Below are 288,358 nucleotides of genomic sequence, written 5' to 3'. Positions count from 1 at the left end.
TATAAAGACAATACTGACGGGGATCCTGATAGCTTCTTACAGCTCACTTTTAAAAGTTGTGGCCTGATCTTTCACCCAGCAGCCCTCACGGCAACCGCCAAAGCTACCCAGTGACACGGTACTCCCAGGGCTGCTGGGAGTTGCAGTCCATGTAGGAAGAGCTGCTACAGCGTCATCTCAAAACTCGCAAAATAATTTCAATTGAATTCTCAATTACAAACCCGCAAGTAGGTGGATCAGTGAATTATAAACTTGCAAATCATGGATTAGTATATTAAACAGAGATAATGTTGATGGCTATAATGGTATTTTTTCAAAATTATTTTATTATTTATTAGGAATTTTACACAACTTTACATAAACACACAAATACAGGACAGCCAATACAAAAAGAAATTTGACAAAAATAGGGAACTTACATTCTCTATTACATCCACAGGTAACAAATTAAACATTTGTATAACCAAATATAAATTTTAATTTATATAAATATATAAAATCTAGACATTAAGCCCGTTACAATAATGTTCGCTAGAACAGTAGTGCATAAACATTAGTAGGAACAGTCTATATTAAATGGCTAGGGATCGTCTATTTTCTGTTACAGTAATCCTGGCTTGTAGGTGGCTGTAATATGCGTCACGGTATTGTGTGCCTTTAATTTTCTCTCGCAGTAATACGTCTCTCCAGCAAGTACTGTGCAGTTCCCCAGCAAGTATTTTAATCTGTGCTGGCGTGCAGCTGATTATTGTATGTATGGCGTCTCCCCAGCAACGGATTTTATGTGCGCGAAAATAAATCTACTTTTAAAAGTCATCCTATTGTAATATCATGAAAATTCATATATTTAGGAAAACCCCTTCAACGAGTGTCACTTTACACTTTACCGGGCCAAGTTTGTTAATCGCAAATCTGACATCCTCAGAGTGAACACTTGCACAACAACAAACACTAATCCCATCTCTTTGGGGAAGCTGCTCTCCGCGTCTCAGTACACGATTGGATTTTTCGTACATCATGTTTTAGGTCTTACCTCATTTACCAAAATCCGATTGGTTCGGCCGCGCAATATTTTATAGGTCCTGCCCTCTCTGTCTTGTGTGACGCGTCAGGCGGCCTTTGATGCATCTGTTTTGAAGCATCACAATGTGCCCCGCGCATGCACACTTCACCAGAAGACACACACACACGGACACATGGACGCACACAGGGATTTTATTAAAGAGGATATATAATACTAGCCATCCCCCGTGGCTTCGCCCGCGCATTAGTGAACAGGACAGTGAGGAGGGCCTCGTCCAGCGCTCTACTCCTGTCGTCACTCTTCCTCCTCCCCTCAGCCCGCAGCCTCCGTCTCGGATTAGTGCGAATATATCACTCCTGCAAGTGAACTATGATTCTTAGCGCAATGAGAGAAGTCACAAAATCAACTGGAATGTTTTAAATCTGTTAAGTAGTTCTCTCGTTCGCTAACTAAGCAGAGTTAAGGTTACGCCCCGAGGCAGACATGTGAGTGAGGAGGGCCCTGTCCCCATCCCCGCAGCCTGATGAGTCTCTCTCGGAGTTGCACTAATAAATTGGTACCGCAACCGAACTGTGATACTTAGCATGATGAGAAAGTCGCAAAATCAACGGAATGTTCAAGCAAATTATAGAAAAAACCCGATCTAAATCTGTTAAGTAGTTCTCTCCTGAAAGCGGACAGACATACAAACGGGTCTAAAAAACTATAAGAAATTTCACGCTTGGTCCACGAAATTTTTAAAACACGTTTCTTAGCGAGCACCTATGGGCCAAGGGTAACCTACATTCCAAATTTCAAGTCCTAAATCCTCATGATTCAGGAGATTTCGTGATGAGTGAGTCAGCGGTATTTGGCTTTGACTGCTGCAGTGAAAATACGTCACTTTGTTCCTAACGCCAATGTTAAATCAGAGTGTGATTTTAATTTACTGTTACTCATTCTGTTTTGAGCAAAGTTCACAGTAAAAATGTATTTTCCCTAAAACAAAAATCTGTTTTGAATTACCTCGTCGTTGCCGCATGGAACCCAAAATTCTTTGTATACGTCATCTTCTCAATAACTTTGAAGCAACCGCAAAATACGGGATGCGATTACTTACACTTCACAACCCGACAGGGGGGTGGACGATGTTTGAAGGCACAGTAGCATAACCATATTCAGTCCTCGTCCCCTCTTGCCACTATGCCCTTCTAAATAATTTGCAGAAAATAAAGCGCAATAGGAAATGGGACAGAAAAAATATATTAACAGTTGTTGTTACATTAACTTGCCCGGTGCCTGAGTGCTCATTAGTGAACCCCTTTCCCAGACTCCCTCCCTAGCGCCCAAATCCTAACCCCCGGTTTGACACAGACAATAAAAAGAAAAAAGTAAATAATAAGAAAACTGTTCTTTGAGAACGCAAAAGAAAGATTTAGCTTAGTCCACTATATAAGAAAACAAGAAACCCTGCAGTTCAGTTCCTCCTGTAAGGCAGGAGGAAGCACAACAGTCCTTTGGCGAAACAGCTTCTCCGTGGAACTATCATGAAGAATGAAACTCAGGGATCCGACTCACTAGACGGGAGCACCCGGAGAACACCATACCCTGGCCTCTTCTCGGGGATTCGTCACTAGAATATTTCTTCGGGGTGGCCACCCATGAATAGCAGACGTCCCTGGATGAAGTATGATCCTGAAGAACTTCTTTGAGCGTGGATAGTCGCTACGTTCCTTTCGGCCTTATTCTTCCTTTTTTTCCTCCCCACTTGTTCCGCCATTCCCCTTAAAAAGAAAAAGTTTCCCGCCGAAAATCCTTGCCCCTCTCGGTTGTTATGGCAACCTCACGCTGGCAGCAGACAGCTGGAAAGTTTACTTGGGCGGGATCCTTCCAGACTGGGACGTCACCAAAGGTGTCTGAAGGGCTATTTAAAACATCCTCCCAGCCAAACATTATAACGTGACGGACAATCCAGAAGGCCAACCCGACTGTCCGTTATGTAGCCTTGCTACAACTTGGCCAGGGCTAACAAGTTAGATTTGTTGTAATTGAATGTTTCATTTTCCATTTGAACTTTGCAGTGGTGACACGTCATGCACTGCGCATATTGTGGTCGTTACCTTGCACCGGCATGCATTTCTGGAATCACTGGCTCAGCGTTCCAGTGTGGATGGGTGAAAATGTAGAGTTATGAAGACACCGAGTCTAATTGCACTTTGATTGGTTTGTGTCTGTTACGTAGCCCTTTCCTGATTGGATCATGCTGATTGGAACATCTTATTCCATGATGACATGGTGGACATTGCTGTCCTTGACTGCTTGTTGTATTGCTTACCCGTATGCATTTAAATTTATAAACTTTTTGACCGCGACCAGATGATGCATGTGGGAAAACAAAAAAGGGGTTGAGTACAAAATGAAACCAAAGTCAAAATGAGAGACGGGATTTGAGGTTGAGAGAACAAGCAGGAGATCAGAACTCTGAAAATAACATGCAAGAAGGAGGCCTTTTGAGGTTTTGGTATCCACAGATCAGATAATGAAGTGACTTCCCAGCCATCCTTTAATCTAGTTATGATGATTAAGGACAGGTCATGACCTCAGAGGCCACACCACTGGAAACATGGAGAGGGTGAGCTAAAGACGAAATTACAAAATGGCAGCAACTGAGCACCTAAAATGGCATCCAAAACATGGAAAAACAAAACACAATATCAGAATCATTATGAAATACAAGCAAGCAATAAAAGGACCAAAATCCTCAACCTCAATATCCGCCAGTCATGACATAAATAATTTCCTTGTGGCATAACCATCCCTTCAAGGAGGACACTTCCTCTTCCCAATTCCACCGATGTGCACATGCCCAGTGTAGGTAAACAGCTAGCCCACATGCATTTTTAGTTATTTTAGTGTGGACCATATCCCTTTATAAATGATGTGACAACTACTAGTGTGAGCAGAGATCTCTTTTGTGTAAAAACGACACCTCAAATGAAAACATGAAATTGTGAATGAAGCTTTAGGGGCGATGTCTAGCCACATGATTGACTGAGAACTCTCTAGAAATCTCTCGTCTCTTCCATGGTTTTCTAGTGAGTGCAGCCCAGGGACCTGGCATCTTAAAGCCATTTAAAGCAGGAGCTGTTAGTAAGTACGAGAACAGGGGGAGACAGATGGACACTTGTGAAGGGCGGACGTACACGAATGTTATCGCGTGTTACTTCACATACAAGTATGGAATAAAATACCAAGTGGAGTGGCGGAGACGAGGACTTTGAAGGCTTGAAGGTTTAATGCAAGTGTGAGGTGAATGGAGACTGACGAGTATGTGGGGCTGTATATGTCTTGTTGTAGTTGATGTAGTTGTTGTCGTAGTTGAGTCAGATGTTTTCAAGTTGAAATAAGAAGAACGGAATCAGAGCTGATGGACTGACGCAGAAGCTACGGGAACACGAGGCCACTTCACCTGAACGGAGGGGTCTGTGCGGCTTTGACATCGCAGTCTCCTGTCTTACTTTAGCCACTAAAGTGCCAAATACAACCAAAAATGATGAAAATAAAAGTGAAAAATTAAAACCTAAATAAACGGGGGGTAAACGTTAACATTGTACTAAGTTACTGTCTGTTATACCTGCGTTGTTATCACTCTTTAATTTAATATTGTTTTTTATCAGTATGCTGCTGCTGCAGTATGTGAATTTCGCCTTGGGATTAATAAAATATCTATCTATCTATCTATTATATAGTACCTTTCATATCTATCTATCTATCTATCATATAATGCCTTCTATCTATCTATCTATCTAACAGACAAAATGCAAAAAAAAAGATGAAAATACGAGCAAAAGATCATTAAAAACCAAAATTAAAAACACTAGAGGTTAAATGCATATAAAAAATGAGAATACAAATAAATAAGATAAAAACCACACGTTAAACTACATTGGCCTCGAAGGATGAAACAGAAAAAACAAAAAAAAAGGAAAGAGTGACAGCAAAAAAATTTTAATGTTAATTTTATACTCTCACTTTTTAATTTTATTTTTTTTTATTTTACATTTTCATTGTTAATTTACTGCGCTCATTTTTTTTGTTAATTCATCTTTTTCACTTTGTATTGTTAGTTTCACGCTCTCATTTTTTATCAATACTTTCACATTTTCACTTTCTAACTGATCATTTTCATTTTTTATTGTTAATTTCACACTCTTTATTCATAACTTCATGTTTTCACTTTCTATTTTTCATTTCATGCTCTTACTTTTACTTTTTGTTAATTTCACGCTCTCATTTTTTATTGATACTTTCCTGTTTTCACTTTTTATTGATACTTTTACTCTCTTGTTGTTAATTTTATGTTCTGGATTTTTTAATGTCAGTTTCACTCTCCCACTTTCTAATGTTTTTGTTCTCTTCCTTTTTATTTATTATTTTATGCTTTCACTTTTTCTGTTGATAATTTCACACGATAACTTTTTATTGTTAATTTTGCAGTCTGGATTCTTGTTATTAATTTTATGCTCAGACTTTTTATTGATAATTTTGCAATTTCACTTTTTTTGTTGTTAATTTATTACTCTCACTTTATATTGATAATTTCATTTTTTTTTTTGTTGTTAATTTTCTGTTCTGGATTTTAAATGTTAATTTCACACTCTCACTTTCTAATATTAATTTTGCTCCCTCGCTTTTTATTATTTTATGCTTTCACTTTTTCTGTTGATAATTTCACACGGTAACTTTTTATTGTTAATTTCCCGGCTCACATTCTTATTATTAACTTTTTTGATAATTTCATTATTTCCATTTTTTTGTTGTTATTTTATTGCTCTCACTTTTCATTGGTAATTTCACACTCTCACTTTTTAATGTTAATTCTGTGCTTTCCCTTTTTATTGTGAACTTCGCACTTTCCTTAATTTCATACTCTCAATTTTTGTTAATTTTCTAATGTTAATAAATATCCATAACATGAAATTGTTAATTTTGCGCACTTTTTATTGAAAAGTTCACTTTTTTGATGTTAGTTTCATGCTCTGAGTTTTTAACCGTTATTTTTAACACTCTCGCTTTTTATTGATAATGTCATGCTCTCACTTTTTAATTTTAATTTCAGTCTCATTTTTTGTTCATTTCACGCCTTCATTTTTTAATGTTAATTTGCAATTCTTTTGTTGCATTTTCCACTTTTGGGCCACCGTAGACACCTTCCACACTGGACAAAATATTTTGAATATCAGTAAACCAGCTGGTGGCAGTGAATGACGTTAAGGCCAAGAGGAAGGTGACAAGTGAGAAGCCCTCATCCAAGACTTATGATGGTCCGCCATCAACAAAGTGAAGTTAAATTAAACTAAGGAAACACAGTATACAGGAGCAAGTGATATATCGATCTTGTAAGTCACCTTTCATAAAGGCATTGGTTAAATATAGAATAATAATAATCAATAATAATAAGCAAACTTACCTACATTGGCGCCTCGTCTTCCTAGCAGCCCAATGAAAACATCATTCATGTATCCTGAAAAAGAAAGAAGGAGCATTCAGTGTCTGGGCAGTTCTGCGTGTTCACTGACGCTGTCGGTCGTAGGACCCGAGGCACATTTTATTAGCGTGCAGCATGGCTCATTTTAAAAACCTGACCGCTCTTTGGTCTGACGTTGTCTCTTCCTAAGCATGGCATGGATGGACTGAGAGGGATGGCAGCAGGGTGCCTGGACAGATGGTACAACAGGGAGAGAGCTCCAGCTTTCTTCACGTACCTCCCTGACCAATGGCGTGTCACAGTGCAGGGCCGACTCCCCTGGTTCAGCACAACACGGCTACCATTTCAGACCAGGCATTGTTCCTGCATGTAAGCCTCCTCCTCGATTTTAGACAAACAAGAAAGGAAGGACACACCGGTAATGAGGCTGTAAACTGCCTTCTCAGACCTGCTAGTCTTTCAGGGTTCGAATTTCACTTGTCCCTTTCAGTCCAGGCTTTCTTCTTGGGCCGGGTGGGCTCATATTCCCGTCTTTAAGGTAAAACAATGCCTCTGACATGTCCGCCCAGCCTCTCCCCAACTCTAGTCAGTTCTCCTCATTCCTGTCACAGATGGTCCAAACCATTTCACAGAAGTTCTAATCAGGGTTCACATTGCTAAAACTTTGGTGAGTTACAATGGCTTATCTTCAGAAAGCTGCATCATCAATTCACTCCTAAAATGACATCACAGTATATCATTCAAAATTTAAGTCAAGTCAAGTTGGGGAGCATGCACTGGTACAGCATGTTGCCGCACCCACTACAGGACGAAACAACTCGGTATCCCGGTTTGCAACCCCCCAGGCAGACACACAGTCCATTCCTACCCTTCGGAAATGACCCTCTATCTGACGCAGCCAGGTGTTACGTGGGTGACCCCTTGGCCTGGCCCAGCCCCTCGGGCCCCCAACAATGAGGATCTTACAAGCTGATCACCCTCAGGGAAACACGCCACATGGCCACAGTGGCATCACTGACGTTCCCTCACAATGCAGGTAATGTGCCTCATTTGGGACTCCATGAGCAACACAAAGTCAAACCAGCGGTACCCAAGGATTTTCTGGAGTGACACAGTACTGAAGGAGTCCAGTCTTCATCTCAGGTCACTGGATAGCGTCCATATCTCACAACCATATAGCAAGACAGAAAGCGCCAGGACTCTAAAGACTTGGACTTTTGTCCTTTTCCAGATATCAGGAGCGCCACACACCCCTTTCCAGTGACCTCATGACCCCCCCATGCTCTCCCAATCTGTCTACTGACTTCATAGGAAGAGTCACCAGAGACATGAACATCACTGCCGAGGTAAGTAAACTTCGACGAGGTCGACACTCTCTCAAATAGACAGACACACTGCTGATGTCTGTGCCCAAGAGGTCAGTAAAGGCCTGATCTTTGGTTTTTATCAGGACACTCACAAGCCCAGACACTCAGACTCGTCACTCAGTCTCTCGAGAGCCCCGATCAGAGCCTCCATTGACTCCGCGAAGATCACAGCATTGTCAGCAAATCATTCAATATTAATCTCTACAAATACACAGCAAAGTGAAACAAAAGCAACAGAACTTCGACAAAGCAACATTTCCAAAGACATCTGCATTTGTGCCATCCTCACTCAGTTCATTCCTCTTCTGCATATTTTTATTTTTAATCACTATAAGAGCACATCACCATGGATTACTGTCAGGAAGCCAGCATTCCATCGGCCTGGTAAGTGGCAGCGATGGAGTCCTTACTGCTGACTTGTGGGACCCTGATGCCCAATGCAGAGGGCATGCAGTCCAGAAGCTGCCATCAGTACCTGGCCCTTCCAGAGTAACTTCAGAATCAGGGGTGCAAGTACCCAGAGTCCCAGAGCCATCTTTTACCAGCATCATAGGCCCCCAGCAAAACTGAAACATACACAGGCATCAGAAACATCGTCAGCCCCCATGCTCCTGGGGCCCCAGGCCAGTTGCCCATACGTTAAGACAACCCTGCCCAGAATTTTGGCACCTCAGAGGTGCCCTAAGCATGGCTTGGAACTCAACCCCAGATTAGGTTTCGGGGCTCCACCCTGCCAATTTGCAATCAGTTTGAAGTAAAAGCTCACCTGCTGGGATGGATGGATGGATGAAGAAGGGCACTGGAAGGAAGAAACTTGGGGAGAACTCTATAGATGTGACAAAGTGAGTAAGCTGTCATATCGGATAATCTGGACACATTTGTGTGAAGGGGTTTGAGTGAGGCTGGAGGGTTTGATAGATAGATAGATAGAGATATTAATTTGGTATAGTCGGCAGGATAGATAGATAGATAGATAGAGCAGTAGAATGGTTTTGTCAGAGCCCTTCGGCGTTGCTTGATGTGATTGACCTAATACATAACATCAGCTCAAGTGGGGATGAATACACACAATGCAAAAATGTTTCCAGTGGGTGGCACCAGAACTCACAGAGAGCTTTCAATCCCAACTTAGGAGCGGCTTTGGGGTGTAATGGAAGGCATGGATAGATGGGCATCTCAGCTGCAAATGAAGGATAACCTAGCCAGGAGGCTATAAATGATGGACAGCCAGGTCTGATGGGCATCCCAGTCGGGAATGTCTCAAGTGTTATTTCCCACCCATGAGGACATTATAGTGGTAGGACAAAGACTGTGCGTCCCCCAAGTACACCGGGTGGTAGCATCCCTCTTGTAAAGCTCCTGTTTGGACATCAACAGGGCATGATGGGAGTCGTAGTTCTGGTTGGCAGCCCTGTTATGGTCCTTGAGTGTCTCTAAAGGGAGCTGCTGGGCACAGGTTTCCCTGTTGGAGGTTGGGGGGTGTTATTTCCACATGACCAAGAAGTGCTATCAGGTCACCTTGCAGATAGCCGGAGTGTGCTCCTGGGTGAAGGTTAAAAAGGAGCCCATCGCCTCAGGAGTCAGGAGGGGAGCAGGGTGACACACTCTGGGGGTCTCATTTATAAAGCTTGCGTACGCACAACAAGAAGCTTGAAACGCGTGTACACAACTTCCCATGCAAATGCCGAGATTCATACAAGAAAACTTAATGGGAAACTTGGGTATATTTACAACTCTGATCCACCCGTATATTTCAGGGAAACTGGGAAATGATGACACCCTTGATCCAGTCAAACCAGCTAAATGACGACTCACATGTATAATAACTCATATCACTAAGTCGTTGTTGTTGTAAGTGTGTTGATGTGACAAACACAATACACCTCAAAATTGTTGAATATGACACACAGACTGTGTTGTAGTTCCCTATTAAGAGGGCCAATACTGCGTATTTGCACTGAGGAACTTTTTGGTTATTTGTCAATTTATATCAACTACCTGTTGTCACTCCTCAGGGAACTGGTCGATAGGTCAGGAATATCTCATCATGCCTGCTGTGCTAGAAGCCATTAACTGACCGGCGAGGCACTACGTCCAGTTTTTAAAAGGTGTTGCTGTACATACACTACGGGTCAAAAGTTTTAGAACACCTTCATTTTTCCAGTTGTTCTGTTCAGATTTAATCAGTTGAAATGCAATGAATGACCTAAAATGGTGAAAATGTAAGCAGTAAACTGCCAGAGGTTTACATTTAAAGTTAAGGTTAGCAAAAACTGAAAAAAAGGAAATTTCAGAATGTTCCAAATGGGCATTCTTCAGGGAACAACTAATAGGTTACAACCAACAGATGTTCTTCAGTAGTTAAAATAAATGAAGCCTTGCAAGTTGAAGCCAACAATTTGCACAGGTGTCCCAACTTCTGTTGATTACTTAAAAACCCTCTGTGTGTCTTAAAGCAGAGCTGGAACAGACTGTTACTAAACCTTCTGAAGTCCTACTTGGACAATATTACACTGTAGAAAGTTGTGAATTCCACTGATAATGGCAGTTAATAAAAGAAATGAGACAACATTATTACCCTTAGAAGTGTAGGCCTCTCATTTAGAGAAGTTGCAAAAAATTTTTGTCAATATAAGAAGTCAATTTGCAGGAGTGTCCAGTTCTCCTAATGTAAATGGAGCACTTTACTGTACACACATTGCAATAAGTGCACTAGCAAGAATGAAGCTGCTTTTATTAACTGTAAGTAGTGACATTTCATTAACACACAAGTCATCTGTGAAGCCAAATGCATTCGATTCGCAGCAAGAGCATTGTAGGTGGACTGCAGCCTTTCCTGGATGACATTCCCCAACCCCAATGTTCACCAAAGAGGAAAACTGTTGATGAGCACAATTGATTCATCTAATGATCTGACTCTGGTGATTGTGTGGGAAGCTGGACCATTCCCCTGTCACCCCTGTTACAGTTGCATTTCTATCATGTTCCTCATTATTTAGGCATTTATGAGTTTAGAGACAAAAGAAAAGAAGTGTCAGCACAGGAATTCCTTGAACGACTCCCTGTTTGTTGATGGCAGGTGATGAGTCAGAGAGACACTGAGAGGCATGTAGCAATGAGGCAAACGATGAACAACAGAGTAAGTCAGTGCAGAGCGACACTTCTCATGTTATTAGGACATAAATGTTCTGGGCAGGGAATTGTAGAAGGGCAAAGATCAGACCAAGAAGAGAAGATTAAAAGTGAGCTACAGCCAGTTGCTCAGTGAGACAGCACAAGACTCATCACCTGAAACAGCTTTTTACAGACGCAAAAGGTGCTGCATATGTTCAGTATCACTGGACTGCAAAACGGTTGATCTCTTCAGTTTGTACCAGCATCCACATTATTAAAACTTAATTTAAAAAGAAGTGAAGATGTTTCAACAAATGTTTGGACAGCTATGCTTATTTGTGGCTTGATTCAAATATAAATATATGCTGGGTCTCTGAAGACCCTTAGTATGTAATAGTGTTTGTTGAAAGTCCCATAAATACAAGGATTAATAGAAAAGCTGAGGGCATCAACTTGTAGCTTCTGGCCGGCAGCTACACAGTTGGACACACACACATATCGTGACAGATGCACTGTGGGAGAGCACAACCTTGTAGCCATCCAAGTACATAGACACGGAGAAATTTGTAACGTAGACAAAGCTAACAGACCACAAATCATACAAAAGTGTTTTAAAAATCAGTCCTAAGTGAACGTTTCCTTAGGCAATTTTTTTAGACAATAAATGAAGAGGGGAATGTTGTAACGGCCGACCCCTTTTACCCAGCCGGCAGCTACACCTCCAAGACCAGTGGCCTGGATAATTTACTGAGAAATAATCTACTATCAAGCCGTACTTCTTACCATTTGAACTTTTCCCCACAATCGACGGTGAAAAATATAAGCACACAAACAGGATGTAAAATTAAACAGATTATATGTATTAAGTAAAACAAGACGACATGCAAAAAATAGAAACATATATAAATACAAATATCCCTCCACCCCAACAATAACAAAACACCACCAAATATATATAAATATATACAACAAAAACCCTCCCTTGTCCCTGTAACAAATAAACACACAACACGAAAACAACAATGAATGATAAACTGAAAATGAATGAGAATGTGAGTCCGGCAATAATGAAACTGTCCTGAAAGCGGATGACTGAATTAGTGATATTGAGTGGTTTGAATCTCCCCGGAAAAAATGGAACAGCCTCACCGTGAATCCTCGTGTGAATGGTGGATGATTAAGTCCTACCCCGGGGTCTTTCGTGGTGAGGTCCGTGAAATAAATCCGGCAGATGGAAAAACAAACTGGATTGGGAAGCGCGATGTGGACAATAACTGGTACCGTTGGTTCGTGGTCGTAAATGAAAAATCTCCTTCTCTCCTCCTCTCCTCCTGATGGCTTATATAGTCCTGTGACAGCTGGGATTGATTGATTGAAAACAGGTGTTTTTCCAGGTTGGCGGCTGTGGTCTCCTTCCATCATCATAAACTGATGCACATAAACAGTAAACGGGACAATGAAACGAGACGCACGCAGTACTGACATTTAAACACTATGTGGCCCCGCTACAATGTAATTTATAAGTCTGTGCCCACTTCATAGGATACAGAGAGAAAGTGAAACAGATCATCTTAAAACATATGTTTTTGTGTTGTTTATTTGAATACTGTGACTTCTACAGTCTATCATGCATTAACATTGTTGCTTTCCTGGAACCTCCACATTTCATTTTTTTAAAGAAAATTAATATAATTTGAAAATTTGTCATTATTATAATGATTATATCAGCCTAATGAGCTCAGAATTAGGACGAAACACGTGTCACATACTCTTTGCATTATTTGACAGTAAAACTATTTCAACCATTCTATGATCTGCTTCTCGCAACTGAAAGAGGGCACCGTGGCGGATGTTAGCCGACTTGCTGACCAACCACAAGCGTTACCTGGTAGGTAACCACCCATACAATCAGATTGTGATTCAGACTACGAATGCCATATTATATATATATATATATATATATATATATATATATATATATATATATATATATATATATATTAGAAAAATTATTAGAAAATGGATGGATTATTATACTTCATTTCAGATAGGGATTTATTCTCACTTCTTTCCCACTTTTTCATCATTGGATAATTTTTACTATTAATCTCAATTATGTAGTAAATCCTTCATTAAAAGTCAAAAAGTTGATAAACGGACGTATTATCAAGATGGCATGTGGAAAAGATTTGAGAGTCTGGACCTAGCAGGACGGTCAGGCACCATTTGTTCTGCCTCAGATTTTTTTTTATTGTGAAGGACCCGTAATGAAACATAGTCAGAAATTCAAGTCAGGGTTGTTGCCAAAAATCAAAATCAATCTGTCATCATGACTAGAACATTAATATGAGGTATTTCTATGTTTGTTGTTTCTTATTGCATTTTTTAATTATTATTTTAATGTGTTTTTTTATTATGGGCTGCCCTTTTAAATGTACCTTCAATTCTTGTGTTTTGTAGGTGGAGCCCCAGGAGGCGGGGCCACTCTGACATCACTCCTTCTAACCCCTCTCATTGGCTATTATGGCCAGAGCAGAGTAAGCTCAGATCAGGAGTTCATTGCATTTGTTTGGAGTTATTGTGAGTATTGCTGATTTTTTTTCTGCTTTATCTGGTTGAACCCTTGCTCATCAAGCCAGGCACTCTGTCACAAGCAGCTGCACACGAGAGAAACACCATACTCAGATTGAGCAAAGCATGACAGATGCTGGTGGACCTCAGAAGGCCGTTGGTCTTCCAGAGAGAGATCATAACAACCATTATGTGTTCAGATATTATTATGTGGTCTGCAGTGGAAAGAAAAGGTCCACATGATAGAACTTACAATACCCTGGAAAGAAGACATGACAGCAGCCCATGGGAAAAAAAAAACACAGAGTTGGCAGTGCAGCGCTAAGACACTGGCTTGAAGGCTGGGATCTACCACCATAGAGGTTGGACACTGGGGATATGTTAGGAAAGCTGTAGTTCAACTGCTCAATGGTGCTAACATGATGGGGTCGAAACTACAGAAAGCTGTAAAGGAGTTGGGAGATGAACTGGAGTAGGGGGCAAAACATCTGTGAAAGGCGGCCTCCAGCTGAAGACCCTGCAGCTGATCCTAGGGCACCAGCAACAGGCAGAAATGCCAAAGCAGGAACCAGCATTTAAGATCCCATTTGGAGCTCCAATAGTGCTCAGTGGCACTGGTGAAACAAAATTGACTGGGGCAAACTAAAGCAGCACTTATGTATTATATAGTGTCTGTCACTATCTGTCTATGCATCTATAATATAATACCTTTCACGTTTATCTATCTATCTATTATATAGCACCTTTCTTCTTCTTCTTTTGGCTGCTCCCGTTAGGTGTTGCCACAGCGGATCTTCTTCTTCCATATCTTTCTGTCCTCTGCATCCTGCCCAGTCACACCCACCACATCCATAAACCTTCTCTTAGGCCTTCCTCTTTTCCTCTTGCCTGGTAGCTCTATCATTAGCACCCTTCTCCCAATATACCCCTCATCTCTCCACTGCACATGTCCAAACCAACGCAATCTCGCCTCTCTGACTTTGTCTCCCAACCGTCCAACCTGAGCTGACCCTCTAATGTCCTCATTTCTAATCCTGTCCATCCTCGTCACACCCAGTGCCAATCTTAGCATCTTTAACTCGGCCACCTCCAGCTTTGTCTCCTGCTTTCTAGTTAGTGCCACCATCTCCAGCCCATATAACATAGCTGGTCTCACTACCGTCCTGCAGACCTTCCCTTTCACTCTTGCTGATATCCATCTGTCACAAATCACTCCTGACACTCTTCTCCACCCACTCCACCCTGCCTGCACTCTCTTCTTCACTTCTAGATAAATAGATAGATAGATACTTTATTAATCCCAATGGGAAATTCACAAATGCCATGAATATATATATATATATATATATTAAAATATATATCAACTTCTCTTCCACAATCCCCATTACTCTGTACTGTTGATCCCAAGTATTTAAACTCATCCACCTTCGCCAACTCTACTCCCTGCATCCTCACCATTCCACTGACCTCCCTTTCATTCACACACATGTATCCTGTTTTGTTCCTACTGACCTTCATTTCTCTCCTCTCTAGAGCAGATCTCCACCTCTCCAGGATCTCCTCAACCTGCTCCCTACTATCGCTACAGATCACAATGTCATCAGCAAACATCATAGTGCCTTTCACATTTATTTATTTATTATAGAGTGCCTTTCCTGCCCAGGGATTTGTTCCTGCCTTGCACCTTGTGTTGGCTGGTATTGGCTTCAGCAGACCCCCATGACCCTGTGTTAGGACATAACGGGTTGAACAACGACTGACTGACTGACTGACTGACTGACTGACTGACTGACTGACTTTCACATTTATTTATCTGTCTGATTATTCCAAATGCTCTCCTGGTCCTCATCATAGTGCCAATGCACATCTTGGCCTTTCCAGTGCAAAACCCATAGAACAAATCCAGACTAAAATGTATTATATCTTTTCCACCATACTACCTAATCTGATGCCAGTTTTCCCATTTCTTCTGTTCTCCACAATTTCACTCTGATATCCATATTCCCCTATTCTTCCCATAACTTCCATAGATGTGGAAAGGAACCTGCCACCCAAATTTTATACTACATATGTCTCTAAATTGCCCAATCTTCTGGCAGCTTGCCCAGTTACCTATTCTGCCAAAATCTGCACCATATCATACCATGTCCGTATCCCCACCTCCATAAATTTCCAATAAGGTGCACTTCTGTCTGTCCTATGACACATCCATAGCATACGTCCAATCCAAATCTTATGCTGCCTCTGCTAATAGAGTGCCCAGTCCTTGGCCAATTCCACTGTATTCCATAAATCCACATCACAATCACTAGTCCTCTGATTTTTCTTAAGTTTTGTATCCTAGTTTATCATTTACCACACCCACAGAGTCATTCCCAGCCTAACTTTATTCTACACTTGCTGCCAGTCTGCCCAATGTTATGCATGTTTGCCAGGCTTACCTTGCTGGGCACAAATTCACATTGTAAGATCTACAGACCCCCATATCTTAAAACATAATTCACCCCCCAATATGTCTTGTACTACACCCACAGGACAAGTCCAACCTAAATCTTATCTGCCTTTACGAACAGGATACCTACTGTATATTTCCTTGAACATATACTTTGCCCACCTCAAGTACATTTCTCAATTATTTTCTGATTAAACTGAGTCATTTCACTAAGCCTGCCAAAAAATGTAGCCTCATGCTATTGTCTAGATCAGTGTTTCCCAACCTTTTTTCTTTAGTGTGACACTTTCTGTAATCAAAAACATCTGAAGGCCCACCACTATCTTACTAACCACAAACTCATTATATCTTATACATGTGCTCAACATGAACAGGACTACCGGAGAAGCCTGTAAAAAAGCAGCTTCAACATCAGCGTTCACAGCCACAGCACTTAGTGTCCACTTCGTGGGCATCTCTCAGCTCTCTCAGAGTGTGGTAGAAATTTAATTTAATATCTTATTAAAGAAAGAAACATCCTCTAACAGGACAAATCAGGCAGGAGAAAAGCTGTTCATGATATCTTTTAATAACTCCTCGGTAAAATGCCATAGAGGGAGCATTCTTCAAAAGCGGTCTGTTACAGCCTGGCCAGAATGATCAGAGAAACAAAGAATAGACGTTCATTTTATAAACTACTGAATTTACATTTATAGTGTCAATCAATGCATACATTTACTCTGGTTAGTTCATTGGTTTACACCCAAATATATATCTACTCTATATATAGAGAGAGATGGGAGTAGATTCATACCTGGTGGCATGGATCGTGGACTATCTTACAGACAGACCTCAGTATGTGCATCTCGAGAACTGCAGGTCTGACATTGTGGTCAGCAACACAGGAGCGCCGCAGGGGACTGTACTTTCTCCGGTCCTGTTCAGCCTATATACATCGGACTTCGAATACAACTCAGAGTCCTGCCACGTGCAAAAGTTCGCTGACAACACTGCTATTGTGGGCTGCAGCAGGAGTGGGCAGGAGGAGGAGTATAGGGACCTCATCAAGGACTTTGTTAAATGGTGCGACTCAAACCACCTACACCTGAACACCAGCAAAACCAAGGAGCTAGTGGTTGATTTTAGGAGGTCCAGACCCCTCATGGACCCCGTGATTATCAGAGGTGACTGTGTGCAGAGGGTACAGACCTATAAATACCTGGGAGTGCAGCTGGATGATAAACTGGACTGGACTACCAATACTGATGCTCTGTGCAAGAGAGGACAGAGACGACTATACTTCCTTAGAAGGCTGGTGTCCTTCAACATCTGCAATAAGATGCTGCAGATGTTCTATCAGACGGTTGTGGCAAGTGCCCTCTTCTACATGGCGGTGTGCTGGGGAGGCAGCATTAAGAAGAAGGACGCCTCACGCCTGGACAAACTGGTGAGGAAGGCAGGCTCTATTGTTGGCATGGAGCTGGACAGTTTGACATCTGTGGCAGAGTGAAGGGCGCTGAGCAGGCTCCTATCAATTATGGAGAATCCACTGCATCCACTGAACAGGATCATCTCCAGACAGAGGAGCAGCTTCAGCGACAGACTGCTGTCACCGTCCTGCTCCACTGACAGACTGAGGAGATCGTTCCTCCCCCAAACTATGCGACTCTTCAGTTCTACCCGGGGGGGGTAAACGTTAACATTACATAAAGTTATTGTCTGTTTTTACCTGCATTGTTATCACTCTTTAATTTAATATTGTTTTTATCAATATGCTGCTGCTGGAGTGTGTGAATTTCCCCTTGGGATTAATAAAGTATCTATCTATCTATCATATATAAAATCCTAAGCCTAAAAGTGCAATGATTTTATGTCATGCTTATTTTAAAACCTACATATGTATGTTTGGTATCATTCTTTTCAGAATTTATCGAACTTTAATGTGATGTTGTTAGATTTTCAGATTCTTATTCCGTTTTTAAATTATAAACTAAAATATCAAGAACTCACCTCCTGCGAGATGAGACTTTGTGCCAAAAGTTTTAACCACCCTCGGGGACGGAAATCAAAGACAAAGAGTAGGATAGCTGCTGTACAGGCTTTTAAATGTTCGAAGCACAGTGTGAGATGCAGATCATGTGGCACAACAACAGCAGCAAGACAGCAGCTGATCGAGCAAAGAGAAGGTAAAGGTTTCCCATTGTATCACCATTTAAGAGAGGGTTTCGGAGGAGCGATTGCGTCTCCTTGGAGTGCGTTCAGCCCCCCTCTTCACAACACAAGCGGCAGAGACGTGAAGTGGCTGGTGCATAGTGCAGGGGTGGGGGGGTTGGCAAGCGAAGCAAGGAGGGGGGAACCCCCAAGTACAGATATAAAAATCCAATGTCTGTTTGTCTGTATGTCTGTCCGCTTTTCATGAGAGAACTACTTAACCTTTTAACCGCCAACTCCCTAAATATTCCCCATGCCAGGAGAAATCTGAACAATTTTCGTTTTTTTACTTTACATTTATTCAAGCAGTATTTACCTGCTGAAATACCTGCTGAAATGTTTCAAATAAATGGTCAATCAAAGGACGTAGCTTGAACAAGCGGTCACGGTTTGGATCTTTCATATCTGGCTCAGATAACGGGCAGCAGTCCAGTTGAGATGCTGGGGATACACCCACTCATCGCCATCATCCGATGCGCCGTCATTCACAGTATCATGCAGCGCACGTTGCTGATCATCATTGTCACTAAAATCTTCTTCAGAACTGCTACAATCATGATCAGAATTATTGTCCAAAATCGCCTGCAAAACCTCACTTGAAGTCAGTTTACGTTTCGCCATATTCACAGCTTTCACTTTCGAATCACATCACGTGATCGGCCAATACAAGCGCACAGTTGTCGAAATACAACGTAGTAATAATACCCACGCCAAACTGTCAGTTATACTACGCGCCAGGCATTCGCATAACCACAGGCAAATGTGCCAGATAATTCCGGCAGTAAGGCGTCAGCAATAAAGCTACGATGCCGGATATATCCGGCAGAGGGCGGTTAAGGGGTTAACGGATTTAGATCTGGTTTTTTTTCTATAATTTTCTTGAACATTCCGGTTGATTTTGCAACTTCTCTCATCGCCCTAAGTATTATAGTTCGCTTACGGTACCAATGTATTTTCGCAAATCCGAGAGAGAGGCTGTGGGCCAGGGAGGGGAGGGGTGCGTGGCCATCCTCATTCACGTGCCAGCCTCCGTTCAAGTCGCTCTATGTCTCACCATGTGTTGGAGTGCACCTCGCATTCGCTTAGCTAGCGAGACCTGATTGTTCAACAGACATTATCATCTAGAGAGTGTTAAGGAGTAACGTTTGAAGTTTTTGAGAGAGACATCAGCGCTACATGTGTTTTAGAGGGTAGCTGCTCATTGGCAGAGATATCACAGCCACGTGCTTTTCTACTCACGTGGTGGACGCTCTCCCGTCAGAGCTGAACATGATCAGATACCATGCCAATGTTTGACGTTGGAGCGTACATACCTTCCATTTGGCCAGAATTATATGTTTATTTATTTAATTTTTTTATTGATCTTTAAAGTTTGTCCTGTTTCACTACTATGTGGGCGGAGCCGCGGAGGGCTATCTAGTATAAAATAAAAGTCTGTTATATTATATTCTGGTTCTTCTTATACCTTTGAGTTGAGCCACCACCCTTTTAATTTCTGTGCATATAACAACTGTCCATTCTGGTTGTTTTACAGGACATCTGCTAATTTCTTAGTCATCTCGACTTTAGTCATCTTTCAGTACATTTTGTACTTCACTTGACCTTCATCTGGTTTCTCGATATGCCTGCAAAGGTTTCCAACATTTATTAACCCTTCATGTTATTTCTTCAAGATGAATGCTATGCTACCCTAAAATTATTCTTCCACAAGAGGCAACTCATATCCCCACTGCCCACTGGAGTCCTGAGAGACTCGCTGACGACCACACACCCAGGGCAGATGGACTCAAGCAGCCTGGAGACGTGTCTGAACTCCTCTAACATGACGATCACGGATCTGCAATCTTCTCCAAGTAGTCCTGTCCTCCTCAGACAGATGTCAACCCCATGAGGAGGTAGGCTCTCTCAGGTTCAGACCCAGGTGCGCTACACTATTATTTCCCTGGTACACCTGGGTAGCACTCATGGTGCACTGCTGTGCCACAGCACATTGGTTGACAAACACTAGTCTAGATGACTGTGGCTACTTTCATGACTTTCATGTTTTAGGTTTCATATCCCCATCATTGTCCACAACGCTTCAATACTTTGAAACAGCAAACAGGGAAAGCAAAAAAAAGGCATTACTTACAGCGCATTTGTAATGATAGATAGATAGATAAAAGGCAGTATGTGATAGACAGATAGACAGACAGACACACACACTATTAATCCCAAGGGGAAATTCACATACTCCAGCAGCAGCATATTGATAAAAACACAATATTAAATTAAAGAGTGATAAAAAGTCGCCCAGCCGTCATAATTTGGCCCTTACCGATGTCACTCAGATCTTTACACTTGCCCATGTTTCCTGCTTCCAAACATTCACCTACTAGAATTTACTGTTTGGTTGCTGCCTAATATATCCTACCACTCGACAGGTGCCATTGTAATGAGATTACCAATGATATTCACTTCTCCCATCAATGGTGGTAATATTGGGGCTGATCAGTATATGTATTATTATTATTATTATTATTATTATTATTATGAATGTGGTGTAAGTAATGCCTTTTTTTTGCTTTCCCTGTTTGCTGTTTCAAAGTGTTGAGGTGTTGTGGACGACAACAGGGGTACAAAACCTAAAACATCATTCAGTTAGCCAACTCCATTTGTCATAACAAGAACTGGATAAAGTCCGTGTGTAAGCTCGTCCTCAATCACTTGCCTGCTACTGAATTATGAAGTCAGGTCAGTCCGGTCCAAGCTCCTTTATCTTCTTTTTGAACGATTTATGAAGGGGTGTTTCATTAAAAAATAACCAATTTTCTTTGCTTTCTGAAATTCCACTTGAAGTTGCCATCTCCTTAAAGTTCTGTTTGCTCATCTGCAGTTACGTTAATGGCAGGTGTGAACTGTAAACCATTGACGTGAACATGAAATAGAGCGTCGATGACAGCCCAATCACATTAGATTAAAAAATAACCTAAAACAATCCTAATTCGCTGCCAATAAATGTGGGCGTGTCCGAGGCGCAGAGAGAGCTGCGTCCCCAGTAATATCTGAAAGCAACCAATTAAACAACAACATTTATTTCTATAGCATATTTTCATACAAATGATGTAGCTCAAAGTGCTTTACAGGATGAAGAAAGGAAAAAGACTAAATATAAAAATAAGATTAGGCAATGCTAAGCAACAAAGAATAAAGAAAGGCCATAAATTAATAAATGAATAGGCAGCCTCCTGCGGTGGGTTGGCACCCTGCCTGGGATTGGTTCCTGCCTTGTGCCCTGTGTTGGCTGGGATTGGCTCCAGCAGACCCCCGTGACCCTGTGTTCGGATTCAGCGGGTTGGAAAATGGATGGATGGATAGGCAGCCTCAGGTCACCTGCTTGCCAAAAGACTGAGGACTTGCAAAGACTGTCACTTGGCTGGTGCCTTTCACTCAGGAAATCGAGGTATTCACACAGAAATTAAACAAATACAAGTCAGAACCAAATTTTAATGGATGTTGGCAAGCACTGACACCCGAAATGCTGCACAAATGAACAAATTCATTTCATGATTATTTCACATTAGCTAATTATGTAAGTAGAGTTTTAGAAATATTTGGAAGGGGGTCAGAGCTCCAACGCCACACATTACAAACCGCCACTGATAGCGCTGATCTACGGACATGTGCACGATGGGCCTGCACGCACCAATTTACCTCTCATCTTGAAATCAGCATAACCCTAGTATAGAATTGTTTTAAAAGATTGGTATTTCAGTCATTTTTAAGTACTGGTACACAACGCAACACACAGAAGTCCCCAAAACTCCCCAGGAAAAGGACAAAGAAATGAATGAAGGACACCCATCACAAAGCCATTGAGATCACTTGTGGTGTCCTTCTGGTTATGACGTTACAGCATTAGAAGCAGTTCAGGTGGGCTAAAAGACGTTCTGCTCTGGTAGGCCAAGTCAACTGAAGCTCTTCCATCTTTAACTGGGAAAGCGCCAAGGACTCTGCCCGCTGATCAATTAACAAACCTTTTACAAATTTACTGGATGACACCTCATGGAGACTAAGGGTGATTTTTGCTGTAGCAGCCATGTCTCTGTCACTCTCCAATAGCTGAGATGCTCTCAGTGTGTCACATTGCACAGAGAAGGCTGCAGATCACTGAGGACCAAGCTCACCCAGGGCCATCTTAATGTATGGGCGCATAGGGCACTGGCTTGGGGTAGCAGGAGCATAGAGGCCCACAGAGTTTGTGATGCCAACGTATGTTTCTGTTTTGCTATCAAAACAGGGACCCCAGCACACTTTTTTGCCTGGGGGCCTACGATTCTGGTAAGATGGCCCTGAGATTCTCGCCCACATGAACTGAGCCATGAAAAATTATAGCTAAGGTCACTCACTCTTAATTTTACAGAGTCTTTTGCTTTCAATAAAAGGCAACCAAATGCAAAAAAAGGAGCGAAGCCCCACAGCCTTACCTGCTAGTCGTTTACTTGCTCTGCGACCCATCAGCCCTATAAAGTCGTTCAGGCCAGGCTCCCAAGACCGCGCTTTCAGGTCAATGTCAGACATTCCACTAAAGCCTCCTTTCTGCTGAAACACAAGGATACATTTTGTGCTAAATACGTTATTTTGAAATCTTACGAGGGGGAATCAAAAAGTAAAGGCAATTTTAAAATTACACGGCAACCGCAACAGATAGAAGCAGGCGCAATACAACACCTTTGTGATGGCTTATGGGAAGTTCCAACAGGCACAGCACTCTTCTGTTACACTTGTTGAAGCCAAGGAAAAATGAACGTGGACGCTCCACTGCAGGATTGCACTAACGTTGAACAACACGCCGTAGTGAGGACCTCTCAGGCTATTCCTTTTGTGCTCCATGGTGCTTCTTGTGCTACTGAGCAATTCTCTTAAAAAATAAATCTTATATTTTATAAAGATTCTTCAAGGCCCTTTTTTGTTTCTAGTCAAGGTTTTTAACCATAATCCCCATCTAGTGGCCAATTTTGGAAGTATTTTTGGTACTTATCTGCTTTTGGGAATCCCAGTTCACGTCATCTGTCTTATGGGAAGCCTCACCAGTTGCTCCACTCACTTCAGGGACAATTTCTTCCCCCCAGGCCATAAGACCACTGATCTCCCAGTAACCTGATCCTACCTGCCCTGCATTGTGTGCTGTACCCTCCTGCTGGTTTATGTGGAACTGTATTATACATTAAAGAAGATAGGAGTTAAAAGAAAGTAAAGTATTTATTTATTTATTTTAATTTAATTTATTTATCTTCTGCTACTCTTCTTTATTAACTACTAGCTGTCCCCCGCGGCTCTGCCTGTGTCATAGTGAAACAGGACAAACTTTAAAAATCAATAAACAAACAGGTATGGCTAGCTAAGTGGAAGCAAGGAACACTACAAAACACAGAGGTTAGAGCGACTCGAACGGAGGCTGGCGCGTGAGTGAGGAGGGTCCTGCCCGGCTCCCCACTCCTGACGTCCCGCTTCCCCCTCCCCTCGGCCCACAGCCTCTGCCTTGGATTACCGCAAATAAATCGCTCCTGCTAGTGAACTATGATTCTTAGCGCGATGAGAGGAGTAACAAAATCAACTGGAACGTTCAAGCAAATTATAGAAAAAAAAAAACATTATAATCCGTTAAGTAGTTCTCCTGTAAAAAGCAGACAGACATACAATACAATACAGTTTATTTTTGTATAGCCCAAAATCACACAGGAAGTGCCGCAATGAGCTTTAACAGGCCCTGCCTCTTGACAGCCCCGCAGCTTTGACTCTCTAACAAGACAGGGAACATGGAAGAAACCTCAGGAAAGGCAGTTCAAAGAGAGACCCCTTTCCAGGTAGGTTGGGGGTGCAGTGGGTGTCAAAAGAAGGGGGTCAATACAATACAATACAGTACACAGAACAATACAGACATTGGATTTTATATACAGTAATCCCTCACTTATCGCGGGAGATAGGTTCCAAGGCCGACTGCGATAACTGAATTTCCGCGAAGTAGGGACACTATATTTATTTAATTATTTAACGTGTATTTGGACGTTTTTAAACCCTCCCTGTATTGTTTACAACCCACCATTTACTCTATTAAAAACATGGACAACTGCTAAGCAATATGAAATCGGTAGATAAGTTTACACTTACTGTATAGCGAAGTACACGTAGCAGCTTGTAGGCGGTCATGACGTCGTCAACCTTGTTGCAAAGATTCGTAAAGCAGATTCCATCTAGACTACTGCCTTATCACGTGCACTTGCTACTCGTTTTGCACCCTGGTTAAAGGACACTTCGGCCGTAGATCTTATATGCTTTTCCTCCTTTTTAAATAAAAAGAATCGATGTCCTGCAGCGGTGTAGCTGTTCCCTTCCTTCAACATATCCAAAACTTTTACCTTTTCTGCAATCATTTGCATCTTCTGTTGGTGCTTGGACACGGCCCCTGAAGCATTAGCACGTTAATGATGAATGAGTGAGATGAGACTTCCTGGTTAATGCAACACTCCGTCGCTGAGCCAATCAGCAGACACACAGGAACTTAACTACGTGCTCTGATTGGGTAGCTTCTCAGCCATCCGCCAATAGCATCTCTTGTATGAAATCAACTGGGCAAACCAACTGAGGAAGCAAGTAAAAAGACCCATTGTCCGCAGAAACCCGCGAAGCAGCGAAAAATCCGCGTTATGAATTTAGATATGCTTACATATAAAATCCGCGAAGTCGTGAATCCGCAAAAAGTGAACCGCGAAGTAGCGAGGGATTACTGTATAGAGAGATATTTATTTGTACATCACCGCAACTGTGATCCCAGGAATTTCACTACGCTCTTGCAGTCTATATGACAATAGCCATCTCTAAATTCTGCGACCCATCCCTTGTTCCTCCTGCCTGCTGGGAAACACAATGCTACTAAGCAAGTTTGGAAAATTAATGTTTTGGATGGATACATTAATATTTTCACAAACCCATTCAGTGTTTTAATGCATTGTGAGTCAATGGCAATGTCCCAATTATATAAATACTATCCTTGCATATCGAAACTATTCATTGACAGATTCAATTGTTTAAGTTATAAATGTATTATTGCATTTACAAATCTGTTTTAAATATCTTCAGCTATTAATTGTATATTTGAACCGTAAAAACAATAATTCACTCTTAAAAATCATGCTTCTTTGCAGTTGGTGGTTCTTTATTGATTTGTATGGTTCCTTGTAGAGTCATTGCTTCACAAAGCACAATTTCATCCTGAGAAGAGTTCTCTGCATATGAAGTTAGTTCTTGGCGCTTTGAAAAACTTCCTAATATCTAGAAAAAAATCTTTAATATATGTTATAGGCTACCTAGCAGGACACTAACAGATTAAGAAAGTCTGAACTTAGCCTGTGTTATTGTATGCAGAAAGAGTCCTTTTAAAATCAGGAGCCACTGGTATTTCACAAGCCTGGTGCCATCTACTTAGGCGGAGTGGTGGCTCTGAGTCTAGGGATCTGCACCGGCAACGGTTCGAATCCCGTAAATGCCGATAGGGACTCTGCTCTGTTGGGCCCTTGAGCTAGGCCATTAACTTGCAATTGCTCAGCGTTTTGAGTAGTGAGAAAAGCGCTATATAAATGCAAACAATTATTATTAAAAATTATTACTATTATTAGTCAAGGTTATTTACTGTATGGAATCTGAATCTGGTCCCCCTATGGCATCACTCTGAGATTTTAATTTTTTTTTTTAACAGTGTTCACTTCAACTTTGTTTCTTTGTAACAAATGAATCAAACACAAACACGACACCTCCCATTTCAAGTTTTAAAAAAATTGATTTTGGAACATCAACCACATGAGTAGCCAAAGCACCGGCACGTGAAGACACGCAGAAACAAAACGGTGCCTCAAATCAGGCGCCCCGCTCTTCAGACGTCGAGGTGTTCGCAGTGAGCTCGGCAGTGTGGAGCGCGTTTACTTTCCGCAGGTCCGTGTCGGTCATTTCAGTTCCGTTCAAGTCAATTCCGCTTGGTTTTGGCTAGGGCGCTTCACCGAGTGCGCAGGCGCAGAGCGCTGTGACAAGTGCGAGTGTAAATCTTACAAATCACTAAATACGGAATTTGACAAGTTAGTCCTCAGGTTCAGTCCTGATAGCTTCAGGTTTTTGCCCCAACCAGTTTCACAATCACCTAGTCGTTTTACCTCGAAAGTATCTCAATGTTTAATTATTTGACCTAACTTTTGTTGGAAACGAAATATTTGCATTTATCGTCAAATACATAACCCTGTTGTCGTTCTCAAATTCAGTCAGCTTTTTTTCCTGAGGATTTTACCACCTTAATTGGAAACTTGAAATATTTGTGGTTTTGATATATCTTCAAAGGCATAATTTTTGTACCTTTTTCGATTCATTCAGCTTTTTTTCTGTAGAGTTTGTCGCCTTAATTTTATCCCAATAAAATATTAGCGACGATGGCAGTGAATAAGGGAGCAACCGACACACACTGACTGTAAAATTATGAATTAATAAAGTATCTATCTATCTATCTATCTATCTATCTATCTATCTAAAAAGGCTGCCGACACTTCAGGGTCACACAAGCCATCCTGCGCATTGGCAAATAACGGGTTAAAGAACAAGAACAAACGGTAAAGGGAAAAGATAATCAAGATGATGGAAATCTTCAAAACCATGGAGAAAAAAAACACAAAGTTATCCCCATACAACATACACATTCAAATAAAACTGTAACAGATCCAGTTATGCCATTAGTAGACTCAATTCAGCTTATGTTGTATAGCGCGCAGGCGCACAGCGCCGTGAGACGTTCTCGGAAATTTTACAAATCACTAAATACGGAATCTATCAAGTTCAGTCATTGTGACCGTTCGTTTTTTGTTAAGAAAAGTTTCACGATCGGTGAGTCGTTTTGCTTCGAATTTATTTCAATATTTAATTAGCCGACCTTACATTTGTTGGACTCTTAGAACCATTTGTGTTTTTGATATATTTTCAAATGCATAACTCTTGTGTCGTTTTTGTGCTTATCCAGCTTTTTATGTGGAGTTTGCCTTCTTAATGTGATCCTAATAAAATATTAGCGACGATCGGCGTGGATAAAGGGGAACCCGACATTTAGTGTTAAAAGGCTGCAGGCGCTTCAGGGTCACACAAGCCAGTCTGCGCACTGGCAAATAACGGGTTAAAGAACACAAACAGATGGAAGAGCGGAATGATAATCATGATGATGAAAATCATAAAAAACAAGAAAAAAAAAACTAAATTTTTCCATACAACATATATATTACAATAAAATAAATCAGTTATGTCGGTATGAACTCAATTCAGCGCGCTTTACAGAATGCGCACGCGCAGAACGTCGTGACAAGTTCTCAGATAAAATGCGAGAATACATTTTGCAAATCAATAAAAACGGAATCTGTCAAGTTAGTTCTCACGTTGACTTCAGGTTTTTGCTCAATTAGTTTCACGATCAGTGAGTCGTTTTACGTCGAGTTTATCTCAATGTTTAACTAGCCGACCTTACATTTATTGTAAACTTAAAAATCCATGTACTGTATATCTTCAAATGTGTAACTTTTTTGTCGTTTTTCTTTTCATTTAGATTTTTTTTTAAATTTTTGTCTGTCGAGTTTACCTCCTTAATTGTATCCTAATGTCAAATTAGCGATGAGCGGAGTAGAAAAGGAGGCCACTGCAGAAGCTTCGGGTGCACAATCCAATCTGAGTGCTGGCAAATAACGGGTCAAAAACAAGAACAGCTGGAAAAGCGAAAAGATCATCAATAAAATGAAAATATTCCAAAAAAAGAATTATTCCCATACAACACAGACATTCACGTAAAAATGTAGCAAATCCAATTGTCTTTATGGATTCGATTCAACCTATTTTGTATTGCGCGCAGGCGCAGAGCTCCGTGACTAGATCTCAGGTAAAGATCAAGCATCAATATTCAAAATTATTAAATGCAAAGTTAGCATTGGACACATTGGATTGACACCAAAGCAAAGAAACTGAGAAATACAGGCCTCCTTAAATAAAATAGAAGTCTAAAAGTTGGTTGGGAGAAAAACAACCTGCACGGCCACCAAAAGCTGAACTCGAGAAGCGCAGCCCCGTCCCGAGGTTTTCGGTTTGTGCACAAAAATGGGGTTCAGCCGCTCGGTGATCCTGCCATGGGGAGGTATGCAGGTATTGGATTTCAAATCCTGAGGTTGTGGATTTAAATCAGGCTACTGATGTTGTGTGACCCCGAGCAAGTCAATTCACCTGCCTGTGGTCTGGCTGGGGGACAAAAGAAACAGAACCAAATATATCTGGGATGTTGTACATCCCCCTAAAAATAAATTCTCACACATATCCGAAAAGCAGTCAAATTTCCATTGTTTAACAATTACAAGCTGCTAACTCATCAGTCATTCATTTTTCCTGTTTAGATAAAAGCAGTGGTGCAAACAGTGCCAGTGCTAGGTGGGTTATTTTGCCCCCTTGGCCAAGCTTATTCTTGCGCCTACCGACAGTTCGGTATGTAACCCGTGTGACGAAACCTCGCTATGATCTGCGTCCCAGGAGAATGTTCGCCTTAAAGGTGGCGCGGCCCTGGGTGCAAAGTACACTGGAAGACACCGTTTTTACTTTTGCATGTTTCATACTCACCGTTAGCCCGTAACTGTAGAGTTTTCTTTCTTTTCCTTCCTCTCCTGTCATGGAACACTTGATTCTCAGAACACACAAATACATAAATACTAAGAATAACAGTTTCATTTTTTTTCTCTCCAAATCGAAATATTCAATTGAACGCAATTACCGCTATATGCACTACTGTAGCAGTAATAGGAATACTTTATATGATTGCGATAGTCGGTGATACGTGTCTATTGAAATTATGAAAGAGTTTCTAATCGGAAGTCGGATATTTAAAGAGTGAGAGAGAGAGAACTGAAAAAACAGCCTCGCCTCCGTGTGGTCCAACTGCGCGGAGCTCCAAGCGCCTTTTATAAGCTCCGCGAGTGCAGAAGGTGTGGCGGCATCTACAGGGTATTTTCAAACTCCAATAAAGACTCGCATCGTACGACGCCTGAGTGAATCAAAGTCTTAAAATAATAATAAAAAAAAGAACGGTAATTTTCAAAAGGGTTTATTTTCGCTTCAGACCTGATTATATCAATCACGCCTCTCTGCTACAATGCCGCTGATTTGCAATTCTGCGCCGTGCGCTATATCGTTATTATTAGGCTTCTAATAAGGCGCGCGGCACGTGACCAGGCCGCCCGCCCGCCCATCACTCAAAGTCACTTTTAATTGAAATCCTTTTTTAAACAAAACCCGGGGGATGGAGCGAGGGATTGGCAGTGCGCTGCAAGCTCATTTTTCATTTACTAATAATATCTGGGCGACTAAAAAAAAATCTGAAGTTAAAGACACACTAGGATTTGTTAAATGGTACAAAAAATGCAATACGGTAAAAAGTTCTAAATTAGGATCTCTTTGTTAGCTGGGATGGCAGTCCATCACTGTGTGTTTTATTTAGGGGATATTTTATGTAGTACTGTACATAAGAAATTTGACAAACAAAAGAAGACCATTCAGTCCATCAAATTACTTCTTTGCCTGACACCTTTATCCAAGGTAGCTTGCAAAATATAGGATACCATTGGTTCCATTTCTTTTGGTTTTCCAATAGGAGCACAGGCAGATCAAGTGACTTGCTCAGGGTCACACAGTGGTGTCAGCAGTGGGATTTGAACTCCCAGCCTCAGCATTTGAGATCCAAAGCCTTAACCACTGCACACAGCCCCCCTGCTTTGTTTAGTTATTAACTAAGGTGTCCCCACTGCTCATCCAGACACTTCTTAAAGGTTGGCAAGATTTCTCCTTCAATTCCATGCCTCAGTAGTTTGTTCTAGAAGTCCAGAAGAATGGAAAGTCATTTACAAATCCAAAGTACAAAGTACAGGCACAGTCCTCGGTCATTCAGTCAGTCAGTCATTTTCCAACCCGCTATATCCTAACTACAGGGTCACGGGGGGTCTGCTGGTACCAATCCCAGCCAACACAGGGCACAAGGCAGGAAGAAATCAAGGCAGGAAGGGTGCCAGCCCATCGCAGGGCAAAAACACACACACGGAGAAAACCTCTAATGACTTAACCAGCACAGACCACCCTACATATCCAAGTATAAAACAGGGGGCTTCCTATTACCTCCTCTGTGTTTATCACTTTGTTTTTCCAAAAACATATACAGCGCCTTCATATAGTATTCAGACCTCTTCACTTTTTACACAAAAAGTCAAATCTGCACACCAGGGGCATTGCAGAGTCACCAGAGAGGAGCCCAGCAGCTGTACCAGGGCACTTGGAGAAGGAAGGTATCGATGGAGGCACAATCAGGTCCTGAAGACCATCGCTGAAGCAATCATCACAGGACCTGAAAAGAAAAACAAAATGAAATTTGCTGTTAACTGAAGTATCCAATCCCACGCTGTACTGTAATATTTTGTCAAAGCAGCCTTTGCAACAACAACAGCTTTAACCCTCTGTAGTCGTATTTAATTTTCAACGTCACGCTACATTAGTCGTAATTAATTATTGAAAAAACGCCAATAATTACAGCAGTTATTTTTTTCAAGCACGTAGGAATAACACAGGCCACTTTTCTCGACCAGGCGACTGTGCAAATCGGTCAGAAACTTGCAGGTCCACCAGCGGTGGCCTGATGACCTATAGCGCACTTTTTACTAAGGCCAGTTTTCTGGCCTAACGATCACAAAGGGTTAAGTTATGTCAGGGTAAGTATACCCAAGCTTTGCCCACTACCATTTTAGCCCACTTGTCCAGTTAAACTTGCTAATCCAATGACACTTGGGAATTCAAATTTATAAATTGTGCCACAGATTGTCAGCAGGACTGAGATCAGGACTGGGGTGAAGCGCTCTGCCACAGGGAGACGGAAAAGGACTGGAGAGGAAATGTAAACCAGTTCATTAGCCAGGAATCAAGTCAGCCTTTCAACAATCAAATGAACAGCAAGCAGGAAATGAGAAATGAAGTCTTTAAGCCAGAAACAAAACCAACAAGAACAACTGCAGCGGATAATATGAAGATATGGAAATCTGTATTGTTGTCTGCATGTTGATCTGGCAAGCCCTCTGACATAACCCTCCTCATTTATAAGGCGCTTGGGACAGGCACAAAGAAACACACTGGTTTGTGCATCACCTGTGGATGCCAATGGTGATGGACAGGTTGACAGATGAGATTAGACAGGAGTCCCCGTGGACTGTGATGTTTGCTGATGACATTGTGATCTGTAGCGATAGTAGGGAGCAGGTTGAGGAGACCATGGAGAGGTGGAGATTTGCTCTAGAGATGAGAGGAATGAAGGTCAGTAGGACCACCAAAACAGAATACATGTGTGTGAGAGGGAGGTCAGTGGAATGGTGAGGATGCCGGGAGTAGAGTTGGAGAAGGTGGAGGAGTTTAAATACTTGGGATCAACAGTACAGAGTAATGGGAATTATGGAAGAGAAGTGAAGAAGAGAGTGCAGGCAGGGTGGAATGGGTGGAGAAGAGTGTCAGGAGTGATTTGTGACAGACGGGTATCAGCAAGAGTGAATGGGAAGGTCTACAGGACAGTAGGGAGACCAGTTATGTTATATGGGTTGGAGACGGTGGCACTGACCACAAAGCAGGAGACAGAGCTGGAAGTACCAGAGTTAAAGATGCTAAGATTTGCATTGAGTGTGACAAGGATGGACAGAATTAGAAATGAGGACATCAGAGGGTCAGCTCAGGTTGGATGGTTGGGAGACAAAGTCAGAGAGGCGAGATTGCGTTGGTTTGGACATGTGCAGAGGAGAGATGAGGGGTATATTGGGAGAAGGATGCTAAGGATAGAGCTGTCAGGCAAGAGGAAAAGAGGAAGGCCTAAGAGAAGGTTTATGGATGTGCTGAGAGAGGACATGCAGGTGGTGGGTGTAACAGAGCAAGATGATGAGGACAGGAAGAGATGGGAGAAGATGATCTACTGTGGCGACCCCTAACGGGAGCAGCTGAAAGAAGAAGAAGAAGTGGATAATATGAAGGTGAAATTGCTCATAAGGTTGCATTAAAGATGTCACACCCAAAAGATTCTAGGAATGTAACCATGGAAAGTCAAACCACAAATATCAGAAAATAGTGACACTGACAGAAAGATCAGACAAAAACAATAGACATAATCAGGCCGTTCACTCCAGTAAAGCCCGCCAGGCCTGTCCACTTAATTCTTCTAAAATAACATCAAGTTGAGTTTTGAAAGTCCTCCTGTCTACCACACTATTTGGTTTCTTATTCCAAGTGTCTGTTGTTCTCAGTGTGCGAAATTTCCCCTTAACAAGTTTCCAGCTGTGTCCCCGTGTTCTTGATGAACTCATTTTAAAGTCACCGTCTCGATCCACTGGAATAATTCCCTTTATAATTTTAAACACTTCAGTCAGGTCTCCTCTTCATCTTCTTTTGTTTGAACTGTAAAGGCTCAGCTCTTTAAATCTTTCCTCATAACTCATCCCCTGTAGCCCTGAATCAGCCTAGTCGCTCTTCTCTGGACTTTTTCTAGTGCTGCTATGTCTTTTTTTTCAGGGAGCTTTATAACCTGACATTTTGTTTGCCTTCTTAATGGCTTCTGAACACTGACTGGCAGTTGATAGCGTAGAGTCCACTATGACTCCTAAATCCTCCTCGTGAGGTGTACTCTTGATTTTCCGACCTCCCATTGTGTATTCAAACCTCACATTTTTATTTCCTATGTGTAATTCTTTACAATTACTGACATTAAATTTCATCTGCCACAAATCTGCCCAAGCCTGTATGCTGTCCAAGTCCTTTTGTGATGATTCAATGGATTCTTGATTATCTGCCTGTCCACCTAGCTTGGCATCATCTGCCAACTTAATCAACTTGTTACTTATATTCCTATTCAGATCTTTTATACACAATGCCCTCCATAATGTTTGGGCCAAAGACACATTATTCCTTCTACTCCACAGTTCAAAATTAGAAATCAAACATGTGGTCTTCGACTGGTAGTGTCCGGGCAAATATCACACTGCCCAGGCACCCTTTTCATATGACAAGATTACATCTGCCATTTTCCACTCCTTAGAGAATTCCCCAGTGCGCAGTGACTTCCTAAGATTATTTCTCAAGGGTTTGTATCTGCTCTCGTTAGCCTCCTTAAGCAGCTTTCCTCATCTTGCACCTGACACTGCCAGCATGGACTCCAACATGGCATGACCTTCAACTGGATTACTCCATCTTGGGAAATGCAACTACAGAATAGTGGATGATATCGCCTAACGTCAGCACATCAGTAAAACCAATCGCTCAGACTTACATAGCATCGGGCACATGGCATCCGATATCAGCAAGTGAAAAGAGGCCATGGGCCGGGAAAACACTGATAATGAATCCAAGTTTATTTCCGAGTCCATAAATAACTAGCAAGGAGAAGACAAAAGGCATGGCAATATTTGAGTTCACCGGCGTATGCCATGTGCAAGGGACCTCACTGTCTTAATCAGAGGTCTTCAATTAAAAAAAGAAATAAAACAGAGGAATGATGATTCTAAAATGAATTGGTCTCTGCTGCCTACACGTTTGTCTCGGCAGTCGGCCGGAGGGCTTTCCGTACTGTTGTGTGTCTCACAGCCTAATTAGAGCAAATGACGGTCACGGTGAGGGGCTCTCTGTTATTACAGTGACGTGCCTTCTGCCTTCTGCTTTTTAATTAATAGAGAAGAGTTTAAAATAAAAAGCACTGGCCATTATTGGAGTTTTTATTTTAATTTACATTTGCCTGGAGGACAGAATCATAGGACAGGATGCGGCATTTGTCGAAACTGAAGGCCTCGTCTTTGATTGAGAGAGCAGAACGTGGCATTCAAATTACGTGTAAACTGAAGGTGCTGCTTCGGGGCATTTTATTAAAAGACGAACATCTGTCTTGTCTCAGCCAGGGCTCCTCCTCTGGCTGAAGTTCAAATTCATGTTTGTTGGCTCTTTTGTTAATTTTTGATTCTTTGATTTATGTTGTTTAAGTGCATCATTCTTTATTTTTTGCCTTGTCTATGAAAGTTAGCTGCTCTTGTTAGGTTCCATGTGTTATGTGTGTGGTCCCCCAAGTGGTGGGGCCACCTGTTAATCACCACCAGGAATTGCCCTCCATGCTATAAATCTAGAGGGTCTCCTGTGGTTCATTATGAATGTGCTTGTGACTTTTTCTGTGCCATTTGTGAATTTATGGACTTTATGACCTGTTTGTTTTATTTTTCACCTTGCCTTGGATTTCTGTTTTGGGATTGTTTGCTTTGGATTGTCCTTGCTGACAACTTCTTTTTGCCTAGTGTGCTCTGTGGAGCTTCATGCATTTGCAAAGGTTTTTGTGAAATAAACCTTTATATTTTGTAAAGAATCTGCATTTGCCCTTATTACTAGCCGGGGTTTGATGGGGATATCCCCCTCTAGTGAGAATTATTGGAAGTGCTTTTGAAACTTATTGGGACTTATGTGCTGTAACGGGGCGAGGGATGATGCAACATGAGACCAATAATAGTTGGGGTGCCAAACTCTGTTTAATTTGTAGCCGCAAAAAATAAAGCAAATCTTTTACAGAAATAAGCACTCAGTGGCACTGCAAAGACCGGAGAAGCATTTATAAGCATGTGAGGCGTCTGTGTGACCTTCCTTGTGGTTAGTTAGGTCCAGTTTGAGATGTCACTTCCTGGAAGTGTCTCTCCAGAAGAGGCGGGGCTTCTTTGGCTCCGTTTCCCTCAAGGGGCGGTTCCTCAAGGCTGTGAAAATAAATGGACACAAGACTGTTAGCAACAGCACCTCCTGTCGTCCTGGGGTGGTACCACATACCTTTAGGTGACCCCTGAAGGTGATCATCCGGCACGTATCCGTGACAGTGCTTTGGAACTTCTTGTCCAGAGCACAACTAATACTTCTATCTTTTTACATAAAAAAATTGTACTTGTAAAAAGTTGTTTACCCAAAGCAAATATAATCAGTCATCCATCCAGGCATGTACTTTTCACCCACTTTTGGGATCCTGAGGGAGTCTGTTCTGTCAGCTTTGTCATGAATCTGAGTTTTTATCCTTGTAGAATCCTTTTTCTCCTCAAATTTGGCCATTTGTACTCATTGTTTTATTACCATATAGACTCAAATATAAGCCAGAGTTTTTCAGCACCCAAAATGTACTGAAAAACGTCACCCTCGGCTTATATTCGAGTCAGGTCCCGCTGCGAGGGAGAGAGACAGACAGACACACACAAGAACATGCACGCGCGCGCGAGACAGAGACACACAGACGCGAGCCGCCCGAGAGACACATGTAGAAGAAGAATGTTCTCCTCAGCACCATGTATTTTGTGTGTTTAGTAAATTAGAATTTTTATAATAACTATTTTGTAACTTGCCAGTGAGAGACGCTTTGGCTTATGAACTAACAAAAATATGTTATTCCAGGGTTCAGGAGAAATAGTGTCCACATGAATAAAATCTAAGCTGTTTCTTGTTTTCCCTTTCTCAGAGTGAATGTTTCAGGGACAAGGTCACAAGGCTGCAGAAAGTACATGTAGTTTATGCAAAGGCGTCTCTCCTGTGCTCAGCTTTGAAAACACAGATAATGCTTAGCTCAACAGACATATTGTTTAACTTTACTGTTTTGATAAGGATGTTCTTTCTGTCTTATTAATCATGAGATGCTGAAGTATAAAAAAACCCTCCTGGCTTTTGATCAGGGTTCAAAGGGGCTTTGCGGCAATAAGTTATGCTCTTTTGAATCTCTACTTACTGTGACTCCAAATTAATAAACAGGAGAATTTAGAAACTATTATCTGCCTGCTTTTCAGTGTGCCTTTTTCGTCCACACACACAAACATGCATGCCATGCGAGAGAGACACACACACACAGGCGAGCCACGAGAGAGAGGGCTGGCCGCATAAGGCAGAGAAGGCAGTTAAAGAATGCACCGGGCTTGTTTTTAAAGATTTAAATAAATGTATGGTAATTTTATTGATATTTATTTTGATTATTGAAACTTACCAGTAACTGCTGCATTTCCCATCCTAGGCTTATACTCCAGTCAATAAGTTTTTCCAGTTTTTATGGTAAAATTAGGTACCTCGGCTTATATTTGGGTCGGCTTATACTCGAGTATATACGGTATTTCCATCCATCCATCCATTTTCCAACCCGCTGAATCCGAACACAGGGTCACGGGGGTCTGCTGGAGCCAATCCCAGCCAACACAGGGCACAAGGCAGGAACCAATCCCGGGAAGGATGCCAGCCCACTGCAGTATACGGTATTTATTGTTTTGAATTACTGTTATTGTTGTTATCATGATGTCCACCGCATCAGCATATCGGGTTTTTGCTTTGTTTTCATGGTGCGCAATTTTGTGTAATTGGACACAGGAGTTGCAATCTAATTTATCATTGCTATGTCAGCCATTAGATCATTACAAAAATTGTGACAAGAGCAGATCTTTTATCCCAGCCCCAGGATCTTGTTAGTGGGGTGGGGGGAGTGGGACTGGAAGTGGCGGACTCAATTGCACTTACTGTGTGTCTTCTCAGTGCTGTGGAGGAAACAGAAGAGGAGAAGGTTAGCGCCAGCTAACTTGACCTGGGGTGGTAATGAATACCTTAGATCAGCCCAGAGAGTGACCCACAGATGCACAAGTGTGACAATTTGTAGTTATTTGTTTTTCATAAAAAGACAACAACAATAACATTAACTCTTTGAGGGCTGAAAATTTTTTCCAATTTTCTGAAAGGCACAGCAATGGTTTCACACATAAATCATCATAAAAGGTCTTTTGCCGCATGCCGTGGCTGATGTCGGCCCCCGTTTGGTGTCTCTAGCGGTAGCAACAGCACGGGGGCAGCTCGACGACCAGCAGGAATACGGACAACAGTAGCAATCGCAGTGTGACGCAATCTGGTTTGTACCTCTTGTCATCGTAAGAGGCAGTCCTCCCAGGTGAACATTGGCGTAGGTGCATTAGCTACACGGACATGTTCAGCACCACGATCAGCTGACGCTGGCCCCTCACTTTCGTTTTCGATCTCCAGATCTCTTACATCAAAATCTGACAACTCAGAGCCTTACTCAGCGACACGATACTCTAAATGTCGTCCGCAGAGCATTTCATTTTGCGTATTCGCTTTGGGATTTCACCAGATGTCGATGCCATTTGAGGGGTCGTTTGCTCTTCTCTACTCATGCATGCGCAGGAAATCTCGGTCAAATCAACGAAGCTAACTTTAAAGAGAGTCGAACTAAAACAGAACGGTGAGTTTTGTCACAGCTTACAGGTGATTACCATCCTCTACCCGTGAATTTCGACAAAAGTCGACATGCGCCCTGAAAGAGTTAATAACACTAATAATAATGGTAACCCTCAACTGAAGCAGAATAAGGCATATGGACACAGCTCAATAAATCTAAACATTCAGCATGTCAACAGAACTGCAGCAGTAAGTGAATTACTAAAGACTAATTTAAGTCAAAGTCAAAATAATAATCGTCTTCCAAATGGGGTCACATTAAAAATTTGTGCGCAGTGGTAGTGCAGCTGCCTCGCAGTAAGGAGACCTGGGTTCTCTTCCTAGGTCCTCCCTGCGTGTGTCTGCGTGGGTTTCCTCCTGGTGCTCCGGTTTCCTCCCACAGTCCAAAGACGTGCATTGGTGGTCCTAAATTGTCCCTAGTGTGTTTGGTGTGTGTGTGTGCCTTGCAGTGGTATGGCGCCCTGCTTGGGATTTGTTCCTGCCTTGTGCTCTGTGCTGGCTGGGATTGGCTCCAGCAGACCTCCGTGACCCTGTGTTAGGATAAAGCGGGTTGGAAAATGGATGGATGGATGACTGACTAAAAATTTGTGCTAAAAGTTTGCAAATATCATTCTGTGTTGTTTACTACCATCTATGAGTTCATTGATGTCACACTTCTCATTCACTTACAGTGGTGTGAAAAACTATTTGCCCCCTTCCTGATTTCTTATTCTTTTGCATGTTTGTCACACAAAATGTTTCTGATCATCAAACACATTTAACCATTAGTCAAATATAACACAAGTAAACACAAAATGCAGTTTTTAAATGGTGGTTTTTATTATTTAGGGAGAAAAAAAATCCAAACCTACATGGCCCTGTGTGAAAAAGTAATTGCCCCCTTGTTAAAAAATAACCTAACTGTGGTGTATCACACCTGAGTTCAATTTCCGTAGCCACCCCCAGGCCTGATTACTGCCACACCTGTTTCAATCAAGAAATCACTTAAATAGGAGCTGCCTGACACAGAGAAGTAGACCAAAAGCACCTCAAAAGCTAGACATCATGCCAAGATCCAAAGAAATTCAGGAACAAATGAGAACAGAAGTAATTGAGATCTATCAGTCTGGTAAAGGTTATAAAGCCATTTCTAAAGCTTTGGGACTCCAGCGAACCACAGTGAGAGCCATTATCTACAAATGGCAAAAACATGGAACAGTGGTGAACCTTCCCAGGAGTGGCCGGCCGACCAAAATTACCCCAAGAGCGCAGAGACGACTCATCCGAGAGGTCACAAAAGACCCCAGGACAACGTCTAAAGAACTGCAGGCCTCACTTGCCTCAATTAAGGTCAGCGTTCACGACTCCACCATAAGAAAGAGACTGGGCAAAAACGGCCTGCATGGCAGATTTCCAAGACGCAAACCACTGTTAAGCAAAAAGAACATTAGGGCTCGTCTCAATTTTGCTAAGAAACATCTCAATGATTGCCAAGACTTTTGGGAAAATACCTTGTGGACTGATGAGACAAAAGTTGAACTTTTTGGAAGGCAAATGTCCCGTTACATCTGGCGTAAAAGGAACACAGCATTTCAGAAAAAGAACATCATACCAACAGTAAAATATGGTGGTGGTAGTGTGATGGTCTGGGGTTGTTTTGCTGCTTCAGGACCTGGAAGGTTTGCTGTGATAGATGGAACCATGAATTCTACTGTCTACCAAAAAATCCTGAAGGAGAATGTCCGGCCATCTGTTCGTCAACTCAAGCTGAAGCGATCTTGGGTGCTGCAACAGGACAATGACCCAAAACACACCAGCAAATCCACCTCTGAATGGCTGAAGAAAAACAAAATGAAGACTTTGGAGTGGCCTAGTCAAAGTCCTGACCTGAATCCAATTGAGATGCTATGGCATGACCTTAAAAAGGCGGTTCATGCTAGAAAACCCTCAAATAAAGCTGAATTACAACAATTTTGCAAAGATGAGTGGGCCAAAATTCCTCCAGAGCGCTGTAAAAGACTCGTTGCAAGTTATCGCAAACGCTTGATTGCAGTTATTGCTGCTAAGGGTGGCCCAACCAGTTATTAGGTTCAGGGGGCAATTACTTTTTCACACAGGGCCATGTTGGTTTGGATTTTTTTTTCTCCCTAAATAATAAAAACCACCATTTACAAACTGCATTTTGTGTTTACTTGTGTTATATTTGACTAATGGTTAAATGTGTTTGATGATCAGGAACATTTTGTGTGACAAACATGCAAAAGAATAAGAAATCAGGAAGGGGGCAAATAGTTTTTCACACCACTGTATGGCTCGCTATGAAGTCCTTGAGAGTTGACTTCTCATTTAATATTGTAAAGCAAATAATTTTAGATGCTTCCTAAATGTTTGGGGTGTCAACCCAGCTACTCCGCCACTTTTAATCAAAGTAAATAAAATGTCCCTCAGAACGTACAGATTTCAAAAGAGCATCTAGTGCTCCTCACATGCTTGAAGCAAAGTTTACACGAGTTCTCTGTCTCTGGCTCTTGAATGGGTCATAAGACACCATCCCTTTCTGGGTGTCTGTCCCGGTCCAGGAAGGGGCGGTGCCTCTGATGCATGTCAGGGGTGGGGCTAAGCATCATCTCCTGGTGGGTCCATGCTATAGAGGAGACCAGATATACAGTTAGTGACAGGGCCCTCTTCTGCTCAGCGGTGGTATTGCCCAGTTTACCTGAGCCACTCAGAAGATCCGTAAGTGTGCATGCATGACAATATCTTCTTTAACATTGTGAATTGAGCAGATGTTGATATGGTGTTCTCTGCATGTGTTGCCGTGAACACAGAAAGCAGGAAATTGGACTCATAATTATATTTGTATTGCTTCAGTTTCTATGATTATATTGGGCTAGTCAGTTGATTTCAGGGACCTAAACTGAATTTATATGTTTATGGAGCTGCTTAGGTAAGATTATCACTGTCACCTTGTGATGGTGCAGGTCGGCTCCATGTTACCAGGTCCTTCCAGGAGCACCTTGAACCCGCCACCGCCGATAATGTACCCGATGGATGAGCCAGCGGATAAGGACACTCATACAAAGCAAGGGGTAGGTGCATAAAAGTGCAAAAGTTCAAAAAACTTTGCAGTGTTCAAAATTATTCAATAAATAAATAAATAAATAACCCTTTTAAAATGGTGAAAGTCTGTGAAGTTAAAATCCCAAATTAAAATGAGACTAAAGCATTCATTGAGGTAATGTTCCTTTCACTCTTAGATGAGCCCAGTACAACTCCCTCTTCGTTTCTTTGGCTCACCCATTACTCACTCAGCTGGTGGAGACATTAGCAGCCATGGTCCTCACCAACCCGGCCTCCATCTTGGCTGCCTTGAGCAGCTTGGTCCAGACCATTTGGGGTCGGTTGACCTCACATCATCCTTCTTGCTCACCGTGTCGTGCCTCGAATTCCTGGAAAGTACTCTTCCTCGATTGCACCTACAATTAATGGGGACGATGCACCCTTAGAGTGCCAATCCTTTGCTCCATTGTGGGGCCCACGACCGTGCTGCCTTTCCTTACACTGTGTCACACATGTGCGAGTAGGAGGCAGGTGAAGGGCCTGAGTAAATGTAATAAAACACTCGACCAGGAGGTGGCGGAAGGCGCTGACTGTCTTTCTCAGTTCCCTATAGACTTTTTCTGGGTGTGGCACGCCCAGGAAGACAGGAGGAGGGCTCATTCCTCCTCCAGAACCCAAGGGACGTCCGCCCTGGTTGTATTGGGGGCCACGGGTACAGGGCTTGGAAGTCCAACCCTGTAGGGGCCTGTGGTCACCGTCAGGGGGCGTCCCCCTGCCCGAAGGACCCTGGACCCCAGTACTTCTGCCACACCAGGAAGTGCTTCTGGGAAGAAGAGAGGGAACACCCGGAGTGCTTCCGGGAGGACAGCCGGCATTTCCGCCACGCTGGGGCGTGTCCGCGGGATTGCCCGTACACACCTGGAACACATCCGGGTATGGATAAAAGGGGCCGCCTCCTTTCATTCGAGGCTGGAGTCGGGTGGAAGCAGGACAAGGTGATAGAAAGAGAGAAGGAGGCGGTCCGAAGAGGCAGAGTGGTTGGCCTGGACTTTGGGGAAGATTGGAGTTTGTGGCACCGTAATTGTAAATAGTATTGGGTGACATGAGTGTGTCTGCCTGTCTGTGTCCGAGCCAGTCTCCACATGGGAAATCCTGCAAGGTGCCGACCCCTTGGCTGACGTCACTTCCGGACCAGAAGACATCACTTCCTTTACGGGCCTTTAAAGCCTCCATCTTTGTCTCTGATAATCAGTCCTGTTTTGGACTCTGTTCTATGCACATCGTGCTACTCAAATTCAACTTTTGCATCCGGGAAACAATATACAGGTGGCAGTCCCAAATCTTTATGATGTCTTTGTCGTATTATTATCACAGCTGTCTAGCTGGCTCGTCCTGCCTCTCCTCAAGATGTTGCTCTCACAGCTCTCATTCTGTTCTTTCTTTTCTGTTCTGTTTTTTCTCTCCCTTATGCCAGCTCTCCATTGTATGCCTCTGTGAGTGCAGTGCCACAGTCATGCAATGAAGAAAGCTGATGAAGCAATTGAGGCAGACCGCACCCTCATGCACATCTGCGCCTAAAAAATCGTCCACCTTTGTTTCTGAGCCACGGACCACACACCTTAGGCTAGCTGTTATGTTAACCTGACATGTCAAATAAAGATCTGCCTTTCTAAGTAGCCTGTGGTGACAAACAGAAGACTTATCAACTCAATGTTACCAGCATGACTTTACTCTAGTATTGCTCTTAACTTGGTGGAGGTCATTGCCCCTCAATTTTAGGACTGACCAAAACCCCCCCACAGATTACCCCTATGACAGTCAATGCCATTCATATGACACACAATGACAAGAACAATATCATCCATATTACTAACCGAGAATAGTAAGCCGGATATGGACGCAGGTACATGGCATGCCCATGGACGCAGGAGACATAGTGTGCAGGCGCCGACAGCGAGCGAAGTCTGATCCACCGAGAACGAAGGAGTCACAGCTCACAAACGAAGGAGCTCAACTAACGGAAATAAGAAATGAGGCAACGTGCCCATACGTAACGACACAGCCGCACAAAAAAGAGGATTCCGCGCTGCACCCCAGAGTGAAACAGAAGAGGCAACGGAGGCCCCACAGGTCCACAAAGATAGTACGGAAGGCGCGTGAAAGTACGAAAGACGCATGCGCCTACAACGCGCTTCTGAACTAAACGGCCACACTACACAGCATGGCCCACGCGCTTCTAACACACCTACGGAGGCCCCACAGGTCCACAAAGATGCGAGCCCGCATGGATAAAAACAATAGACGTGGGCGCCTACAACGCGCGTCTGAAACCGCGGAAGCAAAACTGTCTCGGCTCCAAAACCAAACAGCTCGACTAACGGAGCTACAAAAACGAGCCCGCATAGACAAATACAATGTACATAGACGCCTACAACGCGCGTCTGAAACTGCGGAAGCAAAGCAGGCACGGGTTCAAAACGAACGACCACAACTGACGGAGATACATACAGAAGCGAGCCCGCCTGAATACAATTAATGAACGTAGGCGCCTACAACGTGCCTCTCAAACAGCAGAGTGAATAGATAAACGGCAAAGAAAGGAACGACAGACGGCTGATAAACAATTCCGCCAATTAGCAGACAACGCATTCTGTAATGAGTCCACTATTAGTGGACATTCATTAGGATTAATGAATATACTTCCTTTGTTACACTCCAATATATCTCATACATTTATCAATGTATTTCATGTTACCCAACACCGGGGGTAGGCGAGCGAAGCGAGCAGGGGGCAGAGCCCCCTTGTTTATTTCTATAGCACATTTTCATACAAAGACTGTAGCTCAAAGTGCTTTACAGTATGTCAAAGAGAAAGTTACAAGAGAACAAAAAACATATAAGATTAAGTAAGAATAATAATGAATACATAACAAAAAATAAATAAATAAATAAAACAAATCCATACAAGCTTATATAACATACTGTAGACATTGTAGCAGTCGGGGGCGCTAGAGCTCCCTTGAACCCTCAGGTACCACGCCAAACACCAGGTAAATGTACAATTATTATTTATTTTATAATAATTATGTGCACTAAGCACCCTCCACTCCACACTACTCATAAACACTATACAATACTCGATAATCAATTATTAAATACACAATACTCAATCCTCTTCTCCCAGACACTTAGCCACCCTTCCTCCCAGCTCAGCTCAGTGTTCTCGTCTCCCAGAGTCCTTTATATAGTCCATGACCTGGAAGCGTTTCTCTCTTCTGTCCATGTGACCGTGCACACTTCCGGGTCGGATAAAAGCTCCTTTCTTCAACCCGGAAGCATGTCGTTTCTCCTGTTCACGTGACCAGGACATACTTCCAGGTTATAGGGCATATAGCACTCCCCAAGCCTCCCCACAGCGGCTCCTGGTATGTGGCCTCCCCATGGTATCCAGCAGGGCTGTGTATACAAACTACAAGGTCCATAAGGCCCTACTGGAATTCGGAGAACCTCCATGCTGTTGGGAGGGCTCCACCTGGCACCTGGAGGTGTGGGCCGGAATATTTAGCCGGCTGTCTATCACAACATATAATAAGTAGAAAACAGCATCCTTATGTACAATATCATATTGTAAGTCTCTACAGTTGAGTACAATGATAAGGTCAAATGACTGGGAGGGCAGAAAAAAATAAAACTCCAATTAAGCTGGCAAAAAAAACCAAAACAAAATCTGCAGGATTCAAGGCCAAAAGACTACTAGGCACCCCACTGGGCATTCTACCTAATACAAATGCTCTTTAATTTGCTCCTCATTGTTTTCAGGCTTACTCTCAAAGGTTTCAAAACAGATGTTCCTATGGATAGTTGGGACACTCGCCTTAATTCAAGCATCACAGGTTGCTGCACAGGACCGCAGTCAGGTGGTGGTGACGCAAACCCAACAAGATGGCAGACCATGAGTAGAAGAATTGGAATTCCTAGAGATGAAGATCCAATAGTTCCTTGCTAGATGAAAGCATCTCAGGCATCAGAAAGCTTATCTCTTTCAGACTTTGATGGTGTCACTTTACACCGTGCCACTCGTACCCCGGGCCAAGTCAGCTTTACTCCGACTCCTGTTCTAGACAACAACGATGGATAACGTCATCTAGGACACCTCCACTTTCTCAAGCTATCATCACTACCATAATAATGGACAGCAATATCAGATCCTTTTTCCCTATATAAGATGGTGGCACCCATTTCACTGTCTCCTGTTCTGCCAGAAGAAGGGAGGCCAGAAAGTAACTTAGGAAGGGACCAGAAGATGAGATGTGGACAAGAAAATAGGCAAAGTTTTGTAACCAGTAAGTTAAGCACACAGACGTCAAGCCAACGATTACAACTCTAAATTGTTGGTCAAGAACACAATCAAAAGTGTACCAATCTCCTAGGTTTCATTCTGTACACTTGGATGAATAGGAGGTGTTCATTGTTCTCAAGATCTGCTTTCAAATCTACATTTTTTCTTGCTTTGTTTTCACGTCTTTTTGACAGTTCTTTTTACTCCGTTGGATTTTGTTATCCATGGAATTATTTCTGCCGTTCGTTTTCTGGAATTCTCTTCTTTCAAAGGTCCTCAAAATATTTTACGTTTTCACCTGATGCCATTTTGTTTCTCATGGATGCCCCCATCTTATGCAGTATTGTTGCTATTGTAAGAGTTAAATTTGAATCTTGCTTTATGTGTGCACCTGGCATGTGTCTGAGTCTCATATCCTTCTGAAGCTTATGCCTAAAAGCTGACGCTGTTATTTTTTTATTCACTATGATAAAATGTGTTTCTTGTTTTGAACCAAGCTGGATCATAACATATATAGGCCATTGTTCACACATCTCCTAAAATAAGAATAAAAATAATACATTCAAAAAAGTCACGTACATCCTAAACAAACAGGACTATCAATCAAGTTGTGCATGTCCTGTTAGCGACTAGGTGTAACCAATCATGTTAAAAGTTTTCTGAACTTGTAATGAATTCCTTTTAAAGAATAGTGACCTAATCATCTATCCATCCATCCATTTTCCAACCCGCTGAATCCGAACACAGGGTCACGGGGGTCTGCTGGAGCCAATCCCAGCCAACACAGGGCACAAGGCAGAAAACAATCCTGGGCAGGGTGCCAACCCACCGCAGGACACACACAAACACGGGCCAATTTAGAATCGCCAATCCACCTAACCTGCATGTCTTTGGACTGTGGGAGGAAACCGGAGCGCCCGGAGGAAACCCACGCAGACACGGGGAGAACATGCAAACTCCACGCAGGGAGGACCCGGGAAGCGAACCCAGGTCCCCAGATCTCCCAACTGCAAAGCAGCAGCGCTACCCACTGCGCCACTGTGCCGCCCGACCTAATCAATGAATTGTATAAATATAGCGCTGAGGACATTTTTTCCTTTGTAGCAATGTGACTAACATGTGGCTAACATGTAATACACTTGTTACCTCTTCGAAGATTTAGATAAAGAATAACGATTGATGCTTTCTCCTGCCTGTGTTTTATTGCTTAAAAAGGGCATTCCAGTTATGGGGTGCCTGTGTGTATTACATTTTCTTCCACACTATGGGTGATGTTTGGGGTCAGGCTGCACATGTCATCAAGGGTATAATTGTATCCATGATTGGATCACATGTCTTTCCTTGTTGACGCAGGCTTTCTTGTTTGATTTTCTGGTTTATAGAACTTTTGCTTTGTTCTCTAACTTTGATTTTTTTTTTTTTACGACTCTTGGTCAAACTTTTGGTTAAGGAATCTTGGCTTGGCTCTCAGTGACATTTCATCTTCTGTGTTATATCTATGGACAATAATATTGTACCAATAAAAAGGAAGAAGACAGAGACAGGTTCAAGGTAATAAACTTTAACAGGTCCTTTTTTTAGATTACACGTTACACAGTCTTATATTTTTATATCACTTCCTCTCAGCTCCCCAATGCCCATAATTCCTTATCACTATGGAATCTCCAAAGGTCCAGACTACAATATACTACATATTCCTTCCCGCTTAAAATTGTAAACTCGATTGACATATAACAAACAACATCTGCTATTAAGAACAGGAAAATAAACATGAAACAGAACACATACTGTTATCAATGCAATTACATTCCAACAAAGGAAAGAGGATAAATGACCTCAACATCCTGCTAACATAAGGTATTATTTTGTGCCTTTATATCTCCATATACATATAGTTAGTTTTCATAAGTAAAGACGGTCAGGAGGCTTCCTGCTTCTGAGAGGGTTACGTCGTACAGCTGAGGTGTGTTCATCCCCTAAGGCAGCCTCAGGTAACCTTGGCACGACAGCATCGGCAGGAATTGAAACAGGAGAGTCAGGTGGTATTCCTGGCTGGCTTTGGATCAACTCACTAAAACTGGGTTCCTCAGACGTTTCTGTGCTACCGGCTGCTTCAACAGGTATAGAGGGTAACAGCTGTTCAACATGTCGTCTCCATGTCTGGTGGTCTTGTGTGCATACCTTATAAGAGACAGGTCCAGTCTTTTGAAGAATGGTTGCTGGTACCCATTTCTCAGTGGTGGAATAGTTACGAGCAAGGACAGCATCTCCACTGAAAAACTCACGATCTTTAGCCCGCTTGGCACGTTATTTTACTTGATCGTGCTGCTTATCATAAACTCTCATTTGAGTGGTAGCTGGTCTCAACAAATCAAGACGTGTTCTCAGCTGCCTTTTTAGGAACAGATCAGCTGGTGACATACCTGTTGTTGCATGGGGTGTGTTACGATATTTAAGAAGAAATGTATAAAGACACTGCGGTGGGTTGGCACCCTGCCCAGGATTGTTTCCTGCCTTGTGCCCTGTGTTGGCTGGGATTGGCTCCAGCAGACCCCCGTGACCCTGTGTTCGGATTCAGCGGGTTGGAAAATGGATGGATGGATGGATGTATAAAGACATTGCTTGAAAGGTGCTTCACTTTTGGATGCTTTAAGAGCATGTTTAAGGGTTTGCACCATTCTTTCAGCCAGGCCATTAGTTGAAGGATGATAAGGGCTGGATAGGAGATGTTTAACACCATTACCTTTTAGGAATTCTTCCATTTCTTGGGATACAAAAGAAGGCCCATTATCCGTCACGATCTGCTCTGGCAGTCCAAAACGTGCAAACATCTCTCTTAAGGTTTGGATCGTCTTTTCTGATGTGATGTCGGGCATGACAGTGATCTCAGGCCACTTAGAATGTGCATCCACTGCGACCAGAACCATAACACCCTCTACAGGTCCTGCAAAATCTAAATGAACGCGTTGCCAAGGACTGGCAGGCCATTCCCATGGATGCAATGGTGCTGGACTTGGCATATTTCTGAGGCCTTGACATGATGAACATGAATTTGCCTTTTCCTCAATATCACGATCAAGTCCAGGCCACCAAAAATAACTCCGGGCTAGCTCTTTCATTCGGACTATACCACAGTGGCCAAGATGTAACTCATCCAGAATGGGTTTCCTCAACCTTTGTGGTATAATTACTCGCATGCCCCACATGAGGCATCCTGCTGTCACAGATAGCTCCTTTCCCCGTGAAAGGTAAGGCTGAACATCAGGCAGTGCATTAAGGGTGCTAAGGTCCTGCCCTTTAAGAATGCAGGTGAGTAGTTTTGACAGTGTATAATCACCCTTGGTTTCTTGCTTAATCTGGTGGGCAGTGATAGGTGCATTTTCCACCATCTTAAAGTAAAAAATCTTTTGCCCTTGTTCTCTGGGTTGGTCAGGTAGGGGAAGTCTTGACAAACCATCTGCGTTTCCATGTGCCTCCGAATGCCTGTATTTGATCTCATAATTGTGAGCCCCAAGGAGCAATGCCCAGCGCTGCAGTCTGCTTGCTGCCATAGATGGTACACCAGTGTGTGAGCCAAAAATAGACGTGAGAGGTCTGTGGTCTGTTAGCAGGGTAAATTTTTGACCAAAGAGGTAAGTGTGGAATTTTTTTATTCCAAAAATGATGCTTAAAGCCTCTTTTTCAATTTGAGGATATTTTGTTTCAGTTTTACTCAATGTTCTTGACGCAAATGCAATTGGTCGCTCCTCACCTGTTGACATAATATGCGACACAACAGCCCCAACACCGTAAGGGGATGCATCGCAAGCTAACTGAATTGGTAAGGATGGGTCAAAATGTGTTAAAACTCTTTTATCAGCCAGCGCGGCTTTGGTTTTGCTAAATGTCGTTTCACACTCCTGTGACCATTTCCAGGGTCTACTCTCAAACAGCAACTCATGGAGTGGTTTCAATAACGTTGCTAGCTGTGGAATGAAATGCCCATAATAGTTCACGAGACCCAAGAATGATCTCAGTTGGCTGACATTGCTTGGAGCAGTGGCATCTACTATTGCCTTCACTTTTGAAGGAGCTGTGTGCAACCCCATGTCCTAGGTACTCCACAGACATTTTGAAAAAGTCACATTTCTCCTTGTTTACACGCAGCCCATACTTTTCTAGCCTGCTTAAGGTTTTATCCAGATTGGCCATGTGCTCCTTGTCATCTCGCCCTGTGACCAGGATGTCATCCAGGTAACACTGTACCCCTGGTAATCCACTAAGGATCTGATCCATGGCACGCTGAAATAACGCTGGTGCTGAAGTAATTCCAAAGGGTAAACGACAATAACGGTACAGCCCTTTATGTGTTGTTATGGTGAGGTACTTTTGTGAGTCCTCATCTACATGCATTTGCAAGTATGCTTGGCTGAGGTCTATTTTACTAAATTTGTTTCCCCCAGCTAATCCAGCAAAAATATCTTCAATCACAGGAAGGGGGTATTGCTCAGCTATGAGTACAGGGTTAACTGTTACCTTAAAGTCCCCACATAATCGTACAGATCCATCAGACTTGACCACCGGAACCACAGGTGTGGCCCACTCAGAGTGAGAAACAGGGTCTACGACTCCTACTTTGACAAGCCGGTCAATGTCTGCCTCCACCTTAGGTCTTAAAGCGTAAGGAACACTCCTTGCCTTTAAAAATCTTGGCTGACAATTTTGTTGCACCCGGAGTGTCACTTTAATCCCTGTTATACTCCCCAGTTCCTCTTGGAATACAGCTTGGTGCTTTCTCAGGACCAAATTCAACTCGGACTGTTCAACAGACACAGCATTCACTTTGGTCCAATCCAACTGTACTTTTTCTAGCCACGATCTGCCCATCAGAGCTGGATAATCACCTTTTACAATATATACAGGCAATTTGGTTCTTTGCCCATTTAGTTCAACCTGAACCTTTGTTTTACCCAACATAGGCACACTCTCCCCAGTGTATGTCTTTATTATGATCTTAGGGTGTTTCAGTGGAAGGTGATTTAATTTTTTCTTAAACAGTTTCTCTGATATTAGGGAGACCGCTGCTCCAGTATCCACCTCCATCTTCACAGGGTGCCCTTCCAGCATGGCAGTAATAGTATATGCTGCTGAGCCTCTTTTTTTATTCAGTGTTTTATTAGTAGCTCAGCCTCAGAATCAGTCTCACTGTCAGTTTTATTTTCTTTCTGTACCACATGCAAATTTTTCTTTTTATAAGACCAGGATGCCTTTTTTATCTTTCCCTGCTTCCCCCTTGTCTGTGCCTTCCTTTCTCTTTGCTCTACATGCACGCTCCATGTGCCCTTTTTTTTACAGCTACGACATATGAGTTCTTTTGCCCAGCAATTCGCTGGATGGTGATCCATCTTTCCACATCTGTAACACTGTTTGGTGCCCCCTGATTGTTTGTTTGAGTCTGCTTGCACTCTGTGTACTCTAGCAGCTGCCCCTAACTGCTGTGCTTCTTTAGCAGCCAGCTCCATAGACACGGCTATCTCAATCGCTTTCTGCAATGTGAGGTTGGCCTCAGTGAGTAACCGCTTCTGAAGGCCCTCACTTCTCAATCCGCACACTAGCCTGTCCCGTAAGGCGTCATCCAAATTAGCACCAAATTCACAATATTCTGTAAGTTTCTTGAGCACCGCTACATATTGAGCAACAGACTCGCCTTCTTCCTGGTTCCGTTTGTGAAATCTAAATCTTTCAGCTATTAATAACGGCTTAGGCGAAAAATGTGAGTCCAGAATCTTTGCAATATCATCAAATGACTTGTCACCGGGTTTTCCTGGCCGTACCAAACTTCTCAGTAGACTAAATGTCTTTGCCCCGATAACGCTAAGAAATGTCGGCACTTTCAAGTCATCGTCAATGGCGTTGGCTTTCACAAAAAACTCAAATCGCTCTGTATAATCGCCCCATTGCTCAACTGAATCATCGAATGGCCCGAAATGTCCCGTTATCATTGCCATTTTATCCCTTGTGCTTATCTTCAGTGAATGGCTAAGGAACGTTACCACAGAAATAGAAAAAAAAACTTGCAGCTTTTCTCTGCAGTCTTTTTTTGCAGTCTTTTTCCACTGACAGATTGAGGAGATCGTTTCTCCCCCAAACTATGCGACTCTTTAATTCCACCCAGAGGGGTAAACGTTAACATTCAACATTATACATAGTTATTGTCTGTTTTTCACCTGCATTGTTATCATTCTTTAATTTAATATTATTTATTGTATCAGTATGCTGCTGCTGAAGAATGTGAATTTCCCATTGAGATTAATAAAGTAGGGGCGGCACGGTGGCGCGGTGGGTAGCGCTGCTGCCTCGCAGTTGGGAGATCTGGGGACCCGGGTTCGCTTCCCGGGTCCGCCCTGCGTGGAGTTTGCATGTTCTCCCCGTGTCTGCGTGGGTTTCCTCCGGGCGCTCCGGTTTCCTCCCACAGTCCAAAGACATGCCGGTTAGGTGGATTGGCGATTCTAAATTGTGCTTGGTGTGTGGGTGTGTTTGTGTGTTTCCTGTGGTGGGTTGGCACCCTGCCCAGGATTGGTTCCCTGCCTTGTGCCCTGTGTTGGCTGGGATTGGCTCCAGCAGACCCCCGTGACCCTGTGTTCGGATTCAACGGGTTGGAAAATGGATGGATGGATGGATGGATTAATAAAGTATCTACGGTATCTATCTATCTTTCCTCTCCAGCGGAAAAAAAAACTTACTTTACACGTTGCGTAGCCATAGCGGTGCACTTTTAAATCCGTCGCATCCTCGTCGCCAGTGTTATATCTATGGACAATAATATTGTACCAATAAAAAGGAAGAAGACGGAGACAGGTTCAAGGTAATAAACTTTAACAGGTCCTTTTTTTAGATTACACGTTACACAGTCTTATATTTTTATATCACTTCCTCTCAGCTCCCCAATGCCCATAATTCCTTATCACTACGGAATCTCCAAAGGTCCAGACTACAATATACTACATTCTGGATACAATCTTTTTTTTTCCTGTTTCTGTACCTTTTATAACCGGGACCTTGTGATGTCACAGCTATTCTCTTCTGGGTTGTTTATCTAGCAAAATGGTAGTGACCACCCACACAGAATTACCTTTTCTAAGTGGGCCAGGCATGGAACGGCCAAACTAATCAAATCATCTAGACTTTGGGGGGGTTACATGTGGACAAATGTGCTCAGGCAAGGAACAAGTTGCTACTGCAAGTACACCTTAACTTATTGTCATGATTAGGTTTCGTATGAAGTTGTTTGGTATTATCTAACACAGGGGTAGGCAACGTCGGTCCTGGAGTGCCACAGTATGTGCAGGTTTTTGTTCCAACCCAGTTCCTTAACAAGAACTCAATTATTGCTGATGAAGCACATATTGCTTAAGTGACATTTTAATGCTTCATTTTAGTGGTCTCGCTTGTTAAGGTTCTGCAACCTTAATTGCTTATTTCAATCTTAAACTGCTGCATTCAGTGTTTTAATTGCTCCTTATTAGCAATAAGATGTAAAACAGGGGTAGGCAATGTCGGTCCTGGTGAGCCGCAGTGGCTACAGGTTTTCATTCCAACCCAATTGCTTAATTAGAAACCAATCATTGCCAATCTCAGACCTTATTTAATTTTATGGCTTGTTAGTCTGTGCAATGTAAGGCTTTTATATCGTAGATTTTTTTCCTTTCCAAGGATATCATCCAAATGATATGAAGCCTAAAACAGATCATTTTCAGTCTGTCACATTTTTCTATTAAGTGTTTTATTAAATCAAACCGTGCATGATGAACACACACAGATGTAATTGGAAAAAAGCTAGCTGGAGAACTGCTGGCTGCTTTGTCTTTTACATCTTATTGCTAATAAGGAGCAATTAAAACACTGAATGCAGCAGTTTAAGATTGAAATAAGCAATTAAGGTTGGAGAACCTTAACAAGCGAGACCACTAAAATGAAGCATTAAAATGTCACTTAAGCAATATGTGCTTCATCAGCAATAATTGAGTTCTCGTTAAGGAACTGGGTTGGAACAAAAACCTGCACATACTGTGGCACTCCAGGACCGACGTTGCCTACCCCTGATCTAACATATTGAGTGCTATTTTTAGGGCCTTCAATCACCGCCATTTAGAGAGACGTCATTGGCGCGTAGTTTCTAGGGTCGTGACCACGCATGAGGGGATTAAAGGTTGGCTGGGAGTTTCCTTTCATTATCCAATCAGTGGATGCAAACCTCCTAAAAAAGTAATTGAAAGAAATCTGTATTGACTTTTCAACAACAAGCCTTAAGTGAGCTTTTTAACTTTGATTCCTCAACATCATTTTGCAGTTTATTTTCCCGTCTCTGTTTTCCCTTCTGTTTATGTCCATTTCTAAACCTCATCTTTTCCTTTCACTGTCACAGAGCTACTCTGCACAGCCATTGGTTTGTCAGTTACTTCCTGGGTTGGTTGTCTTTTATGTCTCTCAGACAGGAAGGCAGAGCTGGCCCTAGACAATTTTGGGCCCGAAGCAAACTGATACCGAGGACCCCTGCAGCTAGGGGGTCTGGGGCAAAGCTCCAGCCGACAAGCGATTTCCTGCATTCTGAGCTGCAGAAATGTGTTTTCCCGGCATCTACAACAATCACTTTTTGACGATTTCAGTCTGACACGGACAACCGTAACCATAACACACTGACAGAAGCCAATCTTTGGCGGTGGAACTGAAGACATTTGGAATACAATAATTTCAAACTGTGGAAATTTGGCAAAGCCTAACTACTATCTACAAGACGTTCTTTCTAACAAAATGGAAATATATTGATATGAAGGAAAGTGATGGCTTTACGAAGAGAAGGGCCCCTTTTATGCTCTGTCGAGAATGCAGTGCGGCGGAGCGGCCCTAACTGAAGCGTACGTGGCCGCCTACTGAGGACAGAGGCATAGATGAGCCGTGGAGGCGGCAACAGGCGCGCGGGCCTGAGTGAAGCGTAATGAAGATTGGAGTGCCGAGTGGAGATGTCCACATGGAGTAATTAGGTGATGGAATACGTTGCCCGTGAATTATATATATAAAAAAATTAGTAATAGAGGTTGGAGTGAAGGAATCTGTTGCTCCATTGGGCCCTCCGCAGCAGTGTTGCATCACAGGGAAAAAAAAAGCCTTGGGCACAGTGGGCCCCCTCCAGCTGTGGGCCGGAAGCGGTCGCTTCGTTCGCTTCACCCTAAGGCCGGCTCTGAGGAAGGGCAGGAGCTAATAGGGTGCATAAAACAAGACTAACAGGAACATTATATTCAAAAACACTAATGTTTCAGAGGAACAACATAGAACACATTGCAACTCTCTAGCACATGGTTTCCTAACCTGATTTTGGGTCGCACAGAGTTATGATTTACTATTGTTTTCAATGGAGGAGGGTCACAAATGGTTTACAGAGTCTCTCGTGATGGGCTGCCATGGCCAATTTAAGCAATCAACATTGGTCCTCTATGACCTTTTGAGTTGACAGACACCGGGATGATTGTTGGTGTATTGGCGCTGATTCTCCAAGGGGGATTGGGATCACGGTTATTAGAAATTGTGGGGTCTCAAAGACACTGTAGGTGCCACATAGGAAGGACAGGCGTCCTTTGTTTATCCCAGCCAGGAGACCATAAGGGTAGGAGTAGGTGTACGGGGCCACTGGGAGCAGCTCATTCCCTCATATACTGTAACAGGTGGCAGTGTTCCTCAGGGCTGGACACCCGCAGGGTGACATGGGAGTTGGAGTCTGGAGCTGAAGCCCCTTCAGAGGTCTGAGACAGGAAGCCAGAAGCAGTTCTCAGGTCAACTTTAAAAAGAAAGCCTGTTGTCCCACTTAGAGGAGTCAGAGTCAGGAGGCAGCAGGCATCACTCAGTTGGAGAACAGATTGTGTCGGCCATTACTGAGTCTGAGGTTTGGTCTCAGGGTGGCCCTCTGCTGTTTACAACACAAAGAAGGCAAAACTGGGTTACTGAAGAGGACTTGTGCTTAAATTCTGTTTGACATAAACAGCAACCCCACCTCCATTTCTATTGTCTCTGTCCTTGCTAAAAAATGTGATTGTCCTCTTGGTTTTGAATTCTTGATTTTCCCGGACCACATCTTCGGCTTTGTTTCTTGTGCTCTCAATAATCCTCAGGACCTCCATTGTGGCCACAACAGTAGTGTAACATTAATACTGAGTACATATTATGGGAGCCGGTGGGCTGCCTAGAGACGTAAACTTTGGGTTGGATTGACAGAGGCCAGAGAGGCAAGTGAGGTGAGTACTCTTTACAGAAGCTCTGGGATGACAAAGGAAGGTGGGCTGAGACCGCCACATGAAAGTCCAGGAGTAAAAGCCTTCTTTGGAGTAGAGTGGCATGAAGAGTGTAAAGAGTGTAACGTGAGAGTGTTCACACATTGTGACCTGCTTGTATTCTTAATTTTGGCTGATATTTCCTGTGACCCAAACAGCAGGAAGACACAATGGGCCTGTTGGGTTTGCAGCAGTGCTAATTTGATATGAAGACACCTAGTATCATATCTCAGCCAGACTCCCTCCTTCATGTTCATGTTTAATGTCTCTTTTGTTCATTTTTGATTTGTTCATTTATGCACTCAATGCCCATTGCTTCTGATGGTTTTGTCTGTATTTCAATGTAGCCTGTGTTATGTACCATGTGTTTTAGGGGTGGTTCCCCAAGAGGTGGAGCCACCTGCCAATCACTGCCAGGTACTGACCTCCACCCTATAAATTAGAGGGCCTCCCATAGTTCCTGGTACTTCATTTCAAATGTGCCAGGGAGTGGAGTGTTATTTGTATTTTGCCGTGCCATTTTGCTTTTGTACTTTGCTGGATTATTTGAACCTGTGCTCTGTTTTCCACTTTGCCTCAGGATTTCTTTATTAGGACTGTTTGCTGTGAATTGCCTTCCCTTCTCCAGCAATTCCTTTTGTGCTCTAGGAACATCTGGTGCTACAGAGCATTTTTGTCAAAAATAGATTATAATTTTATGAAGGTTCTTCAAGGCTGCTTTTGTTTCTAGTCAAGGTTTTGACAGTAATCCCCCCTAGAGGTGACTTATCTGCTTTTGGGACTCCCAGTTTACGACACCTGGTTTGGGTCTTATGCAATCACTCATTTTGTGTTTTCTATAGTAAATAATCTGGAAAACTTTATCGAAATCTGTTTTCACTTTGAAATTAAAGGGACTTTTTGTGCTGATCAGTGTCACAAAGGCCAAATTAAATCTCCTGTGATTCAATGTTGTATAACAATGAAATATGAAAACTTCTATTGGGAGTGAACGCTGTACTATGTAAGAGGCAATCAGACAGATGAGTCTACGAAGGGTCTTCTTTTTCATGGTACTTACCCTGACATTGGCACTGAGTCAGCTTTTCGACACGCCAGTCTTGACCTGTTCCGATGGAGGGTACCTTCGGGGTCTACTTGCCACATACCTTCATTTAGGTAGTCCAGCCATTTTTTTTCAGCCGCCCTCGTGGCTCTTTTCCTCCCTGACTGAGGCAAATGGCCATCTTTTCCACCGTTAGGTTGTCACTGCAAATCATGAGTGTGTACCATCGAAGACGAGCTTCACGCAGGCCATTCCCATGATTCTTCACACATTGATGTGTCCCACGCTTGTTAGGTCAAGCATCCAGCAAATCATTTTCATCTCCATGTAGGGTTGCCAGACGTCCCTTATATACGGGACATGTCCCATATTTGATAATTTTGTCTCCTGTCCTGTACTGACCTTTCAGGGACACCCACATGTCCGGTATTTTGTTCATTTTCAAATTTAGTAATAAAAATATATTTTTACTACCTTCTTATGGTACTTGGTTGAAACTTTATAAGTAATTATACTTTCTTTTCTCAGATTCTCTTGATAAAAATAACCCAAATGTAACGAGGAAACGAGTGTTTGCTGCCTGTTTGTAACTCATTCAGTTGTTATAGTTGGCTGAGAACGGTGACACTCTTACCATTTTGCTCTCCAGCCGCACTGCCATGCAGTTCTGGATCAGCATTGCAACATACAGCATCGACAAAGTGTGTTGTTACTACTCGCCACTGCCCACTTTCTTTCTAACTGCCTGTATTAAATAATAATAATATTTCTCTGTTGTCTGTATTAAATAAATATTTTCAAATGATTTCACTTTGACAGAATTTATTTTTAGCTTGTATTAAATGATTTTACTTTTGTTTTCCTCATAACCCATTAAAATCCTTGCTTTATGTTTATAACTTATATCTCTACTTTTATATAATACTAGACATTAAGCCTGTTACAATAACAGGCGTTAGAACAGTAGACCATAAACATTAGTAGGAACAGTTTGTATTAAATGGCAAGGGACCTTTTACCTCATTAAATTTTTTCCGTAAAATGCCTGTAATTTTCTCTGACAGTAATACTGGTTTTGCTGTCCGTAATATGCATTTAATTTTCTGTCACAACAGTGGGCAATCAGCAGATTCTCCTCTGCAACTGATGTAATGTGCACGAAAATAAATCTACTTTTAAAAGTCATCGTATTGTAATATCATGAAAATTCGTATATTTAGGAAAACCCCTTCAATGACTGACACTTTACACTTTACCGGGCCAAGCTTCTTAATCGCAAATCTGACATCCTCAGAGTGAACACTTGCACAACCACAAACACTAATCCCATCTCTTTGGGGAAGCTGGTCTCCGTGTCTCAGTACCCGATTGGATTTTTCGTGTTTTATGTTTTAGGTCTCACCTCATTTACCGAAATCCGATTGGATCTGCCACGCGATATTTTATAGGTCCCGCCCTCTCTGTCTTGTGTGACGCGTCAGGCGGCCTTTGAAGCATCTGTTTTGAAGCGTCGCATCGTGCCCCGTGCATGAGCACTTCACCAGAAGACACACACACACGGACACTGGACACACACAGGGGTTTTATTAAAGAGGATATTGGTCTGTGTGTGTCAAGAGCATGTATACATTTATATATCTATATATATATAAAATTCTTATATGTGTTTGAAACGGAAATTACGTATGACCACGTGATATGGAAATTACGTATGACCACAGAACATATTATAATACAGGAACTAATTACTTTGTTTGTGGATGCCATTTTTACATCGTCTTTACGAATTGTTATTATTTGTGTGAGAGTTATTTACTGATATTGAAAAGAAGTAAACACAAACACGCCGATCGATCCCATAGAAGTGCGCCCCGTGTCGTCCTTTCCCAGCCCTCCTCTCTGGACTACAGTGCTGAGCCGTCCACCGCCAGGCGCGTTCTGACAGAGAAGTTTTATTTATTCGTCCACGTGACTGTCGCAGAAACTGCCACATTGTAACTTTTTTTAGTTGGCAGTACTTGATAGTAGAAGAGATGAGGAAAACAGCTTTGTGTATTTTAAGAAGTAAATCACAGGCACGTAATCCAAGGTTGTCAGGCAGAAATTTGGACGATCACATAGAAAATGTAATTTCTATACCACAGCCGTCTTGTAGCACCTTTCACAATGGGATCTATCTACCAAGAGATGATCCAAATACATTTTAGCTACTGTTAGTACTACTTACCTGTTGTGTTATAGCGCCTTTAAAATGTAGTTTACCCCAAACCACTCCAGTAGTGCTCAATGTATCTTTACTTCTTAAATGTTAATGTTTTACTGTATAATAACTTACAGACTACATTTTATTTTTTTCCCTTGCACTCAGTGAGCGAAGCCACTGGGTAATCAGCTAGTATAGTAATATAGAGAGAGATTTTAAGAGTGTCCCGTATTTCTAATTTTCTAATCTGACAACCCTATCTCCATGGTACGGAAGGCTTGTTCATACTTTGTGTTTGCAGGGTAACATTACGTTCTATACAAGGCGACTGGGCGGATGACAGTTTTGTAGATTTTCACCATCAAATAGAACAGCATCCTCTGGTCCTGGAGCTCTCCAGTGACTTGGCACCAATTCAGCCATGTGGGGTTTACTCATGCTCTGTGTGATAAGTCATTTTTGGGGCTGTTTTACTGAATTCTTTTGTTACTGATTTTAAAGGGATTCAAGCACAGCCCAATGGATTAAACACCAACAAGCGTCTCTTATGTGAACTCATGTGATCGCTTGTATTTAGTTAATTGTGGAGAAGCAGTGTAATTTACAGGGATCAGTTGGGGTGGCCATGAGATAAGAGGAATGTCAGGTGAGTGCTACATAGTAGAGTCAGTAGTGGTACAGAGAGAACAAGAATGAGAAAGACACAAGAGCGACCGCTTGTTAGACATCTGGCTTGATGACTATCATGGCGTGCAAAGACAGAACAGTCAGCGTCGGCACGGTTCAGCTACGGAAAGGGTGCAGGACTGATGGCTTGTGTGGACGTTCCAGAGCATGGAAATATTCAGGTCTGCTAAGATCTGATATAGTGGGTTTGTGGCATGTGCATTTTAAATGAATAAATAGCCAGCACACTCGAGTTTTTGGGTAGAGTGTAAGTTCAGCTCAGGACTCAGATGTGGAAATTGGTGTGTGAGAATGACTTGTTCCCTCATTCATGCCAGAGACATTATTGCCAGATCTGCATCCCACAATAGTTTAAAAGGACGAAGTGCGAGAACAGAGAAGAATGAGAACGGTAAGAACAGAAAGGTACAAGGGATCGGAGATAAAACTAAAATTATGAAAGGGCAGGATCATGGAGGAGCTGGTGGTGCAGGAGTGAAGGCAGGCAGTCGGGATTGGCCCCCAAATCAGCTTGATGGTCACACAGGTTGAACACCTTTGAAGAGCAGGAGCGACAATGTGCTCGTGAAGGCTTCCATGAACATCGAGGGTACGTTATCGACCATTCCAGGTTCAAAGTGTCTCAAGGAGTGAGAAGCCAACCGGGACATTCACAAGACTCCACAGGAACAACACACAGATAGGAGAATCCACAGCATGGTGGCATCCAGTTAGAGGGTAAGGCATCCTGGTGAGCTGCAGAAACCAGTGTTGTGCAAGAACTAAGTCAAAAGAGAACATTCATTGAACAAGCTCATTTTTCTAAGAACGGTGAACTTAACGTAACATATTTGCAAGTGAAGAGCTTGAATGTAAGCTAGTTCAGTTTTAGGTGACATTCTGGTGACATTCTGGATCTGGTTTAGGTCCAGATTAAACGTTTTGCCTTACCCTGCAATGTGTGGGTAGAGTCAAATCCAAATACAGTATTGGGATAAGCACAAAGAGTGGATTTTTACAAATATTTATTTCATACAAATTTTTTGCCACTTATTTGTATTCGGAAAAAAATTCCTAAAATGAAATAGGCACTGTCTGTGTCTGCCTGCTTGTGCTTAAGCTGCACTCCCGCTGACATGAGCACAAATTTTTATTTTTTATTGAGGATTTGTTCTGTTCTGTGTATTGTATTGTATTGACCCCCTTCTTTTGACACCCACTGCATGCCCAACCTACCTGGAAAGGGGTCTCTCTTTGAACCGCCTTTCCCAAGGTTTCTTCCATTTTTTCCCTATTAGGTTTTTTTTTGGGAGTTATTCTTTGTCTTCTTAGAGAGTCAAGGCTGGGGGGCTGTCAAGAGTCAGGGCCTGTTAAAGCCCATTGCGGCACTCCTGTGTGATTTTGGGCTATACAAAAATAAACTGTATTGTATTGTATTGTATGAGCACACAGTAAAGCTCCGCTTTCACTTTTAGGAAAATGGTGTTCTTCTTCTTCGCGAGGCCACTTTATATTTTTCCCCATTGGATGGATGGATGGAAATGCAATATGTGATGCGAATTTTGACCGGCAGTGTAATAGGTTAGTTCACCTACACGCTAGTTCCTCAGTCACCATTTGTGTCACAGGGTTGGAAATAGAGTGGTAATTTATATGTATACTTACATCTATTTTATTTCTTTTTTGACCGGGAGGATATTAGCATACGTATATGGTTATACGTGTTTGTTGCTGCGTATAACTCAATAACTCTGTTATAATAAAAAAAATCTTGGGTCGAAACATGATCTCTCGGAAAGACACTTTGACATCCTGCGAGACTAGACTTTACAACCTTTGGAAGCAAGACCCGTGAGACGGTGACTTTTGCACATCACGCTCTACTTACAAACAATTTAAAACAAGATCACGGTGGGCGAGTGAAGAAAGCAGGGGGCAGAGCCCCCTAATTTAAATAAAAAAAGTCTTTGCCAAAGTGGCTCTCGATGTCTCGATGCATGCTCAATAATCCAGGTAAGGAAATCCTAGAAATTTGATTTCATCGTCAACGGGGGACATTTGAAAGTGGATGTGTACCTTAAATCCACACATACGGACCAGTATCTAAGGTTTGACTCTCACCATCCACTAGAGCACAAACTAGGTGTCATTGGGACTCTACAACACAGCCCTAACACCATTCCCACAGACTCAGAGGCCAGGGAAGCAGAAGAACACCACGTCAAAAAGGCCCTGAGTAAATGTGGATATCCCAGCTGGTCCTTTGTCAAAGCAGGGAGGACACCTAAAGAACACTCCAAGTGATTCATGAGAGAGGAAGGACATCCACTGCCTAAGCGAAAACCCTTAGTGATCCCGTATGTGTCAGGAGTATCGGAACAGCTGAGGCGCATTTTCTCGAAACACCAGGTCTCAGTGGCTTTCAAACCCCAAAACACGCTACGCCAAAGATTGGTCCATCCCAAGGATCGGGTCCCACGGCACAAACAGAGTAACATAGTTTACGCAGTTAAGTGCCAGGAGGAGTGCCATGAATTGTACATCAGGGAAACCAAGCAGCCACTGGCTAAGCGCATGTCACAACACAGAAGAGCTTCCTCGTCAGGCCAGGACTCCGCAGTCTATTTACATCTACAGGATAGTGGTCACTCCTATAAAGATGAAGAGGTGCACATCCTGGACAGGGAGGAGTGCTGGTTTGAGAGAGGAATCAAGGAGGCCATTTACGTGAAAAAGGAACGACCATCTCTGAACAGAGGAGGGGGCCTAAGGGTACATCTGTCGCCATCTTACGATGCTGTGATTGCAGCCATTCCTCAACCCTCTATGAATGGTTCACACGTCTACTAATCAGTGGACAATTTGCATATCACTGATCAACTGACCCTTTGTCAATGGTGCTAGTCTCTGTGATTAAGCAAAGGTACTGTTTATAAGGTTGGGGAAACCTACAGTCAATTGAGACTGAGGAAGAGACTTGGATAAGTCTCGAAATATTTCTCCCACTTAAAAACTTTGTCCAGATGAACAGAATCAAATTTCTAGAAAAAAAGTCTTCATAATTATTGTATTTTATTCAAGAACACTGTAATAGCCTAATATAAAGCATGCAAAATTGAAAAAAGTAAACTCATTTATTCCCAAATATTTTTATTATATTTAAAAAATACAAAATGAACTGAGCGTGAACTTGTTCGAAATAGAAATGATGACCTATGAGCGTGAATTTATTAATTTTAATCTGTGTTAACTGAACTCTGAGCGAGTTCTTGTGAGGTGTGAACTTGCACAACACTGGCGGTAACTGACTGAGGTGACAGTTTGGGTCTGTGGGTACCAGCAGGGGTGTCAGATCAGGAGGTGGTGAGTTACACATGGAGGAATGGTGATAAGGAAAGAAGGGAATACGTCATGACAGAGTGTCGGAAATTTTTAAGTATTTATTTATTTATTGGATTATTTTGCATTCCTGAGGATGTGGATTTTAAGGGCACAACTTTAAGAAGGATTATTTATTGAATGAACTTTTGGACTTTGGATGCTTTCATTTTTTGTATGTACAGTAATCCCTCGCTATATCGCGCTTCGACTTTCGCGGCTTCACTCTATCGCGGATTTTATATGTAAGCATATTTAAATATATATTGCGGATTTTTTGCTGGTTCGCGGATTTCTACGGACAATGGGTCTTTGAATTTCTGGTGCATGCTTCCTCAGTTGGTTTACCCAGTTGATTTCATACAAGGGATGCTATTGGCAGATGGCTGAGAAGCTACCCAGCTTACTTTTCTCTGTCTCTCTCTCTCTCTGACATTCTCTGCTCTTGACGGAGGGGGTGTGAGCTGCTGCCTTCATTGCAACAGCTTTGTGCCTCGTTGCTTCGCATACTTAAAAGCCAAACAGCCCTATTGATTGTTTGATTTTCTCTCTCTCTCTCTGACATTCTCTGCTCCTTACGCGGACTCCTTTGAAGAGGAAGAGATGTTTGCATTCTTTTAATTGTGAGATGGAACTGTCATCTCTGTCTTGTCACGGAGCACAGTTTAAACTTTTGAAAAAGAGACAAATGTTTGTTTGCAGTGTTTGAATAAAGTTCCTGTCTCTCTACAACTTCCTGTGTTTCTGTGCAAATCTGTGACCCAAGCGTAACAATATAAAAATAACCATATAAACATATGGCCTCTACTTCGCGGATTTTCACCTTTCGCTGGGGGTTCTGGAACGCAACCCCCGCGATCGAGGAGGGATTACTGTAATACATTTCTGCTTCACTTTTGAAAAGACTATGTTTCTTGCCCTGGACCATCTTGGGGATGACAGTTCAATGTCCTAAAGGAGGGTTTGTGCCCACGGCTGAGGGTTAGGACATCACATTATGGCATCAAGGATGGAGTTGCGATTGGAGCAGACAGTTGAGCCCAGGTACTTGAACTGGGTGACCCTGTTGAGGGTACTGGCCATCAATGCAAACAATGCCACCCATTTGTTGTCCATATTTCATGAATTCTGTCTTCTTAATGTTGAGTTGCAGGGTATTTTCTTCCAGTCGTGTCTTTCACTGCTGTGCATAGCATCCTGTAAGCAGGATGACGTCAGCGTAGAGTAGTGTCCACGGACTCGAGGTCTGGATGTCCATCATGGCCATTTCCATACATAGTATGAAAAGCAAAGTTGAGAGGGCCCATCCTTGACTAATGCCAACTTGATCAGTGAACGGAGAGGTGTGACGTTGCTACAGAGAAGATGGATCTAGAGCAGTGGTTCTCAATCTGTTGGGAATTAACAAAAAAGGGGGCGTGAATGTTGCAATATGTGGCGTAATTTCGCTATTCGAAGGGAAATTTTAAATTTGTAGCGGTGTATCGGCAGCAAAAAAATATAGGAATAAATTTTATTAGGGTTTCAAAAAAACGTTAGGGGGGCGCGATTAAAACTGTTATGAAAACTCGGGTCGCAAATACTTAAAGGTTGAGAAACGCTGATCTAGACAATGTAGGCTTCAGGGGCATGGTGGGCTCTGTGGGCCTGCCAAATATGCTTCCTTCAAGTCCAGGAAGTCCATGTGGATCTGTTTAATCTGTAAATGTTGTATATGCATCTGTGAAAGGTACTGTGTAATAAAAGAAGGAGAGATTGGCATTTAGCAATATGAAAAGCAAAGCCGAGAGAGACGATCCTTGACCAACGCCAACTTGAACAGTGAATGGAGACGTTAGGCCGGAAAGGCATTGTGAAATTGTCACAGAGGATGTTGGATCCAGTGAATGTTGGCTTTGGGAACATGGTGGATTCTGAGGGCCCACTAAATAAGGTATTACGGGACCCCATCGAATGCTTTCTCCAAGTCCAGGAAGGCCATGTGGATTTGTTTAATTTGTATTCAAAGTTACTATATAAAAAAAAGAAAGATAGACAGGCATTTAGCAAAGGGAAGCTTCTTAGTGTCACGCCATTCATGTTTCGGTGTTTCTTGTGCATAATTCTTGCTGTAATTTTCAAAGGTCACGTTGAAGTTTAAGCCGCGAATACTATTTAGTTTAAAACCTCCTGAGTTTCAGTGCCTTTCATCTGAACAATGATTTTCATTCACAAAGATGAATTCCAGATGTGTGTCATGTCCTAACTAGAATGCTGCACTCAATTGCCTTTGACATGTACTTCCTATCAGCCATGTTTCAATTCCCCAGACGGATGCTGCTGAAAATGAAGTCAAGGGGCCTCTTGTTACAAGAACGCCTTATCCAATACCAGAGTAATAAAAGAGATGGATTTTTTTTCTTTTTTAGTAATCAATTGTCAATTCCAGAAATTAATTCCGTGGAACATGATTCTGCTTCTGTGGAAAGCTAACAAGTTTGTTACATGCTAATTTACAGCCAGGCCTGCATTTTACACAATTAGACATCCAGTGCTGTTGATTAAAAGTGAACATCTGGCGCGGCCAACAGACCAACACTCAGTTAGTACCACGTTGGGCTCCAGACACAGGAAAGGAAAATAAAACACAGCAAAAGTAGGAATTTGTAATTCATTATTGTTAACAAAAAGCACAGGTCGCACTAATTTGGGAGTGTTCATAAGAATTGCCATGATATTCTTCAGGAGATAGAACTTACGTAATAAGTATGAATAGCCACGTCAAATATTTGAAATATTAAAATATGTGCTTCAGTTTCAAAGTTTCAAAGCTAAACATTCTCGATTGTAATAGAAATCTGTCATTTACACCCTCTGATTGAGAGCCATCAAGGGCTAGATCCATGGCAAAGGATCAAAACTCAAAAATCACATCACATTTACAATCAGTGACCTTCAAATACAGTGGAACTTCGGTTTGCGAGTAACTTGGTTTACGAGTGTTTTGCAAGACGAGCAAAAATTTTTAATAAATTTTGACTTGATAAACGAGCAAGGTCTTGCAGTATGAGTAGTATGTACAGTATACGCTTTGTCTGCTGAGCATCATGTGATCACAACTGAGCTGATGGTTCTTCTCTCTCTCTCTCGCTGCGGGATTGTGGGTAATCGTCTCCTATTCTCCATCTGAGTCGGTGTGCCTCACTCATAGTAAACATCCGTACGAGCGTATAGTGTTTACTACAGCATTAGCATTGTGACTGTGTGTGCGCGCGCACTTGTGTGTGTATGTGTGTGTGTGTGTGTGCTCGCTCGCGCGCGCGTGTGTGTGTATGTGTGTGTGCTCACTCGCGCGTGTGTGCTGTGACGTGTGAGTCCCCGTCTTGCACACTAAAACACAAAGCTGAGTCTCAGTACTTTAGCAACACCAGCTTTATTCAGCTTGAAACAGACACAGCAGTCAGGCAGGGCCCTGCACATTTATAATGTTCCTTTTTCCTTGTATCACCCATCGACGGCAGGCGCTTATAGCATGTCCGCAATCTTTTCGGATTCGCTTTTACGGCGAACTGCTACAGCGCTGGGAGACTGCGATTGCTTTGGGACCCTCTTCTGCGTGTCGTCCCGTTGGGTGAAATCCCACAAGAGTTTAGAAACTCACTCACACCAGCCATGATTCTTTTCCAAGGTAAAGTGCAGGTTAATTTGTTTTATGTATTGTTACTTTATATTTTGTATTAATCATTTTTATATGAATAGTTTTGGGTTGTGGAACAAATTATCTGAGTTTCCATTATTTCTTATTAGGAAATTCACTTTGATATACGAGAGCTTTGGACTATGAGCACATTTCCGGAACAAATTAGGCTCGCAAACCGAGGTTCCACTGTACTCCAAAACGAGATTTGTCATTTTTAAATTTCTGGAAATGGCTCTCAGAGGGCTAGGACCACTGGTAAAGAATCAGATATCTAAAATATCTAAAAATATTATCATAAATGTGATCTCATAGGTGACATTTTAAACTCTTTCTGCTGAATTTCAGCAGGTTTCACTCCCCCTGCCCAAACAAATCTCACTGTTCAACAATGGTGCCATCCCACAGCAGAGCGTCCATGTTCATTTGGCCTCGGCTTCAGCTACACTGACGGCAGAGCACTGCATTGTGTGTGTTCAAACTACCCATAAGTCATCAGGAAGGTGTTGTATTGCGTCAGTTTCTGTCTGTTGAGGTTGCCGCATATTTTTCAAATTACCTTTACATTTTGATTTACCATCGTACAAGTATATGTTGTGACTAAAGGCCTGGGCTCATACCCCCTTCGACACTTGGCCCAGGGGAACAGCCTTGGGTGGCATACTACTTCCTCCAGAATGCTTGGTGGCAGCCCCCCTGGGTTGCATCGGGGCCACAGACATGAGACTTCGGAGCTCAGCCCTGTTGGGCTTCGTGGCCATCGCCAGGGGGAGCTGCACGACTTCCTGAGCCTGTCTGGGCGGCAATGCAGCCACACCTGGAAGTGCAGCCAGATGCAGGTTATCAAGCACCTGCAGCACTTCCGGGTGGGCTATAAAGGGAGCCAGCAGCCACCACTCCGGGAGCCAGAGTCGGGAGGAGGAGGACAACGCTTGCTGGGAGGAGTGGTGGTGAAGACCAGTGTGCTTTGTGTTTGCTTTTGGTGACTTGTTTGTGTTTATGGGACTGTGCTCTGGCTGAGGGGCACGGAGAAGACGTGTCCCACATCTGAAGAAAAATAAATATTTTTTTTATTTTTATGTGTGCCTCTCTGTCTATCTGTGTTGGGTCGGGCCTTGTCACGATGTACATAATCTTGCACATATTTCTATTATCCTAATGTTTTAAATAAATTGTATTATTTGGTTTATTACAGCATGCGTGTCTGAGATATTTGTTGGTGGCAACTACCACCACCTCTGAACCAGAAACAGAGAAAGTAAATTATTTAATGTCGATTGTAGTCGATTTATGAACTTCATTCAAAAATTTGCGCAGATCTCTTCATATTTCTGGCGTCCCAGTTGTAAGGTGACTCAGAGATCCCTCTCACACCCCTCAGCAGTGACATCAGGGTGGTCCCACCTCTTGGAGTTCATGTAGAAGCAGGGTGGTGCGGGTACCCTCACCCCCAGTGAAGACACTTGGAGTCTCAGGGCAGGCAGCAGAATGAAGATTTACTGTAATATGTGGTGCACATACAGACTCGCTTAAGATGGGAAGAGTGAGCAGCCATGGGCAGCTCTGCATTTATTACAGTTCTTATCACCTCATCTGACTCCTAATACTCCCCTGCTCTTGTTCTGCCCCTAATTAAGTCCACCATTATTTCTCAGCTGAGGGGGTGTCAAATCCCTCTCTTTCCATCATGTCTGTCTGACAAGGCCTATCCTTACTCCCTACTAGCTCAGCACTTGCTACCATTATTTAAGCCAAAGAGTTCACATTGTCTCTCAAAGCAAGAGTTCCGTTTTTCTCCAACTCTCCTGCATGTCTAACCTTTGGCTTATGAACTATTGTTGGGTTTTACCTCATACAGAATAATAAAAAATATTTAGGCATAAGAATTTTTAATCCTTACTCTTACATCTTAATGCTTAGTAAAATATAGTATTTACTTTTCTCATGTGCTTATAATACTTTTGTAGTATGTAGAGAGTACCAATTTTAAGAATACAGTGAACCCTCATTTATCACGGTTAATCCGTTCCAGACTCTACCGTGATAAATGAATTTTCACGAAGTAGGATTCTTTATTTATAAATTGAATATTTTTGCAGTTAGAGTATAGAAAACCTGTTTACGACCTTCTAAATACGTTTTTTTAACATTATTAGAGCCCTCTAGACATGAAATAACACTCTTTAGTCACCATTACACTCGTATTACCCAATATATTAGACAAAATAAGAGAAAATAAGACATATTAGACGTTACAAATATCATATTATTATTATTGTACTGTACATTTAATTACACACACACACACACTTCTTACACACAACCACTAACCTATGAAGGCACAACCTCAGTAGGAGAGTCTTCAGGTGGTGCAGTATCTTCAGCAGGTGTGTCGTTGTCTTCTTCCGCTGAAGGAGTACTAGGAGTAGGCAGTGGGTGTCTGGGTGTGCGGCTGAAGAACATCTTGATAGGCAGTTGCTGGTGCTGTTTTTTCATATGCATGAGGAGGCTTTTGTAGGGTATTGCCATCTTTGATCATATCCAAGAGTTTCACCTTCTCCTGGATGGTAAGCATCTTCCTCCGGCGCTTAGTTTTATTGTCAGAAGGCTTAGAAAAAGCAGGATGTTTAGGAGCCATCGTGGGGCTGAGATAAAAGTTCTCAGAAAGCGCATGCGTAGTGACGTAAGCGTGTATGAGAAAAAATCGCGATAGAGTGAAGCTGCGAAAGTCGAAGCATGATATAGCGAGGGATCACTGTACATTTTCTGTATTCACCCAACAGAAAAAAAGGAAACAGACAAAAACATACAATACATAAATAGTAGGTAATAAAAAATCAAAACAATATTCACAAAAATTAAACAATCAAAATGAATACATAAGAAATAATACTTGATGACCAAAATAGGAAAATAGACATAAGCCAGGGAACACATCCTGGCTGTAACACAGTGCTGTAATAATAATAATAATAATAATAATAATAATAATAATAATAGGTGGCATGGTGGCGCAGTGGGTAGCGCTGCTGACTCACAGTTGGGAGATCTGGGGACCTGGGTTCGCTTCCCGGGTCCTCCCTGCGTGGAGTTTGCATGTTCTCCCCGTGTCTGCGTGGATTTCCTCCCACAGTCCAAAGACATTCAGGTTAGGTGGATTGGCAATTCTAAATTGTGCTTGGTGTGTGGGTGTGTTTGTGTGTATCCTGCGGTGGGTTGGCACCCTGCCCGGGATTGGTTCCTGCCTTGTGCCCTATGTTGGCTGGGATTGGCTCCAACAGACCCCCGTGACCCTATGTTCGGATTCAGTGGGTTGGAAAATGGATGGATGGATGGATGGATGGATGGATGGATAATAATAATAATAATTCTTTACATTTATATAGCTGTTTCTATTCTCGGTACTCAAATGTAGCAATTGGTGCCACGGCCCACCTACCAAGTTGTTTTGCCTGCCTAAGGTAAAGTCATCCCTGATGGAGGATCGCAGGAATCGTGGGAAGGAGGGGTCCTTTCATCGGATTGGCTGGCCCAGCACTGTTTCAGCCATGGAATAGCCAAATGGGGGAGGCAGCTTGATGGATGAGGTCTCCAGGAGTCTAAAATTATCCAAATCTTATTATGTGATATCATCTACTGTTAAATTCTGCTCTGTACTTCTAAAAAATTTTTATTTTTTATTGAGGATTTGTTCTGTTCTGTGTATTGTATTGTGTTGTATTGTATTGTATCCCTTCTTTTTGACACCCACTGCACGCCCAACCTACCTGGAAAGGAGTCTCTCTTTGAACTGCCTTTCCCAAGGTTTCTTCCATTTTCTCTACTAGGTTTTTTTTGGGAGTTTTTCCTTGTCTTCTTAGAGAGTCAAGGCTGGGGGGCTGTCAAAAGGCAGGGCCTGTTAAAGCCCATTGCGGCACTTCCGGTGTGATTTTGGGCTATACAAAAATAAACTGTATTGTATAGCGCTTTCTCACCACTCAAAGAGGTTTACATAGTGAGAGGGGTGCCACTTCAACCACCACCAATGTGTAGCATCCACCTGGATGATGCAGTGGCAGCCATTTTTGTACCAAAATGCTCACCACACATTAGCTCTTATATGGTGAAGTAGTGAGAGAGCCAATGAGTGACAGGGGATGATTACAGGGTCAGAATGACTCGGCCATGGTGGACAATTTAGCCTGTACATCAGGATACACCCTGCTCTCTACAAAGATACCCAGGGATCTTTTAAGACCACAGAGAGTCAGGACTTCGGTTTTACGTCTCATATGAAGGATGGCGCCATTATTACAGCACAGCATCCCCATCACTGCACTGGGGGCTTTGGGATCCACATTTAGATCACAGGGTAAGTGCCCCACCCCTGCTGGCTTTGCCAAAACCTCTTCCAGCAGCAACTCAGGCTTATCCTAGAATGGTCTCCCATTCAAGTACTGGCCAAGCTGAAACACGCTTGTGCAGGTGGCATGGCTGCTGGCTTTGTCATCTGTCATGTGATTGTTACCATATTTGTTCAATTATTGTTTAATTTACAAAAAAATCAGTTTTATCGTTACGTTCATTGTTTTGTCAAATCATTGCGCTTTGAAGAGTCTTTTCTAGATGATGTAACCGCAGCTCCCATTCACCTCTTTGGGTTGGCTAAGGTTCTGTTCAAAATGAGTTTAAAAGTTGTCTCTTAGAATAGTAAATAACTGCCCTAATGTGTTTGGATTGTATGTCTGTATTTATTTATTTTATTTACAATGTCACTTTGTTTTTTCAATGATCACAATAAAAGTCTTAACTGTTAGCTGTCTCTTAGGATGTGAAGTTTCAGCAGTAATGAGATGAGGACAAAATAAAAGTTAATGAGCTCAAAAGCATTTGCCCTACAGAATGAGGACTTCTAAATATAAAACCCATTACAATGACCTGATTCTATATCATAAACTGTTCACACAGCCAGACATGTATCTGTGCCCATGTTGCTTAAAGTAGAACAAAAATGAGAGAGAATGAAACAGAGTGGTGTTAATGAGAACAATCAAACGGCCTAGAGTTACTGTTTGTCCAGCTGATGAAACTGCAAATGAGGCGATGCCTCCAAAAAAAAAAAAAAGACCCCCAGGGTCTAGTAGGCCTACTATCAAGAATCAGCATGCTCCCAAACTTTAGGAGCAGGCTTCATGGCCTGCAAAGGCTGAAATGAAGCCAAAAGAGCCTGACAAAATCTCTACTGCTTCACAAAAGGGAGAGGGAAACCATGAAAACCTATGGCCCTTGTAACAAAAACAATGTTCTTTGAAATGGTAAGCTTTATTAAGAAAAACTTGAAAATCAAAAATAAGAACAAGAAATGGAAAACCTAAAGCACACAACCCCAGGCTGTGTTTGTTATGAATTAGTTAATATTTTTTTAATACTTTTATTACTACAGTAATCCCTCACCACTTCGCGGTTCACTTTTCGCGGATTCACGACTTCGCGGATTTTATATGTAAGCATATCTAAATATATAACGCAGATTTTTCGCTTCTTCGCGGGTTTCTGCGGACAATTAGTCTTTTTACTTCTGATAGTTGCTTCCTCAGTTGGTTTGCCCAGTTCATTTCATACAAGAGATGCTATTGGCGGATGGCTGAGAAGCTACCCAATCAGAGCACGCAGTTAAGTTCCTGTGTGCTGCTGATTGGCTCAGCGACGCAGTGCTGCATTAACCAGGAAGTCTCATCTCATCTCACTCATTCAACATTAACGTGCTCTTTATACTGCATTCAGGGGATCATCACTTTCATCGTCATCATTTTTACTGCGCAGCATATTCATCACGTCATATATAGCTACGTGTACTTCGCTATACAGTAAGTGTAAACTTATCTACCGATTTCATATTGCTGAGCAGTTGTCCCTGTTATTAATAGAGTAAAGGTGGGTTGTAAACAATACAGGGAGGGTTTAAAAATGTCCAAATACACGTTAAATAATTAAATAAATATGGTGTCCCTACTTCGCGGAAATTCAGTTATCGCGGTCGGCCTTGGAACCTATCTCCCGCGATAAGTGAGGGATTACTGTATATCTTTTCAGGACCAATTTCTGAGATGTGACACTTATTTTGTTTTTTTTTGGCGGGAGGGGGGTCATAATATATGATTAGGTTGTTTATTTGTGAATTCTCAGTTTAGTTGCCATTCATTATGACAGATATACACAATGTTAGGGGCTTGTTCTCGGAGGTCCTGACTATTGAGTAACGACGCAACAGATTAAAAAGTCGGCCAAGATTTCCTTTCCTTTTCCAATAATCTTCGGTTGACTTGACTCTTTGAGAGCTGATTATTTTTTCCATAAAACATCTGTTGCTTTGAGATGTGGCTGCGAGTTTGCCGTCTCTTGTGGCTTGAGCTGCTCACGGGTGGCACGACGGCTAGCAGGAATGCATGGCAGGCTGGCTGCCAGGCTGTCTTTACGAGGCAGGGGTGGCAGCAGAGGCTGCAGTGCAATGCAATCTGGTTTGTACATCTTGTCATCCAAGTGGTGGTCCTCCCAGGCGTCAGCTACACACGATCAGCTGATGTCGGTACCTCACTTTCATTTCAATCTCGATCTCCAGGTCATTCACATGAAAATCGGAATCCGAATTCAGAGACAATATGCTAAATGTCGTCCGTGGAGTATATTGCTTTGTGCTTTCGCTTCGATGTCTCGCTAGATGTCAATGCCATTTTTGCCATTGTTTGCTCTCCGCTACTCATGCAAGCGCAGGGAATCTTGGACAACTCAACAAAGCTAACTTTTCTTCTAGCACAGAGAGTCGAACTAACACAAAACAGCGGATCTGGTCACCATTTACTGTTAACTATCGCCCTCAACCTCTCCTGTTGACAAAAGTAGACATCCGCCTTAAAAGAGTTAAAAACGCTCTTCCTTTTTTTTACTTTTGTTCCTGTTATTTTTAGCTATGGCCTTTCTTTCTTGTTTTGGCTTCAATGCAGATAGTTTGGATCTCCTGGTTTGACCTTTCTTCTGCTTTTAAGTCAAGTCAATTTTATTTTGTAGTGCACATTTAAAAACAACAGAAGTCAACCAATGTGCTGTACAGCTTTTATAAATACACCAAATTAGTGGTGGCTCTGAGGCTAAGGATCTGTACTGGTATCCAGAAGGTATCTAGAAGGTTCGAATCTCCGTCACTGCCAAAAGAGATCCTACTCTGCTGGGCCCTTGAGCACGACCCTTAACCTGTAATTGCTCCAGCGGCGCTATACAATGGCTGACCCTACAAGAAATTGTATAAGGCGAAATAAAGAACAAGAACAAAATACATTATATACAGTACTGTGACCATTAGGGGGTGCAAAAGACCCCAAATACCTTAGACAAAACCACATAAAACAAACATTTTATATTAACAAAAATAACCCCAAAACTCCTTCCTTCCATAGCGTCCAATATGACACTGCCAATGCACCAATAAATGTCCCTTCAACTCCTCCCAGAGGAGTGTTGCCCTTCTCCTCTCCCGACTGTAGGGCACACCCTGAAGGAAGCACTTCTGGGTTAATCGGATGTCCTGGAAAACAGGGCTTGTGTATGCCCTCAGTTTCCCCATAGCTGCTCCCCTGGATATCGACAGGGTTGCTCCATGGGACTACAACATCCAGCATGCCTTGCAGGTGTCCAAGTAGGAAACCAAAGCCAGGGAGATTGCCCTCTAATGTTCTGCCTCTGCCTCTGTCACTTTTACTTCATGCTGTGTTTATGATTGTTCATTTTTGGATGTGTTATGTCAGTGGTGTCCAAACTACGGCCCTTTTTTAATTGGCCCACAGCAAATTCTAAAAATATAATGAAATATGGCCCACACACGAAGCTTTTTCTTAACCGTATTGTACTTCTTAGGTTTAACACAAGGCAGAGCTACTGTCTTGATCAATGCAGCATTTTCTCAAACAGGCATGACCAAAGAACAATTTTGCTACAGGTGACCAAAAATGGCAGAACCAAAGAAATACACAATAGCAAGTGAGTGCAGAAAATTTCAGACAAGGTGGGAAAATGAATATTTCTTCCTAGAAGTCAATAAAGTGTGTCTATTTGATTTGTAGTGAAACTATTGCAGTGATGAAAGAGTATAATGTGCGTCAACACTACGAAACCAAACATCCGACCTACACGTCCTACACTGGCGAGAACAGAAAGTTAAGCAAATGGCAACTAGCCTGCTAGCTCAACAACAGGATTTTTTCCGTGCTAACAAAACACAAGAAAATGCCACATTAGCCAATTTGCCAATTACGAAGCAGCATAACTCACTACACATCAAGGTAATCCTTTCTCAGATGGTGACTTCATAAAACAGTGCCTCACTAAAGTCGCAGGAATAATGCAGGAATTCAACAATGTTCGCTTGTCCAGAAACACAGTTGTGCGGCAAATTAAAACATCATAAGATAAGCCGCAGCCACACGCACTGCCATGTCAGTCACTTATATTGACTACTGAGGATCTGTTTGCCGACAGGAGAGTCTTTGTGGCGTGTAAAAGAGGAAAATGCAGAATATAAAATATTCAAGTTGAAATAACCCCTCTCAAGCTAAATTTGAAACAGGAAACTAACCTGTAAATGAAACTGTACAAGTATTTCTCTGTCTGTTTTAAGGATTTGGTGATGTGAAAGTTGCTTTAAGGAGGAAGGATTATGGAATTTGTTGATCCATCCATCTTCTAAATACGAATATCCTGGGCAGGGAGATACTGGAGCCTATGACTGCAAGCAACGGGTGTGTAAGCTTAAGTTTAACATGTCACTGTGCTCTGTGCAAATATATCTTATAAATCTGCTTTTTTCTGCTCACATGTACAGCTGACACGTGGCCAGATTAAGCACAGGGGTTCACCACATTGAACTGCTAGGCAAGCAGTATGACATAAGACACATTGGAACAACTGGAAAGCGTGCAGTCAGACAGAGAGATGCTGTGTGCTGTTTCTATCTGTTAAGTCAGCATGGAATTGTATCCTCGTTTAAGCACCATTGCCTTGTTTGGAATTGCATATTTGCCTGAGGGGGGCCCTGCACATGAAGAAAGCCTTGGAACATTGCCCGGCACACCTTTGAAGCCAATGAACGGATGGGAGATACCGTCATCTGTTCCTGAAAATGCCTTCCACTGCACCAACGACACCGACAGACTCGTCTCCACACCCAGACAGGGTTTTGTCATTGGCTTCATTCATCTGATATATGGGTATCACCTTTTATGTTATATCTATATAGATTTGGGTTATGTAACACACCACAATTACAAAAGAACTCATTCCCAGGGAGCTAGCACCCCCTGCTGGACACAGGGCACAGGTAAGGAAGAAACCCTGGACAGAACAGCAGCCCATCACAAAGTCAACACACATATCAGGGGATGATTTAGCATCACCTATTCACCTAACCTGCATGTCTTTGGATTGTGGGAGGAAAAAGGAGTCTAAACCATGGGGACCCACATGCAAACTTCACTCAGGGAGTTCTGGGATTAGACCTCCGTAGTTGAAGCAGAGCAACAAGGTTCAAAAGTCCAGAAATCCAATAAATCAATGAAACATAAGCAAGCTCACCAACTCCCTAGTGTGTTCAAATTGAACTGCCAGGAATTGTGGGAGACCCCCCAAATTTATAGGGTGGAGGACATTTCCTGACAGTGACTGCCATGTGGCATCCACCTCTTGGGGGACTAACAACAAAGAACCTGGACCATAACAGAGGCAACAAAGACTCCATCCATCCATCCATTATCCAACCCGCTAAATCTTAACTACAGGGTCACGGGGGTCTGCTGGAGCCAATCCCATCCGACACAGGGCGCAAGGCAGGAAACAAACCCTGGGCAGGGCACCAGCCCACCGCAGGGCACACACACACACACACACACCAAACACACACTAGGCACAATATAGGATCGTCAATGCACCTAACCTGCATGTCTTTGGACTGTGGGAGGAAACCCACGCAGACACGGGGAGAACATGCAAACTCCACACAGGGAGGACCCGGGAAGCGAACCCAGGTTTCCTAACTGCGTGGCAGCAGTGCTACCCACTGTGCCACCGTGCCGCCCTGCAAAAAGACTAATACACATAATTCACAATGACATTAACATAAATAAGATTTTGAACCCCAGCCAGGGGAGGAACCCTGGGGGAAACAAGACAGCTAAATGTCAGTAATACCTCAAGTTGACATTCACTGAAGTTTCGCCTTCTGTGCTCTCCCATGGTTTAAAAGTAAAGACGTTGTTCAGGAACATGGCCAAATTTATATGGTGATTAGGTCATGAATATTCTAAAGGGGCAGTTTTTTAATGCCATATATGGTGTCACACACACGCACATGAGATAGATAGATAGATAGATAGATAGATAGATAGATAGATAGATAGATAGATAGATAGATAGATAGATAGATAGATAGATAGATAGATAGATAGATAGATAGATAGATAGATAGATAGATAGATAGATAGATACTTTATTAATCCCAAGGGGAAATTCACATACTCCAGCAGCAGCATACTGATACAAAAAACAATATTAAATTAAAGATTAATAATAATGCAGGTAAAAACAAACAATAACTTTGTATAATGTTAACGTTTACCCCCCCCCCGGGTGGAATTGAAGAGTCGCATAGTGTGGGGAAGGAAACGATCTCCTCAGTCTGTCAGTGGAGCAGGATGGTCACAGCAGTCTGTCGCTGAAGCTGCTCCTCTGTCTGGAGATGACACTGTTTAGTGGATGCAGTGGATTCTCCATGATTGACAGGAGCCTGCTCTGCCACGGATGTCAGACTGTTCAGCTCCGTGCCTACAATAAAGCCTGCTTTCCTCACCAGTTTGTCCATGCGTGAGGCATCCTTCTTCTTAATGCATGTGAGGCAGTCAATGGGCTTGACTAAATGTGTTGTTATGCCAGAACGAGGGTTGGCAGTGCACACTAACGCCTTCCTACAACAGATCAAGTTCAAGCTGGGGAGCATGCACTGGTACAGCACGTTGCTGCACCAACCACACAATGAAACAACTTGGGATCCCGGTTGGCAACCCCCCAGGCAGACACACGATCCACTCCCACCCTCCGGAAATGACCCTCTATCTGCCGCAGCCAGGTGTTATGTGGGCGACCCCTTGGCCTGGTCCAGCCACTTGGGCCCCCAACAATAAGGATCCTACGAGCTGGATCACCCTCGGGGAAACATGCCACACAGATCATCCAAAAGAAAATCCACCTGATCCCACTTTCAGCTCTTCCCCCCAGGTCCACTACTGACATCACTTCCTGTTTCTCTACAGACCTCCAATCCGACCCCATCACTCACCACTGAAGACACGCCTCTTCCCCTCTATAAACTAGCACTCCTCTGTTTCAGCCGCAAGAGATGACTCCATGCGTACTACTATTTTTGAGTGCTATTTTTGTCAAACCTTCATCTTGTTCTTGTTTTCTGTCTTGTTACAATGGATACTGGTGGGAGGTGATGGGTGGTGTCTAAAAGCGCGTGAGCACAAACAAACTGTTAAGCTGATCAGAGATTTGTGAAGGAACATAGTGTGGAATCTGGCATAGGTACAGTTTTATAAATCAAATATTTTTTTGTCTTTCTAGCATAAGCAAAATTTTAGTATAGCATCTAAGCAAGATTTTACACATGAGGCCCTTGGGATGCAACAAAGAACTCAGCATCTAAAAATGAGCGCTGTGAACTGGAAATTCCTCCAAAATGAAATGAGGTGAGGCCTCCAAAAGGCAAAGAAGCAGGCCAGAATCCTGCCTGGTCTGCCTAACCGAGGCTCACCAGAAATCAGCCAGGCTCCAAGGCAACTGCTGGCTTCAGCTGGAGCAGGCCCAGAAATGACAAACTGGCCGAACAACTATCAGAATGTCAAAAGCTATAATGAAATCCCTACAAGATGAAAGATAACCATCAACCTTTGGCTTGTATAAATAGGGCAAGCAAAGAATCTTTATAAAAACAAGATTTATTAACAAAAAATTTAAAAAATACAAAGAACAGCTGAAAAGAGGAAAAGTGACACGAAGGAGTTACCTAAATGGCAATCTTAAAGCAAAGAACTCCAACAAACGACAACAATTCTCACTCTTCAGTTTAAGTAGCCTGTGGGAGGGCCCAGGGGTGGTGACATCACGGTGGCCCCTTCATTTGACCATAAATGGGTACTACTTGTAAGTCATTTATATTTGTCTGGATATAAATGCACCTATATTGTGGCGAGCAGCTGGGGGTGGTACCCAGCAGAGTCGCCTGGAAGGACCCGGAGAGGGACTACACCTCCTCCGGACCACGAGAGGGCAGCTGCCCTGGTTGGTATGGGGGCCACGGGAATGGAGCATGGAAGCTCAACTCTATAGGGGCCCTTGGTCACCGCCAGGGGGCGCCCAGATACCTGAGAAGCCCTGGACGTCAGTACTTCCGCCACACCCGGCCAAAACCCGAAATCGGCCAAAGCGGGAAGGGTCCGGCCAAATTAGGAAATGGCCAATGTCTCTGTAAATTGACCAGTCAATGTCCGATCTTTTCCTCGATTTCAGGATTTGGCCAGCCAGTTTGCAAAATGGCATGGGGTGATCTGCCAAAGTTGGAAGAAAAAAGGCATGAGCAGCGATTAGTCGCACACTTTGTAGTGCAATTGTATCGAGTGTAGCCTTGGCAACTCTTGTTCAGAAAGCGGACACCACTTGGTTGTTTCACAATAATTAAAATTAGGTATATAAGTAGGTTTCAGATTTCTGTTATCATTTTAGCCCTAAAATAGTGACTTAACATCAGGGACCTATTTTATTGACCTTAAGGTTAGTGTTTGGGCGAGGGGAAGGCCGTCTCAAGTGGCGTCCGCTTTCTGAACAAGACCCTCCTTAAGCAGTTTCTCGTGCAGAATGGAAAACTCACTTCTGAATCTGCATCTGAAATTTGAGCGAAGTCCTATTGACTTAATTCCTCCAAAATATCATCAAGTTGAGTTTTAAAAGTCCCTAAAGTTCTTCTGTCCACCACACTATTTGATCACTTATTCCATGTGCCTATGGTTCTGTGTGGAAAAAAAAACTGCCTAATGTTTGGGTGAAATGTACCCTGTGGACTCTAAGGGACACCCCAGAGCTCCAAACACAACACAGCCCAACACAATTTCAAGGATTAAGTAAAATAATGTTAATTTCATAATTGTACCTTAGCACAGTCAAAGCCAGTCCAACACAATATAATTGAAAGAACACACACTTCTGTCTTCTTGACTTCATACTCAGTTTGGCCAGGTGGACAACTCTAGGCAGAGCCCTGGTGGTTCCAAACTTCTTCCATTTCACTATTCTCAAGGACCGTTTGCTCCTAGGAACACGCTAAGCTTTACAAATTGTTTTATCTCTTTGCCCTGATCTGTTCCTCAATACAATTTGATCGTGGAGGTCTACAGAGAGTTCCTTGAAATTCATGGTTTGGTATTGTCCTGACACACAGTGTGCATTGTGGACCTTCTAAACACAGGTGTGCGTGTGCCTGTCTTAAATGATGTCCAATACAATTCAGTTTACCACAGGTGGACTCCAGTCAAGTTGGAGACACATCTCCAGGAAAACGAAAGCAAACGAGATGGACATGAGCAAAATGTAGAGTGACGCAGCAAAAGGTCTGAATACTTCCATGAGGGAGAGATTTCAGATTTTAAATTTTAAATTTTTACTGCTTTTCTGTTTTCACTTTGTCATTATGGATCAACTACAACACAAAAAAGTGTACAGAAAGTGAAGGGTTTGGAATACTGTGCTTTTGATGTAAACACATGCAGGATTAGTTAAACATTTCAAGATATTTGCAAGTATTCCACAAATTTCCAGCATAATGGTTAAACTTTTTTGATCAAATCCACACGGGAAGTAAAAATTCATCCACTATGTCAGATCATATGTTATGGTAATTGACAACGTATGAAAAATAATAAAACTTCCCGGATGCTTAAAATTTTTTTTGCTAAATCTCTTGGTGTCAGATCCACCTCTCTCAATCATTTCTCTTAATAATTTTTCTCCCATTGCTCGATTTGCAGCTTGTTGACAATATTGAAAAACAATTGGCAGACTTTCACCACATGACCTTTGACCTTTAACATTTCCTTCTATCAACTTGACAATTGTCCATTAAGACAAATGTGTAGTGTACTCTGGGAGATTTTATTGCTGATATTTTGTACAAGCAAGAAATAAAGACGAATGAGACACAATGGAATCCAAGTAATTTCCACTGGGTCTTTTTATTATTAAAAAGTCTAAAAGGTGATCTTAATGTCACGATTGTCTTTTCTCAGTATGCTCTAACAAGGGCCAAGGTTTCTAACTCTGCTTACCTTTAGATGGGAAGATGGTCATCTTTGTTTTAGTTTTTCCAAACAAATGCCATATCTATCTATCTATCTATCTATCTATCTATCTATCTATCTATCTATCTATCTATCTATCTATCTATCTATCTATCTATCTATCTATCTATCTATCTATCTATCTATCTATCTATCTATCTATCTATCTATCTATCTATCTATCTATCTATTGTTTTTGCATTTCCTGTCTGGAGTGTCAGCTGCAACAGATTCCTATGAGGGACAGCACTTCTCTTGTTCCCATTCCCTTCATTGATATTATTTGAACATATATGGATCAATACTGTAGGACCCCTGGAACCCTCAACCAGAGGTCATAAGTACATTTTATTCCTTGTGGTTTATGATACATGTTATCCTGAAGCTGTCCCTATGCATACAGCTACCACCAATGACATTGCATGGGAACTGGTAGGGGTCTTTGTGCAAGTCAGCAACCCCAAAGAAGTCTTAACAGACCAATGGATGCCTTTCACCTTGGAGATGTTCATGGAAGTGGCCACGTTACTCAAAATAAAGTATTTAATAACCTTGGTATATTGTCCTCAAACCAATGGTTTAGTGAAGAGGTTTAACCAGACCCTCAAACAGATGCTGCATAAGTTGGTCAGCGAGGATGGGAGGAACTAGGATAAGTTACTCAACCTCATATTATTTGCCTATCAGGAAGTCCCCCAGGCCTCTACTGGCTTCTCTTGTTTTGAATTACTCTATGAGTTACAACCCCAGGGCATATTGGATATTCTAAAGGAAGGTTGGGAGGAAGAAGTCCACATTCCACATGTATTAAAATATATCACAAAATTTTGTGATAGATTTGTGAAAATTCACCTATTGTAAAAGAACACATGTTACGACCGGGAGAATGCGTCATGGTCCTCATTCTCACCTCTCACTCTAAATTGTTGGTACATTTGCAAGGCCCATATGAATTTAAGGAAAGGAAGGAGCTTGTCAATTATTTGGCGAATAAGCTGAATCGTTGACCAAGCGAACAAATATATCACATAAACCTGCTGAAGCTGAGGAAGGATAGGAACACCAATCCCTCCTGTGGTCATCCCCCATTCTTTCTTTACTCAGAAAATGGCCCTTAACTTCGGTTCCGATGTGACAGCCAACCAGTGACAGAAGCTGGAAGCAACCATTCTGTCATTCCCTAAGGTGGTAAGCAAGAACCCAGGACAGACCTCTCTGATTGCATATGACATAGTGACTGAACCTGGGCTGGTCATACATAGAGACTCCTGTAGGAAAAACTAGCAGAGCTGGAACTTGAAATCAAGTGTTTGCTGGACTTGGGGGTAACAGAGGAGAGTCATAGTTCTTGGTCTGGTCCTATAGTTTTGGTTCTTAAGCCTGATGGCAATTGAAGGTTCTACAACGACTTCTGTTGGCTTAAACAGGTTTCCCAATTTGAGATGCTTGAGGAAGCAAAGTTTTTGACCATTCTTGACATGACAAAAGGGTAATTTAATGGACTCTGGAAAGGTAAAGACAGTGATTAGCACCCCTAGTGGATACTTGCAGTATTGTGTCCTTCCATTTGTATTGCAAGGGCTCCAGCAACCTTCCAGCATCTAGTGTTACTTCCCAATAATTCCTATAGTGCTGTCTATTATGTTGTCATGTATTTCAGTACATGGATGGAACACCTGCAGCAGGTTAAAGATGTGCTTCATACACTTGGTAAGGCCAGTCTTTGGGTTTCTTTGGATCAAATACATTCCAAATATTTGGGCTACCTGGTGGGCAGGGGTACAGTTAGAACAGTGCTTGAACGTTGATGCCATTTTGAAGTGGCCACATCCAAAGACCAAGAGGTAGGTCCAATCCTTTCTTGGCTTAGCAGGTTTCTACTGTTGATTTGTGCCTTGCTTTTCTGAGAGAGCAGTGCCCTTGACTAATCTAGCAAAGAAGTGGGCCCTAAACACTGAGGTATGGGAATCAAAAGCTGACACTGCATTTCATGACCTAAAGCAGGCCCTGACATCAGCACTGGTATTGACTGCACCTAATCTTTCCTTGTCTTTTATTCTCCAGACCAACACCTCGGACACAGGTCTCAGTGTCATGTTAAGCCAGAGTGTCAATGGTGTTGAACACCCCGTCATGTTCCTGATCCGGAAACTGCTGGATCAGGAAACCAGGTATGTGGTGGAGGAGCAGTAAGCTTTGGCGATTAAATGAGTGCTAACCCAACTGAGGTATTATCTCCTATGCCACAAGTTCACCTTGGTTACCGACCATGCCCCCCTTCAGTGTATGGCATTTCAAAAGGAATTGAACCCATGAGTCACAAGGTGGTCTATGGTTTTCACCTTACAGGTTCATGTTCATTACTGTTTCCATGCCAATGCTGATGCTCTTTCTTGTGTTCACAACCTCTTGGTGTGAACTGCCCAACCCAAAGGGTCTGAGCTAGGGGTATTGGGGGCACAGTGTCACACACATGCCTTTATTGTCATTGTACCAGTTGTCACACACATGTGATTAGTAAACAGTGTTTAGGCCTGAATAAGTGTGATTATCAGCCAGAGTAAGGGTTGGTATTTCTACTTTCCTCCTCTGCAGACCATCAGGAGGAAATCTTGACCTCACTTCCTGTGCTGGCTCTACTGACCTCACTTCCTCCACTGACTCTATATAAACACTCATTTTGTATACCATAATTGAGTTCTGTATTGAGCTCAGCCATTGTTTTGCTTCACCTACCGATACTTTTGCAAGTATATGGAGTTGCTACCAGAAATCTTTTTTTGTTGTGTTTCTGATTTCTTCACACAGTACAATGAAATTGTAAAAGCTACCCTGTAAATGGTGCAAGTAAAACAAGCAACATCAAACAAATAATATAAAAAGCACACTTCCTATAACAAATAAATACCATATATAACTAAATAATGAGCAGAAATTATTAACCACTAAAGTAATTGTCGTACATACTGAAAAAAAAAACAGTTTATTGAGTTTTTAAAATTTAAAATTCTGATGGCCCAAAGATAAAAACTATCTGTAAATGTTTTTGTTCTACTTTTAATGTTCTTGTACTGCCTGCCAGAGTGGCCAGGATGGGAAGGCTCTTTAATGATTTTCCTGTCTCTGCAGAGGCATTGGACACTGGAGATATCTTCCAGGGAGGGCAGAGAGCAGCCAGTGATTTTCTGTGCCGTGGATATTACTCTCCGCAGAGCTTTCCCGTCTGCTGCTGTACAGCCAGCATACCTTATTGAAATACAGTATGCTAAAACACTCTCGATGGTTGAGAAGGTCACCAGCAACTTCCCCTTCATTTCCACATTCTGGAGAAGTCACAGGAAATGCAGTTGCTGCTGTGACTTTTTGACCACTGCCAGAGTGTTGATAGTGATGATGTCGATGAACTTTATGATAGTATTGCTGGAATAATTAGATGTACATTCATAAGTGTACAGGGCATAAGAGAAGTGGGCTCAGTATACATTCCTGAGGGGAGCCGGTGTTAAGTGTGAGGGTGGAGGAGCTGTGGGAGCCAATTCTAACAGTTTGTGTGCAACCAGTGAGAAAATCCTTCATTCAAGTGCATTCTACTGTCTACTGTATCTATCTATGATATATTGCCTTTCCTATCTATCTATCTATTATGTGGTGCCTTTCTTATCTACTATATCTATTATACAGTGCCTTATCTATCTATCTATCTATCTATCTATCTATCTATCTCTATCTATCTATCTATCTATCTATCTATCTATCTATCTATCTATCTATCTATCTATCTATCTATCTCTATCTATCTATCTATAAAGTGCAATATAAATAAAATTTATTATTATTATTATTATTATCTATCTATCTATCTATCTATCTATCTATCTATCTATCTATCTATCTATCTATCTATCTGTCTATCTATCTATCTATCTATCGTGGAAGACAGCCGGGGCCCTGACTATGGAAGGACCAGGAGAGAGAGTATTTCCAGGGCAGTTTCTCCCTCGGACCCTCTGAGGGCAGCCCCCTTGGTTACCAATTGGGTCTTCGATCATGAGGATAGGAGCTCAACCTTGTTGGGGCCTGTGGCCACCACCAGGGGGCGCATGGATGTTTTCAGGGCCCTATTTGGCAGCCCTTCCGCCACACCCAAAGTGCTGCTGGAAGAAGCTCATTGGGCACATGGAGTCTTTCTCGGTGCCCCATAAAAAGGGGCCAATTGCCAGAAGTCATCTGCCAGAGTCGGGAGTAAGAGGACAAAGCCTGTAGGGAGGAATGAAGGCCACGGCAAAAGAATGTGCTTGCCTTGTGTGCTGTGGAAGGTAACTGTGTAAATAAATCGTTTGCTGTGTGGACTAGATTAGTGTCCTTCCTGTCTGTGTAGGATTTGGGATGGTTGTATGTGCCCGGGTACAAGACAAAGACAACATCAATGTGTTGAGGCACCTTGCTGCAAACATTATATAATTGAAAAGCACAAATAAAAAAAACACATAAGTGCAAAACGAGTCTTTCTCAGACTTTCGTCCTCTGAGGGGGTCTCCCCAAGATGGTGACTCTCCTGGCTAAGAGGAGTCCTGGGAGAAAGAGGCAGGTCCAGGTGGGCGGATCCTGGAAGTGACATCATAGGTGGAGAGCAATCAGTCTTCCATTTTGCAGAAGGAGGAAAAGAGAGAACGTTATCACACAGCGCCAACCCCTGGATCAGCTGAGAATTATGATCACCCAAGGTTTTAATCTGTCTCCCATGCATTCACGAGTGACACTATCTATTATATAGTGTCTTTTTTAACTATCTATCTAACTATTTTGGCAGAGTGGTGGCTCTGAGGTAGGGATCTGCACTGGCAATTGGATGGTTGCCAGTTCAAATCCCATAAATGCCAAAAGTGACTCTACTTCATTGGGCCCTTGAGCAAGGCCCATAACCTGCAATTGCTTCGTCCTGGGTATGACGTTAATCTGCATCCAGCCCTCATTTTATAGGCCCTCCAACCTGCAGGGAAAAACTTGGGTTTGGTGGAAGAATTAGCACTCCAGCCACCATTAAAAAGTCACACTGTTTCATTCCATCTGAACTAGTGTGGTGCTGAGGTGTCACCTGTTGCATGGCTGCACTCGGGTCCTAATCTGGGATCCTCAGTTGATTTGTCATGTGTTGGGTGCGGCAATGTGCTGTATCAGCGCATGCTCCTAACCTCTCTATCTAAATATCTCTTATACAGTATACTGCCTTTCTGTCTTCCTTTCTTTCTATATACAGTTGCAGGTAAAAGGTATATGAACCCTTTGGAATGATTTTGGTTTTTTGCATTAACTGGTGTGGCAAACGGCCGGGGCCCATGCCTGGCCAGGATACCCCTTCTGTACTTGGTTCAGGGGAACAACCATGGGCTGCACAGTACCTCCCCCAGAACGCTGGGTGGCAGCCCCCCTAAGTGACAGTGGTGCCTCAGATACCTGCAGGGCTCCCTGGGAGATGGAGTTCTCCACAGCACTGCTGGGATCCGGGGTGGCCGCCAGGGGCTGCTGCAGGGGTTCCTGAGCCCGTCTGGATGTTTCTTCAGCCACACCCAGGAGTAAAACCGGAAACGGGTGATCAAGCACCTGGAGCACTTCCGGGTGGACTATTGTGTGGTTTGTGCTTAGTGCTGGGACTGTGTTGTGCCTGAGGGACATGGGAAAGATGTGGCCCACAGGTGAAGAAAAATAAAAAGTCTGTTTATTTTACGTGTGCCTCCAGTGCCAGTCTGTGTCAGGTCGGTGCTCATATAGTGTCTTTTATCACACTGGTCATTAAATGTATAAAACCTGTGATACGCAGCTATTATTCCATGTGACTGACTTCTTCATTACACATCTGAAGGGCTTTCCCAAGGTAAATAAGTGGATAACCTTTTTTGCCCTTTATCACTGGAACTTTTATGTACTACTTAATGTCATTAATTAGGCCCCATTTACCACGAGCTTCATGAACATCAATAACATCGTAGTCCACTAAAAATGCTTCAAAACCAGCCAAAAAAATAAACAACCCAGCAGAAGATTGTAATGTCGAAATAATTACACCGGCACATTGGTTTAGAAACAAAACACAAATCCCATTTCTCTACTACTTTCAAAAATCTCCAGTATGGAGCCTTTGAGATGATTCATCGCTCATCATCCTGACTGAAGTTGGGCAGTGGGTCACTCTGCATGTCCACATCCTTCGGGGCATTTGATGCTAATGACATGTTAAATGCATCCCTCAGGTATGCTGTTGCCCCGGTGTTGTTTTAAGCAACAATCACCTGAGCAGGCTGCCTGGGGTCGAGGCTTGGCAATCACTCTTTGTCTGCCATTTAGTTCTTAATTAACAGAGAGGGATGCATAGCAGTCAGGAGGGGTCTTTAAGATTCTCAGGTCCTCAAGTAACAGAAGACTGAAGCAGGCCCTGCTACTAATAATAATTGTGATTACACATCTCCCCCCGACACCCCCCCCCCCCCCCCCCCGAGCCCCCCGCCCTTACCTTCTAAGCGTATTTGGAGATTTATGTCAGCATCACAGGAAGACAGTTGCCATAGAAACATTTTTGGGGGCCTTCTTGCAAGGCCAATCAGCCTAACCTGTTGATGACTCTAATCATTCACTATTGTTTGGAGCACCACATTACACCATGGGTGATTATTTTCCTCTGGGTTTTGCAACAATAGCACCACGATAGAAAGGAGCAGTTTGTCCACCCTGATGAGAAAGCAGAAAAACTGCTGAAGTCTTAAAGGAGGAAAATATGTTTTTGATTAGTTCAATATTGTCAAGGGGTAGGGGGGAAGTAAATGCACTGTCTGTCAGCCCATTAGCGTCTTTTCAAGCCCTTTTTCCTTTTAGGTGCGTTCACATGCAATGAACAAAGCACCTATTGTGAAAGCCCATGTCTGTCTGTCTGTAATAAAGCCTTCAATAATCTCGCTCCATCCTAAAGCTCGGAATGCCTCTCACCTTACACCCCAAATCATAACCGTAGATCTTCAAATGAGGGTCGTCTTATAATCCCAAAAGCTAAAAGAGGTGGTGAGGTGGCCTTCTGCTGTTATGCACCTAAAATCTGGAATAGCTTACCGATAGAAATTCACCAGGCTAATACGGCGGCGCACTGCTAAAAACTCATTACTTTAACAATGCTTTCTCATAACTTCATTTTAGCTTAACCCTGATATTCTATATAAGTGTTTAATCATCATTTTTTTGTGGCTCCACAATCCGTACTAACCCCTACTTTCTCTGCTGTTCCGGTTTTCTGTAGTGGTGATCTGCGCCACCACCACCTGATCAAAGCACCGTGCAGCCCCTACATTGATGGATTGAATCCACTTGACCATCATCGTCTAATTCTTCCACATGAAGCCTGAAAACCATGAGGACTGATTGAGATCATTGATGTGCCTAGAGGGGGCTGGGTGGTCTTGGAACTCCAGCAGATTTTGTTTTTTCTCCTTTATTCTGTCCTCCTTGGCCATAGGACCTTACTTTATTCTTTGTTAATTAGTATTGCCTCGTCTTATTATTACATTTTTGTTTTGTCTTTTTTCATCTTGTAAAGCACTTTGAGCTACATCATTTGTATGAAAACGAGCTCTAGAAATAAATGTTGTTGTCTGTCTGTCTACATGAAACAACTTGTCAGCCAGTGGACCAATTTTGTTAAGATGTGGCGCACGTATTCTTCAAAAAAAATTTGCCAAGACAGTTTAATTTACGTTCAGTTATCACAAACAGATCACGTTGTACGAAACTTCAAAATTTCAAAATTTCCCATTGAAAAGAATTGGCGAATTTGTGAACTCATCCATCTCAAAATGGAGAAATGTTCTTGGCAACCTTAACTGAGAATATGTTTACTGTTTCAGTTTTACCTTGAGTGGTGGTCTGAACTTGTATACAGTCGACCCTTGATATACGACGAACAACTTGATTTACGACCAAAATTTTTATTTTGATTTACGACCAACATCTTGTGTTATGACCCGAATGCAGTCACGTGTATCCGCTTGCGCGATTGTAAACAAACAGCAGAGAGCGTTTGTAAGCGTCAGTCGGAGCCCAGATACATGTGTTTGTGGATGTAATTTCGGTCAGTGCAGTGATTTATATAATTTATTTCGATAATTGCTAAGGAAGGAAGAGAAGGTAACAAAGGTAAAGAAAGTGATCACAATCGAAACGAAGAAGGAAATTGTGCGTAAATATGAGAGTGGTGTTCGTGTGACCGATCTCGCTAATATGTATAGCATGTCGAAATCCACCATCTCGACAATTTTACAAAGAAAAGATTTGTATAAGGAGGCTCCTTCCAAACAATAACCACCTTCCATTTCATTCTCCTCCTCCTCCCTTCCTGCAACCCAAAAGATGTCAAATTAAATGGTGAGTACAGTATGAAATAGTTGTTTCTGGTAGGCTACGCACTTTTTATAACTTTTTGGTTAGTACATTAGAAAAATGATTGGTGTTTTGATAAATTATGCACATTATACAACCCTTTTTTATTATGAAAAGGTTAAGTAAGTGTTGCTGTGGGAGGTTCTGAACGTATTATGGGTATTTCCATTATTTCTTATGGGAAAAATAGTCTTGACTTACAACCAACTTGAGTTACAACCAGCCCTCGCGAACGAATTGAGTTCGTAAGTCAAGGGTCCACTGTATTTTGTTTACCCTCCTCTTTAACTCGTCTGACAGCTTCTTGGATGCCTAATGCATGTCAGTCAAATGACAGGCAGACTGCAAACAGTCACACACAGCAGTGCCCTCTCCTGGTGCTTTAGGTAAGTTAACTAATAAGAGTACAATAGTAAGTCTTTTCTCTGGACATAAATGGAAGGGGAAAGCAATTACGTATAAGGCTGAACTGATTGAACAAAATTATCTGTAGATTAAGGAACTGACCTTGTCAACCGGCAGCTAATGGATGTTTGACCTAATTAATAACACGGGAAAGGTGCAGCTGCCCTAACCGATACAAACATAGGACGGGTTTAAAAATGACAGCAGTGTCGGGAGGTGGGGGGCTTCAGTGGCTTAAGCCCCTGATCTCTGGCACCTAGCCCTTGATCTTTCAGTCCCAGATATACACAAGCAATCACAGCAGGGCCTCTGATCTTCTTGCCCATCATTTGCCATTCATTTTCCCATCATACAATAAATCAGGAGTCAGGAAGGGTCTTTAAGATTCTCAGGTTCCCAGATAACAGAAAACGGAAGCAGGCCCCACTAATAATAATAACTGTGATTACGCATCTCCCAACTAGACGACCCCTAGAAATTTCCAAGTTTGTACTTATTTAAATAATTTTGACAAATTACTGTGTCTTAACTAACATTAATAGCCAGATGGGGGACTTAATTCAGCTCCTTTATTCCTTTCATAGAGTAATATTGATATTATGCTAGTGTTGGTCATTTTGTATTAATAATATTTTCCATCCATCCATTATCCAACCTGTTATATCCTAACTACAATGTCACGGGGGTCTGCTAGAGCCAATCCCAGCCAACACTGGGCACAAGGCAGGAAACAAACCCCGGGAAGGGCGCCAGCCCACCGCAGGGCACACACACACACACTAAAGACAATTTAGAATGACCAATCCACCTAACCTGCATGTCTTTGGACTGTGGGAGGAAACCCACGCAGACACAGGCAGGGACCCGGGTCTCCAAACTGTGAGGCAGCAGCGCTATCCACTGCGCCACCGTGCCGCCCAATAATATTTTTCAATTGCTAATTATTGGATTCTACTCTACTGCGTATTTTATATTTAAGGAAGATGAATAACAATTAATCACAGACCCTCCACCACTGATACCATTTTCACATCACTTCAATTAAAATCTGCTGTGTGTGAAAGTTACTGTGCCCCATCTTTAACTCCTGTCACACACGTGCACTTGACAGTCAACCATTCAGACCAGGAAACGCCAATTCCATGCCAGGCCAGGGGGCGGTGGAGTATACTAAGCCTCTCTCTTTTCTCTCCACAGACCAACCACGAGAAATCCCTCCTGTCCCGACCCTGATGACGTCACTTCCTGTCCCGGCCCCGAGGATGTCACTTCCTGTGAACCACCTATAAAAATCCCTCATCCTCCATACTTAAACAGTTCTGTTTTGGACTCTAACCTGTACACATTGTACGCAAATGTAAGCCTTTTGCAGCCAGGGAAACAGTACGGGAGGCTGTCCCAAACCTTCATTGTGTGTCCAGCTATTTCTTTCACACTCCATTGTAAAAAAAGCTTGTATTTAATGGAGTCTGCTAAGACATGGAGCAGACTGTATGCACACTCTCTTCCAGAATCCACATCAGCCAGCTGCTTTACTTCCAGCACTGATATCAAAATGGAGTAGCTATGCCGATCTTCACCTGATCGCTTCAAGATGTGCCCAGACTTACTGTGAACGACGTAAGTCGCATTATTCAAACATTTTGACAAATGTCAGGAGCTCCAAAGGAGGAGGGCTTCAAACTATATGTTTCAAGCTACGTGGAGAATTGCGAATGTAAGACCTGAATGTATTAACATATTTGTATACCAGCCAAGGCTAACCTAGTGGTACCCCTAACGTTATGTGTCATGTATCAAACACTGTTAAAATTTTCTCACTTTCACAATCTCACTTTCACAAAAGGCTTCAGAGAAAGGAAAGCTTACCATTGGGGCTCAGTGCTACAGATCAATGAGGAAAAGCCAAAAGCCTCACAGTTTCAGTGTAAGGGAAAAGTTATCCTGCATGTTCAGTGCAGGCTTGTTCATGAGGCAGGTTCCTGTTCGTCAGATCACATTTCTGTGAATCATATGACAGTCCTTGAGGATTTTATCATTCTCCTCCTCACCTGGTGTGTCATCCTCTGTCGGTCACTTTCTCCTCTCTCAAACTCCCGGTCTTCAAAGTGGAACAGAAAAATTGTTCCCTTCAAACAACGCAGGAACCGATCCCTTCTTCAACAGTCTCCACCATGTCTTAGACCCTTTTTTAAAATGCCGGCTACAGATGTGGGTATGTGGATTAACCATAATGCTCACTCTGCAGATTTTAATGATCTGTTTAGATCGGGTTTCCACATCAGAGGGAAATGTATGAAAACTAAGTACCTTATTGTGCTTACTGGAAGCTCAACATAAAGGTACACAACAATGTTATATGCTGAAAGTTAAACTTCTCTTTCTCCAACATTCACCCCACTAAACAAAAATCACAACCGTGGTATGGAGAATAGAAGTGACTGAGCTGACTGAGATTTCACAGGAGGCACGTCAGCAATACCGAGTACACATAATGAATTACATTCTATTATTGCTATTACTTTTGAATTTTGACTCATTATTACTAAAATCTTATATATAAACGTCTACGTGTGGAAGTGTGTCTGTCTGTCTGTCTAGCCCAGAAGTGAGAGATGGAGTTGAGGTAAGGGCTCCACCTCCAAGGAAACAAAAACTTGCTTAAGGAAATACACAAGTGAGGCGAGAACTACGGCAAAACAAATCCTCCCTGGAGAGAGATGCCCAGAGTAGTTCCTTTCAATTACCTGACATCTCTACATTTCAGTTTGTTTTCTGACAATTTCAATCGTTTCCAGGACCCCGCGCTGGTTTGCACAGCTAGTACTTAATAAACAAGAATGTAATAACTGACTCTTGGTTGAAATCAAATGGTGTGACTCAAACCACCTACACCTGAACACCAGCAAAACCAAGGAGCTGGTGGTGGATTTTAGGAGGCCCAGACCCCTCATGGACCCCGTGATCATCAGAGGTGACTGTGTGCAGAGGGTGCAGACCTATAAATACCTGGGAGTGCAGCTGGATGATAAACTGGACTGGACTGCCAATACTGATGTTCTGTGTAAAAAAGGACAGAGCCGGTTATACTTCCTTAGAAGGCTGGCGTCCTTCAACATCTGTAATAAGATGCTGCAGATGTTCTATCAGACGGTTGTGGTGAGCGCCCTCTTCTACACGGTGGTGTGCTGGGGAGGCAGCATAAAGAAGAGGGACATCTCACGTCTGGACAAACTGGTGAGGAAGGCAGGCTCTATTGTAGGCATGGAGCTGGACAGTTTGACATCTGTGGCAGAGCGATGGGCGCTGAGCAGACTCCTATCAATTATGGAGAATCTACTGCATCCACTGAACAGGATCATCTCCAGACAGAGGAGCAGCTTCAGCGACAGACTGCTGTCACCGTCCTGCTCCACTGACGGACTGAGGAGATCGTTCCTTCCCCACACTATGTGACTCTTTAATTCCACTCGGGGGGGGGGGGGGGTAAATGTTAACATTATTCAAAGTTATTGTCTGTCTGTATAACTGCATTGTTATCACTCTTTAATTTAATATTTTCTTTATCAGTATGCTGCTGCTGGAGTATGTGAATTTCCCCTTGGGATTAATAAAGTATCTATCTATCTATCTATCTATCTATCTATCTATCTATCTATCTATCTATCTATCTATCTATCTATCTATCTATCTATCTATCTATCTATCTATCTATCTATCTATCTATCTATCTATCTATCTATCTATCTATCTATAAAAACAGTAATACACTCTTAAAAATCGTGCTTCTTTGCATTTGGTGGTTCTTTATTGATTTTAATGGTTCCTTGTGGAGTCATTGCTTCACAAAGCACAATTTCATCCTGGGAAGAGTTCTCTGCATATGAAGTTAGTTTTTTGCGCTTTGAAAAACTTCCTAATATGCAGAAAAAAATCTTTAATATATGTTATAGGCTACCTAGCAGGACACTAACAGATTAAGAAAGTCTGAACTTAGCCTGTGTTATTGTATGCAGAAAGAGTCCTTTTAAAATCAGGAGCCACTGGTATTTCACAAACCTGGTGCCATCTACTTAGGCGGAGTGGTGGCTCTGAGTCTAGGGACCTGCACCGGCAACGGTTCGAATCCCTTAAATGCCAATAGGGACTCTGCTCTGTTGGGCCCTATCTATCTATCTATCTATCTATCTATCTATCTATCTATCTATCTATCTATCTATCTATCTATCTATCTATCTATCTATCTATCTATCTATCTATCTATCTATCTATCTATCTATCTATCTATCTATCTAAATCAATAAAAAATGTGAAATGCTCTGACTTTCATATCAGTTAAGTATTTTGACACTCTTGATATCCTTCTGCTTTGAAACATTATGACCTGTCATTGTTTACACATGTCTTAAACAACTATTATCATATTGCTGCAATATTGCTGCTACGTCTTTGTCTTGTCTTTGCACAATGTCTTGTCTTGTTTGTGTTTTAATTTTAAGTTTAAATTTAAATTTAAATTTATTATTTGCACGTCATGTTGTTACACTGTGGACCCTGAGCTTCACAATTTCATCTATCTGTATACTTGTATATGGTTGCAATGACAATAAAGATCACTTTGACTTTTTGACTTTGACTTTGACTTGATTTAACATAATCACCAAATGCACCTGAATGTTTTGCCATGCATGCGTTGTCTAACTTGTTTTAAATAATCCATTGTCACATATATGGGATCAACTTCAGGGCTTACTTAAGTAAGGTAAGTGATACCACCCCAAACTGAGAGGAGGCGCTATCACTAACTGTCCTTTCTCTTCCATTTTCATGTACTGAGCTGCACCTCAGGCCCCATCTCTTCCGGTTGAGATCAGATTAAAGGAGGTGTGCTTGGAGTGACAAGTCTCATTTCGACGCTGAACTTGGATGTGGACGGAATTCCTAAGTTACCTGAAACAGTATTGCTATTGTGCTTTTGTCTGCTGTGTGTAAACCAGAGGCTGGATTGGCCAAATATCTTCTTACTAGCATCTCAACAACTTTTTTTGTTTTGGCATTAAACAGGGTTACCCAGCTGGCTCCTGTAGCGTAGCCAATGTTTCAAATACGTCATTTTGATCTGTAAAGTTTATTTTATTGTATCTGATTTTAAATGAACAGAAACCAGACACATTTAGGTTAGACAGCTGATTGAAAAAGACGCGTGTCTCTCACAAGGCAAGCTGACTGACAAAAGGGGCAGATTCGCTAGGGTTAGTGAAATGACAAGAAGATAAGCAACACACAGCTGTTCAAGGCGGGGTATTCAGGGACCCAAAAAGCTCTGTGAGTGCTGAACCAGCAAACCAGAATGTGCCCATGCTTGGAGGTTCCACGTTTAAAGAGAAGGAATAAAAAAATTGAATAACTGCATGAAACTCCATAGCTCAACTACGGATGGATGGAAGACGTTGTTCCTGCCTGTGTCTAGGACACAATTCTTTCCCACGATCTCTGTCAAAGACTGGACAAACATCAGTCACAGGAAACCTCAACTACATCATGCTTTGGTCAAGTATAGCACTACTTTGCCTATTGTTTTATTGTGATTGTTAAGCGGATATTAAACTGAAGCTAAAATATAATCTTCTTTTAGTGTTACTGATTCCTTCTTCCATTTAGAATCACTGCTGTACTACTAGGGAATGATACAATACTTTATTTTATGTATTTTATGTACAGTATATAAGTGGTGTAGTAAAGGCTGTAATCTCTAACAAACTTATTCCCAGGGAGCATGGGCCCCCCGCTGGATATGAATTGGTACTGCGAGCAGGATACAGATTTATACTGAGCTGCTTGCTTTAATTGTAACTTCGGTGGACCAGCCTTATTGCGGATGGTGTCCAAGGACATCTGTGGCTGTGTGACAATTGACATCCTAGCTATACTCGTACCGGGAGCAGGTTTCCCTGACGTTATAAATTCGTGAGCTTAAGATAGGTATAAAATGTCAGGCAAGCAGTATAAGAATACTGCTTGTATATGAAATTGACTATTGTTTTATTGTGAGTGTTAAGCTGATATTAAACTGAAGCTATAATATAATCTTCCTTTAATGTTACAGATTCTTTCTTCCTTTTAGAATCACCACCATACCACTAGGGAATGATACAATGCTTACATATACAATATAGATATACGCGACACATGTTTCGCCCTTATTTGGGCTCATCAGGCATACACACTCACTGCATCCCTCTTGGGGATCGAACCTCTTTACATTGCGCCACGGCGTGTGGTTCATTTATTTGACAGCCTGGAGATCGGGGTAATTACATTCATAGCATTCGTAGTCTGAATCACAATCTGATTGTATGGGTGGTTACCTACCAGGTAACGCTTATGGTTGGTCTGTAAGTCGGCAAACATCCGCCACGGGGCCATCTCAGTTGCAAGAAGCAGATCATAGAATGTTGTATAGTTTACTGTCAAATAATGCAAAGAGTACGCGACACGTGTTTCGAGGGGTGCAGTGAGTGTGTACGCCTGATGAGCCCAAATAAGTGTTCAAACACAGTTCCTGCACTCTCAGCTCTTATAAATTTTTACGTTTTCTTCACTTTAAGTTCCCAATAAAAGAAGACTTCCATCCATCCATCCATCCTCTTCCGCTTATCCGAGGTCGGGTCGCGGGGGCAGCAGCTTGAGCAGAGATGTCCAGACTTCCCTCTCCCCGGCCACTTCTTCTACCTCTTCCGGGGAAATCCCAAGGCGTTCCCAGGCCAGCCGAGAGACATAGTCCCTCCAGCGTGTGCTGGGTCTTCCCCGGGGCCTCCTCCCGGTTGGACGTGCCCGGAACACCTCACCAGGGAGGCGTCCAGGAGGCATCCTGAACAGATGCCCGAGCCACCTCATCTGACTCCTCTCGATGCGGAGGAGCAGCGGCTCTACTCTGAGCCCCTCCCGGATGACTGAGCTTCTCACCCTATCTATAAGGGAAAGCCCAGACACCCTGTGGAGGAAACTCATTTCAGCCGCTTGTATTCACGATCTCGTTCTTTCGGTCACTACCCATAGCTCATGACCATAGGTGAGGGTAGGAACATAGATCGACTGGTGAATTGAGAGCTTCGCCTTGCAGCTCAGCTCCTTTTTCACCACGACAGACCGATGCAGAGCCCACATTACTGCGGACGCTGCACCGATCCGCCTGTCGATCTCACGCTCCATTCTTCCCTCACTCGTGAACAAGACCCCAAGATACTTGAACTCCTCCACTTGGGGTAGGATCTCGCTTCCAACCCTGAGAGGGCACTCCACCCTTTTCCGGCTGAGGACCATGGTCTCGGATTTGGAGGTGCTGATTCCCATCCCAGCCGCTTCAAACTCGGCTGCGAACCGATCCAGAGAGAGCTGAAGATCACGGCCTGATGAAGCAACCAGGACAACATCATCTGTAAAAAGCAGTGACCCAATCCTGAGTCCACCAAGCTGGACCCCCTCAACGCCCTGGCTGCGCCTAGAAATTCTGTCCATAAAAGTTATAAACAGAATCGGTGACAAAGGGCAGCCCTGGCGGAGTCCAACTCTCACTGGAAACGGGTTCGACTTACTGCCGGCAATGTGGACCAAGCTCTGGCACCGATCGTACAGGGACCGAACAGCTCTTATCAGGGGGTCTGGTACCCCATACTCTCGGAGTACCCCCCACAGGATTCCCCGAGGGACACGGTCGAATGCCTTTTCCAAGTCCACAAAACACATGTAGACTGGTTGGGCAAACTCCCATGCACCCTCCAGGACCCTGCTAAGGGTGTAGAGCTGGTCCACTGTTCCGCGACCAGGATGAAAACCACACTGTTCCTCCTGAATCCGAGGCTCGACTATCCGACGGATCTTCCTTTCCAGGACCCCCGAATAGACTTTTCCAGGGAGGCTGAGGAGTGTGATCCCTCTTTAGTTGGAACACACTCTCCGGTCCCCTTTCTTAAAGTGGGGGACCACCACCCCGGTCTGCCAATCCAGAGGCACTGTCCCTGATGTCCATGCGATGTTGCATAGGCGTGTCAACCAAGACAGTCCTACAACATCCAGAGCCTCGAGGAACTCCGGGCGTATCTCATCCATCCCCGGGGCCCTGCCACCAAGGAGTTTTTTGACCACCTCGGTGACCTCAGTCCCAGAGATGGGGGAGCCCACCTCTGAGTCCCCAGGCTCTGCTTCCTCATTGGAAGGCATGTTAGTGGGATTGAGGAGGTCTTCGAAGTACTCCCCCCACCGACCCACAACATCCCTAGTCGAGGTCAGCAGCGCACCATCACCACCATAAACAGTGTTGACACTGCACTGCTACCCCTTCCTGAGACGCCGGACGGTACCTATCAGCTGCCTCCAGAGTCCCACAGGACAAAAGGGTCCTGTAGGACTCCTTCTTCAGCTTGACGGCATCCCTCACCGCCGGTGTCCACCAACGGGTTCGGGAATTGCCGCCATGACAGGTACCGACCACCTTACGGCCACAGCTCCGGTCAGCTGCCTCAACAATAGAGGCATGGAACATGGCCCATTCGGACTCAATGTCCCCCACCTCCCTCAGGATGTGGTCGAAGTTATGCCGGAGGTGGGAGTTGAAGCTACTTCTGACAGGAGGCTCTGCCAGACGTTCCCAGCAGACCCTCACAACACGTTTGGGCCTACCAGGCCTGACCGGCATCCTCCCCCACCTTTGAAGCCAACTCACCACCAGGTGATGATCAGTTGACAGCTCCGCCCCTCTCTTCACCCGAGTGTCCAAGACATGTGGCCGCAAGTCCGACGACACAACCACAAAGTCGATCATCGAACTGAGGCCTAGGGTGTCCTGGTGCCAAGTGCACATATGAACACCCCTATGCTTGAACATGGTGTTCGTTATGGACAATCCGTGATGAGCACAGAAGTCCAATAACAATAACGGGTTCAGATCGGGGGGCCATTCCTCCCAATCACGCCCTTCTAGGTCTCACTGTCATTGTCCACGTGAGCATTGAAGTCTCCCAGCAGTATGAGGGAGTCCCCAGAAGGTATGCCCTCTAGCACCCCGTCCAAGGGACTCCAAAAAGGGTGGTTATTCCAAACTGCTGTTCGGTGCATACGCACAAACAACAGTTAGGACCCGTCCCCCCACCCCAAGGCGGAGGGAGGCTACCCTCTCGTCCACCAGGGTAAACCCCAATGAACAGGCTCCAAGTCGGGGGGCAATAAGTATACCCACACCCGCTCGACACCTCTCACCGGGGGCAACTCCAGAGTGGTACAGAGTCCAGCCCCTCTCAAAGAGATTGGTTTCAGAGTCCAAGCTGTGTGTCAAGGTGAGTCCGACTATATCTAGCCGGGACCTCTCAACCTCACGCACAAGCTCAGGCTCCTTCCCCTTCAGAGAGGTGACATTCCACGTCCCAAGAGCCAGCTTCTGTAGCCGAGTTTCGGACCGCCAAGGTCCCCGCCTTCGGCCACCACCCAACTCACACTGCACCCAACCTCCTTGGCCCCTCCCATAGGTGGTGAGCCCATGGGAAGGGGGACCCACGTTGCCTTTTCGGGCTGTGCCCTGGGCCAAGCCCCATGGGTGCAGGCCCGGCCACCAGGCGCTCGCCATCGAGCCCCACCTCCAGGCCTGGCTCCAGAGGGGGGCCCCGATGACCCGCGTCCTGGCAAGGGAAAACGCCATCCAAAGTTTTCATTCATCATAGAAGGTTTGTTTAACCACTCTTTGTCTCATCCCTCACCTAGGACCAGTTTGCCTTGGGTGGCCCTACCAGGGGCATAGAGCCCCGGACAACAGAGCTCCTAGGATCATTGGGACACGCAAACCTCTCCACCATGATAAGGTGGCGGTTAAAGGAGGGGAGAAGACTTATTATGTCCAAATCTTATTGAAGAATTTCATCCCGAAGGGTTATCAACAGAAGAAATGAGTACACGGGCAGTCCTAGCACCGAGAAATGCAAATTGGTTAAATGTGTATCAATAGATTATGCTAAAACAGTTGATGGTGATGGTGCGAATGATGAAAACATCAACTTACAATATTACGAAGAATATCTACAACCGTTAACACCATCTGGTCTTCCACCGGCTGAATTACTGTTGAAAGAAGGATGTATCGTAATATTATTGCGTAATTTATGTCTGAGTGATGGGCTATGCAATGGGGCAAGATCAGTTGTATTCAAAATTGGTCAAACAATTCTGACATGTAAAATTTTAGCAGGCGACAAGAAAGGTAATGGAGTACATCTTTCACGGATAACATTAGACACCAAAGAAGATCTTGATATGCCATTCATATTAAAACGTTTACAGTTTCCCGTTAGAATAGCTTTTGCTATGACAATCAACAAATCACAGGGACAAACATTCGTAAAAGCTAGTTTATTTATTAGAGAGAAAGAAACGATATTCACTCACGGGCAGTTATATGTTGCGTTGTCACGATGTAAGATCAAACACAAAATCAAAAGTTAATGTGATATTGACGAAAAGTTAATGCAAAAAATAGTTTTTACTGAAGTTTTAAAGTAAAAATGTAAGTTTAAAAAGTATTTGTGTGTTAATTTCAAAGCAAAACAGAACGACAATGCATAACACAACGAATACCTCTAACGCTACGTGAAACATATTTTTCTTTCAATTTATTACGTTTTACTGTTTTTTACTATGGTTAATTACTCGCTGTAAATTAAAATAGTTAGTTCTATTATGCATATGTAACAATTCCCATGAAAATAACAATGTTTAAATTGTACATCCGCTTCCCGGAAGTGGCTAGTGTGTAGCGTCTGCTCAGGGGTTGGCGAGAGAAGCGAGCAGGGGGCAAAGCCCCCTAGTATATATAATTATGAATTAATGTAATTAATTATGAATTCTTCTCATCACTTGCTATCATAATGACATATTTTATGATCAGAACGATCATTATTACATTATTAATAATTGAAAAGTTATAGAATAGTTTGGGTAACCTACGGCACAAAGCCTACTGATGTTCATGTCCGAATTTTTTTGTCTTTATTTTTATGATTCAGTCTTATACTTCTTAAAGTAAGTGCTTATCAAAAGTTTTGTGATCTCCAATATTTATACATTTTATGCTTGTTCTAGCAATTATTCAGTATTACCTAGAATGGAGTTTTTGATGTAGAATTTGAATTTGTTTTGCGTCCTGACAAAGCTGAATTTTGTTCACGTTGTAGCACAACACCGTTTTGTTTCTGCCATAGGTGGTGAGCATTGTGCTGGCCGGTGCCATGGAAACTCATCTCCGAATTCCTGGGATGTGCTTGTTGGTGACGTCAAACAACCAAAGATACTGTATAAAGTCTCGTGTATTCCTGAGTATCTGAGCTTGATGGATAATGACCGTTTACTTAGCAACTAACTATAACTCTTCTTCTTTTGAAATCCTGGTAGCAAATCTCTGATCATTTTCTGGACTCTGCATTTTAATTGTGTTTTAGGCCAGTGTTTCTCAACCTTTAAGTATTTGTGACCCGAGTTTTCATAACAGTTCTAATCGCGCTCCCCTAACGTTTTTTTGAAAGGAGCCCACTAATGCTCTTTTTTAATTAATGATATATCATAGATGCATATTTTATTATACCTACTTAACTTTTATCGTCATTTATCTAACTCTATATATTGTGATGGATGGCCGGCAGCTCATCCCGGCTGACACACCCAGGACGCTAGATAGCGTCTTCCCTGCAGCTTAGAGGTGCCCTGGATTCCTGCAGGGCATCATGGGAGATGGAGTTTGGCTTCACAACCCTGCTGGGTACTGTGGGTGCCACCGTGTGATGCTGCAAGGAGACGCAGGGATTTTCGTTTCCCATACAGCAAAAGAACAGAAGTACTTCCGGGCTGAAGAAACATGTAATTCTCCATCTGACCCACAAGTGCTGACAAGTCATGTGAACAGAAGAGGAGGAGCACTTCTGGGTCAAGGACTATATAAAGGACTGGTGGAGACCCAGGAAGAGAGCTGGAGTTGGGAGGGAGTGTGACAGAGCTGCTGGGAGGAGAGGAGGAAATTTATTGTGATTATTCATTGTATGTTTATTGTGGCTGTGGTGCTTTAGAGGCACTATTTAAAAGAAGAAAATGAAAAATACTTCTTAGTGCTTTTAAAACCTGTGTTTGGAACATCTATCTGGGGAAAAGGCGGGCAATATATATATATATATATATTCACGGCATTCGAAGTCTGTGTCACAATCTGATTGTATGGGTGGTTGCCTACCAGGTAACGCTTGTGGTTGGCCAGCAATCTGCTAACATCCGCCACGGTGCCCTCAGTTTGTGAGGAGCAGATCATAGAATGGTTGAAATAGTTTACTGTCAAATAAATGCAAAGAATGCCGTGAATGTAATTACCCCAATCTACATGCTGTCAAATAAACGAACCACACGCCGTGGCGCAACGTTAGGGGCATCACCTCTGGCGCTGACGTCCAAGGTTCGATTCCCGAGAGGGAGTGCAGTGGAGTGTGTACGCCTGATGAGCCCAGAATGAGGGCGAAACACGTGTCGCGTACTCTTTGCATTTATTTGACAGTAAACTATTTCAACCATATATATATATATATATATATATATATATATATATATATACTGTATATATATATATATACTGCTTCAGCCCTCTATATGTTGATCATATTCATTCCCATCAAACGATGTGCCTTCCTTTCATTCCTAACACATTACCCAGTCCATAGCAGTAGAGATATCCATTGAGATCTGATGTGTTTTTAAAGTGTTCCTTTAATTTTTTGAGCAGCTTTTTCACTAAATGGGAAATGATGTTTTTGTTGAAGAGTGAGTGAGTAAGTACTTTAAGTAAGTAGATGAGATAACTCCCTAGTGTGTTTTTGTATCTTACAGTAAGTATAACCTCTCTTGTCTTGTTCTCCATACCTTGTGCTAATATAACCTAACATCCTATTAGCTTTCTTGATCGCTTCTGTCCACTGTACGGATGAAGGTAGTGTTGAGTCCACCACGACTTTCAGGTCCTTCTCATAAGGGGTACTTTCAATTTTCAGACCTGCCATTGTGTATTCAGAACTCACATTTTTACTTGCTGCATTTAATTCTTTACATTTACTTACATTAAATTTCATCTGTCGCAAATCTGCCCAAGCCTGTATGCAATTCATGTCCCTCTGTAACAATTTGTCTGATTCTACATTATCTTTGGTATCATCTACAAACTTTACCTGCTCATTGATTAGATTCTTGTCCAGGTTATTTAGGTACATGTATGTTGCTAGTCCTGGCACAGACATTGGCCAGTCCAGAATGTGAGTTCAGTCCTCGAGAGCTGTAAGACAGCAGTGCTAATTACTGCACCAGTGCGCCACTTGCTGTTAGTGCTGTTGTTCAAAATAAATACTCACTGCAAAAATCACTATATAAATGAAATATTGTTTAATTCTTTGCCCACTTTATAAAGATTGTTGTACTAACTGAGAGTGTTCTGACCATCTGCATCACAGTCTGGTATGGCAACTGCAACATATCTGACCGCAAGCACCTGCAAAGGATAGTGAAGACAGCAGAAAACATTATTGGGGTGCCTCTCCCTTCACTAAAGGACACATTTTACAAACACAGTGTCCGCAAAGCCTGCAACATTGTGCAGGACCCCTTACACCCCTCACATGGAATTTTTACACTTCTGCCATCCAAGAGAAGATACTGCAGTATCAGAGCCAGATCTGCCAGGCTGCAGGATAGTTTTTACACTCAAGCTGTTAGACTCCTCAACACCATGCTGCCCCCTGGGATCTTCCACACTGCCTCAACCACCTCTAAAAACCCACTGACACAGAACTTTTATACATGCAAGCCACTTTCCTGCAAAGACGAGCTGCATATAGAAAAGAACTGAAAATCTCCTAGTATTTTGCACGCTGCAATTTGACATTCTTTGAAACATTCTGACCTGTCATTGTTTACACATCTTAAACTATTACAGCCGTTTCTGTACTACCTCACACTGTGCCGTATTATCTATATCTATTATTTATTTATTTTCTTCTTATATAATACACTACTGTGGCTGTGCGTTTGTCTGTCCAGGATTTTAAATCACCTGTAGCTCACAAATCGTTTGAACTATTGAACTGAAATTTGGAACACATATACTACGTGACGTCTATTATCCAGGGTCAATTTACGGACATGAATTTTCGGAGTGATGATTGACCTCCAAAGTTATTCCTCTTTTTATTTTTATTTTATTTTATTGTAGAATCAATTCTCAGCAGGGGCCAGCAGGGTGGCGCATGTGCATGGGCGCCATTCTCATCCCTACCACCTTCGCTGTCACTTCCCCTATCTCTTCATATCTTAAATCATTCTTGAGGCAGATTGAAGACTTAAGTCCCAGCTTAAGTGAAAAATTAAAGAAAAAGTAGTAAGTAATTGTAACACAAACACTGACTTAATCAGTTTTATTGCGCAAAGATGCAGATGAAAAAAGAGAAGAAGTGGGCCAGTAGGGTGGAGAAAAGAAACGCTGTTCAGGAAGCAAACGAATGCTGAACCTACAGAGAAAGAGCAGGAAAAGTATAAGTCAAGTGTATTTACTACACGATTTTGTGCAGTCCGCTGTTACTGGTATTACATATTTATTGACTATATTTATGTATCTAGATTGCACAATACCATACATTGCATCAATGTTCAAATTGCTTACTACACATCATATTGATGCTACTTCTTTGTCTTGTCTTTGCACAATGTCTTGTCTTCTTTGTGTTTTAATTTTTAATTTTAATTCTAATTTTAATTTTTTATTTTTATTTGCACTTCATGTTGTTACACTGTGGACCCTGAGCTTCGCAATTTCATCTAACTGTATACTTGTATATGGTTGAGATGACAATAAAGTTTGCTTTTACTTTGACTTTGACTATGAACTGTTGTGATGGATGGTACTTTACAAAACAAGACTGACTGATGACATTATTACAGAGTCCTGCAACTCTATAAATCAAAAAAACATTTGATTGACCCATTAATGCACCACATTAGGAGAAGAACTGTTGATTACTATGAGATCCTATCCAAGAATGGTCCCTGCCTTGCACCCAGTGCTGCCAGAGTAGGCTCCTGCTCTAGTGAACATGAAGTGGATTGAAGGAGCAGCTCGCTATTTCAGTGTTAGCTCAGACTGCCAGCCGCATTTGTATTCAGCCCACCAGAGAGATGAGGCGGGGAAACGGAGACACAAGGAGCTGCTTGCCATTTTTATCTCAGATGTAAATTGAAAAAAAAGAGACAGGAATTTCAATCAGGCCGGAGATACTCTACTCAATCAGCAGTAAAAGGGGTTGAGACCCCTCTTCCACAATAATGTAGGTGCCCACTCACCCTGTAGCGAATTTAAATGAAGGAATTGCCTCCTGAACCAAAGAGATGAGACTTCTCAGGGGCTTCTTTGATGACTTGCTAAACATGCATCTTGAAATTTACATTTTTATTGTATCAGTTTGGGCTTGGGTGGTTGGCTGGCATTTCTTGGCATGTGATGTTCATTCAGGGCCTCGCTATGCTTTGATTGTAATTTTAACACCTAACAAAAATTGAAATAATGGTGCATACAGATGTGCCAGCTGTCACTAGGACAGGCATATTGTTTTGGCCATTTTTTTTTAGTGTGTACCCTTCTAATGCCCTAACTATATATGGTCATGTGAAAAAGTAAATGCACCCTGTGGAAATCATTGATGTTTTCAGTATAGTTGAACAGGCAAACAATGCCTACAAATAAAGGTGATATACTTGAATAAAACTGCAAAGAAAATTTGCCCTTTCGATAATTTATCCAAAAAAACTATGTGTAATGGTCTAGTGGTGAAAAAGTAGGTACACCCTTGGCCTCTTTAGCAAAAATTAGTTCTTGTAGGTGTTTTTCCATAACTACCAACCAGTCTCTGATGTCAACTCGGTGAAATTTTTGACCGCCCTCAGTTGCAAGTGTCACACACGTGCGATTAGGGGACAGTCAAAAGGCTTAATGGCATGTGAAAGAACAAGAGAAGGGGAACTGGAATGAGGCACTAATGTTTTTCTCTCCTTTCATCTATAGAAAAACACCTGACTAAAACACTCCTACCAGACATAACGCTCCAGTATCCACCTTCATCCAGATGGGATAGAAGATTTCTCTTCCGGCTCCATGGAATTACGTCACTACTGGTCGCCTTCCAATGACCTCAGTTCCATCCCTCTGCTTCTGACATCATCTCCCGCCACTGCATTCTACGTCACCCCGCCAATGATGTCACTTCCTCCCTGTTAATTATACTTCCTGTATCAACTCCATGAAAGCTTGGAGAATTCATGTTATTTTGTTGAATGTGTGATTTTTTTTTTGACCATTTGACTGAACTGGAACCTGCAGCGAGTATACAGGGAGGTTCCCCAACACTTAATCTGTGTCTCTGTGCTTTTGTTTTATCACACAAGATATTTGGGGGTTTTCTTGCATTTTTCATCTGTTTCAAATCCCCCCACAACATTTCAATGGGATTCAAATCACGGCTTTGACTAAGCCTATCCATCACCCTTCATTTCTTCTTTCTTCCTCTACGGATTTGCTGATATGTTTCAGATCATTAATGAGTTGAAAGGTCCATTTTTGGTTCATCTTCAACTTTTGGACAGATAGCCTCACGTTCTTCTCAAGCGCACATTGATATGATGCCAAATTCAAAGTCGATTTGATGACTGTGACCTGCCCAGGCACTAACACAGCCAAGGATCCCCAATCAGAACATTTCCAACACAATGCTTGCCTAGATACAATCTCTCTATACAGTATATGTCCATGTTAACCACAAGGGGGTGACAATTATGCCCAGGTACATTTTCAGCTCAAATAGCAGGTTTTTATTGAGCTCCAACACCTTCTTCAGAAGAGCACTAGCAAAAGTTCAATTTACAGTTCATCCTTCCACCTCCATAAGAGTGTTGCCCATTGTCTCCTGACTCTGACTTTCCAATGGGAGGCTTTGGGCTTCTTTTTAAGCTGGACACAGGAATGCTTCTTGTGCAGTCCATGTCCTCCTGGAAGCACTTCCAGGTCATATAGAAAGTAGGGAGATCCTGTCCCAACAGGGCCCTCTACCGGCACCCATGGGCTCTAACAGGGTTGCACTCCTGGACTCCAACTCCCAAGAACCACTGTGGGTGCCTCAACTGGGCTGCCACCTATTGTATAGGGGATGTAATTGCTCCCAATTTCCAGCTTCCGCTGGTCCAAGTACTATTTCCTTCCAGCCGGGCACAAAGCTGTTTCTCTGATCGGCCTGCCAACTTGTCTGTTTTTCTGTCCTGGCCTGCCATTCGGGTAAGTATCCATCCCCCTCTCTGGCAAGGAAGTGTATGGCTGTGTCCTATGTGGAATATTGCAGAGTGACTGGCAATTGGCACCACTCGAGACTTTGTCTGGATAGGATCGCTATGTGTATGTTTGTGTATCTATATGTGTGTGTTAATCTTTAAGGGTAAATGAACCCAATAAAAGTTCCCAATACTCTCAAAATGTGGCTACCAGCAACTCCCACAAAGATATCAGGATTCACATTGTTCTTATGACAAACTACATTGACAGACTGGTCGAGAAGAGAGGAAAAGAAGGACAGCAACATCTGCTGAGTATAAGGAAAATTGCAAAAGGTGGTTACATGATGGGAGGAAAAACAAGAACTGCGACGACATCCTCTAAAACACCAAGCAATTGCAGTGTGTAAACATGCTGGTATACACAAGCTACTGGGGCTGGGATCTTGACCTTGGGAGGAGCGGAGGTCCACATGTTGGTTGCTAGTTGTTATAATGTGGCCCTTGTAATAATTTTTTTTTAACTTTTTGTGCATAGTTGTGCTTGATGTTGGATTCATTTTAAGGGTTTTCTGTGTCAGAGAATTCAATTGTGGTGTTAGTTTGTTGATTCCCCTAATATTTTAGGAGTTTTTTGAATTGTTTTGCTCTCCACTTTCCTGACTCATGGTTAGGCTTGCGTTCATTGTCAAAAGTCATGATCCATTGGTAATTGGCACAATGGGTTGAAAAGGTTGGCTGCAGATGCATTTCTGATCTGTGGACTCTGAACCTCTTTTATACCTGCATTATTATCAATCTTTAATTTAATATTGTTTTTTTGTATCAGTATGCTGCTGATGGAGAATGTAAATTTCCCCTTGGGATTAATAAGGTATCTATCTATCTATCTATCTATCTATCTATCTATCTATCTATCTATCTATCTATCTATCTATCTATCTATCTATCTATCTATCTATCTATCTATCTATCTATCTATCTATCTATCTATCTATCTATCTATCTATCTATCTACCTACCTTTGCTAGTTACTTGTTTGTTGGTTTGATCTCTTGCTTTGTTCCTCACCTCGATTTCATTTTACGCTTTGGTGTTGTTGCTATTCTTTTGATTTTCTGGTTATAACTCTTTTTTGTCTGTTCACACCCCTCCTGGTTCTCTCAAAAATTACCTTGTCCATTCACTGACATAATAATAGTATGCTAAGGCTTGTCCATCTGTCATGAAATTACTCACAAACTAATGGGCCAGTATGACCGGATACATTCTGGAAAATCAAAAAAGATTTAGGTAATGGCAACCTCAGTAAAGTGATCTGTAGTTGTGTTTTCATTATGGCAAAGTGATTGCGCCACCAACTGACATGGTGGAAAGAAAATAAACTGCAGCGACATCTGCTAAAAACTGAAAAGAGTATGGATTGAGATTTAATGCCATGTGGAGGTGGTATCATTCATGAGCAGACCTGAGCAGCTGAGAGGGAGCATAGAGTGTGACAAGTGTCTCCATGTCTGTAGACACTCACCTATTGACTAATCTGTAGGCAAGCATCAAGGATTTATAATAAGTGTATCTAGAAGTGCATCTGGAACTTGAATTGTTGGTTAATTTTATTGGCAGCAAACATTACTTATTTAGTTAATGCCTTATTGATATCTGCTGTCATTGGAAGGACCAAATAAAGTCCGGATAAATTCATAAGTGTAGGTGACAAATTCACATGTGCATTGTTTTAAATATCTACATAATTAGCTTCATTTTGACCCTGTATTTACTGTATTAAGTAAATTTATTAAGCACTAGCTGTAGTAGTGAAACAGGACAAACTTTAAAAATCAATAAACAAAAAGCTATCGCTAGCTAAGCGGAGGCAAGGTACACTACAAAACTCAGAGGTAGACTGACTCCCCACTCCTGATGTCATGCTTCCTCCTCCTCTAGGTCTGCAGCCTCTGTCTCGGATTAGCATGAATATATCACTCCTGCAAGCAAACTATGATTCTTAGAATGATGAGAGAAGTCGCAAAATCAACCAGAATGTTCAAGCAAATTATAGAAAAAAAACCAATCTAAATCCGTTAAGTAGTTTTCTCGTTCGCTAGCTAAGCAGAGGTAAGATATGCCCAGAGGCTGGCATTTGAGTGAGGAAGAACCCCCCCCCCCCTCGGTCCACTGCGTGTCTTTCGGATTTGTGCAAATAAATCAGTAACGCAAGTGAACTATGATACTTCATGTGGTGAGAGAAGTCGCAAAATCAACTGGAATGTTCAAGCAAATTATAGAAAAAAAGGATTTAATCTGTTAAATAGTTCTCTCATTCGCTAGCTAAGTGAATGTAAGATACGCCCTGAGGCTGGTGCTTGAGTGAGGAGGGCCCTCCTCCTCTCTGCCCGCTGCGTATCTCTCAGATTCACACAAATAAATCGGTACCGCAAGCAAACTATGACACAGAGTGCAATGAGAGAAGTCGCATAATCAACCGGAATATTCAAGCAAATTATAGAAAAAAACCCGATCTAAATGTACTAAGTAGTTCTCTCGTGAAAAGCAGACAGACATACATACAGACAGGCAGATGTTGGATTTTATATATATAGAGACTAGCCGTCCCCTGTGGCTCCACCCGCGTATTAGTGAAACAGGACAGTGAGGAGGGCCCCGGCCCGGCTCCCCACTCCTGACGTCAATGCTTCCCTCTCCCCTCGGCCTGCAGCCTCTGTCTTGGATTAGTGCAAATATATCTCTCCTGCAAGAAAACTGTGATTCTTAGCACGTTGAGAGAAGTCGCAAAATCAACCAGAATGTTCAAACAAATTATTGAACAAAAACAGATCTAAATCCGTTAAGTAGTTCTCTCGTTCACTAGCTAAGCGGAGATAAGGATCACCCCGAGGTTGGCATGTGAGTGAGGAGGGCCTCGCCCTTTTCCCCTCGGTCCACTGTGTGTCTCTCGGATTCGCACAAATAAATCGGTACCGCAAGCGAACTATGATACATAGCGCAATGAGAGAAGTCGCAAAATCAACCGGAATGTTCAAGCAAGTTATAGAAAAAAACCTGATCTATAGTTCTCTCATAAAAAGCAGACAGACAGACAGACAGATAGACAGAAGTTAGATTTTATATATATATATAGATGTTCAGTATCAGCAGTAGTGTGTTTTATTTTATGACTGTTATTATTAGCAGTATTTATATATTGGTAGTAGAAGTAGTTAAAATTTTTATTAATATCTATATTATCATCATTATTATTATTAGCAGTAATGGTAGTTGTAGTGATTAAATTTTTTTGTTACTGTATCACATGACACAAGTGATACTGTTGGCTGTATCAAGTAACAAAGAGTAACAGTTCAATAATCCCCTTAGGGATTAATAAAGCATCTATCTATCTATCTATCTATCTATCTATCTATCTATCTATCTATCTATCTATCTATCTATCTATCTATCTATCTATCTATCTATCTATCTAATAATCTGGACTATTATTATTATTATCTTTAACTAGGCCAGGGGTGGGCAATGTCGGTCCTGGAGAGCCACAGTGGCTACAGGTTTTCATTCCAACCCAGTTACTTAATTAGAAACCAATCCTTGCCAATCTCAGACCTTATTTAATTTTATGGCTTGTAAGTCTGAGCTATGTAAGGCTCTTATATCATAGATTTTTTTCCTTTCCAATGATATCATCCAAATGATTTGAAGCCTAAAACGGATAATTTTCAGTCTGTCACATTTTTCTATTAAGAGTTTCATTAACTCAAACAGTGCATGATGAACACACACAGATGTAATTGGAACAAAACTAGCTGGAGAACTGCTGGCTGCTTTGTCTTTTACATCTTATTACTAATAAGGAGCCATTAAAACACTGAATGCAGCAGTTTAAAATTGAAATAAGCAATTAAGGGTGGAGAACCTTAACAAGCGAGACCACTAAAATGAAGCATCAAAATGTCACTTAAGCAATAAGTGCTTCATCAGCAATAACTGACTTCTCATTAAGAAACTGGGCTAAGATATCTGGTCTCAGAATTAATCTGAATAAAAGTATACTCTTTCCAGTGAATTCACAAGCATATAATATTAGATTGGACACCCTACCTTTTACCATAGCAGATCAGTTTAAATACCTAGGGGTAAATATCACAAGTAAACATAAAGCTCTTTATCAACAAAATTTTGCTCTCTGTATGGAAAAAATTAAGCAAGACTTGCATAGATGGTCAAACTTCATCTCACTCTAGCTGGAAGAATTAACGTTGTTAAGATGAATATCCTTCCTAAACATCTTTTTTTATTTCAAAACATTCCAATATATATCAATAAATCGTTTTTTAAGCAATTAGATTCAACTATAACCTAATTTATTTGGAACTCAAAACACTCACATATCTGAAGAGCGACCCTGCAAAGACCTCAGGCAGAAGGTGGCATGGCTTTACCTAATTTTCAGTTTTATTACTGGGCAGCAAACATACAAGCCATAAAAACCTGGACACAAATAAATGAACATACACAGGCTTGGTCCACAATAGAAGTAAAATCCTGTAGTACTTCTTTATACTCCCTGCTCTGCTCTCCAATAAATGCAAGTTATCGCAAATATACTAATAACCCAATTGTGCTTTATTCACTTAGAATATGGAACCAACTTAGAAAGCATTTTAAGATGGAAAATCTTTTATCTGTGGCACCTCTGCAAGAGAACCACCTCTTTCAACCCTCACAAACATATCCAGTTTTTAATACCTGGAAAAGAGTTGGGATTAAATTGCTCAGAGATCTTTATATAGACAATATCTTTGCATCCTTTGAACAATTACGTTCCAAATTCAACCTTCCAGCTACACATTTCTTTCACTATCTTCAAATTAGAAACTTTGTTAAACAGAAACTGCCCGATTTTCCTCATCTCGTACCCTCCACCATGCTGGAAAAAATACTGCTCAATTTCGAGGAATTAGACACCATTTCTGAAATATAAAATCTTATTAGAGTCCCTTCCTTTCAAAGATCCAAGAGGATCTCTTAATCAATATATCAGAAAAGGAGTGGAAGGTAGCATTGCAGAGAATTCACTTGAGCAGAGCCGGCCTTAGGGCGAAGCGAACAAAGCGACAGCTTCGGGCCCACAGCTGGAGGGGGCCTACTGCGCCCAAGGTTTTTTTTTTTCCTGTGATGCAATGCTGCTGCGGAGGGCCCAATGGAGCAACAGACTCCTTCACTCCAACCTCTATTACTAATTTTTTTATTTATATAATTCACGGGCAACATATTCCATCACCTAATTACTCCACGTGGACATCTCCACTCGGCACTCGGCATTTGTCTTCAATTCTTTTTTGTATAAATTGATCTATTTGTATGGAATAATTACAATAAAATTAATAAATAAAATTAAATAAATTAAATAAATAAAATTAAAAAAAAAAAAAAAAAAGAAACTGGGCTGGAACAAAAACCTGCAGCCACTGTAGCTCTCCAGGACCGACATTACCTACCCCTGAATTGGCCGTCATTTATGAAGGAAACAAATCAATTAGTATATCATTACCATTAAATACTATTGAAGTCCAAATCTATGGGTTGCTCTCTGGATTGCAGCAACCCTCCCAGTTACCAGTTTTTCCAAACTTCAGCTCATCACCACAACATACTTGAAGTCATCTATGACATAACCACCTTGGCAGGCAGTGAGGCGTATAGTGGATAAGGCTTTGGACTTCAAACCTTGAGCTTGTGGTTTCAAATATCACTACTGACACTGTGTGACCATGAGGTCAGGTAAGTCATTTGACCTACATGTGCGCCAAATGGAAAACCAATTGTGTCATAAATGTAAGTCGCCTCGGATAAAGGCGTCACCCAAATAAGTAAATATAAACATATAAGGAACATGATTATCATCTGCATCCACTGAGACTTTGCACAGAATGGGTGATGACCTCATAGATGACTTTGCCTCCAAAAAATTTAGACGTGTTGCTTAAATAGGCAGACTGAAGAAACCCCTAAACATTCACATTCAAGCTTTGATTATTTAAAAAATTTATTTGATATTAACATTACAGTTAAGTTTTTGATGTGTGAATTTTTGTTTGATTATTACTTAGTTAAATATAATATGATCAAATTAAATCTGTTATAAAAAATACTAAGTAGATTCTGCTTAGCGTCCTAGTTTTTGCTCTTCTTCGTGTTTGTTCCGCTAAGGCCGCGCGCACTTGAAGAGAATCCGCGATATTACGTCATCGCCTCGACGTGCAGTTTGTCCCTTCCCGACATCCGTAGCCAAGCATCTCCATCTTTGTGTATTCCACTGTGGAAGTATCTATTTATCAGTAACTACTGGATTACAGGAATAACTACAAAAAGGAAGAACTCGTAGTGAAATCTCAGGTTAGTCCATTACGCGATCACGTTATATATGCAAAGAGATTGAGCGGGGAGTGTTTTAGCTGTTAAAGGTGTAGCTTTATAAGACTTGAGAGCATAAAGAGAAGGCCGGCTGCCTGTCAACGTCAACGTTTACCGGTAGCTCACGCCTGTTATGTCAGGTTTATTGGACTTTGCGTTTGTACTTCGTTGAAAGTCGCACGCAGTTGTGATTGTAACGCGTTGTCACCCATTTGTGCGGAATATGAAGGTCTTTTGTGTAGCAGCGGTGTCCTGGTCAAGGATAGGGTGGAGTTGGGTGGGGCGACATCAGGAGCTGATGAATAAATAAAAACGCTGGACGTCTCAAACACGCCATATGGATCCTACTGCATTCCATAAAAGTGAAAACAGTGCTTTGAGTGTGCGATGTAACTGCGCTCAGTATTAGGAATCGTCACTGTTCTTATCCCGTTATTCTAGGGATATGTCCGCATTGGCACTTGGACAAGCGTGTGGACTGAGAGCCGCCGAGACTAACCTTACTTACTCCACGTTACTGTTGTTCAGGTTTCCTTTATACTACCGAGTCGCAGTGTAAGCAGAATTCATAACAAGAACTGCAGGTGTGACTCAGTACGAGTTCTCATGATTTTCAGAAAGGTGCCACATAACCCTTTGATCAGCCTGTAAGGGGCAGTGGAAGGAAAACTGGTGTAAAAAGAAAAGTGCGAGCAGTTGAGATGCGATTTTTTTCCCTACGAATTTGGATGTGTGTGAAGTGGGAACCCTCAGTGATGAGGGTTGGAGGTGCAACCTTTTTAATTACCAGTCCTAGATCAGTAGTTCCTAACCTTTTTACAACTAAAGAACACTTTTCCAGCCACATATAAGTTACTGACCACCACCATATATTTGAAATTGCAGTGCCATAAACTCTACATTGTTTTTATTCAATAGATGTTATCATTCAATACAACAAAGTAGAAAATTTAAACAATAGCGAATGCCATTACGAACAATACGACACATCCTCTCCATGACACACTAATACAGAGGACTTTCAGCTAATGAATTATTCAGCAGAAGTGTGTCAAGAAATGTTACTGGGGTTTCTTTATACTATCAACAATATGCAAACATGATGCCTCACTGGGACTGTAACTGCCAAGTCAGAGGTTTTCTTTCTTTTTAGTCATTCTGGAGTATCTGTCTATCGAGGTTTTAATGTAATTGACCTATATTCAGTAACACAAGTTGTTAATCAGTTGCAGCATAGATATATATGCTTTATTTGTCCCCAAGAGGAAGTTAAAACATTACAGAAGCTCAAAAGTAGACAAATAATGTGTGTAATATAGATATGTATTAACTGATCAGCTACAACATTCAAATCAGTAAAAAGTGAAATGAATAACATGGATTATCTCATTATGATGGCAGCTGTCAAGGGCTGGGATACATTAGACAGCAAGTGAACAGTCAGTTAGTTACTGAAGGTGGAAAATGGGCAAGCATAAGGATCAGAGCAACTTTGGGAAGGAAAAGATGTGATGGCTGGACGACTGGGTCAGAGCATCTCCAAAATGGCAGGTCTTGTGGTGTGTTCCCAGTATGCAGTGTTTAGTACCTACCAAAAGTGGTCCTAAAAAGGACAACCAGTGAACCAGCAACAGGGTCATGGGTTCCCAAGGCTTATTGATGCACGTGGGGAGCTAAGGCTATCCTGTCTGGTCCGATCTCACAACCGAGCAACCAGAGCGCAAATTGCTGAAAAACTTAATGCTGGCCATGAGAGAAAGATGTCTGAATGCAAGTGCTTCACAGCTTGCTGTGTATGGGGCTGAGCAGCTGCAGACCTATTGGAGTGCTCATGCTGACCCCTGCCCATTACCCAAAGTGCCTACAATAGGCACATGAGTATCAGAACTGGACCATGGAGCAATGGAAGAAGGTGGCCTGGTCTGATGAATCATGTGTTCTTTTTGATTATGGGGACCGTCAGGTGTGTGTGTTTGTGTTGTTTACCTGGGGAAGTGATGGATGCTGGATGCACTATGAGAAAAAGGCAAGCCGGCGGAGGCAATATAATGCTGTGGGCAATGTTGTGTTGGGAAACCTTGGGTCCTAGCATTCACATGGATGTTACTTTGACACCTACCTAAAGATTGTTGCAGACCACGTACACCCCTTCATGGAAATTGTATTCACTGATGGCAATGGCCTCTTTCTGTAGGAAAATGCACTCTCCCACACCAAAAGAATTGCTTAGGAATGATTTGAGGAACATGACAAAGAGTTCAAGGTGTTGACTTGACCTCCAAATTCCCCAAATCTCAATCTGTGGGATATGTTGGAAAAACAAGACCAGTCCATGGAGGCAACACCTAGCAGCTTACAGGACTTAGAGGATCTGCTGCTAACATCTTGGTGCAGATACTGCAGGACACTTTCAGAGGTCTTGTGGAGCCCATGCCTCAATGGGTCAAAGCTGTTTTGACGGCATGAGGGGGACCTACACAGTATTAGATAGGTGGTTTTAATATTGTGTGCATGTGTTTGTGTGTGACCTGTCCAGATGTACCACAGGTTTACATTTAAATGCATTAAAATGTGAATTAGAACAGGTCCAGCTTACGGTGCGCACAATAGGAACATGTTGTTAGAAATCTAGTCTGTCCAAAGTTGCCTGACTGAAGACACCAGCATTTAGAATGATTTATCTTTAGAGTGTTTATGACGGCGTGAATCATTTCTGTTGCTGAACAGAGAAAAATAAATTCCTCACTAACGAGTGTGGATGTATTGATTTTTGGAATTGCAGTATGAAAAAAAATTGCAACAAAAGTCACTGGAAAAGGAAAAAAAAAAACATTTTCTCCATGTGTACCTTCTCTTATCGCACTAGCATTCTGCACTTCTTTGGAACAGGAGCATCAGAGTGCTGGCTTCCTTTCCACAAAATGAAAGGAACTCGCATACGCTTTCTTTATGGCTTTTTCAACTTCAACGCAGCCATCCTTAGATATGGGTGAATATAATGAAGATGCATCTTCTGAATGATGCACTCCTGATTTGGTCTCTTTTTTTTGTTACTATTATTTTTGGCCACCTTTATGGGTGCAAATGGTTTTGGATGTTTCACCACATTTTGCTTCTGTGTGCTGCTCAACCTTAACTGGGAATAGCTCGAACTAGAAATGCAAACACCTGATTAAAACAACAAAAGGCTCTTCTCATTTTAATATGGGTGGTGACGTTTAAGCCCTAATCACAAAACTGAAAAGATTAAATTCCAAGAGTATAGAGGATGCTGCAGAGTCCATTGGTCCATCCCCTCAGGTGCAAACAGGCTGGCAGCACCCAGCATGAATACAATTTCACAGACTGCAAGAAGCAACATTTTCAAAGTAAGAAATTACATTAAGCATATGATAGAAAATTGGAAAAACATTGCTTAAGAAGATAAACCTGTGGGTTGTTATACACAATTTTATGAAAAATTAAATTACCAAGGGAAGTCTATTACTTGTTTTGCAGAACAAAATAAATAAGGGCTCAATGGCCCTTAATACAGAACCGGCTCTGACGCTGTACATGTACACTACTACCTTATCATTCAGCAAGATGCAAACTGTTTAAAGCCAATTGTTTCATAAGTATTGAGAATCCTTTAATCGGAGGTCAATACAGGGCTTGAAATTTGGTACAGGACTGTGCATATTCAGTAACTCTTAGAAATTCTAATTTTAAATGAGCAAATTTCCTGCGCTTATTTTTTTGGTAAGCACTCTTTCTTATTTGTTTCAAGAATAGTCAACATGATTTTTTAAAATAAATATTTTATAATTGGGCCAAATTTGTTACTTGATGGGCGGCATGGTGGCGCCGTAAGGAGACCACCTGGGTTCTCCCAGCATGGAGTTTGCATGTTCTCCCCGTGTCTGCGTGGGTTTCCTCCCACAGTCCAAAGACATGCAGGTTAGGTGGATTGGCGATCCTAAATTGTCCCTAGTGTGGTGCCCTGCCCGGGGATTTGTTCCTGCCTTGCGCTCTGTGTTGGCTGGGATTGGCTCCAGCAGACCCTCGTGACCCTGTGTTAGGATATAGCGGTTTGGAGAATGACTGACTGACTGACTTGTAACTTGATTTTTATTTTTTTTTTCATTTTTTTACATTTTGTCATGGTTTTATACATAAGATATCACCTTTCTGTTGCCATTGCTATTGACAAGAAACTGCAAAATTTGGCAGTAAGTTGTTCATCGGAATTGCATAAGTGCACAGCAGGAGTCGAGGATGGGGTGTGCAATGTCGTGTTACTGCTCTTTAGAAGAAACTTGACTAGACTTTTCTAAACTGAGGACTAAAAAACAAGCTACAGTATATTTTTCTGTGCCAACAATACAGCAATTCAGGAACTTGGACTGTTCAATGAATTCATATTATTCGTCTAGTGAATTCGTATTCAGATTTGTTCTTTTTTATTTGACAAAGCGACTGCTGCCAATTCGTGGCTGTTTTGAGAAATTTAAAGAAACACACAGTCATCGGTTCTTTAAAATGTTTATAGCTTGCTGATTGCCTTTAAACCGGAATCTGAAAAAGAAAAATCAGTGACTCACCCAAACAGATTGCCAACACTAACTTGAGCATTTTTGAAAATCGGCTGTAGAAGGCTGCCACATTTCTAACTCTTAAAAGAAGAACATTTTGGCAGAAAAATTAGGAATTTCCCTAGCATACCGCAATTCACTTTTAAATGCTCTTAACGGTCTTTTGAAAATGTATGTTTAGAAAAGCAAATATGTTCACTGGCAGCCTAATAATAGTCATAGTTCTTCTCAAACTCATTTAGTTCAGAGGAGCAGGGAGCAAGTAGTGGTAATACTGGGCACAATACAGAAAAAGGGTCCAATCGGGAACACACCCACACTGGGACTATTTAACCCAACTGGAGCACCCAGAAGATAAATGGCCACAGGGAGAATATTCACACTTGACACAGGTGCTGGATTTGAACTGACTGCTGCAAGCAGGATCTGTAAAGTGGCAGTGCTTGTCTGTCAGTGTGCACTACTGTGGCACCTGAGCGAAAAAATATTTTATTATTTTAGCAAACAGCAAACATCTCAAATTTCTTAAATTAACAATGTTCACACTTCCAGCTTTATGCTGATTGCGTAACTGTCTTAAACCTGCAGAAAATTATACTCTGACATGAAAAACATTGTATAAAAAAAAAATATTTTCTTAGCATATTTTATTTTCTCCCCTCTAAAAGTTTTGAATTATTCTACAGGTGCAGCGTTTCTTTGGCAAGTCTGTTCTTTGGCCAAATATGAGTGGAAATTACTACATGCCAAATTTATTTAAACTTACAATGGCTGAAATAACAAAGCTATCACCAGTCTTTCAAATAATTTACTCAAAATTGTATAAACTGCTGTAGACATATAAAAGAATGAGTGACATTTAAAAAAAAATCCTGAAATATTAATATCAAAGTACTTTTTAAACTGAGTTTTTGACCTCTCTAAACACAATTTCACACCTCCAACCCCGATTCTGAAATCTCCTCTTCTGTTAAATTTAAGGGAAGGATTTTCCACCCAATTTCAAAAACGAATCTTGATATATATGTTACCGGCAATGTATGAAAAGCAGGCATTGTATAGAATGCCTTGGCTATATATATATATATATATATATATATATATATATATACAGGTACTTGTCGACTTACGACCGCGATTGGTTCCGACTGACTGGTTGTAAGTTGATCTGGACGTAAGTCGGCCTATGTTAATTTAAGGTAAGAATATTAGACTGGGTAATAATATTGTAATCATCTTAAAGTAATATTTTATCAACATTTTCTTACTTTCTAAGACAAACACAGCATACTACAGTACAATTTGTTTAATATGTGGAAAACGTACAAAACAAGAAATACTGTACTGTACATTTAATTCCTGGCACCACTGGTGCTTGGCTGCGGGTTGTCGATATCGCCTTCATCAGATCAGGCGAGGCTGCGGACGGGGTGATGGGAGGAGTTGCTCTTTTCATAAACATCGTGAGCTTCGTCTGAATTGTTTGTTTTTTTTTCTCTTCATAAATTTCGCAATAAGGACGAAATGTGTTGCGTGCCATCCGTTCAATCCTCGCAAATCGTTCAATATTTGGGTCCATTTTTTCAAAATGAGCGAGGAGTTTATTCAGTAGAGATAAATCTTCTGACAATCCCTTTGTGGTGAACATTCTTTGTGGCACCTCCTCCTCTTCGTCTTACTCCAATTCTCTTGTTTCTCTTCTTCCAATTCTATCAGCTCTTCATTCATAAGTTCACCTGATTCCCGGTCTAGCAACTCCTCGACATCTTCCATTTCACATTCCAATGAAAGGTCTTTTGACAGTTTCACTATTTCTTCACGAATCTCATCAAGTTCTTGTTCACTGTTAAATCCAGCAAAAGTATTTACATAACGCTTAACACACTTCTTCCATACGCCATTCATACACTGTGAGTCGACATTTCTTGCGGGGAGGGCTTCGGTTTTCTCTGATCTGAGTTCACCTCTGTTATAGCGCGTCTTTATTTGAAAAGAGCAGTGTCATATCGGGGCGAGTGTGAACGCTAACTTTGACAAGCACTATAAATTTACAGCGGTTGTTACAGACGTAAATCAAATGTGTTTTTATTGTATAATATTAACAATAACAGCAGCTCTCTACTCAAAGCGGTAAACTCGAGAAGCTGCTAGCATCGAACCCAGAAGCTCTTGATTGGGAGTCAGCAGTTGTGTGTGGGAACTGTTAACATATGAATGTGATGATTGTATATAAAACTTGTGCACGAACGAGACTGGGATAACTGTGGATGTGGATGTGAGTGGTGTGTGTGACTGAGAATGACTGGTGTGAAGCCTGAAGTCCAAATATCAAATAAACACTTTCACAAGTACAAGTATAACAGAACAAGTGCGCTTTTATTCAAGAAGAAAAAAGAAAGCAGGCTGCGGTAATCAGTTGATGCGACTGCTTGCCTAGTGCAATCCTAAGAACTGCCCAATCAAGAGCTTCTGGGTTTGATGCTGGCAGCTTCTCAAGTTTGCCGTTTTGAGTAGAAAGCTGCTATTAGTGTTAATATTATAGGGTTATATGTTAGGGTTATATTATTATCGAAAATTGCCAAAACAACAAGACACAAACACACGTGGGGCAACACTGCTGCGTATATTTTTACTGCTGCGTAGCGAGACTTGAGAGTGCGGGAAACTGGCGCTGCCAACAGCTGGCGGGGGAAACAGTCAAACGCGTCGTAAAGTCGAACAGTTGTAACTTGCATAGGTCGTATGTCGACGAGTACCTGTATATATATATATATATATATATATATATATATATATAATGTAGAATGCCGAAAATTGGACATCAGAGTATGAAACGATTAATATGTCGCACATTTCCTAGGCATTGTATGCAATGCCAAAAGACAAACCGGTAAAGTATAAAATACTCCCGCTAATAACGTTTCTATTCAAAATGCCATTCAAGCCTTCCTTGTTGCAACAAGTAGGTTCATATTTTACTTTCTCTTGTTTTCCTCAATAAGAAAGTCCTATACTTTATTTTGTATTTCTTTCATTTTCATATACAGAGGAACCTCGGGTCATGAACGTCTCGGAACATGAACAAATCGGGTTACGACCAAAAAGTTCGCCAAACTTTTGCATCTGTTCACGACCACACACTCAGGTGACGGACAAGCCAGTTTCCCTTCCGGTTCGTACACGCCGACGATTTTCGCACGTGTTCAGTCTCTCCCTGTGCATTCAATGTGAACTCTTTGTGCTCTTATTTCGTTTCCCTTCTGGTTTGTACGCGCCGGTGATTTACGCACGTGTTTAGTCTCTCCTTGTGCATTCGCTGTGAACTCTTTGAGCTCTATTTCGTTTCCCTTTCGGTTTGTACGCGCTGGTGATTTACACGTGTTCAGTCTCTCCCTGTACAGTACATTGTTCTCGGTTAGACGTGCATCGCGCAGAGGGACTTTACCTCAAAACTGTAATCTTCCTGTTTACTTCCTTCATGCCAGAACTCGACTCATGCAAGGTTAGTTTTCTTGGTTGTTTATGGTTAGTTTTTGTGTAAATTAAGGATTTTTCAAATGTTCATTATTTTCCCTGTGCTTAAAACTCATTAAAAAAAAGTGTTTACAGTGAGCGGTTCGTAAGGCTATAGCATGAACTCTTGCAATGTTAGTTTTCTCTGTTCAAGGATTTCTCAGTGTTATTCAATTTTTTTACATTTAGTTTACTATTACACTGTGCATTCTATGGTATAATTAACTATTTTTGTGCTTAAAAATCTTTAAAAAATATATTTACATACAGTTCGTACAGTCTGGAACGGATTAATTGTATTTACATACAATCCTATGGGGGAAATTACATTGGGTCATGACCAAATCGGGTTGTGACCAGAGTTTTGGAATGAATTATGGTCGTGACCTGAGGTTCCACTGTACATCTTTTCAATAAAAGCCTTTTCATGACTCTCTTTTAATACTTTGCCTAAATAGCATTTGTCATTGTATATAATGCCTAGGTATTACATACAATGCCTAGGGAAAGTATATATCATATTAAAATAATTTGGATATTTCATACTTTGCCCAAAAACGCCAGGGATTCTATACAATGCCTTTCTTTCATACATTGCCGGTAACCTATACATTGAATACATTACTAGTGAGCGCAGCTAATTGCACAGTTGTGTCTCGCGTAATGATGTCATATGGTCCCGGCCAGAGTGTTTTTAGTCGATGTCATCGTTAAGCAAGTTGATGTCCATTAAGGGGATGGGGGCAGGCCTCTCTTTATGCCTGATGTCATTTTTGCCACACTGATTTTGGATATAAGGAGCTGCGTCTGCACTGCCATGTTCCATGCACAGTGAAAACCTGGACGTGTCATTTCATTTATTGTGTCTCAATGGAATGGAAGCTCCTTCATTAAAGTGCAACGTTGTTAGCTGGAACGTTGTTGACCGAGTCATGACTATACTACTTTGAGTACCTTCAGATCTCAAATTGATGTTAAGACAAGTTGATAAGGTACACTAGGCTAAGTGGCCTATTTCTTTTCATAACCTCTCTTAAATTTTTAATTTATGTGGTCAAAGCAGTTTGGGCTTGTGTTACACAGGAATGATGCTCGCTGTTCTGCCAATATAAATGAAATATCTGATTTTTATTCATTGTTCTAGTGCATGCACCCCAACTTGACCTGACCAGACCTGTAATGCTGCAAATAGAAGAGACGTTATGGTTTCTACAGAGCAACACAACTGAGTTTCGGTGGTTTATACTTGAAAGGCGATGCAAAAATTTCCACTGGTCATTCTCTTACACTTTATTATGCTACATGCAGGAATGCATTTATGGAAAGCATTCCATTCCTTATTTTTCATGATGATACAAGCTAGAAAATGACTAGAGAACCCCTACTCTCTCTTCTGTTTCCTTTTCCGGTGTCCTTTTTGTGGTGACTTGCGCCACCACCATCTACCCAAAGCACCATGATGTTCCAACAGTGACGGATGGATTAAAAGCCAAAAGTCTGTATGATCAGTTTTATTACTGGGCAGCAAACATACAAGCCATAAAAACCTGGACACAAATAAATGAACATACACAGGCTTGGTCCTCAATAGAAGTAAAATCCTGTAGTACTTCTTTATACTCCCTGCTCTGCTCTCCAATAAATGCAAGTTATCGCAAATATACTAATAACCCAATTGTGCTTTACTCACTCAGAATATGGAACCAACTTAGAAAGCATTTTAAGATGGAAAATCTTTTATCTGTGGCACCTCTGCAAGAGAACCACCACTTTCAACCCTCGCAAACACATCCAGTTTTTAATACCTGGAAAAGTTTTGGGATTAAAATGCTCAGAGATCTTTATATAGACAACATATTTGCATCTTTTGAACAATTACGCTCAAAATTCAACCTCCCAGCTACACATTTCTTTCACTATCTTCAAATTAGAAATTTTGTTAAACAGAAATTGCCTGATTTCCCCCACCTCACACCCTCCACAATGCTGGAAAAATACTGCTCAGAGGAATTAAACACCATTTCGCATTATATAAAATCCTATTAGAGTCCCTACCTTTCAAAGATCCAAGAGGACATTGGGAAGAAGATCTCTTAATCAATATATCAGAAAAGGAGTTGAAGGTAGCAAAGCAAAGAATTCACTCGAGCTCCATATGCGCAAAGCATAGAATTATTCAACTAAAAATTATATATCGAGCCCATCTGTCTCACTTAAAACTGTCCAAAATGTTTCCAGGACAGGATCCAACCTGCGAATGCTGCAACCAAGCTCCTGCCTCACTGGGTCACGTGTTCTGGGCCTGCACCAAACTAACATCATTTTGGACCAAAATTTTTAAGTGCCTTTCATTCAGCCTTGGTATCACAATTCCTCCTAACCCATTAACAGCTGTGTTCGGTGTTCTTCCAGACGAACTTGAAGTGGAGAAGGACAAGCAAACGGTGATTGCATTCACTACACTTTTGGCACGCAGACTTATTCTGTTAAATTGGAAGAATCCTAACTCTCCTCTGATAAGTCAGTGGGAAACCGATGTTTTATATTATTTGAAATTGGAAAAAATCAAATTCTCAGTTAGAGGATCTGTACAAAATTTTTTCAAAACCTGGCAGGATCTAATCAATATTATTTTAGAATAAGAGAAATAACTAATACCGCATTTAATTCCCTTCTCCATCTTTTATTTACCTATATATTTATTTCTCCCTTTCTTTTATTTATTGTTGCCTTATTAAAAAGCCCTAAGCAATTCTCCTTTGGCTAAGCTCTCCTTTTCAGGGGTGGGGTTTGATTTGTCTTCAATTTTGTTTGGTTATAAATTGATCTATTAGTATGGAATGATTACAATAAAAATTAATAAACAGAAAAAAAAAAAAGTCTGTATGACCATCAGCATCAAGTAACTCCGTGAGAACCCTAACTACAAAGAGGACTATTTCATTTATGTTAGGTAGAATGCCCAAAGGGGACTCTTGTGGCCTGGAACCCCTACAGATTTTATTTTTTTCTCCAGCTTTCTGGAGTTTTTTTTTTTTTGTTTTTTCTGTCCTCCCTGGCCATCGGACCTTACTCCTTTTCTATGTTAACTAATGTTGTCTTATTTTAATTTCTTATTCTGTCTTTTATTTTTTCTTTTCTTCATTATGTAAAGCACTTTGAGCTACTTTTTGTATGAAAATGTGCTATATAAATAAATGTTGTTGTTGTTGTTGTAGATAAGGCACAATTCTGCAAAAATAGTGCTATATAAGCAATGTTATTTGGCCGAGTGCTGCTACACAAATTAGTAAAACAGGGTGCCGTTCCTGTTTCTCTAAATTCCAGCCAGAGGTGCTTCTGTTACCCTCCTGATCTTCGTGGTCCCAGTTAGACCCTTTTGGCACCAGTCTGCTCATTTTTGGCCAGTTACAATGACACATTTGAGATTTGTCATTGAAAAGTTTGCATTTTCTCACTGCTGCTTGTAAATGGAGCAAACTCAGTGTTGCAAAGGACATTATGGATGAGAAAACCAGCTGATTTACTAGCAGTAAAGTAAAAATGCCCCTATTTATAAAAAATCTTATTTTAATCCAGGGAACTGTCTTCAAGCATGTAGTTGTACAGGCACAGTTAAAATGTGTAGGCATTTTATTATGCATATGCATTTTTAATACTAGCATAAGCATAAAGACTGAGTCTGTAGCATTTACATTAATATTTTGGCTTACAATCTTTTTTGCATTTTTGTTGTTATCTTAAATCAGCCAAAGTTTTTGTTCTGTTTTATTCAGAGATTTTTGCAGGTCGTGTTTACTTATGGTTCTGCACTTAATATGTTTTTTTTTTAATAAACATGTAAATAATATGTTCAATGTACTCAAATGAAAATTAGTCACTCTTATTTTAAAAACATGAAATATAATCTGTGGTTATAGTGAGATGTACTATATAGTTTCAAATGTCCTTTTACATCAGAATAAGCTTGCTGTTTCTAATATTATGAATAATTGATGGAAAAACTGTATGTACTTCAGTAAACTGATCCATCTTTAGTGTCATGTCATTTTCCAACCTGTTTAATCTAGACCAGGGTCATGGCGGGCGGCTGTCTCAGCTGGCATTAGGGCGCAAGGCAGGAACAAACCCAGGACAGGATGCCAGTCCATTGCAGAGCAAACACACACACACACACACACACACACACACACACACACAGGGTCCAATTTATGTTGCAAATTCATGTAACCTGCATGTCTTTGGACATTGGGAGGAAACAGGAGCTCCTGGAGGAAATCCATGCAGACATGGGGAAAACGTGCAAACTCCAAACAGAAAGGACCTGGAATGCAAACCCTGGTCTCCTAACTGTGAGGCAGTAGTGCTACCTCAGTGCCACCGTGCTGCCCGCATCTCTAGTGTTTACTATAAAAGATTCTCCGTAAAACTAGAAGCATGGAGGGTCAGTTCACTCTAATGACTTGTTGTGTAGTGTTAACAACAACAACAACCATTTATTTATATAGCACATTTTCAAACAAATTATGTAGCTGAAAATGGTTTACAGGACGAAGAAAGAGAAAAAAGACAAAATAAATAAGAAAATAAAATTAGGGAACACTAATGAACATAGAATTAAAGTAAGGTCCGATGGCCAGGGAGGACAGAAAAAACAAAAAAAATCCAGACGGCAGGAGAAAAAAAACAATCTGCAGGGGTTCCAAGGCCACAAGACCACCCAGCACCCCCCCCCAGGCATTCTACCTAACATAAATGATCTCAATCAGTCCTCATTGTATTCTGGGATCACATGGAAGAACTTGATGATGACGGTCATGTGGACTTCTGGCCTTTAATCCATCAATGTAGGGACATCACGGTGCTTTGATCAGGTGGAGGTGGCGCAGATCGCCATCACAGAAAACCGGAAAAAGAACAGCAGAGAAAGTAGGGGTTAGGCACTTTAATGAATACTCTACTCAAAAATGATAGGTTTTGTGTTACATACTCCATATAGTTTGTAGTGATCATCAAGAAAAGTTTTTAATGTCATGTTTTCAGGGAGAGTGAAAATAACAAAGTTTATTATAGAATAGGCCTTGTGGCTGATGACCGGGACACCCTGAGTATGGAAGGACCGGGGGACAAAGGGAAGCTCCCTTGGCTTGTAAGACCACTTCTCCCCTGGACCGACAGAGGGAAGCCCCCTTGGCTTACAGCTGGACTACAGGTTGTGAGCATGGAAGCTCAACCCTGCTTGGGGCATCTGGGCTTTTACAGGGCTCTATTTGGCAGCACTTCCACCACACCCAGAAGTACTGCTGGAAGAAGCTCGTTGGGCACCTGGTGCCCTATAAAAGAATTCAGTCACCACCTTTCAGTCGGGAGGAAGAGGACTAAGCCTGAGGAGGAGGTAGAAGGAGGGATTGTGTTATATGCTCTGTGTCTTGTGTGCTGTGGAAGACGACACCGTGTAAATAAACTGTGTTCTCTGTGGCAATTACTGTTCTGCCTGTTTATGTCGGGGTTAGGTGGCTGTACGCGCCCTTGGGTATCACAGCCTCTGTAGTGACCAACACTGGATAACAGCACATATACTCAGGTTACTCGTGTTTCATAATTCACTTGAAGTACAGTATAAGGAACGTTGTGTTTTAGAGAAGACAGGCTCATGTGCCAAATGTCTTGTTTGTCACACCATGACAGAATGGAAAATGGGTGAAAAAGAGCCAACACTGTGGCTGAACTCTCTATACCTGGAAGTCCTTTGTACAACACCAGCACTATTAGACTATTAGTCGATGCTTCGAAAATCTGAAACTGCTCTGAAAAGTCTTCCCTGAGGTGTGTAATTTATCAACTCCGGGAGTTTCTAGTTAATAATAATAACCCTGTCAATCTAGGAGCTCAAGATGATTTGCATTTTTATCACAATTTATGTCATGTGTGTAGGGTTTTCTTGTAGTATTTTGTATTTTCATTCTATCTTATTTTATATTGTTCTAATTTAAAGGTTTGTCTTTCTTTTATTTATTTTACTTAGTGTTTCATGTGAATATTATTTATTTCCAATGTTATATACTGTATGTCCTGTTGTTCATTTTGAATTTCTGTGAAGCACTTTGAACATGGAACAGGTTATATAATAAATAAAATTAATAATAATAATAAACATATGACATAAATTATGGTAAAATTGCAAATTATCTTGAGCTCCTAGATTGAGAGGGTCAGAATATCAGGGTAAGTTAAGGTCCTTCCTAAGCAAAGGGGTGTTTAGGTGCAGTGGAGCTGAAGGCTCGGTCACCCACAGAGCACTTCAGTGGGCAAACGGGAATGTAGTGATGGAGGTGGTTACTGATGTACTTCAGTGCAAGGCCATTTCAAGCTTTATAAGTTAGTAATAAATTAATTTATATATCCTCTTTAATAAAATCCCTGTGTGCGTCCAAGTGTCCGTGTGTGTGTGTCTTCTGGTGAAGTGCGCATGCGCTGGGCACAGTGCGATGCTTCAAAGCAGATGCTTCAAAGGCCGCCTGACGCGTCACACAAGACAGAGAGGGCGGGAGCTATAAAATATCGTGCGGCCGATCCAATCGGATTTCGGTAAATGAGGTAAGACCTAAAACATAACGCATGAAAAATCCAATCGTGTACTGAGACGCGGAGACCAGCTTCCCCAAAGAGATGGGATTAGTGTTTGTTGTTGTGCAAGTGTTCACTCTGAGGATGTCAGATTTGCGATTAAGAAGCTTGGCCCAGTAAAGTGTTAAGTCTCAGTCGTTGAAGGGGTTTTCCTAAATATACGAATTTTCATGATACAGTGATCCCTCGCTATATCGCGCTTCGAATTTCGCGGCTTCACTTCATCGCGGATTTTATATGTAAGCATATTTAAATATATATCGCGGATTTTTTGCTGGTTCACGGATTTCTGCGGACAATGGGTCTTTTAATTTCTGGTACATGCTTCCTCAGTTGGTTTGCCCAGTTGATTTCATACAAGGGACGCTATTGGCAGATGGCTGAGAAGCTAGATTGCTTACTTTTCTCCCTCTCTTGCGCTGACTATCTGTGATCCTGACGTATGGGGATTGAGCAGGGGGGCTGTTCTCACACCTAGACGATACGGACGCTCGTCTAAAAATGCTGAAAGATTATCTTCACGTTGCTATCTTTTGTGCAGCTGCTTCCTGAAATGACATGCTGCACAGTGCTTCACATACTTGAAAGCTCGAAGGGCACGTATTGATTTTTGACTGAAAAACAAACTCTGTCTCTCTCTCTCTCTCTCTCTCTCTCTCTCTCTCTCTCTCTCCCTGCTCCAGAGCTGCCGCCTTCAACAGCTTTGTGCCGCGGTGCTTCGCAAACTTAAAAGCCAAACAGCCCTATTGATTTGTTTGGTAGAGATTGTTTTCTCTATCTATGTGACATTCTGTGCTCCTGACACGCACTCCTTTGAAGAGGAAGATATGTTTGCATTCTTTTAATTGTGAGACAGAACTGTCATCTCTGTCTTGTCATGGAGCACAGTTTAAACTTTTGAAAAAGAGACAAATGTTTGTTTGCAGTGTTTGAATAGCGTTCCTGTCTCTCTACAACCTCCTGTGTTTCTGCGCAAATCTGTGACCCAAGCATGACAATATAAAAATAACCATATAAACATATGGTTTCTACTTCACGGATTTTCTTATTTCGCGGGTGGCTCTGGAACGCAACCCCCGCGATGGAGGAGGGATTACTGTATTACAATAGGATGACTTTTAAAAATAGATTTATTTTCGTGCACATAAAATCCGTTGCTGGGGAGACGCCACACATACAATAATCAGCTGCACACCAGCACAGATTAAAATAGTTGCTGGCGAACTGCACAGTACTTGCTGGAGAGGCGCCAGAAGCACGATTATTAGCTGCACGCCACACATTACATCAGTTGCTGCGGAGACTCTGCTGATTGACCACTGTTGTGACAGAAAATTAAATGCATATTATGGACATCAAAGCCAGTATTACTGTCAGAGAAAATTACAGGCATTTTATGAGAGAAAATTAAAGGTACACAATACAGTGACGCATGTTACAGCCACATACAAGCCAGTATTACTGTGACAGAAAATAGACGGTCCCTTGCCATTTAATATAGACTGTTCCTACTAATGCTTATGCACTACTGTTCTAGCGCCCGTTATTGTAACGGGCTTAATGTCTAGTTATGTATAAACAAATCCAAATCATATTATGTGATATCATCTACTGTTGAATTCTGCTCTGTAATTGTAATATTTTTTTATTTTACTGTTATATTGTATTGAGGATTACTTGTATTCTGTTCTGTGTATTGTATTGACTCCTTTTTTTTTGACACCCATCCTCACGCCCAAGCTACCTGGAAAAGGGGTCTCTCTCTCTCTGAACTGCCTTTCCCAAGGTTTCTTCCATTTTTCCCTAGATGGTTTTCTTTGGGAGTTTTTCCCTGTCTTCTTAGAGAGTCAAGGCAGGGGAGCTGTCAAGAGGCAGGGCCCGTTAAAGCCTGTTGCAGCACTTGTTGTGTGATTTTGGGCTATACAAAAATAAATTGTATTATATATTATCTTCAGTCCTATAAGACACAGGGAGCAGGATAGGTGTTATGTGCTTGCTCTTTTAGGTCTGTGAAAGGACTATTGCAGCAGAGTTTTGGAAAGAAATGTGAAATGTAATTTTGTGCCCATGTGTTTGTGTCTTAAAAGTGTTGTCTTTGTGTATGGACTTGTGGGTAAACTGTGTGTAATAAGTAAGCTTGCCTCTTTAAGAGATTTACCCAGAGTGCTGTGCAGTTCAGCTTGATTGGTGAGTCATTGCAAACAGCAAAGGTGGACAGAAAGAAGCCCCATCTTGTGCTGTGTTTGCTTGGCAGCATTGAGGGAATGAGACTGTGCTTTTGTCGTTTAAAGAAAGGTGAACACCTGCAGTTAAATATTTATGAGTAGCACAGCGTTAACAAGCATTTCAATGGAAAAGAGTTACATTTGTGTTAATTACATTAATTAGCATTACCTCTATGTTATACATTTATGTTGGGAAAATTATGTTTATCTGGAAAGTGTATACTAATACATTATACCGGTGTCTAGAGAAACTGTCAGAATTTTCAGTTATAGCATGACATGGATTTTAGGCCTTAGCGCCTGCTCCTATATGTAATAGATGGTTATCTACAAGAGAATGAATAGCAGATATCAACATTTACATAAAATGTGCATTGTATAGATTACAAAAATGGTGTTTGTATAAGTACATTAACAAATCTAATTAAAAAGTCTATCAAAGTAAAGTTTACATTAAGGCTTACATTTACTTCCTCTTGAGCCATTGTAGCTTCACGCACTAAAACTGCAAACACATTTGAAATCTTTTCAATTTTTTGTGTGATATGAATAATTAAATAACATTCCAATTGTCCACATCTTTAGCTAATTTCAAACACTTGTAAGTTATGCAGAAACAGCAAACAAAATTATATTATTATACAAAACCTACAGAAAGCCATGGTTTTGGCATAAACTGTTCATGCCTGACTATTTTGATGCCTGCAACCTGTGGTTACACATCCTGTTCTGGGCTCCAGTGCATGTCTTACCTCATCTGCTCACGTCTGTCCACCCGTGAATGTCACCCTGATGTCTCTGCATTAACACAATTAAAATTAATAATAATCAAATTAAAATAACAACCAGTGAAACATATGAATGTGAAAATAATCAGATTTTTTATATTAGTGTGACCATCACAATAAAGAAATACATTAAACAGTACAAACTACAGTGCACATAGTCTTTAAACAAAAAAAAGTGCAATTAACTTAACCAGAAATGGCCACTGGTGTGTCTTAAAGTCCAAAAGTTTAAATAAAGCTTTAATTCAAATAAAATAAAACAATAATGTACAGTCCATATATTCCTGATTGCAGTGCAGGAACGTGAGCATTTCGACATGCTCTGGTGTGAGGCTGGCTCTCTTCTTTGAGACAATGTTCCCAGCTGCTGAGAAGAGACGCTCAGAGGGAGTAAAGGTAGCAGGAATACACAAGAATGATTTTGCAGACAGAGAAAGATGTTGTAATCATCACACTCTGAAGGAAATATGTTGTAGTTTATCACATCATGCACTATATTATGTCAAAATAAAAAAATAATGGACTAAAATATGTAACAAGCTAATTTCGGATATACTCCAAAACACAAGGTACCTAACGTTAGTCAGAGATGGTTTACTATTCATAGGAACTCAAATATTATACGAAAAAAGAAGAAGAAAAAAAAAACTAGGACATCTCCACTACTCCTATTCACTCATTTACTATAGCTCCAAACACGTTAGCAAACATAACTGAAATTATACAGTCGACCCTTGATATACGACCGGCCTGACATGCGAACAACTTGATTTACGACCAACATCTTGCGTTACGACCTGAATGCGGTCACGTGTATCCGCTTGTGCGATTGTAAACAAACAGCCGAGAGCATTTGTAAGCATCAGTCAGAGCCCAGATACATGTGTTTGTGGATGTAATTTCGGTCAGTGCAGTGATTTATATAATTTTTTTCGATAATTGCTAAAGAAGGAAGAGAAGGTAACAAAGGTAAAGAAAGCGATCACAATCGAAACGAAGAAGGAAATTGTGTTGAAATATGAGAGTGGTGTTCGTGTGACCGATCTTGCTAATATGTACAGCATGTCGAAATCCACCATCTCGACAATTTTACAAAGAAAAGATTTGTATAAGGAGGCTCCTTCCAAACAATAACCACCTTCCATTTCATTCTCCTCCTCCTCCCTTCCTGCAGCCCAAAGATGTCAAATTAAATGGTGAGTACAGTATGAAATTGTTGTTTCTGGTAGGCTAGGCACTTTTTATAACTTTTTGGTTAGTGCACTAGAAAAATTATTGGTGTTTTGGTAAATTATGCACATTATACAATACTTTTTTATTATGAAAAGGTTAAGTAAGTGTTGCTGTGGGTGGTTCGGAACGCATTATGGGTATTTCCATTATTTCTTATGGGAAAAATAGTCTTGACTTACAACCAACTTGAGTTACAACCAGCCCTCGCGAACGAATTTTCGTAAGTCAAGGGTCCACTGTATTCAGTTAACCCTTAAACCACCGGAACCGGCTGGAGTCGGCTTCCAGTGCAATTTGGAAGCACGCCGAAGCAGAGTACATTCGGCGACGTACATTCATTGAACTCCGCAACCGGCTAAAGTTGTTTCTCAGTACAATTTGCCAGCACATCGGAGCCGAGTATATTTGGCAACATGTATATTCGTTGAATGCTGCAACCGGGTATAGTCGTGTCTCAGTGTAATTTGCCAGCATGCAGGGGGCGAGTATATTCAGCGACGTACATTCATTGAACCCCGCAACCGCTATATTTGCTTCACAGAGCAATTTTCCAGCACTCCGGAGCTGATCAGTCAGTGCTGTATATTCGTTGAGCAGCCAGCACACGACCACTGCCGGCCCTGGCAGAACTGCAGCACCACTGTCTGTGGGATTCAGACGCTGCACTAGACGAGCCTGCAATCATCAGCGTTTACCTCTGTGTGTTTGCGTGCAGCCAGTTCAAGCGCAGTTGGCTTGATGATTTACTGAATGTCATCAGTGGCTTCAGTTGCACCTTGAACATATAATAGATTATTGCGGTTGTTATTTATTTTATTTTTTTTTTATAGTTTTTGCAGTTCATTTGCAGTGTGTAAAATGATCAGTGTTGCAGTAATTGAGATGGTCTTTGCATGAAAAAAAAAATGTGTTCCATTAAAACTTCACATTTTCTTTGTGAATTGTGACGTTTACTTAAAAAGTGCAGTTAAAAAGTATTTGGCCTCCAGGGGTGCATTAACACCCGAGTATGTGTCGATTTAAAGGTTAACTATCATTGTCGAAACCTTGATATACACATTATAGTACAAACATCAATGTTAATTCTTTCTTTGCATTTATGTATAGCTTTTCTCACTACTCAAAGCACTCAGCAATTGCAGGTTAAGGGCCTTGCTCAAGGGCCCAACAGAGCAGAGTCCCTTTTGGAATTTTACGGGATTTGAACCGGCAACCTTCCTATTGCCAGTGCAGATCCCTAGCCTCAGAGTCACCACTCCGCCACTCGTGACACTAACTTTACTCGCTAAAACTTGCCTCTCAAGAGACGGCAGCATCACAGCTCCAGGATGCTTGCGTTTCAGATGCTCATGCGTCGCGGTGGTGCTGCCGTGAAAAGAAAGCTCCGCTTTGCATAATCTGCATTCAACTTTTTGTTCTTTTTCGGTGAAGTGCTCCCACACTTTAGAAAGTTTCTGTCTCAATTTTTTTTCCATCTCCTTCCCCTTTCTCTATTTGACTCGCCATTGCAACCACGTTTATTTTCCTCTACATTCTTCTTCTCCTCAGACGTTCTTCTTCGTTGGTAGGACTGTGTGCAGTCTTGACAAACAATAATAAACAGTACTGCCCCCAGACGTTCATGTAGTGCATTGCAGTTACAAAAACCAATGTGGTTCTTTGTGACTGGAGCCTCTATTGAAAGTTCTGTTTATGACGCGTCGACGATTTTTTGTAGTCGACGTTGTCGATTATGTCGACTAATCGTTGCAGCCCTACTAAACCTGTATGTCTTTGGACAGTCTGAGGAAACCCATGCAGATTCTGGATGAACATGCAAACTCTATGCAGGGAGGACCAGGATGCGAGCTCCGGCCTTCTTACTGTGTGGCAGCATTTCTACCACTGTGCCAGACTAAATGAGCATATAATGTAAATATAAATTTGCTTTGACATATTTGGTGTTTTTCTTTGCTGGATAATCGGCACTGCATGCCACTTTATCTGTTGATGTCAAGGTAAGAAAGCGTTTGATAAAGGTGCCACATGAGAGGTTGGGCATCAAACTAAAAGAAGTGGGAGTTCTGGGTGTGGTGTGTAGATGGGGGCAGAATTGTCTCAGTAACAGGAAGCAGAGGGTGATGGTGTGAGGGACTTCATCAGAATTGGCCGATGTTAAGAGTGGTGACCAGCAGGGGTCAGTGCTGGGGCCGCTGCTGTTTTTAATAAATATAAATGATTTAGATAGGAATATAAGTAACAAGCTGGTTAAGTTTGCAGATGATACCAAGATAGGTGGATTAGCAGATAATTTGGAATCTGTTATATCATTACAGAAGGACTTGGACAGCATACAGGCTTGGACAGAATGTGGCAGATGAAATTTAATGTCAGTAAATGTAAAGAATTACACACAGGAAGTAAAAATGTTAGGTTTAAATACACAGTGGGAGGTCAGAATATCGAGAGTCCACCTTATGAGAAGAATTTAGGAGTCGTAGTGGACTCTAAGCTATCAACTTCCTGACAGTGTTCAGAAGCCATTAAGAAGTTAACAGAATGTCAGGTTATATAGCGCCTTGATGTGTGGAGTACAAGTCACAGGAGGTTCTGCTCAAGCTTTATAACACACTGGTGAGGCCTCATCTGGAGTCGTGTGCTGTTTTGGTCTCCAGGCTACAAAAAGGACACAGCAGCACTAGAAAAGGTCCAGAGAAGAGCAACAAGGCTGATTCAGGTCTACAAGGGATGAATTATGAGGAAAGGTTAAAAGAGCTGAGCCTTCACAGTTTAAGCAAAAGAAGATGAAGAGGAGACCTGACTGAAGTGTTTAAAATTTTGAAGGGAATTAGTCCAGTGGATCGAGACGGTGACTTTAAAATGAGTTCATCAAGAACACGGGGACACAGTTAGAAACTTGTGAAGGGTAAACATTAGGAAGTTTTTCTTTACACAAAGAACGATAAACACTTGGAATAAGAGACCAAGTAGTGTGGTAGACAGTAAGACTTCAAGTCAAGTTTTGAACGTCCCTAATGTTTTTTTAGAAGAAATAAGTGCATAGGACTGGCAAGCTTTGTTGGGCTGAATGGCCTGTTTTTGTCTAGAGTGTTCTAATGTTCTAAAGACATTGTGATATGGTAAGTGTTACTTATTACATTACTGAAGACACTGGACGAGATTTGATAAACAATTACCTTTCGTAAACATCCATCCCTTTACAAATTTACCTAATCCTGATCAGAGTCTGGTGGGACTTGAGGCGCACTCAGCTAATCCTAATAGCACTGAGCAGAAGACAGAAGGCTTCCAGATTATCATGGGACACGCTAATGCACACACGTACATCGTACAAACTCCATACAGACATTGACTGGGCTGAGATTTTAATTAATCTTCTGTGCTGTAGCAGCAATGCTAACTACTGCAACTCAATGCCACCTTCCCTTTCTTAATGTGCTGCCCCAATTAACATGCAGTATAATAACTGAAGTACCACTGCATTAAGTGGGTCTGTTATCTTTTTTTTTTATTACTTTCTGGATGTATTTGAAATAGTTACTCCTTGATGTGAGTATAGTATTAGCAATTAAACAAAACATAATACCGTCCTTCATATACTTTTAAGTCCTCCTGCCCAAATTAAGGCTTAATGTTTATCAAATTAATAGCTTAATTTATTCTAGATGCCCAAAATGAAACATTTAATTTTCATTGACTGCTGCAGTGGCACTCAAAACATTTATAATTGAAAATAACATGTAGCTTGGTGCCTAATTATAAAGCTTGAATGTATTTTACCTGGGAGGTTCGACAAATGCACTATTGAAGTTATTTTCATCCATGATTACTCTTTAGCTGGATTAAAGTACAGACAAATGACATTTTTAATTTGCATTGTTGAAGAGAAGATTCTGACCTTTTTTATATCTATTCAGTGAAGACTATTATAGAATAAATGAAAAAAATATATTGCTCATTCATGGATATAGTTTTCTTATTGTAATTGTCCTTGCCCAAAAAAAGTGCTTTCTTAAAGCAGAAGTTTAATACATAATTATACGTATATACGTGTGTGTGTATGTATATATATATATATATGTATATAATATATATAGTTTTACTGTCAAATAATGCAAAGAGTACGCGACACGTGTTTCGCCCTTATTTGGGCTCATCAGGCGTACACACTCCACTGCATCCCCTCGCAGGGATTGAACTTCGGACATCAGTGTCAGAGGCGAAGCCCCTTTACGTTGCGCCACGACGTGTGGATCGTTTATTTGACAGCCTGAAGATCGGAGTAATTATATTGATAGCATTCATAGTTTGAAACACGATCTGATTGTATGGGTGTCGTGGCACAATGTAAAGGGGCTTTGCCTCTGACGCTGACGTCCGAAAGTTCGATCCCCGCAAGGGGATGCAGTGGAGTGTGTACGCCTGATGAACCCAAATAAGGGCGAAACACGTGTCGTGTACTCTTTGCATTATTTGACAGTAAACTATGTAACATTCTATGATCTGCTTCTCGTGACTGAGAGGGCGTGGCGGATGTTTGCCGACTTGCAGACCAACCACATGCGTTACCTGGTAGGTAACGACCCATACAATCAGATCGTATTTCACACTACAAATGCTATAAATATATATATATACAGTGAACCCTCGTTTATCACGGTTAATCCGTTCCAGACTCTAAATAAATGAATTTTCGCGAAGTAAGATTCTTTATTTATAAATCGAATATTTTCGCAGTTAGAGTGTAGAAAACCTGTTTACGACCTTCTAAATACGTTTTTTAACATTATTAGAGCCCTCTAGACATGAAATAACACCCTTTAGTCACCATTACACTCGTATTACCCAATATATTAGACAAAATAAGAGAAAATAAGGTATATTAGACGTTACAAATATCATATTATTATTATTGTACTGTACATTTTATTGCACACACACACACACACACACACACACACACACACACACAGTTCTTACACACAACCACTATCCTATGGAGGCACGACCTCAGTAGGAGAGTCTTCAGGTGGTGCAGTATCTTCAGCAGGTGTGTCGTTGTCTTTTTCCGCTGAAGGAGTACTAGGAGTAGGCGGTGGGGTCCGGGTGCGCGGCTGAAGAACATCTTGATAGGCAGTTGCTGGTGCTGTCTTTTCATATGTGTGAGGAGGCTTTTGTAGGGTATTGCCATCTTTGATCATATCTAAGAGTTTCACCTTCTCCTGGATGGTAAGCATCTTCCTCCGGTGCTTAGTTTCATTGTCAGAAGGCTTAGAAAAAGCAGGATGTTTAGGAGCCATCGTGGGACTAAGATAAAAGTTCTCAGAAAGCGCATGCGTAATGACGTAAGCGTGTATGAGAAAAAATCGCGATACAGTGAAGCTGCGAAAGTCGAAGAGTGATATAGCGAGGGATCATTGTATGTGTATATATATATATATATATATATATATATATATATATATATATAATACGTATGTATATATAATAAACATATATATATATACGTATATATATATATATAATACGTATGTATATATAATAAACATATATATATATACGTATGTATATATGTTTTTGTTGTTAAAAGTGAAAAGTACTGTTTTTAATTAAGCCTTGTTTCAGACACGTACATTATAGAAAAAATGAAACGGTGTGATAGCTTGTAATATAATAAGCATTTTATTTTCTTTTTTGCCATATGTATAATGGATAAATATTTTTGTACATATTTTATTAGTTAAAGTATGTATTTTAAGGAAGTTTTATTTATTTTAGTATTTTGTGGTCACTGAACAATAAGCCTACAAAATTTCCTTTTGTTAATAAAAAAATGAACAGTCAACACCTGTAGTATGTAGTTTAATTATAAAAATACAATTTACTATAGGAAATTAAACTTCTGTTTGTCTGGTTATGCAGTCAATTAGTGTGAAAAGTTTTTTAAATCTATATATATAAAATTCTTTTTTTGTTTGAAATGGAAATTACGCATGACCACGCGATATGGAAATTACGTATGACCACAGAACATATTATAATACAGGAACTAATCACTTTGTTTGTGGATGCCATTTTTATATCGTCTTTACGAATTGTTATTATTTGTGTGAGGGTTATTTTACTGATATTAAAAAGAAGTAAACACAAACACGCCGAGAAGTTTTATTTATTCGTCCACGTGACTGTCGCGGAAACTGCCACATTGTAACTTTTTTTTAGTTGGCAGTACTTGATAGTAGAAGAGATGAGGAAAACAGCTTTGCGTCTTTCTACTTTTTAACTGCACCGAGCTGTAAACAACGGGTCGGGCAGCATCCTCTCTTCTCGCACTGTTTGTGACACTTCAAGTGCCCCATCAGCTCCTGGGAGAGTGGAAATCTTTGTGAATGAGTTTAATTGGTGCCATCGAAGCAGGACTCTGTTTGTCTCTTAAGGTGAATTTGGGTCACTATAACCCCGCAACATTCAAGGTTGCTGTTGTGATCAATTATTTTAAGAAGATGGAGAGTTTACATCTAATAAGATGTGCACACCTCTTCATGTAAACTGTTGGACTTGGGAATTGTTTGGACCTTCTGCCCGTTAAGCACGGAAGGGCAGCGTCCACATTTTTCAGAATTATTTTTCTCTTAAATCACAGGCACATAGTGCAAGGTTGTCAGACAGAAATTTGGACGATCCCATAGAAAATTGTAATTTCTATACCACAGCAGTCGTGTAATGCCTTTCAAAATGGATCTACTACCAACAAATGATCCAAATACATTATAGCTGCTGTTAGTAATACTTACCTGTTGTGTTGTACCGCCTTTAAAATGTAGTTTACCCCAAACCACTCCAGTAGTGCTCAATGTATCTTTACTTCTTAAAATGTTGATGTTTTACTGTTTAATAACTTATAGACTACATTTTATTTTTTTCCCTTGCACTCAGTGAGTGAAGCCACTGGGTAATCAACTAGTGGATAAAATAAAAAAATAAAAAAAAATATTGGTATTGGAATCGTCCGATCAAGTAACATGAAATCGGTTATCGGTATCAGTCTTAAAAAACCCGATCGGAGCATCCCTAAAGTCCATTTTGTTAAAGGAGACACCAGAAGTTAATGGGTAACTTTTCAGGTATTAAAAACTCAAAAAGGCAGAAATTGCATAAATTCAAAGAGGCTTTTTATTTTCTTCACCTCTGACCTATGAGACCACCCAATGCCATATTTTATCTGTTTTAATTCTGCCCCTGGGATAAGCCAGCCATGGCTCATCATGGTTATATCTGGCAAACACAGACTTCATCACTTCTTTGCAGATGATAGTTCGTGATTTAAATTAAATTTAATAGCCTGCAAATTGCTTTTAAACTTGAAGTGGGAGTTCATCACACTGATTTTTTTTAAACACTTAAATTGTCAGAAAAATAAAAAGCTGGGAAACTTTATGCTTCTTTTCACATTCCATGAAATTGAACCCTGCAAATGTTTGAAATATTAAAACCTTTGCCGTACTTCATCATAATCATCATTGTCATCGTCACTGGTTTAACGGACCCTTTCTTGTTTTGAACACGTTAGCTGGTGTCCTTCCAAATGTTTTTTTCTCCACTCTCACCATTCCTTGGCATCCTTTAGGGGGAGACCCAGTCTTTTCATATTATCTGACTTTTTTGGCTTTCACCCTGCCCTCATCCTCTTCACCTCTTCTTCACGCAATCATATTTAACAAGATGCACCCAAACCTGTCTGTTTCTCCTCAACACAACACCTATTTCTTCCACACCTTTCTCTTACCTCACAGGTGGTCTTCCTTTCATTCTGTGATACTCCACTTATTCTGATCATTCTCAGCTCAGTTATTTCCAGCTTTGAGAGGACTGAACGAGATCACCAAACCACTTACGTAGTGTTATAAATAAAAAACTACTAAAGGAAGTTGATGTCAGAAAGGACAGCCAGCCTTAAAATTTCTGCTCCATTACCCCCTTGATGTGGTTGTGTTATTAAAAGTACAATTTGTCGTATTTGAAACTTTAAGTTATTGGCAGTCAGTTTTTTAAGGGTATGGTGACACCCAGCCCATTCCAAACATTACATGTTGTTTTAAAATATTATTGATGTGTGCTGTTTAAAGAGACCTTCTAGGTTGCTTGACTATTTATGATACTAATTGGCTGACTTACCTGATGTTGCCTGGGTGAACCACTGAAAAAGTTGACCAAGTATACTAGAGGAAATTCTTCTTGTTTTATCAATTTTGGAAAAATAAAGCAAAAAAAAAATCTACCAGGGTGAATTAGTGGAAAACTATGTAAGAATATTTTGGACAAAATGAAATACATTTATTTTCTTAGAAATCTTTTTTTTTGGCTGTCTAGTACACCTTTTGGTGTGACCTGGACAAAACTCTAGTGATCAACCAGGATTTCCTGCTGTTTCATACCTTTGGTCATCAGACACCCACACCTGGGTAATGCAACAGGGGAAGATTAATCCCCAGCTTGTGTCCAAGTAGCATGCTACACCAAGGTTCAACCCTCCAGTCCAGATATGCCAAGGAGTTTCTGGGTTCGATAAAGAGAATGGCCTGCAAAGCTTCTGTAGCCTACTTCCATCAGCTGACACCTGCCCTTTCACCCCTTGATCCAACAGTATGCCACCACCCCTTCACACTTGCCCCACTTTCTTTTATTTGCTTCTTCAATCTGGTCTTCCCAGAGGACCTTTAACTCCAGCAAAACCACCTGCTTAGTTGACTGAATTTGGCCCAAATATGGCTGCCAAAATGGTGTTGGTTAATTTTAATTTGTCTGCTTAGATCAGCCTGGAGCTGCCAGTCTTGTGCTGTTGTCAGCAGACCTCCAGATACCCTAGGTTGGCATTGTGGCTTCTCCCTAGCTTTAACAAAGTTGTTAACTTCTTTGGTTTATTCCTCTGCAAATGGCATCTGCCACTGCCCTTAGCACTTGGTCATGATGCCAGTGATGCTTCTGGGCCGCAGCTCAGGGACCCTCCGTTCTGGCACATCGGGCATGCTGGTGAACCTGCCAGACCTCAGTAGCAGATAAATAAATAATAACAAAATGATATGTGAGCGTGAATAATTAAGTGTGTCAAATTCTTTATGTATTTATTTAATTATTTCTTCATTTATTTATTTAAATGATACTGCAAGCAACATGAAATATCCCTCGAAATGAAAACTTGAAAGTATAGTGAAGGTGGTTATTTATTTCAGTTACAAAGAATTACAGTTAGGATGCAGTTTTTCTTTCTTTTTTATAATGAAACTCAGTTTGTTTAAAGTGGTTGAATCTGTTAATGGCTTAAATATTACATTAGAAACTAAAAAAGTAAGCAGGATATAATGACTTAAAATAATATATTCATGAAATGATGACTATGTAAATACAGTATATTAATAATCCTTATGTAAAAAAATCAACAAAAGTACTATATTTGAACTTCAAAGCTTACAACAATTGTGAATGATATTTGAAAAACTGTACAGTTATCCTTTCTGATTCATGGCGGTTATGGACTCCGTACCCTTGCAAATGTGTTTTGGGTCCATAAGGCCGGGTTTATACTTCACACGACGCGATGCATGCTCCAGCAGACGCTCCTGCTATGTAAGCGCACGTACTTTACGTAAATCTGGAGGACTCCAGCAGGTGGCAGTGCAAAATATCATCACGGTGAGAACAGGTTCGGCTTCTCTGTGTTGTGAATTGCCTGGAATACGATGACACCTTACCGCAATATCTCTGAAAAGGATGTTTAATGATTAAATCCATCAATCCAGGGATGTGTCCATTCCAGCAAGCATTGGGCATGAGGCAGAAACAATCTCTGGATGGGGCATCAGCTCATCGCAAGGTGAATACAAGCACACAAATACACTGGAGTCATTTTAGCGGCACCAAGTCTGCATATTTTTGGAAGGAAACCGGAGCACACTGTGGAATCCAAGCAGGGAATACCAGCGACGTGACTCCCTGCGAGACAGCAGTGCTACCGCTCCGCCACTGTGTTACCCCCATGTGTGTAATTATTAACAGTATTCATTATTTAAACAAAATTAATGATTTATCTGTAAAATGTAACATACATACTTTAATGCATTTAATCATGAAAGTGATATCAAGTGTAAATCTAAAGATTCTAAATTTGCAGAGAATATCATACATTTAATGCGCGTGGAGTGATAATCTATTGCTGCTTGTTACAGCGATTAAAAACTGGGATGACGTTTACGACGGTCTGCTTTAATGATAAAGTAAACTACGAAGTTAAAATGGGACATTTCGAGATTAAAGCCAAAATTTCCACTTTAATCACAAAATATACGTTTTCACCATGTCCTTAATTTTTTTTTTTTTGTCAGTGGCTCAAATACAGCACTATACATTATGTTGCTGTTGTGAAGTTGCAAAAAAAAAAAAGATGTCACAAAAGATGGTATGTGAGACTTTTAAAATGTATCGTGTCATTACGATCGGGAATATTCGACACTTAAATATAAAAGCACCACAAATGCATCTGTATGTTGGCATGTTGCTTCACCACATCGAACCATTCATCAAACATCGAAGCGCGCACATCGCTACCGTAGGATCTGCATAGTGGTTTTCTGTTGCATGTAGATAGTAAACAGAGAGTCTGACGTCACGTTCTGAGGTTTATCACACTGCGCCCCCTGACTTTTTGTTGGTACTGTAACTCGCGCACGCGTCACGTTAATTTGTGAGTACCTGCTCAGAGGTCGCGTCAAATGAACGCTGGGAATGCGTGGCAGCCATGATGGGGGCGCGTACGCATTCTGAGCGTGAAGTATAAACAAGCCCTAAGTATACAGTATTCTAGGTTTATTGGACAAAATAACACGGCAACTGCCTTGGCTTGATAAATGGACATACAGGCAGTCCCTGGGTTACGTACGAGATAGAGACTATAGGTTTGTACTTAAGTTGAATTTGTATGTAAGTTGGAACAGGTACACTACTTTAATAAATGTTATTGTTGACCGACTGTAACCAAGTGCTCTGCCAATGAATGATGGAGTTTCACCTCTCTCTGATCTTTTTATTATTTCTACTTTATTTACAATGGTGATGGTTTTTCTCTTCGTTACTGTAGCACCAGCACTTGCATCAGATTTGTGTTTCAGAGACATTCTTGAAGGGTGAAGACAAAAGGTTAAGGTGAGCTCTTCTGTACAGCACTGTAGAGATTAGGCACCAGTCGTCAACACGTCTGATGTATAGGGTGGTCCAGATCTAATTATGCAATTTTCATTACGCCATAACTTATTCAGTTTATTACATAGAAAATCACCCGAAAAATCCCGGACCATCGAGAAGTGGGCGAACTGACAACATGAAGAATCTTCTTCGCGCCAGACTGGAATCGTCCCCGCATAAATCAAAGTCATCCAGACGATCTGGATCGGCAGAATTAGATGTGGACCACCCTGTACTGACAAGAGACAACTTCCTGCTGTGGCGTAACAGTACAAGCAGGCTTGCTATTGAGAATGAATGGGGGCAGCGAGGGGCGGTTCATCACCAGCCCATCTCACAGTCACCTCCACTACAATATGCTGCCTGCAGTGTCTGCTGCACCACCGCCCCCATTCATAACGCAGCCATCCCAGGCACACTACAATGCTATCCCCCGCCGCCCCGTTCAGCCGCAACCGGAACTCTGCTTGCAGCATTATCAGCCGCACACCTAGAATGAACTGGGCAGCCGTGTGTGGTGGGCGGGCAGTGAAACCGCTTGCCGCCGGGAGCCACCGGAGGGACACTACACTGCGCGAGTAGCAAAATCAACCCCCCTCCAACCTCCATCCAGCCACCGCTTGCAGTGTCCACAGGCTGAAGAAGACGGAGCGGCAGTTACTGAGGCGCATGCGTCGCAGCCGTGGCCCCGTTCGTATGTCGTAGGTTGAATGTCCGTAACCTGGGGACTACCTGTATTTGGCAAGTTTTTAAGCTTTTCTTCAGTGCGCAATAGCCTAAAATGTAACGCACACATGTGGCCAAGTATTTTTTGTAATTAATAGAAAGAGCTTAACTGTAGAATACAATTTCACGTGGCAAATGCACATATTAAATGTTTGTGAAGAAATAACTTTGACTTGAAAAATACCAAACTTATCCTTTAAGGAGGTGGAGATTTTTTTAAATTCCTAGATGTCCAAGCATTGAAGTCCGATGATGTAAATCTGCAACTTGTTTGTGAAACGAAGGAGGTACATATATAGACAACCAGCAAGAATATTATGTCTCGAGAAATAAAAAAATTCGTCTTGAGAAATAATAGGTTCAAGAATATTGAAGCCCCCATCGTGTTCAAAAGCATGTCTCCCAGGTCTGTAAAAATTTGTGAACTGAAAATGACCATGGAGCCCATCAGGCTTGGTGTGCATTGAATTGTTTAGTTGTTTTAAGATACACCAGATTTTTATGATCAGTAAAAATCATAAAGGGCTGTTTATGTCCAAATAATGTCACCACCCTTCTACTTCTAATTTTATAGCAAACAGTTCATGATGCCCTGCATAATAATTCTGTTTGGTTTTATTTCATTTTAAGGATGAATTACACAAGACATTCCTGAGATAGAACCACCCCTACACCTTCACTGGATGTGTCTACTTCTAAAATGAAGTACTGTATGTGCGTGGCTCTAAATAAATGTTTAATGTGTGCAAGTGCAGCATTGTATTCCAAACTCCAAGCAAACTTTTTATGTCTTTCTGGTTAAAGAAGTAATAGGTGAAATAATAGTGCTAAAATTCTTATTAGACCTTTGCTAATAGTTTGCAAATCCAACAATGTGAATTTCCCCTTGGGATTAATAAAGTATATATCTATCCATCCATCCAAGTTGTTGAACTTGTTTCACACTCTGAGGAGCAGACCAATTCAAGACAGTGGTTACTTTTGAATTATTCATTGTTAGACCAGTATTCTGAGTTTGTGGAGTTCACGGTTTTCCAATTTAACATTAAACTTATTTTCTTGTAATCTAAATAATTCTAAACACTAGATGTTGCTGTTGCCCCTTTAAACCTAACAGACAGATGCATAAGACACAGGTTAAAAGCACCAAGAAGTATTTTAATACTTTTTCTTCTTTGAATAGTGTTTGTAAGCACCACAGCTACCAATAAACAAACAAATACCATGCACAATAATCTTAACTCTCTCCTCCACACCTCCCAGCAAGCATTGTCCACCTCCTCCCGACTCCGGCTCTCTTGCTGGGTTTACAGCAGTCCTTTATAAAGTCCTTTACCCGGAAGTGCTTCTGTCCTTTCATCCATGTGACTTTCCAGCACTTCCAGGTCAGATGGAGAACTTGCGTTTTCATCAGCCCAGAAGTACTTCGGGACTTCTGTCTCCGTGACTTTGTAGTACTTCCGGGCTATGCAGAAAGTAGAAACTCCCAGGTCCCCCTGCAGCGTCTCCTGGCGCCACCCACGGTACCCAGCAGGGCTGTGAAGCCGAACTCCAGTTCCCATGGTGCCCTGCGGGAATCCGGGGCACTGCTATGCTGTAGGGAAGTAGCCATCTAGCGTCTTGGGGGAGGCAGTGTCCCAAAGTAGCTACTTTTCCCCATCCTTCCATTCTTTGGGCGTCCCGGCTGCGTTGAGCTGCCGGCCGTCCATCACACAATACATCTTTGACATGAGCAGAAGGGTGTTGTACCTGCCTGAAGTCAGGGTCTCCATTGCCTCGAAAGCTTGCATATTGCAATCTGTTCAGTTTACCAAGAAAGGTGTCATTTTCCTTGAATTCTTTCTGATATGGGAAATGAAAGTTTGTAAGTTCTTTGGGGAAAAAAAAATCAAAATTTTGTCAGTGTACACTAATATGCACCCCTGTATGTTCATGAAAAATATTGTTAACAAAAATGGTAAAGAGCCAGGTACATTTGCTAATCCATAGGGCATTATTACCCAGTTCTCATAGTGCCCACTGGCAGACTTATAGGCCATTTTCCAGTCGTACGCCTCTCTAATACAAATTTGACTGTAAGCACTTTGGAGGTCAGGTTTGGTAAAGATAGAAAAGCCAGTAACTTAATTTAGTAAAGGTGAAATATGGGGCAAGGCATAAATTCATATAATGGTTATTTTATTTTAACATCTTATAATCAATGCAAGGAGTGAATGATTCGTTGGCTGAAAGTCCTCAGTGTTAGTGTGTCCGAGAGAGAGGATGTGCAGCATTGTTCATAATGACACTCAATTTTGTTTTAATTCTCTCCTTTGATACGACCTCCAGAGGGTCTAGAGTGAGTCTTATAAGTGAGCTTGTACTTTTAATTAGTTTGTTGATCAAGTGGGCCTCTCTTGAAGTGATGTTACCAGCCCAGCACACCACAGTGTAGAAAATCAAACAGGCCATCACAGAGCTATAGAAGATGTGAAGTACAGGTATGTCACTTCCCACATTAAAGGAATGTAGTCTCCTAAGGTCTCTGCCCTTTCTTATATAGTTTCTCTATGTTCCAAGACCAGTCCAATCTGTCACTATTGTGGACCCCCAATTACAGGGTGACGCAGGGAAATGGAAAATTTTGGAACTAGGAGTTGGCAACCCTGGGCTCTCGGAAGTTGTTTTGAGACCAATGCAACCTCGTTTAGAACCCCTTGCCATTAGTTATAATGGAGCAGTGGAGTGGTGGGCAACGAGCGTTCTCTATGAAAGCCTTTTATAAGATAGATAGATACTTCATTAATCCCAAGAATGGTGATAGTGTGACTGCTGCACAAAGAGAATTTCGCCGCCATTACCAGTTAGGACGTCATGATTGTGTCCCGTCTGCTCATGTGATTACAACATGGGTGCGTAAATTCGAAGAAACTGGTCCAGCCTTAAAAAAAGAAGTCCCCAGGTGGAGCCCCAACAATTGATGGCAGCTATTCAACGATTGTTTGGAACATGCGTCATTTCACGCAATGGTGGCATTCCATGGCCTCCGAGATCCCCTGTGGGGACATCTTAAAAGCCAAGTGTACCGCGTACGTCCTGCAACCATTGCTGAACTAAAAAGGAGGATTGAAGAGGAAATTGCTGGCATTCCTCTTGACACGTTATGTCGAGCAATGCAGAATTTCCGCAACAGGCTGTCAGAATGTGTACGGAGAAGTTCATGATGTTTTCTTCAAAGCATAAAATAAATTTTGATTACCATCATTAATTGCATATCCTGTACTATACATTTCATCATTAAATGTATTTTGTAATATGTTTATTCATGCATTGAACATCAATTGAAAATTTCCCGTTTCCTTGCGCCTCCCTGTACTTGTAAAAGTGCACCATCTCTACATCCAATCTTTGAATCATGACCAGACATAGAGACTCTTTGGTGCGTTGTTTTTCTGACAATTGTCATCTGACTACTGTTCTCTGCCTCATCGCCCTTTATCAATACACCCCAAAAGTGCAGAATCATCTGAGAATTTGTGCTGGTGACATGACATGGTGTTTTATTTAGTTGGAGGCGTACTAACTGAAGAGAAAAGGAGACAGGACTGATCTTTGTGGTGCCCCAGTGTTGCTCACATCCTTATCAGAAATACCATTCTTGAGCCTCACAAACTGCCTGACAAAAAGTTAATTATCCAGGACACCACAGGCTCATTCAATCTGCATACCTTTGAGTTTACCATTTAACAGGGATGGGTGGATGGTATTCAAGGCGGTGGACAAATCCAAAAATATTATTCTCACGGTGCTGCCAGCTTTGTCCAGGTGAGAATAAGCTTTGTAGAGTGGACAGATAATTGCATCCTCCACTCCAGTCTTTGTCTGATAGGCAAACTGCAGTAGGTGCAGGTGGTCTACTACAAGAGGAGTGATATAGACCAGGACCATTCTCTCAAGGGTCTACATGATGTGAAACATTCTGTTATTTTTGAATGTGACTCATTGTTACAAAAAATGTAGTAAACAAAATTATGATGAAACCAGTAACGGTGAACTGCACGATAACATGCAGTGAATCCACTTGACTTGAACATTCCTAGTTTTCCTCCTCTTTTCTTTCTCTGTACATTTAGCATTCCTTTGCTCAGTGGCTGATATGCTTGCTGCTTCCTGAGCAGCTCATTTTCTCCACCCTAACAGCCTGCTTCTTCTCTTCTTTCGTCGGCATCTTTTCACATTAAAACTGATTAAGTCAGTGTTTGTGTTGCTATTACTTATTACATTTTCTTTAATTTTTCACTTAAGCTGGCACTTAAGTCTTCAATCTGAGGTAGGGGAAGTGACGATGAAGATGGTAGGGATGAGAATGGCGCCCGTACGCATGTGCTGCACGGCCACCCTGCTGCTGAGAGTTGACTCTACAATAAAATGAAATAAAAAGAGGAATAACCTTGGAGGTCAATCATTCACGGATAGTAGACGTCACGTAGTATATGTGTACCAAATTTCAGGTTCAATCGGTCAGTTTGCAAGCTACAGGTGATTTAAAATCCTGGACAGACAAACGGACAGCCACGGTAGCGTATTATATAGAAAGATGACTAAAAAGTATAAACATGCTCCCACTTACAAAACAACTAACCAAGTCTCGATTGCATCTGAATTTTACTCCATGTGTATGTACCGTAGATACTCGCGTATTAGTCGATCTCGCAGATAAGTCGAGTGTATTGTTTAAGCCGAAAATTACGAAATTTGTTATGACCCGTGTATAAGTCGAGGGTAAAGCTTCACAGCTATCAGAGATAGAGGGCGACAATCAGCTGTTAATGGCGACAAAACTCACTGTCACGTCACAGGCATTCCCTCTGTGCTTGGAGAAATGCTAGACTCGTTGACTCTGCAACTAATCCTTGCGTGTGCGTGAGTTGCGAAATGTAAACAAATGTAAACAAAGGCAAGATGGCATCGACATGTCACAAGGGAGCGAAGCGAGTGCAGAAAAGAAAACACTCGGCAGACGATGTTTTGCACATTATCGCTGAGTCGGACTCTGATTTTTCAGAATCGGATTTTATTGACAGTGATCAGGAATCGAGCAAGAGAGTGAGAAGCCGGCATCAGCTGATCGGACACCAGCCGATGCCGTGCCAGCTGATCGGCTGCCAGCTGAACACATTCGCGCAGCCGATGCACCTACGGCAAGGTTCGCGTGGGAGGAATACCCAGACATTGATCCGTGGGAGCCGAACTGGCTACCGGACTTCACAAGACAGCATGGCTTGCTGTTGGACACGACAGATCACCCGCTGCTGGACTACTTCAGGCTGCTCTCTCCTGATGCTGCTTTTCAGCTACTGTCAGACGAGACAAACAGGTAGGCAGAGAAATTGTTTGAATCACGGGCTGCGCTTGCATCGCATTGATAGCGTGCGTTGCCTTGGTTCTTTTGATTCCAAATCTGGTTGCACGTGGCAGCTAATGGTATGTTTGTTATCCAAAACCTGCAAAAGCTAATGCTCAAATTCAAGTATTTCACAGTTTAAAGAATTATTTAATGAAATTAGAAAAAACTAGCTAATTAGCAATAGTATTGCTGGCTTAGAATTATTTCAAAGACCATGGGAAACGGCAGATGACGGGTGACTTAACACCGTGAAGCGCTGAGTGTACAATGTCATTACCCAAATTTTTTGGACAATTGTGTTGCCCCGCGGATAAGTCGACCCTGTTTTTTTGAATGAATTTTAAGGCATAAATTTTTCGACTTATACGTGAGTATAAACGGTAAGTTTTCTCTTTTAGCTTACTACAGGTTGCTCAAAATAATGTAGTAACAGTAAAGAGATTTTTTGTAAAATAAAGCAGGTATTGGCAAAAATAAAGAGAGTTGAACAGATGTTGAACCAGAAGGTTAAAATATTTTAACATGCAGCTTTAGCATTAAGGGGCTGCCATGATAGTCTTTCGCACCTCATAACACTGTATTGTAAGGAATAGCTGGCAAAAAAATCAATTTTCCTTTCTACAGTCTTATTAAATATATTTTTAACATATCTTTATATAGAAGACTGGCTTTCTCCTGTAGTTAAAAGGTGTGTTAAGAGTCTGACTGGTGACTTTAATTTGGCTTGATTTTACTGTAAGTATCGTGTAGGTGTAGGCATGAGTGAGTCCTGAGGTGGTTTGATATGAGAGACTCCAGCTGTAATAACCCACTTATTTGAAAAAAAGTTAATTTTTGTTTTGACATCCAGTGTTAATAATGAACATTACTTCAGGCTGTCAAATACTTCCAAGCAGAATTTTAATATGCTTTTTGACCTGCTTCAATTGTTGAGCAACATTGTGACACGGAGATAAGCACAGGCAAGTCATTCAGTGCATTTATATGCACACACATTAGCAGGTTAAGGTGAATAACTGGGTTGAGATAGAAACCTGGTTTCTTAACAATCCAGGTCTGCATATGCAAGTCATCCTTTGGAGTTCTGCTTTGCCAAAACAGTTCTACGTCATTAAACTGCACAAATAAAGAGTTAAATGTGATTACTGGCCGCCATGAATCAGAAAATAAGCATGACACCTGTGATCATTTTCTTGTATTTTATAAATATGTTTAGTCAAATTGATGCATTATTAATATGTTTCTGTTACCGGATTGCATGCAGCAAACTCTTTTCTGCTCAGCTGTGTGATTGAACCATGCAAAGGATCAGCATACTGGTACGTGTGCTTCTTGTCTTACATCCAGTGCTGCTGAAATCATAATAACGCCGGTGTTTTAACCTCCCTAAAACTATCATTATGTTAGGTTACTTGTTACTTTAATAAATAATCGGTCTACAAAATGTGTATTAATTTTATTGTCTCACCCTGCTGCGCTCGAGATTATGTTGCTGAGTTTAGTACTGTATGTTCAGCTCAAAAATACAAATTTAGCAATTTCTGAAATATTGAGACAGATTATTTCAGCCAGGAAAGGGATCGCTCTGATCATTTGCCTCTGGAAATGCATTTTGTGGACGCTTCTGCCTGTGGCTACTGAAGTTATGTGTGAAGCAAATACATGTGCAGGCTGACAGAGTGTGACAAACATGCATAGAGTACAAAATCTGTAACAGTACATGGCCACGTAATCACATTATTTGCTGAGAAATCTACCTCTGAAAATCAGGTTTCTCAGAGGACGATAACTCAGTCAGTCATTATCCGACCCGCTATAGGGTCACGGGGATCTGCTGGAGCCAATCCCAGCCAACATAGTGTGCAAGGCAGGAACAAATTCCTGGGCAGGGCTCCAGCCCACCGCAGGGCACACATACACACACACACACACCAAGCACAATTTAGGATCGCCAATGCACCTAACCTGCATGTCTTTGGACTGTGGGAGGAAACCCATGCAGACACAGGGAGAGCATGCAAACTCCATGCAGGGAGGATCCGGGAAGCGAACCCAAATCTCCTTACTGTGAGCCAGCAGTGCTACCACTGCGCCACCATGCCGCCCGGACAATAACTCGATTTCTGTAAACGGAATTAGGATTTACATGGAATTTTAGAACTCGGGTTTCTGGTAATAATCAGGTTATTGAAGCACATGTAAACGAGCTAAATAACTCTGTGGCGTTTGCACATTTCTGCATGTTTCTTCCACTAAGTAGTCCATTTTTTTTCCCTATAGACATGTTAAAGGTTAACTGCTGATTCTTAATTGGACCAGTGTGGATATGGGGGTATGCATGAGTGGGCCCTGTAATGAATGAACTGGCAGCCCTTTCAAGATTATTTCTGTCCTTGAGGCCAGGATAGACTCTGGATGTCCGTGACTGTAAATTGGATTAAGTGGGTTTGAGAATGAAATCTGTTATGTTGTATTACTTTAGTCGCTTTAACAGAAGGTATTATACTGCTATAGAATGTATTCATAAAGAAAAATACTCCATTTTGTTTCTGAAGAGAGTGTACAAGTTTGTTTTACAAACAGAAGAAAACCTTTTTTTTTTGTGCAGTTCCAACTCTGCCATGTGAAATAAATCATAATCTTTTATATGGTAAACTACAGTTAATGATCTAAAAACAAACATCTGTCAAGTTTAGTTAATCACCTAGTCGGTTGAAAATGTGAATACAATAAACCCTCACTAAACAGAGATTATACTGCATTCAGTTGAGTGGGCAGCAGAGGGCACTGGAAGTCTTTAATTGCTCCTGCAAGATATTTTTCATTGACTGTAATTTATTTAGTAAAAACAATTTCAAATATTTTGCATGATTTTAATTTCCTTGAAAGGATTGATTTAAAGCCAGTTTCTTTTTTTTTTTTTTTGGCAGGTCACTGATCATGTCGGACAAAAGCGAACTAAAGGCAGAATTAGAACGCAAGAAGCAGCGGCTTGCACAAATAAGGGAGGAGAAGAAAAGAAAAGAGGAAGAAAGAAAAAAGAAAGAAGTATGTTAAGAATGTGCTTCAGTTTGTTAGCATTTTAAAAAGCGTCATCCAATAAGAAAAAAACTATATAAAAAGTTTTGAAATACAATGCATTTCTCAATTGTAATGTTAATGGGCTTTTATTGTCTACTGAAACTTCTTTAGGTTAACCTAAATTGTTGGTTAAAATATTGTAAACAATACACTTAGGTCCATAAATTTCAAATTTTGAGCCCCTGAAATGAAGGGAAGGGATTGTGTTAAAAAAATGCTTTAGTTGCCTCACATTTTGATGCAATCGTTTTGTTCACCCCACTGAATTAAAGCTGAAAGTCTGCACTTCAACTGCATCGGAGTTGTTTCATTTCAAATTCATTGTGGTAATGTACAGAACCAAAATTAGAAAAAAGTTGTGTCTGTCCAAATATTTAAGGACCTAACTGTATATGGTTTTATTTCTGTTATTGTATTATAGCTTATAAGTTGTGGAAGAGATGTTGTGCATTTGCTTGGTGAAGATAAAAAACATAATTTGAACTGAATTAAAGAGTTGAAAATATCTCAGTTCAATACCTGTCACCCCAAAGATTTATTTTACAGATATTGTGATAGCAAGTATGAAAATATTTCATGCCTGAGCTTCGGCTAATTAGGATCCTTAGTTAGATCTACAAGGTGGGACATAGCAGAGGTGTACGGAGACGGTCCTGGGGGGCCGTAATGGCTGCAGATTTTGTTCCAACACAATTTTTTAATGAAAAGTCCATTTTTCCTGCTCAAGTACTGTTAATATGCTTCATTTTAGTTGTCTCTCTTGTTAAGATTCTCCATCCATAAATGTTTGTTTGAGTCTTAACCAGCTGTATTCCATGTTTATAATTGCTGCTTATTCGAAATCAGACACACATGATGAAGGAACCATAACTTTGTCTCCATTTTAACCTGAGTGTATTCATCATGAACTATCTAGTTTAATCAATATTTGGAAGGAAACTGGGGAGAAAAAGGTGAAAGTATGAGAATTATGAATCTGCTTCAGAGTAAAAATCATTTGGGTGATGTTCTTGGAGAGTGCAAAATCTATGACGTATGAATGACCTGACTTGACAAAATGAGAAAGATCTCGTATTGTCAAGGTTTGGTTTCTTATTCAACCACTGGGTTGGAGCAAAAACTTGCAACCACTACGACCCTTCACGATCGACTTTGCAGACCAGTCATCTATAACATTAATTTCCCACTTCATTGTTAGATAAATTGCATATTGAATATCCATCCATTTTCCAACCCGCTGAATCCAAACACAGGGCCAAGGGGGTCTGTTGGAGCCAATCCCAGCCAACACGGGGCACAAGGCAGGAACCAATCTCGGGCAGGGTGCCAACTCACCGCAGGACACCCACACACCAAGCACACACTAGGGCCAATTTAGAATCGCCAATGCACCTAACCTGCGTGTCTTTGGACTGTCGGAGGAAAGCCACGCAGACACAGGGAGAACATGCAGACTCCACGCAGGGAGGACCCGGGAAGCAAACCCAGGTCTCCTAACTGCGAGACAGCAGTGCTACCCACTGCGCCACCGTGCCGCCCCATATTGAATATAACATTTATAACTATTACTTTTTTATTATTAATTCTGTTAATAAACACATACAAGGCAGATGCTTAATGCAATTTTCAAAACACTCAATTTACCCTTTTAAAATTCTGTGTATATATAGAACATTTTTTAACTATTTGGAGGATTTTTTTCCTGCAACTCTCCTTGCTGCTAAAGGCTGACCAAAAGAAAGAAGCCCCTCCACTTCAAGATGATTCCGACTTGGAGAAGAAGCGGCGTGAGGCGGAGGCACTGCTACAGAGTATGGGCATCACACCTGATGCACCCGTTGGTATGTCTAACACATTGTGCTTTTTAAAATATTTGTTGATTCATTAAATATTTGAATAAACTGTGATTAAAAATGGTCTACTTTAGCATTTAATAACAAGGTTAATATTTTTGGAATTTATTTTACATGACCTGTCATCAAAGATGAATTGTTTCTTCTCAGTTGCATGTGCTTGTACTTGAAAAGGGTTTTATACTTTGATATTCTGTTAGTTGTGTATGATACATATATAAAGTTTGTTTGAGAGATAAAGAAACTGTTAAGGATTAAATCTCCCAACTTGTAAGCAGCTGTAAGTTTATAAGCAGCTAGCTGGCAGAGGCTCTGACTTACTCTGGGCATTGGCCATCAAAGCCCTATAGATGGCAGCAGAGCTGCATTTATAAACAGTCCTCTTGTTACCGTCTCTAAATTACGTGAAGCGGTTTGTGTAAAACATGTTTTACAAGTTAACATTGATACATTTTATATTTTAAATTCATGCTATGAACTTGGAGATAGGTTGAGAGTTCCTGGCATCTGCAAAGCAGTGTTATTGTTCTGAATATAACTATTTTTATTCCTCGTATTTGTTAATTTCTAAGGTGATATTTTTATTAATACTGTGTACATTTTATGGGCCATCGACAGCTTTTAAAAATGTTAATCACTGATTTAAAAATTAAAAAAAAAAATCTTGTCATTTTCATGGTGACTTTTTGTCTAAGGCATGAAATTAAAAATTTGTGTTTTTTGCATGCTATATTTTTTTTAAGGCATGAATGAATATGTAATATAATTTTTTGTGTTTTGTTCATCTTTAATGCTGGCTTGAAGATCCCTTTCATATATTGTTAATCTTCATGAGAGTCACTTACAGTACTAAAACTTGTCCTTATTAAAGAAAACCTTTTACCGTCTTGTTACTTTGTTCAAGATGTATTTCAGTGGCATAGTAGTGAGAAGTCAAGCAAAGTGACTCCTTTTATTGGCTAACTAAAAAGATGACAATATGTAAGCTTTCGAGACATCTTGCTTGAAGAAGGGGCCTGAGTTGCCTCAAAAGCTTGCATATTGTCATCTTTACAGTTAGCCAGTAAAAGGTTTCATTTTGCTTGACTTCTCACTACATCCGTACAACACCCTAGTACTAGTGACATAGTAGTAATTTATTGTCTCAGCTGATTGAGTAAATATCTCATTTTTTTTCTCCTGTTCACAAGTGTTTACAGATTTTAATTTCAAAACATGTATTAAATATAATTAGGTGTAGATAATTTTGTTCAGTTTTGTTTCAGTATTGATGTTTAAGCAATAACATGGAGAACGCAACTAAAAGAAGATAAGTTAACCACGTCTCTTTAAAGAGTTGTGAATGCTAGTACAGTATATTATTTCAGTGTATTAATTTATTTTTTTAATTAGTAAGATTTTAATTAGTAAGCCTCAGAAATTCAGCATCAACATTCAACTTTTTGACACCATTTGCAAAGCCTGTTTAGTGCCAGCATTAAAGTGTATACGTGTTAAAAGCACACACTTGACATCTATTGTTTTGTCAAGCTGTCTAAATGTTCAAGTGTCTTAACAGTGCATATGCATGCAAAAACAAGCATGGAAGTTAACCATTTTCTTTTCCCTTCTCTTTTTTGCTATTCATTTTCATCCATGAATTTTTTTTTCATTTGTTTTGTTTTGTACTTTTTTCTTTATTTTATAATTTTATTCCATCATGTTAAATTAATTTTGTAACACCCTGTGCAGCACCGCCACTCCGAGTAGTAACAGCGGATACCTGTCTGTTTCACTATTTAGTCCCTCCACCCATGTCTCCATCTTCCAAGTCTGTGAGCACGCCAAGTGAGACAGGGAGCCAAGATTCTGGTGATGGCGCCATTGGAGCTAGGTATAATCATTTTGGTTTAATATTTTAATGACATAATGTTTTCATTTTACGGCTACAGTTTAGTGAAGTGCTTCATTGGTAAAGCAGCACTTAAATGACTGGTAGTTACAGTGTGGGTGTGTGTGTGGGGGGGCTGGCTGGCTGGGTGATCGTGTGTGAAATGAGTAGCAGAGAAAGAAAGTTATTTAAGAAAAAAGAGCTTCAGTTTTCAAGGCACGTGTTTAGTTCATGGAGTACGTCATTTCCCATTATTAATACTTTACTATCTATTATATACTGATGTTTAAAGGAAAGTAAGAATTTTTGCAAATGATGCAATCTCTAAATAGTACTGTATTTGTTCATTTTTACATTTCTCACAATTACTTGCACATTTCTAGTAGCTTGCTACATCCAGTTGTTTTGAAACATTAAATTTACCTTTATAAATGTAATTCTATTGCATTTTGATGGGTAGTTATTTTCGTGTATTAATTCTTAAAAATGTTACATTTACCTCCTGGTGTCATGTAGATTTTAGTATGTAGCTTTTCTTAATAACATTTTTATGTATTAAACTTTATATAGTAAATGATTAAAGCATTACACTAGGTTGTGATGTCTCCTTTGTGAAAATAAATATTTTACAGGGCTCAGTTTTGTTAATTTGTTTTAATGGTTAATTTAAATTGTAATGCACATTTTTGTTTCAAATGGTTATCTGTGCTTTTAAAGTGTATATTTAAGTAGAGGAGTATAATGGATTAAAATAAAACCAAAACTGAGTTGCTCAAGGCAGTGCTTAACCTATAATTATAACTTTTGGCCCCCCTCACGTAACTCTAGCCCATTCTCTGTCCCAATGGAATGGCTGAGCTCTTCCTTACTAAGCAAGTACATGTTGGCTCATTTCCTCTACCAATATGTCAATTTCCTGCACACATGGATGCACGTTTAGCGCCCTAGGCTATAATACAACTCACTTATGATTCTGCTAATCACCCAACATAGCTTTCATATTTTGCTGTTATCCCGTTTTAGTCAAACTGCACTTGTGTGATTTTTTTTTTTTTTAATGTGTATTCTTTTTCAATTACACTTTAAGTCATTGTGCATCATACAGTCATTGCAAAAAGAAACTGCACACTTCAGTTCTGCCTTTTTATTAAGCAAGGTCTAAATCCTAATTGTGTTGTCATCTCTAATTTTCATAAACGGAGAGCTTTTAGTCTCTGGTGACAAAACATAACAGATTTCAATATGTTTTTTTTCCTATAAATTAGGCAAGCATTCAGAAACCATGCTGGGAAAAAATAAGTGCACCCTTCCAACTTTTTCAGTCTTTAACAGGATATTAACACCTCATATCAACTGTTACTAATCAAATGCACAAGATTAGTTAATGTGACTAGCTCAATAAAAGCAAAACTTTTGGCAGTTCAGTGTTCTGGAGCACTCAGAGTTGTGTTCCCATCATGCCAAGAACAAAGGACATCAGCCTTCTCCTCAGAGAAGCAATTGTTGTTGCTCATCAATTAGGGAAGGGTTCTAAGGCCATTTCAAAGTCAAGTCAAGTTGGGGAGCATGCACTGGTACAGTGAGTTGCCGCACCCACTACATGACAAAACAACTCGGGATCCTGGTTGGCAACCCCCCAGGCAGACACGCAGTCCAGTCCCACCCTCAGGAAATGACCCTCTACCTGCCACAGCCAGGTGTTACGTGGGCGACCCCTTGGCCTGGTCCAGCTACTCGGGTCCCCATCAGTGAGGATCTTACGAGCCGGATCAACCTTGGGGAAATGTGCCACATGACCGTAGTGCCGTAACTGGCGCTCCCTCACAATGCAGGTAATGTGCCTCATTCGGGACTCCATGAGCAACACAAAGTCAATCCAACGGTACCCAAGGATTTTCTGGAGAGACACAGCACTGAAGGAGTGCAGTCTTTGTCTCAGGTCACTGGATAGCGTCCATGTCTCGCAACCATATAGCAAGAGAGGAAGCACCAGGACTCTAAAGACTTGGACCTTCGTCCTTTTGCAGAGATATTGTGAGTGCCACACACCTCTTTCCAGTGACCTCATGACCCCCCCATGCTGTCCCAATCCATCTACTGACTTCATAGGAGGAAGAGTCACCAGAGACATGAATGTCACTGCCAAGGTAAGTAAACCTCTCGACAAGGTTGACACTCTCACCACAAACAGACACACTGCTGATGGCTGTGCCCAAGAAGTCATTAAAGCCCTGGATCTTGGTTTTTATCCAGGACACTCACAAACCCAGACACTGAGACACCTCGCTCATTCTCTCGAGCTCCCCAATCAGAGCCTCCATTGACTCCGTGAATGGAAATTGACCTGTCTGCAGTGAGAAGGACTTTTTCCAAATGGAGAGCTTTCAAGAAAGTTCATAATCTTCCCAGGAGTGCACATCCTATCAAATTCAATCCAAGGACTGACAGTTTATCGTTTAGAGAAATCGAGAAAAAATTGAGAACTACATCACGTGACCTTCAAACCTTGATGACCATGTTTAGTGTTCACATTCATGACAGTAAAATTAGAAAAACACTGAACAAGTATGTCTTTCATGGAAGGGTGGCAAGGCCAGAGCCCCTTCTCTCCAAAAAGTATACGGCAACACAGCTTAGGTTTGCAAAATTGAATCTGAACAAACCACAACAATTCTGGAACAACATTTGGATTGATGAGACCAAGGTGGAGATATTTGGTCATCATGCACTGTGCCATGCTTGGCCAAAACCAAACACCTCTTATCAACTGTTAAACATGGTGGTGGTGGGATAATGATTTGGGTTTCTTTTGAGGCCACAGGACCTGGGAAACTCCACTTTATACCAAAATAGTCTTGACATAAATGTGAGGCCGTCTATCTGGCTGCATACGCCCAGATGAAACTGTATCATGCAGCAGGACAGCGTTCCCAAATGTCTAAGTGTCTACAAAAAAAAGAAAATCGTGGTGTTGGAAGTCAAAGTCCAGACCACAATCCCATTGAGATGCTGAGGCTTGATCTTAAGTGAGCTGAGGACAAAAGAATGTCCTCAAACTTGAATGAACTGAAGCAATGTTGTAAAGAGCAGTGGTCTGAAATTTCTCCAAAATGTTGTGATAAACTGATAAAATTATACAGAAAATGTTCACTTCAAGTTACTTCTGCTAAAGGTTACAGGGTGTACATATTTTTTTGCACATGGTTTTTGAATGTTTGCATACTCTGAAAAAAATAAGAGAGTGTTAAAATTTGTTATTTCGTTTTTGTCACCTGAAGTTAGATGTCTCTGGCTAAAAGATATGGATTGAAAAAATAATTGTTATTTAGAAAATGATTAACAAAAATCACAGAATAAAAGGACAGTGTATTTTCTTTTTCCTATGGCTGTATGAGTTCCAGCATTACTTTTAAACTTGGAATAAAACAGCTTTATTATGTTTTGTTTTTACAGATTTTTTTTCCATTTTAATTGTATAATATATGCTTTCAACCCAGTTTTCATAAGTCAATAATATCCCAAGAAAAGGTTTTAAATATGTCATATTCAATAATTCTAATTCAGGACAGTTCATCACATATAGTGGCAAGTGATTATATCTGCTAGAAACCCTGTTTACGTTTTGTAACCATGTGAAATAGTTACTTGTCAGAAGACGAGCAATATTAACTACTGAAAGGTTTGTATAAAGTGTTCATGTGAAGGATCTCCTCTTAAAATATCATACATACTATGTAAGTGGTGTTATAGTTAAGATTTTAAGGTCCTTTTTTTTTTTTTTAACCTGTCTTTCTTTACTAATCATTTGGCCTCTTTTACTACTGCTGCCGCCTGGTTGCTCTGCAACCAATCAGGACTCTGCATTGGGATGCTGATCCATCAGTTCTTCAGCTTCATTCTGATTCTGACTTGGGGTACTGAAATTCTTTGCATCCTATGCTTTATACTGTTTTAGCTTGATATAATTGTGCTGTAAATTTTCTAACCTTTCTGTACTTGTATTCGTTAAGAAACAAACGTTTATGCATTTTTTTCATTGGTAATTATATTTTTGAGCAATTGTCTTTACATTTCTGTACCTCTCTTGCTGCCTGTGTAAAGAGGGATTTAGAAAGTAGCAGATTAAATGACAGGTGTAAGATGCAAAGGAAAAAGATTTGAATATTTAAAAAAAATTATTAAGAGAAGTAAAGAAACAATTTTGAAATGCACTAAAATTAAGATCAAAAAGATGTTCTAATCTTGCTTGGATAAAACGTTTATTGCAGACCAAAAATGGAAACTCATAAAACAAACAAAATGTATAATAAGCAAAGAAGAGATATTTTATTAGTACAACCCCAATTCCAATGAAGTTGGGACGTTGTGTAAAACGTACATAAAAACAGAATACAATGATTTGCAAATCCTTTTCAGCCTATACTCAATTGAATACACTACGAAGACAAGATATCGAATGTTCAAACTGATCAACTTTATTGTTGTTTTGCAAATCTTCACTCATTTTCAATTTGATGCCTGCAACACGTTCCAAAAAAGCTGGGACAAAGTTGAGGAATGTTCAAAAAACACCTGTTTTGAACATTCCACAGGTGAACAGGTTAATTGGAAACAGGTGTTTGTCATGATTGGGTATAAAAGGAGCATCCCCAAAAGGCTCAGTCGTTTACAAGCAAGGATGGGTCGAGGTTCACCACTTTGTGAACAACTGCGTGGGCAAATAGTCCAGCAGTTTAAGAACAATGTTTCTCAACGTACAATTGCAAGGAATCTAGGAATTTCATCATCTGCTGTCCATAATATCATCAAAAGATTCAGAGAATCTGGAGAAATCTCTGCACGTAAGCGGCAAGGCCGAATACCAACACTGGATGCCCGTGACCTTCGATCCCTCAGGCGGCACTGCATTAAAAATTAAAAATCATTCTGTAAAGGATATTACCACGTGGGCTCAGGAATACTTCAGAAAACCACTGTCGGTTAACACAGTTCGTCGCTACATCTACAAGTGCAAGTTAAAACTCTACCATGCAAAGCGAAAGCCGTATATCAACAACACCCAGAAACGCCGCCGGCTTCTCTGGGCCCAAGCTCATCTGAGATGGACTGACACAAAGTGGAAAAGTGTGCTGTGGTCTGACGAGTCCACATTTCAAATTGTTTTTGGAAATCATGGACGTCGTGTCCTCTGGGTCAAAGAGGAAAAGGACCATCCGGATTGTTATCAGTGCAAAGTTCAAAAGTCAGCATCTGTGATGGTATGGGGGTGTGTTAGTGCCCATGGCATGGGTAACTTGCACATCTGTGAAGGCACCATTAATGCTGAAAGGTACATACAGGTTTTGGAGCAACATATTCTGCCATCCAAGCGACGTCTTTTTCAGGGACGTCCCTGCTTATTTCAGCAGGACAATGCAAAGCCACATTCTGCATGTGTTACAACAGCGTGGCTTTGTAGTAAAAGAGTGCGGGTACTAGACTGGCCTGCCTGCAGTCCAGACCTGTCTCCCATTGAAAATGTGTGGCGCATTATGAAGCGTAAAATACAGCAACGGAGACCCCGGACTGTTGAGCAACTGAAGTTGTACATCAAGCAAGAATGGGAAAGAATTCCACCTACACAGCTTCAACAATTAGTGTCCTCAGTTCCCAAACGCTTATTGAGTGTTGTTAAAAGGAAAGGTGATATAACGCAGTGGTAAACATGTCCCTGTCCCAGCTTTTTTGGAACGTGTTGCAGGCATCAAATTCAAAATGAGTGAAGATTTGCAAAACAACAATAAAGTTTATCAGTTTGAACATTTGATATCTTGTGTTTGTAGTGTATTCAATTGAATATAGGCTGAAAAGGATTTGCAAATCATTGTATTCTGTATTTATTTACGTTTTAAACAATGTTCCAACTTCATTGGAATTGGGGTTGTACAATAGATTATAAAATGTAATGAAATAAATGTTTTATCTTTAGCTATTTCTTAATTAGATTTGGAATATGAAATAATACCCACAGTGCCTGTGCTCATTCCTATAGTCCTGTAATCTCAATAGTGATTAGTAATTAGTCAGCCTCCTTATTTATGTATTTCACAGTGGTCAAGTCTTCATTAAAATATCTATCCATCCACAAAAAGAAACTGGGAAATGAGGGAAAATTAATAAGTTTTGAGCCTGAACCTGAAAGAGATATTCTTTAGTGCTGATTTTGTGAGTGACCAAATATAAAACCATGCAAGTTTTTAAAATCGTGGTTTATAGTGAATGTTTCATTTAAGAACCAAATCATCATGGATGTCAAAAACTGCAAATTCAACTACCATCTTATTTCTGATTTTCTAATGCTAGAGACCCATACTGTACACCTTTAGGGATTCATTCTCACTTGGTGGCTTTGTACCACGACCAGTCCCCTTCATATGCCACGGTCAAAAGATGTGTTGCAGATTTCACTCATCTCACAAAGATGATCCAAGGTCTGGACAACCTCCAGCTTCAACAACAGAATACGATGTTAGCACTGTGAAGTAGTTTAATGGAGAGTTGAAGAGTAATGATGTGTGAGATAGCAGACAGCAAAGGGATTAGTTATGACTTCGTTGATTCCACTGCTTGTAAATATTTAAGCATAACCGAGGTATGTACCCAGAATGTTGACTTCTAAAGTAAATCTTCACCTTGTCCCATGTACGGAAGAGAGTTTTGAATTAATGAAGAGGGAAATGAGGTTTTAACAGTTAAAGGAACTGTGATTCATCACTCTCACTCAGAGTTGCTTCTAAAATCTAAAAATTGAAAGCATGATGAATCTCAAAGTCAAATAAATTCATGGGGCACGCCAGCACTAGAAAGGTCGTGCACAATTGTCTGTGATGTTGAGTATGTACTCCATATTAATTGCATGCCTCAAAAAGTCCAACATAGCCAGTCAATTTAAGGCTGATTTGCTTTAGTGTTTATGACAGTCAATCAGGAAAAAGCAGTGAGGAAAGCCCTCAATCATTCTTCTTCTGCTTTATGAGAAAGACTCTACTTTAGTGGACATGTTACAAAGACTACTTTGTGTAGCTATGGATTCAAAGAGATGTTAGATGGCCCAATTCTCCACCCCTTGGCTCTGTGTAACTGCCACCTGTTCCTGAACATTTTTAATCACCTCCCCACTCTTAGAATCTTTGCATGGTCCTTGGTAAACATACTCATCTGCTAAAGAATGGGTGCTTCAGCCATGATGAGTTTTGCCCCCCTGTGCATGAGGGACTGAGTCTGGAGTCTTTAGTTACCTGTCAATAGTTCTGATTTATTATGAGTTATAAACCCAAACCTTTGTTTAGCGAATACTTTCCTTATTTGATAACAAAGTACTGCCACAGGTAGCCAGTTGAGAACATTTTAACCCAGTGTTGACCCCAGCTGAAGGTGCCTGTTGTGTGGTGTTACCTATCATCTATGCGGGAGGAGCAAAAGCTTTAGATTCGTCCATCACTTGTTTTCGACTGATCTCATCATTTTAGGGTCACCTGATACTAAAAACATTGAAATCTCGATGTCTGGGTCTATGTCTGAGTGTCACAGTTTCTTGAGGACTGTCTAGAGCTAAAATGGTTGGATGGAAAAATACCAAACTCAAAACTTAAGCCTATTATAAGATGACGATGTGCTTTTGAGCCAAAGCATGCAACAGAAAGAGGCACTCTAGGGGAACACTCCTATACCGTAATTCTGCAATTAATTATGAGTTCCATCCATCCATTATCCACTGCTTATCCGAGGTTGGGTCGCGGGGGCAGCAGCCTAAGCAGGGAAACCCAGACCTCCCCCTTCCTGGCCACCTCCTCCAGCTCCTCTGGGAGGACCCCGAGGCGTTCCAAGGCCAGCCGGGAGATATAATCTCTCCAGTGTGTCCTGGGTCTGCCCCGTGGCCTTCTCCTAGTGGGGCATGCCCGGAACACCCCCCCAGGGAGGCGTCAAGGGGGCATCCTAACCAGATGCCCGAACCACCTCAACTGACTCCTCTCAATGCGGATGAGCAGCGACTCTACTCCGAGTCTCTCCTGGATAACTGAACTCCTCACCCTATCTCTAAGGGAAAGTCCAGCCACTCTGTGGAGAAAACTCATTTCGGCCGCTTGTATCCGCGATCTTGCTCTTTCGGTCACTACCCAAAGGTCGTGGCCATAGGTGAGGGTAGGAACGTAGATTGACTGGTAAATCGACAGCCTCACTTTTGGCTCAGCTCTCTCTTCACCACGACGGACCGTTGCAGAGCCCGCATTACTGCGGATGCTGCACCGATCTGTCTGTCAACCTCCCGCTCCATTCTTCCCTCACTCGTGAACAAGACCCCGAGATACTTGAACACCTCCACTTGAGGCAGTAATGTGTTCCCAACCCGGAGAGAGCATTCCACCATTTTCCGGCTGAGAACCATGGCCTCAGATTTAGAGGTGCTGACTCTCATCCCCGCCGCTTCACACTCGGCTGCGAAACGCTCCAATGAGAGCTGGAGGTCACTGTCCGATGAAGCCAAAAGAACCACGTCATCTGCAAATAGCAGAGATGAGATTCTGAGGTCACCGAACAAGACCCCCTCCGCTCCTTGGCTGCGCCTAGAAATTCTGTCCATATAACTTATGAACAGAATCGGTGACAAAGGACGGCCCTAGCGGAGTCCAACCTCAACAAGAAACGAGTCCGACTTATTACCGGCAATGCGGACCAAGCTCCTGCTCCTCCTGTACAGGGACTGGATGGCTCGTAACAACGAGCCTTGTACCCCCGTACTCTTGGAGCACACCCCACAGGATGCTTCGAGGGACACGGTTGAATGCCTTCTCCAAATCCACAAAACACTTGTGGACTGGTTGGGCAAACTCCCACGCCCCCTCCAGGATCTTGGCCAGGGTGTAAAGCTGGTCCAATGTTCCACGTCCGGGATGGAATCCGCATTCTTCCTCTTGAATCCGAGATTCGACCATTGACCGAACTCTCTTCTCCAGCACCCCTGAATAGACCTTACCGGGGAGGCTGAGGAGTGTGATCCCCCTATAGTTAATTATGAGTTCTTCTCATCAATTGCTATCATAAAGACCTATTTTATGATCAGAAAGATCAGCACCTGAGCGGTAAACAACTACCGAATTGTTATAGAATAGTTTGGGCAACTTGGTTCCTAGGGCGCAAAGCCTACTGACGCTCACGTTCAATTTATTGATTTATTTATTTATTTTATTTATTATCACCGTCTGTCCAAAAACTTAGATTTTTTTGGTGACTTTCTAAATTGGAATGTGTTTAGGTGTGTGCTTGTGTGAGTACAATCCTATCCTTAGCTAGTAAGCTTCATAAAGTCTGTTCAGAAAATAAGCAGGATTTGCTTAATGAAAATAAATGAGTCATCTTACTTCACCTGTTTTTCATTTGACTTTCAAATAGCTTATTATTTTTTTTTTCATGTGCTAGAGTGGCTCCTATCCACTGTGGGTGTCTGCCTTGCTTCCAGAGTTGTTGGATTGGCTGCAACTTCCACAAACCTGAAGTGGGCTTATCCTATTTGAACTGGGCAGGACCCAGCCTTGGATGGGATGACAACCCTGCACACATCTAGCTACACCTCATTACAAAATAACATTTATTTAGTTAGTGTTTCAAAACTTCTACATTGGCCAGATATTAGTGTGGCTCAGCTCATTTTGTTTTGAAGGGCAAGAGAAATCTCTGCAATCAAACACCTTTCAGGGTTGTTGACAGAAGCACATAATCTCAGAGATGTGCAATTAGTGGGGCTACTGAAACACATTACTTATGGCTGAAAATGAATCAGCAATCACTAAATTAGTATTATTCATTGGGTTTTTGAAACCTTAGTAATGTTTATTAGGTGAAAAATGTGACTGAACCACATATGACATCTACTTGAATGGTATGGGAATGATATTTGAATTAATATGGTTTGTCCTATAAATATTACTCTTCATTAGTTTTATTAAGCAGCTGATGTTTCTTCCATATTCTGATGTGACAGAAAATGTCACAAGCCAGACAAGTTGATTTTCTAACAATCCCGGTTTGGAAAGTGTATTGTTACAAAAGAGTTTGTGCAAATTGAACCAGAATTTGTGTAAATTAACCAGAATTATCTTGTTATACAGTAATTCATGTGGTAAAGATATAATAATGTTGGAAGATTTGCTTTTAATGTTGCTTTTAAGCACTTGTTTTCTCAGTTACTGAAGAGAAAGTGTCAGGGAATAAATTTAGCATGTGCACATGTTAAAATAAATTAGATAGTCCTCAACGATTTCCTTCTTTATACACACAATTTATTATTTCAACAAGGGAAATCCCCTTCTCTGTAACACCTGAAATTCAAACCCTGCTTTCCCAGAATAGAATACCTAAAGAAGTTATATTAATTTTAGTGTAATATCATATCATCTATATTATATAAAATAATTTATAAACCATCTAGCATTGTACTTCTTTAAAGTATTTACCAAAACGTAATGTTTTGTTTTTATGTTTTTTTTCATGATCACTGGTTTTTATTTTGTAATTACATTTATGCATTGCTGTGTCTTGAAAAATTGTGATGAATTTAAAAATAAAAATTTTAAAAAAGCACTAAGTATAATGTATATTTAAATATATCTCTACTAGTTGACCTTTAATGGTAAATGTTTTGTATATTTTGTATAAATTTATATTGGAGTCACATCTATTTTGTACTAAATGTATAAGTCTCTTTCATTTTGTTTAGACGGGGCCCAATTAAGCTGGGAATGGCCAAGATTACACATGTAGATTTCCCCCCTCGTGAAGTTGTGTCATATTCTAAGGAAACCCAGACTCCTGTGATGGCACAGCCAAAAGAAGGTAAGAACTTTTATTTTCCAGAACCTAACAGAATGAGCAAAGTTTTGAATTAAAAAAAAAAAAAAATTGTATTTGATAGGAGAAACTAGGAGGGTTTCCTCTTTGAAGGTAGCGCCTATGCTACTTAGGTTCACTTTGTTATCTAAAGACTTGTCACTGATTAAATGAAAACAGAAAAACAAAACACAAATTACATTTAAGATGTGTAAAATATTAAGCTGGAATCTGTTTTTTATTTTTTACTTTAGGTTTACAAATTCAAATCCTCCCGAATTTGTGTCTTTTTATTGGTGGGTTTAACGTGTACATGTGTATCAAATCAGTATTTAAGATGGAAAAGGATAATAGCATATTCTTTGCAAAAAAGGTTTTGTTGAATTTTGCCAAGCGACACTACTGAGAACCAATAAATATATGGAATAGTTTGGTAAATAATAATGCTTTGGCGACCGTCAAATCTCAACATTATGATATTTTTAGAAGTTAGGTTAACAGAGATTGCCAAGCTTAGTTGGTTGATTGGCTTATTTTTGTCAGATTGTTCTTGTATGAGCGCTTTTGCAGGACACTTTTATAGTAATACCCAGCTTGCAATGCAACATCTAAATTTTGAAATGCATAAAATCATCCACAGAAAGATCATGTGCTTCATAAAACATTTATTTGAAATTTATTTGTTTAACTAGATAGAAACATGCCACTAAAAATTGTTAGATTTCTTTGTTGTATAAAATATGCATTTGCATTTTTTAGCCAGCCCACTTTGCAATGATTCTCTTGGTGAAGCAAGTAATGAATGCATTCTTGATTTGATACTTTTCTCACTTTGACTTCTCACTTAATTTATTCAGAATTGAACAATATAGTGGGATTTCACTTATCCACTATCTTTTTATCTCACTGTTAGTTATGTAGATTAGACACTCTTAATTCAAGCCGCTCATTAATTGGTAGAAAAAAAGTCTATAACACTGCACCTGGTGATTATGGATGCTTCTCAGAATAAACACAGTGGACTAAATAAATTATTTAAATATGTTGTAAAAATTGTACCACATTTATTAGAGCACTAATCGCATGTATTAGTTGCAGTGTCATTCTTATGTAGCTGTCAAGTTGAATGTGCTTGTATGCAGTTTCAGCCAGGAAACTGAGTGTGGATTGTTTAGTATTGCTTGCTATTTAAATAGATAATACAAACCTATGGCAGTTTTTTTTTAAACATCCATATAAGATCTAAATCCAAAGTTGATTATTTTAGGTAAATTTATTTTAATTGTATTTTATCTGGCTCCATCCATCAGGCCATCCATTTTTTTTTTTTTTGCATTAATCCAGTACAGGGTCATGGATGGCTGGTGCCTTTCCATGTACAGTTGTGTGAAAACGTAAGCCCACTCCATTGAATGATTTTTTCTTTTTTAACATATGTGGACATATCAAGATTTGACTTTTCAATAATTTATTCAACAAAAAATGAACATACAGTATCTCACAAAAGTGAGTACACCCTTCACATTTTTGTAAATATTTTATTATATCTTTTCATGGGACAACACTGAAGATATGACACTTTGATGCAATGTAAAGTGGTCAGTGTACATCTTGTATAACAGTGTAAATTTGCTGTCCCCTCAAAATAACTCAACACACAGTCATTAATGTCTAAACCTCTGGCAACAAAGTAAGTATTACAAGGTCTCAGGTGTGAATGGGCAGCAGGTGTGTTAAATTTGATGTTGTCGCTCTCACACTCTCTCATACTGGTCACTGGAAGTTCAACATGGCACCTCATGGCAAAGAACTCTCTGAGGATCTGAAAAAAGAATTGTTGCTCTACATAAAGATGACGTAGGCTATAAGAAGATTGCCAACACCCTGAAACTGAGCTGCAGTACGGTGGCCACGACCATACAGCGGTTTAACAGGGCAGGTTCCACTCAGAACAGGCCTTACCATGGTCGACCAAAGAAGTTGAGTGCACGTGCTCAGCGTCATATCCAGAGGTTGTCTTTTGAAAATGGACGTATGAGTCCTGCCAGCATTGCTGCAGAGGTTGAAGGGGTGGGGTGTTAGCCTGGCAGTGCTCAGACCATACGAGGGTTGTCTGGGTTCCGCGCGGAATTTTATCGTTTGTCGAGTGTCAGCCTGTCGAAACCTGTTCTGCTGTGTAGAGGGATTATTCAAGTGGTTGCAGGTTTTTGTTCAGATGTTTTGCTCCCTCTCTTCCTTCAGAATGAACACGAGAAGCAAACGAACTGAGAGTGCGCAGCCGGCGCTAGCGGCGAAACTCCCAACTCTGTGCGTGCGTGACTTTCGAGTGATGATTTTTTACGACTTTTCTGATGGATTAATCCGCTTGGTGGAACGCACCATGTCTGCCATCTTTTTCAACATCGATGGCATTGTCGCGTCAATTCCGCTGATGGAGAGGAAAACTGTGACCTCTGAGTGGTACACCACTCAGTGCCTGCCTGACGTTTTTTCTGCGATGGCTAGAGGCTGGTCCAAGAACTTGCGAAGGCACTTTTTGCATCATGACAATGCTCCAGCCCACACGGCTAATGCGACGAAGCATTTCATTGAAGACAGTGGTGTCAACGTTTTGAACCCGCCACCCTACTCGCTTGATCTTGCACCATGTGACTTTTGGCTCTTCCCAAAGGTGACAGAACCCCTGCGAGGCCACAACTTCGAAACTCGAGAGGAACTGATTGCAGCTGTCAAAGAACAGCTGGACAACCTCCCAAAGACAGCCTTTCGCGAGTGTTTTGCAGCGTGGGTCAGAAGAGCCCAAAAGTGCATTGATGTTGGCGGTGAATACTTGGAAAAAGTTTAAAAAGGATCGAAGTACATGAGAAAAATAGAAAAAAAATCCTTGGCTACTTATTTCGAGTGATTCCGCGCGGAACCCAGACAACCCTCGTACGCTGCACACTGCATCAAATTGGTCTGCCTGGCTGTCGTCCGAGAAGGAAGCCTCTTCTAAAGATGTTGCACAAGAAAGCCCGCAAACAGTTTGCTGAAGACAAGCAGACTAAGGACATGGATTACTGGAACCATGTCCTGTGGTGTGATGAGACCAAGATCAACTTATTTGGTTCAGATGGTGTCAAAGTGTGTGTGGCGGCAACCAGGTGAGGAGTACAAAGACAAGTGTGTCTTGCTTACAGTCAAGCATTGTGGTGGAGTGTCATGGTTTGGGGCTGCATGAGTGCTGCCGGCACTGGGGAGCTACAGTTCATTGAAGGAACCATGAATCCCAACATGTACAGTGATATACTGAAGCAGAGCATGATCCCCTCCCTTCAGAAACTGGGCTGCAGGGCAGTATTCCAACATGATAACGACCCCAAACACACCTCCAAGACGACCACTGCCTTGCCAAAGAACCTGAGGGTAAAGGTGCTGGACTGGCCAAGCATGTCTCCAGACCTAAACCCTATTGATCATCTATGGGGCATCCTCAAATGGAAGGTGGAGGAGCGCAAGGTCTCTTAACATCCACCAGCTATGTGATGTCGTCATGGAGGAGTGGAAGAGGATTCCAGTGGCAATCTGTGAAGCTCGTGTGAACTCAATGCCAAAGAGAGTTAAGGCAGTGCTGGAAAATAATGGAGGCCACACAATATATTGACACTTTGGGCACAATTTGGACATTTTTCACTTAGGGGTGTACAGTAATCCCTCGCTATATCGCGCTTCGACTTTCGCGGCTTCACTCTATCGCGGATTTTATATGTAAGCATATTTAAATATATATCACGGATTTTTTGCTGGTTCGCGGATTTCTGCGGACAATGGTCTTTTAATTTCTGGTACATGCTTCCTCAGTTGGTTTGCCCAGTTAATTTAATACAAGGGACGCTATTGGCAGATGGTTGAGAAGCTATCCAACCAGAGCGCGTATTGCGTATTAAATAAAACTCCTCAAATATATTGTGAGCACGGGGGCTCTTCGCACCCCGAGAGGATACGGCCGCTCCTCAAAAAACGCTGAAAGATTACCTTCACATTGCTCTCTTCTTTGCTGGGCTTACATACGGCTGCTTTATCAAGCGATATGCTTCACGCACGGTGCTTCGCATACTTAAAAGATCAAACAACACGTATTGATTTTTGATTTTTACTTTTCTCTCTCTCTCTTGCTCTGACATTCTCTGCTCCTGACGGAGGGGGTGTGAGCAGGGGGGCTGTTGGCACACCTAGACAATACGGACGCTCGTCTAAAAATGCTGAAAGATTACCTTCACGTTGCTCCCTTCTGTGCAGCTGCTTCGTGAAGCGACATGTTTCCCGCACGGTGCTTCGCATACTTAAAAGGTCGAAGGGCACGTATTGATTTTTGATTGTTAGTTTTTCCTCTGTCTCTCTCTCTCTCTGACATTCTCTGCTCCTGACGGAGGGGATGTGAGCTGCTGCCTTCCTTGCAACTGCTTTGTGCGGCGGTGCTTCGCATACTTAAAAGCCAAACAGCCCTATTGATTTGTTTGCTTTTCTCTCTCTCTCTGACATTCTCTGCTCCTGACGTGGACTCCTTTGAAGAGGAAGATATGTTTGCATTCTTTTAATTGTGAGACGGAACTGTCATCTCTGTCTTGTCATGGAGCACAGTTTAAACTTTTGAAAAACAGACAAATGTTTTTTTGCAGTGTTTGAATAATGTTCCTGTCTCTCTACAACCTCCTGTGTTTCTGTGCAAATCTGTGACCCCCAGCATGACAATATAAAAATAACCATATAAACATATGGTTTCTACTTCGCGGATTTTCACCTTTCGCGGGGAGTTCTGGAACGCAACCCCCGTGATCGAGGAGGGATTACTGTACTGATAACTTATATGGGCCGATGCTTGTCTGGTTTTGTTGTAGTCAGTATTTAAGTGTTAATATGAAGTGACAGTTCAGCCTGGTCATGCCAGATGTTTTTGCTTTTAATCCATCTTCAATTACCTTCCATTTTACATGTTACAGTAAGAAATCCCATCCTCTCCAGATACTTAAGAAATGTATCTGTAACAAGTTTCCAACTGTGTCCCCGTGTTCTTGATGAACACATTTTAAAGTCAACGTCTCGATCCACAGGACTAATTCCCTTCATAATGTTAAACACTTCAGTCAGGTCTCCTCTTAATCTTCTTTTGTTTAAACTGTAAAGGCTCAGCTCTTTTAATCTTTCCTTCTAACTCATTCCCTGTAGCCCTGAATCAGCCTAGTCGCTCTTCTCTGGACCTTTTCCAGTGCTGCTTTGACTTTTTTGTAGTCCGGAGACCAAAACTGCACACAGGACTCCAGATGAGGCCTCACCAGTGTGTTATAAAGTTTGAGCAGAACTGTGACTTGTACTCCACACGCATCAAGGCCCTATATAACCTGACATTCTGTTAGCCTTCTTAATGGCTTCTGAACACTGTCTGGAAGTTGATAGCTTAGAGTCCACTATGACTGCTAAATCCTACTCATAAGGAGTACTTTCAGTTTCCAGACCTCCCATTGTGTATTCACATCTAACATTTTTACTTCCTACTGTAGATAGATAGATAGATAGATACTTTATTAATCCCAATGGGAAATTCACATTCTCTGTGTAATACTACACATTTGCTAATAATTGACTTTTATTAAGACACATACCACAAGATTCAGGGCCAGTTTTTACCCGCTTGTCATAAGATTAGTCAACAACCACACATATTAACAGCAGTATTTCTGTTTCTTAGAACAATACTTGTTGCACTTGATGCCATTTTCTTTTTCTCTTTGTGTATTGTTAATAATGAAGTACTACCAACTACTCTATGGGTGACATGCTTGTAAGAATTTTATTGTATTATGTACATGAGACAATAAAGTTGAACTTGAACTTAAAGAATGCCAATACACTGTAATTTGCTTACTGATAAGGTAGAGTAAGCAGTTTAAAATCAGTTTAAATCAACACAAGCAAAGGCTTGAACAGACACTAAATGTGTTTGTGTTATAAGTGAAGGCTACCCTTATTTTAATTGTGATTAAACAAGTAGGATTTTAACATTCTTAGTGTGTGGTTGTTCACATAATAAAAACAAAAGATATAAATAGATAGAACTTTATTTGTCCTCGGGGAAAATTTGGCTTTTAAGAAAAGCTTTCAATAAGAGAATGCATAAATACTGTAGATAAATATATGAAGATAATTTTATACACATTATGGTCTGAACAAACAGAGGAATGACTGAAAAGGAAGAAAAATATAAAAAGAAAAAAAACCAAAAACTTCTGACTTGGCAGTCCCAGTGTGCACTATAAAGGTGTATTGCTGTTGGTGTAAAGGAGCCCCAATAGCAATTCTTGACACACTTCTGCTGAATAATTTGTTGGCTTAAATTACTTAGTGTTGGTGAGTCTGAGAGAGGATGTGCAGAGTTGTTTATAATGGAACTCAGTTTTGTCTTCATTCTGTCCTTCACTACGACCTCCAGGGGGTCCAAATTGCGTCCCATAACTTTGCCATCCCTTTAAATTAGCTTGTTGATTTGGTGGGCCTCTCTTGAAGTGGTGTTACCAGCCCAACACACCACAGCGTAGAAAATTGCACTGGCCATCACAGAGTTGTAGAATATCTAAGGAATTTCACTTTCCACATTAAAGGAACGCAGTCTGTCTTAAAACATATTTAAAATGCGACAAAATTATAAATTCAGGGTATGATGAAATCAAGATCTGTTTATTTTAAATCATTTCTTGTGATGCATATGCATAAAGTAAACAGGATGGGTGAACTCCCAGACTTATGTTGTGTAGACAAGACCTAGGACAGAGGTATACTTCTTGGAAATGTCTTAGTGGTTTGTAGAGTATTTGGGATTAATGGATTTTTACTCTTAATATTCAAGATTTGGCAGTTTGTATCTTTTCATACCATTCCATGTTTTGTAAAGTTGGTGGCCTTTTAGCTTACATACTATGATTTCACATACATATCACATACATGTTACACAGCAAAGTCCTGCAAAGAATTATATCGCTCAAAGCAGCCAATTGCATGCATTTCCACATTGCACTGCTTGCAATATCTGTTGCATTGGTGTTTCCTTTTCAATTGTCTGTTGCTGCACTTTCTCACGTATATTGTTAGCGTGTACTGTAGAAAGACAAGTCACCCGTTTGACATCGTGCCATGCAACTGCCACCAAGTTTTCCGCCCGCATGAAAACCGGGTTGTCACCTCTTTTCATCTTCAGCCTGTCTGGCTTCAACTGTGAAAGCCTGTGTTAATAGCTGATTGTCGCCCTCTGCCCCTGGATGTAGACAAAAGAGTTAACGTGGGCACCTTGAGACTTGTATACTAGATATAACGTTGAGTCAGCAGTCCGTTTCATATCAGATTTATGATTTGTTTAAGGAGACATTCTAGAAATTGAGAAAAAGCAGAGTGTTGTTATCGTGGATTATTATTTGCCATTGCAGAACCAAAGAGTTTTGTTTAATCAGTCTTGCACGCTGTATGTAGTTCTGTCCATCTTCTTATATTTTATGTTGTGACTAAACATGATAGATGTCTGTTCAGTTGCAGTGCAGTTTTATACTAACTGATCACATACTAAGTGGTGTTTGTATGGCTGCTTGTATTTGTTATTCCTCATATTTAATGTGTTTATTTAAGTTTGTGCAAAAGTTTTATCAACCCACTTCCTACTAGATAGAAATACAACGAAAGAAATAATTTGGTAATTAGTGATAACTAACCATAATGTAACAGTTAATAATTCTGATAGTGACACGACTTATTTTTTTAGCTGGCAGCATTGTCTCTTTAAATCTTACTTTAAGTCATGTTCACAGATGAAGCTGCAGTGTTCTTGCTTAAGTTTGATACTTAACGTCATGCAACAAAGGCAAAACACAGCTCCTACTCTAGCCCTCAATAACCTAACTCATTGTTCTTGTTATTCCAAGATCTTTGGCATCTTTGTATCTGACAATGACCTGGGTGCAAATTTAGAGTTGGTTCCTGTGGCCATTGCTGCCGCAGTATGCGGTGGCTCCTTAGACTCTGAATTGGATTAAACATGTATCAAGTCAAGTCAAGTTGGGGAGCATGCACTGGTGCAGTGCGTTGCTGCACCCACCACATGACGAAACAGCTTGGGATCCCGGTTGGCAAAACCCGTCTATCTGCTGCAGCCAGGTGTTACGTAGGCATCCCCTTGGCCTGGTCCAGCTACTTGGGTCCTCAACAATGAATCACGCCACATGGCCCTAGTGCCGTAACTGATGTTCCCTCACAATGCAGGTAATGTGCCTCATTTGGGACACCGTGAGCAACCGCTCGTTTGCCACAAAGTGAAACGTGCGATGCCCAAGAATTCTCAGAAGAGTTATAGTACCATAGGGGAAATAAACTGACGAAAAACCAAGAAACTTCTTCAGTGTAAATACGCAGCATTGGCCCTCTTAAAAGGGAACTAAAATACAGCATGTGAATCCTATTCGACACTTTTAAAGTGTAATAAGTTTGCCACGTCAACACACATTATGATAACAGCTAGGCGATATGAACTATTATATGCGTGAGTCTTCATTTAGCTGGTTTGGCTGCATTTCCAAACTTGATCCAAGGTGTTGTCATTCCCTAATTTCTCCAAAATGTTTAGTTCGGATAGTTAGTTTTAGGTCAGGTTGGGAAGCATGCACTGGTACAGTGCATTGCCACACCCACCACATGACAAAACAGCTCTGGGTCCTGGTTGGCAACCTCCCAGGCAGACACACAGTCCAGTCCCACCCTCCAGAAATGACCCTCTATCTGCCATAGCCAGGTGTTACGTGAGTGTTCCTTTGACCTAGTCCAGCCTCTTGGGTCACCCTCAGGGAAATGCGCCACATGGCCGTAGTGCATTAACTGACGGTCCCACGTAATGCAGGTAATGTGCCTCATTCAGGACTCCATGAGCAACACAAAGTCAAACCAACGGTACCCAAGGATTCTCTGAAGAGACACAGCACTGAAGGAGTCCAGTCTTTGTCTCAGGTCACTGGATAGCGTCCATGTCTCACAACCATATAGCAAGACAGGAAGCACCAGGAATCTAAAGACTTGGACCTTTGACCTTTAGCACAGATATCGTGAGTGCCACACACCCCTTTCCAGAGAAGACCTCATGACCCCCCCCCATGTTCTCCCAATCCATCTACTTACTGACTTCATAAGAAGAGTCACCAGAGACATGAATGTCACTGTCACAAGTAGTTCTGTATTTTTGTTCCTCTCCTCTTTCTCAGAACATTGCAGTGTTGAAGCAGGTAGGTGCATAGGTTGGCTATTGGTCATAATTCTTTAACTTTTTTTTTTTTTTTATATAAACACATAAAAATTGCCAGATCACTAATTATTTGTGCTTCATGTAAGTTTCATTCTGGTTTCTTTTCATTTGCACCTGATCTATTTCTATATAGTACAATCCCAATTCCAAAACATTTTAGGGCAGTAGAGAAAATGGCAATGAAAACAAAAAGGAGTAATCTGTAAATTCTTTTCACACTGTAATATATTGAAAACACCACAGCAACACATTCTTTAATGATTTACATTGTGATCTGAATTGTCTGATCCACTCATTTCAAGTCTGATGATTGCATCACACTCCTTAAAGTTGGGACGGTCGAGTGTTTCCACTGTGTAACATCACCATTTCCTTCAATAACATTTATTAAGCATTTGTGCACTGAAGGCACAAGCTGGTTACATTTAGCAAGCAAAAATTTTCCCCCACCCATCCATTATGCAGCTCTTCAGATGCGCAATTGTACGGGGCCTTCGTTGACGTATTTTGTACTTCATAATGCAGCACACATTCTCAGTCAGAGACAGGTCGATACTGCAGGCAGGCAAATCTAAATCATCCAAACTCTTTCCTCCTTGAGCGTTGTTTATCAAACAGCTGGCTCATCTGTTGGGTCTTTTAGATAAATAGTTTTCATTTATCCTGTAATAATATTTTACATAATATTTCTTAACATCATTTCTATTAATGACAGTTATTACACGGTTGAGCACTGAAGACACAAGTTGATTAAGTTTAGTGAATGGAATCCCCCCCCATTCATCCATTATGCAGCTCTTCGGCTGCACAGTTGTACGGGGCCTTCGTTAACACATTTTGCACTTCATAATGCGCCACACATTTTCAATCAGAGACAGGTCAGGACTGCAGGCAGGCCAGTCTAAATCATCCAAACACTTATCTGGTATTTAGCAAAAATTAATCTTACGTGTAGAGTCTTACAGATAAATATCTTTCATTTACCCTGTATTAATATTTTACATTAATTTCGATACACTGCCAAAAACAAATCTTAATTTCAGCTGAAACGTAAACTGAACTAAATTTATAAAATTCATCATTTCTGACTTCTAAATTGAAATCAAAACGGAACTCTTTTCTTAATAGTTCCACAGGCTTTCATTGTGAAATATATATAGTTTACTGTCAGTGTCCAAACATATTGCTGTGAAGCACTCCACCTTAACTCTTTGAGGGCTGAATATTTTTTCCAAAAAATGATGCTTTCACACAGAAATCCACATAAAACGTCTGTTGCTGCATGCTGTGGCTGCGAGTTTGGCAAGAATGAGCGGCAGGCTTGCTGCCAGGCTGTCTTCACATGGCTGGGACAGCAACGGCGGCGGTCACGGTCGCAGTGCATTACAATCTGGATTCTACCTCTTGTCATTTTTAAGTGGCAGTCCTCCCTGGCGAACATTGTCAGTAACACTACTAGCTGGGAACCGATCAGCTGAAGCTGGAACCTAACATTCATTTTCGATCACTTGTATCAAAATCTGAGTCCAACAAGTCATAGTCCAGTTCAGAAATGATAGGCAAGACGTCGTCCACGGAGCATTTTGCTTTACATATTCGCTTAGATCTCCTGCCAGATCTCAGTGCTATTTTTGCCGTTGTGTGCGCCTTGCTACTCACGTGAGCTCAGGGAATCTCGGTCAAACCAATGAATCTAACTTTCCTTCTAGCAACGAGAGTCCAACATAATGGTTGGTTTTGTCACAGTTTACAGTTGATTACCATCGTCAACTCCTCTTTTTGACAAAAGTTGACATCAGCCCTGAAAGAGTTAAGTGAATTTTGTTTTATCTGGAGTTCTGAAAGTTCCACAGAATAAGAAAAGTGGTAAAGTGATGATCCCTGTTTCCGTATCATCAGAGATTTACTGGCATTTCATTCTGTAAAACCTTGAAAAATGATCTAAAATAACACCACCTATATCATCAATATGAGCATGTATAATTAGGCATACATTACATTTTCTGAAGTACTTGGGATTAATAAAGTATCTATCTATCTATCTATCTATCTATCTATCTATCTATCTATCTATCTATCTATCTATCTATCTATCTATCTATCTATCTATCTATCTATCTATCTATCTATTATATTGGATTGTAATTGATTGAATCCATTGACTTTTCTTCATCCTTTAAAAAAATATTTAATTGCTAGGCTCTGTATATAACATGAAGAAAAAAAAAGACTTACCTCAAACTATACTTTCTGCTATTGAAGCCCACATGTGGATGAAGTTTTTTCTGGCCTTACCTGACCTTTAGCAGATTACAGATGCAGCTCTTCTGGACTGGAAACCCACATCTGGTTGAACAGAATTATATTGACAGAGGTCAAGAACTGTAACCTCAAAATTAAGCACTTTAAGGAAATCCTTTTTTTTTTTTTTTTTTTTTTCAATTAAAGTTTTTATATTCAGGTGTCTATTTAAAATAACATATCTAGCATCCAGGATAAACCAGCTTTTAAGACTTGATCTGTTGAAATTTGTAAACATTAATGTTCAAGAACTTTTGCATATATTTTTAACTTTTTTTGTTCTCCTTTGGGTCATCTTTTTCAATTTGAAAATTCTTCTCTGTTTCAGGACATAATATCAATACTACTTAAAAACAAATTCCCATAACCCTGTCTAAGTTTTAAGTAATAGTACATAGCGCTGACTGTGATTTACATTTATTTGCTTAGCAGACGCTTTTCTCCAAAGTGACTTACACAAGAGCTAATCAATCGAGTAACTTATGACAGATTTGCAGAACTGTCCACTCTACCTTTAAAAAGTTTGTCTTAGTTGTCCATGTTATACTTACAGAAAGTATGGCTTAGTTGTCAAAGTTGAACAGCCTCTTCCAGGTTAGAACGAGATCTAAAAAGGCAGTTACTTGGTTTGCCGTTTCTCTTCTGTGCCTCATATGAAAATGCGTTTGTGTTAACCCATTGGTTTATTTGGTTGTGTTATCAAATTCTAGCAGCACTATAATAAAGCTTATGACATTGAACAATTCAGGAATTAAATTTAAATACCTATACTTAAATGTATTTGCTTAAGGGGTTTATTTCATGTGTTTTCAACATTAATAATTCATCATGAATTACAAAACATGAATGAACTTAAATAATACAACAAACCAGCAACCTTAGTTGAGACTTTAACAACTTCTTGTTTTACAACAAGGTGTGGTTGAATAAGGTAATGCGGGTTCCCACAGATACATGTTGGGGCACCAACCTGGTCATCCCTGTTTAATTCAGTCACAAAAATGCAATGAAAAAGGGCTGCTATGCTGAACAGTACAAACAATGAAAAGAATAAACAAAATTAGGAAGGCTAATGAGATTCACCTCTATGTTCAGGTGATAGGGAGCTCCACTCTACGGTATGGTCTGTTCATAATTGATTTCCTCCTTCCATCAGTTATGGGCTTTATAGGCAGGAAACCATAAAGGGCTGCAGTCAATTGCCCTCACTGGGCATCTTCTCTGTACTGTATAGGGAAGAAAAGAGGAGAAGGTTAGCACGAGCGCCCCCTCTGGGCTCAAGGTGGTAGTACCTGCTTCAGATATTCCCAGAGGGTGATCCACAGACACGCATGTGTGACAAAGGTTAGCTGTTTTCTTCCACTATTAACATAATGTCTGTTTTCTATATTAACCCATTGATGTACTAGTTCTGCATATTGGCAGCTGTTGATGGATATCACTTTTTGGTTTAATCTGCTTGAGTAATTCAGTTTGAGTTAAGAATTAGATTTTTGTAATTACCATTTTTCTATCTAGTAAGCTGATTTCTGCTTTTAGATCCCTCTGATAGTAATTTGAAAGATGTATAATAATGACAATGGTAATTAATGCACGTCATCATCATTTATGGTTAAATATGCTGACGTATGCAGTGATATCGCTACTCTGCCCAACTCTTAATACTGCCATATTAGGATATGTTCAGTATGTGTAATGTACTATTTACCAAAGTGTACTGCATCAATAATTACACCTTCATCTTTTGTGTAATACAGCTATCTAGGTGACTAACACCGTAGCATGGTATAGAGGCAACGGTGTGCAGAAAAATGGGGCTGACACAAAAGAGATCAGCAATACCATCAGGAAGCACACCGCTCATAGTGTTCATGTAGCTGACTGAAGGAGATCTCCATGTAGCCCGTGCTGCAAGGTGATAGCTTCTGAGTCAGATGTTGCAGGTTCAAGGCTCACCAATTATGCACAAATGAGGGTTTTAATACTCGTATGAAAAATAAGTAAATAGTCAAATATGTTATATATAGGTTAAATGTAGTTCTAAGTGCTTCTACATGTATGTTTATACTTTACATGCATTTACTTGCTTCAATATTAAAATATTTATTTTTTGATTGCTGTCAGTCTGGAAAGCATGTAGCAATTATGAGTCATACGCTGATGCAGCTTTCACTTGGAAAACACATCCCTTCGTAAATATGTTTTTTTTTTTTTACATGGAAAGTAACATGATCAAAGAGAAGAGTGGAACCAGGAAATTCCACATTCCTGTAATGCATATATGAAACCCATGTAAAATTGCTAATGTTAAACGCGCACTTTAAATGCACATATTACTTTAGTCCCAACACTCTGCTCCGTACTCCAGCCCTCTGCTCTGCTATGTGCTTTTCTGGTCCTTGGGTGCAAAAGACATGAAGTCAGTGCCCATTTTGTTTATTTTATATACTGTAAGTTGAGGCACGGTAAGTCTATTTGTATTTCACAAATGAAGTTACTGAATACACTAAATGTTGCATTGTAGTGATCTTAAAGTATTTCCTCCTCTGGCAGTTTAAAATTTTCACTAATAAGTAAAATAAATAATAATTTACAGCAAAATTTTAAAAGTAATTGTAAGAGGCATAGGTTATACTTTAAAAAAGCAGCTTGTACAAGGTAAATCAAATGTGAAGATTAGTCTAATTTGATAAGTTTGTAAAGGAAGGGGACCAGTCAACTAAGCTGGATTATTTCTTCCCTTTACTGATTCAGCAATAACATAACACCATTAATCGTATTACTTTTTTCATTATACCTTTGTCTTCGGAATTATGAGTCAAGCCAGCTCTTCCAAAACACGCATGTTGGTTGAGGTAGCTAAGTATGCATTCTTGACATTGAAAAAATGTCTCTTCAGAACAGTGATTTTAAGAAATAATGCAGTTATTTCCCATTATGTTTAATGATAAAGTTAACCAGCTTTTGTTTGCTACAATGAATGTAACAGCAAATCAGGAATCTCAGGTTCAAGAGTGAAACAGAACAAGAGCAAAATGAAACTTTCAGGCCACTGGAGAAGTATTGTAAGTACACTTGTTTATCAGAAAACCAGAGCAGTGCCTTAGAAAAATCTGTCCAATTTATAAATGACAATGCAAACCAAGAATTAAAAATTATAAAAATACTGATCATGGCAGTAATGTGCAAGGCGCCTCGAGCATGGGAAAGGTTCTATATAAATAAAATGTATTATTATTATTATTATTATTTAAAACACATCCAAAATACAAAAGTATTGCAACATTACACATATGGAGTAGCAAAAAGACGAAATTGGTGCAAGGTACAATAAAACATCATTCATTTAAAATCAAATGTTCGCTTTTGCCTTTGAATAAGAATGTTTTCATAGTGATTGGAATTATATTCAAATATCAATATTCATCCTGACATCCCTCATTCAAATCTGCAAACTGAGATACTTTGTGGTACCAGTCCACAGTATTTCATTCACTAACAAGAGTGGGATTTGCACTGTTGACAACAGGAATGTAGTGGTGACTGCATGCAGAAAAAGATGGGGGCTGACACAGAGAGATCTCAGCTGATGTCTCCAGGTAGCGCAATGCTCACAGTGTTCAGAGTCTCTTTATGCTGACTAAAGGAGCTCTCCAATTAGCTCATATTTAAAGGAGACAGCATCTGGGCCAAATGTTGCTGGTTTACAGCTGGACACCGGCAGTTACCATAATGGAAATCTTCAAACTGTGATGCTTCATGGTGTGAATCCACAGCAATACAATACAATACAATTTATTTTTGTATAGCCCAAAATCACACAAGAAGTGCCGCAATGGGCTTTAATAGGCCCTGCCTCTTGACAGCCCCCCAGCCTTGACTCTCTAAGAAGACAAGGAAAAACTCCCAAAAAAAAATCTTGTAGGGAAAAATGGAAGAAACCCTGGGAACGGCAGTGCAAAGAGAGGCTCCTTTTCAGGTAGGTTGGGCGTGCAGTGGGTGTCAAAAGAAGGAATAAAATACAATACACAGAACAGAACAAATCCTCAATATAGTATAAAAATAAAAATTTTAGAAGTACGGAGCAGAATTTAACAGTAGATGATATCACATAATAAGATTTGGATATGTTTAGACTCTTGGAGACCTCATTCATCAAGCTGCCTCCCCCATTTGGCCATTCCGTGGCTGAAACAGTGCTGGGCCAGCCAATCCGATGAAAGGACCCCTCTTTCCCACGATTCCTGCGATCCTCCATCAGGGATGACTTTACCTTAGGCAGGCAAACATCTTGGCAGCTGGGTCGTGGCACCAAGTGCCACATTTGAGTACCGAGGAGAGAAACAGAATAGGTGAGAGTTAGTAACAAATTATACCTATCATGTTACTTATGTTTTAGTGCTAATGACTAACAACAGAGATGCAGTCTGTACAGTTAATCAGCAGCTCTAGTCAGGGTGTGCTAAACTGAAGTAGTGAGTCTTCAGCTGGGATTTAAAAGCTGAGACCAAAGGGGCATCTCTTATAGTAGCAGGCAGATCATTCCACAGTTTAGGGGCCCTGTAACTAAAAACTTGACCTCCCACTGTTATTTTATTAATCCTTGGAATCATAAGCAGACTGGCATCTTGAGATGTTAATGTGCGCTCTGGTTTGTAAGTCATGATAATTTCAGACAAGTAAGCCGGACCTTGGCAATTTAATGCTTTATATGTTAAAAGGACATTACATCTTGCCTGAAGAAGGGGCCTGAGTTGCCTCGAAAGCTTGCATATTGTAATCTTTTTAGTTAGCCAATAAAAGGTGTCATTTTGCTTGGCTTTTCTTTATATTAAAAGGAGGATTTTGAAATCTGCCCTAAACTTAACCAGGAGCCAGTGTAAAGATTTAAGAACTGGAGTTATGTGTTCGTATTTTCTTGTTGTTGTAATAATTCTTGCAGCCGCATTTTGTATTAACTGGAGGCTGTATAAAGAACAGTTTGAACATCCAGTGAACACCGCATTGCAGTAGTCAATCCTACTAGAAATAAATGCATGAATTAATTTCTCAGAATCCTGTTTATTTAGAAAGCGCCTTAATTTCCTAACATTTTTTAGATGGAAGAAACATGTTTTGGACAACTTTGTAATATGCACTTTAAATGACATGCTAGAGTCAAAGATAACTCCTAGCTTGTGGGCTGATTCAGTAAAATTAAAGGTGATTCCTACTGAGTTAAATGATGACAAAATATTGTTGTGATCAGCGTCATTCCCTCCAACAATTAACATCTGTTTTATCGGTGTTTAAAGACAAGTAGTTCTCATTCATCCACTCCTTTAATTCACTAACACAACTAATTAATACATATGGCCATTTGGGTATTATGCCATCTGTATTTCTTGTGTTTTTTCTTCTTTTGTTTTTATGGATTTTGTTTCAGACTTCAGAGTTATCTACTATGTTTCAGAGGCATATGATTTTACTCCATGATGACAACATTTTTTATTGCATATGGTCCTAATAGACCACTTTCACACTTCCATGTTCATAATCTCAGAAGCATTCGCTTACTGAGATCTGGTATATCCAGTTATATCACAACAGAGTCCAAAATCAAGTTATAGAGTTTTTGTAGCATTTCTTTTTGTTCTGCTTCGAAACAAATACAACCATATCTCAGCATTTTGTGTTAATCAAGGAAGCTCTTTTGTATGTACGCTGCATTTTACCAAAAATGAGTACCTTCCGTCTATACATCGTTAGCGTCTATGAAGTCACGCTGCCCCTTGCTGCTCTAAGTGGAACAGCTGGGGAGATGGGAAACAAGATTGGCTTTCTGCATATGACCGAGCAGTGAGCCATCTGGGAGGTGATTTTTGGCATGTTGCCGTACCAGCCCCTGGTTTTCTTAAATCAAGACGTAGGGAGTCCCAGACTGATGCTTTTATCTTTATTTACTTCCCAAACTTTATGTCCATTTATTAACCTTGCATTGTCACGAGCACAGTGGAAACTATAAAGAAAAGAAAAATATAAACATTCTTATTTTACATTTTATAAACACATTTCACAGAGAAACCAAATAAATGGAACAGGATGTTATCAAATGTGCATACCTCGCTCCGCTTACCAAGGTTGTAACAATTTTAAAGATTTCTCACTTTCACCGATCAATATTTGCCTGCCGTTATACCCGCACTTTCAGTCCAAGCAGCAAAGAAGCCAAAACAACAAGTAAACAAAACATCAAATTGAAAACGTTGGGTGCACAGTTGAAGCAAAAATACACACCTTTCAGTTCAATAACTTAATCAAACATAAACGTAATGAGAGTTTTTAAGGAACAGGAAAAATGAAAGTAAAACTTCCAGTATCCTAAGTCATTACTTCTCCTACATGCAGAATAATTTCACAGTCATTTACAGTTGTTTCTGATGTGCCCCTCGAAATGCAGGAAACGGACACCGAAAAAGTGTGTGACACTGATATTTTGACAGGCCACGATTATGTGTGTCCTCCTTCATCAGGTATGTTTACGTGTTTTGATATAATGATTTTAAATGTAATCTTCATTAAAACTCCACTTATGTGACTAACAAAGAATCAGCAATCAAGCACTAATGTAAATCTAATACTGATATTCAATGCTTCTACTCAGTAACAGAAACTATTACAACAGCAGTGAATTAATATCAAAACACGATGATCTGTGACACCTGCATCTTACCACTACCTCCATATTCAACACGTTTGATACTAATCACGTACAAAGAACTAAACAAAATGAAAATTGCTCCATTCATAAATTAGCATGGCCTTTGATGCTAGCTAGCAAAATAGTATTAACGAGAGAGCACTCACCTCTGCAGTTTAAAAGATCCATCCATCCATCCATTGTCTCCCGCTTATCCGAGGTCGGGTCGCGGGGGCAGCAGCTTGAGCAGAGATGCCCAGACTTCCCTCTCCCCGGCCACTTCTTCTAGCTCTTCCGGGAGAATCCCAAGGCGTTCCCAGGCCAGTCGAGAGACATAGTCCCTCCAGCGTGTCCTGGGTCTTCCCCAGGGCCTCCTCCCGGTTAGACGTGCCCGGAACACCTCACCAGGGAGGCGTCCAGGAGGCATCCTGATCAGATGCCCGAGCCACCTCATCTGACTCCTCTCAATGCGGAGGAGCAACGGCTCTACTCTGAGCCCCTCCCGGATGACTGAGCTTCTCACCCTATCTTTAAGGGAAAGCCCAGACACCCTGCGGAGGAAACTCATTTCAGCCGCTTGTATTCGCGATCTCGTTCTTTCGGTCACTACCCATAGCTCATGACCATAGGTGAGGGTAGGAACATAGATCGACTGGTAAATTGAGAGCTTTGCCTTGCGGCTCAGCTCCTTTTTCACCACGACAGACCGATGCAGAGCCCGCATTACTGCGGATGCCGCACCGATCCGCCTGTCGATCTCACGCTCCATTCTTCCCTCACTCGTGAACAAGACCCCGAGATACTTGAACTCCTCCACTTGGGGCAGGATCTCGCTACCAACCCTGAGAGGGCACTCCACCCTTTTCCGGCTGAGGACCATGGTCTCGGATTTGGAGGTGCTGATTCTCATCCCAGCCGCTTCACATTCGGCTGCGAACTGATCCAGAGAGAGCTGGAGATCACGGCCTGATGAAGCAAACAGGACAACATCATCTGCAAAAAGCAGTGACCCAATCCTGAGCCCACCGTTTAAAAGATCATTTTCTTGAAAATGTTTGTATCCCTTTTTCAAGATTTTTAGATGACATGTTGCACTCCACTAATTGTGTAACATATGCCATGGTCAGATTGGGAAGATTTTCGAGAGTACAGCTGAACAACACTCCCGATTGCTCCATTGTGTTTGCCGACCATCATTCAATAGGAGGTTGATTATCCCAGCAAGAAACTGGCAGGAAGTCATCATAGATATCCGTGAAAGTGGTCTATTGGGCTTGGTTGGTAGCTCACCTGTCAAAGCCAGGAAATTGAATAATTCAAACGTATTTGCTATCTCTTGCTTTATGTGTACCTTCAGCGCCTTTCCTTTGTATTTGCATGTATGAACATCTCTGAATCTCAAGAACATTCCTGTAAAGCCTGCCTCTTAGACTTCGACTTTTGAGGCACCTTTCTCACCTCCTGTCTACATTTTTTACTTGCCATCTTTGAAGGCGACACTCTGAGTGTACCTCATACGCCTTTACTCTTCCTCCTGCATCTCACACTCACACTTCTTCTTTTGTAGCATTACCAAAGCCAAGCTGACCAGTCAGTTTGCTCAGAGGGACTGGACGCACAGACCTTAGTGTTTAAATTATATAGTAGGCTGTGATGTACCTAGAGGACTGTCTTGGAATGCTTCTTAAACAACCAAATAGTAGATCATCAACCTGCACAAAAAGTAATCCAAGCACAAAAATAGTAAATTACCAGAATGGACTATGTGCCAAAAGCTTGGTTGCTGTGGAGGCGATGTCCAGCAAATTTTGAAGAGAAATAAACTGTTGTAAATCCACAGCTTTTGCATAAAGTAAACATCCAACCAGCCATTGACCCTTTTCCCTGAGTAAACGCTACATAAGTTAAAGCGTACAACAGGTTCCAAAGTCAGTGGCATTGACATGTGAAATGACAGGGCGTGCCCAGGACAGTGAGATGAAGAAACATGAGATAGGCATAAATGTAACAATGAACTAAATATACTGTAAGTCTTTAACTGTAAATGAAGGTGGATATCTAAACGGTTAATATCTCCACCATAAAAATGCTCATTGAATCATTCATTCTTTTTTGGGAAAGAAAAAAAAGTGAAAACATTATCAGATGGAAAGTTATGCCTCCTATCTTCACCAATCTGAGGTCCTTTTAAGAAGCACAAGATCAGTTCAATGGAGCAGTTTCACAAATTGTCATTGAAAAGCCCAGCTATTCTTCAGCTATTCCCAGGAGAATTTTCCAGAAGAAGTTTATTTTTATTATTGTGAATTTCCCCTTGGGATTAATAAAGTATCTATCTATCTATCTACAGTGGGGCAAAAAAGTATTTAGTCAGCCACCGATTGTGCAAGTTCTCCCACTTAAAAAGATGAGAGGCCTGTAATTTTCATCATAGGTATACCTCAACTATGAGACACAAAATGAGAAAAAAAATCTAGAAAATCACATTGTCTGATTTTTAAAGAATTTATTTGCAAATTATGGTGGGGAAAAAAGTATTTGGTCAATAACAAAAGTTCATCTCAATACTTTGTTATATACCCTTTGTTGGCAATGACAGAGGTCAAACGTTTTCTGTAAGTCTTCACAAGGTTTTCACACACTGTTGCTGGTATTTTGGCCCATTCCTCCATGCAGATCTCCTCTAGAGCAGTGATGTTTTGGGGCTGTCGCTGGGCAACATGGACTTTCAACTCTCTCTAAAGATTTTCTATGGGGTTGAGATCTGGAGACTGGCTAGGCCACTCCAGGACCTTGAAATGCTTCTTACGAAGCCACTCCTTCGTTACCCGGGTGGTGTGTTTGGGATCATTGTCATGCTGAAAGACCCAGCCACGTTTCATCTTCAATGCCCTTGCTGTTGGAAGGAGGTTTTCACTCAAAATCTGACGATACATGGCCCCATTCATACTTTCCTTTACACGGATCAGTCGTCCTGGTCCCTTTGCAGAAAAACAGCCCCAAAGCATGATGTTTCCACCCCCATGCTTTACAGTAGGTATGGTGTTCTTTGTATGCAACTCAGCATTCTTTCTCCTCCAAACACGACGAGTAGAGTTTTACCAAAAAGTTCTATTTTGGTTTCATCTGACCATATGACATTCTCCCAATCCTCTTCTGGATCATCCAGATGCTCTCTAGCAAACTTCAGACGGGCCTGCACATGTACTGGCTTAAGCAGGGGGACACGTCTGGCACTGCAGGATTTGAGTCCCTGGCGGCATAGTGTGTTACTGATGGTAGCCTTTGTTACTTTGGTCCCAGCTCTCTGCAGGTCATTCACTAGGTCCCCCCGTGTGGTTCTGGGATTTTTGCTCACCGTTCTTGTGGTCATTTTGACCCCACGGGGTGAGATCTTGCGTGGAGCCCCAGATCGAGGGAGATTATCAGTGGTCTTGTATGTCTTCCATTTTCTAATAATTGCTCCCACAGTTTATTTCTTCACACCAAGCTACTTACCTATTGCAGATTCAGTCTTCCCAGCCTGGTGCAGGTCTACAATTTTGTTTCTGGTGTCCTTTGACATCTCTTTGGTCTTGGCCATAGTGGAGTTTGGAGTGTGACTGTTTGAGGTTGTGGACAGGTGTCTTTTATATTGATAACGAGTTCAAACAGGTGCCATTAATACAGGTAACGAGTGGAGGACAGAGGAGCCTCTTACAGAAGAAGTTACAGGTCTGTGAGAGCCAGAAATCTTGCTTGTTTGTAGGTGACCAAATACTTATTTTCCACCATAATTTGCAAATAAATTCTTTAAAAATCGGACAATGTGATTTTCTGGATTTTTTTTCTCATTTTGTCTCTCATAGTTGAGGTATACCTATGATGAAAATTACAGGCCTCTCTCATCTTTTTAAGTGGGAGAACTTGCACAATTGGTGGCTGACTAAATACTTTTTTGCCCACTGTAGGTATGTATGTATCTATCTATCTATCTATCTATCTATCTATCTATCTATCTATCTATCTATCTGTCTGTCTGTCTGTCTGTCTGTCTGTCTGTCTGTCTGTCTGTCTGTCTGTCTGTCTGTCTGTCTGTCTGTCTGTCTGTCTGTCTGTCTGTCTAAATGTGTTGTAGGAGCATATGCCTGGACATGTGGAATATGCAACATGAGTAAATTGACATTTTCTTAATGGATGTTTTGATATTTTTTTGCTGTTTGTTCAGCATTGGCCCCCATTGAATCCTATTTTTGCCTGGACCTTAGTTATCACTGTTTTCCCATAAAAACCTGACATTCAAATTTTTTCTCAGTCAAACATTTTTGGGACAGTATTCCCTTGAGCTAATTTTTGCACATTCACATTTCAAAACATTTCTTCAAATGAAGTTTTAGTCCAAACACTCTACTTAATGACCACATGAAGCTGATCACATTTAAAGTGCCTCTGAAATAAAATCATACAGAGGGAAGTATGAGTTTTCTTAATTAACTACCATAACAGCAGTTTCATTTTCCTTTTTTTCCCCCTTCTTGTTTGTCTTTCTCAAACAATGTCCTTTGTGATTTAGTCAAAGCAAAATTATTATGTTACCTCTATTTGGTATTCTGTCTGGTACAACGTATATCAACTGATTGAACTATTCATCATATTGTCAAAAAGAAGAGAACATTGGCAAGCTCTCAAGGTCACCAAGCAAAAACTGGAATGTAATGTAGAGGCCCTGTAGTCAGACCGTGCCTTCTTCTAAAAGTGTCAGTATGGTCAGGTAGCTTAAATCGAAAGGCTTAGACAGCTGATCACAGTTCCTAATTGCTACTGTGTATAGAATGAACTTATTTGACTTTCCATTAATGCAAGATTCACTGAACTGACTCTAATATACTTTCTGTCAAGAGCTGAAGGTTTCCTAAAAGTATAATTAAATGTCAAGGTAAGAGCACAAAGCCAAAACTTCCACTGGTTCTGCACCTTTTTGTTTAGCTTTCTGTGATGTTGACTACTAACATGCAAAGTGTTGAAAGGAATCCTAAGCAGTCCCATCATTTACATTTCCCGAGATGCTCTTCATGACTGTTTGTGGAAAGTTTTTTGCTTTTAAAATAAGGCGCAGTGCTTATAGTTTATTTAAAACAACGAGTATTCATCATAAAGTGATAACCATCACTTTTTGGGTGCAGGATAATAGATTGTATTAATATTTTTGATTTCCCTGCAAAGATTTAATTTTGGAGGTAGGAGGGTTAACAATATCATTCTTAGAGAAGTATTACAATGTATTGCCAATATTGGTTGGTATTATACATTGTTTGTCATGATGTAACGTTGTTGTAAAGTGCTTAAAATAATTTGCATCTTAATTACTCATGATTGTTTTACCCACTTTAGATAAAATAGTGTAATAGTGAAAGGATTTAATTGCCTCTTTTCATAAGTGTGTGGAGTATTTCCACATTTTTTACATTTTAATTAAACTGTCTTTTAGGGATTTAAATTAGAATTACTTCTGTTTATATTGCACTCAAAAATAAATTTGCTTATTTTTTTCTAAATAAGCTTAGGATATGCCTAGTATTGCAGCTTTATATTTTGAAGTATTGACTAAAGAAGATTTTGTTTAGGTATGTTAAAATGATCATAATTAACGAGAGCTTCAGCTTTTGGGATCATAGAACTGTGACGTTACATTAACTGAAAAACAGTATAACATATTTAGAAAGATACTCTGTTTACAGATACTCCATCCATCCATCCATCCATTTTCCAACCCGCTGAATCTGAACACAGGGTCACGGGGGTTTACAGATACTGTGTATCTGAATTTGTGTTGTAATTTTTTTATCTTTACACTTGAACAGTTCATAACTTTCCATGTGTTCCTCAGTTCAGTCTTGATATACCATGAAGTAGAGAGATAGAGCTTGATTTGACCCAGGGGGAAACTTGGCTTTTTAAAGAAGCTGATTCTTTAAGTAAATAAATATATAAATTGGTAGATGAGTAAATAAATATAGACACACACTTTTGATCTGAACATACACCAGCATGACTATAAAGTAAGAAAATTAAAAAGGAAGAAAATCTCAGATTTGGCAGTCCCAGTCACAATGAGGTATCATGCAGGCAAATTGCTGTTGGTATAAAGGAGCCACTGCATTGCATTTTAATGTAAGTTAGGTAGTTAGTTAAAATTTTAGCATTACTGCCCAGGGAATTTTTAGGATTAACAAACTGTATACGGTCGAATCAGAAAATATTCAGACCCTTTCACTTTTCCCACATTTTGTTATGTTGCAGCCTCGTACTAAAACCATTTACAGTGGTGTGAAAAACTATTTGCCCCCTTCCTGATTTCTTATTCTTTTGCATGTTTGTCACACAAAATGTTTCTGATCATCAAACACATTTAACCATTAGTCAAATATAACACAAGTAAACACAAAATGCAGTTTTTAAATGATGGTTTTTATTATTTAGGGAGAAAAAAAATCCAAACCTACATGGCCCTGTGTGAAAAAGTAATTGCCCCCTTGTTAAAAAATAACCTAACTGTGGTGTATCACACCTGAGTTCAATTTCCGTAGCCACCCCCAGGCCTGATTACTGCCACACCTGTTTCAATCAAGAAATCACTTAAATAGGAGCTGCCTGACACAGAGAAGTAGACCAAAAGCACCTCAAAAACTAGACATCATGCCAAGATCCAAAGAAATTCAGGAACAAATGAGAACAGAAGTAATTGAGATCTATCAGTCTGGTAAAGGTTATAAAGCCATTTCTAAAGCTTTGGGACTCCAGCGAACCACAGTGAGAGCCATTATCCACAAATGGCAAAAACATGGAACAGTGGTGAACCTTCCCAGGAGTGGCCGGCCGACCAAAATTACCCCAAGAGCGCAGACACGACTCATCCGAGAGGTCACAAAAGACCCCAGGACAACTTCTAAAGAACTGCAGGCCTCACTTGCCTCAATTAAGGTCAGTGTTCACGACTCCACCATAAGAAAGAGACTGGGCAAAAACGGCCTGCATGGCAGATTTCCAAGACGCAAACCACTGTTAAGCAAAAAGAACATTAGGGCTCGTCTCAATTTTGCTAAGAAACATCTCAATGATTGCCAAGACTTTTGGGAAAATACCTTGTGGACTGATGAGACAAAAGTTGAACTTTTTGGAAGGCAAATGTCCCGTTACATCTGGCGTAAAAGGAACACAGCATTTCAGAAAAAGAACATCATACCAACAGTAAAATATGGTGGTGGTAGTGTGATGGTCTGGGGTTGTTTTGCTGCTTCAGGACCTGGAAGGCTTGCTGTGATAGATGGAACCATGAATTCTACTGTCTACCAAAAAATCCTGAAGGAGAATGTCCGGCCATCTGTTCGTCAACTCAAGCTGAAGCGATCTTGGGTGCTGCAACAGGACAATGACCCAAAACACACCAGCAAATCCACCTCTGAATGGCTGAAGAAAAACAAAATGAAGACTTTGGAGTGGCCTAGTCAAAGTCCTGACCTGAATCCAATTGAGATGCTATGACATGACCTTAAAAAGGCGGTTCATGCTAGAAAACCCTCAAATAAAGCTGAATTACAACAATTTTGCAAAGATGAGTGGGCCAAAATTCCTCCAGAGCGCTGTAAAAGACTCATTGCAAGTTATCGCAAACGCTTGATTGCAGTTATTGCTGCTAAGGGTGGCCCAACCAGTTATTAGGTTCAGGGGGCAATTACTTTTTCACACAGGGCCATGTAGGTTTGGATTTTTTTTTCTCCCTAAATAATAAAAACCACCATTTACAAACTGCATTTTGTGTTTACTTGTGTTATATTTGACTAATGGTTAAATGTGTTTGATGATCAGAAACATTTTGTGTGACAAACATGCAAAAGAATAAGAAATCAGGAAGGGGGCAAATAGTTTTTCACACTACTGTAAATAATTTTTTTTCCCCACATCAAGCAACACTTAGTACCCTAGATTGACAAAGTGAATTTCAGGTTTTTTGAAACTTTTGCAAATTTACTAAAAATAAAGAACCAAAATATCACATTGACACAAGTTTTCAGACTCTTTACCCAGGACTTAGTTGAAGGCCTTCTGTCAACGTTTCCAGCCTGGAATCTTCTTGGGTTTGATACAACAAGCTTTGCAAACCTGGGTTTGAGGATTTTCTAGCATTCTTATCTGCAGATCCTCCCAAGCTCTGTCAAGCTGGATGTAGACTTTTGATGGACAGCTATTTTCAAGTCTCTCCAAAGATGTTCGATTAGGTTGAATTCTGGCTGTGGCTGAGCAACTCAAGGACATTCTCAGAGTTGTCCCTAAGCCACCCATATGTTGTGTGCTTTATACTTAAGGTTTTTCTTTTGGAAAGTGAACTTTGGGCTCATCTGATGTTGGGCCCATCTAATGTCCAGAGCAATCTGGATCAGGTTTTCATTAAGGATATCTATGCACTTCCCTTTTTTCACATTTCCCTCAATCCTGTCTTAGTCTCCCAGTCCCTGCTGGTGAAAAACAATCTCACAGCATGATGGTGCTTCTGTCATGCTTTTACCATTGGAAACCATACTTTACCATTGTGGTGAGCGGTGCCTGGTTTCCTCCAAACTTGACCCTAATTTTGGTTTTATCGGTCCAGAGAATCTTGTTTCTCACAGTCTGAGAGTCCTTTAGGTGCCTTTTTACAAACTCCAAGCGGGCTTCCATATGTCTTTTACTGAGGATATGCTTCTGTCTGCTCATTCTGTCATGACGCCTAGATTGGTGCGGTGTTGTAGTGATGGCTGTCCTTCTAGCAGTTTCTCCCATCTCCACACGTTTTCTGGTGCTCAGCCAGAGTGACCATTGCATTCCTGGTCACTCCTCTTACCATGGCCCTACTCCCTTGATTGCTCAGTTTGGCCAGGTAGCCAGCTCTAGAAAGAGTCGTGGTTATTTCAGACTTCTTTCATTTAAGAATTATGGAGGCCACTATACTCTTGGGAGTCTTCAGTACTGGAGGAAGTTTTTGGTAGCCTTCCCCAGATCTATGGCTCGACATAATCCTGTGTCTAAGCTTCTGCAAACAATTCCTTTAACCTTATGGGTATGTTTTAGCTAAACTGGGATACTCTTTATAGACAGCTGTGTGCCTTATCTAGTTATGTGCAGGCAACTGAATTGACCATGGGTGGACTCCAAATAAGGTGTAGAAACATCTCAATCATGATCAATAGAATGGGATGCACCTGAGCCATATTTCAGTTATCATAGAAGAGGGTTAGAATACGTGTGTCAGTGTAATGTTTCATTGTTTTATTTTTAATAAATTTTCAATACATTTCTAACATCCTCTTATTCTTTATTATTCTGGAATATTGGATGTTGCTTGATGTGGGGGAAAATTAATTTAAATGGTGTGGGATATGGCCGGCCTGTCACCCTGGTCAACACCCCCAGGCCGCCAGATGGAGCTGTCCCTGCTGCATGGAATTGCCCCGAATACCAGCAGGGAATCATGGACGATGGAGTTTTCCTTTACAGCCCTGCTGGATATCACAGGGGCCAACAGATGACGCTGCAGGGAGGCCCAGAGAGTTGTTTGTGCCCTATAACCCGGAAGTTCGTCGTTAGCAAGTTCCGGGTTGAAGAAAAGGACTTTTTATCTGACCCGGAAGTGATAAGAAATCACATGGACTGTAGGATGGGAAACACTTCCGGGTCAGGGAATATAAAAGGACTATGGGAAATCCCAGAGCTGAGCTGGGTGGAAGGAGGGCAACGCATCTAGGAGTGGAGGATTGTGTATTGGTTATTGTTTAATTATTGATTATTACTGAGTATTGTGGAGAGGAGGGTGCTTTGTACACTTATTTATAATAATAAATATTATATTTGGACTTTTACCTGGTGTCTGACGTCTAGTCTGAGGGTTCAAGGGGTCACGGAGACCTTAATCTATCACAATGGTTTTAGCATAAGGCTGCAACATAGCAAAATGTGAAAACGCCAAGGGGTCTGAGTACTTTCTGAATCCACTATATGTTGTAGGTATTGGTTTAAAACATAAATTAGTTCCAAAAAATTTTTTTTTTGTTAACATTCATTGGTTCAACAAAGTACTTGCTGTGTCCCAAAATCAATCTAAGAATCTTTAAACAACCTTTTTTTATCTTGCACCTTTCTTAGCATAGCACTTCTTTCCTCAATTTCCTAATGTAATAAACAGTTATGGGTAGGATTTGAAAATATGTCCTTAGATAGGCATATAGTATATTCAGTGGGGTTTGCTTCTTTTTCAGTTGCTTTCTATAGCTGAATGTTTAATTTATAATTTTAATGTTCTGTGTTTTATCTCCCTGATCCACTATATTGTAGAATTTACTGTAGTTTGTTTGCTCCCTTCTGTTATGTTAGAGTTGGAATAGACAATACAAGGAAGCAGAAGTAGTGTAAAGTCATTCTAGCCATTGGTTTTTGCCCATTGTTCATGCAGTGAATGATTACTGAGTATACTGTGAAAACACTCTATACACTAGGAGAAAACAAGAATTAATTGCTTTTCATTTGTCTTTAATCTTTGTTATTGTTCTCAGCATTCTAGTTTAGGGCTTGGATTTCATGTGTTTACAGAGGAGAAATTTCCACCCAACAAATAGAAGGGATTCTAGGTGGTTGCGGGAGCTTTCAGCATAGGATGTTTTACAGAATGTTACGACCATTATGAAATATGTGCTTTACTTTAACACATGCATAAACTAAATTTATTCAGATATTTTTCTCTCCAGTAACTGAAACATATTTTAGGGATCTTATTTTAAACCTGGTTTGGAGATATAGAGTATACTGAGGTGTGTTAATTCTAACAGGGATCAGTAATACATTTTTTGTTTTATTAGTACCTGTTAAGCACCTGTAATTAATTGATTAGACTTTGTTCTTTTTCTTGGCTATTCTGTACTATTGCATTTAGTGTTTTGTTAACTATGATGCCATATCTTTAGTTAGAGTGGAATAATGAGTTAATGATGTTGGTTAGTGCCTCTTGTAAATATTTGGAAAAAGCAAAAAAAAAAAAAATAACAACAGACCCAAGTACAGGACCAGAAAAAGGGATCAGAATAGCAGAAGTGTGGCATTTACAGTTAAGTCCATAAATATTTGGACAGAGACAACTTTTTTCTAATTTTGGTTCTGTACATTACCACAATGAATTTTAAATGAAACAACTCTGATGCTGTTGAAGTGCAGACTTTCAGCTTTAATTCAGTGGGGTGAACAAAACGATTGCATAAAAATGTGAGGCAACTAAAGCATTTTTTGAACACAATCCCTTTATTTCAGGGGCTCAAAAGTAATTGGACAATTGACTCAAAGGCTATTTCATGGGCAGGTGTGGGCAAGTCCGTCGTTATGTCATTGTCAATTAAGCAGATAAAAGGCCTGGAGTTGATTTGAGGTGTGGTGCTTGCATGTGGAAGATTTTGCTGTGAACAGACAACATGCGGTCAAAGGAGCTCTCCATGCAGGTGAAAGAAGCCATCCTTAAGCTGTGAAAACAGAAAAAAACATCTGAGAAATTGCTCCAATATTACGAGTGGCAAAATCTAGTTTGGTACATCCTGAGAAAGAAAGCAAGCAGTGGTGAACTCAGCAACGCAAAAAGACTTGGACGTCCACGGAAGACAACAGTGGTGGATGATCTCAGAATCATTTCCATGGTGAAGAGAAACCCCTTCACAACAGCCAACCAAGTGAACAACACTCTCCAGGGGGTAGGCGTATCGATATCCAAGTCTACCATAAAGAGAAGACTGCATGAAAGTAAATACAGAGGGTGCACTGCAAGGTGCAAGCCACTCATAAGCCTCAAGAATAGAAAGGCTAGATTGGACTTTGCTAAAGAACATCTGAAAAAGCCAACACAGTTCTGGAAAAACATTCTTTGGACAGATGAAACCAAGATCAACCTCTACCAGAATGATGGCAAGAAAAAAGTTTGGAGAAGGCGTGGAACAGCTCATTATCCAAAGCATACCACATCATCTGTAAAACACGGTGGAGGCAGTGTGATGGCTTGGGCGTGCATGGCTGCCAGTGGCACTGGGACACTAGTGTTTATTTATGATGTGACACAGGACAGAAGCAGCCGAATGAATTCTGAGGTGTTCAGAGACATATTGTCTGCTCAAATCCAGCTAAATACAGCAGTCAAATTGATTGGGTGGCGTTTCATGATACAGATGGACAATGACCTAAAACATACAGCCAAAGCAACCCAGGAGTTTATTAAATCAAAGAAGTGGAAAATTCATGAATGGCCAAGTCAGTCACCTGATCTTAACCCAACTTAGCAGGCATTTCACTTGTTGAAGACTAAACTTCAGACAGAAAGGCCCACAAACAAACAACAACTGAAAGCTGCTGCAGTAAAGGCCTGGCAGAGCATTAAAAAGGAGGAAACCCAGCATCTGGTGATGTCCAGGAGTTCAAGACTTCAGGCTGTCATTGCCAGCAAAGGGTTTTAAACCAAGTATTAGAAATGAACATTTTGTTTCCAGTTCTTTAATTTGTCCAATTACTTTTGAGCCCCTGAAATGAAGGGATTGTGTTCAAAAAATGCTTTAGTTGCCTCACATTTTTATGCAGTTGTTTTGTTCACCCCACTGAATTAAAGCTGAAAGTCTGCACTTCAACTGCATCGGAGTTGTATCATTTAAAATTCATTGTGGTAATGTACAGAACCAAAATTAGAAAAAAGTTGTCTCTGTCCAAATATTTATGGACCTAACTGTATGTTTTAGCCCCAGCATTGTGCCCTTCAAATAGTAAGCTCTGTAAGTTCCCTCAATCAGTGCAGCGTTCTTTACATATAAACTAGTTGAGAAAGTTGAACAAATTGTATATTTTATTTTATTTGTCAATATATTTTATTTACTGCGGTGGGTTGGCACCCTGCCCGGGATTGGTTCCTGCCTTGTGCCCTGTGTTAGCTGGGATTGGCTCCAGCAGACCCTCGTGACCCTGTGTTCGGATTCAGCGGGTTGGAAAATGGATGGATGGATATTTTATTTATTTAAAATAAACTGGAATGAGTACAATTTTTTTCTGATTTGTTCTTTTAATTAGATAGATAGATAGATACTTTATTAATCCCCAAGGGGAAATTCACCATTTACAAATTACTCGTAGCTATATAGTATGTCATGATATACTTGGAATTAAAAGCATTTATTGGAGTTATTTTTAATATACTATAGTGTCCATTTTTAAAGTCTATCTTTACTTGCATTTCCTGAAAGGCTTTTAGCTACTGTTTTTGTAAATGTTTGTTATGGATATATTTTCCTGCATTTACTGTGAAGGATAACAAACAGTGGAACTTTGGAGTTACAGCTTAACAAAAGCTGCCCATTTCACAGATGATTTAACTTTGATTAACCTGCTTCGGAGAAACATATTACTCAGACAACTGGAACTTCACTCTGCAGTATTATTACTAGGTACATCCTAATTTGCAGCCATGTTTTTCATTCCATTTCGCTAAAGTACATCACAATTTTGACGTTAAGATGCAGTTTAAAAAAAGATAAGAAAAGAGCCATTGCAGCGGTTCATTAACCTTGTCATTGGCATTCATTGACAAAGAGGTTAGACACTCTAGGAAATTGTAACCACTACTTTTGACGGTGTTCTTCAGACTGTGACTTTGAACCTTATGACAGGAATTTCTTAGTGTTAACTATATAACACACCATAGTCCAGTTAACAGGGGATAAGTCATATGTTTCAATATTGCAGCTTTTCCTGTGTTTTTTTATTTTTATTTATTTGTTCCCTTTTTGCTACCGTTATCTTCTTTTATATGCTGTACTGCTGATTTTACCATCCATACTGTGTCTGTTGTAATCATATCAGTTTGTAAAGCACTTTGTGATCATACTCTGTATGATAAGTGCTATATAAAATACAGAGGCCTTGATTTTTAAAAGGATGAAAAATGTTCGGCTATCAGTAGCAGTAGGCGCACCAACTTGTACTTTTCACATGAACAGAACGTGAATTGATATTTTCTAGATAGTAACCACCAGTTGTGGTTTATGTAGGACTTTACAAAATAATCAGATTTGCTCTACATAAACATCAATACTGCCCTTGTTCAGTTCCAGCTTTAGAACATTTCTGTTTTTTTTCATTGCCACAGTACCCATACTACTTGGTCAGTAATGGTTTGGAATAGCAATAGTTTACAACTTGGTGTTCATTGGTGGTCAAAGCGTTCTTTGGGCAGGCCTACATTTGTCACTGGTGTCTAGTACCTAAAAAATTGGACTTTAAAACCACAATGTTACTAATTCAGTTAATACTTCCTAAATGTACTTTCTGTGTCTGAGATAGTAATATTACCTGCCAGTCTTAGAATTGTGAGGAATTATAACTCAATCAAGAATTAATAAAAAAAATAGGGTAGTGCCCATTACAGTGATTGTGCTATTAAAATAAAAGTTGATTACAGGTGACACCTAATCGCCAATGCTTATGTTATATGCTACTACAGAATATATTGAAAGATCTTGAAAAAAGAAGTTTAAGCAACCTTAGGTTTGTTGTTATACAAATTGTATACTGCCATACAACAGCAAAACCACATTTGATGAAAATGTTGTGCGCAGGAGAGAATGAGCTGTGGTCAGAGGGATGGAGCTCTTACTAGACATACACCCCTTACACATTTTCACACTTCTGCCATCCAAGAGAAGATACTGCAGCATCAGAGCCAGATCTGCCAGGCTGCAGGAGAGTTTTTACCCCCAAGCTGTCAGACTCCTTAACACCAGGCTGCCCCCTGGGATCTTCCACACGGCCTCAACCTCCTCTACAAACAGAACTTTTATACATGCGAGCCACTGTCCTGCAAAGACGAGTGTGCAGGTAGAAAAGAACTGAAAATCTCCTAAAGACCTTTAAGTATTGTGACACTCTTGATATCCTTCTGCTGTGAAACATTCTGACCTGTCAGTGTTTACACATGTCTTGAACAACTATTATCATACACTGATAGTTTCTGTATTATCTATATCTATTATTTATTATATTACGTATCTATTGACTATATTTATGTATCTAGATTGCAAAAATACCACACATTGCATCAATGTTCATATTGCTAACTACACGTCAGTATTGCTGCTACTTCTTTGTCTTGTCTTTGCACAATGTCTTGTTTGTGTTTTAATTTAAAATTTTAATTCTATTTTTAATTTATTATTTGCACGTCATGTTGTTACACTGTGGACCTTGAGCTTCGCAATTTCGTCTATCTGTATACTTGTATATGGTTGAGATGACAATAAAGTTCACTTTGACTTTGACTATCCATCTTACTAACCGAAGGTTGTAAACCGGATATGGACGCAGGGCACTGGGCGCAGGGCATATCGAGGTGCACGTGCACTGCCACGAGCCCGCCACAGAGAAAACAAAAAAGGTTGTGAACCGGATATGGACGCAGGGCGCATCGAGGCGCACGCGCACTGCCGCACTGCAACGAGCCCGCCACAGAGAAAACAAAAACGAGAGGATTCAGCACATATGTGAATCACATTACAGTATTACAGTACGGAATCCCCAGACTTCCAAACTACATGTCGTAAACCGGATATGGACGCAGGGCTGAACTTGCTGTGCTCCACTCTGCCAGCAGTCGGTGTCAGCAAAGGCAACGGAATCACGTCTCCACAAACCGAGACCGCTTTACTACAGATAGGCATATGTAATTAAATGACATTTCCCCAGACGCACCCACCCTCCACGATATGTCATCCATCCAGATATCAGACGGAACAGAAACTGATTGCCATTCTTGGATATCCGATTCGCTGGCGAATCGCAGGCTTACTAGTAAATAGAAGGAAACACAGTGCAAAATATGAACTCCTTCTAAAGGATTATTTCCAATGTAATAAGGTAGGACAAATATGTAATGGTCATAGCGGGACACTCCTCCAGAGGTCCAAGCATGTCAGTGTTTAACTCCAGGCTGACTGCAGTTTCCAAACTGATTGTTGATGGAAGGCAACTTGTGAACATCCGAGTTGTTGTTTGTAACATAAAAAGTTATGTTTTACAGTTTGCAGGTAAAACAAGCTTTGTTTTCTTAGTTCTGTATGTGTAGTTTCACTTAAAGTCTCCATAAAGTGTTTAAGCACTGAAGAAGCAAGTATCAGAATCGCTACATGTGAATTTTATACGCTACACATGAGCTTTCTTTTCCTGTTTTATGTCCTAATCTCTTAGCTAATTGCTTTCCTGAAATTCAGAACAGAAGTACTATTGAGTAATATTGTACACCTCCAGTTTAATTTAATTCAGTTTATTTTTGCTTCTTGGTCTTCATTGAGCGCAGTCTCGGGCGCTGTAACTCATTCACATGTATTCTTACACATACAGGTATAGGTTTATTTAAACATACAGTAAAACAGAGCAGTTCCAAAGTGATTAACAAAAAATTGAACCTAACAGTATTGGTCATATGACATCAGAGAAGAAGAAAATATAAACTCCTGTCAGCAACATCTCTCGAGTAAATAGAAAAACCTCTGGGGGTTCCATGGTCAGTTATAACAGACAGACTCAAAAGATTAAGTCAGGCACACTCACAGTCCTGGACACGTAGGCCTTATGGCTGCTCACTCCCTCATGAGCAGTCTACTTCCAACTTGATCTACCAACTTTGAACTTTATTGCCAGCCATCATAGTCTCTTGGTGCTTCTCTTGGTGCTCCATCCACACACATAAAGTAAATTAAATTAAACAACACAATATTCAATGCATGACACCATCACAACATTATATACAGTAGTAGTGGAAAATATATTGTACAAAACACGAATAAATAATGTGTTAATGTAGAACTGCACATCTACCCATTATTATATAAAGTAAGTCCTTATAAAAACCGTAACTTTGATTGAACAGAGGAGTTTAGAAATCAGGAAAAGACAGGTGAATCAGAAACTGTGTTTAAACCAAGTAACTGCCATAAGAAAGAAATTGTTTATTTGTCTAATAGTTCTTCTTGCCTTTAGTGACCAATATAATGTTTCTGTGATGGTAATAACTGAAAGAGATGGTTGCATAGACCTTCATTATATTTCACCTTTTATATTGATCATATCCATTGTTCCTGTTCCCAAAAACCGAGGATAACCTTTCTTAATGACTATCGACCAGTTGCTCTCACCCCTGTCATCGCAAAGTGCTTTGAACGACTGGTAATTACCCACATCAAAGCCTCCATCCCAGCTGATCTAGACCAACACCAGTTTGCCTATCAGTCCAACAGATCAACTGAGGACGCCATCTGTGTGGCTCTAGATGCTGCCCTCTCGCACCTGGAAAAGCCCAACACCTATGTTAGGATGCTCTTCACTGACTACAGCTCTGCATTTAATACCATCATACCTAACCAGCTGATCTAAAAACTCTATGCACTAGGACTTGCTCCGTCCATATGCAACTGGTTACTGGATTTTCTCACCAACCACCCCCAGTCTGTCAGGATGGGCAAACACACATCCTCCACCCTTACCCTGAGCACTGGTGTGCCACAAGGATGTGTGTACTAAGTCCCCTTCTCTATGCACTCTTCACCCATGACCATCAACCCATCCACCAGTCAAACATTATTGTTAAATTTGCGGATGATACAACTGTCATTGGGCTTGTAACAGACAACAGTGAAGCTGCATATAGGGAAGAGTTCAGAATCTGACAGCATGGTGCAACACCAACAGCTTGGTCTTAAATACCAAAAAGACCAAAGAAGTTATTCTGGACTTTAGGACCACTAAAAAGACCAATCACAGTCCGATAACAATCAATGCAGATGCTGTGGAGAGAGTTTCCAGCTTTAAGTTTCTAGGAGTCACCATCTCAGAGGACCTGTCCTGGGCTGACAACAACTTGGCTATAATAGGCAAAGCACAACAACGCCTCTGTTTTCTCAGGAAGCTAAGGAGAGCTGACCTCCCCCAGAAGCTGCTGGTTAACTCTTTCAGGGCTGATGTCGACTTTTGTCAAAATTCCGGAGTAGAGGATGGTAATCAGCTGTAAAACTCACCCGTACATTTTAGTTTGACTCTCTTTGCTAGAAGGAAAGTTACATAGGTTTGTTGATTTAACCTCGATTCCCTACACGTGCGTGAGTAGCGAAGAGCAAACAACCTCTAAAATGGCACTGACATCTGGTGAGAGACCAAAGCGAATGTGGAAAGCAAAATACTCTGTGGACCTTTTATGTAATTTCGTTGAATAGGACTCTGACTTGTCGGACTCCGAATTTGATGCAAGTGATCTGGAGATGGATATCAAAAACAAAAGTGAGGTGCCAGCATCATCTGATCGGTCCCCAGCTGATGCGCCTACAGAAGCGTTTGCCTGGTAGGACCACCACTTACCATGTCAAGAGGTACAAACCAGATTACCTCACACTGCAACCCCCACCGCCACCCACCTGCTGTACGAAGAGCCAGACAGCCGGCCCACCGTGCATTCCCGCTAACCATCAAGGTGCCCCCACGCAGCCACTGCTGCCAGAGATGCCGAACATATGCCAACAGCAGCCACAGCACATAGCAACAGACGTTTTGTGTTGATTTATGTGTGACACCATTGCTATGTGTGCTTTTCAGAAAACTGAGTTTCTTGGAAAAAATATTCAGCCCTCAAAGATTTAATTTCTATAGATGCACTATAGAGAGCATTTTAACTAACTGCATGATGGCCTGCAGGTACAACAGCTGCACCAAGGCTGCTAAAGAAGCCCTGCAGCGGGTCGTAAAAACAGCAGAGGCCATTATTGGGACTGAACTGCCATCACTCGAAGTTTCGTTTGAGACTCGCTGTGTGAGAAGGACCAAAAACATTCTCAAGGACAAAACTCATCCTGGAAATTTTTTGTTTGAGCTCCTCCCGTCAGGAAGACACTTTAGTTCAATCCGTGTACGCACAAAGAGACTTAAAAATAGCTTTTTTCCCATCTGCCATAAACTTTCTGAACTCTGAATCTCCTCAGTCTGAGACCATTTTTAATTGAACATGTGCAATAAGCTATGTTGGTAATCTGCAATATATACTAATGTAATACAATATAGAATATGTAATGTACTATTCATTAACAGGTGCAGTAACAATTTATGCTGCTGTACTTTGAGCAATAATAATTTGCTCTGGTTGCTTAATCACTTAACACTGTATATGACATATTTGTAATTATTTGACTTTTCTTTAAATGCACCTTGGGGCTGTCACAAAAAGTATTTTCGTTGTGTTACACAATGACAATAAATTGCTTGAACTACATGTATGCCAGACATTATAATGCATCTTCAGTGTCCGATCACAAGTATTTTCGCATCACAGCTACTAAACTGTCAGAATACAAACCTTTCGTAATGACCTAACAGAAAACAATGTGAAAGTAGTGTGACATGCAACGTTTCCATTAAGAATGGTAGTATCCTCACATGATGACAAAGGTGTATAGGTAAACAGATAGATAAAGAAACTGCTACACTGCTCCCTTCTTAAAGCTAGATGGGTGTCAGGGATGTTCATTCTTCCATGGTACTGACAATTTAGTGCTATGATTTTTGAAAAAAGATTTCGGGCTTTCAGACTCTCAAGTTTTGGTTTTGCTAATGTCAGATTTATTCACATTACTAAAGTTATTTCTCACTGTCAAAATCTGGCTCAGCAAGTGGCGATTCAGGAATACAAAGTTATTATTCTGAGAGTGGTCTTTGCGCTTCCTCTGCACTGTTGTTTAGAAAAGTTCTTAACTCATTTCCCAGAAAGTGTAACATGAAGTGTTAATATGCATCGGAAAATTAAAAATGAAATAATAAGAAAGAAAGACAACAGTGCATAGAGAAAACAGACGTGAGCATCTGATGAGTGATGTGTCAAAAGCACATACAGAAATAAAAGCTGTGTCTGTTACTTGTTGTAGTGATGACATAAAAACACATGGGGCAGCTTATTACTGTTATCAAGTGCAGCTTGCGAATGATTGTGGAGCTCACTTACGATAAAAGAGTCGAAAACTACTTACCTTCCACTGTAACTCATGAGCTTATATTATATTTAGCTAAAGTTCTGCTACTTTAGTGATTGAACGCTCTGCTCTGAACATGCACATTTAGATAAAGTCGTTAACAGATACATACAAAAGAAATCAAAAGAATTTGTACAGCGTTTATTATTTCTGTATGTGTCATACAGTATACGATTGATAAGAAACAAGTACTGCTTAAGTAAAATTCCTATTTAGAATTACACACGACTGATTAGTACAACAAAAAAAAACTGCAAAATACATTTAAACAGTAAAAACTAGTACAATTAATGCTTAAACAATTATTTAAAACAAATAAATGCAGGCATATGTATGTTTATGTAGTGTTTGACCTACCAATATCAGTTAACAGTTTCGATGTGCAAGAATATTTTATGAATAATTGCTGTATTTCCATAAATACGATAATGCTGAGTAAAATATGAAATGTAAGTAAAAATAATTTTTATAATATAAAAAATACATGTATTATCGTAAAGTACTGATCAACCTCATTTACTTTTTCTCATCTATATTCGAAAAGTAAAAAATCTGAACAATATGCAATACTTGATTAAAAAGATCTATAAATAACAGACCATTTTTATAAATTGTTTATCAGTGTTTTATATTTAATTAAAGGTAATGGCTACAAAGCCAGTGCACGAATCTTAGTTAATTACTGGTCTTTATTTGATTTAGTTCAAAGTAATGGTAAAACTGTAATAATGATAGAATTGTAGGAGTTTACTGAATTCATTTTACAGATATAAACAGTACACTGGTCTGTGACTATTTTTTGATGGTTGCGTGATTGGAGTGCTAGTGAATTAACTGGCAAATATCAGTACATTTCTTTACTATAGCAGTAATTCTCAAACTCAGTCCTGGTGACTTCCTATGGCTGCTAGTTTTTATTCCAACCAGTTTTACTGATTGCTGAAAATCTGTAGGTACTTCAGTGTTGTCCCTGTGCTCATTAGTAAATATTGGAGAATGAAACCTATAAGATAAAAAGAGAGTGTAACATACATAAATGCTTTGTAGATTCTATTAAAAAATTTACCAAACTTAGTTTACCTATTTTTATATTGATCCTAAAACATAAAAACTGGGAAATATTAGTTTGCTTCGTTAGGCTAGGAGTCGAAATAAAAAAGTGAACTTACTTGGAGCAAAAACCTGCAGTCACAAGCCATCCCTACAGTAGGACTGAGTATGAGAACCACTAGACGGTAGTGACATTAATCTCACATTGCATTTGAAATCTAAAGTAACATTGTTAGGTTACAGTGTCCTTTTTTGAGCCTGTGAAAATCAGTTATATTTTTTGGTATAATAATAAAGTCTCCACATAGCACTTAATGGCATCTAAATTCAACACCAGAGTTTGTGTGTATGTATGTATGTATGTATGTATGTGTGTATGTATATATATATATATATATATATATATATGTAATATACAGTTAGGTCCTTAAATACAGTGGTGTGAAAAACTATTTGCCCCCCTTCCTGATTTCTTATTCTTTTGCATGTTTGTCACACAAAATGTTTCTGATCATCAAACACATTTAACCATTAGTCAAATATAACACAAGTAAACACAAAATGCAGTTTTTAAATGATGGTTTTTATTATTTAGGGAGAAAAAAAATCCAAACCTACATGGCCCTGTGTGAAAAAGTAATTGGCCCCTTGTTAAAAAATAACCTAACTGTGGTGTATCACACCTGAGTTCAATTTCCGTAGCCACCCCCAGGCCTGATTACTGCCACACCTGTTTCAATCAAGAAATCACTTAAATAGGAGCTGCCTGACACAGAGAAGTAGACCAAAAGCACCTCAAAAGCTAGACATCATGCCAAGATCCAAAGAAATTCAGGAACAAATGAGAACAGAAGTAATTGAGATCTATCAGTCTGGTAAAGGTTATAAAGCCATATCTAAAGCTTTGGGACTCCAGCGAACCACAGTGAGAGCCATTATCCACAAATGGCAAAGACATGGAACAGTGGTGAACCTTCCCAGGAGTGGCCGGCCGACCAAAATTACCCCAAGAGCGCAGAGACGACTCATCCGAGAGGTCACAAAAGACCCCAGGACAACGTCTAAAGAACTGCAGGCCTCACTTGCCTCAATTAAGGTCAGTGTTCACTACTCCACCATAAGAAAGAGACTGGGCAAAAACGGCCTGCATGGCAGATGTCCAAGACGCAAACCACTGTTAAGCAAAAAGAACATTAGGGCTCGTCTCAATTTTGCTAAGAAACATCTCAATGATTGCCAAGACTTTTGGGAAAATACCTTGTGGACTGATGAGTCAAAAGTTGAACTTTTTGGAAGGCAAATGTCCCGTTACATCTGGCGTAAAAGGAACACAGCATTTCAGAAAAAGAACATCATACCAACAGTAAAATATGGTGGTGGTAGTGTGATGGTCTGGGGTTGTTTTGCTGCTTCAGGACCTGGAAGGCTTGCTGTGATAGATGGAACCATGAATTCTACTGTCTACCAAAAAATCCTGAAGGAGAATGTCCGGCCATCTGTTCGTCAACTCAAGCTGAAGCGATCTTGGGTGCTGCAACAGGACAATGACCCAAAACACACCAGCAAATCCACCTCTGAATGGCTGAAGAAAAACAAAATGAAGACTTTGGAGTGGCCTAGTCAAAGTCCTGACCTGAATCCAATTGAGATGCTATGACATGACCTTAAAAAGGCGGTTCATGCTAGAAAACCCTCAAATAAAGCTGAATTACAACAATTTTGCAAAGATGAGTGGGCCAAAATTCCTCCAGAGCGCTGTAAAAGACTCATTGCAAGTTATCGCAAAAGCTTGATTGCAGTTATTGCTGCTAAGGGTGGCCCAACCAGTTATTAGGTTCAGGGGGCAATTACTTTTTCACACAGGGCCATGTAGGTTTGGATTTTTTTTTCTCCCTAAATAATAAAAACCACCATTTACAAACTGCATTTTGTGTTTACTTGTGTTATATTTGACTAATGGTTAAATGTGTTTGATGATCAGAAACATTTTGTGTGACAAACATGCAAAAGAATAAGAAATCAGGAAAGGGGCAAATAGTTTTTCACACCACTGTATTTGGACAGACACAACTTTTTTCTAATTTTGGTTCTGTACATTACCACAATGAATTTTAAATGAAACAACTCAGATGCAGTTGAAGTGCAGACTTTCAGCTTTAATTCAGTGGGGTGAACAAAATGATTGCATAAAAATGTGAGGCAACTAAAGCATTTTTTGAACACAATCCCTTCATTTCAGGGGCTCAAAAGTAATTGGACAAATGAAATAACTGGAAATAAAATGTTCATTTCTAATACTTGTTTGAAAACCCTTTGCTGGCAATGACAGCCTGAAGTCTTGAACTCCTGGACATCACCAGATGCTGGGTTTCCTCCTTTTTAATGCTCTGCCAGGCCTTTACTGCAGCGGCTTTCAGTTGCTGTTTGTTTGTGGGCCTTTCTGTCTGAAGTTTAGTCTTCAACAAGTGAAATGCCTGCTCAGTTGGGTTAAGATCAGGTGACTGACTTGGCCATTCAAGAATTTTCCACTTCTTTGCTTTAATAAACTCCTGGGTTGCTTTGGCTGTATGTTTTGGGTCATTGTCCATCTGTATCATGAAACGCCACCCAATCAATTTGACTGCTGTATTTAGCTGGATTTGAGCAGACAGTATGTCTCTGAACACCTCAGAATTCCTTCGGCTGCTTCTGTCCTGTGTCACATCATCAATAAACACTAGTGTCCCAGTGCCACTGGCAGCCATGCACGCCCAAGCCATCACACTGCCTCCACCGTGTTTTACAGATGATGTGGTATGCTTTGGATAATGAGCTGTTCCACGCCTTCTCCATACTTTTTTCTTGCCATCATTCTGGTAGAGGTTGATCTTGGTTTCATCTGTCCAAAGAATGTTTTTCCAGAACTGTGCTGGCATTTTTAGATGTTCTTTAGCAAAGTCCAATCTAGCCTTTCTAATCTTGAGGCTTATGAGTGGCTTGCACCTTGCAGTGCACCCTCTGTATTTACTTTCATGCAGTCTTCTCTTTATGGTAGACTTGGATATCGATACGCCTACCCCCTGGAGAGTGTTGTTCACTTGGTTGGCTGTTGTGAAGGGGTTTCTCTTCACCATGGAAATGATTCTGAGATCATCCACCACTGTTGTCTTCCGTGGACGTCCAGGTCTTTTTGCGTTGCTGAGGTCACCAGTGCTTGCTTTCTTTCTCAGGATGTCCCAAACTGTAGATTTTGCCACTCGTAATATTGGAGCAATTTCTCGGATGGGTTTTTTCTGTTTTCACAGCTTAAGGATGGCTTCTTTCACCTGCATGGAGAGCTCCTTTGACCGCATGTTGTCTGTTCACAGCAAAATCTTCCACATGCAAGCACCACACCTCAAATCAACTCCAGGCTTTTTATCTGCTTAACTGATAATGACATAAGGACGGACTTGCCCCATAGGTCTCTGCCATTGGTCATATCCAGAAGTGGCTCCCTTGAGGTCCTTCTTGTGTAGAGATGACCTCTTGTGCTTTTCTATGCATCCAGAATATTTTATCACTAGGCTGAAATCATAACTCTTTCAATAGTAGAGTGCTGTCCGGGTTCAAAGAACAGACCCAAACCATGATGCTCCTCTTTTCACGCTTGTCAGTTGAGATGACTATTTTGCTCACAGGCAGAGTTGTGATATTTTCTGATGTGGATGTAAATAATACATTTAGTATTATCTAATCCATAAAAAAAAAAATCGTTCAATCAAACTTGCCACACGTATAAAGGAACACTGGAATACAGTCAGAAGAAAGGACCCACAGCCTCTGATTTATACACATACAAGTTTGACTGGACACACAATTAAATGGGACTCTGTACAAGTAAAATTCCAGGGTAATACTAAAAGTACCAGAGAACTGGCTAAAACGTGGCTATCCAGTGTAAAGGCCATTAATAGACATTTGGACATGAACCCAGCATATGCAGGACTGAAAAGAAGAACATGCAAATAATAAATAAGACTTTATGACCAACACCATATGAACCTCACCTCATCAATCTCCACCCCCACATATGCCTAACCTCCCCTCCTTATTTGCTATCTGTTGCCTTGGGATCCTGTAAGTCTAATCATTTTCCTCTGATGATGACTGGTAGGAATAGAAAGCTTAGAAATAAAAAACAAAACTATTTTTAAGATACTTGAATCATTGGCTCCCTTTGTGGATTTCCACCTACAAATATGCGAACTGTACCACAGACCTATCTATCTATCTATCTATCTATCTATCTATCTATCTATCTATCTATCTATCTATCTATCTATCTATCTATCTATCTATCTATCTATCTATCTATCTATCTATCTATCTATCTATCTATCTATCTATCTATCTATCTATCTATCTATCTATCTATCTATCTATCTATCTATCTATCTATCTATCTATCTATCTATCTATCTATCTATCTATCTATCTATCTATCTATCTATCTATCTACATTTATTTGATATAAAATTATTCCTTTTTATTCTGTCAGTGTTAAAACTCACACAAGGGATGTCAAACCTTTCAAATCAAATATTCATGTTTCTGCACATCTCTTTCTGCTATTAGTAGTCCAGGAGTGCATGTATAATGCTATTTCCCGGAGATCCTTAGGGGTTTTATATCATCTTCTCCATCAGTTAAAGTTAAAATGCAAAGCATTATCTTAAATATATATAAAATTCATCCAGGTGTTAAAATAGGGCCAGAGTTCTGCTGAATTTATGAAATGTTGTACATGTTTTTAAGCAGCTTGGTATTACTGTGAAGCTATTTCCTTACATTTTACATATTCCGGCAGGTAGTATTTGCCAAGAAAAATATTACCGTGTTATGAAAAAGGAACACTCAGAAATAGACATTGCAGGTTGTACATGATGTCAGTTAAAAGGCCTGAAAGGAGGAGTTTAGAGAATTTTCTTAATCAAACCCGTGTTCAGAGTTGAAGGATATCCACAAGTTCTGCTTCCAAAGTCTTCATCAGTGCACAACCCACCTTTTAGAACATTGATTACCTTTTTAACACGTCTCTTTAGGAAGCCTAATTTCATTACACCTTTAACAGTGAGCACTTTATAAATCAGTGTCTTTCATTACAACGAGTTATGAATACCTACTACAATGAAAAGGCTCATAAATAATTGTCTGAGTAATGACTGGATTTCTTTTTGATGTATGATGACAATAGAAACGAGTGAATTACCAGAGTATCAAAACATTTTCTTGCGTACAGCTTTATCCTTATGAACTCTGTGTCTGAAACCTATAAGGAAATGTTCATCCTTTTAAATGTGAAGTTTTAAAGCTCCAGACTTGTTTACATTTGCATGTCATCATCTACTTGTACGTCTCTCTCTCTCATAATGCATACATGGATGATTGAATGTATACATACACGTGTAGGTTATTTTTTTTTTTTTAGTGGATACACACACACACACACACACCTGCAGAGTGGGCTGTAAAGGACATTAGTTTTGTACTTGAACAACACTGGACTCCCCCTAGCTAAGACTGCGTTTTGCATTAATATATTGTCCAATGACAAAGAATGAATGTCTTTCTATTGCTGTGTGTGATTATTTCCCTACCCCCACCAAAAAGCTTTCATTTCTTAAGTGGCACAAAAGCTATAATTGGCACGCTTTGTGAGGAAGTGTCAGCGTGCAAGAGATCGGAGATCACTGCAAATTCTTTTAAGCGTTCTTTCCCCTTTGCACCACCGCCTCCTCAGCAGGGTCACCAAGATCACTAGCTTTTCTTGAAATGGCCATTTTCACTGGCAGGTGCATTATACCCTTTATTTTCAGATTGTCTTTCCGTTCTGAATGCTTGGCAGGTTGATTGCACTGGCTGCATTGACAGGAAAGGGCTGACAAATGCGGCTGGGCTGGCTGAAAGACAGTGATTACTGTTTTCCTTTAAGGCTGATTGAGGCCCTTGAAAGGAAAGATTTTAACCTTCTCCATTTGGTTTGAAAGTATGAGCATATATTGAAATTGCTCATGCCATTAACCCAGTTCTGTAAACTTGTCAGAATGCACAACCCCCCCAATCCAGAAAAAAAGCCCAATTTTTTATTTATTTATTTATTTTTTATATCGAATTGGCAGATGACATTATCATTTTGATTAAATCAGTCTGAATAGTGAAGCTGGCCCCATGCTGCAAGCTTTTAAGTTTCTTTACCTGCAGACTTATTTCCGTATTTCTTTATTTGATAGTGTGTATGGTTGTTGCAGAGGGTTTGCACATTCATCTGCATGTGTGTGGCTTGGCAGCTGGTAAGGCCTACAAGCTGTATTTTGTTATGAGTCTTCAGGCTGAATACTTGTCTTAAGACCCCCTGGTGGGTTGGTAATTGCACAGGCTTGTCGTTGAGGAGACACATGATTGGAAGCAGTCAGGCGTAAAACCTCTGTGCCATCCCAATGCCACCTCAGAGCGGAAAAAGACAATCCCAGCACTACCATCTGTTCGGCACTGTCTCGTCAGCTGGCCTGGCTGCTGGGACCGTGTCAGGGCAGCTGGGTTCCCATCCTTCTCTGATCTCTTCTCATGTGTAAGGGCAACTTGTTACATGAACAGGGAGACATGGCTGTACTAATAAGTGAGCTCTTTTCGAATAAGTGGTGTCACATTTAAATAGAGCAAAGCACTTGTCAGAACTGTCTCCTGCTGTTTTTTGCTCTCTGCAGATGACATCTCGGCCTAACTGATTTTGAAAGAAAGAATAAAAAAAGTTTTTTTTTTTTGGGGAGAGAAAGAAACAGACAGAGGTACATTTAAGTCCAGTCCAGTGAAACAAATATACACACACAGCATGGTATTGTTCACATTTGAATACTGGATTCTGTGTTTCGTTTTAACTATTGTACTAGTGGAAAGAGGCAATAAAAGCTTGCAGACATTACAACAAAACAATTTCCAGACCATTGTGATTGCTTTCCTTGACGCATATTTGCATCTCTCTATCTCTGTCTCTTTTATATCAAGAAACCTATTTAGTCCTCGTGCAGGTAATTGGGTTCACCATCCATCCATCCATCCATCCATCCTTCCATCCATTCATTCGTCTCGTTTTACAGAGGGTTGCCCTCTGACTTCTCTGAGTTACATCTTCACTCGTTTTACAAACGCATGTCGTCTAGTAGAGCTACAAAGTCTATAATCTGCAAATGCAAATGTTTAAGGAAATAAAAGGTTGGCACCCAGCAGAACTTGCCAAAACACAACTGACATTACTTGTCCGAAGCAACTTGGAAGTTGCATCCTAACATTAGGAATTTCTAACTGTATTTGATTTAATAAAATGCCAAATCAATTTCTCTTGAAATATTTGAAACTTTTATTTACTTGAAACACAAAGATAATAACTTGTTATTACTTTGCTTTTAGAGTTTTAAGTCCAGTGTAATAATAATAATAATAATTCATTACATTTATATAGCACTTTTCTCATTACTCAAAGCGCTATCCACACAGGGAGGAACCGGGAAGCGAACCCACAATCTTCCGCAGTCTCCTTAATCTTCAGTCATTCTTTCTTCATAGGAAACCTTTCACAGCAAGCACCATTCCAAGAAAACATGGAAACAGCACAACATAACACTTTGGCTAATGAATGACGGTAGAAACCCATAGTGAAATACTTTTGAGGGATTTATGTTGAGGCAACTTTATCATCCAACAGGGAGTTTCTGGAAATAATTAAAAAAGCCAATAACATGATTACAGTACAAATCAAGAGGTAGTCTGCTTAAATTACAATAGTTTTGAATACTGTGTGCAGTTCTGCTTCTTTCGATACTGAATACATAGCAGCACCATAATCTCTGAAGAGACTATCAACTAAACTGGTTCACAGCACAATATGTCAAGGCTAATACAATGAAACTTATTAAAATTTGAACATATAAGAAAGTGTGCTGACATACAGTGGGGCAAAAAAGTATTTAGTCAGCACCAATTGTGCAAGTTCTCCCACTTAAAAAGATGAGAGAGGCTTGTAATTTTCATCATAGGTATACCTCAACTATGAGAGACAACATGAGAAAAAAAAATCCAGAAAATCACATTGTCTGATTTTTAAAGAATTTATTTGCAAATTATGGTGGAAAATAAGTATTTGGTCACCTACAAAACAAGCAAGATTTCTGGCTCTCACAGACCTGTAACTTCTTCTGTAAGAGGCTCCTCTGTCCTCCACTTGTTACCTGTATTAATGGCACCTGTTTGAACTCGTTATCAATATAAAAGACACCTGTCCACAACCTCAAACAGTCACACTCCAAACTCCACTATGGCCAAGACCAAAGAGCTGTCAAAGGACACCAGAAACAAAATTGTAGACCTGCACCAGGCTGGGAAGACTGAATCTGCAATAGGTAAGCAGCTTGGTGTGAAGAAATCAACTGTGGGAGCAATTATTAGAAAATGGAAGACATACAAGACCACTGATAATCTCCCTCGATCTGGGGCTCCACGCAAGATCTCACCCCGTGGGGTCAAAATGATCACAAGAACGGTGAGCAAAAATCCCAGAACCACACGGGGGGACCTAGTGAATGACCTGCAGAGAGCTGGGACCAAAGTAACAAAGGCTACCATCAGTAACACACTACGCCGCCAGGGACTCAAATCCTGCAGTGCCAGACGTGTCCCCCTGCTTAAGCCAGTACATGTGCAGGCCCGTCTGAAGTTTGCTAGAGAGCATTTGGATGATCCAGAAGAAGACTGGGAGAATGTCATACGGTCAATGAAAAAAAAATGTCATATGGTCAGATGAAACCAAAATAGAACTTTTTGGTAAAAACTCTACTCGCCGTGTTTGGAGGAGAAACAATGCTGAGTTGCATCCAAAGAACACCATACCTACTGTAAAGCATGGGGGTGGAAACATCATGCTTTGGGGCTGTTTTTCTGCAAAGGGACCAGGACGACTGATCCGTGTAAAGGAAAGAATGAATGGGGGCCATGTATCGTCAGATTTTGAGTGAAAACCTCCTTCCATCAGCAAGGGCATTGAAGATGAACGTGGCTGGGTCTTTCAGCATGACAATGATCCCAAACACACCACCCGGGTAACGAAGGAGTGGCTTCGTAAGAAGTATTTCAAGGTCCTGGAGTGGCCTAGCCAGTCTCCAGATCTCAACCCCATAGAAAATCTTTGGAGGGAGTTGAAAGTCTGTGTTGCCCAGCGACAGCCCCAAAACATCACTGCTCTAGAGGAGATCTGCATGGAGGAATGGGCCAAAATACCAGCAACAGTGTGTGAAAACCTTGTGAAGACTTACAGAAAACGTTTGACCTCTGTCATTGCCAACAAAGGGTATATAACAAAGTATTGAGATGAACTTTTGTTATTGACCAAATACTTATTTTCCACCATAATTTGCAAATAAATTCTTTAAAAATCAGACAATGTGATTTTCTGGATTTTTTTTCTCATGTTGTCTCTCATAGTTGAGGTATACCTATGAAGAAAATTACAGGCCTCTCCTCTTTTTAAGTGGGAGAACTTGCACAATTGGTGGCTGACTGAATACTTTTTTGCCCCACTGTATTAAAAGTATTCAGTTTACTTAAAGGGAGCAGTAATCTTATTTTATTGGATTTTTTTCCCAGCTAATTAGTTAATCATATACACGAGCATATCAGTGAAGTTAAAGACAAATGGATCCAAGTCAAAAACCAGGAATTACTTCCTTGCAAAAAGGTGATTCCTGAGTTGCAGATGTTGTTAATCAGTTTAACGACCCTATCACACTACAGGACTTTTCCTTTGATTTTTATTTTCATAATCTTAGTGAGTTGGAAGAAGTGGAAGTATACTCCCGTGACCACCAGTCATGTAATCTAACATCCCCAGTAACTTTGTCCAGCCAGTATCTGACTCACCCTGACAAAATCAAACAGATTTGTCGTAAGGGGCAGGCTCTGTGTTTGCAAAAGTTGAGACCCAATGAACACTGAACTGGAGGTACAGTGCATACAATGCAACTGCAGGGAATAGGGACTGAGGGTGTTTTGGACCTTGCAAACTGAAGAGAGGCTCGTCTGTCTGGTATCTTACGTTTTACATTGTAGTGGTCCGGTGCCGCTAAGATTCACACCATCAAGATGACGGTGATTTATTTATTTTTTATAGAGGATCCCAGGGACGCTCCCAGCCTTGGCCCGCCTGCACACACTCAAAAACAGAGACAAAACAAAGCACACTGGGGAATAACAACAATTAAAGTATGTAATGAAATTAAATAATATAAATAATACCACCCCTGTACCCCTACGGCAATATTACAATAAACATATAAACACAAACACCACACAGCAAAGTCCATGGAATACCACACCAGATGTAATGAGAGATGACGAGAGTAAGTCCAGAGATCTGCATGTTGTAAGGGAATGAAAAACAGTCCTACTGGTATACACTGTAAGGGTGAAGACTTCTGGATGGTTCAGGAGCGCTCCTTTACTTACAGGAAAGCCGTGAATCCACAAACAGTCCTCAGCACACAGGTAGACAGACGATCCAGACCCCAACAATGAATACAATCCAGGACACAGTCCTGTCGGCAGTCCGACAGATAACGAAACACAAAATACAACAACAAAAAACACCGCTTTTCCTTGGCCACCTGCCCTCCTTTTAAACTCCTCTGACCACCTTTGACCCCAACAGCCCCTGCAGGGACTGCTGGGAGATGCAGTTCTAACTAATACTGTAGTAGCACTGCTACAACATACCACAACAGAAAGAATAAAAGGGCAGAGATTGTAACTCAGCTTGATGTGGTGTAGCGGGTCCACAGCTCAAGTCAACAGGGCCACTTTTTAAATAATCGCCGCACTCGCGGCTTAGAGAGGGGGCGTGGTAGTGTGGCGGAAGCGGTTCCCGGGGGAGTTCGTGACGCGGGCAGTCCACAGGTGAGGAGTCATCCGCATCCGTAATTGGTGCCGGGAGCTGCTAATTGCCACATCTGATCCACGTCCACGTAATAAATAGAAGCGCAAGGAGGCTAGGAAGGGAGGAAAGAAAAAAGAAAGAAACAGAGGTTAAGGAGGAAGGCGGCAGGAAGCAGTGAGAAGAAAGCCGGTGCGAGAGAGAAGGAGAGCGAGCAAGCGCAGGCAGGCAGCCGTGAAAGGTGAGCCCGAGTGGGGTGTTTGGCCGGCACCCGAGGGCCGACGGTAGTGGTCGCTCGTGATGAGTGCTTGTTTGGGAGCAGGAGTGACCAGGAGAAGGTTGGCTCGACGCAGCGAAGGCAGCAGGAGTCGGAGATTTGGAGTAGAATCCCCTGGCCGTTGGGGGAAGCCAAGTCTTGGTCTGGTAGGGGCTGAACGAAGCCAGGGATCGGGAGGCTGCCAGTCCAGAAGAAGAAGGTCAGCTGCATGTAGGGTAACTCGCCTGGTGCATAGCATGGACGGGAGAAGCAGGAGAGTCACCAGTAGAAAGGCACCTGGTTGATTTTAAAAAGACAGCGTCCAGCCATTTTTTTAACCTTTTTTTTTTTTAAAAGATTTTTTTTGTAATGGATATTAACCTCCACGATTTCACCTCTGTTTTAATGGATTATTTATTTGTAGAATTGAGAGACACTGCACTTATTTATTTGAACACTGTTTTGTTTGTTGATTTTAAATAAAAGCACTTGGCACTTTTGCACCATCCCCTTGCTTTGTTGTGCCCTACTGCCTAGCTCATCGGTGACATTACCTACGGTGTCGGGTTCAAGAGCTCCCAGAAGCAAGATGGGAGCATGGACCGAACCCGCATCGTCACACTTGCCTTCCTGGAAAGCATTCACATGGCAGCGCCACAGACAGGCACTATGATATTTATAGGCTGTCAGAAAAAGGGCCGAGCTTGTGAAACTACTGGGAAGTTGTCATGCAGTCATGTAATTTTTCATATCCCGTGATGTCTTAGTCGTGCAATGTGACATTCTCAGAACGAGATTAGCAACTGCAGTCTTCAACATGTCATATATACAGTAGAATGGCTTTTTTATTTCATAAAATACATTGGGATGGTGCTCACTGAGAAATGTGGTCCTTAAAGTAAAGAATAAGTGAAAATAAGACTGGATTCAAGCCCTGCGGCCTGGGGCTTTCAGATATTGATAGTAGTAGTCGTCTCAGGCTGGCAGTGGCATAGTGGTTAATGCTTTGGACTTCAAACCCTTAAGTTGTGGGTTCAAATCCCTCTACTGTCACTGTGTGACCCTGAGCAAGTCAATTCACCTGGATATGCTCCAATAGGAAGAAGAAAAGAAATATAACCTATTGTATAGGGCTGCACGATAACAGAAAAAATGATTATCACGATTATTTTGCTCAAAATTTTTATCACGATTAATAATGACGATTGTTCCTTTGGTAAATGAAGTCTGTGACCAAAGCAGTGTAGCCTCGGCCAGTTATTCACAGATGCTGCCCTAATCATATTAGCTGCGTTGTCCGTTGTGATGCACACAAGTCTTTCTTCCACCAAGCCCCAAGCGGACATCGCTTCTTTGAGGCCCACTGCAATAAACTCCGCTGTATGGTCTTGTGGGAAAAACGAAGTTTGCAAAAGCTTGCTTTTCATCTCAAACTCGCTGTCAATAAAATGAACTGTCAAGCTCAAATACGGTTCTGCAGTTCTGCTTGACCATAAGTCGGTTGTGGCAGCAAAATATTCCAGACTGAGCCTGAGAATTTCTCTTTCTATTTCTTTTCGGCATTTCGCATACAGCGAGGGCAGCGCAACATTGGAAAAATGGTTGCGTGAGGGAATGCTGTATCTTTTATCAAGTGTTGCGATCATTTTGTTAAACCCCTCACTGCTCACGGTGGTTATTGGACACATATCCTTGGCTATATGGTACGTGATCGCCTCTGTTATTTCCCGGTGTCTTTGCGAGCTAGGCAGATATGGTATTGCGTTGAACAATGTCCCTGATATTGTTGTCTGTGTTGTGGATGGCTGGTAATTTTTTGTTGTTGCTGTTTGTGCCTTCAGTCGTTGAAATTCTTGATAGTGTACTTTGTGGTGGCTTTTAAGGTGGTTGATGAGGTTTGTTGTGTTACCTTGGGACGTTTGGACGGAACAGGAGCAAAGTTTGCACAAGACTCGTACCTGATCAACATCACATTCCTCGAAATCGAAATCGTTCCAGACAACTGAGTATGACCCCTTTTTAGGAACTAACGATCGCACTTCTGCACCTTCCTCACGTTGCTCCGCCATCATATGTTTATTCTGACTGACTGTTATTGCTGCTATTGACTTCTACTGCTTCAGAAAGCGCTTGCAATCTAGACGCAGTAACGTCATAGTGACGCAGTCCAATCCGTAAACTCAGCCCATAAAAAACAGTTTGGTATTTATACTGTAAAATCGCGACGATATTTATTAACTGATCGTGGGTCATAAATATCGTTATCATGAGAAAAAAAAGATTAATCGTGCAGCCCTACTATTGTATCCCAAATGTTATAAGTCGCCTTCGATAAAGGCATCAGCCCAATAATAAGTAATAATAACAGTAGTAGTGGTAGCAGTAGCAGTGTTAATGTAACACTAAGGCTTTATATACTGTACAGTATAGAATCATCTGTTTCAAAAATCTGCAACTAAGAGAGACAGACTTGGCTATTTATCATCTGTACTCACACAGTTAAAAATAATTCAAAGTGCTATCTATTTTTTTATTAAACCAAGAAAGTATAATTTGAGAAATGCTAAATAAATGTTTTTTTAGTTTAGCTAAGTACAAGACAGATCCAGAACAAACTATAGAGTTATTAAGTTAATGTAATGGGACAAGTGCATTCAGAGTGTTGGTGAAAGGAAGAATGATCATTCTCAGAATTTAGACAGTTTTACAAATAACATGTACATTTTTTTTTTTCAGAAACCAATTTCTTTAACAGATTTTTCCACTCTGTTGTACAGATTAAACATTTAACGTAAAGCAAGTGAATTTCCTCATTTTGGAATTATTTTTCTACATTCATTGCCAAATATTAAAAGTGGCAAGCCGTGCTATTGCTATCAAGTTAGTAATCTTGCCATACCTTTGAAATCATATGACACATTCTGAAATTGTTACGTAATGGCATTTTTTTTAACTTCAATTTGAAATCATGTATTCTTATAAGTAATGCTAAGTTTTCTAAAGGTTTTTTTTTTCAAATGAGGAAAAGCTTGAAACTGATAGAAGTTACAGAATCTTTTATGTCATGCTGTTTTTAGTGTCTGTAGCAGTCTGTGCCATGTCTCTTTATCCAGCTGTCAACTCCCTGAAAGCCACACCATTAATGGACCTAAGCTGTAACTTACGTATTTTTCTTTTGTGAAACAGACCATGAATAAAACCATGCCACCTTTTATTTCAAATTTAACCCCCAAAGGTGTCTGTTCTTTATCAGATAGACACTATAGTGTTTTGCAGTGAAAGAGATGATCTGGTAACCTCCCACCCCATTCTGCGTCATTAACACTAAATAGAAAGTAGGCGCTCAGTCTGTTCAAAGGTATACTTTTTTTTCAGAAGCCGTGTCTCCATATCCTTTGCATTGTCAGCCTAACAGACTGAAGACAAGACACATTAATTCAGGTTGACGTTTTTTTCCACATATTTATGTATTGCGGCAAGCAGCATTCATGTTTGTTTATTTATGTGCCTTTTACTTCACATTAGACACAAAGTTTACATGCAAAATAGTTATTCTTATCAAAATCATAATGCAGCCATGCATTTCCATGGTAGAAGTTATATATGCTGTTTAGTAGTGGATAGCCTGCGTCACTGTTTGCAAAAAGAAATATAACTCAGAAGACTAAACCATTAATAAATTTGAATGTGCACATTTAGATTTGATGTGCATGTTTTTATTATTATTATTAATAATTTTTTTTGTCTTTTACAGAAGAGGACGAGGAGGAGGAGATTACACCATCTAAACCTGCAATTATATCTGAGGAAGCAAAGGTCATTCAGAAGGAGGAGGAAGAAGGTATGAATGTTTTTCTGCATGCTAATTGCTTCTTTACAGACTGGTATGAATATACTTCTGTTCAAGACATTTGACGTGATACAGATGTGCACAGTAGTACGATATTCTGAATATCTCCTGGTTTATTATTCATGTGACAGTGGAACGCCATCCCCATCAGAATGTTGCTTAGCCTTGAGTAAAGTGCAGACAGACATACAAAGCAGTGGTACGCATATATATGTTCGTTTACAAATATATAATCCTATTTGGGAGCAATATAAAAATAACCAGTGCATTTTCAGTGCACTGCTTAACTTGAACGCTTCTACATAGGAGATTGTTAGGCACACTGAGCAGTCAGCTTAAATCAGTTGTTAAAGAAAACGGAGCGTTCAGTCGGTTTAAGATAGTAGGGTATGATGTGTGAGACTGGATCGTTGAATAAAGAAGAAAGTGGTAGCTTTATAGCCTTCTTTATCCTATAATTGTGAATGCATTAACATATTAGAGCATATAAGTTTCTGTTTAGTCTCAGAAGGTAAATACAGTATATTTACACATAGCGCCGCTGTTTTTCATCTCTAAATATTCATGTCTAAACTAGATAGATAGATAGATACTACCGTAGATACTCACGTATAAGTCGAAAAATTTATGCCTTAAAATTCATTCAAAAAAACAGGGTCGACTTATCCGCGGGGCAACACATTTGTCCATAGAATTTGGGTAATGACATTGTACACTCAACGCTTCACGGTGTTAAGTCACCAGTCATCTGCCGTTTCCCATGGTCTTTGAAATAATTATAAGCCAGCAATACTATTGCTAATTAGTTAGTTTTTTTCTAAATTTATTAAATAATTCTTTAAAATGTGAAATACTTGAAATTGAGCATTAGCCTTTGCAGGTTTTGGATAACAAACATACCATTAGCTGCCATATGCAACCAGATTTGGAATCAAAAGAACCAAGGCAATGCACGCTATCAATGCGATTCAAAAAATTTCTCTGCCTACCTGTTTGTCTCGTCTGACAGTAGCTGAAAAGCAGCATCAGGAGAGAGCAGCCTGAAGTAGTCCAGCAGCGGGTGATCTGTCATGTCCAACAGCAAGCCATGCTGTCTTGTGAAGTCCGGTAGCCAGTTCGGCTCCCACGGATCAATGTCTGGGTATTCCTCCCACGCGAACCTTGCCGTAGGTGCATCGGCTGCACGAATGCGTTCAGCTGGAGCGGCATCAGCTGGTGTCTGATCAGCTGATGCCGGCTTCTCACTCTCTTGCTCGATTCCTGATCACTGTCAATAAAATCCAATTCTGAAAAATCAGAGTCCAACTCCGCGATAATGTGCAAAACATCGTCTGCCGAGTGTTTTCTTTTCTGCACTCGTTTCGCTCCCTTGTGACATATCGACGCCATCTTGCCTTTGTGTACATTTCGCAACTCACGCACACGCAAGGATTAGTTGCAGAGTCAACGAGTCTAGCATTTCTCCAAGCACAGAGGGAATGCCTGTGACGTGACAGTGAGTTTTGTCACCATTAACAGCTGATTGTCGCCCTCTATCTCTGATAGCTGTGAAGTTTTACCCTCGACTTATACGTGGGTCATAACAAATTTCGTAATTTTCGTCTTATCTCGACTCATCTGCAAGATCGACTAATACGCAAGTATCTACGGTATATAATAGATAGATAGATAGATAGATAGATAGATAGATAGATAGATAGATAGATAGATAGATAGATAGATAGATAGATAGATAGATAGATAGATAGATAATTTATTAAACTTTCACAGTACACAGAACCTCCACTTGTTCCCCCGTACTTTTCATCCTTGGGTACAGCTGATGGATTGTTACTTATTTTTTATATATTATATTTTTATATATTATATATTTATTTTTATAAATTGCACTGCATTTTTGCAATTTATAGTACAAACTATGGTATATGGTAAATAATCAGACTTCAAAATGTATTAATAGTAATTTTGTAAACGTAATTACATAATAATATTAGACTTACAGCTTTGCTGCCAAGATATTCCATTAGATTTTTAAGAGATCTATTTTTCTGAAATTCTCTGAGTGGACGTTATTAGTTGCCATCTCACTTTTTACTATGCTTACATATAATAAAATGAGTTCTATTATGTTACTTTTAATGCAGTTTTTTTTTTTTTGTGGAATAGGAATGGTAAAGTAACACCGCAGCTGATTTTATGTTGGGGATGCACCTTTTTTAATGGATGGGCCTGGTAGACTAGGCACCCTTTACTACAGAAAGAGAATGCCAATGAGAAAAAAAAAACAGAGGAGGAAAGAGGTGTAAGTAAGGAGAAAAATGAGAACTGAGGAAAGTGCTATAGGAACGAAGACTTGTTAGTGTAAATATATATGTCTTAACCCCAAAGACCAGGGGCTTCATGCATAAAACCTTGCTTGGATTCCATACTTAAAAAAATGCTTATTCTTGAAAGGTAAAAACAACGTTGTGGTGTGGCGAGTAAGGGGTCCGTGATTGTGCATATTTTTAGATATAAAAATAAGTGCGGCTCAGGTTTGTGGGTGTGTGGTGCTGCAGTGCTGTCCACCCCAGAGTGTTTGAAAGGGAATTTGGCTGATCATGCATTCATGTGCAAACACGATCTGCTCAGCCAGTTTCCTCCATGACATTCCATGGGTCATTAAGTAAAGGTCCTGCACCTACAAATTATAAAGGGTCTGAGTAAGACAGGAATGGGGAAAAATTGAATTGAAGAATGAAGTCAAGTAAGACAGGCAAAAGAAAAGAAAAAGGACAGAATCGGGTGGGCGACAGTATTGAGAGAAGGTGGTGATGTGCTCAGGAGAAACCAAGTGAAGAAGCAGTGATAGGTGCTTCAGGGAAAAATGGATCACTCATGAATAATTGTGGGATCCTGATGGAGGTGGTGGGAAGATAGAATCAGGCTCAGCATGTCCAAGTGGATGCTGAAGGAAGGTAACCAGTACAAGAGTCTTCAGTGGGCTGCTTTTGCCAGGCCCTCGGCCTCCTGAGCATACTTGAGATTTGGATGAGTGGAGCAGGCCAAGACAGAGAGAGAGAGGTACACCTGGAAGCAAAATAAAAATGGCTAATCTGAGTCAATGGGGTGTTTTTTGTTATATGTTTGGATGTGCATGCTTTCATGGCCACAATTTACCTGTCTTCTTATGGCTACTTTCATCTTAATAATACACCATGTCACAAAGAAAAACCTGTCTCAAACTGGTTTCATAAATGCGACAATGAGTTCAGTGTTCTTCAATGGCCTTCCCAGTCACCAGATCTGAGTCCTGTAGAAAACCTCTGAGATGTGGTAGAATGGGAGATTCATAACATGAATAAGCAGCTGAGGCATCTGCAAAAATTTTGTGATGCAGTCATGTCAACATGGACCAGAATGCCAAAGAAATGTTTCCAAAATCTTGTGGAATTCATGTCACAAAGTATTGAGGCTGTTTTGAGAGCAGTAGGAGGCCCGACCCAGTATTAGTATAGTGAGGCAAACAATTTGTTCAGTGAGTGTCGATGATGATGAGTTTAAATTTGATGGGGAACGTCTCCTCTCTTCCTTATTATTTTTTATTCGTTCTATAGCACCTTGACTTTTTTTCTTTAGGCCGCAGATAATCATTCCAGATGTACACTAAATTTGGAAATAAACTTTGAACAATCAGAATGGGAGCAAACAAAGCACCCACCAGACATGTATATGGCAAGCCTTTTTTACATTTTATATTATTAATCTATTTTCCAGTTGACTTCTGCGTAGCTTTCAGTTACAAAAAAGCTGTAATTACATTTTGAGTAGTCAAAAATTAGAATTAATAACATCGGTAATGCATTTAATTACAGATATCTAAAATGTAATTTTGGTATCTAGAATGCAGTTTTAACTTGTCAAGACTGAACTGAAGATATCTCTGATTCTAGTTTTAAATGTAATTACAGGTATCTGCAATTTTAATTTTGACTGATCAAAATATATTTAAGGTATCTCCAATTTCAATTTGAACTAGTCAAAATGTCATTGTGTTCATTGTACAGGTAAGATGGTATATCCTGCTTTGTCTCTTCAGCCGGTAGCACCTCCACCGGTGCTGTTAGGTCAGCTGCAGGGTCATCAACGGGAAACTGCCGGTCACAGATGTTTCGCCCCCTAAACCAGTACATCTCCCAGCAGGGGGACCATTGGCATCCTGGGGACTTCTCCCCACCACCCCTTGCAGCTGCCTTCACTTGAGTGCTGACCCCCAACCAATGTCATTCCTCCACAGCCAAAACCAGTAGCTCCCTTTCTCCTCTGCCTTTATGGCTTTCCTCAAGCTCGAGCCCACCACTCCCACACTGTGTAACAATTGGACTGTTGCTTTGCCAACAAAGCCCCAGCAACTGACCTCCACAGGGTAAGCCAGCCTTATGGCACTCTGCTGCCAGCTCGGTATACCTGAAGTGATTCCTTTCATGGGCTCTTATCATACCCTCCTTCCAAGGGATGGTTAGTTCGATGAGCAGGACCCTCTTCTCCACCGGAGACCACATGACAATGTCTGGCCAGAGAGTAGTTATTGCAACCTCTCTTGGGAAGATCAGCTGTTTCCCGAGGTCTGCCAATATCTGCCACTCTTTGCCAGGTGTAAACATGCTAACCCTCTTCAATGCAGGAGGTTGATACATACTGCCGGACTTTACAGATCCTGCTAGGGCATGCTTAGCTATTGCCGGTGTGCAGTTTGCTGCTACCCTACAGCACTCCAGGATCTCGGCCAGCTTTGCCAGGACTTGGTCATGGCGCCACCTGAAGCGTCCCTGGGTCAAAGCCACCTTACAACCTGACAATACGTGCTGGAGGTTCGCCTTGACGCTTCCACAGAAGGAACAGCCGACCTCCTCACCATACCACTGTGTGTGGTTCCGAGGGCATGGGAGGGTGACGTAGGTCTCCACCAACAGGAAGCTAAGTTTAGATTGTGGTGTCCTCCAGATGTCTACCCACTTGATGTATCAGTTAATGGTAGAAATCTGTAATGCTTCATAGAGCTCCATAGAGGGCAACATCTCTCAAGTGTGTTTTATCACTAAGTACATCACAGTTATCTCTGTCTGATTTACATTCCAACTAATTAGTGTTTTAAAATGCATCCCGATTGTCATTTTGTCTATTCAAAAATGTATTGCCACTACCTTTAAACTTTCGCCTAAACAGCCCCCCAGACTGAGGTGTACCGGATTACGTTGACCCCTTTGTAAGTCTATTTTGATAAAAGCTTCTGCTCAGCAAATACATGTAAACGTAAATAACTTAAATTTGAATTCTAAATAATCAAATTACAATTTAGATATCGAAGATGTACTTTTGCCTGATCAGAATGTAATTGTGACTAATCAGAGTAAAGTAATGCAGTGAAGCAGATGACAGAGCCATGGACACTACATTATACATGTTAATGTGTCTGTTGCATTAAAAGTATTAATGCAGCTAACAATAGCAATTTCTAGTCTCTCTTGTTTCCTTAAAAAAAAATCCTTTTAGTCAAACTTAGGACAATTTTTGAAATCTTTTTTGTCATACTCATTTTCTTTTTATAACATTTTCTAAAACTTCTTCTTAAAACCAGAAAGTAAAGCATTTTACATGCTGCAGTAAGCGCTCAACAGTTTAGCCTGCCTGTGAATGGCGCTGTGTTTTTGTCAATAGTTTCTCTCCCTTGGATTCACAGGTGAAGCAGTGTGTGCACGTTTAGTTCATAAGACGAAACATTTCATGCTTAAATCTATTTCACATAAAGGGAGTTGGTTAACTACTAACCCCCTGAAATTTTAACGTTCAGTTCATTGTATTTTTATGTGGCGTATTTTCTGTTCATAAGCCCACCATTCTGCTAAGAGTGCAAAACACCAGTAATTATAAAAACAAGAATCAGGAAGAAAAGGTGCAGTGGAGAGCCAGGCAAGGGTCCTAACTGAGAAGTCAGAAAAATGTGGTGACTTAACCTTTAAACGAGTGCCAAAAATCAAAGTAAAAAACTATTATGACAATTGTAAGAAGGTGTGGAGGCATTCGCAGCCATGTGTGGCCATGATAAACATCAAAATGGCAGACCATTTCTTGCCGCACACGAGTCAACTGGTCCCTAATTACTGAATTCACAGCTTCCTCGATTCGATGTTGCAAATCTTGAAGATTAGCAGGCATAGGTGGGACAAACACTCTTTCATTACTGTACCCTGATAGATAAAAATCGCAGGAGACCTAGGAGGCCATAGACGATGAGCAAGATCTTGTTGTCCACTTTTTCCAATCCATCGTCCTGGAATGGTGCAGTTCAGGTAACTCCGGACCTCCAAGTGGAAACGAGGCGGGGCACCATCTTGCATGAAAATGAAGTCATTCGAAGCTTCTTGAAGTTGAAGTTTTAACTTTGAACTTTCCTCTATCCAGTGATGTGCAGAATGTGTTTATGTCTTATACAGTTTGCTTGAAATAATTTTTTGAAATCTGCTCTTTCATTTTGAATAGCCCGGTATGTATATGATTATCTAGAAATATAGTAATCTAAGGCTAAAACCATTTTCTTCTGCTCTTTAGGAACTGAGAGAAATAGTCTTTCAAACCTTCTTTTCTTCTTACACTGTAGCAATATTTGAAGTAATGTGACTTGCGTATTTTACAAGCCCTGCAAGTACAGATGTGTCTTATATTCTACGCCAGGTTTTTGTTAATTGCCTTAACAGGAAAAGCAGTTTTCTTATGATCCAGTCAGCACCCCCAAAATTCTGCATGTCACAGTTTTCTGCTGGGGCTATATTTGAAAATGTTCTCTTTGTGGATGTGACAAGGTCATCAATAAGAAGATTATTTGTCCATGTATTGCTTGTAGGGCAAACTATGAGTCTTACATATTATATGCTTTAAGTTTAGAAATCATCTGCTGCAGTACATCTAGATCATGTGCAGTAGCTTCCATAGCTGGAGACAAAACCAGCTTTGTTATTGAAGTTATTTTCAAACTCATTCAGACATTTCCTAGCATTTTCTTATTCCATGGGGGTTGCTGGAATTTTTCTAAATCACTTTAAACTGATTACCTTTGAAAAAACACAGTAATATGTAAACCTATATCTTTACATTTGCTGATGGAAACAGGTGTTTTTGATAGATTTAGATTTTTTGTTATCACATGTTGGCTGTCTGTGATACATGTTTCTTTGGAGATTTATGTCCTGGGTATACCGCATGCTTGCTGGGTGGAAAATTTTTTCGTTATCCGCTTTTCAATTAGCGCTAAATTGCAATCTAGATAGTTAATTGTCCTTTTTTTTGTTTTTTGCCCCTGCACAAGATAATTAGAATCTGTTTATATAATTAGTGATATCCCTGGGCTGAATATCAAATGACTGCTAAACAGAGCATCTTTCAGGTACACCTTGCAAAAAAATAAATGCATAATGCAGCATGGCAGATGATGATCACAAGGTTAAGGTTTAAAAATCCAAACTTTACTTCTGAAATATGTTTCTGTCAAAGGCAAAAAATCTCCTGGAAGGCTGGAATATTTCTAAAATGACACAAATTGATTGTTTATCAGAATATTTGGAATTCTTTTATTTTACTGTTAACTAAGCACAAGCTAACTTATTTTTCTGCAGTTCCCCCTCATGAACTGACTGAAGAAGAAAAACTACAAATCCTGCACACAGAGGAGTTTTTGTGTTTCTTTGATCACAGCACCCGCATCATCGAGCGGGCCCTCTCTGAGGGCGTGGATGTCTTCTTTGACTATAGTGGGAGAGACTTGGAGGAGAAAGAAGGGTAAAAAATGTATTGTACTATATGCATAGCCGACATTGACTGGCATTTACTACCAGGGCTGTGGAGTCCAAGTCGGAAGCCATTATTGGGTTACTGTGGGGTAAAAATGTTCCAACTCTCACTAAATGTACATTGTAATATAATGTGGTAAATACTGATTCAATTAAACTATTTTTTTTTCTGGACCAGTGGTTCACAACCTTTTTTCGGCCATGCCCCACCTAGGCCTCTCTAAAATCATGATGTCCCCCACTGTAACATATACCTTATTCTTATTATTACCTATTCAAAAAGTGAACTCCTACTCACGTGAAGGACGCCCATAATTTCATTAATTTGGTCTAAACAAGCTTCCAAAGGACATGGAAACAAATGACGGAAAGGATTGTTGAAGTACTGACAAAGAAATCACTAAGAAATTATTTAAAAAAATATATAATATGAAGTAATATGAAAATACAGTTTTGAAAACATAATAAGAGACATGATATTCATAAATATAAGATAACTTTAATGACAGCTTTTTCTGTAATATTTTGATCATTTTATATTTTTGTTATGTTGCAAAATTTTATAATCATTGTTACAGTTCATATTATTTTAATGGTAAAAACGATTTCTAAGTAGAAAAACCCAAGCCGGTTGTAAAATCATAAATTAAAGGGTTCTTCACGATCCCTTCTATGTTTATATAAATATATAAATGTCTCTGTAAAAAATAGAAATTATTTGTTTATTTTTTTCTATCATTTTTAACAGTGAATTTCTGTTTTTTCATTTTATAAATTTTTTAACGTACCTAAATTCTCGAATTTCCCCCCTAAAAAAATCAAATTACCCCCCAGTAGGTTGTGCGCCCCATGTTGGGATTCGCCGTTCTAGACATTCTTAATTTTTTTTTTTTACGTTTTGTAAAAGTAGTCCTATGTTTAACGTTACTCAGTGTTTATAAGCCACAACAACATTGCTGCTTCAGGCCTTAAACCCAAACTTTGAGTAGCCTGATGGCTCACGTTGGCAGTGATGAAATGCCTTGTATCTTATATGTTGTGTGCTTTCAATAAAAACAGTAAATATATGAGTCTAGTCACAAATAGAAGAGTTGAAGTTGCAGTTGGTTGTACCAGAAATTGAGGAGTCAGAGTCTTAGTTGGAGTTGAAGGTTTTGCTTACCGACTCCACAGCCCTGTTTACTACACTTAAAAAGCGAATGGAAATTGAGTAATTGAAATGAAACAAACTAAGAAGTTCAGTTTTATACCAATTTTCAGAAGTCAATTTCCTAAAAAATATCAATTGGCAAACAACAAAAATACAAAAAAGTCATACCTTTCCTTAGCAGTGTTCTTCTACATCTTGTTTAGGTGACATTTTAAAGCTATGTAAATCCTATTGACCTGTAAGCTACTGAATGAGTGAATCATGTACTGGGTGGTCCAGATCTAATTATGCAACTTTTAATGCAATGCAGGAAAACAGTGCAAGACAAAAAAATTGTTCGAAATATCTTGTAATAAACGAAAATGGACTTACATTGAATTAATTCACTGATTTTCCATGTAATGTCCCACTTGTCCTCCATTCAGTTGGATACAGGCTTGGAGTCTTCTGGCTACAGCATCACATGCGTCTCGGCACATTTGCAGAGGAACTTTCCCGAACTCCTCAACAATCGCCAGGCACAGATCCTCCAAACTGTCAATAGGATGCGCGTGGACCTTGTCCTTAAGATATCCCCAAAGAAAAAAATCTGGTGGGGTAAGGTCAGGCGACCGTGGAGGCCATTCAACAGACCCTCGACATCCTAACCACCGGTTTGGAAACTGTTGGTCAAGGAAGTTCCTCCCATTGCCCGTTATCGAGAAAAGGCTAACACATCGCACCCGCCATTCGACTGACAACCGTTTCCCCGCCATTTTGGAATAAAGGGCAGGTGCTGCCATCTATTGGCAACAAAAAGAATTTCTTGTGAATTCTCTGTGTAATAAACTTAAGTTATAGCGTAATGAAATTGCATAATTAGATCTGGACCACCCAGTATATATGTCTTCACTTTTTTGATTGTTAATCAGTGTTTTGTACTATGTGTATCTAATATTTATTTATTTTATCATGTTAATTGTTAAATTGTTTTTTTAGGGAGATCCAGGCAGGGGCCAAATTGTCCTTAAACAGACAATTTATGGATGAACGTTGGTCAAAGCATCGCGTTGTTACTTGCTTGGATTGGTCTCCTCAGGTAAATACATTTTTATGAACAGAAATTCTTAGTATTACCTAAAGTAAAATTATAGCTGGTGGAACTATCAAGAACAACAGTCCAGATTTCGCTTTTTTTTCTGCTTGTCAGGCCTTAAGTATTATAGGGTGTTTTCTTAATTTGTCTGAATTCTGACCAGTGTTTTAGCAATTAATGAGAAATAGTGATGAGTGAACCATACATCATGAGTTTGTATGAAATGAAGGAAACGTTTGGAAATTTCACCGAACATCGCGAAATGCCTTGCAATCAATTGGGAAGGGGGAACTGAACTAGTTTTGAGTGGCTTATTGTGGTGCAGTGGTGTTCTCATTATCCACGAGGGCTAGAGAAGCATCTGCCAACTATGCTGGATTGGTTATTGTGGCATAAAATGTGATCTGAGTGAACTACGAGTCAGCAGTGCTAACCACTGAGCAACTGTATCTCAATTAACAAAAAGACGTAATGGAATAACGACAAACAAAATACAACATATGGCCACAAACTAGCAATAAGTACAAAAAAATGTTCTGTATATTATTGAATTCACACAATTCTAGTCTTGGGGCACACATTAGCTTGTTCCATTGTTTGAAGTTGTGACTCTGGGCTCACCAGGAAAGTCTTTTGTTTCCAATTTCTGAGCAGATGCTTTGCTCTTTTTTCCATTAAAAAGCCTTGTAAACAGTAAAACTTTTTTTTTTATTATTATTATTTTACAAGGTCTAATGTCTTTACTTTCTTGTGGAAGGGAGAGGGTTGTTTTAAGGCTTGTTTTGGATCATAGCTCTAGCACATGGCTAACTATCTATGCAAAACAACATAATTTGAGCAGCTGTCATCCCACCGCATTCTTTACAGGTCCAACGATTATAGAGCCCTGATGAAATATTTTGAGAGATTCTTCTTTGGAACTTCAGGTGTCACACATGAGACAAAATATTGCAAATGAAAGCAGTTTTTTATTTTTCTGAACCAAAAAAATCTGCAAAATATGAGGGAATCCAAAATTAGAATTACGTTGGCAGTAGAAGCTCTCTAGGCTTCATAAACATGGACTGTCTTTCTTTAAAACTCTAAACTTTAAAGTCAGCTTTCAGTTTGTGAGAGTTGTATACTTCAGCTTTAATACTAGCATGGTGTGTTAGTTTTACTGAAATTTGAAGAAAAACAATCAAATTCAGTTTCTAATATTTGTTAATGCCGTTTATGACCATTTTACAAAAACATATTTTTATAAAATGCATTATATTCAATGGAGTGACATGCAGGATGGTGCAAGTTGTATAACTGTTCACACTTTAAAAAAGATGAATGCATTTTAACACACTTTGTGTATGATGGACAATCTTAAACCAACTGTTCAAAGATAAATTAAATGTGAAAGCTGTTGTTTTTGGTTCATTTGGTGCTATTGAAAAATAGTAAATCTATCCTTACTCTCACTTCATATTGAGTTTTCCTTTTTTTATTTTTTTATTGACTTTTATTTAAATGTCATAAGTATGTGTGAGTTCTAGGAGACATTCCCTGAATATACAGCATGTTAGCTGTGCCTCAGGAAAAACAGATCATGGTTCTTATTTTAATACAGTAGATCATCTCTGAAAAACGTAAAAAGGTGAATCCTGTTCTTGGCAAAATTATGCAAGTCAAATTCGCAGTTTCTAAATTTTAGACCATTATGAGAACATCATGGATTGGCATACTTATCATGTTATGCGTTTTTATGAGCTTTTTATAACTACTTGAAGTGTATGATGTCAAGAAATGTTATTTAGCAGAAGGGCGTTCATTTCTGTCCAAATTTAACTTACTGTCATGAAATAATAATGACCCTATAAACCAAACCAGTAAGATGCATCAGATGTTATTCATAGTAGTTTTCCACTACACACCTGCCTGTGACCATTCATTATTCTTGCTTTCAGTGTTTCCTTTAAAAAAATAAAATAAAAAAATAGTTTTGCTCTGTGACAATTTCTGTCGTCTATTAATTTTGTTGTTTTAAGTTTCATTGTGGTATTGATTGTAATCTGTGATCGTATATTAGTTATTACATCTCTTCACTTGTGGCAATCAACTTTTGTTACCTGTCCTATTACCTGAACAAACGGGCCCAGGCCTAATGTTACTCGATTATGTATACCTCTTTTGTAAGTTGCTTTGGATCAGGGGTGCCCACACTTTTTCGGTTTGCGAGCTACTTTTAAAATGACCAGGTCGAAATGATCTACCTACATTAAAAATGCTATATATATATATATATATATATATATATATATATATATAATATACACTGAGTATACTTTATATGTAAAATATATGTTACCCTACCTTGCATAACTGAATAACCCTTATGGCACAATAACAATTCAATACATTTATTGTCACTACAGTATTTGGATTTAATTATCTTCATGTGGGAAAAGGCTGACTCACATAAATAAGTAGAGCCAAATAATGCAGTTAAGGAGGTAGCACATTTCCTCATGTCTGGGTACTTTTCCTCTGTGAGTAGGTTCCAAAACTGTCCAAGAGCCCCAGACTTCAGCTGGATGTCATCCTGTAGTGTCAAAGTCTCATCCTCCACTATAGAGGAGTTTTAGGTGAAACAGTGTTGTAATTTTAGATGTGGGTGAATCCCCCTCAACATCTTCCCTAAATGGATAGCACTTAAATGTAGCGATTGGCTCAAGTAAAGCTGAGTCTTGAAACTGTCTGTCAAAGTCTGACAGGCAATTTTCAATCTGCTCTGTGTAGCGTATGCTGTCAAGTTGCACACACGCCTTCCATTGCGTCTCCAGCTCTGACGCGAGGTTTTGGATGTTCCCCAAATCAAGGCGCTGCAGCTTTGAGGACAGATGTTTGAAAGCATTAACTGAGCTAATCATATTGACCATGGTTTTGTCTTTTCCTTGCCGCTGTAAATTAAGCTCATTCAACATGCTGGTCAGATCGGAAAAATAATGGCAAGTCTAGCGGCCATTGATCGTTATTAAGTTGCTTGTATTCAACATGTTTAATGACAAGGAGAAACTCCTTTTTCTCTGGCCAACGGTCTTGAAATCTCATCAGGAATTTCTCCCTAGCCATCTGCCTCGACGAAGGCCTCTTTTATCATCTCTCCATCTTGGAGGGACTTCTTATGCTTAATGATCGAGTGACTCACCTGCAACGACGCTTTGGTGTGTCTGCCTTTGCTTTTGAATTCAGCCGAATGAAAAATGACGACTTTCCAATTAACTGCAATTTTAGTTCCCTCTCCTTTTTTCTTTCTCAGATCGTTTTTCGGAAGGAAGTCAGTTTTGTAGTTTTTATGAACAGTTCGAAAGTGCCTTTCCACATTTTTCTTCTTTGGAATAGCAATGATAGATTGACAGATCAGACAAACGCACTTTGATTGTGACATTGCGAGAAAAAAAAAATCCTCATCCAATTCCACATCCAGCCCATAACAAACAATTTTTTTTTAAAATCCCTTCTTTAGTCGATATAAATTGGATGGCTAACTAGATCACAGCCAGAGTTTTGCAGTAGCTCGGGCGTTTGATCGTGCGTGCGGGATGACTAGTGTGTTAAAGAAAAGAGATCTCAGACTGGCTGCCCGGTATGTCAATCAAGTGGCAAATGCCATAGGGAGGATATATGATAGACTAACGTTTAAAAAAAATTTTTTTTGAATGCAACGCGATCTACCTGCACTACCTTTGCGATCTACCAGTCGATCGCGATCGACGCATTGGGCACCCCTGCTTTGGATAAAGAGGTCTACCAAGCAAATAAATGTATATGTATGTTTAGTTCAGTTTCACTGCTTAGTGACTGGTGACTGAAGCCACACTAGTTATTTTTAAACCTTGCAAAAATGTCAATAATTTGATTTTCTTTTATAATTTAAACTAATGCTACATCCTTTTAATATGCATCTGCTGTGGCTTATAACTCCTATAGTTTAATGTCATTTGTAATGCATTTTCATCCCAATAAGTATTTTGTATAAACATTTGGAGTCTTTATAAACATATGCAGTGTATTCCAGGGCTGTGCAGACTTGCTTTGGATGTTGATAGCAGTGGGAGTTGTTTTCTGTGATGAATTACAAGATAAGTTAGTCATATTCATTATGTACAGTATACATTAGGCTCAAGTATTTACTGGTACCTGTGAAGAAGGCAAACAAAAAAATCCCATATAAAATACAAATTTGTAATCTAAGAGAGTTACCATATATACTTCAGTTCTCCAACAGACAGACACTCAGGACACAGGTTAAAAGTAACAAGAAGATCTTTAATTATTTTCTTCTCCAAACAGTGCCCCCTAGTCACCACAGCCACAATGACACAATCAAGTACATACAATTATCACAATTCTCTCTTTATATATATCTCTTCCATACCTCCCAGCAAGCTCTGTCCTACTCCTCCCGACTCTGGCTCACTTGCTGGGTCTTCAGCAGTCCCTTATATAGTTCTTGACCCGGAGGTTCTTCTGCTCTTCCGTCCACATGACTTGCCAGCACTTCTGGGTCAGACAGAGAATTAAAGTTCTTTAATCAGCCCAGAAGTACTTCAGGGCTTCTGTCCTTGTGACTTCCAGGCTATAAGGGAAGCATAACTCCCCAGGTCCTTTCACCCACGGGACCCAACAGGGTGGAGAAACCGAAATCCAAGTCCCTGGATGCCCTGTGGGAATCCGGGGCACCGCTACACTCCAGGGGAGCTGCCATCTAGTGTTTTGGGGGAGGCAGTGTCCACAAGTAGCTGCCTTCCCCCATCCTTTCATCTCAGGGGTGTCCCGGCCGTCTCTTACAAGCTATAAGAATACAAAGCTTTAAAATCCTCCAACGTGTTATCCAGGCTTATGACACCATTATAGGAAAAGGGTTTGTGGTGTTATGTCTCTCGCAGACTAGGACAAGAACTAGAACTTGTACAAGCTACAGTATGGTTTTGAATTTTCTATAATTATATTAGTATAAATGCTTGCAGGGAGATGCTCCAGCTTCACCGTGACCCTGCTCAGGGTACAGCAGCTTTGGAAGACGGATGGATGAATAGTGTGCATGCTTGGAATTCTGCAGTTTTCTGAACACATTTAGCATATTGTTGGTGCCATTTATTTTATACAGGGTTTGCTTTAAATTTATCCAGATTACCAGAGTTTTTTTTTATCCATATTTATTATCTGATATTTAAAAATGAGTATTTAGATATTATTACTTCGTATTCAGAGCAGTGTCACGGATGTTCAGGTTTCCTCGTGTCACTTTATTGCACAAGCCATCAAGCAAAGTGTAGAAGACATCTGACTTCCCGTGAAAAAATGCACAATTTTATTTTTAAGGACTTAGTCCACCATAAAAAAAAAAAAGCTTAACACTGAAGCATTTTTAGTAAAAAATCTGTTCTGTTGAAGAGGCTGACGCACATAAAGAAACATTCAGAACCACCACAGAGGGTAACATTTTAAAAGGAACTGGACCTTCAGGCAATCTCGACTTCCTCTTGACATTTATTTTTACTGATTTTTCTGTCAACAGTATCCTGAACTGCTTGTTGCTTCATACAACAACAACGAGGATGCCCCCCACGAGCCAGATGGTGTAGCCCTTGTGTGGAACATGAAATACAAGAAAACCACACCAGAGTATGTCTTTCATTGCCAGGTATGATGCGAGATCCTGTCGCGCCAAATGGGTGGTTTTAACTGATGAGTTTGGCCTTTTGCCAGCAGTTTCCTTCTGCGTTTCAGCATAATGATTTCATTGAGCCGGCATGTGCCTCGACCACATTTATTTGCAAACACATGTTGATTGAGGACCTGAAGAGTATAAGTTCAAAAGGAATACTCCAGAGCTTCGCGACTTTCAGATGGCCTAAACATGTTTGAAAGAATTGTCAGCCGTCCTCTGTTTTACTCATTTCATCAATTATATTGAAAAGTGGCAACTCTATATAAGTATATGGAAAAAACACAATGCACACAAATACAAAAATCTTTATTAGCATATTGACTGTGGAGTTTGCCCTGTGGAAAAAGATGTATTAAATGGAAACACGTGTGCTTCTTACAAAACGGATACTGTATGAAAAGGTCTGAGATCTATAAACAAAAGAGTGTGAAATATTTTTCTTCACATTTAATTGAAGTAGTGGATTTTTCCACACCATTACATTATAAATTTGTTCAAAATGAATTTATTTTTGGTTTTTGAGTGTGATACACTGCCTGGCCAAAAAAAAAGTCGCCACCAAAAAAAAAAAGGTCACACACTCTAATATTTCATTGGACTGCCTTTTGCTTTGATTACAGTATGCATTCGCTGTGGCATTGTTTCGATAAGCTTCTGCAATGTCATAAGATTTAGTTCCATCCAGTGTTGCATTAATTTTTCACCAAGATCTTGCATGATGGGTGCATCACTTCATCTGCCTCTCTTCTTACCCTGATGCGCCCATCACTCTTGAACAGGGTAAATCTGGACTCATCAGACCACTCCTCAGACCACATGACCTTCTTCCATTGCTCCAGAGTCCAATCTTTATGCTCCCTAGCAAATTGAAGCCTTTTTTTCCGGTTTGCCTCACTGATTAGTGGTTTTCTTACGGCTACACAGCTGTTCAATCCCAATCCCTTGAGTTCCCTTCGCATTGTGCGTGTGGAAATGCTCTTACTTTCACTATTAAACATAGACCTGAGTTCTACTGTTGTTTTTCTTCGATTTGATTTCACCAAATGTTTAAGTGATCGCCGATCACGATCATTCAGGATTTTTTTCCGGCCACATTTCTTCCTCGAAGACGATGGGTCCCCACTATCCTTCCAGTTTTTAATAATGCGTCGGACAGTTCTTAACCCAATTTTAGTAGCTTCTGCAAATCTCCTTAGATGTTTTCTCTGCTTGATGCATGCCAATGATTTGACCCTTCTCAAACAGACTAACGTCTTTTCCACGACCACGAGATGTGTCTTTCGACATGGTTGTTTAAGAAATGAGAAGCAACTCATTGCACCAGTTGGGGTTAAATAACTTGTTGCCAGCTGAAAGATTATCGCCCATGCAGTAATTATCCAATAGGAGGCTCGTACCTATTTGCTTAGTTAAATCCAGGTGGCGACTTTTTTTTTGGCCAGGCAGTGTATGTTCAGCATTATCATTTAAAATAAAAATAATTTAGTTTTCTTTTCATGTTTTATTCCAGAATTACTCCACGCTGATGTGTTATTTGTATAAACTCTTCAAGTCATGGAAAGTGTAAAGGTAGAAAAAGAAAAGGTGCTAAATGCCAGATACGACTGCATTTGTGTAGACCTTTGTGTTCTTCTATTATTTTAAAACATGCTATAGTGAGTTTTTAACTTTTCTTTGATTGAAAGTGACATTGATGTCCACTGTGTAACTTTACAGATTTCCAGACACCTGCCACTGTTCAGTTTTACAGCAATCAAGTAAAAAGTGACCCGTTTTCTGCTTATGGACAGCTGCTTTTTTTTTTGTTTTTATACAGTCTGCAGTTATGTCAGCTGCCTTTGCAAAATTTCATCCTAATCTCGTTGTTGGTGGCACATATTCTGGTCAAATAGTTCTGTGGGATAACCGTAGCAATAAAAGGACTCCAGTGCAAAGGACACCCCTCTCTGCCGCTGCTCACACGGTATGTTTAAGGAAGGAGACTTGCATCGTTTTTACCTGTCACACCAAATACTAAAGCATTACTTGTATTTCCTCTTAAAGGATGTAAAAGGTTATTTCTTCACAGTCATGGTATGTATTCATTTGCTAAATTAATGTGTGTTCATGTTTTGTAAATTTTAAAGAGTTACTAGCGCACTCTTTCACTTTTCTGTTGGGGCTAATGGATACCGCAGGCCTGAGTGGGGGAAAAAAAAAAAGCCTTCAAATTTTCCGAAGACATCGACATTAAGTAGCAGAGGTTACATGACTCCTGCGTTTCTGAGACATGCCTGTGACAACAAAAGTAAACTGGAAGTTAGGACCGATTCTTAGTATGATTTTTCTTGACGTAAGGATCTGTTTTTTTTTTCCTCGCCATGTCTTCCCACAGTGGCATCCCTGTGCAGAGATTGTTCCTGCCTTGGCTTCTGATATTTGCTGGGATAGCCTGTGGGTGTTCCACGACCCATCCCTAAACTAAAAAGATGGATGGATGGATGTGTGTCTGTTTCATTTTTGTCAGATGGTTGTATGTTATAGAGTGTGTGCATAATATTTTCTTTCGCTGATATGCACATAATTACCAGTTGCAGCTGGCAATATCTTTTTGAAAGATACAGTGAAATATAGCGATCGTAAATGTGTCTTTTTCAGTTGTCATTGTTTAGTTGTCTACAGAATGGAGACAGCAGCACACATCTGGGACTCAGCATTCAGTGTCGTTAATAACGCTTGGCACTGACTTTCTGAGGTAAATCTGTGCCCGTGGAGCTGAAGGGTGTGGAATATGACCCGGACACAGACAGGCAGACACCTTTAAATTACCCCACACACATTTATTTTGGGTCTCCATTACCATACACAAAGTCCAAATATGCACAAGTTACTCACAAGCCCCCAATACCCCACAGTCCAGGCCAATCAATAATGCCACTCTTTCTTCAGACTGCCTCCTTCTCTCCTTCAGCAACCTTGTCCTCTCTTCCACCCGACTCAAGTCCATTTCTGAAGGGAGGCGGCCCCTTTAAATAAGCACCCGGATGTGCTCCAGGTGTGTTCCCGGCAATCTCCCACCGACACGCCCCAGTGTGGCGGAAGTGCCGGCTGTCTCCCCGGAAGCACTCCGGGTGTCCCTGTTCCTCTTCCCCCCAGCACTTCCTGGTGTGGCGGAAGTGCTGTGGTCCAGGGTCCTCCAGGTATTGGGGTCCTCCTGGCATAAGGGCACCCCCCTGGCCCCCAATACAACCAGGGGGGATGCCCCCTCGTGTCCTGGAGGAGGCACAAGCCCTCCTCCACTCCTCCTGGGCGTCCCGGCCGGGCATGAACGCCCGCCGGGCACCACAAGGGTGTCTTGGAGAAAGACTAGCAGTGAAGTGATGCGATCAGCTGATCACCATTTTAAATGGCTGCACCTTGCAACAATGGTTTGCTTTTTGTCCTATCATGTCATGTCATTTTCTAACCTGCTTTATTCCAGGTTTGGAAACATGGAGGTGAGGAGGCTGGAGCCTATCCCAGCCAGCATAGGGCGTAAGGCAGGAACAAACCATGCACAGGGTGTCAGTCCATCGCAGGCTTTTGGCTTTTTTTTCCTTCTTTTAACAATAGGGATATGCTGTTCTTCAGTATTTGAGCTCAAGATGTGCACCAATACTAATAGCAATTTTAGCTTGAAAAATGGACTTATTCTGTAAGATTTGGGGCTTTTATTTGAGGTACCCGGGGCGGCATGGTGGCACAGTGGTAGCGCTGCTGCCTCCCAGTTAGGAGACCTGGGTCCTCCCTGTGTGGCGTTTGCATATTCTCCCCGTGTCTGTGTGGGTTCCCTCCCACAGTCCAAAGACATGTAGTTTAGGTGCATTGGCGATCCTAAATTGTCCTTAGTGTGTGCCCTGCAGTGGGCTGGCACCTTTCCCAGGGATTTGTTCCTGCCTTGCGCCCTGTGTTGGCTCCAGCAGACCCCCGTGACCCTGTAGTTGGATAACGAGTGACTGACTGACTGACCCCGGTACCTATAAGCTTCATTATAAAATGCTAGAACAGGCTAGTTACTGTAAAAAATTTACAAAATATTCTTCACTTTAGACTGCAATATCATGTGACAAATGAATATATGCTACGACTATGAAAAAATAACTTTGACTTGTAAAGTATCGAACTTCTCCTTTAAAATAATTAATACTGAACAAAATTATAAATTACCCTAGTACAATGACTTGAAAAAAATAGTTCAAGCATTGATTATTAATATTAAGGGATTTGTCTACAATAGCTTTTATTATTCTGATAAATGTTATCATAAACATCAAGATTTTAATATGTATATTTTTTAAAGTCCATACGCGCACCATGTAGAATTCTATCAACATATTTTGTGTCACTGTGCACTTCTTTAATGGCTTCTTTTTTTGTTTTTTCTGTTTTAGCATCCTGTTTACTGCGTTAACGTTGTCGGAACACAGAATGCACACAACTTGATCAGCATCTCTACTGATGGGAAAATGTGCTCCTGGAGTTTAGACATGCTCTCCCAGCCACAGGTGGGTGCAAAAATAAGTTGGTTATTTATTATAGTTTGTCAGTTTATGGGTCATACTTTTTCACTGTTTGTAAATTATTCTACCCCACAAGCCATTCTACTTGGTAATTTAAGGAGGCTTTTGCATAAAAATACTCCCTGATCAGACAAAGGGAACTTGGTGAGAGTGTAAGCAAAGCGGATTGTTTACAGTCAAATTGGGATTTGAAACACAGTGAACAAAATGGTGCCATCATCCCACAAACAGCCACAATGAACGGATTACTCTTCATTGACTTGTAACTAGGAAGAGTCTGAAGCAAAAATAAGAATACCAGTGAGCAACGTGGCTGCTGCCAGTTATGACACGATATGTAACATGCTGCCCCTTCAGGTTATTTTATGCAGTGAGGAAGCTCCTGGGCACAGTATTTGCCTTTCTCTGTTGGATGTGTGTACAGTATGTAACCCAGTGATTAATACTCTCCCTGTGACTGGGGGGCTTATTTTTTAGACTGCCACACACTGAAACCAAACAGTTGTAACCAGTCTCCATCAGATGAGCATATGCTAGTAGCGTAATGAGCAACGCTTCCCCAATCAGCAGCATTGCATGCCATAGTCAAAGGTGCATACATTTACAGTCTAATCCCGAAACTCTCATCATCCTGCTATCCTACTTATTAATAACATGTGTTACATGCCCCCTTAGACATTTGGTCTTTAATAATCATTTCAGTTTTGAGCATGAAGGTCACGTTTGTATTCTGAATGATATAGCATTGCAGTGCTCCTGTAAAATATTCTGATTGTTGATCCTGCATTTCACTTTACATGTGTTCATGTTCTGTATTTAGGATATGTGAAATAGTTTTGTGTAAAACGGATCAGATACAATGTACATGAACATTTGTATTATTGCAAGCATTTATACAATACTAGACACACCTCTGAAAATGGGGTATGTACAGTTATGTGAAAAAGAAAGTACACCCTCTTACAGTTCCATGCTTTTACATATCTTAATACATAATTCGCCAGTCTCCTCACTCACTCACTCACTCACTCACTCACTCACTCACTCACTCACGTCTGTCCGAATCCGAATGCGCAGTCGCCTTCTGCGCAGCTGCCCGAAAAACCTTACGAGACCGACATCGCGGCAGGCGGCGGATTTACGGCCGCGAAAATTCAAAGAGAAAGGTGACTACGGCCGCGAAAATTCAGAAAGAAAGGCGACTTCGACCAACATCCAACCCCAACATTGCGGGAGGCGGCGGATTTATGGCCGCAAAAATTCAAAGAGAAAGGCGACTTCGATTAAAGCTCTAGAGGCCTGAAAGGCGATTCTGACTACAGCTCAAGGCCTAATTACACATTCATTCAATACACCTATATCAGGTTTGTGGTGCTTATACTTATTATACTATTCCACTCGTGCCCGTTTCATCTTACGTTGTCGAAACGGGCTCTTTGTCTAGTCAGGACATAATTAAAAAAAAAACATCTGGTCCTTACAAGGTTCTAAAATTATTTCAGTCTAACCTCAGGTGTAAAACAACACACAATAGATTCTACCGTGTCATTCTTTATTTAACATAAATGAAGCCAAAATAGAGAAGCCATGTGTGAAAAACTAAATTACACCCCATGATTCAATAGCTTGTAGAACCACCTTTAGCAGCAATAACTTTAAGTAATCATTTTCTGTTTGACTTTATCAGTCTCTGACATCGTTGTTGAGGAGTTTTGGCCCCCTCTACTTTATAACGTTGCTTCAGTTCATTGAGGTTTGCGGACATTCGTTTATGTGCAGCTCCCTTAAGGTCCTGCCACAGCATTTCATTCAGGTTGAGGTCTGGACTTTGACAGGGCCATCGCAACACCTCAATTCTTTTCTTTTTAAGCCGTTCTGTTGTAGATTTGCTGATGTGCTTGGGATTGTTGTCCTGTTGTATGACACAATTTCGGCCAAGCGTTAGCTGTCAGACAGCCTCATATTTGACTCAAGAAAAGTTCATGGTCGACTCGGTGCTTCCAAAGTGCTCAGGTCCTGAGGCTGCAAAACAAGCCCAAATCATCACCTCTACACCACCATACTTGACAGTTGGTTCTTTCGCCAAAAGTGGCACTGTACATTATGGCCAAACATCTATACTTTGGTCTAGCCAAAGGATATTGTTCCAGAAGTCTTGTGCTTTGTTAAGATCCAAATTTGCAAACCAAAAGTGTGCTACTATGCTCTTTTTAGAGAGAAGAGGCTTTCTCCTGGCACCCCTTCTAAATAAGCTATACTTGTTCAGTATTGTTCTAATTGTACTGTCATGAACTTTAACATTTAACATGCTAACTGAAGCTTGTAGAGTCTGAGACGTAGCTGTTGGGTTTTTGCAATTTCTCTGAGCATTGCACAGTCTGACCTTGTGGTGAATTTGCTGGGACGTCCACTCCAGGGGAGATTGGCAGTTGTCTTGAATGTTTTTCACTTGTGAATTATCTTTCTCACTGTAGAATGATGGATTTCAGATTGTTTGGAAATGGCCTTATAACCCTTCCCAGATTGATGGGCAGCAACAATTGCTTCTCTGAGGTCATTGCTGATGTCTTTCCTCCTTGGCATTGTGTCAACACACTCCTGAATGCTTTAGACCAGCAAACTGCCAGAACATCTGGTTTTATAGAGGTGGGCACATTTGCTGATGATCAATTAATCAAGTGTTTTCCATTAGCAGCACCCGGCTGCTACTTATCCTCTTAATTCCAATGGAAGCACTAAGGGTGCACTTAATTTGTCACACCCTGCACACTCTGCTTCTGCATTTTGGCTTAGTTTTTGTTAAATAAATAAAGATACAGTGTAATATCTCATGTGTTGTTGTTCATCTGAGGTGCTCCATCCATCTATCCATTGTCCACTGCTTATCCGAAGTCGGGTCGAGGGGGCAGCAGCCTAAGCAGGGAAGCCCAGACTTCCCTCTCCCCGGCCAACTCCTCCAGCTCCTCTGGGGGGACCCCGAGACGTTCCCAGGCCAGCCGGGAGATTTAATTCCTCCAGCGTGTCCTGGGTCTGTCCCGTGGCCTTCTCCCAGTGGGACATGCCCGGAACACTCCCCCTAGGGAGGCGTCCAGGGGGCATCCTGACCAGATGCCCGAAACACCTCAACTGGCTCCTCTCAATGACTCTATTCCAAGTCTCTCCTGAACTGCTCACCCTATCTCTAAGGGAAAGTCCAGCCACCCTGTGGAGAAAACTCATTTCAGCTGCTTGTATCTGCGATCTTGCTCTTTCAGTCACTACCCAAAGCTCATGGCCATAGGTGAGGGTAGGAACGTAGATCGACTGGTAAATCGACAGCCTCGCTTTTTGGCTCAGCTCTCTCTTCACCATGATGGACCGTTGCAGAGCCCGCATTACTGCAGATGCCGCACCAATCTGTCTGTCGACCTCTTGCACCATTCTTCCCTCACTCGTGAACAACATCTGAGGTGCTATTTACCTCATTTTAAGACCTGCTCAAGACAAGATGATTTTTATTATGTCATTATACGTAAAACCTTAGAATTGAAAGAGGGTGTACTTTCTTTTTCACATGACTGTATCTTGGAGGAGGATGATCATTGTCCTTGTGTGTACATGCCATTTCCCCCATGTACACCATTCCTCTCGTGTCCCTGTCCTGACGCAAAGTGACTGTAAAATTTTTTTTTTATAGATCAGGGACTGGAAGATGAAGACATTATCGATAAAACAATAAAGAGTCCAAACCTAGAAAACTAAACTTACAACAAAAACCCAAATGCTAGCCAGAACTCATTGTGAGAAAAGACATTCCTAAACTGTCCTTTAGAAAATACAGAGTGCCAAACGCGAAACAGATTTTGAAGTCAAAATATAGTTGCCAAAAACTGATTAAACCTAAATTCAAAATAAACACAGCTACATGTGTCTGAAAATGATCCACAGCCTTGGACAGTTAGGGAGTGCAGAACACTAACCTTTGTACAGGAACAATGTTGGCATCATGCATCACACACTTCCTGTTTAAAATTAAAATGGTGATGCATACCAATAGAAATAATATGCAAATTAATTTAAACTAAGTCAAAACCACAACATAAGTAAAGAAAATAATAAAATAATTAATTTATGCCTGGTACCAAACCCATTAATACATGACAAATATTTTGTTAGATGCAAAATAAAATCAAGACTGTGCTTAATCAGTCACTTGATGCCCTGGAAGTTGGAGAGTGCCCATCCAGTGATGTTGTCAGCTGACCATACAAAGCCTGGTGGTCCAGCTGCCTGCTGTTCCAAACCAGATGGTAATGCTTTTATACACCTCTAGAGATGGTAGCTGTAACACTTGGAAATGGGTTCCAACGTCTAGGAACATACTGAATACAAACATGAACACCAAACATTTTACACCTTAGAATCGGACCAAACAATAGAGGAGCATTATGGGGATGATGAGCTCCATTTGACACATGTCCAGCTATCCCAGGTGATAAGTATGAAGGGTGTTTATTATGCAGCCCTTTATAGGCAACAAATAAATTTGAAAACGCATGCATTGCTCCATAAGAGGCCAATGCTGACGACACAGAACTGAGGCAACATTGGATCGCAGCCTTGCATGAGACAAAAGATGGGCCTTTAAGTTGTATTGAGAATGAGGTACTTTTCTGTGTGCATGTAGGCCAAGCCTACCTCTGGTGTTTGCTGTGAAGCAGCTCTGTTTTTGTCTCATTTGACCCTAGAAAGTCTGGTGAGATTTGTTTGTAGAAAGTTCCAGTAACATTTGGCAAACCTGAAGTGCCGGAGTTTGTTGTTTGATGACAGCAGAGGCTTTTTATCTGTCAATCTCCATAATCAATTTGTGGTTACATAAATGGCATCTTGTAGTTTTGGAGACTTTCTGACCCCAAGACCCCACTGCTGAATTCAGTTCTCCAGTTGTGATTGCTTGGAGATCCTTTGGCCACTCGAACTATCCTCCTTACTGAGTGTGGTGTCAATGTAGACAAATGTCCTCTTCTGATCATCTTCAGTTGCTCTAAACCAGGGGTCTCCAACTCTAGTCCTGGAGAGCTACTGTGGATGCATGCTTTCATGCTAACCCTTTTTCTTCATTAGTGACCAGATTTTGCTGCTAATTAACTCTTTGCCTTAATTTTAAAAGACTCCGGCCCCTTAATTATTTCTTTTTTCCTTAATTAGCAACCAAACAATATTAAGACACAAAATGAACCAACACATAAACAACAACCTGTGTCCATCACACAATAACTGAAGAGAAAGAAAGAAAGAAAGAGAGAGAGAGAAAGAGAGAAAGAAAGAAGACCTCAGTAATGTTGATCTGCTCTGGTCCCCTAAACATTTTGACAACGCTATTAAAAAAAGAAGATCAACAGTTTTTTGGAAATGTCTGCCATGGCAGAATGAGTGCCATGGAATTAAATAGCGGGTTTAATTAGCAAAGAGAATTGGCTTCAAGTTAAGAAACTGAATGAGGTGAAGTTGGTTGGAGTTTGAGGCCCCCACTTAGTTGGTCATCTGTTGGCTCACTTCACATCAAATTTATGTTTAGGTGCCATTTAAGGAGAAAAGAATCAATTCAGCGGTCAGAGTCTCAAGTAAAGTCCATTAAAATTAAGGGAAATAGTTAATTAGCAGGTCACTAATTAAGAAAAGGGTTAGAGTGAAAACCTACAGCCACAGTAGCTCTCCAGGACTGGCGTTGGAGACCCCTGCTCTAAACGTTCTACATTATTGCCGTGCTATTGGACATTTTCAACTATTTCACAGTCCTGATTTGTGCCCTTTGTCGCACATCATCACCGTGTTCTCAGGTCTTTCCCATTGTGATGGATGATAAATGGATATTTGCCTTGTGAGTCAGGTGACCCCCTAAGTGTTCCTACTCACTCTGATGAACTTGAAAATGAGAAATGGAAATGGTAATGCACTTCAGTTGGATTTTATTCATATGACTTTCTAGGGCTCTGATAATTGTGGCACACATCTATTTAAGAAACATTTTGGTTTAGGATGAGAATTTATTTTTCCTTTCAATTATTTGACTTCAGTTAAAGGTTTGGTTTTTTTAATATTTTGAATGAAAGATCCATGAGGATGAACAAAGATTTCTTTTCATAGCCCACTTTGCAAGGGTGCCAGCATTCGTGGTGGGCACTGTAACTGGTTAAAAAAATCCATCTATCAATTTCTTGAACCCTCCTAAACTAAAACTAAAGTTTGAAGTAGGCATGCAACCAATCCCAGCAGCACTTGATACAAATTTGGAGCAAACCGTGGTTGGATGTGTTTTATGATGATAATAAAAAAAAAAAAAATGAAGAGAGCAGTCCCAACAGTTAAATGACGCACATCTTTTTCACTTTTCTACCTGCTGGTACCTTGCACCATGGAGTGCGGTATATTTTGTACAGTCTGGCTTTTGGAAATATAAGACAAACATCACGTTAAGAGGAAGTGTGCCCTCCAGCTGTATAATTAGACAATGAAGCCAGCAGCTAACAATTTGAGGCAGTGTCTGAAACTGATACTCCAGGATGTATCATTATTTTTACTACACCTTTGTAAAATTACAACGTAGCTGCCAGTGTGAATAACAAATACAGATATGTGTGTATGAAGTTAAGAAAAAGGTGGGACAAGCAGTCTGTGAGAGCTTACTGTCGTCATACATTCCTACTGATCCTTACAACTTTTCATTGGCTGGGTAGAACTTCGTTAGTGTAGATGCGCAGTGACACTGATGGCTTATTTTATACATTTAGTTCTTTCTTATAGTGTATACAGTGCATTCTGAATATTTTTAAATCTCTTCACTTTCTGCACACTTTATAGTGTTGTAGATTTCATTTTGAATGGATAAATTTGCCCATCAGTCAGTAACTCATAATGACAAAGAGAAAACATGTTTTCAGGAATGTGTTAAAAATCAAAACCTGAAATCTCTCTTTCATATAAGTATTCAGATCCATAAGGTTTTATTAAAAATCAAAAATGGAAACCTCTCCTTCACAGAAGTATTGAGACCCTTAATTCTGTACTTTGTAGAAACTCACCCCTTTGGCAGCAATCCCAGCTTCATGTACTCTTGGGTAAGTCTCTACAAGGATTGGCAGACCTTGATTTGTGCAGTTTGTTCCATTCTTCCTGGCAGATCCTCTCAAGCTCCATTAGTTTGGATGGGAAGTGTCTGAAAGCAGTCTCTCCACAGATGCTCCATGAGGTTTAAGTCTGGTCTTTGGCTTGGCTCCTCAGGGACATTCAGAGACTTACTCCAAAGTCACTCCAGCATTGTCTTGGCTGTATGCTTCGGGTGATTGTCATGCTACACCAGTCTGAGGTGGCGTGCACTCTGGAGCAGGTTTTCCTTAGAGTCCTCTCTGAGTTTTACTCCATTCCTCCTTCCATCAATTCTGTCCAATCTCCCCATCCCTGCCACTGTGAAGCACCTCATAGCATGATGCTGCCACCACCATGCTTCACCTTAGTGATGGTATTTGGCAGGTGTTGAGCACTGCCTGGTCTTCATCTGAAATAGTGCTTAGAGTTGGGCCCAAGACCAGAATCTTTTAAATTCCTTTTGGCAAACTCCAAGTTTGCTGTCATATGCCTAAAACAATACAATACTATTTATTTTTTGTATAGCCCAAAATCACACAGTGTCACAATGGGCTTTAACAGGCCCTGCCTCTTGACAGCCCCCCAGCCTTGACTCTCTAAGAAGACAAGGAAAAACTCCCAAAAAAACCCTTGCAGGGAAAAAATGGAAGAAACCTCAGGAAAGGCAGTTCAAAGAGAGACCCCTTTCCAGGTAGGATAGGCGTGCAGTGCGTGTCAAAAAGAAGGGGGTCAATACAATACACAGAACAGAACAAACCCTCAATACATCCATCCATCCATTATCCAAATCACTATATCCTAACTACAGGGTCATGGGGGTCTGCTGGAGCCAATCCCAGCCAACACAGGGCACAAGGCAGGAAACAAAACCTGGGCAGGGCACACACACACACACACCAAGCACACACTAGGGACAATTTAATATCGCCAGTGCACCTAACCTTCATGCATTGAACTGTGGGAGGAAACCGGACTACCCGGAGGAAACCCACGCAGACACGGGGAGAACATGCAAACTCCACGTAGGGAGGACCCGGGAAAAGAACCCAAGTTTCCTAACTGCGAAGCAGCAGCGCTACCCACTGCGTCTCCATGCTGCCCATCCTCAATACAGTATAAAAAATACAAAATGTACAAGTACAGAGCAGAACTCAACAGTAGATCATATCCCATAATATGATTTGGATTTGTTTAGAGTCCTGAAGACCTCAGCCATCAAGCTGCCTCTCCCATTTGGCCATTCCACAGCCGAGTCAGTGTTGGGCCAGCCAATCTGATGAAAGGACCCCTCTACCCCACGACTCCTGTAATCCTTACCTTAGGCAGGCAGAACAACTTGGCAGGTGGGCCGTGGCACCAAGTGCAACATTTGAGTACCGAGAAGAGAAACAGAATAGGTGAGGGTTAGTAACAAATTCTAACTATCATGTTATGTTTTAGTGCTAATGACTAACAACAGAGATGCAGTCTGTACAGTTAATCAGCAGCTCTAGTCAGGGTGTCCTAAACTGAAGTCGTGAGTCTTCAGCCAGGATATAAAAGTTGAGACTGAAGGGGCGTCTCTTATAGTGGCAGGCAGACCACTCCACAGTTTAGGGGCCCTGCAACTAAAAGCTCGACCTCCCACTGTTATTTTATTAATCCTTGGAACCATAAGCAGACCGGCATCTTGAGATCTGAATGTGCGGTCAGGTTTGTAAGTCATGATACGGTTCATGAAATGGTTCATCCCTTTGTCCTGATCTATACCTCACCACTGTTTGATGGTGGAGGTCTACAGAGAGTTCCTTGAACTTCATGGCTTGGTTTCTGACCTGACATGCAGTGTGAATTGTGGGACCTTATTATTGTGTGGTGTACTGGTACAGAAAAATCCAGCCTTTAAAATGATTTGATCCCAGCATTTTGTTTATTTTGGTACTGGAAGTAAACAGTAATTTTTAAGCACCTCTTGCTCACTAGTTTTTCAATGCAGTCAGAACTTTAAAGGGAAAACCCCCACCCCATGCTCTTTGATTAATTATACAAGGGGGAGTCAAGCTATGGCAGGTGCCAGGCAGGTGGCAAAAGTGCATTGAGAAGGGTGGAGACGACATTGAGAAATGACATGATTAGTTGTGTTAAGGATTATTTCATTTTCTGATAAATATCATTTTCTTACTTTAGCTTGACTCCCCCTCGTACATTTTACATCTAGCTAGAATCACAAAGTTGTTATGGGGCTGGTTATTCCACTCTTCAAACATACATCTATACTAATAAAAGGCAAAGCCCTCACTCACTAATTCACTCATCACTAATTCTCCAACTTCCCGTGTAGGTAGAGGGCTGAAATTTGGCAGGCTCATTCCTTACAGCTTACTTACAAAAGTTAAGCAGGTTTCATTTCGAAATTCAACGCATAACGGTCGACAACGTCCGCCATGTTAAACTTTCTTATTTATGGCCCCATCTTCACGAAATTTGGTAGGCGGCTTCCCTGCGCTAACTGAAACCGATGTACGTACTTATTTCGGTGGTATGACGCCACTGTCGGCCGCCATATTGAACTTTCCAACGGTCTTTATTACTTATGGGCCCATCTTCAAGAAATTTGGTACGCGGGTTGCCAACGCTAACTGAATCCTACTTACGTACATATATACGTCCATAGCCTGTAGCTCGGTCGCCGTGTGAGGCGGCGTTGGGTCCCCCATCCCCACGCCTCCCACGTAGTTGGCTGTCTGCCAATATAAGGCCGTCTGTCGCTCTGGTCTCTTCATTCCCTTCCTTGCTTCGCCACGGTATTCACGTGGATTCAGTTGTAGAAGGGGAAGACACAGTGCACTATCCGGTAGAGTTTCTCCACACTGTGAATCCTCCAGGCACTCCTGAGCATAATCTAATTTTTAAGGTTGGGGCACCAATAATGTTACTGAGAAACTTACACCGAAACTTTGTAACGGCACGAAACTTCAGGTCACGTGTCTGCAAAAGAATCTCATTGAGGCAACTGTTTTTACTGGCGGTGGCTCAGGGGAGAGAGTTTTTATTCCTCGCATCCCCGTTATACCCTCTGATCTCCCATTTCAATTCAAACGCCTCCAATTTCCAGTATGGATCTGCTTCGCAATGGCAATTAATAAGTCTCAGGGACAGACCCTACAAAAGGGTTGGCATTTATTTGAGGCAGCATTGCTTTTCACATGGCCAACTGTACGTTGCATGCTCAAGAGTAAGCTCAGCACACAGCTTGGTCATATTACAACCGGAGGGCTGAACTGACAACGTGGTATACAAACAGATCCTTAACAAATAATTATTGGTATTTTTTCCCTCAGTTTAAAAAGGTTTACTTTTCTTCTTAATAAAAATTTCAAAGCAGTACTTCGCGCTGCGAATCGCGGGTATTTTGCTAGTATTTATATAAATGTGCTGCCAAATTCAAAGGGACACCCCTCTTAAGGATTTGTGTAATGCAGTGAAGCAGGGAGGCTTGTGGGTTTGCGGGCTGGGAGATCGAAGCATCTGTGAGACGGTGTGCAGGATGGAGTGGTATCTGTTATTTGTTTCAGTACTGGTACTGAGGTCCTAAAGCTGGTATCAGTACAAAAGTGAAACGTTTAGCACCGATCCAACACTTCATCCTCTATACACGAGTACATGTGTCCCTTTCTACACAATGTCCAACCAGTTGGATTTGCCACAGGTGGACCGCATCTCAAGGAGAATTGAGGCAAACAAGGACGCACAATTTGGAGTGCCACAGCAAAGGGTCTGAATACTTACACGAATGACAGATTTCAGTCTGTGATTTTTAATAAACCCTTTCTGCAAACATTTTTTTTTCATTTTGTCATTATGGGTTATTGAGTGTAGACTGTTTGGCAAAAGTGGCAAATTTTTCCATTTAAAGTGAAATCTCTGACACAATAAAGTGTACTTTCTGGATCCACTGTATGCATTTCTGCATAAGGTGTAATCTAATTCTGAAAACATTTGATTTTGGCATGAAAGGGATGTGGCGTGAATCATTTTTCTGAAATTTTAAATTGAAAAGATGTGTATATTGCAAAAGTAAATCAGCCTAAGAAATGACATTTCCGCAATCTCGGAGAGACTACATTATTTCTAAATAAACAGTTTCGGTTTAGTGCTTAGTACTTTTGCAGTGAGAAATTGTTACAAAAATGTCATCAAATGCCTGTGCAAATGTTTTTTAACGATGCTAAATACACACATCATAACGTAAACACAATTTAAAAACGGTTTTCAAGCTTCTTTTCATTTTAGTTTTCAGGCTTAGTCATTTCAGCTGATAAGCTTTGCTCTTTTTTTGATTTTGCAGGTGCTTTGCTGGATTTGTGTTTCCGTTTCTGTACATTGCTAATTGTTATGATGCTTTATTCGTCTTCTGCACAAGGGGCATGGGCTCCCACATTTCACGCTAATGGAACATGTCTCTCATTTTGCTGTGTTTAACAGGACAGTATGGAGCTCGTCCACAAGCAGTCCAAGGCAGTGGCTGTCACCTGCATGTCCTTCCCTCTGGGAGACGTGAATAACTTTGTGGTTGGAAGTGAAGAGGGCTCTGTGTACACTGCCTGCCGCCATGGAAGGTAAAACATAAATTGCTTGCTCTCTTTGTTGAAGGGCAGCAGGATTAGTGTGTGGTGTAGTTGCCCTTTAACTTGTCTTGATTACAAGAAGCACCCAAATAAAAAGCCTTTGATTGGAATTACATTACTCTCTTAAGAGCTGAAACTACAAAACAGTTTCGTCTTTTGTACAACATAAATAACACAAACTCTTAAAAGCCAGCTTTGTCCGTTTAATTCCATTTCAGTGTATTGCATGGCATTTTCTGTAGCAATGACAGAAACAAAGGTCAAGATTTGAACTGGCTGAGAGCTGGATTGAAATAGAGGGATTGTATTAGGAAATCGCTTCCCAACAATGCTGGAAACCGCTTTTTCTTTAACTGTGAAGCTGCTCTCAAGTGATACAGCAAAAGAAAGACATGAGAATGCACACTTCAAAGATGACATAAGCTGGCATCTCTTCAGACAGTGCTTCTGTTTAAACTGTAATATCTCCATACCAGTAATGGCGCACTGCAGAGAATCCACTTGACTTGAGCGTTCCTAGTTTCCATCCTCTTTCTCTGTACGTTTACCATTTGTTTGCTCAGAGGTTGATATGTGTGCTTCTTCCTGAGCAGCTTTTCTTGTCTCCACCCATGTGGCCCACTTCTTCTCTTCTTCCGTCGGGATCTTTTCGCATTAAAACGGATTAAGTCAGTGTTTGTGTTGCAGTTACTTTGTACATTTCTTTCATTTTTCACTTAAGCTCTTCAATCTGCCTCAAGAATGACTTAAGATATGAAGAGGTAGGGGAAGTGACAGCGAAGGTGGTAGGGATGAGAACGGCGGCCATGCTGCCGAGATTTGATTCTACAATAAAAAAAAAATAGAAAGAGGAATAACCTTGGAGGTCAATCATCACCCCGAAAGCGGATAGTAAACGTCACTTAGTATATGTGTACCACATTTCAGGTCAATAGGTCAAACGGTTTGTGAGCTACAGGTGATTTAAAATCCTGGACAGACAAACTGACAGCCACGGTAGCATATTATCCATCCTACTAACTGAAGGTTGTAAACCGGATATGGGCGCTGGGCACATCGAGGTGCACGCGCACTGCCGCCCGCCACAGAGCAAAAAAAGAAACGAGAGGATTCGAAGGTTGTATTACAGTACGGATGGAATCCCCACAGGTCCATGCTGTGACAACGTGTGCGCCTACAACGCACTTGCGATAGGAGTCACGGCTCAAACCAACTGTCACGTGCACTGCCGCACTGTAACGAGCCCGCCACCTGTAAACTAGACTTGCTGTAATCCACTGTGCCAGTAATGTAGATCACATAACGGTCATTCAGTTTGGCGCCCGCCCCAGAGTCCAGAGTCAAACGCAGCGGCGTCCCAAAACGCTGTGGCGCCCGCCCCAGAGTCAAATGCAGCGGCTTCCCAAACCGCGGCAGCTTCCCGGAGTCAGTAGGTGGCACCCAAATAACACAATGTTATGTGCCGTGGCGCCCGCCCCAGAGTCAAACGCAGCGGCTTCCCAAAACGCAGCGGCTTCCCGGAGTCAGTAGGTGGCGCCCAAATAACATAACGTTATGTGCCGTGGCGCCCGCCCCAGAGTCAAATGCAGCGGCTTCCCAAACCGCGGCAGCTTCCCGGAGTCAGTAGGTGGCACCCAAATAACACAATGTTATGTGCCGTGGCGCCCGCCCCAGAGTCAAACGCAGCGGCTTCCCAAAACGCAGCGGCTTCCCGGAGTCAGTAGGTGGCGCCCAAATAACATAACGTTATGTGCCGTGGCGCCCGCCCCAGAGTCAAATGCAGCGGCTTCCCAGAGTCAGTACGTGGCGCCCAAACAACACAACCTGTGAGCTACACTTGCTCTAATCCACTGTGCCAGTAATATAGATCACATAACGGTCACAGACTCTAACCCAGCGGCTTCCCACACTCAGTGGCTGGCACATGAACACCACAACCTGTAAACTGAACTTGCTGTGCAAAACACTGCCAGCAGTCGGTGTCAGCAAAGACATCGGAATCACGTCTCCACAAAACGAGACCACTTTACTACAGATATGCTTATGTAGTTAGATGACATGTCCCCAGACGCGCCCACCCTCCATGATATGTCATCCATCCAGATATTGGACAGAACAGAAACTGATTGCCATTCTTAGATTTCCGATTCGCTAGCGAATCGCGGGCTTACTAGTATAAGTAGATGACCAACACTGGAGAAGTGTTCACATGAATTTGCATGTATAAATATCAGGAAATAAGAGTTATGTGTATGATAATAGAGGGAGCTTTATTAGCAGTTGTGCCCAGTAGTGCTGAGGTGTTGGCCTGAGAAACACACAAGAGTTGAACGCTGTATTCTCAGCTTCTAATGTATTGTATGACGCTGACGAAATCAATAACCTGGCTGGGCTTGTAATTGTTTTAACATGCGAATAGCTTTAAACACAAATGACAGTACTGGTAAACATGTCTGAGTGTTCACTGCTGAAAGGCCGTGTACTGTTGTATATACGAGGGCAATCCCAAAAGTAAGGTCTCCAAAGCGGTGGGAATGTAGAGCAACTATTCATACGGCAGTTGGCCACACTGTTGTGATTGGTGCTTCCTCCGCTCCCAAACAAGCATGTGTGGCTTCGCTGGGATGCTCAATCTTGGCTTGGCAGCCCTTGAAAATGGAGCTCCTGTTGAATGCTACCGCCAAGTGTGAAGTTCACACAGGAGACCTTTAATTTCTGACGAGACAGTCGCGAAGGTTGAGGAAAACAACAAAAAAGATCGGCGGTTGGAACTTCATCACCCACCCACCCTATAGTCCGGACTTGGCACCCAGTGACTACCACCTGTTCCCTAAGTTGAAAGAACATTTGTCCGGAAGGCGATTCTGCTCCGATGAAGAGGTGAAAGATGAGGTTCAACGCTTCCTGAAGGACATGGCGGCGAGCTGGTATGACATGGGTATTCTAAAACTACCACAGTGTCTACAAAAATGCATCGACCGAAATGGCGATTATGTAGAAAAACAAATAAGTCTTTAACCTTTAAAATGATGTAAACATTATAGAAAATAAACGGTTGTATTTCTAAAAAAATAGGAGACCTTACTTTTGGGATTGCCCTCGTAATATAAAATGTGCTTGTCAGCCAGGGCATTATGGTACTGCATCTTCTGCAATCTATATATTGTGGCGGACGGCTGCAAGGACCGGGAGAGGCACCATATCTCCCCTGGGTCACAAGAGGGCAGTCGTCCTGGTCTGTTTGGGGGCCACGGGACCTGAGCATGGAAGCTCAACCCTATGGGGGGACCGTGGCCACCGCAAGGGGGCGCCCAGAGGATTGTGGAGCCATGGATGGCAGAACTTCCGCCACACCATTTAGTGCCACCGGAAGGTCGTTACGGAGCACCAGGACCACATCCGGGTTGTTATAAAATAGGCCGCCTCCCTCCAGTAGACAAGCCGGAATTCGGGAGGAAGGAGACGGAGATTGTGAGGAGGGGCACAGAGGCGAGAGAAGATGAAGAGAGACTATTGGGGCTTGTGCACTATATTGTGGGTGCAGGCGTGTTCCTGGAAGAATAAACGTGTGTGTTTTTGGACATTTGGTGTCTGTCTGTCTGTGCTCGGGAGCTGTCCTTCCACAACGTATACAAGCCAAATACCGCTGAGTCACTCATCATGAAATATCCCGAACCATGAGGACTTGGGACTTGAAATTTGGCCCGTAGGTGCTCGCTAAGAAACAGTTTTAAAAATTTTGTGGTCCAAGCATGAAATTTCTTATAGTTTTTTGGACCCTCTTTTCACAAGAGAACTACTTGACGGATTTAAATTTGTTTTTTTTTTTCTATAATTTGCTTGAACATTCAGTTGATTTTGCGACTTTCTCATCACGCTAAGTATCATAGTTCGTTTGCAGTAGCGATTTATTAGCGCAAATCCAAGAGAGACTCATCGGGCTGCGGGGCCCTCCTCACTCACGAGTCTGCCTCAGGGCGTAACCTTAACTCCGCTTAGCTAGTGAACTATTTAACAGATTTAGATCTTTTTCTTTCTATAATTTGCTTGAAAATTCTGGTTGATTTTGCAACTTCTCTCATAGTTCGCTTGCAGGAGTGATATAGTCACGCTAATCCGAGACAGAGGCTGCGGGCCAAGGGGAGGGGGAAGAGTGACGTCAGGAGGAGAGAGCTGGGCAGGACCCTCCTCACTGTCCTGTTTCACTAATAAGCGGGCAAAGCCACGGGGGACTATTAGTATTGTAAATGACTGTTCAAAGCTTCACTGGACTCCAGTTTGCAGACGTTGATTCTCTCTGCATTACCCTTCTCTTGCTTGCTCCCTGTCTGTGGAGTTCAGTTTCAGGGTAAAGACTAACTTCTTTATTGCGTTATTTTCATTTATTCTATAGTCTGTGTTCTCTTTACTCTGTTGGTGTCTTGTTCATTGGACTAAATGACCTGTCACATTACATGATTTTTCCAGACCACCACTGGAGTAGTCTAACCAGTCCATGGATTTCATCTTAGGTCATTGGGTTGGACTCTGACAGCCAATGAGAGCTCACCTGGAAGTACAGTGCATAGAATGTATTGAGGAGAACTAAGGAACGCGGGTGTTTTGGACCTCGTATATAGAAGAGAGACTTATCTGTCTGATCTCTTGTGTTTTTCGTACTACGACAAAATGGGAAAAAAAGCTGTGATTGCGGCTGAACCCACTGGACCTGGAAAACAGTCACACGGCACCAGCTCTGTCAGGCAGCACTTTTTTGATTGTCAGGAAGAAAGGGCGAGGTCGAGACACTTTAGAAATGTGCAATTGTGCAACAAAGTCATCACAGAGTCGCATTATTTGACATGCCCTGCGATTTCTAGGTGTGTATTCTGACATGATCCAGCAATGAGATGTGCAACAGCAGTCATCAAGTTTGACATCCCCTCCAGACTAGAAGTCATGTATTGTGTTGCTGGCTTAAAGTTGTATTGCTTACTTTCCATTTACTTCAGATGTTGGAGCTGGGAAAGATGTCACACCCGAGTTGACCACTTTCCAGTGAAAAGTTCAGAAAACCATCCTGGACATGTCCAGGAAAACCTTTGTTATGCTTGCTCCATTGAAATAAATTGCAGTTGTTAACAATGCACTACTCTGTATTTTGCGCATCCAAACACAATAGCAACATGTCCACGGGTAGAAGTTGGACAATCCTGTGTGTACGTCTGATCTAGTGAGACACAAATAGACAGAAGTGCTAATAAATAGTGTGATACTACGGCTTTCACTGAAGTGTGTAGTGTATATGGCCATTTTGAATTGATGTCATAATCTGAAGTCAGATAAACTCAGACTTGACACACCAGCCCCAAGTTTCCAAGTTGGAAATCTGACTTAAGAGGGAATTACAGTGAAAATTCTGACTAGGAACTCGGAAATTTCAACTGTATTTGTCACTGTAATTGTCAGTGGTGCTCATGCTGAAAAGCTCTTTAATGTGGCATACATTATTTTTTTTTGTTTGGAAATGTGTTGTTATAAATGTGATACCCGCTGTGCTGCATCTTTTATAATGTTTAGTATCAGTAGCTCATTGGGATTACTGTCTTCTTTTATAGCAAAGCTGGAATCAGTGAGATGTTTGAGGGTCATCAGGGACCAATTACTGGGATTCACTGCCATACTGCTGCAGGGCCAGTTGACTTCTCTCATCTTTTTGTAACGTCTTCCTTTGACTGGACAGTGAAACTGTGGACAACCAAGGTATGTCTGTGCTTCAGCAACCCTTCACGTTTGAGGCACCACTCTAAACTTGCTGTTCAATCTTAAATTACTTATATGTAATGATTAATTTTCCTTTGGTTATACTGCAGTATGTTACACAGAAATAAATGCAAGTAAAATAAAACATTTTGATTGATTTTCAAGAATATAAATACACATATATCCAAATATTCACACTGTGCTGTTCAAATATACAGGCATACCTGTATTAGTAAGGCATTTTGGGATATATTCACTATGCATCCTTTCTCTGACATGCTAGAATTAAATACTTTCAACCAACAAAAAATTGCTCAGCACAGGTGTGAATGGGGCTCCTCCAAATCTAAAACAAGACGCCTTTATAGTTCCTCATTTCATTTGCACCCAAGTCAGACATTTTCCTTCATTTTAGTAATTCTGGTATGTATTTCAGTAAAAGGTGGTGTTTGTTATAATATTTATTTAGTTATTTCTTGAACATCTGTAGAAAGGTACATTTCCCCCTTAATTAACCTTTCATCTATCTATCTATCTATCTATCTATCTATCTATCTATCTATCTATCTATCTATCTATCTATCTATCTATCTATCTGTCTGTCTGTCTGTCTATTATATAGTGCCTTATCTCTATCTATCTATCTATCTATCTATCTATCTATCTATCTATCTATCTATCTATCTATCTATCTATCTATCTATTATATAGTGCCTTATCTCTATCTATCTATCTATCTATCTATCTATCTATCTATCTATCTATCTATCTATCTATCTATCTATCTATCTATCTGTCATATAGTGCCTTTATATATCTATCTATCTACCTAAACTGTCTGTCTATCTATTATATAGTGCCTTATATCTATCTATCTATCTATCTATCTATCTATCTATCTATCTATCTATCTATCTATCTATCTATCTATCTATCTATCTGTCTGTCTATTATATAGTGCCTTATCTCTATCTATCTATCTATCTATCTATCTATCTATCTATCTATCTATCTATCTATCTATCTATCTATCTATCTATCTGTCATATAGTGCCTTTATATATCTATCTATCTACCTAAACTGTCTGTCTATCTATTATATAGTGCCTTATATCTATCTATCTATCTATCTATCTATCTATCTATCTATCTATCTATCTATCTATCTATCTATCTATCTATCTATCTATCTATCTATCTGTCTGTCTATTATATAGTGCCTTATCTCTATCTATCTATCTATCTATCTATCTATCTATCTATCTATCTATCTATCTATCTGTCATATAGTGCCTTTATATATCTATCTATCTACCTAAACTGTCTGTCTATCTATTATATAGTGCCTTATCTCTATCTATCTATCTATCTATCTATCTATCTATCTATCTATCTATCTATCTATCTATCTATCATATAGTGCCTTTCATATCTATCTGTCTGTCTGTCTGTCTGTCAGTCAGTCAGTCATATAGTGCCTTTCATATCTATCTATCTATCTATCTATCTATCTATCTATCTATCTATCTATCTGTCTTTCTGTCTGTCTGTCATGTAGTGCATTTCATATCTATCTGTCTGTCTGTCATATAGTGCCTTTCATATCTATCTATCTATCTATCTCTCTGTCTCTCTGTCTTTCTGTCATGTAGTGCCTTTCATATCTATCTATCTATCTATCTATCTATCTATCTATCTATCTATCTATCTATCTATCTATCTATCTATCTGTCTGTCTGTCTGTCTATTATATAGTGCCTTATCTCTATCTATCTATCTATCTATCTATCTATCTATCTATCTATCTATCTATCTATCTATCTATCTATCTATCTATTATATAGTGCCTTATCTCTATCTATCTATCTATCTATCTATCTATCTATCTATCTATCTATCTATCTATCTATCTATCTATCTATCTGTCATATAGTGCCTTTATATATCTATCTATCTACCTAAACTGTCTGTCTATCTATTATATAGTGCCTTATATCTATCTATCTATCTATCTATCTATCTATCTATCTATCTATCTATCTATCTATCTATCTATCTATCTATCTGTCTGTCTATTATATAGTGCCTTATCTCTATCTATCTATCTATCTATCTATCTATCTATCTATCTATCTATCTATCTATCTATCTATCTATCTATCTATCTGTCATATAGTGCCTTTATATATCTATCTATCTACCTAAACTGTCTGTCTATCTATTATATAGTGCCTTATATCTATCTATCTATCTATCTATCTATCTATCTATCTATCTATCTATCTATCTATCTATCTATCTATCTGTCTGTCTATTATATAGTGCCTTATCTCTATCTATCTATCTATCTATCTATCTATCTATCTATCTATCTATCTATCTGTCATATAGTGCCTTTATATATCTATCTATCTACCTAAACTGTCTGTCTATCTATTATATAGTGCCTTATCTCTATCTATCTATCTATCTATCTATCTATCTATCTATCTATCTATCTATCTATCTATCTATCTATCTATCTATCTATCTATCTATCTGTCTTTCTGTCTGTCTGTCATGTAGTGCATTTCATATCTATCTGTCTGTCTGTCATATAGTGCCTTTCATATCTATCTATCTATCTATCTCTCTGTCTCTCTGTCTTTCTGTCATGTAGTGCCTTTCATATCTATCTATCTATCTATCTATCTATCTATCTATCTATCTATCTATCTATCTATCTATCTATCTATCTATCTATCTATCATATAGTGCCTTTCATATCTATCTGTCTGTCTGTCTGTCAGTCAGTCATATAGTGCCTTTCCATATCTATCTATCTACCTAAACTGTCTATCTATTATATAGTGCCTTATATCTATCTATCTATCTATCTATCTATCTATCTATCTATCTATCTATCTATCTATCTATCTATCTATCTATCTATCTATCTATCTATCTATCTATCTGTCTGTCTATTATATAGTGCCTTATCTCTATCTATCTATCTATCTATCTATCTATCTATCTATCTATCTATCTATCTATCTGTCATATAGTGCCTTTATATATCTATCTATCTACCTAAACTGTCTGTCTATCTATTATATAGTGCCTTATCTCTATCTATCTATCTATCTATCTATCTATCTATCTATCTATCTATCTATCTATCTATCTATCTATCTATCTATCTATCTATCTATCTATCTATCTGTCTTTCTGTCTGTCTGTCATGTAGTGCATTTCATATCTATCTGTCTGTCTGTCATATAGTGCCTTTCATATCTATCTATCTATCTATCTCTCTGTCTCTCTGTCTTTCTGTCATGTAGTGCCTTTCATATCTATCTATCTATCTATCTATCTATCTATCATATAGTGCCTTTCATATCTATCTGTCTGTCTGTCTGTCAGTCAGTCATATAGTGCCTTTCCATATCTATCTATCTACCTAAACTGTCTATCTATTATATAGTGCCTTATATCTATCTATCTATCTATCTATCTATCTATCTATCTATCTATCTATCTATCTATCTATCTATCTATCTATCTATCTATCTATCTATCATATAGTGCCTTTCATATTTATCTATCTGTCTGTCTGTCTGTCTGATATAGTGCCTTTCATATCTATCCATCCAGCCATCCAGATGTCCAGGCTTAATTGCCCACCATGGCCTAGTGATTCTGGCCCCCTAATCACCCCCGTCTCTAATTCTCTCTGTCTCTCTCTCTCTCACTACTTCACCGTCTAACATCTAATGTGTGGTGAGAGTACTGGTGCAGTACTGGCTGTTGTTCCATCGTCCAGGTGGATGTTGCAGATTAACAATGATTGAAGCGACCCTCCAGTTTTTGAATTACATTGAGTAGTGAGAAAAGCACTATGTAAATGTAATTAATGATTATCTGTCTATCTAGTATATGGCGTCTTTCCTATCTATCCATCTATCCTGCTGACTACACTAAAATGTCCATCCGTCTGTCTGTCAATCAGCTCTTAAAATTAAGTAAATTAGGGTGCCGTCTTCTACTACAGAATAATTATAATGTTGCCATTTCCCAAATGATCATTTTTGACTGAAGCTGATGTAGAATTTAAGAAAACACTGGGCCAAATATGTAATGTGCTTTTTTTTATTTATTTATTTATTTTTTGCTATTTTTGGACAGATATTTCTTGTGGCCAAAAATTTGGTGCATCCCTATTTTAAACTCGGGTAACCATAAGTAAGGCTCTCAGAATGTTAACGTTATTAAGTGACATGCCTGCTACACTGCAAAATTACTAGCAGTGGGTAGTTGTCAGATTTTAAGATTCAAGCTGTTAATGGTACATAAAGTAATTTATAGTAAGAGTATCCATTAGTAGACACACGCAGGAACTTTGTTTTTAGGAACAAATGAGTTCACTATTGCTCGTGTCTTACATTCCCACCACAAAACAGGGACTTTTAACCTTTATGCAAAATATGTGACTTGCAAAGAAGAGTGATGCAGTGTAAAGTGTGTTATGATTGGATCCCCTGCACCATATTGATTATTGCTTCGATGTGGTGCATGGCATGGTGCATCAGGGAGAGACCCCAACAGCTTATTGCTTCAAAGTGATCGCAACTACATGACGGAGATTAATGTTTGATGTGGTGTACCAGGGAGGCAGCTGTGAAGTGATGCGGTGTGAAGTGTGCCACTCCATCTTCACCGATATCTTTCCAAAGTCCAAACTCCTAATAGATTAGCAAAATAGTGACAAGTGCTTCTTCTCAACCATCAATTCGTCGCCTGAACCCCACCCATGATAGTTTCTGGTTAAACTAAAAGCACCTACACTGGAGTAGGAGGTAAGAAAAGAACCAGAAACTACAAACAGTCCCAAGTTCATGTGCTGGAAATGCTACAAAAGTTCCTGAGTTTCTTAAAAGCCCCCATTTCTTAAAAACTTTCCTCCGGTGTCAAAGCGCCTAAAGTGAACCTTTCATCATATGGCCCAGAAGATGAAGTCAAAGCAGCGGTCAGCAGAAATAATTTTTGAGACTGGTCAGTGGAGGCTGTGCTGGAAAGTACTGTAACATGTGATGCATTCCCTGAGTTTTTAGTGTTTGTGTTTTTTACTTTTTGAACGCCGATAGCGTAGCCATGTAGTGGCTGGACCTTTAGACTATAAAGTACATTCTGTTCAGTCTGCACCACTGGTTCACTCTTTGACCAGGACTGGGTCACTTGATCTGCCAACCGGCACACTGTGCTGTATTATTTAAATCGGTGGGCCACCTTTAAATGAATACATGTAAATGAATCGCGTGCTTATGTATGTACTGTATGTCACTCAGACGCAATTAAAGTATAGAAACGTACTTCTAGGCAAAATTTAAGTTTTCAGATGGGTTCCTTCTAAAAAGCTGATATACACAGCAGTGTTTCCCTAAAAGTCCAGAATCGTGTTTGCATGTCTTTAAAATCGTCCCGTTGTTTATTTTGTTTTGTACTGCTGATCATGTTCATCACGACCTGCAGACATTTTAGTGCTATTTACTTTTTTAGAACATTAGAACAGTTGTAATGAGCTCAGGCCATTCGGCCCGACATGCTCACCCATCCTATTTGCCAAGACTGTCCAAAATAACATGAAGTCGAGATTTGAAGGCCCCAAAAGTCCTCCCGTCTGCCACACCACGTGGTATAAAGTTAAACTTTTCTTAGAGTTTCTTCTTTACCTGTTTGCCCCTTTGGCTACACATTTAAAAGAAAACTCCAGCAACATTCGCGCTTCAGTCTGTGCTAAGGGGAGCGTACACAGTTGATCTAACTGCACTGTAATGCATTTCTTAAGCTGATGACTGTTGTTTACAGCAAGCATATTTTTTTTCCCCTGCCATGCAGAATAACAAGCCGCTGTACTCATTTGAGGACAACTCAGACTATGTTTATGATGTCATGTGGTCTCCCAGCCACCCTGCCGTGTTTGCCTGTGTTGATGGAGTCGGCCGGCTTGACCTGTGGAATCTCAACAGCGACACTGAGGTAAACACTTGTACCAAACGTGGGGTGGTGGAGCTGTTCAGCTGTATCGCCAATTACGTGCTTAATAATTACCCAGACTCCTAATGTAAAGATGCCTTTGACCTGAATTTCACATAACTTTACTAGCAAATGAGCATCTCCGTCTTCTGTGTGCCTATAAGGTAAGATCTTGTTACATTTTTTTGTGTCCAGCTTTGAAGAAAGGCATCTACATTTGACCAGTTGTTTGTGACATGAGGGAACAAAAGGGGACAACAAGAAGTAATAACAAGCAAAAAAAACAAAACAATAATCCTCTCCCCACTCTCCTCTTTTTAATTAACACAATAATACAAAGTAAGTTAATCAAAGAATAAAACACCCCTCCATCACTGTGACCTTAAGGGCCAACCCTGGACCCCCCTACCAGTCACACTTGTACAGACTAAAGGTTTACAGCGCCTTCCAAAAGTTTTCAGACCCTTCACGTTTTTCACTTTTCTGTTCTGTTGCAGCCGTTTCCTAAAAATAATTTATTTTTCCCCCCCACAAACAAAAACAGGATTTTAGGAATTTTTGCAAATATATAATATTGAAATATCACACAGAGATATTCAGACCCTTTGCTTCGGAAGTTTCCCATTCTGTTGGTCGTCACTGTGTTTCTACGCCCCGTTTGGAGTCCCCCTGTGGTAAATTCAGTTGAATGGACTGATTAGGAAATGCACACCCCTGTCAGCAGAAGGTCCTATAGTTGAGCAGAACCAGGCCATGAGGTCTAAGGAACTCTCATGTGTAATGGAAAAACCTCGTGACTGCCATTTGTTTAGAAATTGAGGTGTTTTTATTTTCATTTTTGGATTTACTAGGTCTTTCCTGATGTTATAAGGTTGAGGTGATGGCCACATATGTCTTCATTCTGGTCATAGCACGATGGAAGAAGCTACACAGTACTTTACATACTGCAAGACAAAAACCTAGCAACTCCACCGACCAATGAGGAAAGGCCGCCTACCAATGACAACGTCAGAGCACGATCACGTGATTTAAATGCTGCGACTGTGTGATTTAAATGGCAGGTGTTGCTGATTTGTGAAAAAAATAATATTGTGTACGTGTGTGTTATAGCAGGTCCACAGCTCAAATTGAAAAGGCCAGTTTTAAATAGATAATCGCCGAGGGGGCGTGGTAGTCTGGCCGGAGCGGTTCCCGGGTGCATCCGTGATTGAAGCCAGGAGCTGCTAATTGCTACACCTGGTCCACGTCTCCATAATATATAGTAGAAGCGCAAGGTGGATAAGGGAGTGAGAAAAAAGGAAAGAACGGGAACAGAGGTTAAGGTAGAAGAAGGCGGCAGGAAGGAGAAAGCCGGTGTGTGAGAGCATGAGCGAGAGCAGGCTCGTTGAAGGTGGAATGCAGCTGGTAGGAGAGCCCCGGAGGAGTGTTTGGCCAACTCTCGGGGGGGGGGGGGGGGGCAGAATGAATCAGTCGCTCCAGCTGAGCAGTTTTGAAGAGCTGAAGTGACCGGCAGAGGAGATTGAAGGGAGCGCCAGTCGAGGAGACTTTGGGCGTGTTGAGTGCCATGTCCACTGGAGAGGGAACCCAAGTCTCGGTCCGGCTGGAGCCTTACGTAGCTGGGGATCGGAATAAGAGGGAGCTGCGTTTGCTGGTAGGGCGACTCCCCTGTTGCGGGGGCCCGTATGGGAGAAGCAGGGGAGCCGCCAATACAAAGAAGAAAGCACTGCAGTTTTAAGACCAGACTGCTTCCAGCCATTATCATTTTAACCTCGTTTTAGAAAGGATTTATTTATTGGATTTTAACCTCCACAGTTCACCTGTTTTAGTTGATTATTTATTTAAGAACTATTTGAGACACAGTTTTTGGTTTTGTTTTTAAATACTTTTTTGCACCATCCTCTTGCTTCGTTGTTGATGCCTTCACTGTCTAGCTCATCAGTGACATTACCGACCATGCCGGGTTCGAGAGCTCCCCAGAAGCCAGATGGGAACATGGAGCAGAACCTGCATCGTCACAACATGAAGCTCAGTCTAAAGTCTAGAGATCATTAATTATAGGGGCGACGTCATTCTCTCAATTTGCCAAAAACTTAAAAGATGTGACATACAAAGTTTTTTCAATGGTTGGTGAGAACTGCTTGCAGAGATTAGCGACAGGATTGCGTCAAGGCACAGATCTGGGGACAGCCACAAAACATTCCTGCAGCATTGAAGTATCCCAAGAGCACAATGGCCTCCATAATTCTTAAATGGAGTAAGACTGGAAAAACCACAGCTCTTCCTAAACAATTGAGGTTAGAAGGGCCTTTGTAAGAAAGGTGACCAAGAACCTGATTGTCACTCTGGTTGAGCTCTAGAGAACCTCTGTTGAGATGGAAGGAACGTCCAGAAGGGCAACCCCTACTGCAGCACTCCACTAATCTGGACTTTACGACAGAGTGTCGAGATAACACGTAAAAGCCCGCTTGGAGTTTGCAAAATGGGCACCTAAAGGACTCTCAGACTGTGGGAAGCAACATTCTCTTGTCTGATGAAACCAAAATTAAAAGGTTTGGCCTCAATTCTCAGCGTTACATCTGTGGGAAGCCAGGCCCTGCTTGTCACCTGTGCAATGATATTCCAGCGGTGAAGCACGGTGGTGGCTGCATCTTGCTGTGGGGTTGTTTCTCAGCAGACAGCACTGGGAGATTAGACAGGCATGAAAGGAAGCTGAATGGAGCAAAGTACAGAGATATCCTTAACTCTTGGAGGGCCTCATATTTACTCCAAAAAACACATTTCTGTAAAGCACACAAAGCACTTGTTTCAGACAGAAATCGACATAACATGTCTTTTACTGCATGCTGTGGCTGCCAGGAATGCACGACAGGCTTGCTGCCAGGCTGTCTTTGTGTGATGTAGGTGGCAATGACGGTCGCAGTGCATCGCAGTCTGGTTTGTACTCTTGTCATTGTAAGTGGCGGTCCTCCCAAGTGAATGCTGCCATAGGCACGTCAGATACACGAACCTGTTCAGCACCACCATCAGCTGGGGACCAATCTGCCGATGCTGGTACCTCACATTGGCTTTCAATCACTTGTATCAAAATCGGAGTCCGACAGGTCAAGAGTCCATATATGCAAAACATCATCCATGGCGTATTTTGCTTTATGCTTTCACTTCCATCTCGCCAGTTGTTGATGCCATTTTTGCTGTTGTATGTTCCTTGCTACTCACATGAGCGCAGGGAATTTCACTCAAACCAATGAAGCTAACTTTCTTTTCTTTGAGCAACGAGAGTCCAACTAAAACATAACAGCTGGTTTTGTCACCATTTACAGTTGATTGCCACCATCAAAAAGTTCACATCCATCCTGAAAGAGTTAATGAAAACCTGCTGCAAAGTGCCTTGGACATCACACTGTTCTGAAGGTTCACCTAGCATCAGGACAGTGACCTAAAGCACAAAGCAAAGACAACACGGCTTAGGGACAACTCTGTGAAGATCCTTGAGTGACCCGGCCAGAACCTGGACTTGAACCCAATCAACCATCTCTGGAGAGACCTGAAAGCAGCAGTCCATCGAAGGTCTCCATCCAAAACTTGAGAGGATCTGCAGAGAAGAATGGCAGAAAATCCCCACTTGTCACGTCAAACCCAAGAAGACTCCAAGCTGGAGTCGCTGCCAAAGAGTCTTCCAATGAGTACTGATTAAAGGCTAGAATGCTTGTCACAATGGACTTCTTTAGTTTAATAAATTTGCAAAAATTCCTAAAATCTTGCTTTCAGTTTGTCATTCTGGGGTGTTGAGTGTAACTTGATGAGGGAAAAAATGAATTTAGAGGATTGTAGTGTAACGCTGCAACCTAAAAAGGTGAAGGGGCCTGAATGCTTTCTGAAGGTGCTTTAATATTTCTCCAGTTTTGTTTTAGTTCTAATTAAATAATAAACTCATTTTGAGAGTGTTGTAATTGTTAACTGGGAAGCATTGTAACCCAAGAAATTATTACAGCCCTCCTTTGGTGATAATAAATCAAGGATGTCACTCACGACTATTAAGAGAAACTGTTTGACGAGACAGCTCTTAGTGCAGGGGTAAACATTTTGTGCAATCATCTGCCTTGCCACACTTCTTTTAAATAGCTGGTGCTACCTAAATGACTTTTTCTTTTTTAACTTCTTCAAATGCATCTGTCAGATGGTCATAAAACACGGCGAGTGTCATGTTAGGAGCACATCAGTTCAGAGCTGGTTTAGTGTAAAATGAACGTCGCAGTTGACCAAGAAGCAGAACTTGAAGATGGTGTGTGTGTGTGTTTTTCTTTTAGGCACAAGTTTATTTTTGTGGAAGTGTAAACTATCCCAACATTGACCCGGATGAAGCAGAGTGGGAGACCATCTTTAGTCACTTTGTCTACCCGTCTGCCTCCACAGTTCTTCACTCTCTTTGTCAGCATTCTCTCAGTCCAGTCTCTTTGCAATTGTAATCACCCGCGTAAAGTCAAGTGATTTACGCTCAGGGGTATAAAGACTTGCTGTTGTGGTGGTGAAAATAAAGAAAGCACAGCAAGGGCCAAAACAAACACTGGGCACTGAAGGATTAGTTTGTGCAGGAGGGCAAGGATATGGCACACTTTGGGTCACTTAACAAGAGAAGAGCTGCATTTGAGTACCCTTTGACATTTAAGCATTGAAGTCTAGTGACGGTGTGTGTGTGAGTGTGTGTGAGGGACTGGTACCTCATCCAGGGCTGGTTCCTGATGCTACCAGGATGGACTACAGGCCCACCCTAAATTGGATGAGCAGGTCAGAAAACGACTATCCAGGGGTCATACATTAAAATATACAGGAGGAGCATACAGACAATTCATTTAGCAGACACTTTAGCGTAGGAAATGCTTTCTTTTTTGTCTACATTAATCTGTTGGTTATTTCTGATAACACCATTTAAAACTCCAAAATAAAAAACAAAATCTTTCGTTTTTACGAATCTGAGGACATGGGATGTCATTAATCTTCCATCCGTTTTCACAAGCAGGAAGCACTTGCCAGCAACGTTATGAATTTATGGCGTAGCAGTTTAAGCTTTTAACCGGGTTGTAAATTCAAATCCCACTGGCAACTGACTCTGTGTGACCATGAGAAAGTCACAAAATAAATGTAACCAAATGTCACTCAAATGTGGACTTGACCGTTTTTGGCCTACCAGCCATTCCTAGTTTTTCATGAGTATCCGTTTAGTTAGCTGTGTTATCTTACACATGGTGGAAATGTCTGACAAAGGGCACGGCCTCATGTTTGTATATCAGACTATAAACTCCAGTTACACACAGAGGTGATGAGCATACATTTAACCCTGAGTTATCTCTATACGGCTTTATTATAATTGAAAATATTTGTTATTTCCCTCTCTAGTATTGACCATCTTAGCACTAACCTAAGAAACATAAAGTGAACTTCTATAATGTACATTGTATAGCGGTCTATAGCCGCTAAGATTCACACCGTCAAAGGTGACGGTGATTTATTTATTTTAATAGAGGAGATCCCAGGAACGTCCCCAGCCTTGGATCGACCCACACACACTCACAACAGAGACCAATAAAGCACACTGGGAAAGGCAAACAATTAAGCATATAATGAAACAAAAATAACTAAACTGAAACAGTAATACCACCCCTGACCCCTTCGGCGATATTACATTTAACACATATACACAAACACCACACAGAAAAGTCCATGAAACCCAAACCGGATGAAGATGAGAAGTGACGAAGTTAAGTCCAGCGATCTGTATGTTGAAAGGGTGAAAGAAAACACAGTCCTACCGGTAGTTACTGAAAGGATGAAATCGGATGGATGGTTCAGGAGCGCTCCACTCTTCCGGAAAACCAATGAATCCAAACGCAGTCCTCAGTGCACTTGTAGACAGATGATCCAGACCCCAACAAATGAATACAGTCCAGGACACAATGATTAATTAAAGTTCCAACAACAACAGCAGCAGGCAGCACGACAGATAAATGCAACACACAACGCACCAAACAAAACAAATTTTTTTCTCCTTTTGCCCTCTGCCCTCCTTTTAACTACCTTTGACCACCTTTGACCGTAGCAGCCCCAGAAAGGACTGCTGGGAGATGCAGTTCTTATTTAGTAGCAGTGCTACAAGTGTATTCAGAAAGTACTGTCAAGTCAAGTCAAGTCAAGTTGGGGAGCATGCACTGGTACAGCTCGTTGCCGCACCCACCACACAACAAAACAACTCGACGCACGGTCCAGTCCCATCGTCCGGAAATGACCCTCTATCTGCCACAGCCAGGTGTTATGTGGCCGACCCCTTGGCCTGGTCCAGCTACTCAGGTCCCCAACAATGAGGATCTTACGAGCCGGATCACCCTCGGGGAATTGCGCCACATGGCCGTAGTGCTGTAACTGACGCTCCCTCACAATGCAGGTAATGTGTCTCATTCGGGTCCCCATGAGCAACTGCTCATTTGGCACAAAGTCAAACCAATGGTACCCAAGGATTTTCCAGAGAGATACAGTACCAAAGGAGTCCAGTCTTCATCTCAGGTCACTGGATAGCGTCCATGTGTTACAACCATATAGCAAGAAAGACTTGGACCTTCGTCCTTTTGCGTAGATATTGGGAGTGCCACACACTCCTTTCCAGTGACCTAAGGGCCCCCCATGCTCTCCCAATCCATCTACTGACTTCATAGGAAGAGTCACCAGAGATGTGAATGTCACTGCCACCTCTCGACGAGGTCGACACTCTCTCCGCAGACGGACACATTGCTGATGGCTGTGCCCAAGAGGTCATTAAAGGCCTGGCTCTTGGTTTTTATCAGGAGCTTCGCAAGCCCAGACACTCAGACTCTCGAGACCCCTGATCAGAGCCTCCATTGACTCCACGAAGATCACAACATCGTCAGCAAAGTCAAGCTCAGTGAATCTCTCTTCACCAACAGATACCCCACAGCCTTGCCCAACACCCAGTCCATACAAGCATTGAACAGAGTAAGGGTAGAACACACCGCTGACAAACCCCAGAATCAACTGGGAAAATCACCGAGGTTCAGCCTCCACTCTGCACAGCAGCACTCACAGTACCAGTGTATAGGCCGGCCATGATATCCAGCAACCTCGAGGGGATCCCCCAAACCCTCAGGATGTCTCACAGGGCAACTCCCATCAACTGAGTCGAATGCTTTACGAAAATCGACAAAAAAAATCGAGCTGCCTTCTTATTATGTTGTAGATTTATTTTTAAATTGACACATTTGTAATTTACACTCTACACTCAATAACCCATTATGACAAAGTGAAGACGTGTTCAGAAAGGTTTGCAAATTTATTAAAAATCAAAAACTGACATCTTTCATTCCTAGGAGTGTTCAGACCCTTTGCTGTGTGTGACCCTCCAAGTTGTGCTCAGGCCCATTCTGTTTGCTTTAATTCTCATTCAGAAGTGTTTACAACTTGACTGGAGTGTTAAACTGGATTGATTGGACTTTGTATAGAAGGTCTACAATTCACACTGCATGTCAGGACAAAAGCCAAGCGCTGAAATCCATGATTACATTGTGATGAGGTACACAGATCAGAACAAGGGGATCAGACCATTTCTAAAGGTTTCAGTGTTCCCAGGAGCACGGTGGCTTTGATAATTGTGAAGTAAATGGAAGAAGTTTGGAACAGCCAGATCTTTTCCAATTGTTGGCTTTCTGGCCAAACTGAGTAACCAGGCAAGAAGGACCTGTGACCAAGAAGCCAATGGTCACTCTTAACAGATCTTCAGAAGTCCTTTTCTGTGATGGGAAAACCTGTCAGGAGGACAACCATCTCGGCAGCACTCCATCAATGAGGTGTTTATGGTAGTGTGGCTAGGCGAAAGCCACTGTTGAAGAGAAGGCATCTATCTTTATTTAAAGGAATTTGAGTGTATGAGGAAAAGATTCTGTGGTCTGATGCAACAAAAATAGAACTCTTTGGGCTGAACATCAAACACCAAATCTGGTGAGACCAGGCACTGCTAATCACCCAACTGATACCATCTGTACGGTAAAGCATGGTGGTGGTAGTGGCGGCATCATGCTGTGGGGATGCTTCTCAATGGCAAGGACATGGTGACTGAATTGAGAAAATGATGAATAAAATCTGCTCCGGAGTGCACATGACCACGGAACGGGGCAATAATTGAACTTTCCGCACAATAATAACCTGAAGCATACAGCCAAGAGAATGCTGGAGTGACTTTGGGACAAGTCTGTCTCTCTTCAAAACCCAGACTTGAACATCTGAGGAGAGACCTGAAGATGGCAGTCCACGGACACTTTCCCATCCAGTCTGACAGAGCGTGACAGGGTGGGATAAACTGCCCAAATCGGGGTGTGCCAAACTTGTGGAGACTTGGCCAAGAAGACTCAGAGCTGTAAGTGTTGCCCAAGGGACTTCTACAAAGTACAGAATTAAGGGTCTCAATACTTCTGTGAAGGAGAGGTCTCCATTTTTCATTTTTAAGTAAGTTTGCAAACCTTTCTGTAATCACGTTTACACTTTGTCATTATGGGTTATTGAGTGTAGACTGATGGGCAAAAAAGGCAAATGTATCTGTTTAAAATTAAAAGTACAGTGCAATAAAATGGGCAGAAAGTGTAGCGGTTTGAATACTTTCTGTGTCCCCTGTGTGTTTGTGTGTTATCCTTTCAGACTGGAGTGTGATTGGCCTCCGTTTCTTTCCAGGAAGAATGAAGTGTCCTCCTGTTGTAGGTCTCTTCAGGTGTTGTCATGCATGAGGACAGTTTGGTTTTTGTGGTTTTTGGCTAAAACTACACTTATTGTTTAGACGTTTTGTTCACTAAGTTCTGACAGAAATGTCTTTTTGCTGCTTTGGCAAATTATGTCATCCTGTAATTAAAAATCCACAATTACTGCCCTTACACACAATGCCAAAGTAGAATACTTTAATAAACCAAACAAATGTCAGCTGATGGGCATATAATAAAAAAGAACATAAAGTGGGGTGGTTTATCAAGTTTCCCACAAAGTCTCTTCTCACAAAACACACTCTCATCAGTCTCAGGTGAACTCCTTTCATGGTTCGAGGTGAGTCACTTGCGTTGCCCGAGGCTGCCCTCATTAGCTTCTCACACACTAAACGCCATGTTACTGCTCTGTTGTAGGTTCCCACAGCCAGTATAATGGTGGAGGGCAATCCTGCTCTGAATCGCGTTCGATGGGCTCATTCTGGAAGAGAAATTGCTGTTGGTGATTCAGATGGGCAGATCCTCATCTACGATGTCGGAGAGGTAAGAATTTTCAAACTGTATTAAATGATCCTTTTGCCACTCTATTGTCTTTCTTTCACTATGGAAAGATCATTGAGCTAGGAGCAGATGAAAGAGGTTGGGAGCATGCGCTGATGGCGTGTTGCTGCACCCACCACACGACGAACCACCTGGGTTGGGACCCCGAGTGCAGCGGGTGACACCTCAGCGCCACACTGGAGCAGTGTAAGGTGGCTGGAGTGCCAATCCTACCACCAACCCCTGAGTTTTCCCTGTTAGTTGAAGGACCTGCTTGCTTGCAGGGCTGAATTCAAATTAACGTCATACCTGGGACGAAGCAATTGTAGGTTAAGGGCCTTACTCAAGGGCCCAGCGGAGTAGAGTCGCTTCTGGCATTTGTGGGATTCGAACCGGCAACCTTCCAAATGCTGACAGAGATCCCTATCCACCGAGCCACCACTCTTCCCATGGAAGAAAGAAAGATAACCCTAAAGTCTCATCCATTTCTGACTTACATGAAGGAGATCTATACAGTTGGACACATCTAAGGAGGCAGAATTACAGTGCCCTCCATGAGTATTGGCACCAGAGGCGACTTCTCTAAGACTACAAGGGAAGGTCCGCCTCCTCTAAAATGTCACAAAAAAAATTGTCAAATATGTACAGTTGTATTTACGTTGCTATTACAAAGAGCGTGCTAGAACGTGTTTATCTTCATTGCTAGTTCAGTCATAATCAGCAGATCATCTAAAGCAATTTTTATTTTTCTCATACATTCCCATGGCAGCGCGATCCATTGAAACCCATGGAAGTGCAGCTTCACTGGACTTCAGTAACACTTCAGAATATGCTTTGTTTTCAGTGCAGCAAAGCCACCCATTTATTGGACAGATGCTTCAAATCATCATTTCCAGAGGGCTGAAAGGACACTGAGCTGCTGCTGCTGCTGCATAATGATAGGAGGAACTGGCAAAGTGGCAGGCCCTCTTTTTGATTGACAGCATTTTGCTATCGGGGCATTTCAGGTGGAAGGTGACCCTGCTGCTCGTACAGTAGTCTGTTATTTGATATTTTTCCCAGTTGATTCTGGGGTTCGTTATGGGTGTGTTCTGCTCCTACTCTGTTCAATGCTTGTATGGACTGGGTGTTGGGCAAGGCTGTGGGGTCCAGCATCTGTTAGCGAAGAAAGGTTCACGGATCTTGACTTTGCTGACGATGCTGTGATCTTCGCGGAGTTAATGGAGGATCTGATCGGGGCGCTCGAGAGACTGAGTGAGGAGTCTGAGTGTCTGGACTTGTGAGTGTCCTGATAAAAACCAACATCCACGCCTTTAATGACCTCATGGGCATGGCCATCAGCAGTGTGTCTGTCTGCGGAGAGAGTGTTGACCTCAGCGAGAGGTTTACTTACCTCAGCAGTGACATTCATGCCTCTGGTGACTCTAAATATGAAGTTATTAGACAGATTGGGAGTGCATGGGGGGTCATAAAGTCACTGTGTGGCGCTCCTGATATCTGTGTAAAAGGATGAGGGTCCAAGTCTTTAGAGTCCTGGTGATTTCTGTCTTACTATATGGTTGTGAGACATGGACGCTATCCAGTGACATGAGACAAAGACTGGACTCCTTCAGTACTGTGTCTCTTTGGAGAATCCTTGGGTACCGCTGGTTTGACTTTGTGTTGCTCATGGAGTCCCGAATAAGGCACATGACCTGCATTGTGAGGGAGCGTCAGTTACGGCACTACGGCCATGTGGCGCGTTTCTCCGAGGGTGAGCCGGCTCGTAAGATCCTCATTGTTGGGGACCCGAGTGGCTGGACCAGGCCAAAGGGTCACCAATGTAACACCTGGCTGTGACAGATAGAGGGCCATTTTCCGGAGAGTGGGACTGGACCGCGTGTCTGCCTGGGGGGTTGCCAACCGGGTTCCCGAGTTGTTTCGTCATGTAGTGGGTGTGGCAACACACTGTACCGGTGCATGCTCCTCAACACACACACATAGTCATGGGACCTGTCTGGTCCTCCAAAACATTAAATGAACGACATCTAAACACAATACAGACGTTTTCTTCACGCTCATTGGGATTTTGGCAGAAATTGACGCCAAGAAAAAGCTACATGCAACATTTTTTTGATGCCATCCGAACACGCATCCAACTGAACGCATGTGGTGAAAGCCCATTTGGACGGTCTGATTCGCTGCAATAAGCAGAAAAATGGTCGGTGTTTAATCCACACTCACCTGACGCTACAGACACCAGAAAAACGCTGAGTTAGATTTTTGTTACTATTTTGAATGTATGATCAAGAAGATAAGCAGACCTTTTTTATGGCCCATTTTGCTTTTCTTTACCAAGGGTGCAGATATTACTGGAGGGCACCCAATACTGCAATCTTAAAAAGTTCCAAACAAAAAGTAAACCAATTCCATCTCCTACTTTGGCCATCAAGGGAAATCCAACCAACCTGACTTAAGTATCTAGTAGTGAGCTCAATGATTCTTATGTCCTCTGTGCGTGAGTCTTGCGAGTTTGCCAGTTGGCCACTGTCAGGTCTCTCTAATGCCCGTGTCTCACTCACTTTGGTTGGATTAGCAATGCCAGACTAGTCTGGGAATGTGCGAGCAGAGCTGACAGGAGAGCACAACACTCGTTCCAAGCGTGCTGGCTCACAGAGGGTTTATTTATTCCAGAAAACTGGATAAGGTGTTAGCAGCCAACACCAGTGGCAAGACACCATAACGCTGGCTGTGACCCGTTTTTGAAGGGTACAGATTTCCAAAATTTTTCACAGCAAGATGAGAGGCTGCACTCTTTCACAAATACAGAAAGACGTGAGCCAATGCATGCGGTCATTAATCTCCCTGGTCTTGATTCCGTTGACACTTCTAGACTGATCACAGCACACTTGCGGCTTTGGGCAGAAGTGTGACACTGCAGTGTTTATAGCACATCGTCTGCCTCTCAGGTCCTCTGTTTGTCATATCCCGCAAACTGCTTCTGTCCAGGTCCTTCATTATCAACAAAAATGTAAAGAATACAAAAATGCATTACCCCCATACTAGTGGAGATTGTCAGTTTGATAATTTGCACTGTGTGACAGAAAATGTAATAATATTTGTATCTTTTCGCTGAATAAGTATTTAAGTTTTTAGCGTAAGTGCAGTGCGTGCAGTGTTTTTGGAGCCTGTCCATACAATTGGGATACAAGGGCCTAGTGTAAGCACGGTATTTTCAATGTTTTAGATAGATAGATAGATAGATAGATAGATAGATAGATAGATAGATAGATAGATAGATAGATAGATAGATAGATAGATAGATAGATAGATAGATAGATAGATAGATAGATTTTAATCGTGCTTTAAATCATCAGCAATGACTGTCGATCAGCAGAAGCCTAGTGTAGAGAATATTTATATCCCTTTGTGGTTGCTTCTTAGATAAGAAAAGGTTTCAGAATCCTCCAACTGCAGACAGGAGTTCTCAGGCATCCCCGCTCTTTCTGTTGCTTAGCCCTGACTGATAGCGTCGTTGTGAAATATCCAACGGTGAAATCTGAATGTGTGGGATCTGAGAGGGCTTGTCTGCAGTGGGACTGGAATTCAGATTTAGATGACTAAAAAAAGAGATTTAAAGTAGAAGTCTTACTTTGCAAAGTTTGTACTGATAGATAGATAGATAGATAGATAGATAGATAGATAGATAGATAGATAGATAGATAGATAGATAGATACTTTATGTCAAATTTCATATGTTGTGATTCGATTGTCACAAATTTGAGTACCGTATGTACTCGCATATAAGTCGGGACTTGATTTTACCTTATAATTTGTGGTGTTTTATAATGTCGGTCGTATAAGTCGAATGTGGAAAACTCACGCTATCGGTCCAACAGATTACGATATGCTAACGGCCACCTGAGAGAGTAACGACGGAGCACACGGCCTTTTTTTTTTCTATCTATTGTGCCTATGAGACCACACGGTAATAACCGAATTATTCCGATGCAACGTTTGCACTGTTTTGTGTTTTTTGTATCTCACACCCTCATACACCTTTATCATAAGAGCATCCCTTATCTGCGATGGAGCGTTCGATCAGAAGAAAATATGTAGCTGGTTTTAAGATAAACGTCGCTGAATTAGCGAAAGAAATTGGTAGCTGTGCTGCTGCAACAAAATTCGATGCGTCTGAGAAACTGGTGCGAGATTGGACGAGACAAGAAGATAAATAAAAATTAAGTGTCGCATTTTTGAACGGGCGTAAAAGCCAGGGTCTGATTTTATGATTGATTTTTTTGGGTTTCAAGACCCGACTTGTACGTGAGTAAATACAGTAGATTAGAAATTTTAGGTGTATAAATCACTTTGTGAAACATCCAACTGTGGAGTCTTGAATGTGTGGGATCTGAGAGGGCTTATCTGTACCTGGACTGGAATTCAGACTAAAAAAGGAGAAAAAAGAAATTTTACAGAAACTTTCCCCTTTCGTCTTATAAATCATTTTGAGAAAAAAAAAATCAATTTGTATTTTGCAGTGAAGTCCATGGCTACGTATAAACAGGAAAATGTGAATATTAATTACAGTAGCAGGTGATACAAATCACACAGCACAGCATGTTGTTATGAATTGGGAGGCAGTCGAGGCCTGATGCGCACTTTCCTCCTCTTGAGTTGCACCACTCATGTAAAACGCCATTATGAGTGACAGTAAGGTGTGTAAAATAAAAAAAATAAGTGACTGATTGAGAGATTCAGGCTCAGACCCCCCACAACCTTGCATTGGAATTACTGCATTGAGGAAATGAAGAAGCCATTAAAGCTCCTCAGTGTACTGTTGATACACGTTTCGAGCAAAGAGTTTCTGTGCTGTCAGCATTTTAAAGTGTTGGCGTATAAGAAATTAACATCAAGTTTCAGGTTTTAATTTTGTTTGCTTACATTTTAATTCAATTTCTTGTTGAAAGCTTGGGGATTTCAGTTCTTTGTCGTAACTCTTTTTCACTTTACACAACTTTGTCAGAGACGCTGCCTAAAGGAATGGCTTCCAAACAAATAAGAGCTTTAAATGTCTGTTAACGCTTTTGAATTGGCAGGGCGACATTCAGCTGCGGCATAATTGTAGATCTTCATGTTGCACAGCAAGAGGTCATTCACAGTGATGGTTAGAAAATTATATCTGATCTTTTGACACTAAAAGCACAGGCAGTGAAGAAGAGACAGAAAGTGTCCCTTTTTGTTGTTTACTGCTGTGAAATGAAGTAAAATGTGATGGCTCTTTTCATACACGCGGTATTCAAAAATTGATGATATTAAGAGTTACTGTCTGTGAGAAACGTGTGAGTGTGTGTGTGTGTTAGCTCTCTTAATCGCTAGAGGCAATGACATTATTGATATTTCGAGATCACAGTATAATGTTAATAAAATAAGAATGGCAAACTGTAGTTGAGATTTGAGGGGAGCTTTGGTGTCGACACAGTAAAGGAAATCATCTGAAATGGTGTTGTTTGTTTCCCTTCTCTCTTCTGTGGAAACAAAAAATGTCCCAGTAAAGCTGCCATTGGGGTCCCCTGTGCGGCCTCCTTGGCTCACCAACAAAGTCCAATATGGTGGATTCACAAAGGTGTCCTATTTACTAACTTCACTATGTTTGGGGGTTTTCAGTCTTTAGAAAATTTAAATAAACACAACCTTTTCAATAACAGTCTTCCAGGACTACTGTTGTAGTCTTCTGTTAAAATCATTTAAATTCATTTTCCCCCCTCATGAAAACAACACACAACAGCCCTGAATGAAAAATTGAAAACAGGATTGTTGAAATTCTTGCACATTTTTGGCTTTATTGTTTTGCTTAACAGGAGCAAACGTGTTAAAGTAACGCAAGTAGGAATTGCTTTGTGGTGGGAGTTTATTTGAAAGGAGGCCGTATTTTACAAGATACTAAAAACATCAGGATCCACGCAGACCGTGGTGACGTGGCCCTGGTTAGGATACGTGGGTAGAGTTTATTTAATTGACATTACACACATGCAGCACATGCAGTATGAGGTGCTGCTGCTTGGGGTACGAGGATTAAAAAAAAGCTCAAGAACTGTAATCAGAAATCATGCAGCTGCTTGGTGAGCCCAATTAAAGAAAACACGCCTGCCTTAAATCGGATATAATAATATGGCAGAGTGGCGCAGTGGCTAAGGCTTTGGATTTCAACTCCTGATGGTCGTGGGCACATAGCCCACTACTGACACCACTGTGAGATAGATAGGTAGATAGGAAAGGCACTATATAATAGATAGATAGATAGAAGGGACTATATCATAAATAGATATTATATGAGTGTGGCTGGCAGAGATAGATAGATAGATAGATAGATAGATAGATAGATAGATAGATAGATAGATAGATAGATAGATAGATAGATAGATAGAAGGGACTATATCATAAATAGATATTATATGAGTGTGGCTGGCAGGATTAGATAGATAGATAGGAAAGGCACTATATAATACATAGATAGATAAAAGGCACAATATCATAAATAGATATTATATTAGTGTGATTGGCATAGATAGATAGATACTTTATTGATCCTGAGAGATATTTAATTACCAGTAGCCTAAGATTATTCCAAGTCAGATACAAACATTTACGCATACAGTATTTTGCGCACTATAAGGCGCACTTAAAAGCCTTTAATTTTCTCAAAAATCCACGGTGCGTCTTTAAATTCGGTGCACCTTATGTGTGCACTGAGTTCCAAAATCTGTAAAAATGTTGTTGTGCATTTTAGTAAGTGCTGTGCTTGATTGACTGTCGGACCATTTCCTGCCGACATAGGGACGTAGTAATACGTACACTATGAACGCTGGCAGCGATAAACCAATTGCAGAACATTACGTAAAGCCACGTACACTTACCTCCGCCACGCCTACGGCAGGTAGGTATATTGTACTACTGGTGCACTGCGAAACCACATTTGTTTGGCTAAGGACCCTGAAAATGGCATCAGAGAAGAGACATGCTTACGATGCACAATTCAAACTACAGGCTATCAGTTACGCGGTTGTAAATGGGAATAGAGCAGCAGCGAGAGAATTTAAAATCAATGAATCTATGGTTCGGAAGTGGAGGAAGCAGGAGAATGAATTGCGCCAAGTTAAAAAGACAAAAAAGAGTTTCCGCGGGAACAAGGCGAGGTGGCCAGAGTTGGAAGACCAACTTGAACAATGGATTCTTGAACAAAGAGCAGCCGGGAGAAGCGTCTCTACAGTCACCATTCGACTGAAGACAATAACGATAGCACAAGACATGAAGCTCGAGCACTTTCAAGGAGGTCCGTCTTGGTGCTTTCGTTTTATGAAAAGGCGCCATCTCGCCATCCGCGCACAAACTACCGTGGCGCAGCAACTGCCAGCGGATTACAAAGAAAAGCTGACCATCTTCCGCACCTACTGCAGCAACAAGATTACCGACAAAAAAATCCAGCCCAACCACATCACCAACATGGACGAGGTCCCTCTCACTTTTGACATCCCCGTGAACCATACTGTGGAGAAAAAGGGGACCAGCATGGTATCCATACGCACCACGGGGCATGAGAAGTCGTCTTTCACTGTTGTTCTTGGTTGCCACGGTAATGGACAGAAACTACCACCTATGGTCATTTTTAAGAGGAAGACGCTGCCAAAAGAAAAGTTTCCAGCCGGAGTCATCGTTAAGGCCAATCCAAAGGGCTGGATGGACGAGGAGAAAATGAGAGAGTGGCTGAGAGAGGTGTATGTGAAGAGACCGGGCGGGTTTTTCCATGCATCACCGTCTTTGTTGATCTGCGACTCCATGCGTGCCCATATCACCGCTACTGTGAAAAAACAAGTGAAGCAAATGAATACGGAGCTTGCCATCATTCCAGGAGGATTAACAAAAGAACTCCAACCGCTGGACATCGGTGTAAACAGGGCGTTCAAAGTGAAGATGCGAGCGTCATGGGAGCGATGGATGAGAGACGGCGAACACACCTTTACTAAGACTGGAAGGCAGCGCCGGGTGAGTTACGCCACCATATGTGAATGGATTGTGGATGCCTGAGCTAAGGTGTCTGCTTCGACTATTGTCTGAGCTTACGCGAAAGCTGGAATCATTGCTGAACAGCCACCCGGCAACGAGACTGACTCCGACAATGACGAGAGGGAAACCGGCATGTTTGATGGCGAACTTGCCCATCTGTTCAATTCAGATACAGAAGGTGAGGACTTCGATGGATTTGTGACAACAGACTGATCAAAAAACAATGTGAGTGTATTTTTAAATACGTAGTAGAATAAGGTTTAACTAAACTCATTGTTTTGCTTCTGTTACCTTGTTTTTGCATGCGCCGAATAATACGGTGCGCCTTATGTATGGCTTAAGTACAGAAATAAGCCCCGCAATTGAGAGTGCGCCTTTCAATCCAGTGCGCCTTATGGTGCGCAAAATACTGTACTCTATATGAATAACATTACGTACGTTGGGGTTGTAATCTTACAGTCCAATACAGCTAATATAGATGGTGCATACAGTGCAACAGGAATTGTGCAAATAATGTTAAATAATATACTACCAAAGTGGCAGGTGGCACATAACAATAAAGTGACAGATGCTAAAGTGACTTGGCCTATGCTAATAGGTTAACACGTGTAAAGTGACACATTATGAAGAGGTTATGCAGTAGTGACCAGGTAGTTGATATCAGATGTAGTGCATAGCTAATACACCAGCTAATGTAACTCATGAACAGAGAAGGAGCATCAGGCCCTGAACTCAACTGCCCCCCAGCGCCTTTTGGGAAGATTTAAAGAGTGGAATGGTTCTGGGGACACGAGATCTCTTGTATCTATCTGTTCGTATTGCAGTTCTGTGATAGCAGCCTACCACTAAACAAACTCCTCTGCTTAATTATGGTGGTGTATTGTGGGTGATGTTCATTGTTCATAATCGATAGCAGCTTCTGTAGTGTCCTCTTCTCTGCCACTGTCACCGGAGAGTCCACGTCACTTCACCTGTCTGTGCTCCAATTGGAAAACCAAACCAAAAGAAATGTTACCAGTTGTATCTGAGATATTGCAGCTTGCCTTGGATAAAGGTGTCAGCCACATAATAATAATAATCATATTTATTCATTTTGAATTACCACCTAGGGACAAAGTATATACCTATTAACATTTTTATTTTTTTCTTTTACAGCAAATTGCAGTTCCACGCAGTGACGAGTGGTCTCGTTTCGCCCGAACGCTGGCGGAAATCAATGCCAACAGAGCCGATGCAGAAGAGGAAGCAGCAGCTCGCTTGTCAGCCTGATGACCGAGGACAGATTTTGTTAAAACTTTAAAAAAAAACAAAAAAAAAACAAAATCCCCTTAATGCAGGTAGTTTGTACTCTTTGCTACATTAGCCACCGTCACAAAGACCTTCAGGACATTCTCGATTTAATCCTTTTTATTCAATCTTACAGCGAAAATCGTTTTTTCTAATATGCAAATGGGACACTATTTCATTACAGGACGGCGCTTGTTTGCGTAGTTTAACGTATTTATACAGAATACTTCAGGATGAACAAGTTTTCTTATAGGGCTACTGACACTCATGCTGCATATGAAGATCTTTCTTTTCCCTCAGATGGCTTTCACAACGAATGGCGCAAAAAATTTTAAAAAGATTTTTTTTATTATTATTAAATCCAGTACCAGCCATATACTAACCAAAACAGCACAGGAACCACAAGCCTTAACGAGAAAACCTCTCCATGATAATTTCACCTTTGTGTACTTTGATTTCTTCCAATGTTATTCCTGTCATTTCTGCTTCCTAATGACGTAACTGTCCGCTGTAAGAGGCCGTTTGTTTTATTACTTTGTTCTGAATTCGAGTAACGAGATCAGCATTTTTAGGTTGCTAGCGTGGTGTTTGCTCTTCTGATGACATTCCCATTAACAGGACGATCGCGGTGGCGTCAAATCTCATCTTGTGCCGCACTCCCGTGTTGGCAGGTGACGTCACAGCTCAGCGGAACCAAGAGAATGAAAGGCGAGGGTGACGCCGCCGCTGTCGAGCATGTCGATGAGTACGTAGTGCTGAGCGCAATGTTAGAAATCAGCTGATTGTAACAAATACAGACCAATGGAGCATGAAAATAAATCGGCAAGGCCGCTGCACTGTCACTCGGCTCCTGGCTCATTTGTGTTGGTTTTCATTATCAGTCAAAGGTGTACTCGACTCCCGTTTCTGGAGGTCCGCAGTGGCTGTAGGTTTTCATCCTAACCAGTTTTGTAATTGGAAGGCAGGCCTGTCAGATAATGAAACTTGGTGTTTAATTCTATGGCTTGTTAGTGCTGTCGTTCTTCCATGACAGATCTTTATCACATGGTACAGTTTTCATTTCCTTACGTTTTGTGGTTGCCCCTCTCAGTCCTTCCCTTCTCTCTTGTTGTACAGTGGGTACGGAAAGTATTCAGACCCCCTTCAATTTTTCACTCTTTGTTATATTGCAGCCATTTGCTAAAATCATTTAAATTAATTTTTTCCCTCATTAATGTACACACAGCACCCCATATTGACAGACAAAAAAAAGAATTTTTGAAATTGTTGCAGATTTATTAAAAAAGAAAAACTGAAATATCACATGGTCCTAAGTATTCAGACCCTTTGCTCAGTATTTAGTAGAAGCACCCTTTTGAGCTAATACAGCCATGAGTCTTCTTGGGAAAGATGCAACAAGTTTTTCACACCTGGATTTGGGGATCCTCTGCCATTCCTCCTCGCAGATCCTCTCCAGTTCTGTCATGTTGGATGGTAAACGTTGGTGGACAGCCATTTTTAGGTCTCTCCAGAGATGCTCAATTGGGTTTAAGTCAGGGCTCTGGCTGGGCCATTCAAGAACAGTCACAGAGTTGTTGTGAAGCCACTCCTTCGTTATTTTAGCTGTGTGCTTAGGGTCATTGTCTTGTTGGAAGGTAAACCTTCGGCCCAGTCTGAGGTCCTTAGCACTCTGGAGAAGGTTTTTGTCGAGGATATCCCTGTATTTGGCCGCATTCATCTTTCCCTCGATTGCAACCAGTCGTCCTGTCCCTGCAGCTGAAAAACACCCCCACAGCATGATGCTGCCACCGCCATGCTTCACTGTGGGGACTGTATTGGACAAGTGATGAGCAGTGTCTGGTTGTCTCCACACATACCGCTTAGAATTAAGGCCAAAAAGTTCTATCTTGGTCTCATCAGACCAGAGAATCTTATTTCTCACCATCTCAGAGTCCTTCAGGTGTTTTTTTTTTTAGCAAACTCCATGCGGGCTGTCATGTGTCTTGCACTGAGGAGAGGCTTCCGACAGGCCGCTCTGCCATAAAGCCCTGACTGGTGGAGGGCTGCAGTGATGGTTGACTTTCTACAACTTTCTCCCATCTCCTGACTGCATCTCTGGAGCTCAGCCAAAGTGATCTTTGGGTTCTTCTTTACCTCTCTCACCAAGGCTCTTCTCCCCCGGTAGCTCAGCTTGGCCGGACGGCCAGCTCTAGGAAGGGTTCTGGTCGTCCCAAACGTCTTCCATTTAAGGATTATGGAGGCCACTGTGCTCTTGGGAACCTTACGTGCAGCAGAAATTTTTTTGTAACCTTGACCAGATCTGTGCCTTGCCACAATTCTGTCTCTGAGCTCTTCATGTAGTTCCTTTGACCTCATGATTCTCATTTGCTCTGACATGCATTGTGAGCTGTAAGGTCTTCTATAGACAGGTGTGTGGCTTTCCTAATCAAGTCCAATTAGTATAATCAAACACAGCTGGACTCACATGAAGGTGATCTCAAGGATGATCAGAAGAAATGGAAAGCACCGGAGTTAAATATATGAGTGTCACAGCAAATACTTAGGACCATGTGATATTTCAGTTTTTCTTTTTTAATAAATCTGCAACAATTTCAAAAATTCTTTTTTTTGTGTCAATATGGGGTGCTGTGTGTACATTAATGAGGGAAAAAAATAATTTAAATGATTTTAGCAAATGGCTGCAATATAACAAAGAGTGAAAAATTGAAGGGGGTCTGAATACTTTCCGTACCCAAGTTGTATTCACACAGACGCTCCACGATGTGCAGATGCAGGTTTAAATGGTCACACGTTAGCCGGAGAGCTGCTGCTGGTTCCTTTGTTATTTGTACCTCATTACTAACTGATGATGGGTTAAGAAAACGGGCGACAATTAAAACCAAAAAGCAGCAGTTTAAAACCAAAAAGGGCAATTAAGGGTTTGGAAAGCCCAAACAAACATGTTGCTTTAGTGGTAAATAAACAACTTGTAATTAAAAATTTGGTTAAAGCAAAAACCTGCAGCTACTGCGACCCACCAGGACTGGAGTTCTTGTTGGAGTTCATAATTGTTCCAAATGTCTGTAAGTATTCTAATATTTTTGGATTGTTATGAAACGTGAACAAATTTCGTTATCCTAGAACTGCACACGCTAAGAAATCCAGCAGCACGTGCAGTCGGGTGAGGCCCATGGAGGGTCACAGTGTGCGTCGTCTTCATTTGTGTATTTCAGTTATCAAAATGTACGGCAGTAGACTCAAGTAGACAGTAGTGAGATTCACAGCAGGATATCCCGATGTGAGCGCTCACCTGAAATGTGCGATTCAATGATTTTTAGGAAGTGGCATACAGCTGGTCCTGTGAGCAAAGAACTACAACCAAGAAATTAGAGGATGTCATCAACGGGGCAGACAAATGGAAAGAAGGTGGCCATAAGTTGACATTGTGGTGGTCCTGTCAACTTGGACTTTATAATGGGAAGGCAAGTTTTTCATGTGCCACCCAGTACAGTGCTGTGGATGAAGTAGGGTTGTAAAAACGTGACACTGATATTTAGATCAGACACACTGCATACAAGTCTACATTCCACCCTTTGGGACAAATAAAGTCCTATCTGTTTATCTGTCTGCTGGCCACAGTAATTGTCGGAGACCGATGAGAGAATAAATAGCCAAACTTTGGCATCTCTTGCCCTACATGTACCTGCAGTGCCTTTCCTCAGTATTCGCGTCTCTTAACTGGTGGTCTCTCTCTCTGACACGTGTTCCCATAAAGCCTGCTTCTTAGACTCGGTCATTATTTTCGAGGCACCTTTCTCACCGTCTGTCCGATTTCATACTCTGCGTCTCTGAAGGTGGCTCTCTCATTGTACCCCTTTACTCCTCCCCCTGGTGTGTCTCCCACCCACACTTCCTTTTTTGTCATGTCTCCAAAGCCAAACTGACCAATCAGATTGTTTAGGGGGACAGGGCGCCCAACCTCCCCCCCCCCCCCATCACACACACTTTAGTGACTTATTATATAGTGGATTGTATGTTGCCTTTTATTATTGGTGTAACGGCTCGTCAGATACAATTTTTTTGCAGCGGCCCTGTGTGCCTTGTGAACTGATGCCACCTGCAAGGTTGGTTCTTTCATGTGCCCAGTGCCACCCACATACGCCTGGGCCCCCTTGACCCTAAACTGGATTAAGTGGGTTTGCCTTTTAAAGTTTGATTGACAACATTATTCCGTGTTTGACCAATTTGTATCCAGTGTATTTGTCAAAATAAATGGCTTCAGGTCATTAGACTCATCAGAGAAAATCTAATATTCGATAAAGGGAGTAACACAG

The 288,358-nt window shown here is 41.0% G+C and overlaps 1 protein-coding gene across 6 annotated transcripts; it reads left to right on the top strand.

The window, feature by feature from the left end:
• Positions 1–113,034: 113,034 nt before the first annotated feature.
• LOC114655371 (cytoplasmic dynein 1 intermediate chain 2) lies at positions 113,035–284,081 on the top strand. 6 transcript variants are annotated; one of them, XM_028806302.2, is made up of 17 exons: positions 113,035–113,191; positions 152,447–152,564; positions 154,324–154,438; positions 156,233–156,323; positions 160,175–160,234; positions 167,074–167,189; positions 221,554–221,640; positions 229,299–229,461; positions 231,601–231,700; positions 237,249–237,374; positions 239,218–239,364; positions 241,811–241,924; positions 253,529–253,662; positions 259,269–259,413; positions 265,288–265,428; positions 274,593–274,718; positions 283,914–284,081. In XM_028806302.2, the coding sequence occupies exons 2-17, from the start codon at positions 152,457–152,459 to the stop codon at positions 284,025–284,027; spliced, it is 1,887 nt and encodes a 628-aa protein (XP_028662135.1). In that variant the 5' UTR covers positions 113,035–113,191; positions 152,447–152,456; the 3' UTR covers positions 284,028–284,081. The 6 variants fall into 6 exon arrangements, with proteins under 6 accessions (XP_028662135.1, XP_051786590.1, XP_051786589.1 ...); XM_051930630.1 differs by having other exon boundaries at positions 156,182–156,323; positions 221,557–221,640; XM_051930629.1 differs by having other exon boundaries at positions 156,182–156,323.
• The last annotated feature ends 4,277 nt before the right edge of the window (positions 284,082–288,358 follow it).

The sequence above is a fragment of the Erpetoichthys calabaricus genome, chromosome 8 (assembly GCF_900747795.2).
Source record: "Erpetoichthys calabaricus chromosome 8, fErpCal1.3, whole genome shotgun sequence".
NCBI lineage: Eukaryota > Metazoa > Chordata > Cladistia > Polypteriformes > Polypteridae > Erpetoichthys > Erpetoichthys calabaricus.
The sequence above is the reverse complement of the archived record's forward strand: the minus strand, read 5'-3'. Positions and strand labels throughout refer to the sequence as shown.

Coding starts and splice junctions, on each gene's coding strand:
- LOC114655371 (XM_051930629.1), top strand. CDS start 152,457: ATGTCGGACAAAAGCGAACTAAAGGCAGAATTAGAACGCAAGAAGCAG. Junction 152,565..154,323: donor AAGAAAGAAAAAAGAAAGAA/GTATGTTAAGAA, acceptor TTGCTGCTAAAG/GCTGACCAAAAGAAAGAAGC. Junction 231,701..237,248: donor GCTTGGATTGGTCTCCTCAG/GTAAATACATTT, acceptor TTCTGTCAACAG/TATCCTGAACTGCTTGTTGC.